This window comes from Peromyscus maniculatus, chromosome 22 (genome assembly GCF_049852395.1).
Source record: "Peromyscus maniculatus bairdii isolate BWxNUB_F1_BW_parent chromosome 22, HU_Pman_BW_mat_3.1, whole genome shotgun sequence".
Classification (NCBI taxonomy): Eukaryota; Metazoa; Chordata; class Mammalia; order Rodentia; family Cricetidae; genus Peromyscus; species Peromyscus maniculatus.
In genome coordinates, this window is record NC_134873.1 from 4,070,131 (window position 1) to 4,339,444 (window position 269,314).

At 61.0% G+C, this 269,314-nt stretch overlaps 16 protein-coding genes, 1 long non-coding RNA gene and 1 other non-coding gene across 45 annotated transcripts in view; 5 read left to right on the forward strand and 13 right to left on the reverse strand.

Annotated features, from left to right (window-relative positions):
• Positions 1-24,137: 24,137 nt before the first annotated feature.
• Efna2 (ephrin A2) lies at positions 24,138-34,441 on the reverse strand. The gene is made up of 4 exons (XM_006978197.4): positions 34,027-34,441; positions 27,066-27,379; positions 25,787-25,852; positions 24,138-25,364 (listed from the first exon to the last, which is right to left on the reverse strand). Exons 1-4 carry the CDS (start codon positions 34,152-34,154, stop codon positions 25,243-25,245), a joined length of 630 nt encoding a protein of 209 aa, XP_006978259.3. The 5' UTR covers positions 34,155-34,441; the 3' UTR covers positions 24,138-25,242.
• Positions 34,442-37,198: 2,757 nt separating this feature from the next.
• On the reverse strand, positions 37,199-40,113 carry Fam174c (family with sequence similarity 174 member C). Its single transcript, XM_006978198.4, has 3 exons — positions 39,864-40,113; positions 39,167-39,283; positions 37,199-38,830 (listed from the first exon to the last, which is right to left on the reverse strand). Coding segments are annotated over exons 1-3 (330 nt in total). The 5' UTR covers positions 40,076-40,113; the 3' UTR covers positions 37,199-38,829.
• A 1,095-nt stretch (positions 40,114-41,208) lies between these two features.
• Positions 41,209-44,521, reverse strand: Cirbp (cold inducible RNA binding protein). The gene is made up of 7 exons (XM_076559621.1): positions 44,379-44,521; positions 42,903-43,011; positions 42,720-42,826; positions 42,502-42,640; positions 42,349-42,430; positions 42,038-42,108; positions 41,209-41,828 (listed from the first exon to the last, which is right to left on the reverse strand). Exons 2-7 carry the CDS (start codon positions 43,003-43,005, stop codon positions 41,812-41,814), a joined length of 519 nt encoding a protein of 172 aa, XP_076415736.1. The 5' UTR covers positions 43,006-43,011; positions 44,379-44,521; the 3' UTR covers positions 41,209-41,811.
• Positions 44,522-53,768: 9,247 nt separating this feature from the next.
• Positions 53,769-63,936, reverse strand: Midn (midnolin). Of its 3 annotated transcripts, XM_006978202.4 has the most exons (9): positions 63,429-63,587; positions 61,504-62,115; positions 60,374-60,461; positions 60,164-60,226; positions 58,270-58,398; positions 57,863-58,174; positions 57,489-57,648; positions 56,739-57,011; positions 53,769-55,792 (listed from the first exon to the last, which is right to left on the reverse strand). In XM_006978202.4, exons 2-9 carry the CDS (start codon positions 61,737-61,739, stop codon positions 55,515-55,517), a joined length of 1,539 nt encoding a protein of 512 aa, XP_006978264.1. In that variant the 5' UTR covers positions 61,740-62,115; positions 63,429-63,587; the 3' UTR covers positions 53,769-55,514. The 3 variants fall into 3 exon arrangements, with proteins under 3 accessions (XP_006978264.1, XP_006978263.1, XP_006978262.1); XM_006978201.4 differs by lacking the exon at positions 56,739-57,011 and having other exon boundaries at positions 63,429-63,936; XM_006978200.4 differs by lacking the exon at positions 58,270-58,398.
• A 1,956-nt stretch (positions 63,937-65,892) lies between these two features.
• Positions 65,893-68,572, reverse strand: Atp5f1d (ATP synthase F1 subunit delta). Of its 2 annotated transcripts, XM_076559881.1 has the most exons (4): positions 68,432-68,572; positions 67,418-67,571; positions 66,413-66,501; positions 65,893-66,273 (listed from the first exon to the last, which is right to left on the reverse strand). In XM_076559881.1, the coding sequence occupies exons 1-4, from the start codon at positions 68,570-68,572 to the stop codon at positions 66,151-66,153; spliced, it is 507 nt and encodes a 168-aa protein (XP_076415996.1). In that variant the 3' UTR covers positions 65,893-66,150. The 2 variants fall into 2 exon arrangements, with proteins under 2 accessions (XP_076415996.1, XP_076415997.1); XM_076559882.1 differs by lacking the exon at positions 66,413-66,501 and having other exon boundaries at positions 65,893-66,269; positions 67,414-67,571.
• Positions 68,571-69,305, forward strand: LOC121825042 (uncharacterized). Of its 2 annotated transcripts, none has more exons than XR_013047461.1 (2): positions 68,571-68,728; positions 68,845-69,305. It is a non-coding gene; the product is annotated as an uncharacterized LOC121825042 (long non-coding RNA). The 2 variants fall into 2 exon arrangements; XR_006067103.2 differs by having other exon boundaries at positions 68,863-69,305.
• Positions 69,306-71,307: 2,002 nt separating this feature from the next.
• Positions 71,308-79,978, forward strand: Cbarp (CACN subunit beta associated regulatory protein). Of its 4 annotated transcripts, none has more exons than XM_076559275.1 (10): positions 71,308-71,595; positions 73,306-73,392; positions 73,488-73,627; positions 73,714-73,778; positions 74,161-74,305; positions 75,153-75,324; positions 75,463-75,591; positions 75,919-76,132; positions 77,406-77,586; positions 78,325-79,978. In XM_076559275.1, exons 2-10 carry the CDS (start codon positions 73,318-73,320, stop codon positions 79,286-79,288), a joined length of 2,085 nt encoding a protein of 694 aa, XP_076415390.1. In that variant the 5' UTR covers positions 71,308-71,595; positions 73,306-73,317; the 3' UTR covers positions 79,289-79,978. The 4 variants fall into 4 exon arrangements, with proteins under 4 accessions (XP_076415390.1, XP_076415388.1, XP_076415389.1 ...); XM_076559273.1 differs by having other exon boundaries at positions 71,462-71,595; positions 73,293-73,392; XM_076559274.1 differs by lacking the exon at positions 71,308-71,595 and adding an exon at positions 72,789-72,813 and having other exon boundaries at positions 73,293-73,392.
• Stk11 (serine/threonine kinase 11) lies at positions 79,841-99,242 on the reverse strand. 3 transcript variants are annotated; one of them, XM_006978203.3, is made up of 10 exons: positions 98,154-99,242; positions 85,569-85,652; positions 84,929-85,018; positions 84,323-84,455; positions 84,119-84,255; positions 83,728-83,855; positions 83,308-83,365; positions 82,418-82,614; positions 80,479-80,680; positions 79,841-80,260 (listed from the first exon to the last, which is right to left on the reverse strand). In XM_006978203.3, the coding sequence occupies exons 1-10, from the start codon at positions 98,441-98,443 to the stop codon at positions 79,960-79,962; spliced, it is 1,620 nt and encodes a 539-aa protein (XP_006978265.1). In that variant the 5' UTR covers positions 98,444-99,242; the 3' UTR covers positions 79,841-79,959. The 3 variants fall into 3 exon arrangements, 2 of the variants coding, with proteins under 2 accessions (XP_006978265.1, XP_006978267.1); XR_013047243.1 differs by having other exon boundaries at positions 80,051-80,260; positions 80,479-82,102; positions 98,154-99,241; XM_006978205.3 differs by having other exon boundaries at positions 80,051-80,260; positions 80,479-80,685; positions 98,154-99,240.
• An 8,529-nt stretch (positions 99,243-107,771) lies between these two features.
• Sbno2 (strawberry notch homolog 2) lies at positions 107,772-157,580 on the forward strand. 10 transcript variants are annotated; one of them, XM_076559094.1, is made up of 32 exons: positions 107,772-107,904; positions 128,124-128,275; positions 130,196-130,269; positions 132,640-132,751; positions 143,139-143,300; positions 145,737-145,811; positions 145,989-146,154; positions 146,290-146,444; positions 146,528-146,661; positions 146,748-146,838; positions 146,939-147,082; positions 148,083-148,200; positions 148,510-148,615; positions 148,885-149,038; positions 150,923-151,099; positions 151,243-151,340; positions 151,720-151,799; positions 152,477-152,668; positions 152,873-153,042; positions 153,414-153,545; positions 153,724-153,859; positions 153,944-154,056; positions 154,148-154,219; positions 154,288-154,396; positions 154,553-154,627; positions 154,714-154,857; positions 155,677-155,771; positions 155,845-155,937; positions 156,022-156,153; positions 156,243-156,319; positions 156,452-156,642; positions 156,727-157,580. In XM_076559094.1, exons 2-32 carry the CDS (start codon positions 128,192-128,194, stop codon positions 157,173-157,175), a joined length of 4,110 nt encoding a protein of 1,369 aa, XP_076415209.1. In that variant the 5' UTR covers positions 107,772-107,904; positions 128,124-128,191; the 3' UTR covers positions 157,176-157,580. The 10 variants fall into 10 exon arrangements, with proteins under 10 accessions (XP_076415209.1, XP_076415210.1, XP_076415211.1 ...); XM_076559095.1 differs by having other exon boundaries at positions 146,058-146,154; XM_076559096.1 differs by lacking the exon at positions 107,772-107,904 and adding an exon at positions 110,871-110,993 and having other exon boundaries at positions 146,058-146,154.
• A 695-nt stretch (positions 157,581-158,275) lies between these two features.
• Gpx4 (glutathione peroxidase 4) lies at positions 158,276-161,307 on the reverse strand. Of its 4 annotated transcripts, none has more exons than XM_006978209.3 (7): positions 161,141-161,307; positions 160,223-160,317; positions 159,989-160,133; positions 159,742-159,893; positions 158,812-158,836; positions 158,661-158,720; positions 158,276-158,521 (listed from the first exon to the last, which is right to left on the reverse strand). In XM_006978209.3, the coding sequence occupies exons 1-7, from the start codon at positions 161,222-161,224 to the stop codon at positions 158,489-158,491; spliced, it is 594 nt and encodes a 197-aa protein (XP_006978271.2). In that variant the 5' UTR covers positions 161,225-161,307; the 3' UTR covers positions 158,276-158,488. The 4 variants fall into 4 exon arrangements, with proteins under 4 accessions (XP_006978271.2, XP_076415216.1, XP_042123148.1 ...); XM_076559101.1 differs by having other exon boundaries at positions 158,276-158,544; positions 158,590-158,720; positions 161,141-161,302; XM_042267214.2 differs by lacking the exon at positions 161,141-161,307 and adding an exon at positions 160,532-160,813.
• A 29,199-nt stretch (positions 161,308-190,506) lies between these two features.
• Positions 190,507-194,651, forward strand: Polr2e (RNA polymerase II, I and III subunit E). Its single transcript, XM_006978210.4, has 6 exons — positions 190,507-190,663; positions 191,642-191,816; positions 192,864-193,060; positions 193,381-193,439; positions 193,536-193,614; positions 193,785-194,651. The coding sequence occupies exons 1-6, from the start codon at positions 190,607-190,609 to the stop codon at positions 193,848-193,850; spliced, it is 633 nt and encodes a 210-aa protein (XP_006978272.1). The 5' UTR covers positions 190,507-190,606; the 3' UTR covers positions 193,851-194,651.
• Positions 194,652-198,503: 3,852 nt separating this feature from the next.
• Arhgap45 (Rho GTPase activating protein 45) lies at positions 198,504-214,410 on the reverse strand. 5 transcript variants are annotated; one of them, XM_076558792.1, is made up of 23 exons: positions 214,124-214,410; positions 212,119-212,446; positions 209,549-209,692; positions 209,345-209,429; positions 209,177-209,249; positions 208,923-208,989; positions 208,688-208,825; positions 208,537-208,601; positions 208,223-208,333; positions 208,059-208,139; positions 205,916-206,104; positions 205,191-205,328; positions 204,492-204,682; positions 204,254-204,378; positions 204,077-204,154; positions 203,883-203,987; positions 203,604-203,776; positions 202,488-202,676; positions 202,262-202,399; positions 201,361-201,587; positions 201,056-201,266; positions 200,225-200,306; positions 198,504-199,319 (listed from the first exon to the last, which is right to left on the reverse strand). In XM_076558792.1, exons 1-23 carry the CDS (start codon positions 214,262-214,264, stop codon positions 199,006-199,008), a joined length of 3,393 nt encoding a protein of 1,130 aa, XP_076414907.1. In that variant the 5' UTR covers positions 214,265-214,410; the 3' UTR covers positions 198,504-199,005. The 5 variants fall into 5 exon arrangements, with proteins under 5 accessions (XP_076414907.1, XP_076414906.1, XP_006978273.1 ...); XM_076558791.1 differs by having other exon boundaries at positions 200,225-200,309; XM_006978211.4 differs by lacking the exon at positions 214,124-214,410 and adding an exon at positions 213,302-213,530 and having other exon boundaries at positions 200,225-200,309.
• Positions 214,411-214,672: 262 nt separating this feature from the next.
• Abca7 (ATP binding cassette subfamily A member 7) lies at positions 214,673-234,520 on the reverse strand. Its single transcript, XM_015996945.3, has 46 exons — positions 234,202-234,520; positions 234,026-234,119; positions 233,603-233,744; positions 233,414-233,520; positions 233,252-233,325; positions 232,889-232,969; positions 232,095-232,305; positions 231,871-232,010; positions 230,564-230,680; positions 230,311-230,478; positions 229,850-230,079; positions 229,321-229,497; positions 228,881-229,103; positions 228,547-228,768; positions 228,261-228,462; positions 227,770-227,880; positions 227,105-227,276; positions 226,731-226,862; positions 225,516-225,655; positions 225,237-225,374; positions 224,825-225,012; positions 224,691-224,748; positions 224,274-224,551; positions 224,052-224,088; positions 223,699-223,791; positions 223,376-223,533; positions 223,084-223,208; positions 222,902-223,000; positions 222,350-222,637; positions 222,207-222,239; positions 221,915-222,092; positions 221,662-221,831; positions 221,044-221,221; positions 220,806-220,921; positions 220,053-220,197; positions 219,828-219,951; positions 219,391-219,520; positions 219,191-219,311; positions 219,047-219,109; positions 217,972-218,078; positions 217,614-217,755; positions 217,380-217,514; positions 217,028-217,131; positions 216,783-216,875; positions 215,685-215,925; positions 214,673-214,939 (listed from the first exon to the last, which is right to left on the reverse strand). Exons 1-46 carry the CDS (start codon positions 234,265-234,267, stop codon positions 214,787-214,789), a joined length of 6,504 nt encoding a protein of 2,167 aa, XP_015852431.1. The 5' UTR covers positions 234,268-234,520; the 3' UTR covers positions 214,673-214,786.
• A 1,941-nt stretch (positions 234,521-236,461) lies between these two features.
• On the reverse strand, positions 236,462-243,392 carry Cnn2 (calponin 2). Its single transcript, XM_042267209.2, has 7 exons — positions 243,235-243,392; positions 240,478-240,599; positions 239,629-239,695; positions 239,399-239,536; positions 238,630-238,746; positions 238,168-238,314; positions 236,462-237,463 (listed from the first exon to the last, which is right to left on the reverse strand). Exons 1-7 carry the CDS (start codon positions 243,295-243,297, stop codon positions 237,197-237,199), a joined length of 921 nt encoding a protein of 306 aa, XP_042123143.1. The 5' UTR covers positions 243,298-243,392; the 3' UTR covers positions 236,462-237,196.
• Positions 243,393-246,423: 3,031 nt separating this feature from the next.
• LOC121825219 (U6 spliceosomal RNA) lies at positions 246,424-246,530 on the reverse strand. The gene has a single exon (XR_006067348.1). It is a non-coding gene; the product is annotated as a U6 spliceosomal RNA (small nuclear RNA).
• A 1,073-nt stretch (positions 246,531-247,603) lies between these two features.
• Tmem259 (transmembrane protein 259) lies at positions 247,604-254,244 on the forward strand. Of its 3 annotated transcripts, none has more exons than XM_076558801.1 (11): positions 247,605-247,870; positions 251,655-251,915; positions 251,998-252,097; positions 252,172-252,282; positions 252,386-252,508; positions 252,597-252,697; positions 252,875-252,932; positions 253,056-253,088; positions 253,160-253,292; positions 253,470-253,569; positions 253,662-254,244. In XM_076558801.1, the coding sequence occupies exons 1-11, from the start codon at positions 247,652-247,654 to the stop codon at positions 254,094-254,096; spliced, it is 1,674 nt and encodes a 557-aa protein (XP_076414916.1). In that variant the 5' UTR covers positions 247,605-247,651; the 3' UTR covers positions 254,097-254,244. The 3 variants fall into 3 exon arrangements, with proteins under 3 accessions (XP_076414914.1, XP_076414916.1, XP_076414915.1); XM_076558800.1 differs by having other exon boundaries at positions 247,606-247,870; positions 253,005-253,088; positions 253,662-254,243; XM_076558799.1 differs by having other exon boundaries at positions 247,604-247,870; positions 252,875-253,088.
• Grin3b (glutamate ionotropic receptor NMDA type subunit 3B) lies at positions 254,237-260,346 on the reverse strand. The gene is made up of 9 exons (XM_042266921.2): positions 259,918-260,346; positions 257,878-258,470; positions 256,637-257,669; positions 255,732-255,877; positions 255,534-255,649; positions 255,295-255,446; positions 254,961-255,125; positions 254,816-254,883; positions 254,237-254,733 (listed from the first exon to the last, which is right to left on the reverse strand). Exons 1-9 carry the CDS (start codon positions 260,344-260,346, stop codon positions 254,418-254,420), a joined length of 3,018 nt encoding a protein of 1,005 aa, XP_042122855.1. The 3' UTR covers positions 254,237-254,417.
• A 1,450-nt stretch (positions 260,347-261,796) lies between these two features.
• The window catches only part of Wdr18 (WD repeat domain 18), a 9,307-nt gene continuing 1,789 nt past the window's right edge, over positions 261,797-269,314 (reverse strand). Inside the window, exons 3-10 of the mRNA XM_006978214.4 lie at positions 266,149-266,282; positions 265,882-266,023; positions 265,041-265,184; positions 264,851-264,915; positions 264,607-264,731; positions 264,363-264,529; positions 263,790-263,858; positions 261,797-263,706 (exon numbers count right to left, since the gene is read on the reverse strand). Coding sequence (XP_006978276.1) covers positions 263,578-263,706; positions 263,790-263,858; positions 264,363-264,529; positions 264,607-264,731; positions 264,851-264,915; positions 265,041-265,184; positions 265,882-266,023; positions 266,149-266,282 — 975 coding nt within the window. The 3' untranslated portion in view covers positions 261,797-263,577. The remainder of the gene's footprint in view (positions 263,707-263,789; positions 263,859-264,362; positions 264,530-264,606; positions 264,732-264,850; positions 264,916-265,040; positions 265,185-265,881; positions 266,024-266,148; positions 266,283-269,314) is intronic.

Below are 269,314 nucleotides of genomic sequence, written 5' to 3' on the forward strand. Positions count from 1 at the left end.
ATTAGCTGGACCACAGCCTCTAAATTATTCTAATAAGTCCCCTTTCTATATGTGTAGCCTGACTCATCCTATAAGTCCTGTTACTGTAGAGAGCCCTGACCAATACAAAGGTATTTCAAATACAGTTACACTCAGGGCTGGCGAGACGGTGTAGGGGTACAGGGTCAACCGAATTTGAAGACCCAGCGTAGCAGAAGAAGACTATCCACTTCAGCCAGGTAGTCACGGTGCACACCTGTCCCCAGGCGTCACGGCATGGGTGTGTGGTTCACTCGGATCCATGGAAAGAAAACTCAGAGGCACCTTAAGAATGAATTCAGCCTTTCACACTGCAGCCGGTCCAGTCTCTTAAGGACTGAAACACTTTCCCTTCGTACAGGGCATTTTTATTTTTCTCTATATTTACAGTTTAGCCAGTTGATTTCCATAGGTTCAAAACAACCTGAAAGAAGTTCCCAATAATACAATGCCAAGTGCAAATTCCTCGATTCATCAGGTACAATGGTTTTCGGGGATTTCCTGAACAAAGTTTACATAGGCCCTTGTATCCGTGGGAGACTCTGAGAAACAAAGGTGTCTGCTGAACAAAAGCTGGGTTAGGGCTAGGTGCCACTCTCTGGAGCCCAGGCCAGGGGTAGCCCAGTGGGGGTGTGGCCACACCTGCCAGCCTGGGCTCCAGAACAAGTTATAGCCAGAGCTAACTAGTAAGACCCTTTCTCAAAAACACTAAAGAAAAAAGAAAATCAGTTTGTGCAAAGTGTCCTCTGGCCACCATGTGAGTGTTATTCTATGCACATGCCCAACACACACACACACACACACACACACACACACACACACACACAGATGTAAAAAAAAACAGAAAACAAAGCTGCAGGGTCTAAGGAATTGTCTAGAACCTGCACATACCTCTTTGTTTTCTTTTTTGTTTTCTATACAGAGTCTCACGAAGTGGCCCTGGCTGGTATGGAATTCTCTGTGTAGACCAGGCTGGCCTTGAACTCACAGAGAGACACTTGCCTCAGCCTCCCAGTGCTGGGATTAAAGACAGGTAGCACCACACCCAGGTTTGGATATACCTTTTTAAGGACACAATTTAACCCTTTATAATGTCAGGGGAGGGGGGCACACCTTAGAGGTGGAGCCTCTGTGTGATCCCAGAGATCCGCCTGCCTCTGCCTCCCTAGCCCCGGGATTAAAGGCGTGCGCCACCACACCTGGCCATAAATAAATGAAATCTATACAGAGAGCCCTGGCTTGTCCTTGAAGATCCTGGCTCATCTATCTTGTGGTCGTTTTCCCAAGTGTGTAAAAGATAGCATGTCTACCCTCTGTCACCTGACCCTGGCCCCTGGACCTTACGTAACAGCCAGGGGGTGCCTGCTGTGTAAGAGGGGCAGAAACACCCAGTGAGGTCCAGGTGACAGCCGCAGGCGACAGCCGCCGGCCAGGAGGAGGAAGGACTGAGGAGGAGGGAGGCTTTCTGTCAACAGCCCATGGACCCGGCTGTGGTAACAGGGGGCTTGAACATGATTATATTAGGATGGAGCCATTGATAGATGGGTAGAGTGTCGGCTGTCAACTTGGCACTCAGGAGGTGGAGGCAGGAGGATCGGGAGGTTCAAGGTCAGCGTTGGCAAGAGCTACTTCTAGGCCAGCCTGGGCTACACTACCTTGTCTCACAACAAATTAGCTAGGTGGTGGAGGCACTGACTTTTAATCCCAGCACTCAGGAGGCAAAGGCAGGAGGATCTCTGTGAGTTCAAGGACAACCAGGGCTACACAGAGAGACACTATCTCGAAAAAATAAATAAATAAAATAAAAAAGAAAAAAAGAAAACAAACTGTACATGTGGACAGGGGAAAGGCAGATACCCTCGCTTTCCCAGCCCTACTGTGCGCCTGCACCTGTGTCCCCCCTTGGCGCTGTTTCTAACAAAGGCCTGTGAAAGCACACCCCACCAACCACGCATCCTCCCGCAGCATGGGGTGCCTCCTCACTGCGGCTGAGCGGCTGAGCACCGGAAGGATCAGAGCCGGCCTGAGGGTTGACGATGAGATGGACGCTCAGGAAGTGACCCTGGCCACCAAGGCTCCCTTTGAAGGCTGCGGGGACTCTGTGATTCTGGAAGCGTCCTCTCACGGAGCAGAGCCCAACCCGGTCCCCAGCCCCAGCAGCACCCCAGCAGTCCCAGCACAGTCAAGGATTAGGCCCCATCCAGTTTCCATCCCTTTTGCCTTTGATTTATTTTTTTTTTTTAAGTCTTTCATTTTAACTATTAGGCAATTCTGGGAGTGTCATTTACATTTCAAAAAAACACAAAAACCCTCTCCGGCTAGGATTTGTTTTTCATTTTTCCCTGCCGCCTTGTTCTTCCCTGAGACCTCCTCGTCTACTGTCGCTGATTCCTTCAAGGTCCCCTCCACACCAGCACGCACAGCTCCTCATTTGTTGGAAGCTCCCTCCAGGCATCCTCCACCTCCAGCCAGGCCTCTTCTGTCTTCCCCAGAAGCTCCAAGTGACCTTTCCATGACAGCATCAGTGTGGAGAACCCCAAATTCTCCGTCGCCCCAAATCCCGCCTGAATTCTATAAGAAAATACATTAGACATAGGAGAATATTTTCTTTTTTAGCAAGTGAAGACCTTGTTCAGGGTTTGAAAGGACTCACCACACCAACCCTCTCTTACTCTTTTTTTTTTCTTTTTTTGGTCTTTCGGGACAGGGTTTCTCTGTGTAACAGTCCTGGCTGTCCTGGATCTCACTCTGTAGACCAGGCTGGCCGTTGCCTCCCAAGTGATGGGATTAAAAGTGTGTGCCACCGCTCCCTGGCTGCCTCTCTTACCCTTGATTCTGGTAACCTTTCACTAGGGCAGTCTTAAACTATCTGTGAAGCCCCGCCCAGAATCCCCAAGTGAGGGGCTGGGGCGTGGTCAGGGTGGAGCCCCGCCCAGAATCCCCAGACAGGGGCAGAGGGCGTGGTCAGAGTGGAGCCCCGCCCAGAATCCCCAGACAGGGGCAGAGGACGTGGTCAGGGTGGAGCCCCGCCCAGAACCCCCAAACAGGGACAGGGGGCGTGGTCAGGGTGGAGCCCCGCCTAGACTCCCCAGACAGGGGGCAGAGGGCGTGGTCAGGGTGGAGCCCCGCCCAGAATCCCCCCAGTGAGGGCCTGGGGCGTGGTCAGGGTGGAGCCCCGCCCAGAATCCCCCAGACAGGGCCAGAGGACCCACCCCCTGAGCTAGGTGCTAACCTGGAGAGGCAGCCGAGGTCTCAGCAGGATTCTGTGTTGAGAAGAGAAGAAGCTGATCCCCAAAGTGGTGCCAGCGAGGATGACATCTGCTGGGTCAGCCCCTCCCACCTCTGCTCCCCTGGTGTGTGACCCCCCCCCAAACATACGGGGTTTGGGGTCCTCCCCCTACGGAGCTCAGAGCTCAGCACATCGGGGTGCACCTTTCTCCATATGCTGTCTCCCCAAATCAAAGACCCTGAGCAGGCAGATTTCTCTCTCGCTCTTAAGTACACACAGCTGTAAATGTTTTGTAAACACCCTGTGTTTGCTTTCCTGCCCCGTTCCCTTTTTCTCTGCTCTCTGACAACTTCACACACTTTTTTTTTTTTTTTAAACAAGGTTTCTCTGTGTAGCCCTGGCTGTCCTGGAACTCCCTCCATAGTCCAGGCTGGCCTCGAACTCACAGAGATCCAGATCCCCCTGCCTCTGCCTCCCCAGTGCTGGGATTAAAGGTGCATGCCACCACACCCAGCTTCCTAAACAGGTTTTTAGCACCTGTGACTTCCGCAGGCCCCAAACTGCGGATGGCTTCTCCTGCCACTGCCCATCCCTGGCAGGGCTTCAGGGGCTAGGCTCCTTTCCAGAACAGGCTGTCCCTGGAGGACCGAAAGGAATGGGTGCAGGAAGGGCCTCCTGTCCCAGGCAAGAACCTGCTAGATATTTCTGGCTGCTAAGCTTATAAAAACTTCACCACAGGGACTGGAGAGCTGGCTCAGTGGTTAAAAACCGGGCGGTGTTGGTGCACACCTTTAATCCCAGCACTCAGGAGGCAGAGGCAGGCGGATCTCTGTGAGTTTGAGGCCAGCCTGGGCTACAGAGTGAGATCCAGGACAGCCAGGGCTACACAGAGAAACCCTGTCTTGAAAAACCAAAAAAAAAAAAAAAAAAAAAAAAAAAAAAAAAAAAACCAAAAAAACAGAACATTTGTTGTTTTTTCTGAAGACCAGTGTTCAGCTCCCAACATCCACATGGTGGCTTACAACAGTCTATAACTCCAGTTCCAGGGGATCCAACGCCAGGCACGCACAGACAGGCAGACATGCATAAATAAGAAATACATAATTTTTTAAAAATAATTTAAGTTTACATTATGTGCATTGGTGTGAAGGCCTCAGATGCCCTGGAATTGGAGTTACAGATAGTTGTGAGCCGCCATGTGGGTGCTGGGAATTGAACTCAAGTCCTCTGGATGAGTAGCCAGTGCTCTTGACCTCTGAGCCATCTCTCCAGGCTCAGAAATACATAATTTTAAGAAAACCAAGGCATCTTAAACCTTCCCTCTGCCCCCAGCCCCATCCTCCTTGCCCCTGACAGTGAACAGGCCTGGGCCTGTGGGGTGAGCCGCAGACTCTAACGCAGCCATGGTACTATACTACACCCTAGTCCAGGCAGTCCATGCACATGCCTGTCCCTCGGGCTGACCCCAACTTCATTCAGAAAACATTTCCATTCCTCCTTCCCAGAAAATGACAGGTTTGAGTCTGACTCTCCCTGGGTGGGGGTGGAGGGGGAAACAGGTTCCCTGGTGTTTTGAGAAAAGCTGGCAGAACTCCTGGGAGGTGAGAGCCCCTTCCTTCCCATCTGGCCTGTGCGGGGCCTGACCTGACTTAGAACCCCAGAGTTATACGTCCCGTGAGCAGGACAGAGCAGCTCCCCCAGCGCTCTGGAGGCAGAGAAGGGAGGGTCCTGGGTTCAAGGTTGTCCTGGTCCACAAAGGGGATTTAAGGACAATGTGGGTTGTAGGAGACCCAGTAACAAAAAGAATAACAAGATAAATGTGAGGAATGAAAGAAAGAAAGGAAGGAAGGAAGGAAGGAAGGAAGGAAGGAAGGAAGGAAGGAAGGAAGGAGGCAGACGGGCAGGCAGGAGGCAGGCGGGCAGTGCTCAGCGGGTCACAAAAGCACTTGGCCCCAAGCCTTGCAACCTGTGTTCGGTCCCAGGGCCACATGGTAAGGGAGACGTGACTCCTACAAGTTGTCCCCCACGTATATACTAAATTAAATAAAAATACATACACCTTTCTCAACACATCTGTCAACGTCTGTTATGAGGACACATAGCAGAGAAAAAGCAGACCCTACCAGGGCCCGCAGCGCCCCCGGAACTGGAACAGCATCAGGGACACCTGCCACCTCTTGTCCGGTCCCGCCATGACAGTGGTGCACACACACCTCGAGACTGGAGGGGAAACTCCAGACAGGTGCCCAGGATTCCCCCAGGTTCCCACTGAGGCAGTGGGGTGATCATGGGATTGCTGTCCCCGTCTTCACAGCCCAGACATCCGATCTCTGCCCCAAGCCTGGCTTGGCCCAGGCCTCTGCTGGGTGACGTGACGGATGGGCCCCCGAGGGGAAGCAGCCTGGGCCTGGACAGGCCTCCCAGGGCCAACAGGTACGTAATGCCCATCACGAGCGGGTCAGACCAGTCTGATGCACCCCAGCAATTAGCTGATGAGTGATGGATCATTGATCGCCGCTGGGGCGCCTCTGAGCGGCCTCGTCCATCTCCTGGCCCGCGGCCTGATTATGCATTCGCTGTGGGTGAGGACAGCCTGCTGCCGGCCTCGTGTTTTATTCATGGAGCCTGGCTCCCCGGAACCATTACCGGTTTTTAGCAGGGAGGCCTAGACCTGCATGTGTAGGGTACAAAGTGACGGTTCCCTGCCGTCCACACCACAGAGGGTGGAAACGAAGGTAAATACCGTGTAGGCCTGGGAACCACACACAGCTCTGACAAACCCTGGAAACTTCCAAAAAGGGCTCCAAGTGAGCAGTATGCTTTTTCTTTTATTAAATATAGATTGCATATTTATTTTGAGACAGGGTTTGTCTGTGTCACCCTGCCTGTCCTGGCACTCTCTCTGTAGACCATGCTGGCCTCAAACTCAGAAATCCGCCTGCCTCTGCCTCCCGAGTGCTGGGATTATAGGTGTGTGTCACTACTGCCCTGCTAATATATTTTATATTCAAAAAATAATATGAGGGATGACTCAGTGGTTAAGAACACTGGCTGTTATTTCAGAGGGTCAGAATTCGGTTCCCAGCACTCCGGGCTCACATCCACCTGGAACTCCAGCTCCAGTGGGTCTGAAGCTATCTCCTATCCTCCAAGGGCACAGACGCACACTCACTCACACACAACAAATAAATAAATTTAATATGACTATGACACATGCGTTGACCCCTATGTATTTGGTGGTGATAAACGCCACACTGGCCGGATGTGGGAGCACATGCTCTTAGTCCCAGCACAGGAGAGGCAGGAGATCATTGAGGCTAGCCTGGTCTACATAGTGAAACCGTCTCAGACAACGGCACCACTTCTGACTACAGCTCGGGACGCTGTGGGGCCTGGGCCCACCTCTTTTGGGGACGGAAAGGGCGGGGAGCCTCGCGGGAGCGGGACCTCAGCACACCCTCCCCGGCTCAGCCGTCAGGCACACACATGGGTCAGGCGTGACTACTCCCTGCTGAGAGACGTCACCCTGGCCTTGTCCAGGGCGGGTGGGTGGAAAGAAAGCAGACCCCACTTCTCCCAGCTAGGACACAAAACCCCAACAAAGACAGCCGGCCCGGCGCAGGCTCTGCTCTAGTTTCCATGGCTGCCTGGGGGCAGACGGAGGCCGACAGCGGGGACCGCAGAAAACGCGGGTCGACAGGCGACATTGTGCACCCCGCCTGAGAGTCCAAGGATGTCTGCAGCCCTGTCAGTCTGATTTGGGGAGAATCCAGATCCGTAGACAAACTCAAGGGGTCTTTTGTGAGCGCCTTCCCCGTGTCCCTGGGCCACTCCAGCCCTCCCTGCCCCCAGGGCCACTCTACCCCAGCAGTCACCCACATGGGGACTTGGGACAGGGTCAGTCTGGGACCTGGGGGTTCCTGCCAGCTCTAAAACACACTTGGAAGAAAAACTCCCAGACTGCCTTGCTTCTGTCCCTCAAACTGGACCACAAACATCAGCAAAAAGAGACACAAGGTCCCAGGTAGGAAACAGCCACAAAACACACACCAAGCAGCTGGTGATGGACAGAAAGAACACAAGCCGACACACACAATTACAACTCCCTGGAAAAACAAAATCCTCAAACTGACCAATATTCATACCTGGGTTCAAAAGCCAACAGACTTCTGGGTCTATCAAATCAGACTAGAATTCAAGTTCTCTCAGCACGGCCCTGTGTGTGTGTTGGCATACCAGAGTCCCAGGGTCTGTCCTGAAGGTCCCAAAGAATCACACGTGTCTTAGACACCCATTATAGGGATTGTCCCCAACAGGGAGGTCATCATGAGCATCCAGGGCACACGTATGTGCAGCATTTCACAACAGGGTTCGTAAGGCCAGAACGGGGACGAGGGGGGCTTCTGTAGCCACAGCTGAGAAGCAGGCGCCTAGCCCGCTCAAAGCCTGGGGTCCATCTCCAGCACAGCACGGACTGGGCACGCTGGTGCACACCTTTCATGGCATGGTGGAGACAAGAAGATCAGGGTCACCTTGGCCAGTCGTGTGTTCTAGAGCAACCTGCACTGCACCAGGAGACATTGTGGGGTTTCATGGGGGGTTGGTTATTGTTGTTTTGTTCTTGATTTTTTGAGACAAGGTTTCTCTGTGTAGCTTTGGAGCCTGTCCTGGAACTCACTCTGTAGACCAGGCTGACCCCAGACTCACAGAGATCCACCTGCCTCTGCCTCCCAAGTGCTGGGATTAAAGGCGTGCGTCACCACACCTGGCTTGACCTTATTTTTTTCTTATTTTATTTTTAAAAATTGAACCCTAAAGAACAAATGTTCAGAAAAAAAAGTATAATGTCCAAGAAGTGTTAGCTTATTTGAGATTAGCATGTACATGTACCATCTCCACTTCACCCAGTTTTTATTATTTTATGTGTGTCTTGGGGCTGGAGAGGCAGCTCAGCGGTCAAGAGTACTTTTTTCTCTCCCAGAGGACTGAGTTTGGTTCCCAGCACCCTCACGGGGTGACTTCTGGTGGTTCACAGCTGTGACTCGGCCTCAGGAAGATTCCATGTCCTGTGCGGTGCCTCCCAGCCCGGGGTGCTGTTCTTAAAAATCTTTACGTTGTCCTCCGTGCATTCAGCCCTCCCAAGATACCAGTGGCAGAGAGAGTGCCGTCCAGGGGAGGGCGCAGAAACCTGCGGACCTGGGAGCTTTGGTTTCATGGCAAGTGTAGAGGACAGACACAGAGATGGTGGGACAGACAGACAGACAGACACAGAGATGAAGACAGACAGACACAGAGGTGGGGACAGACAGACAGACACAGAGATGATGGGACAGACAGACACAGAGGTGAGGACAGACAGACACAGAGATGATGGGACAGACAGACAGACACAGAGATGATGAGACAGACAGACACAGAGATGAGGACAGACAGACAGACACAGAGATGATGGGACAGACAGACAGACACAGAGATGATGGGACAGACAGACACAGAGATGAGGACAGACAGACAGACACAGAGATGGGACAGACAGACACAGAGATGATGGGACAGACAGACACAGAGATGAAGACAGACAGACACAGAGATGATGGGACAGACAGACAGACACAGAGATGATGGGACAGACAGACACAGAGATGAGGACAGACAGACACAGAGATGAGGACAGACAGACAGAGATGAGGACAGACAGACACAGAGATGAGGACAGACAGACAGAGATGATGGGACAGACAGACAGACACAGAGATGATGGGACAGACAGACAGACACAGAGATGATGGGACAGACAGACACAGAGATGATGGGACAGACAGACAGACACAGAGATGAGGACAGACAGACACAGAGATGATGGGACAGACAGACACAGAGATGATGGGACAGACAGACACAGAGATGATGGGACAGACAGACAGACACAGAGATGAGGACAGACAGACACAGAGATGATAGGACAGACAGACAGACACAGAGATGAGGACAGACAGACACAGAGATGAGGACAGACAGACACAGAGATGAGGACAGACAGACACAGAGATGAGGACAGACAGACACAGAGATGATAGGACAGACAGACAGACACAGAGATGAGGACAGACAGACACAGAGATGAGGACAGACACAGAGACACAGACAAAGGCAGACAGACAAAGACAAATGGATACAGAAAGACAAAGCCAGACAGACATAGGGCCAGACAGACATGCTCCCCTGAGACTGATCTGCACCCCATCTTCATGGCGGTGCTGACACCTGCCAGGTGAGGACCTGGGGTCCAGGAGGCGCTCATCTTGTGTTTCCAGGCCCGTGGCACTCGCCCTTCCTGGTGTCCTGGCATCTTGCAGCCGGATGGCACCCAGCCCGGCCTCCGGAGAGGGCCTTGCGTAGCTGAGGCCCAGATCGGGCCGGCTCTCAGAGCGCCCCCACTGTCTGGGGCAGGCCCCGCTGGGGTGACGCTGGTATTCCAGAGGACCCCCGGGACCTGTGGATGTCACCTTAGAGTTAAGTCTTTGTGGAACCAAGATGTGGTGCCAGCGGCGTCGGGGACACCCACGTCACCGGGCAGCAGCTGTGCATGCTGGGTGCTAGGCAGCAGCCAAGGATGCTCCCGAATCCTCCACCCCAGCTTCTCACCGGGGACAGAGTGAGCCTCAGGGGGCTCAGGAGCTCGGCGTGAGGATCCGGCAGTGTCCCTTAGCCTCCAGGAACGGAAAACCATGGAGGGGATGAGGCTGAGTGACTGAACCCTCGTCCGGCATCCCTTCTCCACCTCAGGCAGTCGCCCTGCCATGGGAGCATCTTGTCCCGGGCCTCTGCTGCTCACAGAAGCTGCTGTGGCTCCGCAGCCTGGGGACAGTGGCGACTGACGACCTCTTCCAGGTGGCTCAGGACTCCAGCTCCACCCACCGCAGGTCCAGCCTCAGGCCTCCGCACACACAGGCTGTTCCTCCTGCTGGGTGCTGACCCTTCAGGAGGCCTGGCTCTCTTCTCTTCCTTTTCAGTTCCTACGAACCGTCTGACTGCCAGGCTCCCAAGACAGACAGAGGACAGATGGACAGGCAGCTCACTTCTGCAACTTCCTGAGCTCAGGCTCCAGCTGTTTTCTGGTTTTCTTTCTCCTCCTTTCCCTGATCTCCCGGGGTCTCCAGTTAACTCCCTAGCAGAGGCCGGCCTTGAACTCTGATCCTCCTGCCTCAGCCTCCCAAGTGCTGGGGTGACAGGCCTGAGCCACCAAGGCCTTGCCTGTCTCTCTGTCTCTTAGCAGGACTGGACAGCAGTGTTGTGCCCCCCACCCACCCCTGCTTCCCACACAGCTGCAGGTGACCCTGGCTGCCTAGCACCTGGCTGAGTCCCTTCCTCACCTGTGAGACAGGTGTCGCCCCCCCACCCCGGAGCTTTGGGCCCACTTAGCAGATTAGAGAAACTGAGGCTGGGGCTGTGGTCTCCATGGACACAAAGCTGGGGCGGGAATCCCAGCGCCTGTGGGTTCCCAGGCCCAGGGTGTGCGCGCGTCTGACTGACGACACTTTGTCACCACCATTCGGTGTTTCAAGTTCAGGAGTGGATGCTGGGGGATTGGATTGAAATTCTCCCTCCGTGCAGGGCGGCCCGAAATCCTTAATGCATTGTTTAGACAGCAGCTTTCAACCCGGGAGGAGGGGGTGGGAAGGGACGGGGCTGGGGGGAGGAGGTCACCTTTTTTTCCCTGCACAAAGGTCAGCCTCAGACCGTTGCCAAGGCGACGGCTGGCTTAAACATGAGGGTTTTAGGGGGGGTGGCCTCAAACCCCCTTGGGAAGATGCTCTGGGTGGGCTGGATGGGGACCTTGGGCCCTTTGATCACTGTGTGGGGGATCCTGGAGGGAATGTGGGGTTCAGAGAACCGGTCTAGGCCGGGTCTGTGGTCCCATCCAGATTACTCTGCGCCTCAGCTTGTCGGTCTGTGAAACGTGAGCCGTGGGGCCGGATGGAGGCTTGGGGGCCAGGCAGGTGCCCTGTGAGGATGAGCGCGGTCTCAGAGAGACTCAGTTTCTCCTGTCTGCCTCCTCCTATCCAGGCGTACACCTCAGACCGGACACCTGGAAGAGGAGGGGTAGACAGAAAAGCAACCCCAGCACGGACAGGGAGCACTGATGCGTGTCCGTAGTGGGCCACCTCTGAGACGGACAGACGGACGGCAGGGCCGGGCTGGACACCGGCTTCAGCTCTAGGGACAGAGGGCTTTTGTCTGTTTTTTTGTTTGTTTGTTTTTCGAGACAGGGTTTCTCTGTGTAGCCCTGGCCATCCTAGAACTTGTTCTGTAGCCCAGGCTGGCCTTGAACTCACAGAGATCCGCCTGCCTCTGCCTCCCGAGGGCTGAGGTTAAAGGCGTGCGCCACCACCACAAAGTCTGTGTTTACTTGTGCGCGCGCGTGCGTGTGCGTGTGTGTGTGTGTGTGTGTGTGTGTGTGTGTGCGCACGCGTGAGCCCGTGTGTGTGTGTGTGTGTGTGTGTGTGTGTGTGTGTGTGTGTGTGTGTGTGTGTGGTCAGGGACAAGGTGCAGAACTTGGTTTTTCCCTCCGACTGTGTGAGCTTCAGGAATCGGGCTCGCGTCGTCAGCCTTGGCAACAGCACCTCTGCCCACTGAGTCCTTTCACTGACCCTGAGAAGCCACGCTTAAGATAAGAAATGGGGCTGGAGAGACGGCTCACATCCCTTCTGATCCACACGGGCTCCTGCACACATGTGGGTCATGTATTTACGTTCATGCACACATGTGCACACATAAAAATAAAGCAAATATATATATATTATTTTAAATTTTATAATTTAATTTAATTTTACATATCAGCCACAGATTCCCTTGTTCTCCCCCCATCCCCCCTGTCTATCCCCCATTCCCATCTCCTCCATGGCAAAGACCCCCCTAGGGATTGAGTTCAACCTGGTAGACTCAGTCCAGGCAGGTCCAGTCCCCTCCTCCCAGGCTGAGCCAAGGGTCCCCGCATAAGCCCCAGGTTCCAAACAGCCAGCTCATGTACTGAGCACAGGACCCGGTCCCACTGCCTGGGGCCCTCCCAAACAGATCAAGCCAATCAACTGTCTCACTTATCCAGAGGGCCTGGTCCAGTTGGGAGCGCAAATATATTTTTAAATGAAGAAAAGAGATGATAAGTAACTGGGTGTGGGGACCCACACATGGAATCGCAGCACTCCGGAGACTGAGGCAGAGGATGGCTGTGAGCTCCAGGCAAAGGAAAATGAAGACGAGGCAGAGCGTGTGTCGCTGCTGGGGACAGAAACAGTGAATTCTGGGACCAAAGTGTGGGGACGTGTGTCAGCCAGTTGGCCTGGACTGGATCCAGGGACCCAAGTAAGACATCAGCGGGAACAGAGTGAGGCCCTGGAAGCAGAAGGCCGTCTCTGTGAGTGCGCCTCAGTCCCACTGCGGGGCGGGAATGTCCCACGCTGGCACCCAGATCGGGGCCAGTGACCAGGACTCCGGAGTCCAGGCTACTTCCCTGGTGCCTGAAACATGACTCAGAAATTTAAAGTTCATTAGCAAAGCACGTGCTCCGAGGCTGGGGAGACTGGGTGTGTGTGGCGTTTGCCATGAAGCCTGAGGGCCTGACCCTGAATCCGCAGCACCCACGGGGAAGCAGGAGCCGTGACATGTGCCTGTAACCACTGCACTGGGGAGTGGACCCAGCCCAGAGACCATGTCACAAGGAATAAAGTGGAGGGTGGCCGGGCGGCAGTGATGCACACCTTTGATCCAGCACTTGGGAGACAGAGGCAGGAGGATCTCTGTGAGTTCCAGGCTAGCCTGGTCTACAGAGTGAGATCCAGGAGAGCCAGGGCTACACAGAGAGACCCTGTCTCAAAATCCCCCACCCACCCAGAAAGCAATCTTTTTGAAAGGACTGGTGAGATGCTCCGGGGGTGACAGGGCTTGTCACCAAGCCTGACGACCTGAGTTCGATTCCTGACTTTCTCAAGTTATCCTCTGACCTCCACGGGTGGGTCATGTGACCAGCAGACCCACCCCATATGTAAACATACACTTATAAACAAATAAGTAGATATAATAATAAATTTTTTTCCGGTTTTTCAAGACAAGGTTTCTCTGTGTAGTTTTGGAGCCTGTCCTGGATCTTGCTCTGTAGCCCAGGCTGGCCTGGAACTCACAGAGATCCACCTGCCTCTGCCTCCCAAGTGCGGGAATTAAAGGCATGCGCCACCGCCGCCTGGCTGATATAATAATAAATGTTTAAAAATAGATAAAAACAAGATGAATCTTTGAAAACAAGAGACATTTGACCCTAAACCGAACAAACACACATATTCCTTCCTGTCCTGCGTTCTGTGTCCCTGGCCAACAGGAGCCTTGTTTAGAGGTTCTGGTCCCGGAGGGCGGTAGGGAAGCCCGGCAGCAAGCGCTGGTCCCCAGACGTCCTTCTCAGCAATCCCCCATGCTAGCTGTGCTCCGCTGGGGACCTGGGAACCTGGAGGGGCCTGAGGGGCAGCAGCGTCCCTCCGCGGAGACTCCCTGCCGGGTCACACGCAGATGCACGCACATGTAAGCGGCCTGCAATTTACCCCCTTTCTTTCCCTAAAGTCAGACCCTGTCTGGAGCAGGGGCTGTCCTGACACCACAGATTTCATGGTCCTTTCATCACGCCAGCCTGTGGCTAGAAGGCGCCCAGCCCAGCTCACAAAAGCCCCCTAAGCCCTCGGTATCCATCCCTACACCCCATATTCTCCAAGTGGGGGCCTCCTCTCTCGTTTCCTATTAACTTCAAAAGTCCCAATCCTATTACAGCGGGTGGGGGGTGGGGTGATGGGGTGGGGGTGGGGACAGCGGCCCACGGAGGAGGACGCCATTTCACCATTTCTCTGCTGACCCAGGCTGGGTGGGGAATCCTGGAGACACCTGGCGACCTGAAAGTCTGTCTTCCGGCCCCCGCGTGTGCACAGGCACACGTGTGCAGAAGGAACACGTGCCGTGTGCTCCAGCCGCACTCTGGGGCGTGACTCGGGACGAACAGGATGCAACCTGACATCGCAGCCCTTGGCCCCAGTGCTCACATATGGGGGGTCACCTGTGCAAAGGCCAGGATGGGGGAGTCACCTGTGCAAAGGCCGGGGTGGGGGGGCCACCTGTGCAAAGGCCTGGGTCGGGGGGTCACCTGTGCAAAGGCCGGGGTGGGGGGTCACCTGTGCAAAGGACGGGAGGGGGTCACCTGTGCAAAGGCCGGGGTAGGGGGGAAATTGGGTTTGATCCTATGATGCAATGGAGTTCTGGGGTCCGCAAGCACCAGCCCAGGGCGGCGACATCTCGGAGGGGTCTGTTGGTCCATTCAAGGGAAACCCACGTGCTAATCACACACGGGGGTCCCAGAGGTGAGAATCAGGAAGCCCCCATGTGCTAGTGACGGGACACAGAGGTGCCAATTGCACAGGAGACCCCGGTTCCTTTCTGATGTCCTCCTCCCCCTCTTTCTCCCTTCCCAAAATCTACTGAGAAACACACAGCTCCTGCAGCTGAAGGAGGCCCCAGAAACGCGGGTCCACGGCCAGGTGTCTGGGAGGCGCCCACAGACGGTGCCGGATCACCGCTGCAGGAGTGAGCTGAGGAAGCGCCCGTGGCCTCGGCCCCCCTCAGGCCCCTCCAGCCCACCCTCCACTGAGCCCAGCACTCAGGGCTCTCCTGTGCTCACTCGGCTCAGCCTCGGTTTCCCCATCCACACCTGCTCAGGCACACGGATGCTGACCACGCTGGGCTCAGCAGCGGCAGTCAGGCAGGTGTCACGGTGGGGCCTTGGTGCCCCGGGAGCCCAGCGGCCTGGCCGCGAGCAGGGCCGGTGCTCTGGAGGCTCCTTCAGAAGAGCGCAGCTGGGTCTCCATTGGCCTCTTCGCTCCACCTAGTGGCTGCCGGAGCTGCGGGCCACACAAAGCCAGGAGAGAGAGGGACACCTCTGTCCCACTTTCCTTCCAAACTCTTGTCTGGGAAACTGAGGCACGGACCCACTGGCTCACCACCCTCCACGCTCTCCTGCCATGTTCTCACTCCTTGCCCTCCCGTCCTCCCTCCGAGAGCAGGCGCCTCCTCCCAGGTGCCTCAGGGCCTTTGCACGGCCACCTTTCTTCACTCTTTTAATTTAAGAACTTTAGTTTTCACAGTGTGGTTCCCACCTGTCCCCCCTACACAAAATCGAGCACACCACAGGCACAGAACAAATACGAGGGGATGCCGGATGGTGGTGGCCACGCCTTTCATCCCAGCCCTCGGGAGGCAGAGGCAGGAGGATCTCTGTGAGTTCAAGGCCAGCCTGGGCTACAGAGTGAGATCCAGGACAGCCAGGGCTACACAGAGAAACCCTGTCTCGAAATAAACAAATGAATGAAAATGTAAAGCTGTGAGACTGAGTAACAGCAAAGCCTGGCTCTGGGCCGTCCATCCTCCTTCCTTCCCCACACAGGGAAACTGAGGCCCGGGGTGTCTCAGCAACAGCAGGAACCCACACCCCACACCCCGTGCAGAGAACTGTGAACCCACCTCCCCCTGTTGCCCTCCAGGGAAGGGTCCAGCTTCAAGGCAGAGACCAGGCCAAATTGAAATTGATCGTGGGGAACAGCTCGGCAGGGTGGAACAGACATGAGACCGCCGGGGAGCCCCGGGGCACCAGAGCATGCGAACCCCCGCCTGCCTGTGATGGAGGAGAGCTTCACGTGTGCGTGGCAGGGGTGGGTGGGGGGAGCTGCTAACAGAGGCCTCCGGGGACCCTGAGGGCACAGAGCAGGGTGTCTGCTGCAGGAAGCGGGGAGGACACCCCTCTCAGTCATTCACTCACTCATTCATTCATTCTAGAATGTAAGGAAACGATTTTCCGTATGGGTGTATGGCCCTGTGGCTCCCCAGGAGCACTTCCTCCACCTTATTTGTGGTTTTTCAATTTATTTTTGAGACAGGGATTCTCTAAATAGCCCTGGCTGTCCTGGAACTCACTCTGTAGCCCAAGCTGGCCTCGAACTCACAGGAATTCACCTGCCTCTGCCTCCTGAGTGCTGGGATTAAAGGTGTGCGCCACCATGCCTGGCCTTTTAAAAATGTGCGTGTGTGCGCCTGTGTGGTGTGTGTGTGTGTGTGTGTGTGCGCGAGTGTGTGTGTGCGCGTGCGTCCATGGGGGCCAGAAGGGGCTGCCAGGTCCCCTGAAGCTGGAGTCACAGGCAGCTGTGAGCTGCCGTGGGGGAGCTGACACTGAACCCGGATCCTCTGCGGGAGCAGCCTGTGCTCTAACCACTGAGCCTTCTCCCCTGCTCTGTGACTAGTCCACGGCTGGCCCTGGAAGGAGCTGCGGCAGAATCCGCACAAAGGAGGCCGTGAAGAGCGGCAGGCCCTTCCTCGTCGCAGGGAGGGCCTCCTCTCCCCGGCAAGCCACAGGGGCAGCGCGCACAGCCCCCAGGCAGCAGGTTCTGCGCTGGGCCCCGGAGCGAGGGCTCTCTGTGGGCTCCAGCTGTCCCCGTACCTCAGTTTCCCAGGGCGGCCCCCGGTGACCGGGCACGTGGCCACGGGGCAGCCATGTTCCCCCAGCGCCCGCGGACCCTGACCCGGAAGCCTCCCCTCGGTGCCTGGGCCGAGGGTCGAGCCCCAGGCCGGCTCCTGGGACCCCTCTTGGGGCACAGCTTCCACTCCGGGATTAGGGGGCCAGGGTCAGGGGTCAACAGCATTTGCCGCGGCTGCATTCAGGCGGCGAGGGGATCGGTTCTCCCTGCCACCACGAATTTCCTGAACAAAGGCCGGGCGGAGGACGATCGCTGCGCCCTGGGGACGCCGGGGCGCTCGGCGACATTCCCACAGTCCCCTCCGCCCACGTGACCCGCGCCCACGCTCCGGCTCGGGGAGAGGGGCCGAGGGGGCACCCACGGGAGGCACCCACGGCACAGGCGGGGAAACCAAGGCCGGGGTGGCGGGGTGCGGACCGCGCGGACCGGGCCCTCGGCCGAGCGACCCAGGACGGACGCACAAAGCACCGGGCGGGGGGCGGCGGCCGTTCCGGGCAGTGGACAAAGGCGGGCAGCCCGGGCCGCCCGCGGGGCCGCGTTCCGCTCGTCCGCGCCTGTTCCACTTGAGTCCACCCTGGACAGGCCGGAATAATCCCTCCCGGGCCACCGCTGGGCCGTGACGACTTGAAGGGGGCCCGGAGGGCCTGACTGACAGCTGGGGGCGGGGAGGTGGGGGAGCCCGGAGCCCCCCGACACCCTGAAGCCGCTCTCCGTCCCCAGGCACTGGGAACAGCACGGAGAACCATGGTGGCGATGTAGGGAAACAGAGTCACGGAGCCCACCTAGGCCTGGACACTGAGGTCATCCGTGGGGGGCCACGTGAGCCCACCGGGACGCCCTCACCCTGGTCCAGCCTTAGCCCCGGCAATCACTCGTCCCCTGCTCATTTTCTCTGATCTGGACTACACGGTTCCCACAGGTGTCCGGGCCTGGGCCAGAAGACAGGCCCCGCAAGAGGCCGGGAGACAGAGTCCTGGTCGGCTGGCCTCAGTTTCCCCAGCCGTCCACCAAGCAGCTCCTGCATGTCAAAGGGGGCTACCCCTTCCAATTCGCTATGTATCTAGTGGGGTGGGGACCCCGGGGAGAGCGGGCGACTTCATAGCCACGGTTGGATGGGGGACAGGAGTGTGTGGGACAAAGAGCACCCCTCCCCCAGGGAGGCCTTGAGGTCAGAGAATGCTGGGAAAAATGCCAGAGCCATTTAGAGATCACAAACCCTCAACGAGAAGCAGGGCATGGTGACACACACCTGCCATCCCAGCACTAAGACAGGAGGATTGTTGTGAGTTCCAGGACAGACAGAGCTACACAGAGAAACCCTGTCTCAGAAAAACCAAAATAATAATAATAATAATGATAATAATAATAATAATAATAATAATAAATGGAAAGGCTGTAACTCAGTTTGCAGAGCTCTCGCCTAGCAAGGCATGAAGTCCTGGGTTCCATCCCCGGCACCCCATAAGCCAGGCTTGGTGACACACACCTGCCATCCCAGCACTTGGGAGGCTGAGGCAGGAGAATCAGGAGTTCAAGGTCATCCTCAGCCACATAGTGAGTTTGAGGCCAGCTTGAGTGACACAAGACCCTCTCTCGCTGGGCAATGGTGGCGCACGCCTTTAATCCCAGCACTCGGGAGGCAGAGGTGGGCGGATCTCTGTGAGTTCGAGGCCAGCCTGGTCTACAGAGCGAGATCCATGAAAGGCACCAAAACTACACGGAGAAACCCTGTCTCGAAAAATATAAAACAAACCAACAAAAAAGACCCTCTCTCTAAAAAACAAACAAACCCAAGGAAACAACAAAATAAAAAATAAAAGGAAAGAGAAACCCCACAAAACACCCTTCTTCTCCCTCCCCCGCTCCCCTAGCCACCCACTCTGCACGGGGGTCCCTGCCTGCTGTCTGTTCGGCGTCTGCCCATCCCCGTGGCCTGAGGAAAGGGACCCCACAGCCACTGCGATGGTTCCCACGGGACCCCGACGAAGCTCACAGCAATCCTTCTTCAGTGAGCCCACTCAGCACCCGACTCCAGCAAACACAGACAGTGAGAGATCTTTTATACAATCAGTATCAGGAGGAAACTTCCAGGAAACCGGAACACAGTGATGGGCCCCGTGGACATCCTGGGGTGCAGGGTCCCTGAGATCAGAGCCCCTCGGGATTCCACGCTCTCCGTAGGGTCTATCCTCACGGAAACCGAGGGAGGAACAGCTAATGAATAACAGCCCTAATTGCCTTGGGGAGGGTGCTCTTGGAGAGACCCCTGCCCCCACACTCTGGGCCTCAGTTTCCCCAGCTATAAAATTGGAATCTTCAATGAGAAAATGGATTTCAAGGGCCCGCTCCCCCAAAGCCCGCTCCCCCAGCCTCCGATCTGCTAATCCCCCAGCCAGCCCCGCACCTTGGTTTCCCTCGCAGTGGCCTAATCCCGGGATTGTCCAGGTCATTAACATTGTACAGGGTTTTCAGAAAAGATTCCCTGGGCCCCAGAGCGGCCCTCTCTGGCGATTAGCTGATTCCTAATTGAAAAAAACCCTCCCGCCCTCCGCCCCTCTCCGTGGGCTCTGGGGCTGGGGACCCCGCAGTTGTGTGGGGGCCCCTTGGGGGCCTCGTTGGGCCTGTGTGAGACAGGGGACAGACTGCAGACTCCTGAGAGCTGGTGATCTGCCTAAGGCTCCTTCCTCTGGCAGAACTTGGGACCCAGAATCTGGGGTCCCAAATCCTCGAATCTCACTCCCTCAGCATCTGTCCCAGGTCCCCAGCAGGGAGGAGGGAGGGTGTGTGTGGGAAGGTTGGCAGAATAGAACCAGGGACATTGGGGGGCCGTGAGAGCGGGTGACGTCTCTCGTCCTCTCCTGCTGTCCTCAGTGTTCTCTGTCGGGTCCCCAACCAGGCAACTTAATTCTGCCTGTCACCGGGATATGGGCCCGGGTTATTTATCCGGTGTATATATGTATTTTAATTTAAAGATCCGCCAGCCAGCACCACTGGCTCCCGTGGAGTTTCCCGCTGCCTCCCTCATCCGAGAGAGGCCTTGCCGCTACCAGCCCCCTCTCTGGCCTTCCAAGGGGGAGTGAACAATGGGAAAGGAGGCCAGCGCCTCCAGCGCCCCCAGCTGACAGGGAGAGCACTGACTCGTCCACCCATCAGGCTCCCTGAGACCCTGAGCAAGTGTCCCTGGAAGGTGGCAGATTTGGTGAGACACAAAGGAACCTCGGGGTCCTCAGCCATCGTCCTGACCAGCAAAAGGAAACTGCTGGATGGACCTTGGTCCCCGGTCTGTAGTTAAGGAAGGTGCCGGAAGCCAGGTTTATCCAGTCCCTAAAGGCATGGCCGCAGGTGCTGTCACACATCTCCGTTCCTCAGTTTCCCCTCATAGCCACAGACATGGCTGCTGAGCCACAGGCCTGTTCACGTGTGACAAACGACACTAATATCGCCCCAGTGTGTGGGGACCCAGCTGTCACTGACACAGGGCGGTGGGAGGGAGATATGGCCTTAACTCTAGCTCCGCAGGGTGACAGAGGAGAGGGCTGCCCCCAATTCTGCCAGGACCACCAGAAGGCTGTCTAAAGACTCCAGACTCCCTGGCCACCCCACGGTGACCCCCGGCTCCCATGTCTGCTGGAGAAAGCACCCTTGAAGGCTGACCCATCCGGCGAGCTCCCCAAACTGGCTCTGGCCTGGAGGGGCTCAGGTGCCAGGAGAGGGCTGGGATCCCCACTGGCTGGCATCTCCAGGGACCCACCCCACCCACAAGCCATGAACAGGGTCCCCACATGGAGTCTAGAGAAAGAGCCATCCTTCCTCGGTCAACTACAAAGTAGGTCTAGCCTGTGGTACAGACAGGTAAACTGAGGCCCAGCAGGAAAAGCTGGGAGAAGAGGCTAGCCCAGCAAGCATCAGAAACTAGATATAATTCTGATTTGTTTTGTTTTCGTTTTCCAGACAGTGTTTCTCTGTGTAGCCCTGGAGACCAGGCTGGCCTTGAGATCTGCCTGTCCCTGCCTCCCGAGTGCTGGGATTAAAGGTGTGCTGGAAGATTCTCTTATCCGCAGGAGTTAGGTCCACTGTGGGAGCAGGATTGGGGTAGAATTTTAGCCCCCCAAATGCAAAGACGGAGAAAGGACCGGGGGCCAGCATCACAGGGAAGGGACCCTGCCCGTGTCTTGGCTCCATCAGACCTGGTCCAGCACAGTCCTCTCCGCCCAGCTCGATGATCCTGGTCCTATCCCATCGACCCATGGGGCCAGAGAGGCCTCAGTTTCTCCATCGCCACCGCCCAGCCTCCCTCCTGTGGGCCACACTGCCCAAAAGGCCAACTGAACCTTCCCTCCTGGGCTCCTAGACCTCCATGTTCCATCGATGGGGTTAGGAGAGTCTGGGTGGACACTCCCTAGGGGACCCAGATGGGGTCCCTCCCTCTCTCAGGCCTGGTCTGTGAGCCAGTAAGTGTAGAGGGTGGAGGTGGGGAGCCCAGGACAGGGATTCTGACCCTACCCAGGCAGAGGGGTCCCAGGCGAGTATGACTCACCAAGTCCCTGGTCCCCAGCCTTGAGTCCCCACCCCACCCCCTCCCTCCCTGGCCTCAATGAAAGCAGAGACACTTGCCTAAGTCCTCTGTGGCATGGCTGGGTCGGGGAGCCCCAGAAGCTCTGTCCATCCACGTTTGGGGGTGCAGCTCCCCTCCCACACCTGCAGGGGTTCCAGGAGGCCTCTGACCCCATGACTGAACCCCAAGCCCCACCCCTCCCGGGCCACGTCCCTCCCACCTTGCACCTGACCTTAGACCCCGCCCCCTCCCAGGAAGTCCAGCCCACAGGCACCTGCCCCAGGCCCCGCCCATCAGGCCCCGCCCCCACCCGCAGAGGCTGCTCCCCAGCACCTGAGACTAGCATCCCCTGGGTGGAAGCCCTCAGGTCTGCGGGTGTCCCCACGGCCACGCGGGGGAATTGTGTCTGGTTGATTCCCGCCCCGTGTCATATCTCGTGATTCATGGCTCCCCGGTGTCTCCGGGCTGTGTCCAGGTGTCGCCCTGCAGCCTGGCTTAGGGGCCGGAGCGTCCCAGCTGCGTCCCAGGGCAAGGGAAGGTCCCGCCAGGTGTCAAGATGGAGGCGGCACCTAGTGATGTCTGCACACAGCTGGTCTCACTTAGTGCATACCAAGAGGCCTCCGACCTTGACGTGAGAGACATTTGCCATTTATTCGTTTTAACATACAAAGGTCTTTTTTTTTTTTAAATGGGTTCCCCTTGCTCCGTAGCCAAGGCTAACCCCAAACTGACCATCCTCTGTGTCGGCCGCCCCAGGGCACTTTGTGTTTGACAAGCATGTAGCTTTATCTGCATAGATATATACAACATTTATTCAGTCGGTAAACGGACATTGACCGAGTGCCTGCCCACTGTGTACCCAGTGCATTCTGGGTGGCAGAGACAGACAGGGATGAAGACAGTCCTGGATCCTCACCCGCGGGGCAGAGGGTCCAAAGATGGAAAGAAAGATCTAGACAAAGGAGAATTACCTGCATAAAAACAAAACAACCATGCTGGGTGTGGCACACACCTGCCATCCCAGCACTTGGGAGATGGAGGCAGGAGGATCCGGAGTTCAAGGTCATCCTGGGCTACACAGCAAGGGCAGCCTGGGCTACGTGTGACCTTGTCTTAAAAAAAAAAAAAAGGAAAGAAAGAAAGAAAAAAGGAAGAAAGAAAGGCAGGCATGGCTTTCTCTTGGGGGGCTGGGAGGAAGTGGATGTTGCTTTCTATTGAGAACTGAGGGACCGGAGGCATCATCAGGGTCCCTGGGGACCTCAAGCCTGGCTGTCCCCCACGCCACCACCCCCTGCCCACGGTGGCTACCGAGGCAGCAGTAAAGGGCTGCGGGAGAGAGATTGCTTCTCTCCGGAAGCTTCGGGTGGAAAAGACGCAGACACAGGACGAGCATACCGATGCCACCTCAGCTCTGGACTGCAGGGCTCGGCCTGGGTGGGGTGCCCGGGGTGGGGGCGGGCCCCAGGCCGCAGCTCAGGGGAGTCTGGCATTGGTCTGCTGAGTCCCGGCCTCAGAGGCACCAGCACCTGCCCCAGGCTGGATAGCAGGCCGAGGGGCCGGCCCTAGGGTTCATCTGCATCGCTTGGATCCTGTGTCCCTGTCCCTGTCCGGGGCTGTAAACTTGCATGGCCTCAACTGGCTTTTTCCATGGATTCTGGGGCTTGAACTTGGGTCCTCGCGTGCGGCAAGCAGGCTTACCCACCGAGCCGTCTCTGGGGCCCTCGCTCTTTTCTCCTCCACTCTACAGTGGCTCACGCTGTAGCCCAGGCTGGCCTTGACCTCAGAGATCCACCTGCCTCTACCTCCCGAGTGCTGGCCACCAAACCCTGGCTTGTAGAGGGCGTCATCTCCCTACTTGTGACCTTGGGAGTGTCAGGGTCCCTGGGGCTGGCAGCACCCTGGTCTGGGTGTCCAGGTGGGGGTGTCTCTCTGGGCTCCGGCTCATCCCCGGTGCAGCCGGGCCTCCCCAAGGCAGCGTCTGCCGGTCGGCCCGCCTTCCACTGGGCAGGGCCGGCGTGCACACAAGGCCCTTTGTACGGTCCACCGGCCTCATTAGGAAGCAGCTCCCGTTCCCGGGCCCGGAGCGGCTGAATTAATGGGCTCGGAGCGTTGCCTCTTGGCTAATTGTGCCCGAACGCGGTCGCTGCGGGTGACAGGCAGGCGAGGGGGCCGCTGCTGGGGTCCCAGACCCCATGGGGTCACCTCTCACGGGTGACCCCCACGCCTGTCGGCAACCCCAAGCGGGGCTCAGCTGGGGAACCCCAGGCCTCCCTTCCCGCAAAGAGACAGAGATGAACGTCACCACAGCCCTCACACACTTGAGTCACATGGGGAAACTGAGTCACAGACATGTAGCCTGGCGATGGAGATGACTCAGAAGGGATCTGATGTGTGTGTGGGGGTGCACGTGTAAAGGTCAGAGGGCCATCTCGGTGTCTGGCGAGCCTCTCATTGTGTGGAGAGGCAGTCTTTTGTCTGCGTACACCAAGGCTGCTGCCTCCACCTCTCGGCCGCCATGCTGCGGTGACAGGCATGCGCCTTCAGGCCAGGCTTTTGTCAGAGGATGGGGTGATCCCTACGAAGCCGGCCTCCTACCTGCAGACCCCCCAGCACCCTGAGATCAGACAGGAAGCAGTGGGGGCTGCCCCCAGCAAGGGGCTCCCCAGAACCCTCCCAACTGCCCAATTCTGACCCGCCCCCCGACAGACGGACACCCGACAGACGGACACCCACACCTTACAGTTTGTCCATTTTATTATAAAAAAATACAGACTTCAAAGCTGATTGTGATGAGGGGGCGGGCCACCCGTCCCCCCGCCCCTACAAAAGCCCCCCAGCCACCCCTCGCCACGGCGGCCATCCACAATATATATTTATATAGAATATATATAAAACACAGAGTGAGGAAAGGTGGGTAGAAATCCGAAATCCGTAGAAACGTGTTGTGTGGCCAGCTTCTCTCGGCCTTCGCTCTTTCTGTATTTTTGGTAGGTAGCTCCCTTCCTTTTCAGTCCCGTCCATTTTTTTTTTTTTTTTTTTTTGGCTTTTTTTTTTTCTTACAAACATTACTAGGTCACATGATCGAGGGGGGAGGGCTCCAACGGACAAAAAAATGAGTTTATTGCGAAGTGTTGTTTCTATCCTAAAAAGTCCACCCCACTCCCCCCCCCCCAAATAAAAGTCCCCTCGAATCGAAGGTCTGGAAAAAAAATTTTTTTAAAAAGAACTTCCATTCTGTCCTCAAGAATACATTAAAATAAATCACAGTACACATTTGCTGGCTTCTATTTACAGAAATAAAACGTCTTCCTGGCCCTGGAGACGGCTGTGCCTGGTGAGGGGCCCGGGTGGCCGGGTGGACCGCAGGGCTGAAGGGCCTTCTCAGATGCGGAGGGAGCCGGGGCAGGACAGCGGCTGGAGGGGGGGGCGAGAGGAGGGGGCCCCAGGCCCCCGGGACCCCAGTGAGTGGGGGGCTGGCACCGTGCACCCTGCCGAGTCAGGCAAGTCCGCGGTGGGCTCCGTCCGGGCGGCTGGAGATCCTCTGCCCCACTCACGCCACCGGCCTGTCCCAGCGTCACCAGCAACGTCAGGGAATAAATTAAATTAACAGAAAACCCTCACGTCTTTCTGACCGAACTGAACAACGCTGGGAGGCCCGGAGCTCGCTGGCGACCGTGGAGAAAGGGGCTCAGCCTGGGTCTCCTCCTCGGGCATCAGGTCCCGGGGTCGCCTCCCGGGCGAGTGGGCGAGTGGACGACGGTCTCCTCCAGCGGGACAGCACCATGAAAGAGAAGCAGCAAGGACTTTGTCTCGAAGGTGGCCGCGGCGGGTCCGAGGGCCAAGGTCGAGGGGCCCGTGTGCGGCCGGTGTCCTCGGTCCGGACTCTAGGAGCCCAGCAGGGTCCACAGCACAGGGACCGTGGTGAGGAAGAGGTGGCAGCCACCGAGGCCGCTGCAGGAGCTGTTACTGGTGAAGATGGGCTCCGGGGCCTCGTACAGGGTCTCATCTGTGGGGACACAGGCGACAGCCGTCAGCCAGGCCACGTCGGGCTGGGCACTCTCAAAGGTCCCAGGCCCCGGGGCGGGTGTGTGTGCGCGTGCGTGTGTGCGTGCGTGTGTGCGTGTGTGTGCGTACACGTGTGTGTGTGTGCGTGTGTGTGTGTGTACACGTGTGTGTGTGCGTGTGTGTGTGTGCGTGTGTGTGTGTGTGTGCGTGTGTGTGTGTGTGCGTGCGTGTGTGTGTGTGTGTGTGCGTGTGTGTGTGTGTGTGTGTGTGTGTGTGTGTGTGTGTGTGTGTGTGTGTGCTGGGACGGGACTCCACCCCCCCCACCCCCCCACCCCCCACCCCCCACCCCCGTTCTCTGGATCACTCATGGGGCCAAGGGCAGGGTGAGAACTGGGTCCTTCCCACGCCCCTGGAGACACTCACTGGTTGGACGCACGTAGACCTTCAGTCGCAGGCAAGGCCGGTCCACGAGGTTGGGAGGCGTGGCAGCTGGAAGAGAGGCCATCCTTCTGGGGGCTCCATGCTCCCCTCTCCACACTGCTGACCCAACCCATAAAACTCCTAACCATGTGTCAAACCCCAGAGACAATACCCTAGGTTTCCCGGAGTCTTCCATGTTTCCTCTATCCAAGTCTGACTCCAAAGGCTGAGTTGTGTCTCAGGCCAGTGACAAGGTGAGATTTTATTTATTTATTCACTTACTGATTTGAGACAGGTTCTCTTTACGCAGCCCTGGCTGTCCTGGGACTCTCTTAGTCTAAGACAGCTTGAAACTCATAGAAAACCCCCTGCCTCTACCTCCCGAGTGCTGGGATGAAAGGCGTGCAGAACAACCTCCAACCTAGGGTGACATTTTTAAATAAAATAAAAATAAAACAAAGTAAGGGCTGAGGAGCCTCAGTGGGTATAGAGATCACTGAGCAATCACTGGGACCCGCGTTCGGATCCAGAGCATGTGGAGGAGGCCGCGGGCCTGGGCACTTGTGTTAACATGCGCACGCACAAATACATAAACAACTAAGACATCTGGGTGTGCACTCTGCCGTCCTGGCGGAGGTGGAGCTGAGAGACAGACTTCAAGGTCCTCCTCGGATATCTACGGAATTTGAGGCTAGCCTGGGCTACGTGAAGGTGGCTCCTCGGCGGCAGCTGGGCTAGGAGCTGCAGACTGGGGAGACCTGGAGCTCAGTGGACTCACCGCTGGTGTGGGGACACCACCGCGGCGCCTGTCCCCCATGCTGGGACCGGTAAAAACTAACCACGCGGAGATGGAAGGAATCGTTACGCTCGTCACCTTTCCAGGATTCCCATTTCGAAAAGAAAAACGTCATCTTTCCCCTCGTATCCCGGGATTTCACTGTGAGCAGCTTCTGCCCATCCCCACCCGCTTCTCCCTTGATTTAAAGGAGGAGGAAGAGGAAATGGGGTCTGCAGTCGTTTAATTTGACACAGCGGGAAGGCTGGGGGGTGGCACCCCATCCTCTGCATCCCCGGGGAACTCGGTGGAGGCCCTGCTCCCTGATGGGCCTCCGGGGGGGGGGGGGGGGGGGACAACTCAGAAGTGGAGATCTCTCCATCTCCTCCTCCTCCTCCTCCTCCTCCTCCCCCCAGGGCTGTGGGACACGGGGTTGGACAGAAGTTGGGAAGGTTCTGCCTGCCTCAGTTTCCCCATTTGCCGACGGGGCTAGCCTTGGCTACTCACAGATGTAGTAGTACTCGTGGCCGGGCCGGAACTCGAAGCCCAGGGAGAAGGGGGTGAAGAGTTGGAACTTCTCTGAGAACTTGAGGGGCCCCCCGGGCGCCGCGGGCCGGTTGCATTCCCAGCGCTTGAAGCCTCGCTGCCGGTGGTCGCAGGAAGCGTGGCCCTCGCCGTTCACCATGTACAGGATGTACCGCTCCATGCGGTCGGCCGGGGGCAGCGGCGCCCCGTAGTGCGGGCAGTAGATGTCCAGGTAGTCGTTGATGTTCACCTCCACTGCGTAGCCGCCGCCGTCACCCACGGCACCCACTTGAAACCTGCGGGGGCGTGGGGGGGAGGGCCGGTCAGCGGTCAGCCCCAGGGTGGACCCACGCGGCCCCGTACCCACGCGCCCTTGCCGGACACTAACTTCAGCCTCGGTTTCCCCGCAAGGAGACAGAGCTCGGAAGGAAGGGCCGCCCGACCCCCTCCTCAACCTCCCACAGGGCTGCACCATCTTTCGGGCACTTGGGGATGAAGCCAACCCTCCACGCTGTGCCACCCCAGGGTGTTTCTTGCTCTCTCTGTGCAACTTGTTGAGACAATCTCCTGTAACCTGGGTGGTGACTCCACACGTAGTCGAGGATGACCTCGAACTCGCGCCCTCCTGCTCCCACCTCCTGACTCGGGGTGACGGACAGCACAGCACAATCCCTCTCTGCAGAGGTTCCCTGGCTCCTGGCCAATCGCACTCCCCCCGCCCCAGCCCTGTCTGCAGCCTCAGCCCTGGTGTCGCCCCGCTGTCCCCCAGCTGTCCTCCAGGGGGGACCGGCCTGACCCAGCCGCGTCGTAGAGGACGGAGGTCGGCCTGCGGGGTTGGACCACGGCTCCCCTTCCATCTCCGCCTCAGGCTACGGCAGCAGGAACCCTCAGATCTCCCCTCAGATCTCCCCGAGGGTCCCCCGGGTCCCTGTCATGTAAACGCGGGCCGAGGGGGGCAGAGGGGGCCCTGTGAGAACCTGTATTAGCATATAAAAGCCCGGTAGCTTGGAGCGGGAGGGAGGGGCTGCCTGAGGCTCCTTCACCTCCTAGTACAGCCGGGGAAACTGAGGCCCAGCTCCCTGCAAAGGGGAATGGAATTGGAGTCGGTGCATCGTGCGACGGAGGGGGTCACTGCAGGGCACAGTGGCGGCTGAGGGTCCTAGGGTTCAAGGTCATCCTCAGCTACACGGAGAGTCCGAGGATAGCCTGGGCTACACAAGACCCTGTCGGGACCAGCAGCAGGAAGGCTGATCTTGCTGCTCCCCGGCTCCTGCACCGAGCACGAGGCTGAGCGGAGCCTCCTGCGTGGCTCAGCCATGGGTTTGGCAGTTCCCTGGAGCCTCAGTTTCCCTCGCGCAGGGGAGGTGTCCCACCGTACACCCCGTGATGGGTGACGGGTTCCAAGAGAACCCACAGGGTGGCTCTCTCCATCACTCTGGCCTTGGAGCCCCACCCCATGCCCCACCCCCAGAGTCATCTCCCCAGACTGCTCCGTTTGTCTGTCTGCACATGCACAGGACAGAGAAGAACGATGGCCCCCACACATACACATACGCGCAAGCACGCGCGCGCACACTCACACGCACTCACAAGCACACACGCACACACACACTCACAAGCACACTCACATGCACACTCACACGCCCATGCATGCATGCACGCACACAGGCGCACACACACACACACACATGCACGCTCACACACACTCACACGCACGCACACACGCACGCACACACACACCCCGTTCCTCACTGAACCTGAACCCCAGACAGCACCGGGGTTACAGCGGCACAGAGACGCGCCCAGCCTTTCTTGTGGCTTCTGGAGATCTGAATTCAGGTCTTTGCATGTGCACAGCAAACCATCTCACCCATTCAGCTGTCCCCCCGGCCCATGCCCACTGCTCACAGACAGACAGACTGACAGACAGAATTACGGGTGGTGGTTCTCAGTAAATCACGGCAAAGATCTGCCAGCTTCATGGTCTCCCCAAATCCGCAGCCAGCTGTTCTGAATATAACCCAGACCCCAGATGCGGAGGTCCAACGCCATCCATCTTTCCCTGGCACCTCACAGGACCCTCGGTCTCTCCACTCCACAGTGCGGTCTCCACCACAGGGCCTTTGCACATGCTCAGTCAGCCTTCCACCCCTGGCATGCACCATTAACCACAGCTGTTTTCTGTGCCCTGCTCTGTAACTATGGCCAACCCGGACCCTGTATACAGTGGTGCTCAATCCACGCTGTTGTTTGAACAAGTGAATTTCATAAAAGCCAAGGGTGGGAGCCCTTTGGGACCAGCAGGGAACAGTTCCAGGGCGGAGAGAGTGAGGACCCGTGGCCCCCCAAGCCCAGCCGATGCCGGTGAAGTATTCCACCTCCCCTTTCCTTCTCTCTGGCTCTAAAACCGCACCAGCCTCGCCATGTTGGTATTCCTGGTTCCAAGGAGGTGGGTGGCCAGGAGCCAGCACCTACCCTTGACCGCTGGCGGGGGCCCCACCCCTAAAAAGCAAGCAGGTGGAGACAGCTCTCACTAAGGGTTAATGGCCCCCCGCGACCTCTCACATGGAGGCCCGGTCTCTGGTGTCCACGCCTCGAAGCAGCCTGCCACCGTCTCTGCTGGGCGCCCGGGTGGGGACCCGAAGTCCAGCAGGAACCACGGCCACTTGTCCACTTCAGACACGACGATGCACGGAGAGGTCTTACAGACCGTGTCTCCTGCCCACGCGGGACATGACGCAGGGACCCATGAGGTCCTCTGCAGACCCTTACGGACAGGTGCTGGGTGCCGGAGGCCTGCTAGAGAGACTGGGGGTCAAGACAAGAAACGGGGGGGACCCGGGCCTCACGCAGCCCAGGCTAGCCTCTAACTCACTCACTGTAGCTGAGGATGACCCTGAACTGACCCTCCCACTTCTCCAGTCTTGGGTGGCCTTTGCCACCGTGCCTGGTCTGTGTGGTTCCGGGACGGAACCCAGGGCTTTCTGTACGCTAAGTGAGCACTTTTCCCTGAGCCCAGCCCCAGACCTTTTATTTGTTTGTTTATTTTGAGTTAGGGCTTCATGTAGGTCAAGCTGGTCTGGAACTGACAGCAATCCCCCTGCCTCGGCTTCATGGCCAGTTAGCAGATGGTTCTGGCTCATCGACTACCAACGGCACTTGTCCCTGGCAGCGGCCTCAGTTTCCCTCTGAGCACCACGATCGTCTCTCATTCTTTAGGTCCACACAGGCTGTCAACAATTCTGCCGCTCAAGATTCAATTCAACCACCAAGTCCTCAGAACCCCAAATCCTCTGGCCCTTGCCCACTCTGAGCCCCCCAATCTTGGAGGACAATCTCTCTCTCTCTCTCTCTCTCTCTCTCTCTCTCTCTCTCTCTCTCTCTCTCTCTAATTTTTCGAGACAGGGTTTCTCTGTGTAGCCCCGGCTGTCCTGGAACTCACTCTATAGACCAGGCTGGACTCGAACTCACAGAGATCCGTCCGCCTGCCCCTGCCTCTGCCGGGGTTAAAGATGTGTGCCACCACCACCAGGCAGAGGACAATCTCTTGCAAAACACAAAGACAAACACATGGCCAGGTCCCCTTCGGGCTGAACGAGGCCGGCAGAGCCAGAGCCAGGACCCGGCCACACTCCACTGCAGAGAAGATGCCGGCCTCAGCAACCGGGCCCGGGCCACCACCCTCTTCCTATCCAGGTGTCCTGGTGGGTGGCAGCGTCACTGCCCACGTGGAGGTCACCTGGTGTGGGACACCGGGTTGCCCCACTCCCAGAGCCCGGCCAGGCTCAGCCATGTCTCAGAGTGGGTGACATCTGGAGGCAGCGGTCATCTCATGTGACGCCTGCTTTGGCTCCTCACGACCTGTCTGCAGGGAAGAGCGGCACCTGGGAAGGCCACGTCTGTGGATGGTCCTGAGGCTGCCGGGCCCCGGGAGGGCAGAGCTACACCACACCAGCCCTCGGCTCACACCACACAGCCATGCACACACATGCGGGAGGCTCACACTCCGTCCGACACAGACCCGCACATGCGTGCCCATGCAGATCTGTGTGTGCACCCCCACTGTAGCCTACGCATGCACATGCTCCTCTGCACAACCATGCACACACATGCACACGCAAAACCACCCCAGCTCGGATTGCCGTGTCACATACACCCTGCGGCAGCCGGCTCTACGCAGACGCACATCCCGGGCACCCCCGGAGCTGTGGATGAGAACATGCAGCCACATGCAAAGCCACAGGCCACTGCAGACTCCATGAACACAGGGGCATGAGCTAGGAGCCGGAGCTAGGCCACAGAATGCATGAGTGGTCCGTGCCGGGGTGGGATGTCCCGGTCAGCCCCGGCGAGCGGGAGGCAGCGGGAACGGGTCTAGAGAACCCAGAGATCAGGACGGGGTGTCCAGCTGGGTAGGCTGGTCAGACAGACCTGGATGGGGCTCTGGGGGGTGCCTGGGCAGGCGGGTGAGGGGGCCCTATCCACAAGGCCCGTTGTGGTGTCCAAGCTTCCCTGTGGAACCACTGCCGTCAGGAAACCATCACAGTCACCAGCCTTGGGGCAGGTGTGGCTGGCCAGGTGGCAGGGCGCGTGGCTGGCGTGTGTGCGCGTGTCTGTGTGTGTGCCCTCAGTCACACCGGCGTGTGTCCTACGTGGACATGGGTACTCTGGGACAGGTCCACCCCTCCCCCATTCTGTTCACAGTGTCTTTTGTGTGTGACCCATTCTCGGGCGCGGGGTCCCAGCACCCAGCCACTGCCTGTTTTACATCACGCCCCCTATTCTGCGTCGCCTGCCAGGCTGGGCTGTCGATCTGGACTGGACTGCCCAGCTCCCCACACTGCACCCCGATCCTGCGTCCCCTCGGATGCCAGCCCGAAATCGTCCCCGTATGAACCACCCATCAACACCCAGCCAAGACCCCCGTGTGCTGTGTCAATGACAAGGCATGGCCGTCATCTGTCCTCAGGCCCCACTGTGGGGTGGCCGGCAGGGTCACCCACAGAAGGAACCCAAGGAAGAGACAGGGACCTGAGGACGGACACACACACACACAGACACACACACACAGACACACAGACACAGACACACAGACACAGACACACACACACACACACACACACTCACACACACACAGACACACACAGACACACACACACACACACACACACAGACATACACACACACACACACACTCACACACACACACAGACACACACACACACACACACAGACACACACACACACACACCACACACACACACAGACATACACACACACACACACACTCACACACACACACAGACACACACACACACACACACAGACACACACACAGACACACACACACACACACACACACACAGACACACACACACACACACACACACACACACACACACACACACTCTAGGGACTGGTCCTGCTATCCTCCTGGCCCGCCATTCTCTCAGAAAGCCTGTCCCAACACACAGCAACAGGAGGTGGCCAGCTTGAGTCGGACCCTGGTGCTGATGGGGGACACCTCTTTGCTTCCCGAGCCAGGGCTCCGGCACGCAGCCCTGTGTCCCCGTGGCAAGTGGGGACCTCAGGGGCGGCCATGACCCCCTTCTCTTCACCCCCATATCCCCTCCATCCTCTGTTTTTTCCCAGACAAAGGACAGGCCACGCTGGGGACAGAGAGACTCTGCAAGCTAAAACCAGAAAACTTAGGCCAAGGAAGCGCAGAGCTCACCCGGCTCCCTGCGCGGCCACTGAGTCTTAATCAAACCCACATGTGACCAGCGTAGCGGGCGGGCAGGCGCGGGGGGTGGGGTGGGGGACCCACTAAGTGGTGGTCTTGCCAGGTTGCTGCAAGGCCCGGGGGTCCCTCCCCTCAGCCCTAGGGGACCGGACCCCACAGCCCTGCCTTGGTGGCAGGGACAGCCAGAGCGCTGCCATCCCCACGGAGAGACACTGGTGGCCCTTGTCCCACAGCCTGCCTGAAAGACCAGCTTTTATGCAACTTTCCGTCCACGGATCAGGAGGGCATCCTGGCCGATGCAGCCGGCTCAGTTCCTCACCGGTCAGCGCTGTACTGCGCCCAAGCCTCAAACACCCCATGCCTGTCTCCCCGGAAACCCTCCAGCATGCACCCACCTCTGAGCTCCTGTAATGACCCAGAAGGTTCTGTGTGTTCGGAATGTGGTCAGTGGCCATCAAACTTTCCTCACTCAGCCTGCAACAGAGGCTTCTGCCGGGTCCTCGACTCTACCCAGTGCCTGGCAGGGTCTGACCCACTGGGTGCCGCTGGACAGGCAAGACCGGGTGCCTCTGCTGGGTGTGGCAGGCTGGGCATTCGGCCACCAGGGTCTCCGGTCCCAGCTCCAATTCTCTGGCCATGACCTTGAGGCACCCCCTCCCGCACCCCCCCTGCACCTCAGTTTCCCTAGCAGCTAAAAGGAAGGAGGAAAACGATATGCCTAGGTTGCACCCCTCAAACTGACCTCCACCTCTTTGGTGTCTGGGGTCCCCTCCGTCCCTCTGAAGTGTCTGGGGGATTGGAGCACCCCCCCTGGAGTGAACGGAGGGATAGAGAGGGGACGTTGCAACTTCCCCAAGTTCATCTGGGGACCCACAGACAGGACGCTAGGAACCTTCCCAAAAGAGCCACGTCCGGGGACTCTCCGGGTGTAAGGGAGGTCCCCAGGGATCTCCACCAAATCCTCAGCCCTCCAGGGTGCTCCCTCCTCCAGGAGGCCAGGGGTTCAAGGGTGTCTCCCCCACCCCCGTGCAAGTCCAGCGAAGGAACTCCAGCGTCGGAGGGTGCGGAGGGTTTCCCCCAAAGTCCAGGAGCCCTGGAGGGAATACTAGGCACCCCTGAAGTTCAGGGGGAGGTGCGTGCGCTGCAATCCCCAGGGCTGGGGCCTCTTGGGGTCCCCGGGGGTCCCCCCTCCGCGCTCACCTGGGGTTGCTGCGGTTCCAGTAGACTGCGTAGCGGTCAGCGTTGGCGCGAGCCGGGTCCTCGTTGCGCGCACGCAGCGGCAGCAGCAGCAGCAGCAGCGGCAGCAGCGGGCGCTGCGCGGGCGCCATGGCCCCGGTGCCGCCGCCGCGCTCGCTCGCTCGCTCGCTCTCCAGCCGCCGCCTGGCCCCGCCGTCTCCGCCTCCGCCTCCGCCGCCGAGCGGGCGGAGCACCGCGCGCTTGGAGATCCCGCCGCCCCGCCTCTGCGCGCGGCCCCCGCCGGAGACCGCGGGCGCCGAGAAACCAGGCGGCGGGAGGCGGCCGTGGCGCGGGACAGAGGCCCGGGGCCGTGCACTGCGCAAGGCGCTCTCCCGGGCTCCCCGGGCGCGGGGGCTCCCCTCGCCTTTGTCCCCGCCGGAGCGTCTTGGAGGGTCGCGGGCGCCCCCTCCCGCCGCGCCCCGGACCCTCCAAGCCTCAGCCGGGCCCCGCCCCGGCCAGACTCGCGCAGACTCTGCCGCGGATCCCCAGGGTCCCGCCCCAGCCACCCGCATCGGAAAGGGGAACCCCAGGGCGCTGCGCCGGGCCCTCTGCGGCCCCGCCCTGTGCGGATTGGACCCGAAGGCTGGTGTGCGCCGCGCCTGGCATCTCAGCACTCGGGAGGCTGAGGCAGGGGGATTGCCGCGAGTTCCAGGCCAGCCTAGGCTGCAGAGTGAGACCTCGTCTCAAAAGAAAAAAAAAACAAAGAAGTGGTAGGACAGCTGTGATGGTGCACGCCTGTCCTCCCAGCACTCAGGAGGCTGAGGCAGGGGGATCCGACATTCAAGGTCATCCTTAGCTACGTCAGGTGTTTGGGGCCAGCCTGGGCTACATGAAACCCTGTGTCAGAAAAACAGCTGCAGTTCCAAGTGACCCTTGCCTAGTTCCCATCCCCCTTGGCTGTACATCCCTGAGGCCCCTGGGGTCACTTCCGGGAGCCGGAACTCTGGGAGCTGTCCCCCAGCACGGGGAAAGTGTTTCTGGGGAGGCGTAGGCCGGGACACCGACTGTGCACACGGTGGGTTTGCTGTTGAGTTTTTCATGTGCGGGGTCTAGTGCGGGTGTGTGGGACCCTCGGTTCCAAGAGGCCCCTCTGTGCGCACACTGGGAGAATCTGAAGAACTCGAGATGTGGCCTTCTGTGACAAGTTCCCAAGCCCCGTGCACACACACGCACCGCACACGCGCACCGCACGCACACCACACATGCACCGCACAAGCACACACACGTGCACACACATGCACACACACATACATGCGTGAGCGCACACATACACACACGCACCCACCGCACAAGCACGTGCGCACACATGCACACACACACATAGCACACGCACCACACACACGCGCTTGTGCACACACACGCACCACACACACACACACACACACACACACACACACCACACACGCACACACGCGCACACCACACACACACACACACACACACACACACACACACACCACACACGCACACGTTCACGCACCCATGCATGTATGGGGTGGGGCGCAGGCATGAGATCTTCACACAGCCTGGAAGGTCCCCCAATCTGACCGCTGGAATCCTCGTCTCTGTACCTGTCCCACCCTCTGCAGCACAGGTTTGTCTGTCGGGTGTTCTAGGATCCCCAGGGCAGGCCCCGGTAGCACCACAGGACCTAAAGGTGAGTGTCTCGGGGCTGCCCTGCGGGGACAGGAGCACCCGCCTCGGAATGGGGAGGGTAGTCAAGATGGGGGCCCACCAACCAGCCTGGACGTTAGGTCCTCGCCAGGGCCAGTCACAAGGACACCTAGCAAGGAGGCCACATCCCTGGCCTCATTTGCATGCTGGGGCCACCGAGTTGAGAGCTGCCTGCCGCCAGTGGATTTGAGCGGAAAGCTCTGTTCTTGTCTCTTGTCTCAAGGTCAGATCCGGAGCGGGGACAGGAACAAAGGCGGCTGTCCCCCACGCTACCTCCCAAGCCTGCCAGTCGCTCCCGGCTCCTGAGGACACATTCGATGAGGGAGATCCAGAGAACCCTGCCTGGCCTCCACAGAGACGGGGGCCTGAAGCCCGGGCTCCTCTCTGAGCAGCCTGGCCCAGTCCACAGGGTCGTCAGTGGTCACCCGAAAACAGACCTGGCTTTGGAGACAGTGGGAGGTCGGGGCCCGCTGTGGGGATAAATGTCAGTGAAGGTCAGGGGTCACCAGCGTGAAGAGTGGGTTCAGACACATCTTGGGTGGAGATCTGTCCCAGGCTACCTGGGTCCTTCGTCCACCTCCTGGGGCTGTGTGCTCAGGCCATGGTCCACTCTACGACCTCATCCACACCATGAAAGGCTTTCGTGGCTCTGGCCCAACCTAGTCTGCACCCAGCAACCCTGGCTGGTCCCGCATGGCCCACCGCCTGCCCACTCGGGTACACAGGGCAAGGCCTCAGGCTCCTGATCTCACAGTCTGGCGGCCCCACAGCCATCAAAGGCCACATCGCCAGGCAGGGGGCTAAAAATATGCAGAGAGGAATTTCTCCTTACAGAATAAATTGTACCAAATTGCCCGCCTGAGCTGAGGCAGGGCTGGGCAGTTGAGGGGGTGTGGGATATGGATGCCATGAGTGACCCCTTCTACCTGGTCACCTGTGGCGTAGGGACAGGGCGGGTGGCCTGTCCAGCTGCAGCAACAGGCACCCACTGCGTCCCAAAGAGGGGCCTTTGGGTTGCTGGCAAGCACCACCCCAGAAGGACGCCCCCTCTCCCGCTCCCTCTCTCCATTGAAACCACCCCCCCTCCTACCTGCCCCCCATCTCGTCCACCCTCCCATCTGTCATCCACCCTCCTCCCGCTCAGCATCTTCCTCTCCCTCCATGCCCGAGCCCCAGCCCCAGCCCCAGCTTCCCACGACAAGACCACCCAAGTCCCAGCAGACAGCTGTGCCTGGATCCCGGCAACTCCAGTGCCTGCCCAGGCCCCCTGGGCAGAGACCAATGCAGGCCTGAACCCTACAGAGGCTCTCGGGGACCCTGGCCTGCTGTCCCTGGGGGAGCTTGATGCAAATGGGTCGTAACTCTGACTTCCCAGGGAGAGGACAGCGACATTCACCTCCCCCACCCCCCCAGTGGAACACCTGAGGGCTGGCTAGGGTGGGGCCCCACTGAGAGGCCTGGCTTGCCCACTTCCAGGATCTTTATTTTTTGCGTATTGTGGCGTAGCCGTCACAGGCCAGCTTACAGGAGTCAGTTCCGCCCTTGACCATGCGCGTTCCGGGAATCAACTGAGGCTCGGCAGCGACCGCCCTCACCTGCCTTGCCTCTGCCAGGCCAGGGCTCAGACTTAGGATGGGTACAAGCGGCAACAGTGTCTTGAGTTCAAGCCCGGGCGCGTGTGTTTGGTGCGGGGCGCCGCCCGAGGCATGCACACTCACTGTCCGTGCACACGCAGGCTGGCCCGGCCCCCAGGCCGTCCATCTCGCCTGACAGGCCTCTCTCCTGGCTTTCAGCTGTGCAGAGCGCCGGCTAATAGTGCATTAACCTTGACGGAACTGCCAATTATCCGCGCTAATGCCGGGGTGCAGTGACTGCTGACAGGCGGATGGTGGTGGGGCCACCCTCCCCGCTCACGCGGAGGCTGGGGCGGGGGCCTGGGTCTCTCCTGACCTCATTAGACTAATCACCCTGCCTTTTGAAGCTCCAGCAATGGCTGAGCTGTGGGACCAGGGGCGCAGATCACAGAGTCTGGGGGGCCGGGGACCAGGCACAATACAAAGATGGAGAGTGACCAAGGGGCACAGGGCCCCCAGAGCCATGACTCGGGAACACTGGCTTCCCCTGGGTTCAGGCTGGGGGGGGGGGCGGCAGAGGCTTCCTGGGGGCAGCAGGCCTGGCTGAGCAGGGACCCAGCCACTGGAGGGGACAGGCAGAGACAGGAATGGGCTCGGCCAGGCTCTCCATCCAGACCACGGGACGGAAACAGACGGCCAGGCAGCCTCAGGGGTCCCGCTCGGCCCAGCTGGAGGTCAGTGGGGCCCGGAAGTGGATGAAGACTGGGTGTCCATAGGACAGGAGCTGGGCCACAAATTCAGGCCCCCATGAGGACAAAGGTCGGAGGGTTCTTTGGAGGGCCGATTTGCAGATTTGCGGTGGGGTCCGGGGAAGCTAGGTGGCACGCGGCTGCCACCTGGTGGCCACTTGTTGTTATGACGAGAAAGAGTGGACAGAACAGTGGCCTGGGAAGACTGAGGCTGACCTCGGGCTGCAAGTGCCTTAGGTGTCCGGTCCCCCTCTCCTCCCAGGCTAGACCACAGAGGGAGGGTGAATGGCCAATGCTGAACCGCAGCCCAGAAGCTACTGGGAAACTCTGCCAGGTGCCAACACCCTGAGGCAGAGGGCCACCGCTGCAGCCCTGGAACACGTGACACCCACGGGCAGGGGGTGTCCTAGGCAGCCAGGAATGACAGCCCTCACTCACGTCACCGGGACGCCTGGGTGTGGGGTCCAGGGGGGGTTTCAGGTCAGCCACAAAGCCACTGCTTCTTTATTGTCCCTAAAGCAGCAGGAAGGTCCGTCTGCTCCATCACGCCCGGAGGGCGGCCTTGTCCCTCAAGGGAGGCAGGATGACAGAGCAGCACACGTCAGTCCAGCTCCAGGGACCTCAAGTCTGTGGGCTGCTCTCGGCGAGGTGAGGTCAGACTGTCCTGGCCCAGGCGGCGTCCGGACTGTGCAGGCCCCCTCCAGGAAGCTGGCATCCGAGCCCGTGGAACACGCCCTCCACTGTCCTTGCAGCCTGACGTCCCCTCCACATCTGCAGCGGGGACAGACGGACAGGACATGGGATGCAGTGACGATGGCCGGAGGGCCTCCTTCCAACCCAGCCCAGCCCAGAGCAAGCGATGCCCTTCCAGTCGGGTGTACCCCTCAGGGCCCTGGAAAGCCAGATCGAGGGCCTAGGGGGTCCTGGCTCCTCCCCTGCGGCCCTCCCCTGGAACACTCCTGGGCCTGTTCCCACTAAAGCCACCATGAACCTCCCTGACACCTGCTTCCGTGGCTGCACACTCCCAGATCGCACTGGGGGACTCCAGGTGAAGCTGCTTCTGCCTCTGAGCTAGACCTGGAGCCCTGTTGGTGAAGTGCTTCCTACCATCTCAGATTCCTGGTTTCAAAGACCGTCTCCTCCTCGCTGTCCAGGGAGGCCATCTCTTCATGCTCGTCTGTGTTGGTCAGAAGCCCATACCTCCTTCGCTGAGTCTTCTTGAGTCTGCAGGGGCACAAACACCCTCAGCGGCTACCAGCACGCTCCTGCCCACCCCCACCCCCGAGGCCTGCGGCATCTGCAGATGTGAATCCTTTCCTTGTAGGAGCTGCAAGAGCGACCTGGGCACGGGAAAGCCGCTCGGGTCGGCTCGCCCGCCACAGTTTCCTGTCTGTCAGAGCAGCTGGGAAAGAATGGAGGATCGGAGGCTTTTTTGAGTGTCTCGCCACCCAGGCTGACCATTTCCTTCTCCAGGTCAGGTGACCCTCACTCCGTCTCCACTTCCCGAGTGTTGAGATGACACCCAGGGCTTTGTGTGTTCGAGGGAAAAGCTTTACCCAGAGCCTCAGCCAGGGAAGGAATTCTGCATTTCTTGCAGTGTGGCCGGGGCCGTTTTTTGTATGCCTGTCACACAGCACTGGGGAGACTGAGGCAGGAGGATGGCCACACTGAGGCCGCTGCCCACTTAAGCCAGTCTAGAAACCACAGGAGTCGGGAGCAAGAACTAGGCCGGATGCCTGAGTCACGTGCTCTCCCGCCCACCCTGCAATGACTTACTAGATGCTGATTGGATGCGCTAACGCACCTAAAAGCCCGGATGAGGAAGTAGAGCGAGATCAGGCCGCTGAGCCCGGTGATCACGTAGAACAAACGAAGCAGCATGGGACCTGTGCCCGGGGGGCCCCCGTGCGTATAGTTGCGAGGTACGGCCGGCCAGCTCGAGTTTTCGGGGGACCCCGGGGCGGCGCACCGGAGGAGCAGCAGCAGCAGCAGCGGCAGCAGCGTGCACGGCGCCATGCCGGAGCCACGGAGCCAAGGCGGAAGTGAGCCGAGCCCCGCCCCGCCGCCCGCTCGCCCCGCCCCGCCGCCCGCTCGCCCCGCCCCGCCGCCCGCCGCCCTGCGCATGGCCGGGTTGCTCATCGGCCTGGCCGTGCCGACAGGTGGGCGTCGTCACCTCTGCACCCGCGGCTGCTTATCCCGCTCGCCGCGCCCCACACCCAAGCAACACAGTCGGGGTCTGGTCACAGCCTTTATTCAGGCGGCCCGCCGTCCCTGCCCCGCAGCCGCCGGCCCTGCCCCGCAGCCCGCCGTCCCTGCCCCGCAACCCGCCGGCCCCGCTTCCTCCTCCGGTCCGGCAGGAAGCCCGCGCCCGCCCGGAGCGGGTGTCAGCTCAGGAGCTGCCTGGAAGGGAAGAGGAAGGAGAGATGGTCAGGAGGGCCGCCCGGCTCCGCACCCCCGGCCCCGCACACCCGGCCCCGCACACCCGGCCCCGGCCCCGCCCCCGGCCCCGCGCTCACCGGCCCCGGCTGCGGTCTGGGTCTCGCTCCCACGGTCACGCCACAGCCGTGCTCCTCCTCCTCCCAGGGTGCGGGTTGGCTCCCTTCATCCTGCCAAACAGAGGCGCGTGACCCCGGCGTCCCCGCGGGTCTGCAGCGCCCTCCCGCCTCCCCTCGGCCCCCCTCACGGCAGCCGTCGAGCGGGAACAAAAACGCGCCGCCCACGGCCGCGGGCCGGCAGGAGCGGCACGGGCCCGACTCCTTCCAGGACGCCAGGTCACCCGGCCTCCGTTTCCGTCCAGCGAGCTCTCCCGGGGAGGGCGACACGAGCGAAGGTGTTACCTCGAGGCCGGGCCAGCCGCAGGGCCAGCGGGAGCAGCAGGCGGGTCTCGGAGGTCTGCGGCTCGCTCGCTCGCTCGGGCTGTCCCCGGGCCGCGGCTTCCGAGGCCGGCAGAGGACGCCGCCGGCAGCTGGCGGCGCAGCCTCGCCGGTCCTGCCCGCACCCGGCCTAGGCTGGCCGGGGCTGCCCCGCTCCCCACTGCCCGCTCCCCGCGCCCCGGCCGCTCGGCCCGCGGGCCCTGCCTCCTCCCTAGCTGCTCTGCTGGCCCCGGAGCCGCAGCTCGGTGTCGGCAAGGAAAGGGAAAGGTCAGGAGGTTCGTTTCACACGGTCTTTTAATCGGCTTCGTGAAGCCAGAGAAACTGCGTACAAGAATCCTCAGCACTGCGGATACAACGTCGATGGAGTATGCATGTCGTCTTCGGTAAAAAAGGACACTATAAATAAACACTTGCCGGCCTCCCGGACCCGCGCCCGGGCAGCGGCCTGTGCCCGGTGGCCGGGCCTGCTGCGCTCCGCGGCGGGGCTGGCGTCGCAGACCCAGGCTTGCTCAAATCGAGTCCATGTCATCTCGGGAGGGCGGGGCGCCAGACTTCACGGCGACCACACAAAAAAGGAAAAACAACACAACCGAAAAACCCGAAAAAACAAAAACGAGTCAACAAAACCCACACAACCCCGACAATTTAGAAAAAACACAAACCCATGGCTCATGGTAAAAAAGTAAGATCTGAAGTGCTTTCCAAAACGTCTTTTACAACGCTTAAAAAGACAGCGCTTCCTTAACAGAAAGTCTGGTCACGAGGCCATCGGGGTCGGAAGCAGGCTGGACTAAAAACTGGGGACAGGTGCTCACTGACAGCCTTCAGCGGATCCCCATCTTAATTACAGCCATGGCGGACGGTCTGGACGCCGGGCTTTTACTCGTTGTGTGTAGCTGAGGACAGAAGCGCGACAGTGTCAAGGCACTGGAGCTCGGCTCGCCGCACGCGCGCGGGTGGCCCAGGTCCCACGCACCTGGCCCCCTGTCCTGTGCGGCAGTCGGGAGCTGTGCCCGGGCTGAGTGGCCTAAGCTGCTCTGTGGGCACGGGGCTGGCCAAGCCCAGCCGCGCACGGCTCGGGTGGCCTCCTTGGAGCCAGACTTACCGTAACTGTCGTAGCTGTCTCGGTAGGACCCGCCCGAGCTCCGGTAACCGTAGCTGCCACCCTGACTCCGGCTGCGGAAGGACACACAGACACTGAAGGACACAGGCCCCACACAGGCGCAGCTGGCAGGAGCGGGTTCCTGGGGGCTGCTGGCCCTGCACTCGAGGCCCTGGCACCAGCCGGGTGCTCAGCGGAGAACAAAACAAAACCACCTGCGCCCTCCAGCTGGGGCGGCACCCGCCCTCTGCTCACAGCCTGGGTCCTCTGCTGCCACCGCGGCCGAGCCGTCTCCCGGGCTCCATCTGGCTCACCTGGCATAGTAGTCTCTGGAGCCTCCGTAGCCCCCACTCCGGGACTCAAAGCGGCCACCTCCGTAGCCCCGGTCTCCTCCCCCTGCAGGTGAGGTAACCGTCAGTGAGTTCCCGCAGCGGTCCCACCTCTAACCCAAGGCCCCCGGCACTCACCTCTGGAGAACCCGCGGCCCCGGCTGCGTCCCCCTCGGAAGAAGCCTCGGCCTCCAGCAGAGCCACCTCGGTACCCGCGGGAGCGGTTGTCTGAAGACTTGCCGGCCTGGTCCACTCGGATCTGCCGCCCATCCACAGACTGCCCAACAGAGGGAGGGTCAGCCGTGCCCATGCCACACCAGACCTGTGCAACCCGAACCGGCTGACCTGACCCTCACCTTCCCATTCATAGCCATCATGGCGTCCTTAGCGTCATCAATGTTCTCAAAGGTGACAAAGCCAAAGCCGCGGGATCGCTGGGTCTCCCTGTCCTTTACCACCACCACTGCAAGGGAGAGCCATGAGCTGTGCCGTCTGCCCCAGGGCAGACACCACCACGGTGTTCCCGACCCAAGCCTCACCTTCGGAGATCTGCCCGTACTTGGAGAAGACCTGCTCCAGCGCCTGCTCGTTGGTGTCGAAGCTCAGCCCCCCCACGAAAAGCTTGCCTTCGTCTGACGCCATGGCAGCCTGCACACACACAGTGTTCTGTGCCTTCCCTCCTCAGTCTGAAGTCAGCACACTCAGGACCTCCTTGACAGCCCACGATGGCCTTGGGAGTCCCTGCTGAGGTTTAGTGCCGCAGGCACTGGAAGCTTTAGGGAGCGTCCTGCCGCTTTCCTTCCCTACTTGTGTATGGAAAAGTGACCCTGACCCTCCTGGGGAACCGGTGCTGCATGTGGCAGTTCACACCTGTCGTCCAGCCTCTCCCTGAGACAAAGGACGCCGTGGAGCAACTGGGGAGGCGTCCCCAACGCGCGCTCCCATCACCCCAGCCTTGGGATGTGCAGGCACAAGGATCAGACGTGCACAACCATCTGCGACTACACAGCAGGTCTGATACCGGCCTCGGCGGGCTACATGCTCTGTCTCGAAGCGAACACACGGGGAAGTCCTTCCTGCTTTTGTCATCCCAAACCCACACGGGAGACGGTCGTGTACTGCGGCTGACCGTGAACGGTGGCTCTGTGGCTCAGGACAAGTGACTCGAGCCCCTGTCCTGCAGCGGGCCTCCATTAGGAGCCCAAGGTTTGGATCACCGGGCCACAGAGGCACGCCGGGAACTTCCTCACTTTCCTAGAGGGCGTGTGTGGTTGGGGACACGGGGGACAGTGTCGGCTGGGGGAAGCCTCATCCCTGACACACGCTTCTCGGGCGCGGCCAGGGAGGTGTGACAGTCTCGGGACGCGACCTGGGGGCCACCGAGGGCTGGGGACGTGCTTTGGCTGGGACAGGGGGCGGGCCCGAGAGGCGTGGCTCTGGGGGGCGTGGCTCTGGGGGGCGTGGCACTCGGAGCCATCATTGGCGGGGGACAACCGAGCCCGCTGCCCCATTCCCGGGCCGCTCTGCCTGGGGGGACGGCCCAGGGGCCACACCCGGGACGACACGTGCGGGGAGACCGGGGCCCGGCCGGCCGCAGGGCAGGGTCGCGGGCGGCCCAGCTCCCCGTCGGCGACCACGGGGCTCGGGCGCGCCCCGCCCCCGGAGCGGCGCATGCGCCACGCACGCACCCTGCGCCACTCCATCCGGGCACTCGGCGGTCCCGCCATTTCGCCGGCGAAGCTTTCCAAAGCCTCGCGGCCGCCATTTTACAGCCAGGCCCACCGCGGCGAAGGCATCGGGCCGGGTTCGGGGGGTGACGCGCGGTGGGGGGCGCCCTGCGGGGAGCGCGAGGCCCCGGTGCCCCGCCGCCCGCCTCGCCGCCGGCGGGGCGGACTCCAACCCGGGCCCGCCCCCACGTCCCAGGGGCGTGCCGCTGCGGCTCCGCCTCGCCCCGGAGAGTCACCGGCCGCCCGCCGCCCCGGGCCCCTCAGAGCCGGTGCCGCCAGGGCCCTCACCGCGGAGTCGGCAGGTCCCTGACGCGGGCGGGAAGACAGCGCGCCACACACACCCCAGCCTCCTAACGCGCGAGTGCGAGGGGGAGCGCCCGGGTCCCGCCTGATATACCCCGGCCCGGCAGCCACGCCCCCGGGCCCGCCCCCTTCCCGGCGCTGGCCAATCGGACGCGCCGGCCGCGGGCCGCGGCGGGGGGGCGGGGCCGTCCTGGCCTCGCCCCTGCCCGCGCGGAGGCGCTGAGCGTTTGGATTGGCTGCGGGGTGCCCAGGCCGCATTCGCCCGCCCTCCCGCCGGCGGCCGGGGGGCGGGGACAGCCGGGTTCGGGGCGGGGCTGACCCACTTCCGTGTTCCCCGCCCGGGGGGCCTGCGGCGCGGAACAAAGAGCTCCAAGGCCCGGCTTTAAGGAGCGTTTGCTGCCCCAGTGGGACTCCCAAATAGGCCCGAGCCTTGACGTGCCGACGTCACTTCCCCAGTCTTCTTTTAAAAATACTTTATTACATTTATCCGGCCACAGCGCGAGTGTGGGCGCCAGAGGACAGGTTTCTGGAGTCTCCCCTTCCATCCTGAGCCTCGAACTCAGGATTCGGCGGCAAGCGCCTTTACCCACTGAGCCTCTTCTCCGACCCTGCCCGAATCCATCTGAATTCCCCAGCCCCACGTGCCTCGGCCGGCCGGCCATGCCCCGGACCCAGGGCTCCTGACGTTCCCTAAGATCACCCCTCCTCCTCCAGACTTGCAGCCACACCTCACCTGCACCCTGCTGTCTGCCTGCAAATCTCAGCCTGCTGCGTAACGGCCATCTGAACCCTGGTTCCTGCCCACCCCAGCCAGGAGCACGCCACACCACATGGGCGGGGCTCCACCCCGACCACGCCCCCAGCCCCTCACCGGGGATTCTAGGCGGGGCTCCACCCTGACCACGCCCCCAGCCCCTCACCGGGGATTCTAGGCGGGGCCCCACCCTGACCACGCCCCCAGCCCCTCACTGTGGGATTCTGGGCGGGGCTCCACCCTGACCACGCCCCCAGCCCCTCATTGGGGATTCTGGGCGGGGCTCCATCCTGACCACGCCCCCAGCCGCTCACTGGGGATTCTGGGCGGGGCTCAACCCTGACCACGCCCCCAGCCCCCACTGTGGGATTAAAGGCAGAGACTACTCAGGCCTATATCCTTAGCATTCTTTTTTTTTTTTTTAAATTATATATGCAGTGTTCTGCCTGCAGGCCAGAAGAGGGCACCAGATCTCATTACAGGTGGTTGTGAGCCACCATGTGGGTGCTGGGAATTGAACTCAGGACCTCTGGAACAGCAGCCAGTGCTCTTATCCCATGAGCCATATGTGTAAAAATACACATATGGTAAGCACTGGGGAGACAGAGCCAGGCGGATCTCTGTGAGTTCGAGGCCAGCCTGGTCTACAGAGTGAGCTCCAGGACAGACACCAAAACTACACAGAGAAACCCTGTCCTGACCCCCGCCCCCATTACACATATGAAAAACAAACCAAAACCACATTTTTATGTGTATGGGTGTTTTCCTGAGTGCAACCATGTGCCTGCCTTGCGTCCTTGTGTTGGGGTTCTCTGGAACCGGAGTCACAGACAGTTGTGAGCCTCTATGTGGGTGCTGGGAATTGAACCCAGGTCCTCTGCAAGAGCAGCCAGTGCTCTTGACCGCTGATCCACCCTAACTTCCCCGGCCTGTCCTTGAACTCTGTAGCCCGGCCTCCCAAGCAGCTGGGGTCACACCAGGCCAGAGCATGTGGTCTCCTTTTACTCTGGTTTGAGGGTCCCGAGTCCCGAGCGACCTGACTGGCCCTTTGCGAGGATCCCTCCCCTAACTCAGGCAGGTCACCTCTTACCACGTCAGCCAGAGCAGGACCCCCCCACCCCCCAGGGAGTGCGGACAGAGGCTGAGACATCCCAACCTGCTCCACGCCCCAGGCGCTCTGACCCTTGAATGAGGTTGGTCCGGGTCGAGCTGACCCATCTGTCTCCAGGAAGAGCATGCCTCGGGGACTCGGTGCTCCCCTCCTCCTAGACGGCGGCTGGTGACTCACGGCCACCCCCTCCGCACCTCTCTCTCTCCCGGCACTCAGCCCTCCCTCCCATCCCCGTCAGAGCAGCCTGCTGCGTCAGCCACTCACGCAAGGAGGTTATTAAAAAGAGCCGAGAAACCAACACGCCTCCCTCCCCTCCTCCCCTCCCCTCCACGCGCGTCCTCCAGGCGGGGAGGGGACCATGCATCGCAGATCGCGGCAATGCTGGCCCGCAGGCCCGCCGCCCAGGGGAGGGTGGTCCCCGCGGGTGCCCCCCACCTCCAACGGGAACCTGGAAACTGGACCCCTGCAATCCCAGCTCCCACGGTGGTGCTGGGCCCCTGCTCTCCTTCCCGTTCTGAGACCTTCCAGTTCCTGGTTTTGGGAGTTGCCGTATTCATTCATTGATTCATCGATTCATTCATTCATTCAACCAGCACCCACTTAATAAGCTTACTACCAACCAGCTCTTTTGGGCCCGGGCTCCACCAGTACCCACAGCCATCGCGGATCCCCAGAAGAGCGTGCACACGTGTGACCCACGCACACCTCTCCAGTGGGCATCTCTCGCGTCTTCGTGTACTTGTGTCTGAGATGTGCGTCCCTGTGCACTTACCTGTGTCCACGTGGCCGGGTAGCTCAGCGTGCCACCCTGGCCCTTTGTTTCTTTCGGTGGGCTTTAAAAGGGGCTGGAGCTCGCGCACACGCACACACACACACACACACACACACACACACACTCACACTCACACACTCTCCACCCCTGCCCCGAGCCCCTGCCTCCAAACGGGGCTCACTGCCTGCTGAGGACACGAGAGGGCGCTGCAGCCTCGGCTGGAGCCTTGGGGACCGACGTCCCGCCTCTCTGCGGAGCCGCCAGCTACTCGGCCACCCTGCGGCCACTAGACGTCGCCGTCGCGGACGGAGACCGGGACAGTGCGGGCTTGGCATCGCCGTGCCCAGCCCGCAGGTGGCTTGCCTGCACGTCGCCGGGCCGCTCGAGGCCCACGCCTGCGTGTCGGGGCAGTGCCCTCGGCCAAGAAGTCACCCATGGGGCCATCGCGTGTGCATGCGCCCCCGTCTGGGGTCCCCACTGTCTCTTACAAATCCGAGGGGATGCAGGGTGCCCCCCGCACCCCTTGAAGGCGAGCCCACTCAACCCGTGGTCCCTGCCACCCAACTCCGCTGCTGGGCGTCGCTATGGTGACGACGAGGGGCACCGCGCCTCCCCCTGCCCCCCCCACCGCCAGGTCCTCCCCCGACCCGGGCTAATGACCGGGCGGGAGGCGGTAATGAGCGTCTGGGTTGGGGCCGGGCGTGGCTCGGGATGAAAGGCGCGTGTGTGGGGGGCACCCCGGGGCCGCGTAATTACCGCCCCCTTCTCGGCCGGGCGGGGGCCAGGGACACTGCACCTGGCCTCTGCCCGGCGGGGGTGCACCAGGGGACGGTGATGGCAAAGCCTGGTGCCCGCCCTCGGGGACCAGAGCCAGGCGGAGGACGCAGCCTGTGTGTGTGTGTGTGTGTGTGTGTGTGTGTGTGTGTTGCGTGTTGCCAGGTGTGGCGCACATGTGTGCACGTGGGCAGGAGGCCTGTGAGGATTCGGAGAAACATCTGGACGGGGAAGCGGGCTTGTCCCGTGTGTGTGTGTGTGTGTGTGTGTGTGTGTGTGTGTGTGTGTGTGTGTGTGTGTGTGTGTAGAGGACCTGGTCATCTTTGCGTGGCCGACCTGTGTTCCCTAAGGACAAGGTGGGCGGACAGGATGCTACAAGGCTGCGCACCTCCCGGATGTGGATGCTCGGGCCGGGCTAGGTGTGCGTGACTGGGGCGGGTGCTAATGCAGCCATCTCTGCCTGGTGGTATGACTCATGTTCCAGGGGTGGGCACGAGAGAGAGCTGTGTCAGAGACACCCAGGGCCTCCCAATTAGTGAGGCTGACGCCCAGAGGCAGCTGTGAGGTTAAGCTTCCCTTTTCCCGGGTGGGCTCTGATCCCTCAGGAGGCCCCGGGGGTCTGAGGTCTGGACCCCTGCCACCTAGAGGCACCACGGCACTCTGCTGCTGGAAGGGGTCTGCAGCCAGGGCGGACTAGGCCCAAGTTCCTGTGACTCATCCCTCCCCACAGCCCTGAGTCACACCCCAGGAATGGGAATACGAAAGCTTGGGAGGCCTGGCCCGAGGCTCTTGCCCAGACCTGGGCCTTGAACAGTCAAGGGACGCCCCAGCCAGCACACACATCCTATGACAGGCCATGTTATGCACATGCACACCCACACCCTCCGTCAGGCTCAGTCACAACCCCGACATGCCTTTGGCATCTGAGGGATCATCTGCATCCCGAAGAGACCTTGTGGGCTTCCCGTCCCCGCTTGCCTGTCTCCCGTAAACAGGCGGGACTGGGAAACACTGGGACCCGCTCCATGACAGGGCGGTGTGGAGCAAGGAGGTGTGGTGACAGGCACTTATCCACAGGTCTGTATCAGATGCCCAAAGAACACCAGTGACCCTGCGATGACGCCAGGGAAACCCTAGAAGCTAGGTGGCTCATCTGCCTAGGAAATGACCTATTTGGGCTTCTAAAAGGGCAGGAGGCAGGGAGGGTTGTAGGGATCTTCAGGAGCAGCTTAGCAAGGCCCCCTCCACCCCCAACACCCCAGGAGCAGGAAGTCGCCCCTCTTCTGCCCTGTCCACTCACGGTATGCCCAAGCACACACCCGACTGTGGCATGGCCTCCCGCGCAAGGGTAACACGCCAACAGCCAGCCTCCCTGGAAACAGACTGCGCAGAGAGGCGTCTGCCTGGGGCTGGTGGCCTGCAGGACTTCCTCCGCTGTTAGCCACATGTGGACAGCCACAGGGCAGGAAGCATCTCTGAACCGTAGGGTGCCTGGAGGGTCCCCATGCAGGCAGATGGTCCTCGAACCTGGGAACACCTGTCCACCCAGCCACAGAGGGTCAGCTGCAGCCCACGGGCCCAGCTGTCTGGGTAGGCGGCACCCAGGCGCCTCTCTGGCTTCATTGCTTCATATCTGCGAACTGAGTGGGATCTGGGGAGCCTCAGGGTCTGAACGGGACTGGGTCAAGGGCAGCTGTGGAGTCTCCTCGAGCTGTCTTCATCGGGGTTAAGTCTTCAGCTGTCACTGAACAGCCCCAGCTTGTGTGTGTGTCCAACACCCAGCAAACGACCTTGCTTTTTCCTTGGTCGCTGAGAGACAGGATTCCTGGAGCCTCTATGTAGTGGGGAGTGACCTAGAAATCCTGATCCCCCTGCCTCTACCAGATGGCATGCTAGCAAAGTATTTTCTTAGGGCACATCTGGGAATAGTTCCCGGACAAACACTCCTGTTTCCCACCAGGAAATGACCCGAGACGACCGGTCACAAGGCAGTGACAGGGAGGTCCCCTGCATCGCCCTGGCTGGCCTGTGGGTATGTCTGAGGGAGGATGTTGCCTTTCTTCCTGGGTATCTTGAGTACTAGTTACTGGGCCAAGAGAGATCTCAGTGGTTAGCCCACGGCTGCTCTTCCAGAGGACCTGGGTTCGATTTCCAGCACCCACATGGTGACTCAATCATTTGTAACTGCAGTCCCTCCCAGAGGATCAGAGTCCTCAAGTCTGCTTATGGCCACCAACCAGGAACACGGTGCACACACAGACACTCAGACACGTGAAGTAAGTCCATTTAAAACAATAAACAAACGCCGACACAGATCTTCAGGCAAGCTAGGCCAGCAACACAGAGCCCCGAACCCAGTCTGTTTCTGACTTTTCAAGTCTGGGGGGAGGGGGTGGTCTCACTAAGTTGCCCAGGCTGGCCTTGAACTCAAAACCTCCCACCTCATTCTCCCCTGGGAAGAAGCTAAGACTAGTCTTGTGCCACTGGGACCTGCAGGGTTCGGGGTGTGCAAGAACTAGGTGTGGGGTCAGGATCAGGTTCCTGGGGTGGGTGTGGTGCACCGGGGGCCTGGCGCAGTGGTCGGTCGGGGCTCCTGGCCGGTGCAGCTGCGCGGAGGCCTCCGGGCTGGTGGCGCTCGGCTTAAGTCTTGTAGGGCACGCCAGCTGTCTGCGGCAGGCTGGCTGCCGGGGTGCGGGGTGACCTCCTTCTTCGATGGGGGCCGTACCGCCCACATTCCAGCAGGGTGAGGGGCACCCTCCCCGGCTGGGTCCGGGCCGGTTCTGAGGGAGGACCTCTGACCCAGGGCAGAACCCACCCCCCTTCCCGTCCCCTGGACACCCAGAGCAGCAGCTGGCCCCATGGCTGCGGGCGGGGGCGGAGGTTGGAATGTGAGGGGGGGAGGGTGACGGAGGGGGCGGAAGTGGGGGAGGGGAGGGGTGGGACCGCCAGTGAGCGGACGAAAATAGAGGGGCCTGGATGGAGACGGAAATAGAGGAAAGCCAGCGCGGAGGGCCTGGGCCAGGGAACCCGCCGGCCCTGCGCCGGGGCCGGGGCGGCTTCGCGCTCCACCTGGCAGGCTGCGCGGCTCACCTGCCCCGCGTGACACCGGGGAGGCCTAGGTGGCCGTGGGTGGGGCTGGAATCAGACTCCAGGGAAGAGCTCCCCGCCCAGCTGCCGCCAGCGTCGTCTCCTTCCCAAGGCCGGGAAGGAGGGTGGAGCTGTCGAGGGCCCCACGGGGGCGGCGGTGCCCCGCGGGCACCATCTCTGGCCTCCTCCACGGGCTCTGCTCCTCCCAGCTGCCCACGCACAGCCACCTCCAGACCTCTGACATCTCAGAGCTCGCTGCCAGGTCCCCAGATCCCGACTGGAAAGTCGCCACCCCCCCGGGGGAGGGGGACTCCAGCCTCTGGCAGGAAGCCATGACCCCTGGTGACCTCCTTCTGCCCGCACCCGGCGGCCTGGTCATAGAACTCTGCCCGCCTGCGAGGTTACCCCCTTGGCGAGTCTGGCGCGCCACACCATTCCTTGTCGCCAGTCCCTCGTCCGGTCACCCTAGGCCGGCCCGGACGGAGCGTTGTGGTGAGGCGCTGCCTGGGCTGGAGCGCGCACTCGTCGGTCCGGCCCCAGCCTTGGGTGCCGGGGGCGCGCACTCGTCCGTCCGGCCCCAGCCTTGGGTGCCGCGGTGACAGGTGTGCACACGCCACCTCTCCCCCACCCCTTTGCGGAGATCACAAGCCCGGGCCGCAGGTGACGACCTGGAATTCCTGCCCCGGGGGTCCTCCCGACACCCTCCGTCCCTGCCGCCAGCCCTCGCCGCTCCTTCCGGATGACTGGGGTTTTCGGGCAAACCTGTTCTACTGTTCCTGCCTCCACCTCGCCAAGGGCGACTCTAACCCGGGTGCTGGTCAGGCGTCCCGCCCCCATCCGTTCGAGTCTGGACTTGGGGGATCGCCTTCAGGGTCCCCCCAGCTTTGCCTCCTCCTACCCTCCGCCCCCCACCCCTTCCCCGCAGCACACACCCCCTTTCTCCCTTCCAACAACACTCGGCAAACTCCTATTTGTCCCGCAAAGCCCCCTCCTCCAGGTCGCCTCCCCGCTCCCAGAGGCTGGGAACTGCAAGAACACCGGGCGAGGGTCAGTCACCCCGAGAGGGAAGGGGTGCAGCAGGAAATGTCGGCGTGCACAGCGGGGTACACGTGGCGTGCCTGTGCCGGGGGGGGGTCCACGTGCGACGCCCCCAGGGACGCCCCCTCTTCCGTCCAGGCCCAGCCTCAGCCGTCAAGCCTGGGCTGCGTCTCCCGCCCCCAAGTTTGCAGACGCGCGGGGAGCGAGGCGGGGCCGCGTGCGCCTCCGGGCTGGCGCACCCGGCTCCGCGGGGCCCAAGTCCCGCCCCCATGGGGCAACCTCGCGCCATTGGTGCGTCCGGAAGACCGAAGGGCGGGCCGGCCAATGAGACCTCCCGGGGGGCGGGCGGAGCCCGGGCCCGGCCGGGCGCAGGCGGGGGCGGACAGGGAGCCCTCCCCGAGGTGACGTCGGGAGGCTCTCGCGGCGCGTTGCCCCGGCAACCGCGTTTCCATCTCAGCGCGTTTCCGGGGGGCCGCCCCCTCCCATTCAGCTTTTTCCTCAATGGGGTGTTGTGGGGGGGGAGGCGGAAGGAAGCGAAGGGCCGACCCCGCCCCTCTGCGACTTGGGCCGCCCTTGCCGTCTGAGCCTCGGTTTACCTCTCCTTCCCTGCCTCGCGCACGGGGGGCGGGGCGGGGCGGGGGGACCTCCCCGTCGGGGTCACCGCGATCGCCCCCCGCTGCGGCTGCTGTTGGCCCGAGGGCGAGCGGGGTGCGCAAAGCACGGCCCCGGGACGACGCATGGCGCTGGGACGACGCGGGGTTGTCGCCGCCGCCGGGGTCGTGACCTTAGAGTCCCCGGCACTCATCACCGTCCCCAGGGCCCCCTGCGCCCCCTGGCGCCCCCGGCTCGGGGACCTGGCTGGCGGCGCAGGCGCCTCCCTTGCTGCACCCCCAGGCCTGCCCCGCCGCGCCGGGCCCTTCTTCCCACCCTCACCTCGGTCGCGTGGCCTCAGACGTCCCCAACCTTTGAGCCCAGTGACCGTGAACTCCCCAGGGATCGGGCCTGACATCCGCCTTCCTGGCGTGGGCGTGGGACGATTTGGGGTGACGGGGCGGAGGGAGGGGCGGGAAGCCCTCCGGACGCGTCCCGGGCCACCCTGGCGACCGCACCTGCCCCCCTCCTGCCGAGGCCTTGGGGCAGGTTCCCACCCCGGCGGGGGTCCTCAGTTTCCCGGGCGGTACAGTGGGAGTTTTACTAAAAAAGGAAGAGCTCGCTGAAAGAACTCGAGACCGAGTACTGACTGTCTCCGCCCAGCCCCAGAGGGGGACCCCAGAGAAGCCTTGTGGAGTCTTGGGGCGCGCCATGCCAGCTTGCGGGGGGCGGCCCCCCGTGAGAAGTCTCCAGGCGAAACCGGGTCGCCGTGCCCGGATGGGGCAGGCTGGAGTGTGGCCACTGGGGGCAGGTCGGGCAGGGGGGGGCTGGGAAGCCTGAGGTCAGCTCCCCCAGCCCTGGCAGTGCCCGACTCCCCCACCGGAGAGCAGGAGGGGCGGCGGGGAGACGCGGGGAGCGCTTCCCGTTTCTGCGTTACTGCACCCCCTCCGCCCCCGGGCGCTGGGAAGGCCTGTCCGGACACTGACTCCCAAGTTCCCGTCCGCAGCCCACTCCACAGCCAGGAACTGAGGGCGAAAGCCTCGCCCAGGGCATGCCCCAGCCCCACGCCCAATGGCACTTCCGGCCCTGGGTAGCAGGAAGTGGCCAGGCCCTCCCTCCCTCCACCCCAGGCAGCTTCCTGCCAGCCCCAAGCTGGGGAAGGGACTCGGGAAACCATTGGGGGAAAAACAGGGCGCGCTTCACTCCCAGAACAAGGCGCCGGGAACAAGGAGCAAGTGACGTCGACGCTCACGTCTCATGTGTTTATTTGAAATTAGGTGCTCGCGTAAGGTTTCTCCCCCTCCCCTCGAATTTCATTTCAATAAAAGGAGACTTGGGCGAGGAGGGTCCCCCACAGCCGGGCTCTCTCCCCAAGGGTGGCTAATGCTATCTGGGGAAAGTCCGTCCGCAGGAGGGAACTATGGGTGGGCTACCTGAGGCATCCAACCTCAGCCCAGGGGACACATCACAGGCAGTTAAAAAAAAATCATAAAAAACCCAAAAAAACACACACATTTAAATAGGTATCCAAGACAGCTTAAAAAAATGCACCCACTTACCCCCCCTCCCTTTTCTTTTTGGAAAAAAGATTGAAAAAAAAAAAAACCAAAAACCAAATTCTTGGCCTCTACCCTCAGGGATCAGTCCCCTCCCCACCCACCCACCACAAAAAAACTTTACAGCTACAGCCAACACTTGTTCACATCCCAAACCATTAAGGGTAAACACTGGGGTGGGGCGGGGGGGGGGGGGCAGACGCCTGGGGTTCACAGACTAACGAAGGACTTCGGACAGGTGGAGCCCAGACAGGTGACAGCCTTGGGGGTGGGCACATCCCATTAGCACGAAATTTAAACATCTGGAGAAAAATCACACCCACGAGATTCACCCTTGTTGACGAGGCCCCGGTGTGGGGGGGGGGCTGTCACCCATGGATCAGTGAGGCCAACGTGGACCAGCAGCTTGCCCTCCCCAGGGCGGGGTTAATGATGCAGTCACAGCTCAGCACCCCACTCCCCACCCTGGCTGCAGGTGTGGTCGCACCTCAAGTTGGGCTTGGGGAGAAGAGGTACAGGGGTCTCTCTGGGCCCCTCCTAACATCTACCTCAGTCCCCCCACCCCCCCCAGACTATCAACCCCTACTGGCTCAGTCAGAAAAGTGAAATCTATAAATAGTCCCCAAGCTCCATCGGGAAGGAAGGTTAGGGAAATCAGTGGGTGTGTGCAGGGAGGGAGGGAGGGCGGTGTCCACAGAAGGTGGCCAGAGGCCTGTCCTTTCCTGTGAGGAAGAGGAGCATCTCCACCCAACCAACCCCCAGCCTCAGCATTCTCCACCTAACTAGCTTTTTGTGGCAAGAGCAGGGCCAGCCAGGCAGTGGCAAAGGCCTGTCGTCATAGCACTTGAGAGGCTGAGGCAGGAGGAAGGCATTGTGGACAAAGGTATCCCCTGTGAGCCTCATCTATTAGCTTCTCGGGGCGGGAGGGTGGGGGATCCAGCTGGCCTCCTGGAATGGAGGCCAAGTCTGCAGATGAGGGTGGGGGTGGTGGATGCTCATCTCGGGGTCCCCAGCCCTCATCTGTAAAGTGCTTCTTGGAGAGTCTACATTTTGAGTTAAAAACCTGAATCGGGTTATGGAAGGGGGGGGGGGTAGGGGAGAGCTAGGCAGAACGGAAGGGCTGGGGGTGGGTGGCTTCCTCCGTCTGGGCCATCTGGGAACAGACTGCTACATATTTGGAGCTGGAGAAGGTGGGAGGCAAGGGCCCTGGTGCAGAGGCCACCAGAACCGACCACAGTGAGGGAGGAAAGAGATGGGCATGTGACCAGGGATGCAGGGCAGACAATCGGGGAAGAGCTAAAAAAGAATCAAAGGCTGGTGAGTGGCGATGGAGGTGACCTCCTGCCCCCCAGAGCTGGGCTACTCAGCGTCCAGGCTGTGGCGCCCCACCCGCCCACGTCTGGAGTGGGGATGTGACAGACCCAAGGGGCTGGATCCTTTAAGCCATCACGAACTCGGACTGGATGTCCGGGTTGACTTCCGGCTTCCAGACGGAGTCCTCGAAGTCGAGACCCAAGCCTCCAGCCTCACTGGGGCTAGCTCCTCCGGCACTGCTGCTGCTGTCGCTGCGGCCGGCTTTGCGGCTGGGGGTCCAGTGGTAGGGACCCCGGGCGTCCCGCCGGGCCTTCCTTCGCAGGCGCTTCTGCTGCAGCAGGAGCTGGAGACGTTCCACTTTACAGCGTGTGGCGCGGTTCTCTGTCTGTCGCAGACGGTCTCCTGCAAAGGCAGACAGGCACCCGTGAGTGCGGAGGCTGGAGCACCGATCATGGTCGGCGAGGATCTCGAAAGGCGCAAAGAAGCCCAGGCTCACTCCTTCCTCTACAGTTACGGGAACATGCTGGGGGGGGAGGCAGGGCTGCGGGCTGAGAAGGGACCGCACAGGGGTTTGGCCAACGAAAAGGGCAGAGAGACCGTCCGTCAGTCACTTAGGAAATGCAGGCAGTAAGCTGGGCTTGGTGGCGCACGCCTTTAATCCCAGCATGGCAGAGGCAGGAGGATCGAGACTAGCCTGGTCTACACATGCTAAATTCCAGGACAGCCAGGGCTACATGGTAGACCCTGTCTCAAAAACAAAAAACAAAAAACAAAACAAAACAAAACACAAAAACAAAAAACAAAAAACTCAACCAAAAAAAACAAAAAACACAAAAACACCTAGGCATTTGACCAATGCATGGTTGGGCACACTGGCAGCCTTACAAAAAACCAAAAACACAAGAAGAAAAAAAAAAAACAACAAAAACTGTAAGAGCCTGTTTCAGAACAAGTGGTAAAAAAAAAAAGCTTCTGCCTCAGTTTCCCACTTTTGTGAACATGGCTGTGGAAGCAGGTGATCTAGGTAAGGCAGTGGTCACCACCATCCCACAGCTGGGTGGGGGTGGGCACATCTGGCTGCATCTGGAGGGCTAGAACTGACTCAGCCATTCATGAAAGTACCAAAGGCCATCTGGAGAGGCGTCCAGGGGGGGCAGAAGGAAGCTGAGCCGCAGCCCCCCTGGAGCTCACAAGGGCACTCTGTGAAGTTACAGTCGCCTCCTTTTCTCCCGGCTGGGGGGCAGGTCTGGGGGGGGACAGCAGCTGCCAGCTCCGGGGGGTCCCCTCACCCCCCGGCACACAGAGGCGGCCTTGAGAAACTGCAGGATGGGTGGTGACCACCACTCACCAGGAGGCTTGCACACTCGGATCTGGCTCTGGCCCTGGAGCAGGGAGGTGGGGGATGTGGCTGCCAGCTTCTCACAGGAGGTAGTTTTGGGGGTGAGGTCGGGGGCTGGTGAGGCAGGTGAGCACTGGGCGTGGCAGCGGAGCTGGGTCAGCGAGGGTGGCATGCCCTGGTAATGCCGTGTGGCACTTAGGAGGTCATTGAGTATCTGCAGAATGGTGCCAATGTCCCGCCGCGGCCGCCCACTACTGTCCTGGCAGTTGGGGTGCAGTGTGCCTGCAAGTGGAAAGGATCGTGAGCCCCAAGGTTCGTCCACGTGGTCGTAGTGTGGCCGCGAGACAAGGCAGACCGGGCAGTTTGCAGACTGGGTACTCTGTGGTGCCCAGGCCTGGGGGCGTACCATCGGTTACCCCAGCTACGCAGGAGGCTGAGGCCTGAACTCTAAGCCAGCCTGGGGGAGCTCAGGAAGACCCCATTGCCGAATAAAAAAAGCAGAGTAGACTTGGGCAAGACTCGGGGGGCAGAGCCTCTGCAGAGAATGCCCCACTGAGGGGGGGTTGGGGGTGTGGCTCGGCGGCAGTGGCCTGGGCGCTATCTCCAATGTCACAGTAAGCACAGGTTAACTACGGATGACGTGCCCTATGTGTCTGGGGTCACACGGGTGCGTGCCCCAGATTCCCGGGGAAGACGTTTACTGAGCACAGCCAGTTCGTGAGACCTCAAGATCACCCGTGTGAGGGGGGTGATACCTACCAGAGAAGGTCCCTGAGAAGACCCCGGGAGCGTGATTCACGAAGCTCTCAATGACGGCACCGGGTTTGCGGGAGCGCGGGGTGGGGCTGCCGCCACCGCCGCCGCCTGGGGTGGACGTGGACGTGGCGTTGCTGCTGGCTGGCGGGGAACAGTCCATCTGCTGTTGGGAGATTGGCAAACGGGCACGGTTGTGAGGGGTCCAGTCCTCAGCCCAGGTTTCCATAACCCCGAGGGCAGCGTCAGGGTCCGCCCATCGGTCCGGTGTTCCAGATGTAACGCACCGGGGCTCAGGCAAGAGCGTTTGATACAAAGCCCACAGCTGGAGCCCTCAAAATCCTCCCCTGGGTCCAAAGATCAAGTATTTCCCTCCTCACCTCAGGACAGGTCGTGGAGGCTGCATGGGATCTGAAGGAGCCAGCGGTGACGGGTGAGGGAGACACAGGTGAAGGGCTGCTGGATACCGGGGGGACGCGGGCGGCACTGGACACCGGCCTACAGGGCGAGGACACTGGGGTGGTGACACTGGCATCTCCCTGGGCGGCGGCGGCTGCGGCGGCAGCGGCGAGCACGTGGCGGTGCTGGAGCGGGGTGTGTTGGGCGGCCAGTTGCAACTGTACAAACATCATGTGATCCCCAACTCGCAGGGCCAGAGTCAAGGGTGATCGGCCCGACAAGAAGTCACTGACCTAGAGAGAGAGGCAGGAAGGCCCGTCAGTCCAGGGGGTTCTCGCCCCTGATGCCCCCAGCCCAACCCAGCCCAGCTCTCCCCGCCGTGTGTGACCTGGGGCCTCTCGCCGCCCCTCTCTGGGCTCTGGGGTCCCTGTCGGTGCCACGGACGCTTAAATAAAATCAATCTGTATTTCCGGAAGCCTCCTCCGGCAGCCCGGCCTGGCCCGGGTGTCGCTGGGGGCTGTGGGGGCGACAGAGGGGGGTCAGATTGGGGCCTCTGGGTCCTTTCAAGGGGAAACTGAGACCAGATAGGGCGGGGCCCGGTGGATGGTGGCTGCCCTCCCTCTCCCCAGACCCCAGGCTCTGCCTGCCTACGAATCCAGCAGAGAGCATCCTTGTCAAGGTTCCCTTTCTCAGCTAAGCCTCCCAAGAGGCCGGCTGGATCCTGAAGGAACTCCTCGGGGTTGGCCTTCGCTTTCCCAAGATAAATATTTATATGTCCCGGGCTGGGGGGGGGGGCCTGGAGGCGCGTCCCCAAGGGCCTCCACAGCCCTGGTAAGCACAACTCTGTGACCTGCCAGCCCTCCCCTCCCCCGACACTGTGGGGGCTGGCCTCTGGGCCTACCTGACCCCCGGATGCACTGGGCACCTCCTCTCCCACCTCTGGGGCCCAGGCCGTGAGCCTCGCTCTCCCCAGGGTGTGTGTGGGGGGAGGTTTCTGAGAAGTGACATGGCCCTATGACTCACACCAGACCGCCTCGCTCACTCCCTTCCCCGGGCACAGCGGGCTGGAGTAACCTTCTCCGCTCGGGGCCCGTGGGGAGGACACGCAGGGGTGAGGAGGCAGGAAGGCAGCCCCCACCCTGCACCCCTCCTTCCTACACCCTTCATAGGTAAGGGCCTGCCTGAAGCGGCTTCCTGGGCAGCTGGGCTCACCCCCTCCTCCCGTGGGGAGGGCAAAGGGAGGCCGGGAGAGAAATCCACTCCGGTGACCTCAGGGCTCCACCCAGCACCCACTACTGACTCCCTCCAGCCAGGCACGCCCCCCACGGGCTGGAGCCCAGGCCTGCTCACACCCGGCCCCCACCTCTGGCTCCCAGGAACTCCTTGTTCTCCCAGGGGCAGGACCACCCAGCTGTGGAGCCCTGTGCCCTCACCCCAGGAGGCAGGATGCTGCATGTCTGTAACCCACGGGGCCAGGGCCCCGGACGCCCAGGGTGCCTGCAGCCTGGTCCAGGCGGGGGAGGCCCAGGGGTCCTGCCTACCCCCCTCACCAGGGCTCCCCGGGACACTACAGACCCCCGCTGCACTGTAGCTAAGGGCTGTGACTGGGGGGGGGGGCCTGCTGTGGCCACGGAAGGAGGGAAGAAAGCCTCGTCAAAACCGGGAACCTCCTCACGCCAGGCCCAGCCTCCGCCTGGCTGCTTACTAAATATTTTCTTAACATCCTGTCTAGGCCTCCCGGGCCCAGGGCTGGGTGCCCCTGCCTGCCCCTCCCCCTGCTGGGGCAGAGAACAAAGGCCAGAGATGGGGGGAGGGGGAGAGAGTATGACCCCCCCACCCCTCCTCATCGGCCGCATTGAGCTTTGCACCCCGCTTCCTCAAAGGCGCAGACGAGTTTTGTCTTTTGGGGGGGTGGGGTGGCCTACAGGGGCAGCGCGCTGGGCCGTGGAGGGCACGAGTTTCGGCGAAGCCCAGGCCAAGGTCACCCAGTCAGGGCCGGTGGCAAGCCCGGCCCTTCCCCCCACCCCATGGCAGCCACCGTGGGAGAGAAAACTTCTCAAGGTCAGGTGGTCAGGTGCTGGGGGAGGCAGGGAGGAAGAGGAAGCGGGGTGACCAGGCCAAGCTGGCACCGAGGCGGGGCCTGCACCCCTCCCCCACGGGCCACCAGGGAAGCACAAACAATCAGAGGCTCTCCGAGGGTGTCCCCGAGAGCTGCCCGGTCCCTGGGCGTGGCCACTGCCTGCAGCCCCCCTGGGTTGGGGGGGCGGGTCGTGGGTGCTTACCTGGGTCTCGGTCAAACTTTCCAGGGCTTGCATAACAGACTGCTCGGGCCTCGAGGCCTGGGACTACAAAGAGAGGGACGGAGAGCGCCTTCAGTGTGGGCTGAGCCCGGGGTGGGGGGCCTGCGTGTCAGGGGCGGGCGGGCGGGCGAGCCGCGAGGGGCAGGATGGCCGGGAGGTGGCAGCCGCCCCGGGGGCGCCCCTCACATTTACCATGAGGCCGGCTTCCACCGTGGGCACGAGCGTCAACTTGCTCCCATCCCCCACGCCGAACTCCTGCAGCTTCCCCGAACTGAGCCGGCTGGGGGTAGGAAGGAAGAGGGTGAGACGGGAGACGACACCAGAGACGCGGAAGCGGAGGCCGCGGAGGAGGGCTGTGCGTGCGCAAGGAGGGGGGCGGCGGGGAGCGCTCCCCCCCTCCCCTGCCCAGACCCGGGCGCCGTGGGGAGGCTTCCCGGTCCTGGGAGCCCCCCACCCCCCCGGCCAGGTGACTTAACTCCAGGTTAAAGCACTTCCCCGTCCGCAGGGGACGGGCGCCTTTCCCATCACCTGAACCCCCGTGGGCGCCGTGCCACCCTCCCCCGCGTCCCCCTCCGGGCCAGCTCCTGCCTACAACTCCCCGATTCCTGCCCCAGCTCGTCTTTGTGGGCGCCGCGGGGCTCCGGCCCTTTTAGAAAGAGGCCTTCGGGGGGCTCCGCCGCCCCGGGCTCCCCTCCTCCCTCCCCGGCGCAGGCCGCCGCGCAAACAAAGGAGACCCTCCCCCTCCGCCCCTCCCCCACCGGGGCCCCTCCGCTGGGGATGGACACTGCGTGTCCCCAGAGGCCCGCGAGGGGACGAGGGGAGGGGAGGCTCCCTGGCCTGGAGGCGATTTAAATACCGGGCTGGGGGGGGGAGGTGTGGGGAAGCGAGAACAAAGGGGGGCAGAGAGACGTAAGTGATGGGGAGACAGCCAGACGCAGAGGGGGCCGCCGAGCAGATGCGGAAGCGGCGAGACCGCGGGCACAAGAGGGGGCGGCTGCGCTCCCCCCCCCCCGGCGCGCGGAGCCCGGACCCCTCCCCGTGCCATCCCGGGGGCCCACGTCTGCCGCGCCACCCCCGTAGTTCCCGTGCATCCCGGGGCCCCGCAGGGCGCCCCTGCCTTTGTGCAGACCCTGGCGGGGGAGGGGGCCCAGGCAAGGGAGGCCGAGCAGAGGGCGCCCGAGAGCGCGCGGCGCGCCCCCGCCCCCCGTCTGGCTGCCCCTGGCCTCCCCGCGCGGCGCGCTCTTTGTTCCCGCCCGGGGCCCGGGCCCGAGGGGGCGGCCTGGTGCCAGGGGGCGCGCAGGCGGGGGCGGCGCGCTACCTACGTGTCTTTGTGCAGCAGGGCCAGGCGCTCCTTGGGCACTTTGAGGCGCTGGGACAGCCTTTTGCGCAGCCCTTCCACGGTCTCGTCGTGGGGCACGGACAGGTCGTAGCGAGTCCCCGTGGTGCTGTGGATCGCCAGGGTCATGGGTGCGGCCGACTCCGTGGCCGTGCTCAGCTCGCAGGCGCCGCCGGGGGCCCCGCGCCGGCAGCTCCGGGCGCCGCCGGGCTGCGGCTCCATCCCCGGCGAGCGCAGGAGGCCTGGGGTCCGCGGGTCGCCTCCAATCCTCGCCGGGACTCCCCCGCCGAAACGAGGTCCTCCTCCGCGCCGCGGGCGCTCAGGGACAGGGCGCCCCTTGGGGAAGGTCCCCACGCTAGCAAGCGAGAATCCGAGTGGTGCTCCGGGGTCGCGTGGGATCCCTGGGTTGCGCCCCGGGGTGGGGTCTGCGATCCGGCTGCTTCAAGGGCGGAGGACGGCGACCTGGGCACGGCGCGGGGAGGGTCCTACGGAAGCGGGGCGAGCTTTCCCGGTCCGCACGGTGCCTGGATTCCTCTCGGGTCGTGCTACCCCGCGCGTCTCTTCCCTTAGCAACAGCCGCAGCCGCCGCTCGCAGGATCTGGGGGTGAAAGTACGAAGAAAAAAAAGTTATCATGTATCAACGTTCCGATGGGCGGGACCACCGCCCCCTCCCATTCACTACTTACTCCGCCGGCCCGGCCGCGGCCAATAAACACACACAGACCGCCCAGTCCGCCGCGATCCCGGGCCAATGGGAGTCGCCGCAGGGCCACCCCACGTGGCAGCGAGGCCCGCCCCCCCGTCCCCGCCCCGTCCCCTCTGCGCCCAATGGAGACACGTAGGGGGTTGGGCTGGTGCGGCTCCTGACCCGCCCCCGCGCCCCCCACCCGCGCCCAGAGCCATTCATAAGGCCCAGAGATCCCAACAAAGGGCGGGCGGGCGGACCCCGGCTCGAGGATTTAGCACCTTCCCCCCGCCACTACCCTCCGCGCGAGCACAGCCCCTCCCCTGCTCCAGGGGGAGCGTCGGGGAAGAGGCGAGGGCCGGCCATTGTTCCCGACTCAGGGAGGAACAGGAAATCGTGGGGCCTCCCCGCTGGGCCTGTCCGGGAAGCAGCTGCCTGCGGAAGCGGCAGCCTCGGCCCGCAGCCTCGTGGCCAAGGGTCGCGGGCCGGACTGGGACGGAGCGGCCCCCCGCCCCCGTGGGTGGGTGGGTGGGTGGATGCAAGGGCACTGGGGAGCCTGGGCGGGACGCACGGCCTGGGCGGGGACCTGCGGCTCGGTGACGTGGCTCCCACCGGACCCGTCCCTGCTGAACCTGTGCCACTGCGCGTCCCGGCCTAACCCATCGTCCCCGGTTTTTCCTGCGCCCCCCCCCACCCCGGGTCGGCCCGTTTCCCGAGGTGCGCCCGCCCAAGCCGTGACGTGACGCGGCGTCCCCGGCTGCGCCCGCGCGCGCCCCGCTCCGGGCAGCGGTGAGTCAGCAGCCCCGGCGCGCCCTCTGCAGTCCCCGCCCGGGAGCGCTGCCCGAGCCCCGGGGGAGGGGGTGCCGTGCGTCGTGGCTGGGGAGCGGGCGCAGAGACTTGGGGGTCTGCAGGTGGGGGGCCCCGCTGAGAATCTTTAGATTGGACATGCGGAGAAGACTTAGGACCGCACACACAGGGAAACTGAGTCTGGATCCACAACTAGTTCAAGGTCACTGGCTGGAAAGGGGGAGCTGGGGGGGGCGTGGGCTGCGGTCCCGCCAGGGCGGTGCCCATTGCGCACGGTCCCTCCCACCCCACGAGCTGGGGGGCTCCCTGTCCCAAGGCGCCCTGAGTGTGGACGGTTCAGAGAACAAAGAGTGGGGCGCCTGAGGAACCCACACGGGTGGAGACCCCTCTGCGCCGCGCGCGGCCCCGCCCCTACTCACCCGGCGCCGCAGGTCCTGGGTCACCACTGCTCCAGATGACCTGCGCGCAGGTCGTGGTGAGAGGTGGCCGTGCCGGTCTGGGGACAGCCGGGCGGCCCCTGAGCCTTTATCCGCGCCGCCTTCCCTGGGGTGGAGTTTGGGCGGGCAAGGGGCGGGGGGGGGGCGGGCGATGGTGACGCATCTGCCCCCCCTGACTGCTGGCCTGGGGCCGGGACACCCGGCCCTAGAGCTTCACAGCACCCACAGGGCAGTGCCTCGCCGGTGCTGCCAGCTGGGATAACTCCTGGCCTCCCAAGTTCTGGGGTACACCTCAGGTTGGCCTGGGGGGGCTGGTCAGCTTCCCTGCCCCGCCCCCTTCCCTGCTGGCCTGGTGCTTCCGCCTGGGGGCGCCCGCGTGGGGCAGGGGGGCGGGACGGGAAGGGGTTCCTGAGTCAGCAGCCTGGGTCCAGGAACACAGGGCAGTGTCACCTGCCAGGCAGTGGGGTGTCCTGGACAGCTGCCTGGTGGCCTGTCCTCCGCATCCTTTAACGGTGACCTCAGAGGCCATTTCTGTGACGATCCAGCCACCCCTGGCTTGCCCAGGCCAGTCACCTGTGTGACCTCCATGAGTGGCCCAGTCCCTGACGCACCCTGTGCCGTGGCGTGGCGCACGCCTGTGGAGGTCAGGGTTTAACCTCAGGGAGTTCCTTCTCCCTCCTGCAGGAGTCCGGGATCGGCTCGGCTCCCAGGCCTTGGCGGCACGTGCCCAGGCAGCCAGGTGCCAAAAGGGGAGCCTCCTGGGGGCGTTCTGCACCCCCTCACCTCAGGAACGCGTGAGGACTCCGGCCCCGCCTTTGGAGTGGACATTCAGCACCCCGTGGACCCGGAAAACAGCTTTGGCCAAAGAGCAGACTGTGGATGGAGTGGCCGGGCAGGGGCTCCCGAGGTGATTCTGAGCGGGGCTGGACCTGCCCTGCCCCTCCTGTCCACTTATCCTGTCCACTTATCGGCCCTGCCCTTTATCTGGGCCCAGCACTTCCACCTCCCTCCCCCTGGGCGCCCGTCCCAGGCCAGGTCCCTCCGAGGACAGCTTCCTGCTCTGTCACTGCGGACAGGCATGCTGGGCCCCAAGCAGGGAGGTGTGCCCCAACACTCCCTGTCCCCCGGGTCACGCACAGGCCAGGGAACACTTGGAGGCCCGGGGACTCTGAGGGATGAACATGAGCTAGTTCAGGACAGGGGTAGGGTGTGGAGGTCAGAGGTAGGGCTGGCCTCAGGATCACAGGAAGAATGTGCTGTGGCTGGTGACAGGTGAGATGGGCTGGCTGACAGGACGGGCTGAAGCCAGCGTAATAAATGAAGGGCGACCAGACTTCCTGCTTCCTGGTGCTTATTCTGTGTGGTCCTTTATCCCTAGGTGTGAAGGCCCAAGGTTCTGTCAGGCCCTCCCCTCCCGGAAGGCCCCATCCCACCCGCTGGCTGTCCCAGGGCAGCCAGCACAGGCTGTCCTGTCCTGAGGCCCTGAGGCCCGGCTCCAAAGCTCACACCTCCTCCTAGAGCGGGGAGGGAGGGTCTGAGGGATTCATGTGCAGGTCTCCTGCACACATCTGCCCAGCCTGTGTCTTTGGTCCTAATTGACAGGGCCCCTGGGGGCCTGGCCAGTTAGGATCTGGGCTCTCAGCCTGCGGACAGGGGGCGGGGCCTAGGCAGGCCCTGCATGATGACCTCAGTGACCTCGGGCCCACACCTGAGCTGGGCTAGGTGGGGACCTACGTGACCCTCGGGTGACTGGCCTGGAAACACCCCCAGGCGGCTAGTATGCGGAGAACAGCACACTCATCTCCAGATGGGGCTCTGTGGCCACCGGGCGTCACCCACGCAGGGCCAGCCCGGGTGCCCAGGCCCAGGCTGTGCTCAGGCCCTAGCTGGCCGCCTGGTCACCGTCAAGGTGACTCCTGATGGCAGGCTCTGACCCTGCTCACCCTCCTTGGGCCCCCCGAAGAGGAGGCAGGTCAGACTGCACCTGGCCACCCCAGGGTGGGGGCGTAGAAGGCGTACCGTGGGGCCAGGCCACTCCCTCCCAGGCCACCCCACCCCACCTGGGGCCAGCGGGGGCCTAGATGCCTAAGGAGGTGCCAACCGCACCGTGCAGGGGCTGGGAAGGCAGCCAGGCAGGCCGGGGCCACCCACAGGTGGGGTGTGCCCAGGGCGGGGCCTCCGTGGGAGCAGGTGGTGCCTGCCTCTTCCCAGAGCCTGTGGGGTGGGGAGGGCCTCAGAGGGAGGGCCTGGCTGGGGTCGGGGTGCTGAGCCAGCCAGCAGCTGTGGCCACACCCACCCCCGCCCCGCCCTCGCCCATCCCGCCCACCCCGGCAGCAGCTAACGCGTACCCCACCCACCCACTGTTGCCCCTGGGGGGCAGGACACAGGCGCCCAGGCAGGGGTGGGGGCCTGGCTTTGTGCTGTGCAGTCAGAAACAGAACACTGGTTGGTTCCCGGTGTTTAATGGCGGCAGGCGGGGCAGGGTGGCTGTGCAGGTGGCCCGGAGGGGAGTTGCGCCCGCTCTCCGGGGGCGCCTGGGATCCCAGGCTGCGGGCGGCTGGGGAAAGACCTAGGCAGGCACAGGACACTCAGTCAGCAGCTGGAGCGCTGCTGCCCTCTGGTGGCAACGTCAGCAGCAGCCAAGGGCAGTTTTCATCTGCCCGGAGCTGCCTCAGTTTCCCTGTGGGCCACAGACATGCACCGCCTACTCCAGGGCCTTCACCAGGGCTTCATTGGCCTCGATGCGGATCTGGATCTCGGCCCGTGCCGCCTCGTCCGCCGCCCCGGACAGTTCCGACTGCGCCTTCTCCAGGTTGGCCCGGGCTGTCTGCAGAGGGGTGGGCCATGGTGAGGGCCAGGCAGGCCGGGCAGAACCGCCACACGCCTGCAGGCTGCCTCCTTACAGGCCGGGGCCTCTCGGGCAGCACCTGCCCCCGCCCTGAGCCTCAGTTTCCCCATGTGCTCACCGCCAGGTCCAGCATGTCCAGTGTGACAGCTTCCTCGGCCAGTACCTGCACGGAGGAGTCGGCGTTCACGGTGACGGAGCCGCTGCTCACTGTGAGGAGACAAGGCCTGAGCAGACCCTCCCCAGGAGTCATCCCAGCCCCTGGGCGGCACCCGGGTGTGGAGCGGCTGGGCTGAGGCTCCCTGGGCAGTGCGCTTGCCCAGGGTGCACAAGGCCCTGGGTTCGATCCTCAGCCCAGCACTGGGAGGTGGAGGGGAGGGGCAGGGATTCAAAGTCAGCCTGGGCTACAGGAGACCCTGCTGAAAAACACGAGACAGAAGAGAAGGAAGCACCCCCTGTGTGCAGAAGGACGCGAGCTCATGGGGGAGCCAGGGGTGGCCAAGCAGGCGCCCATGAGCCATAATGCGGGAGAGCAGAGGCAGGACAGCGCCTGGGCCTCTCCGGGCAGAAGGGAAGCTCCGGATTTAGTCCTCTCTGGAGGAACCAAGACACAGAGCTGACTAAGGACACCAACGTCCTTCACAAGTGAACACACCATGTAAAGTAAAACGGACTGGGGGCGTGGTCAGCGTGGAGCCCCGCCCAGAATCCCCAGTGAGGGGCTGGGGGCGTGGTCAGGGTGGAGCCCCGCCCAGAATCCCCAGTGAGGGGCTGGGGGCGTGGTCAGGGTGCAGCCCCGCCCAGAATCCCCAGTGAGGGGCTGGGGGCGTGGTCAGGGTGGAGCTCCGCCCAGGACCCCGGTGAGGGGCGTGGTCAGGCGCAGCCCCGCCCAGCACCCCGGTGAGGCTGTACTAACTACTGAGGCCGGAGAGACAAGAAGCCGCCACCACGGAGTCCACCCTGGGTCCGGTCCTTCAGCCCGGCTCCTCCCACCCCAACGCCGAGGAGCCCAGTTCCTTCTCGGGCTGGGGTGAGGTCGGCTGCCGGCGCCCCTCCGCGCCCCGGGTGCCTGCACCTCGGTCTGGGTGAGCTGCGCGGGCCCCCGTGCGCCCCGGGCCGCACTCACCGAAGTACTTGGTTGTGGTGCCGTCCTCGGCGTGGACCACCACCAGCCCGGGCCGCAGGACCTGCAGCGTGGGCACGTGGGAGGCCAGGATGCCGAAGGCCCCGGTCAGCGTGGGCACATCCACCTGCCGGACGTTGGCGCCGTCAAAGAACACCTGCAAGACGCACCGAGGGGCTGGGCTGGAGCCGGCGCCGCGGGGACGGGGCCTGCCCGCCGCACCGTGGGCACCGCGGGCACCGGGGGGGCGGCACGCGGACGGCGCAGGTGCCACCCAGGGCCGGCGTCGCCTGTGAAACCGGACGCCCGTTTCTAAGGAGCGTGGAGAGGATGGGGCCGGAACGGGGCAGTGCGGAGGAGGTGGCAATCGCCGGGGACCTGGGGATGGGTTTCCAGGAAACCGCAAGGCTGTCCTCCCACCCACTCGGGAAGTTGCCATGGGGGGAACGCGTGAGGGCGGCCGAGCGAGTCCAAGCGCACGACGGCAAAACCCCGGCTGGGGTCTGCACGGTGCACGCTCCGGGCTCGGGTGACCCCTTCGGGCCCAGGGCCTGGGCCGGTCCCAGGCCACCCCAGCAGGCCCAGCTTCTGTCCTGAGTGCGGACGACCTTCCCGGCAGGGTCTGGGCCTGGCCGGGCACCAGGTCTGGGTACCGGTGACTGCGGTGGGCAGGGGCTGGGGAAGGGGGCCCGCGGCGTGGGTCACTCCCAGGGTTCGGGTAGCCTCGGGTGAGGCCTGGGGGTGCACGCGGGCCCCGGGGACCCGGCCAAGGTGTGGGCATGGGTGCAGGGGTCCCGCCTGGCGTCGCCAGGGTCCCGGTGCAAGCCTCGGGGGTGGGGCGTGAGGTTTCAGTGAACTCGGGGTGCAGGGGGCCTCGTCACGGCGCGGGGTCTGGGGAAGGGGTGCGTGCGGCACCCCACCGGGCCAGGTCCCCCGGGGGCGGCACCCCACCGGGCCAGGTCCCCCGGGGGCGGCACCCCACCCGGGCCAGGTCCCGCGGGGGCGGCGGATCCGCACCTGCGTCGGGGAGGCGAAGGTGAAGGACATCTGCCCGGGCCCGGCGGCGGGGGCCGGGGCGGCGGCGGCCTCGGCGTAGGCGCGCGCCTGGAGCACCAGGCGGCGCAGGCCCGGGCGGCGGAGCAGCGCGGCAGGCAGCATGGCGGCGGGAGCAACGGCGGGCGGCTCGCGGCGGCGGCGGCGGCGGCGCGGACAGCGGACTCTCGGCGGCCTTGACCGGGGGAGCGGAGGACGGCGCGCGGAGCCTTCTGGGAGGCGCAGTTCCCGCGAGCGCGCACGCGCGCACTACGACTCCCGGTAGGCTGCGCGCGCTGGGCATTCCGGGAGGCATAGTCGGCCTTGGCCCCGCCCCCTGCCATGCTGTCCGGGAGTGGGCGGGGCCCAGACGGTGCGGGTCATTCTGGGAATTGTAGTTCTCTTCGCCTTCACAGTGCAGATGACGCCCTGGGTCGGGCTGCTGGGCCACCGGACGCGCTGGAGGGGGACGCGCTGGGGAGGCGCCCGCTGGAGCACCGGTGCCGGGCAGGGTAGGGGCGCGTAGCATGCATTCGAGGCCCCAAAGCAGCAAACCTGTAACGCGTTGGGAGAGAAGGAGAATTTAGACTGCCAGCGCGGTGTGGTGACGCACGCCTGCAACCCCAGCGCTCGGGAGGAGGCTGATGGAGGAGCATCACCGAGGTCCGCGGCACACAGTGACAACCTGTTTCCAAAGGTGTGAGCCGGAATGCATTTTAAAAAACCAAATCCAAGCCCGGTGTGGTTTATCACAGCTCTCCGGAGGCTGAGGCGAGTGGGGCTTCCCTGAGTGCAACACCGTCCAGGCCCACACAGTGGGAGCCTGTATATAAATAAATAAAGCCATAAATAAGATTTATGATGCGGGCTGCGGCGCGTGCTTGGAGAGGTCGTGCCAAGGGAGGGGGAGGCGCACCATGGAGCTCACCGAGTGGCGTGCACCCCGGCGCCGGCAGAGGGCGCGCGAAGCCCGGAGATGGACCCGCTCTTCTCCGCAGTCTCCCTCCCTGCGGGCCTCCGCCCCCGCGCGCCGCTGACGCAGGAGCGCGTGCGCGGGCGGCCGCGGAGGGGTGGGGGTGGGGGGGCTCCACTGACGTCTGCTGTGTCCGCGCAGCCTCGCTCTCGGCCATGATGTCACCACCCCGCCCCCGCACCTACGCAGGTTCCAGCCCCCGCTGAGCCTTTGGGCCCCAGACTCCCCCCCCTCCCATGTAGGCTCACAGAAAATGCAAGTCGGTGGGCACACAGTGGGAGAACCATTGGCTTGACTTAAAGGCAGCTAGAGGGTCGTGGTCACTCTTGGACCGGGGTCTAGCAAGTGTGATTCCTTTTGTGATTCTCCAAACTCTGGGCCTCAGATCTGCGCAATAGCCAGCAGCCATAGCCTCGATCCAGCGCCACGAGAGACACCGGGTTCCCAAACCCTATAACCTGGACACTTTCCCTGGGCAGTGGGCGGCTAGAAACTCCGCTCCTTTCCCCAGATGCTTCCTGCACCCATGTTCCAGCTCTTACACACACATCCCCATCCCAGGACCCCGTATCTACCTAATGCTTCAGGAAGCAAGGGCACAAACCTAGGACATGCATGCCCTGTCCACCAGACATGACCACTGGGTTTCACCAGGCGAGTCTTTTTGAAAAGTAAACCCAGGGTGCTGGAGAGAGGCTAGGCAGTTAAATGACGAGTACTGTTTTTCCAGAGGACTTGAGTTCCGTTCCCAGTGCACATGTGGGACGTTCAGATCTGATATCCTTTCCTGGTGTGTGAGCGCGTGCGCGTACACACACAGAGAGCGCGTGCGTACACACACACACACACACACACACACGGGATTTAGTATTACAAAAATTGTGGAGTGGTGACACACCTGAGCTTGAGGCCAGCCTGGTCTATCTACATAGTGACTTGCAGGCAAGCCTGGGGTACTGCGTGAATCTCTGTGTCAATCCCCTTCCCTGAGCTGCTGTCCCAGAGATCAGTGTGAGGGGCCCAACTCCAAGACAGGCTTTGCTTGACTGTGGGGCTTCACAAGGAGCAGCAGGTAGGGCCTGGGAGCGTGGACTCTTAGAACGGGACAGACCCAGTGTCGGAACCCAGCACCAACAGAAAGAAAGGATCATTGATTGCAGGGAAGGGTTGTCTGGGATGGGTCATTCCACAACAGCCCTCTATGGATGCAGGGCAAAATTTTTATTACGTTCATTTCGTTAGTGGGCGAGCGGACAGCAAGCCTTTGGACATTAAAGGGCAACTTGTAGGAGTAGGCATTCTTACCAAGTGGGACCCAGGGATGGAACACGGGTCCTTGGCTCGGCCGCAGGCACCCTGGCCGCAGGCACCCTGGCTGCACCACACTTCTATTGGTTGAGAAGGGTTCTCCTGCATCTCAAGCTGTTCTACAGGTCTGTGTAGCTGAGGTTGGCCTTGAACCCTCATTCCCTTGATTTCATCTCTCAAATACGGGTGTGCACCATCGCAAACAGTTTGGGGTGCAAGTTCTGAGTAGGTGTGGGGCATCATTGGATATCTGGGGTGTAGCGTGAACCCTTCAATAAACCTGCAGAAGAACAGCATAGGGGAAACAGATGTGTGACAGAGGCCACGGGGATCCACAGACTGGAGCTGAGCACCCGAGTGACAGGTGAGAAACTGGATAGCTAGGGTCCCCGAGACTCAGTGTTCCGCGATGCCCAGTTAGGCGAGGGGCGTAGTGCGCCCCTGCACCGGGTTCGGGGACACTGCAGCAGGTAAGCCGAGTCGTGCAGCGGTGCGGGGGGCGGGGCCGCGCGACCGCGGGAGGGGGCGCCGGGAGCTCAGGCTCCGCCCCCCGCCCCCGCCGGAAGGGAAGGGGAGGCGGTGGCCAGCGCGCAGCGAGCCAGACGCGGCGGCGAGAGCGGCGGGGGCGGCCAGGCTGCGGGACCGGGCGGCTACCGGGAGCACCGAGCCAGGGGCCGGAGCGGGCGCACCGCCAACGCGGTCACGTGCGAGGCCCCTCCTTTCTCGCACACCTCCTCCGCGCGCCGCGCTCTCCATTCATAAATTCTCCGCCGGCTCCGCGGCCACCGAGCTCCAGAGCCAACCGGGAGCGCCGTGCATCCGCCGCCCGCCCTCCTGCCGCCCATGGGCCGCACGCCCCGGCGCTGAGGTAGGCGCGGCGGGCCCTGGCGCTGCGGGGCCGGGCGGGGACGGGCGGGCGAATGCGCGCGGCCAGGGGATGGCGACCAGCCCCCGGGCCCGCCCCGGCCCCCCAGTCCTGCGCGCGAGGGCGCGTGGCTCCGGGGAGGGAGCGGCGGGAGCGTGGGAACGGCCCGAGGCGCCTTGCACCCCGCCCACTGTCCGCAGCCCAGAGAGGGCGCGCGCCCGTGCCGGCCCTCGGCCTCAGTTTACCCGAGTGACAAGGCGAGGGCAGTGTCGCCTTGGCCTCCTGGATGCGCATGAGCCTGGTATCGGGTTCCCTGCGCTTTCCCGCACCCTGTCCCGGGGTGGGGGCGTCCTGCGGGGGGCCCTGGTCTAGGCTGGCGTCCTGGCGGGCCCTCCTGACCCCACCTTCCTGGCTCCAGTCTCCAGCCATCTTCCCGTCACTCCCATCACCATCCTCACCAGGCCCCACCCCCTCCAGCCTGAATTCATCCCCCGACCTACATAGGCGCCCCTTGCCACCCGCCAAAATTGATGCCTGCGGTCGGTCGGTGGGTCCTCTGCCCCTTCCCGGGGGCGCATTCGTTTTATCCGGGTCTCAGTCTCCCCCGCACCCCACCCCGCCCCCCGCCGTCCAGTCCAAAAGCGCTGGCGACGCTGCAGCCTGCGGGCTTTTGCGGTGGGGGTAGGTGTGTGCGCGCTCACGCTCGGTGTGGGAACCGGGGATGGGTGGGTGGGTGGCTGGCCAGAGCGGCCCCCGACACCCCAGGAGCATCTTCATCCCCTGAGCGAGTCAGGTGCAATTGCGCGCAGCCCCTCCCTGAGTGTCGCTCCCCACCCCCACCCCGAAACGTGCCCGAGCCTCAGTTTCCCCACGCTCCGGGCGGGGGCCTGGTGGGGCAGCCATCTTGGCCGCGGCTCGGGGCGCCCCCGCGGGCGGCCTCCCCCGCGCCCCCGCCCGCCCGCCTCCCTCTGCCTGGCAACGCGCCCCCCCGGCGCGGCCCTGCGCACCGTCGTCATGGGAACCAGATTTTTCAGGCCAGGAACAGACGAGCGTCTTTTGTCCTTTCCACACCCACCAGTGCGGGGCGCGGGGACCTTTTCCTCTGGAGTCGTGACTCGGGTGTGTGTGTGAGGGGGGCTCGCGGGTGCAGCCCCTCCCGCGCCTCAGGTGCGCTGCCCCGTGAGACCCTGAGCCGCCAAGGACACCGGGGACCTGGACTGGGTGCGCTCGAGGGCTGCGCGCCCCCCTCTCCCAAGGGTGCCGGCCCCTTCCTGGGCATGCATGAGCTGCGCCACCTCGCTGGGCCGGCCGCACCGGCCAGCCAGGGAGGTGGCAGGGACGTGGGAGAGCCACTTGTGTACACACAGACAGACAGACACACACACACACACACACACACACGCACACACACACACGCACGCACACACACACGCTCCTGCGCACGCGCGATGCCACCTCCTATGTGATAAAGATGGCGAGAGAGAGGTCCTGGGAAAAAAAGCCCTGGCTGCAGGCGCCCTGGGGAGATGGGGGGGTGGGGGTGGCTCCCACTGCAAGCCTCGGCCCCACCTGTCCATGAGTCACCCCAGTGACGGCAGCCGCTGCCGCGGCACGGGGCTGACGGGGGCCGACTTGCAGGGGCTCCTGTGGGGAGGGGCTGGCAGAGCTGGCTCTGAGCTGGCGCTGTGCCCTACCTGTAGCCTCACCATGCAGCCCACGGCCACCATGGCCACCGAGGCCACCACCACCACCACGGCTGCCCTGATGACTTCGTGGGACAATACCACCAGCCGCCCCACGGTGGGTGGGTGGTTCCCGGAGGCCGGGGGGTGGGGATATGGGGTGCGACGGAGCCCCTGACACACCCCGCCCGGGGCGCCGACCTCTCCCCCCAGGCGGAGCCCGACCCCATCCTGGACAACTACGTGCTGCTGGTGGTGGTGATGTCGCTGTTCATCGGGGGCACGCTGGTGGTGCTGTCCGGCGTTCTCCTGCTCTGCAAACGCTGCTGGGAGGTGCACCAGCGCTTCAACAGGTGCATGCCCTGGGGACCCCCCCACCGCCCCGCCCGGCGTGCCCCCCATCCCCGCTCACCCCTCCTCGCCTGCCCCTCCTCCTCAGGGCCATGGAAGAAGCAGAGAAGACCACCACGACCTACCTGGACAACGGCACCCACCCGATACAAGGTGAGGGGCCCGCGTGGCCCGCAGCACCCTGCTGCACCTGACTGCCCCCCGCCCCCGCCGCGCCCCGCCCCTCGGCCCCCTGCCCGCCCCCTCGAGCCGCCTGACGGTCTGTCTGTCTGTCTCCCCCACCAGACTGGGCGCAGTTCGAGTCCGACTCATCTCTGTTTCCTTAACGCCCAGGCGTAGGTGCGCACAGGCGCGTGCTGAGAGCGAGTGAGTGTGTGAGCGGATGAGCGAGTGCCCGCCGCCCCGCCCCGCCCGCCCCGTCCTGCCCCCACTCGGCCCGCGCCCCCCTCCCGGCCCACCCCTGCCCAGCGCCCTGCCTGGCAGCGAGACACGCGCGGCCCACCCGGGGCCCACCCTCTCTTGACTCTCCTCACAGACCCCGACTGCAGGGCGGAAGACCCCGAGAGCCAGGACACGGAGACAGAGCGCTTCCTCGCCACCAGCTCCACCGGCCGCCGCGTGTCCTTCAACGAGGCCGCCCTGTTTGAACAGAGCCGCAAGGCTCAGGACAAGGGCCGCCGGTGAGGGAGGCCAGGCCTCAGCTTGGTGCTAAAGCTGGGGACCCCGGCTCGGGTCTCTTGGTATGGGCTGGCAGGGTGGACAGGAAGAGAGTAAGTATGGACACTGAAGGACAAGCTCCGGTTAGGGAGGACGGAGGAGGCAAGAGGGTCACCAGAGTCATCTTGGAATGTTTATGTACGTGTGGGTGCAGGTGCCCGCAGCGGCCACAAGGAGGCGACAGATCTCCCTGGAGCTAGAATTACAGGTGGTTCTGAGTGGCCCAGTTCGGGCCCCGGAACCCCAACTCAGGTCCTGGGCAAGAGTAGTTCAGTTCCCTTAACGCCCGAGCCTCCCACCACTCCAGCCCTGACTGCTACAGTGATCTGAGGCCTGCCTGGCCCGCACAGGGGGAACCCTGCCTACCGTGGGGGCAGCCAAGACCTGCCTTGAAAACGGAAATGCCAAGTATGGTGGTGGGCGCCTGCAATGCCGGCAGGTGGCCAGCGGAGGCAGGAGACTGCTGCCAAGTTCAAGGCCAACCCAGGAGAGAGAGAGAGAGAGAGAGAGAGAGAGAGAGAGAGAGAACCTCAAAATAAATAAATAAATAATATATAAATAAATAAACAAAAACGGGGATGTTGAGTGTGGCGGGAGGCAGAGGCAGGCAGATGCTCTGAGTTCAAGGCCAGCCGGGTCTACATAGACCCTGTCTCAAGAGGTAAACAGAGGCTGTGGTCCCCGCACTTGATAGATCAATGGAGACACAGGATCAGATCAGAAGTTTAGTCATCCGTGAACAGGGAGTAGATGGTAAATAGCTGAGCCGGGGACTGCCGAGGGCTGACCGTCAGGGGTCCCTCAACACAGGTACACCCTGACAGAGGGGGACTTCCACCACCTCAAGAATGCTCGTCTCACGCACCTCCACCTGCCGCCTCTCAAGATCGCTACCATCCATGAGTGTGAACCGGGTGAGGCCAGCTCAGTGGCCACACCCCACCCAGCCGCCACCCCCAAAGACAGCTTGGCTATTTTCCAGGTAAGGGGCAACGTCGCAGCCAGCCCTGGTCCTCGGCAGAGTGGTGGTGGGTGCCGAGTGGGATCCTGGCTGGCTGTGGTGGGGAGGGGGGGCCCCTCCCTCACCTGCTTGTCCTCCCCCACCCTCTCTGTCTCACAGCCCCCTGGGAAGGCCCTCACTGGCCGCTCAGTGGGTCCCAGCTCCGCCCTGCCAGGTGATCCCTACAACTCTGTGGACTTCTCGGAGATCAGCCCCCCCGCCTCCAGTGACTCTGGGGAGGGCATCTCGGTGAGGGTTCCCTCTGGTTTCCCACAGCGTTCCGAGATCGAGGTGCCTTCGCTCTCAGAACCAGGACACGGTACCCTAGGATCCCCGCTAAGAGTCAGGCTGGGGGGGAGGGTGCCCAGCTACACCCCAGCCCAGGGAAGGGAGCTGATAGACAGGGTCCTTCCCCCAGGACAGACGGACAGGGTCCAGGAGGGCGGAGCTGGCCTGAGGGAGAAGGCTGCTGTTAGGGTGACCACAGGCTTGGTAGTGGGCACCCAGGTGTTGGGTCAGGGCCTGAGGGGGGACTCTGTGCCTGACAATCATCCCTGCCTCCCCCACATCCCCCAGTTAGATGCAGGGCCCCGGGGAGCCAAGGCTGCTGGGCCTGGGCCTGAGGCAGCCCCCGGGGAGATGGGCACAGGCTCCTCGGGACCGGGCACTGTACTGCAGTTCTTCACACGGCTACGCCGCCATGCCAGCCTGGATGGGGCCAGCCCCTACTTCAAGGTCAAGAAATGGAAGCTGGAGCCAAGCCAGAGAGCGTCCAGTCTGGACACAAGAGGTAAGGCACCGCAGAGTGACCGTGAGCGCCGGGGCATCTTGATGGAGGCCTTGCAAATGGCCGGGAACTGCCAGGGCCTGCGTGCCTCTAGGAAGGCTGCCAGCTGCCGATGGCCCGTGTCTCCTGGGCAGAGTGTTCAGCCTCCATGCCCAAGGCTGTGTGCACCGCCATGGTGCATGGATTCAGCTGTCAGCACATCAGGGGTCCCAGCTTCCCTGGACCGCTACTCAGTCCTTCGGCCTCTGTAGGCTTTGGCTTTACCAGAACCAGTCACAGGGTAGAGCGCCTTTCTACTGTGCGTGAGGCAGGCGCTGCCTTCCGCCTCCGGTGCCACAGAAACCTAGTGCGGTATGGCATGAACTCAGGAGAGCAGAGGCGGGACAGGAATTCAAAGCCAGCCTCAGCCATGTAGTGTGTTTGAAGCTAGCCTTGGCTACATGAGAGCCTGTCTCAAAAAGAAAAAAAGAAAAAAAAAGAAAGGCAGCATTGGACTAGTTCTGGGGTCTGTGGTACCTGTTTGTCGTGAGACATTGTCTTACTGTGGCCGAGGCAGACCTTGAACTGCAGCACCCCTCCTGAGTCTAGGGGATCACAGGCACACGCCATACCCAGCTAGTCCCCGGGCACTTCTGATAAGGCCCTGGACAGTAACAGTTTGGGCTTTTGTGGCCACTCCGTCCCATCTCAACCTCTGCTGTAGGAAGCGTGGCCTGTGCCAGTCAAGCTGTCCACAAAGGAAGGGCGCAGCCTGCTGGCCCAGGACACAGGGCCGCTCACTGTGGGGAGGACACCCGAGTGGCAGCGGCCCCAGCCCTGGCTTCCCTGTGGGGAGGCGTGTGGGAGGGTCTGGTCGGCAGAGGGCTCACCCCCTCCCTTCCCAGGGTCCCACTGTGGGCGGAGGTTCTGAGATGGAGTCATGATTCCTAGTGCTGATTAACCACAGGCTGCTGCGGTGGACCAGAACCTGTTCCCCGGGTGGCTTCCACCCCACCTGGAGGCCTGCCCACCGGCAGTTCTGTTTGGGGAAGATCCTGGCTGCTGGCCAGGAGCTGGGGCAGGGGTGGGGCAGTCCCCCCCCCCCATCCTCCCCCTGCTTCAGCAGGAGCTGAGCTGAGCTGCCCACTGGGGCCCTGCTCACGGCTGTGCCCGTCCAGCATGGCTGTTCTGTCTGGGCTGCCTTCCCCGAGGCCTTCCAGCTCATGTCAAATCTCTGATCTTGGCACACATGCCCTCTGCCTCAGTTTCTTCAACTAATTGACTGCCCCCCCCCCAGGTTCCCCGAAGCGGCACCATTTCCAGCGACAGCGGGCGGCCAGCGAGAGCATGGAGCAGGAGGGGGACGCCCCTCATGCCGACTTCATTCAGTACATTGCCAGCGCAGGCGACTCGGTGGCCTTCCCACCCCCCCGCCCCTTTCTGGCCAGCCCCACCAGCCCGCCCCCTACTCTCGGCAGGTATTTTTCAGTAGATAGAGGTGCTAAGGGTGAGCCCGTGGGCCCCTGCCCGGCCCCGTCCCCCCTAGGTGGCCCGGGGACTGCCCTCCTGGCCCTGTGGACACGGACTCGAGTGACCTTGGCCACTTCCTGGGGGCCACCTCTCCACCGCAGACCGGAGAAGGAGGGGACCGGGGAGAGGCTGGGTAAGGGTAGGTGGGCAGTGGACGGCTCCAAGGTCTCCCGGATGGGGCACCCACCGGAGCAAGGCAGCCGGCTCGGGCCTAGCCTGGCTCTGCCCATTTGTGGCCGGCTCCGAGGCCTGAAAGGCTCCTCGGTTGTCCCAGCGACCCTCCTGCCTACCTGCACTCCTGATGTGTGGCCCGACCCCTCGCAGAAGCCGTGGTGACTGCTTCTACCAGCCGCAACCTCCCTCCCCAACCCCAAGGCAAAACCCCCACGTGCTCAAAACCAGTAGGACACAGGCCGGGGCTCTGCAAACTCGGGGTGACCCTCGGTTTCCATGGTTCATACCTGGCCCTGTGAGCCGGTGGGTGAAGTAACCACCTAGGACGAGGGCCCGACCTGGATTTAGTTCAGGCCCAGCCCCCTAGGTCACCGCGTGCACCGAGAGAATGTGTCTAGGCATGCCCAGCTCCGTGGGGTCCCTCCGTGTCCACAGTCCCTAATGCACGAGCGTGTGGCCGGCAGGGCAGGGCAAGGCCGGCAGGCTCTGACCACGTGGGCCTGGCCTTGCAGGCTAGAGGCGGCCGAGGCGGCGGGAGGAGCGAGCCCCGAGACTCCTCCGGAGCACGGCATCAGTTTGGGGCCCGAGCATGCGCAGCAGCAGGACCCGCAGCAAGAGCAGGACGCCGAGCATGCACAGTGCAGCTACCGTGACCTGTGGAGCCTTCGCGCTTCGCTCGAGCTCCACGCGGCCACTGCATCGGACCACAGCAGCAGCGGCAATGACCGCGACTCAGTGCGCAGCGGGGACAGCTCGGGCTCGGGCTCCGGGGGTGGCGGCGCGGCACCCGCCTTCCCACCCCCGCCCGAGTCCCCGCCCGCCCTGAGGCCTAAGGACGGCGAGGCCCGCCGCCTGCTGCAGATGGACAGTGGGTACGCGAGCATCGAGGGGCGCGGCGCGGGCGACGAGGCCCCCGAACTCCCGGCTCAAGCCCGCAGCCCTCCCCGCAGCCCACGGGCCTGGCCGCGCAGGCCGCGCCGCGACTACAGCATCGACGAGAAGACGGACGCGCTCTTCCACGAGTTCCTGCGCCACGACCCGCACTTCGACGACGCGCCGCGCCACCGCGCACGTGCGCACCCCCACGCCCACGCGCGGAAACAGTGGCAGCAGCGAGGCCGCCAGCACAGCGACCCTGGCGGCGCACGCGCGGCCACGCCCCCCGGGGCCGCCCGTCCCGCGCGTGCGCCCTTGCGCCGCGGCGACAGCGTCGACTGCCCTCCCGACGGCCGCGCGCTGCCGAGCGCGGGCGACGAGCCGTCCATCCCGGTCATCGAGGAGGAGCCCGGCGGCGGCAGCGGCGGCTGCCTGGGCCCCGGGCTGTGTGTGGAGCCCGCCGGGGCGCTGCTGGACAAGCTGGCGGCCAGCCTCGACGACAGACTCTTCGCTCCGCACCTCGCCGAGCCCGTTGCCTCCTCCCCGGTGCTGATCGTCGCTGCTGCTGCCCCCACGTCCCCTGACCACAGCCCGGCCTAAGCTCCGTACTCGATCCGCCTCTCGGCAGCTTCTCCGGGCACGCGGGGCCGCTGCGGGGAGGGCGCCAGCGGGGGAACCCGGGGCTGCCGTGCACGCGCACGCGGCCCGCCCCCAACTGCGCACTGCGGTGCCCCATCGGGCACTTAGTGGGCGCAGCGGCCTCCGCAGGGGCGAGGCCCCAGGACCCTGGCGCGGCTGCACGGAGGACCAAGAGCTCGGACTCTGCGGTCCCTGTTCGGCCGACCACAGCAACCCGGAGGCCGGGTTGCTCCGAAGCGCATGCTCCCTCCGTTGGTCAGCACGTGCTGGCGGTGCCATTGCCGGCCGTACGCATGCGTGAACCTCCTGGAGGCGAAGGGACCACGGGGCACTAAGGATCAGAGGAGCTGGCCGCCCCACCCCGAATCCGTTTACCTCACTACGGCGTGTGCTCTCGCGGCACCCATCCCCTCTCCGAGCAATAACCGCTGCTCCCGCTCAGCATGCGCACAGCCCCGCCTGTCCCACTCAAGAGCCGCGGGCTTTGGACATACGGACACAACAGCCCAGGCGGCAGCTTCAAGTTTCCCAAGCTTTATTTATTGCCAAAATATAGGGCGGCCTCGCCGTGAGTGCCCGCCCACTCCCTGCCCTGCGCCCGCCCTCCACGGGTCGTCGTGTTGTCTGGTTGATCATAAATGTCTCTGCATACTCGCGTGCTCTGGGTTTTCTCTGCAGGCCACCCTGCACCCCGCCTGCTCCAAACACCCCGACAGCCACTGCTCAAATCCACCTGTTTTATTAAAAAAAGGGGCCAACCCAAAGACAGCGAGGCTCGCGGGGCGGCATGCGGGCGAGGCCGGCCAGTGGTCTCGACATAAAGTGCTTCTGGGGCGGCGGCTCCACCCTCGGCTCCAACTCCGAGTGTCCAGATGGGTGGGCCCGAAAACCGCAGCCTTGCCGGGGCGCCTGCCCAGGGAACCTGGTGACGCACTGCAGGTAGAAGGGGTCACTCAGCACCCGGCCCTGGCAGGGAGGTACACGCCACCCCGGAGGGGTCAGACCCTTCCTTCTAAGGGCTGTGGCCTCCTCAGTCGCCTGACCTCGCCCCATGGAACCGGGGGAACTCCGCCCCAAGGAGCGGAGCCAGGAGCCCGGCAGACACCCACTGAGCGCCAAGCGGGGATTCGCGGTCCTGGCCCTGCGCCCACCTGCAGGCCGCAGTCACTGCTGCTTGCAGGCCGAGAGCCGGCGGATCTTGTTGCTGGAGCACGCCTTGCGAGCAGGGTTGGCGGGGCCGGGTCGGCCTTCTGGCTTCGCCTTGCTGCTGAGCTGGGGCTCTGTGCCGTTCACACACACTGCTTTGGGCAGGCTGCGGCTCTGTCCATTCTGACCTACTTCCTCTTCTAGGACCTGTCCTGCGGGAAGATGGCAGGCATGGCTTGAGCCAAGGGACAGTGACCTAAAGCCCCAGGGCCCGGCCAGCCCCGACTGCGCCAGCGGCTGGTCAGGCCGTGCTTTCTGGCCTCCAGCGCCGTGCCTCAGTGGCTCCAGAGGCCTGTCCGGCCAGGCCCAGCCTTTCCAGTGGTGCCCTGGCCCCCCTGCAGCACGCCCATGCTCACCTGCCTGTCTAGCCTGGGCAGCCCAAGCACCAGCTCAGAGCTCTCCAAGTGAGCCGGGCTCTAGACCCACAGCAGGCCCAGGAGAGGACGCGCTCAGCGGGGGTTCGCTGTGCGCGCATGGGGAGACCGTCCAGCGGGGGCTACAGGCCTAGCTCGCTCTGCTGGCCTTCCTTCACGGTGGCCAGAGGTCGCCTGTCCTGCAGCTCCTCAGAAGCGGGCAGCCTCTAGCAGGTGACTACACGGCCACCAGGTGCTTGCGTACAGCGACGGGAACCCCACAGAGGCCCGACCTGTGCTCCCGGATCCAGAGTCCCTCCCCAACCTGATTCGGCCCAAACGGGCCGTGCCCACCCTGGCCCTCTGGGCTGGACTGAGGCGTGAGGTGGGGTGGACCCTGCAGCAGGGAACCCCTCCCCACAGCCCCCCGTGCCCTTGTTCAGAGCACAGCCCTCACGCCAGGTGCAGGCTATCCACAGTCCTGCCGTGTACACGGCACTGTCTGCACCGCACTGTCCCGGGGACATGGGCCCCATGGCCACCCAGACGCAAGGCAGTGTCCCCAGACCCTCCCTGTGTCCTTGCCTCCCCTCAATTACAGCAGCCCCAGGGGTCCCCAAGATGGAGTCAGCGTTCTAGGTGCACACGGCCCCAGCGAGGAGCCCACGGGGAGCCCTGCCAGGTGACAGCCCTGCCTGAGGGCCCGGCCTGTGGCAAACACTCCCGGCAAAGGCCCCAGGGGCAGGGCCTGCTCTCTGAGCAGGAGACACTCTTAGGAGGGCTGTGGCCAGGGCCCAGCCTGGACACCAGGGTCCCAGCTGGCACCCAGCAGGCACTGCTTCTAGAACCCTCAAATGCTCCAGGGACGACCCAGGGCCCCAAGGGCCTCGCCCTCCCACGCACACGACTGTCTGAAGGGCCAGGAGCTGCCTCTCAGTAGGGCCGGCCTAAGGCCACCAGGCCTTGGACCTGGTGTGCTGTGACCTGGGGAGCCTGCAGGGCAGGGACAGGGAAGGGCAGTCGCGGCAAGCATCCACCTGCAGACACAGTGGACAAGGCTTTATGGAGGACATGGGCGGGCGGCAGCCGGGGAGCTACACTAAGGCCTCGAGCCCCTCCTCGGGCTCCTCTCCGGGGAGGCCTGCGCCCTGGCTCTTCCACATGCATGTGGCGCATGCATCCTCGCTAAGCCCTGCCTCGGCCGCCTCTTCGACACCTGGGGAAGAAGGCGGTACAAGGTCAGGCATGGCCAGGGCCGAGGGCCACTGGACCCTCCCTCACACAGCTGCTGTCTCAGGGCTCCTGCCCACTGCCCTCCAGGGCCCTCCTCCTGCCACACGCAGCCAGCGAGGCCATAAGAAGCTGTAGACGGGGCCCGGGGAGCCCTTCAGCTAGCCCAGAGCAGAATGCCGGCCACCAGGATGGCTTTGGCAGTTTGGTGGTCAGGGCAGACTAGAGCCTTGGGGAAAGGACCAGCCCCAGAGAGCACAAAGGTGCCAGCTCCGGGGTGACCCAAGCCAAGCCAGCTCACCAGGCACCGTGAAGTCCTGCGTGTAGATGATGCCATCCTCAATGTCAAACAAGTCCTCGTCCTCGTCCTCGTCGGCATGGCCATGCAAGTCCTCCAGGTAGGGCACCACTGTCATACTGCGCCAACGGTCCTTAGTGTCTGGGCTCGGGGGGATGGGCACTAGCGCCTCAGCCAGGGGGTGTTTCTTCCGGAACCAGCTGCAAAAGCCCAGGTGCAGTGGAGCCGTCAGGTGTCAGGTGCTGGGTGACCACAGCTGGCCACACCACGCTGCCCTCAGCACTTAGGCTATAGGCTTGAGGTCTCAGCAGCGGGGTCCAGGGGTCCTGCCATGCGCTCTACATTCGCAGCCACGGCTCCTTGGACGGGGTGGACAGTCAGGGCCCCTCCCTGGGGAGGCCTGCAGAGCCAATCGCAGCCCCGCATGGAGGGGACAACTGGCCTGGGGACGACCGACGGGCAGAGCCCCACAGGCGCCCGCCCGGACCCGGGGCCTGCCCGAGCGAGTAAACAGGACAGAGGCTCCGCGGCCTCGCGCCTCCTGCTTCCCTGGCTGTGCCCAAGCCCACACGGCCAGGCCCCACTGGGCCAGAGGGCAGCTGGGGCCCAGAGGGCCACCGCCTTGGCGTCTGGCAAGGCCTGCCATGCTCTCCCCATCCACTCCAGCCTCATCCTCCACCACGGAGGATCTGCCCCACAGCCGCCTGCACCCCTCCCAGGAGGGCTCTCACCCCTGCCTGCAGTGGGCAGGGCCGGGGGGGGGGGGGCAGAGCCAGCAGCCTCCCTCCCACCCCAAGCTCACCCCGCACCCCTCGGGCCAGCGGTGGTGTGCACACCCCGTCCTGTGAGCACCCAGCACCCCAGCAGGTGGACAGCGGGGTCCCCCCCCTCACCTGTGCTGCCTGATCTGCCGGATGGAGAACCGCTTGGCTGGCTCGTACTCCAGCATCCCTGTGTAAGGGGAGGGTCAGTGCGGGGCGCCGCCGTCTCCGTGCCGCAGCCCCGCCCACCGCCCATCCCGTCTAGGCCCGTGAGGGCGCAGCTGCAGCCCAGGCACAGCACTGAGACTCCCCTGGATGGGGCCAGAGCCGAGGCCTGTGCCACCTGCTGCAGAGCCCAGGGACACTGAGTCCCAGAGACCCCCCATTCCAGCTGGCAGGGGCTATTCTATCAGTCACGTCAGGCCACTGGCCGCAGCCCACTGCCACCTCTGGCCACCTAGGGCTGAAAGAGTCCAGCTGACTCTGCACCCCCAGACCAGGGTCTTTGGCCCCGACTGTCCTGGCATGTCCTGTCACCAGGAAGAGGCCCACCTCGGAGCAGGTCGGAGAGTGGTGGGCCGCAGTCACAGGGGATGGTGAAGTCCCCTCTCCCGATGTTCTCGAACAGCTTGTAGATGTTGTCTCCCTCGAATGGGTACAGACCCGTGGTGATGTTGTAGCTTCACAGAAGAGCACAGTGTCAGTGCATGGCACGCCTAGACTGGAGGCCAGGTGCCCAACTCCCAGAGAGGGTAAGGGTTAACTGCAGACGTGCAGCCACAGCCCCTACAGGGAGCAAAGCCTGTGGGGTGGGTGGGGTGTGGAGGGAGACTACACCAGACCTGGAAAGCCCAACCTGCTGGCCACACCCTGTGGACAGAGACCCAAGGACACTAGAGAAAACACGCAGTTCCCCGTCTGCTGCAGGGTACAGGCCACTTACAGTGTGACCCCAGCTGACCAGATGTCCACTTTGAAACCTGAGAAGGTGTCGAGTCCGTTGGCGATCTCGGGCGGCTGGAAGGCCGGGGAGCCCTGGCTTGTCCGGCAGGTGTCGTCCACAGCGAAGGGGTGCAGGGCCTGCAGGGCAGCGAGAGTCAGGGGTGCTCAGGAGAAGCGGCCCAGGAGCCCTGCACACGGTGCCTACCTCGGCAACACCCAGGTCGGAGATCTTGAGCGTGCCGTTGGTGGTGAGCAGCAGGTTGCCCGGCTTGATGTCCTTGTGCACAATGCCCTGGCTGTGCAGGTACTCCAGGCCGTCAATCAGCTGGCGGAAGTACCTGGATGGGTGGGACCGGCTCAGCCCCACAGGGTCTCAGCCCATACCACGGTGCCCACACAAGCCTGCTACGCAATGTGGGGAAGTCACGAGGCCTGGTCCACAAGGGGACAGGCGTTTGGGGTTCAGGTAAACAGATCTGATCGTCAGAAGGCCTGAGCCCACTGGGAAGTACACAGGGCAACTGTTGTCAGATTCCTAGGGGCAGGGTGCCAAGCCTCCCCTCTGGCTTCCCCTCTTCCCCTTCCTTCCCTTGGTTCTGTGCCAACCAGGGGCCGTGACTGCTGAGCCTGGGGGACCACAGGGTCAGGTTCTGCAGGGCAGTGGGCCCACAGGGCCTAACAGGAGGGAGACCGCAAGCACACTGGCTGGCCTGAAAACTGGGGCCCCAGAAACATCTGGATTTTCCTGCCAATGGCTGTCCTGAGCCACAGGAAGTGTTGGCTGCCCTCCTGCACCCAGCAGGGCACTCACCCATGGGCCTGGCACACGGGGAAGCGCTTCTCCGGCACACTGTCCAGCATCTCCTGCATGCCACACACGCAGTACTCCATCACCATATACGTAGGGCGCTAAGGAAAGCAGCACGTGCCAGGCCCCAGGAGCCCTAGCAGCAGCAGCAGCGGTCTGGAACGCCTGAGCCCGAGGCCACTGAGGCAGTGAAGACATCTGCACTGCCTTGGACCACATGGAGTCAGCAAAGGACACAGCAGGACCAGAATGGGCGAGTCTACTCGCCCCAGCAGGGGGAAGGGGTGCCCGGAGTCAGGGTGCAGCCAACTACAGGCGTTTGGCTCTCTGTGCTCCCGGGGCCGCCCGGATGCAGAGCAGGCTGTGCAGACTCTGCCCCGGGAAGGACAGCAGGGAGAGCACCAAGAGAAGGCACTGCAGTGCGTGTGAGCTCCAGGCCCCTGAGATGGGCCCAGCTCCAGCCAGAGGCCAGAGCAGGCTGGCACAAGATGTGAGCTCCATGCCCTGCTTGTCCCATCTGCTAAGTCGCCAGGCCCCACAGGACAGCATGCAGAACTGAGCTGCGGTCAGAGGCCCTGGCTCTAAAGGGCTTCCCCCCTACCACACACGGGCCCGCCCCACCCCGCTCCGCCCCTCAGGATATATCTTCTGCTTCTCCTCATTGTACAGCACGTCCACCAGCTGAATCACATTCCGGTGCCGCAGCCGCCGCAGCAGCTGGATCTCCCTGTAACAGAGGACACTGCTCAGCTGACCATGCCTACGGTGAAGATGCCTGTCCATGGGGAACTCGCCTGTGACACCTGGTTCCACCCCAGGACCACGAGGACACGGGTTGCTTCACAAAAGCCCACGTTAGGTGGCAGCCCCTAGCGTGCCTGCAGCTGGGCCACGGCAGGCCCAGGCTTCTCCCAAGGACTGTCGTCCTTCATGGACCTGGGTGTCCCCCAGCCGTGATCAACGACAGCCACCATGGCACCGGCAAGGAAGGCACACATAACGAGAGCCGATGTCCCACAGGTGGATGAGGCCGCTAGCCAGTCACAGAGGCTTCCCTTAGCTCATGCCTAGACAGTAACACGGCACCCCAACACCAGGAACCCCACCACCAAGAGCACACAGTACCCCTCCCAGCCTTATACACAGAAGGCTCCCAGCAACCAAAAGGCACAGGCCAGGATCCACACACTGATCCCCAAGCAGCATGGCCCACCACACGAACTATCACACCAGTGTCAACAGCAGCAAGGCTCTGACACTTGTCAATCATGCCCAGTGAGAGACCCAGTCACCAAAGGCCAGAGTGTGGGCCTTCATGATAGGAAACATCCAGAACGAGCCAATCCAGAGACAGAGGGGTTGGCTGGGGCCCAGGGTTGATGGCACGCTGTGGAACCAGACAGTGAGAGACAGAGAGCTGACGATACACGTCCTCCATGAGGCCGGCCCGCAGCCTGTCTCCTCTCCAGGTGGTCTGCAGCCTCACCAACACGCTCAGCTGGGTAGAGGCGCCCCTCCCTGGCCTGTCTTCACTGCCCCAGGCCCCACCTCTTCCAGACCTCTCCCTGAGCACAGCCCACTGGGCATCCATCCTGCGCTCTAAGTGTCCTCCCCTGGCCAGGTCACAAGCTGCAGGGGAAGAGGTACTCTGCCTGAGGGCTGTGCTTTTACCCCGGGGCCACTTCAACAGTGCCCACCCAGGCTGATGGACATGCAGGGCCTCGAGGGGCATGCTGGGCTAGTGGGACACCACCACCGTCCTGCCTCAACATGGCCGTTACAAGAGAGGCCTTGGAGCTCAGTCCTAGTTCATCCTCTGTCCCCAGGGGCCACAAACATGAAACCAGAAGTGACTACGTGAGCCACCCCCTTGGGTGGTACCTTTGTACCACAGGGGCTCCCCACCTCCACACCCATTCCCAGACAGCCCCTGATGCTTTAGAACCAGACTTCCTTCCCCGTGTCCCCATGTCACAGCAGAGACTGTTACAGGGGCAGGGCTTGAAGCCCACTGGGAAGGGGGAGTTGAGGCAGACGCCTGGCCCGGCACATCAGTGGACACCACCATGACAGAGACCAGTGCTCACTGTACAGACGCCATGCCCGGCACACCAGTGGACACCACCATGACAGAGACCAGTGCTCACTGTACAGACGCCATGCCCGGCACACCAGTGGACACCACCATGACAGAGACCAGTGCTCACTGTACAGACGCCATGCCCGGCACACCAGTGGACACCACCATGACAGAGACCAGTGCTCACTGTACAGACGCCATGCCCGGCACATCAGTGGACACCACCATGACAGAGACCAGTGCTCACTGTACAGACGCCTGGCCCGGCACATCAGTGGACACCACCATGACAGAGACCAGTGCTCACTGTACAGACGCCATGCCCGGCACACCAGTGGACACCACCATGACAGAGACCAGTGCTCACTGTACAGACGCCATGCCCGGCACACCAGTGGACACCACCATGACAGAGACCAGTGCTCACTGTACAGACGCCATGCCCGGCACACCAGTGGACACCACCATGACAGAGACCAGTGCTCACTGTACAGACGCCATGCCCGGCACATCAGTGGACACCACCATGACAGAGACCAGTGCTCACTGTACAGACGCCATGCCCGGCACATCAGTGGACACCACCATGACAGAGACCAGTGCTCACTGTACAGACGCCATGCCCGGCACATCAGTGGACACCACCATGACAGAGACCAGTGCTCACTGTACAGACGCCATGCCCGGCACAGCAGTGGACACCACCATGACAGAGACCAGTGCTCACTGTACAGACGCCATGCCCGGCACATCAGTGGACACCACCATGACAGAGACCAGTGCTCACTGTACAGATGCCATGCCCGGCACACCAGTGGACACCACCATGACAGAGACCAGTGCTCACTGTACAGACGCCATGCCCGGCACACCAGTGGACACCACCATGACAGAGACCAGTGCTCACTGTACAGACGCCATGCCCGGCACATCAGTGGACACCACCATGACAGAGACCAGTGCTCACTGTACAGACGCCATGCCCGGCACAGCAGTGGACACCACCATGACAGAGACCAGTGCTCACTGTACAGACGCCATGCCCGGCACATCAGTGGACACCACCATGACAGAGACCAGTGCTCACTGTACAGACGCCATGCCCGGCACATCAGTGGACACCACCATGACAGAGACCAGTGCTCACTGTACAGACGCCATGCCCGGCACATCAGTGGACACCACCATGACAGAGACCAGTGCTCACTGTACAGACGCCATGCCCGGCACACCAGTGGACACCACCATGACAGAGACCAGTGCTCACTGTACAGACGCCATGCCCGGCACATCAGTGGACACCACCATGACAGAGACCAGTGCTCACTGTACAGACGCCATGCCCGGCACATCAGTGGACACCACCATGACAGAGACCAGTGCTCACTGTACAGACGCCATGCCCGGCACACCAGTGGACACCACCATGACAGAGACCAGTGCTCACTGTACAGACGCCATGCCCGGCACACCAGTGGACACCACCATGACAGAGACCAGTGCTCACTGTACAGACGCCATGCCCGGCACACCAGTGGACACCACCATGACAGAGACCAGTGCTCACTGTACAGACGCCATGCCCGGCACACCAGTGGACACCACCATGACAGAGACCAGTGCTCACTGTACAGACGCCATGCCCGGCACATCAGTGGACACCACCATGACAGAGACCAGTGCTCACTGTACAGACGCCATGCCCGGCACATCAGTGGACACCACCATGACAGAGACCAGTGCTCACTGTACAGACGCCATGCCCGGCACATCAGTGGACACCACCATGACAGAGACCAGTGCTCACTGTACAGACGCCATGCCCGGCACATCAGTGGACACCACCATGACAGAGACCAGTGCTCACTGTACAGACGCCATGCCCGGCACATCAGTGGACACCACCATGACAGAGACCAGTGCTCACTGTACAGACGCCATGCCCGGCACATCAGTGGACACCACCATGACAGAGACCAGTGCTCACTGTACAGACGCCATGCCCGGCACACCAGTGGACACCACCATGACAGAGACCAGTGCTCACTGTACAGACGCCATGCCCGGCACACCAGTGGACACCACCATGACAGAGACCAGTGCTCACTGTACAGACGCCATGCCCGGCACACCAGTGGACACCACCATGACAGAGACCAGTGCTCACTGTACAGACGCCATGCCCGGCACATCAGTGGACACCACCATGACAGAGACCAGTGCTCACTGTACAGACGCCATGCCCGGCACACCAGTGGACACCACCATGACAGAGACCAGTGCTCACTGTACAGACGCCATGCCCGGCACACCAGTGGACACCACCATGACAGAGACCAGTGCTCACTGTACAGACGCCATGCCCGGCACACCAGTGGACACCACCATGACAGAGACCAGTGCTCACTGTACAGACGCCATGCCCGGCACACCAGTGGACACCACCATGACAGAGACCAGTGCTCACTGTACAGACGCCATGCCCGGCACATCAGTGGACACCACCATGACAGAGACCAGTGCTCACTGTACAGACGCCATGCCCGGCACATCAGTGGACACCACCATGACAGAGACCAGTGCTCACTGTACAGACGCCATGCCCGGCACAGCAGTGGACACCACCATGACAGAGACCAGTGCTCACTGTACAGATGCCCATCGGGGCAGAGGGGACACCTGAGCTCAATCAGCTGACGGCTGTGCCCTACAGAGCCGGGCCGCCTCCTCACGGGCAGCCACCAGGACATGGTCTTCTGGGGGCTGGGCACCACAGTCAGTCACAGAAGGAAGGGCTAGGCGGAGGCCCAAGCCTGAGGCCATGGGCTCCCAGGATAGGCCGGCCTCTCCCGGCTCACTCTCGGGCTTAGGGGCCACCCTTCAAGAGAGGCTAGGCCCGCACCAGTCCAGGCTGGCGACGGTCCACTTTCCAGATATAACCGTCAGCTGCTTTGCAGAGGGCCAGGCCACACTGCCCTCTGCAGTTAGAATTTCACGCCCTAGGTGCTACACAAGCCATGCTGTTCTCTAGGGGTGTCCTCCATATTCCCCGCACCCAGAGCCTCCCCAGCGATGACAGCCATTGCTCTATCACGGACAGCGTTCCCCAACACCCCGGTACCACAGTGGCTCAGCCCCGCCTCAGGACGTACACACGTAAGCACTGTGCACCCTCGTGGAGCACCGTCCCCTCCCAGCTAACAGAGCACACCTGCAGGGCAGCGCCAGCCGCCTCTCCAGGCTTGAGTCCCGAGCATGCTCCGACCTTAGCTGCGCTCCACCCACTCTGAGTTCTGCACAGCAGCAAGCCGAGGTTCCTTCTCAGGACCAAGCAGCTTCACCAATGGCCCTGGACACAACTAGCCACCCTTCAGGCCCCCAGCACCGAGAACCTGACCTCCAAGGTCCGTCACTCCCTGGGCTCGGTGTCATCTGGGGGGGGGGTGCCCACAGGCCACTGGACCCCCGCACTCCTAGCCAGGGGCTTCAGCTGCACATGGGCAGTGTGACTGCCCCGAGACCACAGAGAACCAGCCAGCCAGGCCTGTCATCACAGCTACTCAGGAGGCTAAGGCAGGGGAGGACCAAGAGTCTAGGGCCAGGGGCTGGAGAGATGGCCCAGTGGTTAGGACCTCTTGCACTGGACTCAGGTTCATGGCAGTTCACAACTCTCTGTAACTCTAGCTCCAGGGGATCCGATGGCCTCGTCTGATGTCCACAGGCTAATGCATGCATATGGTGCACATACATGCAGTCAGTCACGCACACATACACATAAAAGACACTTTAAATTAAAAAATACGTTGGAGCCCACTAGGTTTCCTAGTGCGGTACCCTGCAGGGCTGCACAGGAGGCTGACTGGACCCTGGGCCTGGGCACCAGGTGACTGTAACTAGCAAGGGGGAGGGCTTTGGCTCCACCCCTTGGCATTGCTATAAACAGACCTTTGGAATAAAGTTCTGGGCCTGTGGCTAAGGATCCAGGCCCACCCGAGTCTGTCCTGTGTTTTTTCTGTTTCTCTTCCTCTCTATTTCTAAGTCTCTTATCCCTCATTCCTCAAGAGTTCCTCAAGAGTAAATAAGTGTGGAGGCTGGTCCCCCATAAAAATAAAAGAAGCATTTAAGGCTTGTCCCAGCTACAGAAACATCACCGAGTGTGGAGGAGGATCCCTGCTTCCAGTCAACACTAGAAACTCACCCAAGGATCTCAGTAGGTCTTAGCTCTGCACTCATGGACCTTAGGAGAATGTGGGATGAGGTCTCCAAGAACCCTGCCTACCCATCCACCTGAAGCATCGAGGGAGCCGTGGTCTGAGAGCACCCTCTGGACTTCAGCGCTCCTCACTCTGCCCACAGCAGGAAGCATGCATTGGCAGCTCTGTAGGTGGAGTGTGTCTAGGAGACACAGCCCAGCCCGGCAGAGCAGGCTTGGTGGGCCACCACCTCGCCTACAGCACTAAGAACTGGCCGTGCTTTAACCGACACTCAGAAGGCAGAGGCACGCGAAGAGCTGGGGGTCGAGGCCAGTGTGCCCCACGAAGTGAGTTCCAGGACAGCCGAAACTACGCACAGAGACCGTGTTTTAAAAACAAAGAAGTAGCCGGGAGGTGACGGCGCACGCCTGTAATCCCCACACTCAGGAGGCAGAGCCAGATGGGTCTCGGTGAGTTTGAGGACAGCCTGGGCTACACAAAGAAACCCTGTCTCGAGGAAGGGGGGGGGGAGCTTCCGGAAGTCCCTGAAACTGACCAAACGCACTAGGCCCCTCCCTCACAGAGTGATCAATAATGCCGCTGAGACCAGCAGCCTGCCTGGAAGACACAAAAACCAGCTGGGCTGCCTGAAGAGGTTTAGAACCCAAGTCACTTGGAACGGCCACTCCAACTTGTCACACTGCCTCAGGGTGTGTGTGCAGTGCCCTCCAGTTTTTGTGAGTTGTCACCATGCCCAGTCGGGCTTTAGTGAGGCGGCCATCTCTGAGTCACTTGTGTTCCTGTGAGCGACCCCTCACCACAGTCCTGTGAGTGACCCCTCACCACACTCCTGTGACCCCTCACCACACTCCTGTGAGCGACCCCTCACCACACTCCTGTGACCCCTCACCACACTCCTGTGACCCCTCACCACACTCCTGTGACCCCTCACCACACTCCTGTGAGTGACCCCTCACCACACTCCTGTGACCCCTCACCACACTCCTGTGACCCCTCACCACACTCCTGTGAGTGACCCCTCACCACACTCCTGTGAGTGACCCCTCACCACACTCCTGTGAGCGACCCCTCACCACACTCCTGTGAGTGACCCCCCACCACACTCCTGTGACCCCTCACCACACTCCTGTGACCCCTCACCACACTCCTGTGACCCCTCACCACACTCCTGTGACCCCTCACCACACTCCTGTGACCCCTCACCACACTCCTGTGAGTGACCCCTCACCACACTCCTGTGAGCGACCCCTCACCACACTCCTGTGAGTGACCCCTCACCACACTCCTGTGACCCCTCACCACACTCCTGGAAGTGCCCAGGAAACACCTCGGTCCCCCATGCTGGACCGGACTTTGGTGGGTCTGCACTCTGCTCTGCCGTGGGCTCCCTGTCTGGGGGGAGATGAGGGAAGGACTGCAGCCAGCCTGAGCAGGGTGAGCATGGCTCCAGCAGGCCTTGCCCTCCCCCCCACCCCCTCTTCCTTGCTAACAGATGACACTCCTAAAGCTGGCCACCACGGTCTCCTGGGCCTCCCCTACAGGGAAGAATTATGCCTGCAAACCCTTCCTCTCCCGCGGCCTGTCAGGCGCTGGTGACAGCAAGGACACGAGTGACACACAGATCCCAGCACCCCGATGACTGGGCATGGTGCACACACCTCTAATTCCTACACCTAGGAAGCTGAAGCAAGTGGATCATGAGTTTGAGGCCAGCCTGGGCAACGTTCATAGTAAAACACCATTTAAAAAAACTAGAGCTGGAGAGATGGCTCACCAGGTACGAGCTCTTTCCCGGTGACCCAAGTTCAATTCCTGGCACCTACACAGTGGTCACAACCCTACGGCACTCTAGTGCCAGGGGATCTGATGCCCTCTTGGTTTCCACAGGTACTATATGCATTAGGAGCACAGCACACAGGTAGAACGCTCATGGACACAAAGCTGTTGTTGTTTTTGTGTGTGTGTGTGTCCGTGTCCGTCCCCCCCCCACCCCCCACCCCCGCGCGCGCCCCCAAGACAGGGTTTCTCTGTGTAGCTTTGCGCCTTTCCTGGATCTCGCTCTGTAGCCCAGGCTGGCCTCGAACTCACAAAGATCCACCTGCTCTGCCTCCTGAGTGCTGGCTCATAAAGTTTTGGTAAAGAAAAACTTACTGCTTGTATGAGGCTCACTGGTCAAATGTCTTAGGACCTTGACCAAGAACCCAGTGCCCGCTCCTACCCAGAGGAAAGCACTTGAGGGCAGGAGGCAGCCTAAGGGCCCAGGCAGGGCCCCGCACCACCCACCCCGTGTTCAGTGTTTCCTGTAACCACGAAAGAAGGGCAGGAAAAGAGGAGTGGTCTTCGCGCTGCACACACTCCAGTTGTCTGAGGAAAAGCAGAGGCAGCTCCAGGTCGGCCTCTGCTCAGAAACAAAGCGACAGCTAAGAGAAGCCGCCACGCAGTGACGTTGGAGGAGACAGGAAGCAAGCTAAGCGCAGTGGAGCGCAGGCAGGCAGGAAGTGCCTTCCGCTAGTTCCTCTGGGCAGCCCAGGCCAGGCCAGGCAGGATGCACGGTCTGCCCTTTGGCCAACTACCCAGGCTGCGAGCACAAACTCCTGGAGCCGACAAACACAGGCCTCAGTCCGGGCACTCCAGGCCGCTTAGGAGGGGAGACACCAGGCACCTCAGCCCTCACGGCAGCAGAGCTCGGGGACATGGCACCCATCTTGCGCATGCCAGGCCCTGGCTGCACCCCAGCACTGAAGCTGAGGAGGAACCACAGCAGATGCAGCGCCCTGAAGGCTGTGCTGAGGCTCCGCCCTCTGTGCCACCACCACCCCCCCCAGTCCAGCGTGCTGACTGCCCGGCACTGGCTCTGTGGACAGCACGGTCCCCTCTGGAAGCGTCACTTCCCTGACAAGGAAAGTGGCTAGCAGTGGACTGGGGAGACAGGAGTCTTGACAAGCGAGCACAAGGACCTGAGTTCAATCCCACCACAAAGCCCTGGGTGTGGTGGCGCACACTGGGAGCAGAGCACACCAGCCTGGTCACCGTCCTCCAGGGCACGGTCTGAAGTGAGGTGGCCTGCACCTGAGCGAGCATGCCCGAGGCTGACCTCCAACACTGGCCCGAACTCACAAACCAAGTGAGAGGCGCAGGCGAGGCACACGGGCAGCCTGAAGCGCAGCCTCGGGCGGGCGCAGGAGCAGCCTGTCCGCTGTGCTCTGGCTGTCGTGAGCCGAGGCTGGAAGCAGACACCATCCAGGCGACTTCTCGCCTCGCTAGCATCCCAGCTATGCGCAGCCCGCGTCGCAGAGCCCGCCAGTCGCCGTGAGGCGGCCTCCAGTTGTCCCTGGAGAGCCTCCAGCGCCTCCCATGGCCCCAAGAACACAGACAGGTGCGGATCGGACATGGCGGCGGCGGCGGCGGCGGCACCCAACAGCTGAGCCCACTGCCCACCCCATCCCTCATGGCCAGCGGCCATCCAGCACAGGCCGCTCTGCCCGAGCAGGTGCCCTGTCCCCAAGGAGACCCGGTGCTCAGGCACTTTGCAAAGGCCATGCCGCTCAGCTAAGCACGGCCACACTGCCAGGACCTGCTTTTGGCAGCAGGGCCAACTACCACAGGCAGCTAGGACTGAAGAGGGTCAGGGACAAGAGCCAGCAGGAGCCCCAGCACCTCCGTGGACCGGGAGAAGAGGCACGGGGACCCCACAGCCACGGCTGACCACCCACAACCTGCAGCTGAGAGAGCCAGCCCACAGTGTGTGTGCCTGGCACACGCATGCAGCAGCAGCAGCAGGAACCTGAGGCCCAGAGCTCAAGGAGAAGCACATGGCGAGACCCTGCCTCAGAGAAGCAGAACAAACGCCCTGCATGGCAGTGCCCAGCTGCCATCCCACCACTCAAGAGGTACAAGGTCGTCCTTAATTTACACAGCAAACTTGAGGCCAGCCTGGGCTACCTGAGACATCTCAAAACACTCAAAATGATTGAGAATGTTTTTGGCTCTCGCAGAGGACCTGAGTTCGGTTCTGAGCACCACGTCAGTCAGTTCCCAAGTCCAGCTCTGGGGGACCACACCCTCTTCTGGCCTCTACAGGCACCCACATACATAAGCACTCCCATTCCCACCCCCATCCCACATCCACACATGCATAAAAGCAAACCTAAAAACAAACACGTCAACAACACAAACAAAATATTTGGGGCTGGAAAGACGGCTCAGCGGTTAAGAGTACTGACTGCTCTTCCAGAGGACCTGGGTTCAATTCCCAGCATCCAAGTGTCAGCTCACAACTGTCTGTGACTCCAGTATCAGGGGACCTGACACCCTCACACAGACATACATGCAGGCAAACCACCAACGCACATGAAATAAAAAATAAATTAGGGGCTGGAGAGACGGCTCAGAGCTTAAGAACACTGGCTGCTCTTCCAGAGGTCCTGAGTTCAATTCCCAGCACCCACATGGTGGCTCACAACCATCCGTGATGAGATCTGGTGCCCTCTTCTGGCCTGCAGTCATACATGCTGTATATATAATAAATAAATAAATCTTAAAAAAAATAAATTAATTAAAAATACACACACACATAAACACACATAAGCGCATACACGTGCGAGAAAAGAACGAACGAGAAGCGGGCACACAAACGCATTCCCCGGACTGACTGAGCAGCCTCTGAGGAGCTTCACCAGGTTCATGCCCTAGACCGCAGCATACGGACACCACAGGCAGAAGTCACGTCTGTGCCACATGGGGGTGGGGGCTGTGCCTCCTTAACCTGTCCCTGCCGGCAGGTCTCGGAAGTGTGTCCATTCACAAGCACCAGGCAGCAAGGCCTGTGGGCTGGTGTGTGTGTGTGTGTGTGTGTGTGTGTGTGTGTGTGTGTGTGTGTGTGTGTCACATCCACATGGAGCCCCGTTAGGGCGGAGCAGGACACCCCTAGCACACGGAGGAGCAGTGGGTCCTCACAGCCTTCCAGGGAGGGAGGCGCCACACTGGCCCACGCCTTGGCGGCCATCCACAGGATCTACTGGAAGGAGAAAGCTTTGCAGGCGGACTGGGTCTGGAAGGTTCCGGACACTTCACCACGAGAGACAGCTTGAGTGGAGTTTATTAAGCTCCCGAAAACAAAGGGGCCTTTCTGACTGGGCCAGCTGTCAGCCGCACCGCCCTTGCAGGCTGTGTCTGTGTGGGTCACACAGGCAGGTGCCCATAACCTCAGGGTTCCCTCCACAAGAGCCACTCCGGCAACGGGGCCACCCCGGCACTGGCCAGACACCTGGCCTTGGGTCAGGCCATGTGAGGGCCCCAGGTGAGGGCAGTCGGCCAGACAGTCTGCCACTCTGGCTCCGACTCCCCTGGCTTGTGGCTCGTGTGTTTGCACGTACCATGCACGACACACACACACACACACACACACACACACACACACACACACACACACACACACGGAGCTGGGTCTGCTCCCACCGTGTGCTCCCAGGCCGTTACCCACTGAGCTATCTGGCCAGCCGGGGTCTCCTTAGGAGAGCAGGTCTTGCTCTGAATCCCTGGCTGGTCTAAAACCTGAAGCAATCCTCCTGCCTCAGTCTCTCCCGCTCCTGAGAACAGTCCAAGCTCCTCACAGCACCCTAGGAGCTGGTGGCCTCCGGCAGACTGTGCCCAGCGATCCTGAGCTCACTCGGGACACTGTTACTCCCGTGCCTCCCCACTAACTCAGAAGGGGCCACTTCAGGGCCCACAGACCAACTTCCCTCACCTGCACCTGCCTGGCTCTGCAAGCCACACCCTGGCCGGGCAACACCAGGTCCAGATGGCATAAATCGGCGGCAGCCGGGGAGGGCTTGGCATTCACGGACGGAGCTGGGGAGCCCTCGGTCACAGGCGCAGACAGCGCGTGGGCTGCTGTGTGCACAGGGGGCGCTGCTGACCTCAAGCCAGGATCCAGGCCTGGCAGTCAGGCACAGGGGGACCCCCAGGGCCGTTACCCTGAAGCCAAAGGGGGCTGCTTGGGGGAGACCAGCAGACCCCACCAGAAGGAAGGCGAGCAGCCTGCGGCACCTCCACCTTCAGAAGACAGTGACTTGGAATCGGGTTTTCCCAGCTCAGGTCTCTGACCTCTTGCGGCTCCCACTTGGAGGAACACCCCAGGTCCGGACTGACCCAGGGCCACTCCTATACAAGAAGCCAAGTAGGTCCGAGGCTAGCCCAGGACACCAGCCTGCCCTGCTCCACCAGCTGGGCGCACACACCTGCCCCCCGGGAGTTGCCCACCTCCCTGTGAGTACCACTCAAGAGCAGTGCCCAGCTGGTGCCAACAAGGAGCTCCCAGGCTCTCCTGGGACAGGACCACAGGCAAGGTCACCAGCCAGGCAGAGGATCCCCGCCAGTGCTGGCCCCACAGATAAGGCCCCTTCTTGGAAGCCAGTAGGTGAAGTTGCCCAAGTTCTGCCAAGCCGAGCAGGCGATCAAGAGTCCCCGCGGCCCAGCGACGCCAACCACGCAGGACACCGCAGGGACCCGCGCCAGCACTGGCTAGCTACCTCCTGCTCCTGCCTCCCCCCGCCCCCCAGCCCGTGTTCACCATTATTTTTGGCCCCACCGGTTCCCTGACTCTGTAAACAAACTAGCCACCCGCCTGGCAACGCCCGCCAAGGAAGCCAGGCCCGGCCCGGCCGAAAGAGGAGGGCTGGACTGGACGTGCAGTCGGCCACAGGACGTCCCCCTAGGGCAGTCCTGAGGGCTCCCCCAGCACACCGTCCCCGCGCGGTCACGCTCAGGGATAGATGGGCAGTGGGAGAGAGGGGAGAGGAAGAGGAAGGAAACGAGAAGCGGAAGAAGGGGAGAGGGGAGGAAGGTGAAGAGCCAGGAAGCAGAGAGGGAGGAGGAAGGGCCGCCCAGCAGCTCAGGACAGCGCCCGAGCCGGCCCCAGGCCCCTGGCACCTACTTCTTGACGTTGGCCTCGCCATTGGGGATCCTGCGCAGCTTCTTCTTCTTGAGGATCTTGACTGCCCTGCGGCACAAGGTCTCGGAGTCCAGCACCTCCTTCACCTTGCCGTACGAGCCCTCCCCGAGCAGGTCCCCCATCAGGTACTTGCCGATGAGCTTGGCGCGCTTGCGGCGCGGCTGGTAGATCACCTCGGTGGAGTCGATGCGGTGGATGAAGGTGTCCATGCCCACCGACATCAGCTCGCCCTCGGGGAACAGTCCCAGCGGCTGGGGGTCCGCCACGTCCATCCTGGCCCAGTCTTTGTCCTCGTCCCCTTCGGGGAAGCCAAGTCTCTCCGAGTTCGAATCCCACCCCACCCCCCCCGCTTCTTCCAAATGTTCAAGACAGAAAAAGGGGAAAAAGAAAAACCGACCTCCCCAACCCTCCCGGTCCCCTCAACCGGGTCCACGTCCCCTTCGTGGGCGCCAATTCTTCACTTTTGATCCCCCCCCCCTTCTTCTAGATATTGAAGGAGGGAAAAAAATGAAAGTAAGAATGAAAAAAGCAGCGAGGCCCCCCCGACCCCGGCGTCCCCCAAACTCGGGCCCCCGGGGACGCTGCTTCCGACGGAGGCGACGGTCCGCCGTCGCGGCGCGCGGGCCGCTAGGTCATGGTCGCCACTCGGGCCCCGAGCTCCGGCGCCCAAGGCGGCAGCGCCGCGGCCGGTCCGCGCCGTCCATGTCCGGCCCGCGCCGACGCCCCGCGCGGCCCCTTAGTTCCGCGACTCCCCGGGGCGCGACCTCCACCCGGACGCTGGGCACCGGGGCACCCGCGGGCCGCGGGCCGCGAAGTCGGGGCAGGGACTCTTCCGGGGAGCGGCGGGGGGAAGAGCAGCCCGGGCGGCGCGTCCCCCTCGCCGCCAAGCCGCCGCGCGACAGGCAGGAGGCCGGAGCGGCGAGGGGGGACTCGAACTCCAGGCAGGAAGATGCCGTCCGCGAGGGGACCCCCGAGCCGGCGCCGCCCTCCGCGCCTCACGCGCGGGCGCCGCGAGCCGCCTCCCCTCTCCGGGACCGACACGCCGCCGCCATCTTGTTTACCGCCCTGCGCCGCGCCGTCGTCGCACGCCTCAACGGCGGACACGCCCCCCTCGCGGAGCTGGCGTGCGCGGCAGTTGGCTGTAGCCTCCGGCCCCGCCCCCCCGACGCGCTGCAATCCCCAGCGCTGATTGGCCTGTTTGGATCCGGGTGGCCGCTCGAGCTGACATTGGACCGCTCGGGTTCCCACTCAGAGGGCGGGATCTACGTTCTCATTGGTTGGCCCAGACGCCCGTCAGTGGGGATGAGAGTCTGCGAGCCCCTCTGAGGGAGCGACGGGAACGGCTGTGGGCTGTGGCTCCAAGCCCCGCCCCTCAGCGGGGCTCCAGACACGGGATTGGTCAGTGCTGGTGTGCGGGGGCGGGATCTTCTCTCTCAATGGTGGTTGTAGACGCCCGTCAGCGAACGGGCCTGGCCACGGGTGCGCGAGGGCTTGGTGACCTCGGAGTCTCGGGACTCGGGTTAGAGTTCGCGCGCGTCAACGTCCTCCGGGGAGCGGCGGCGAGGGGGGCCCGCCCGGGCTTGTTCCCGACGGCCCGTGGGCACGGGGGTCAGAGGGCTCTCCGAGCGGGACCGACGCCGGCCGAGCGGGCGGGAGCCATTCCTCCGGAGTGGGACCGGCCGGGCTGGCTCTGCGGCTGCAGGCGCTCGCCGCCAACTCGGACGGCCCGAGTTCGATCCCCGGGAACTCACAGGGCGCGAGGGGAGGCCCTCCTCCCGCGGGTGGCTCCGACCGGTGGCCAGCGCACGCACAGGCACAGACGCGCACACACACACAACACACAACACACGCACGCACAGGCACACAAGCACGCGCGCACACAATAATTTTTTTAAATAAAATAACAGCTGTCAAAAAATGTGGCTTGGTGCCGGACGGTGGTGGCGCACCCCTTTAATCCCAGCACTCAGGAGGCAGAGGCAGGGGGATCTCTGTGAGTTCGAGGCCAGCCTGGGCTACAGAGTGAGTTCCAGGAAAGGCACCACCAAAAATACACAGAAATGCCCTGTCTCGAAAAACCAAAAAATAAATAAATAAAACGTGGATTGGTAAGATGGGCGTCGCTGCCGGCCTGGACTTCTCCGCAGGGCACTGTTTGGGGTGTTCATTGCTTTGGTCGTTTTTAATACTTTAAATGTGTTGACTTTTGCGCGTGCGCCTGTTTTGCCTGCATGTGTGGAAAGAAGGGTCCGGGTTTCGTTGAGGGTGAGCTGAGCGCTCCCCAGCTGCACTCCCCGCCACACAAGTTAGGTCCGTGGACCCGGGTGTGGACGGGTCCCTCTGGGGCCACCAGGGGGCGGCGTGCACCGCCACAGGGAGGGCCCTGGGGACCAGACAGAGGCTGGTGAGGGGTTCAGCCTGCAGGATCCGGGGCGGGCGGAGGAGGAACCGGCTTCCAGAGAAGCCGAGGCCGGAGAGGGAGGTGACTGGAGGCCGGTCTGGGGAGAAGCCTCGGGTGCCGAGCTCTGGGCTCTTCCAGGGCGCCCACGAGGCCGCTCACAACTCTAACTGCACTCTTGGGGTTACTCTGGCCCCCAGAAGCACCGGGCGTGCACAGGTGCACACACGCGTTCAGGCGACACACTCATAGACGTGCAAAAAATATGTAAAAGGTGGTTTTACAAACCGTACAGGGGAGGCCGAGGACAGAAACGGGAGGGGCCCTGGGGCCCACTGAGTCCTGGCCCCCACAGCCCGGCTCAGACAGGCTCTCCGGACTTCCACCTTCCATTTCACAAGCACCCACCTCGCTCCCCTTCCCCTGGGTGACAGCCACGGGTGCCCAAGATGTCACCGTGATCCTCTGAGGGCAGAGTCACCACTGCTGAGGAACTCTGGGTCAGAGACACACTTGGAACTGTTTAGAGACTTACTGTGTTTACGTGTGTGTGTGTGTGTGTGTGTGTGTGTGTGTGTGTGTGTGTGAACACATGTCACACAGGAGCCCACATGGGCTAGAAGGAGGCGTTGAGTCCCCCGGGGCTGGAACTACAGATGGTTGTGAACTGCCCTGCAGGTGCTGGGAACCGAACCTGCGACTTCTGGCAGGGCAGCTGGTGCTCTAACCGCTGGCCCATTTCTCCAGCCCAAACTTGGAGGTATTTACAAATGGAAAGATGAGGACCTAGAGCTGTGACTCAAAACAATGGTCAGGCCGGGTGGGGAAGACTCGGCCCCCGACCTCCTCCCCTCCCGGTCTCTCTCCTTGAACTCCTGGTCCTCCGGCCTCCACGCTGGGATCACAGGCACGCACTACATCTGCTGGCTGCTGGATGTACTTTTGAGTCTTTAATTTGGGAATTCTGGAACTCACGACCCCTTCAATCATGAGAATTTCCCCCAGAACCCTCAGGTCCCAATCCATAGACGCCCAGGGGAAATGGCGCTGGGGAGGCCAACGCAGGGCGTAAAGAGATAACGGCTGAGGCAGGGTTCTGTGGGTACAGTGCCCGCCTGGTGGCACGGGAGCTCCAGTTCCCACCCAGCACCACAAAAATCAGACCTGCAGCACGCCTGCCATCCATGGCTCGGGAGATGGAGGCAGGGGGATGAGGATTTCAAGGTCATCCTCCACTACATGGTGAGTTCCAGGCCAGCCTGGGCTACATATTCAGACTCTGTCTCCAAAAAAAAAAAAAAAAAGTAAAAATACTAAAACTGGGCCAGGACTGGTGACACACACCTTTAATCCCAGCTCTTGGGAGGCAGAGGCAGGAGGATCTCGGTGAGTTCGAGGCCAGCCTGGTCTACAGAGCGAGTTCCAGGACAGCCAGGGCTGCACAGAGAAACCCCGTCTAGAAAAAAGAAGGAAATTAAATCTCAATAGAATACTGTATTAAGTCCAGTGTCATGGGGCACATTTTTAAGATGGTTGTGAGCCACCACGTGGGTGCTGGGGACTGAGCTCAGGACGTGGGGAAGAGCGGCCAGGGCCCTGATCTCTACAATCATCCCTCCAGCCATGGGGCACGCTCTTAATTCCAGCACCAGTGAGGCAGACGCAGGTGAGTCTCTGTGGACTTGGGGTGACTCATTATAACTGCCTACAACTCCAGCTTGAAGTTGGGGGTGGGTCTGACTCCCTCTCCTGGCCTCCTCTACCAGACACACACACACACACACACACACACACACACACACACACACACACACACACACGACAAGCACTCTCAAGATACAAAGAATGTTGGTTTCGTTTTTTTTTTCAAAAACCAATAAAAGAGTAAGTACATAGGAACAAAGGTTTCATCGGCAGAGAGATCGCCCAGTGCGCTGCCTGCTCTTGCAGAGGACCCAGGTTCGGTTCCCAGCACCCACATGGCAGCTCACAACTGTCCATGACTCCAGTGCCGAGGGATTGGGCGCCCTCTTGGCTGCCGCAGGAGCCGCATGCAAGTGGTGCCCATACATGCTGCTCAAACGCTCAGAAAAGAAAAGAAATCGCCGGGCGGTGGTGGCGCACAACTTGAACCCCAGCGCTTAGCAGGCAGAGGCAGGCGGATCTCTGTGAGTTCGAGGCCAGCCTGGTCTACACAGTGAGTTCCAGGACAGCCAGAGCTATACAGAGAAACCCTGTCTCAGGAAAAACAACAGAATTTCAAAATAAAACACCATAAAAGGTTCAGGGCATGACTCAGAGGTGGACAGATTCCCTGGCGTTCCTGGGTTCTCTTTCCAGCACCTCGACGTGGCTAAGTTAACTAGGTGAAGAGGTGTGGCCGCAGGACCAGCTCACGGTCGTCCTCCACTGCAGACGTTGACGCTAGCCTCCCAGGTTCCTAGCCTGTGGTATAGCTCAATCCTGCCCCCCGGGCCCTTTGTGCATGCTGTACCCAGGCTTCACCCCATCACCCTGGCTCTTCATGTGACTCACTGGAGCTCACCTCCAGGTCTCGGTGACCTTAGCAACAGCATAAAGGAGGGGTGAGTGTTTGTAAGGGGATGACTCGGACAGGTGAGTAAGTACTGGAAAGCGAGTGCTACCCTTGGTTCCTTTTGTTACTCAGCCACAGCTGACTAATACAGATTGCACGGTGTCTCCTAGCTCAGGACTCCGGGTTCTGTTCTTGCCTTGCACATCAATGGACCCATCTGAGAAATGGGGAAGGGGAGCCGTCCACTCCCAGCCTGAGATCGCCACCCTGAACCCCTAACTGTTGCTGTTTTTTTGGCTTTTTATTGGGGGCCCACCACCCAGCTCCCAAATAAATCATACCCAGAGGCTTATTATCACTTATGAATGCCCAGCCTTAGCTTGACTTAGTTTCTCGCCAGCTTTTCTTAAATTATCCCATCTATCTTTTGCCTCTGGGTTTTTCCTTTTCTATTCCCGTAAATTTAATTCTTACTCCGCGGCTTGCTGTATAGCTGGGTGCCTGGCCCCTGGAATCCTCCTCCTCCTCTGGCTCCTGCTCTCTTTCAATCCCTCTTCCCAGATTTCTTCTCCTCGTCATTCTCTGCCTGTGCCTACCATCTCAGCCCACTGGGGCAGAGCCGTGTTCACTGCCCCAGAAAGGCCTTCCCTGACCTTCGTGACTGGTTTCTGTTTGCTTCTTTTGAGACAGGTCTCTGGTAGCCCAGGCTGGCCTTGAACTTGTAATGTAGCCAAGGGTGACCCTGAACTCTGCCTCCAGTGCTTAGAGACAGATGTGTTCCTTGTCACCAGTTTTTTCTCTCTGTTTTACTTCCTCCCTCCCTCCCTCCTTCCTCTCCCTCCCTCTCTCCCTCCCTCCCTCCCTCTTCTCTTCCTCCTTCTAAAATCTACTTATGTGGCCCAGGCTGACCTCCTGGCTTCCTCCTTAAAAAAAAAAAAAAAAAAAAATGTCTAAGCCGGGCAGTGGTGGCTCACACCTTTAATCCCAGCACTGGGAGGCAGAGGCAGGAGGAACTCTGTGAGTTCGAGGCCAGCCTGGGCTACAGAGTGAGATCCAAGACAGGCACCAAAACTACACAGAGAAACCCTGTCTTGAAAAAACAAAAAACAAAAAAATGTCTGTGGTGCTCATGTGAACCTTGGATCACACCAGGCCGGAATGGCAATGCCGAGCCACACCCAGCCCTGGCCCATATTTCTCAGGTATGTGTCATGATATGTCACACACCTCTGCCAAAGGGACCCATGACTGCAAAGCTTCTCTTCCGCCAGCTGGAGGGAAGACAAGTCTATTGGTGAATTATTAAGGCCACTCCACGTAGTGAAAAGGAAATTTTTTTTTTTTTTTGGTTTTTCAAGACAGGGTTTCTCTGTGTAGCTTTGCGCCTTTCCTGGAACTCACTTGGTAGCCCAGGCTGGCCTCGAACTCACAGAGATCCGCCTGCCTCTGCCTCCCGAGTGCTGGGATTAAAGGCGTGCGCCACCACCGCCCGGCTAAAAGGAAATTTATTTAGTGGTGTAATTTACAAATGAAGGGATAGATAGGTTGAGGGTTCTGGGAAAGACGCAGCGCAGTCCAGCAGTGTTCTCTGGAGAGCTCTGTCGGCCCACCTCTAGGGTCCAGGTTCCCAGCAGCAAGAGAGCAGGGCACATCCTGATCTCGGACCTTCAGGGCCTTCCCTTAGCCCCGCCTTGTTACCAAAGCCTCAATGGGGGTTGGAACTTCCAGACCAAAGCTGGAATGGCTACCCACTACACAAGTCGGTGGGTACAGTGTTTGCCACGCAAACACGAGGGACATGAGTTCGAATCCCAGAGCCAACATAAAAAGCCAGGCACTCGGGACATGGTGGCGCACGCCTTTAGTCCTAGCCCTGGTGAACTGGATCTCTATAAATTCACGGCATCCTGCTTTACACAGGGAATCCCAGGCTAGCCCGAGCCATAGTGTGAGACCTTGAGGTGAGGGGTGGGGGCTGGAGAGAGGGGTCCGAGCCCCAGCTCCCACATGGCGGCTCACAACCACCCCAAACTCTAGTTCCAGGGGCTCTGATGCCCTCTTCTGATCTCTGTGGGCACCAGGCATGCGTGAGGAGACAGACATACAAGCAGACACATCAACTACATGAATGCAACGTGAACACGATTCTGATAAAGTCTGCACGCCCCTCATAGTGGACCCAACCATGAAAACTTTACAACCCCAGGCACCAAATGTTGCTGGCATACAGGGATTTGGAGGGGCAAGTGGCCCACCAGCTGAGTCTCTACATGAGAGTCCAGTCCGGCCGGTCCCTCTTTACAGCCTGAGCAGAGGATCCAGCTGCATATACACCTCCCCTGGCCTCCTAACCCGGGAGCACAGTGAGGAGCACATTCATACCTCGAGGACACCATGTTCAGGGCAATCTGTGACACAGCTGTACTTCCTGATTCAGGCTGGGTATTACAACCAGCCCAGGCCATTCCTCCAGCCGGCCACTGTGTGTCCTGAACATGATATTTTATTCATTTATTTGTTTTTTTCTTGTCTTTTGTTTTTTTGAGACAGGTTTTCCCTGTGTAGCCCTGGCTGTCCTGGATCTCACTCTGTAGCCCAGGCTGGCCTCGAACTCACAGAGATCCGCCTGCCTCTGCCTCCCGAGGGCTGGGATTAAAAGTGTGCGCCACCACTGCCTGGCTTCAGGTTACTTTTTACTGAAGTCATCACTATAAGTCGATATATGGACCCAAGTTCCATCCCCAGCACCAAAACTACAACGGAGTCTTTCTCATATATAAACACAGCACCCCAAGGTGTTTATATAAAACTCTCCTCAGAGCTGCTGAGATAACTCTCACTTTATTTTTTTAATTACACTCATGATATTAATTACATTTGTGGTATTCATTGATTACTCTCACTTTAAAGATGGTCAACCAATGCAGACAAGTTCGTAAGCCTTGCCTGGGGTCACACAGCATCATCTGGAAGAGCTAAGGTTTGAACCCTGGGGATAGGAGATGACCCACAGTGGCGGGCACACCCGTGACCAGTTCCAACCCCCCCCCCAGACCTGCTGGAGCTGCCGACTGTGTACCCTGAGCCCTGCGGGGGCATGCTGAGCTGGCGGTGGCTAGACTCCACGCCCTTCTCCAAATGCCCCTCTGGTCCCTCCAGGATGGAGATGAGTCACGCCTCCCGGAATCTCCCTCGGCTGGTGGACTCCTGGGTGAAGGTCCAGGAATCCCCAGAGCAGGTGAAGTCACTGATCCAGGCTGGCTCGGTGCGGCTGGTGAGGACCCGGGGACCGCTCAGTCTCTGTCCCTGCTCTGCTGAGGGTCCCAGCGCTGGCCTGGCCTCAGGGCGTCCACTGAACATGCCTGAGACAAGGAAAACCAAACAGTCCCGTTCTGTCTGCACCCTCCCTCTGCCCCTCAGACACCGGGTTCTGGGCCCGGCCACCTTCCTTAACTGATCCCCAGGCTCTGCGCCCTCTGCGGTGCCCAGAGCTCCAGGCCTGGGTGCGAGCCCGTGTGAGCCCTCAGTCCAGTCACGGTCTGCTGGTGGGTGACGCCCTGGACAGACGGTTACACATGACCCCCGCGATGCGGGGCGGATGGAGTGTAGACTTGGGCTCCTCTCTCTTCTCTAGGTTTGGTCGGTCAGTAGCTGAGCCTTTGGGTGGTGTGTGTGCGTGTGCGTGTGTGAGCGTGTGCGTGTGCGTGTGTGAGTGTGTGCGTGTGTGAGTGTATGCATGTGTGCATATATGTGTGTATGAGTGTGTATGTATTTGTGTATATGTGTACGTGTGTGTATGTGTATATGTGTGTATGTATATGTGTGTGTATGTGTGTATTGTTTATATGTGTTGTATTGTGTATATGTGTGTGCGTGCCCCCAGGCTTTCAGACCCCCCTGGAGGACTTGAAGCATCAGCTTCACTCAGAAGCTATGTCCCAGAGCCTGCTTTTTACTTACATTTTGTGTGTGTGTGTGTGTGTGTGTGTGAATATTTTGTCTGCATGTCTGTCTGTACACCTCGTGCATGCAGTGGCCTATGAAGCCAGAAGAGGGCATCGGATCCAGTGGGACTGGTGTTACGGGTGGTTACGAGCCGCCCTGTGGGTGCTGGAACTGAACCTGGGTTCTCTGCAAGAGCAGCCAGCGATCTCAACCCTTGGGTCCTCTCGCGCCCCATCTTTTAGCTTTTTAAAACCAGATCTCATTACCTGGTTTAGGCTGGCTTTGAGTTCCCCATGTCCCTGCCGGTCTCTGGAGTCCCGGGATAACACAGTATTGCCCCACCATGCCTGGGTCCAGCTGACTTCTGTTTCCGCCCTGGCTATCTATATTCCACACCCCTGCTCTACAACCTTCCATGGCTCCTGTTGCCCCCAGGTTGTGTTAGGTGGTCGTCCCAGCTCCCCCAGGACTCCCATAGTCCCGGACCTTCCCCTGTCCACACAGCCTGAGTCTCCTCTCTCTTCCTGCTGTTTCCACTCATTGCCCAGCCCTGTCCAGTCTTCAGCTCCCCAGCTTCAGGACCCGCTGGAGACAAACTGGCGGTGTGTGGATCACCGTCTTCAGTGGGTGTCCCAGGTGTCCCGGCCTCTCCCTACAGAGGAGGAAGGCCTGGGCTGGGTGGATCGCAAACCCGTCAGGCAGGTTTACTCTTCCCCGAAGCCTTGGCACAGACCAGATCCCGAACAGGGGCCCGGCAGGATCTGGCTGTGTGCCCTGGGGCCCGAGGAGCAAGGAGTCCCAGGTACAGGAAGAGTGGCCTCCAGACACCTAGGGACCCGGAGAAGCTGGCACAGGTGGGTCGGGTGCTGGAGGAGGGCTGACGGCTGGACTGGGTGATGGTGACAGTTGGGCGAGGTTGGCGTGTGGGCAAAGAGAGACCAGGAGATGGGTGGGGGCAGCCTTGGCCTTCTGCAGCTGCTCCTGCTTCAGCCTCCCCTTATGCCTTGAGGAAAGCCCGAATCGAGCTTGAGAAAGGGAGATGGAAGGGTGGCAGAGGTGGAGGGGGAAGAGGTGGTGCCAGACTTGGGGGCCCCGCTAGGGGAAGTGGGTATAGAAAACAGAAGTGGCCGGGGGGACTATGAGGGAGGAGAGGCTTTGGTGGCAGCTTGGGAACATTGGGACTTTCCAGAGTGTGGGGAAACAGGAAGTGAATCCCTAGGTCCCTGCCTGCTGGGCCAGGCCGGCTCACCTGCTGCCCGGTACCTGCCAGGGGCTGGGTCTATGTGGACGGGAAGCTAGGGCTGGGGTGTGCTCCAGCGTGAGAAGCTGAGGGGCGAGGGTGTCCTTAGCAGTGACCGGATAATGAAGGGCTGGGCACCGCTGTCCAGTGGAGGGTGCTTGCCTAGCTAGTGGAGGGCGTTATCCCCCAAAAAACAGACATGGCAGTCCATGCTCGTCACCCCAGCTCTGGGAAGGTGATGGCAGGGGATCATGAGTTCAAGGTCAGCTTTCTGAGTTTATGGCTGGCCGAGTGCAGGGGCCCTTCTCAAAACCAAGAAATCAACACAGCCTGGGGTGGTGACGCACGCCTTTAATTCCAGCCCTCGGGAGGCAGAGGCAGGCGGATCTCTGTGAGTTCAAGGTCAGCCTGGCTTACAGGAGTGAGTTCCTGGACAGTCAGGGCTACAGAGAGACTTGTCTGGAGACCTAAAAACAAAACAACAACAACGAATCAGCACTGGTCAATGTAGTCAGGGAACAACCCAGCGCAGCAGTTAGCTAGGGTTATGATCTGCCCGCTAGCAGACGCTCAGAGGGGTCGCTGACTTTCTCGAAGTCACACAGTGGTCCATGCTGCTGCATCTAAAGCTGGACCACAAACTTGCAGCCAGCCGCTGTTGGTCTCCGGCTGACTCCTATGATTCCTCGGAAATCCCCAAATCTGACTAATTCCCTAGCCATCCCCAGCTTGGCGGATTCCTGCAGGCTGACAGGGCTGGATACACCCTGGCCTGGGCAAACTAACCCCATTTGAGGCAAGATTCCCCATAGTGACCTCGTGTCTTCGCTTGGTGGACGTGGCCGAGGTCCATGCCTTTCCTTGGGTGAGCTGGGGCTAACTTCGGGACAGACCTTCGCCTCCATTCCCCCCGGGGAAAGGCAAGTGACACCAATCTGGGAGGAGTAAGGTGAGAGGCTGGATTCGCGAGTACGAGACCCAGGCTTCCCTGTGGGTAACAAACGCGACTGAGACTCTTCATTCTGTGTGTGCCTGTATGTGTGCACACGGGTGTGTGTGTGTGTGCCTGTACGTGTGCACACGGGTGTGTGTGTGTGACTGTATGTGTGCACACGGGCGCAGTGTGTGCGTGTGTGCGTGCGCGCGCACGTGTGTGTGTGTGTGTGTGTGTGTGTGTGTGTGTGCGCGCGTGTGCGCGCAGGTCAGAAGTTCACCCGAGAGCTGCTCCTCAGGACTGCCTCCACTGTTTCATGGTCCCTCGTTTGCCCGGAATCTGCCGGCTGTGCCAGCCACAGAGCTCCAGGGATCGTCCTGCTTCGGCCTCCCCAGCGCTGCTACCACCCCTGGGATTTTTGTGGGTGCTGGGGGTTGAACTCAGGTCCCCATGCTTGCGAGGCGCGCCCTTTACCCCCTGAGCCGGTCTTTGGACAGCCCTTCTTCCTTCTTGTCTGTGTGACAAACTCTTACTTAAACTTCAAAACCCCAGTTTCTATAGCCTCCCTCCACCATGCATACCATCTCCTGGAGTCCCCTTCCCATCATGCAGTGACCCCTGCCTGCGTCCCTTCCCTCGGGACCTGTGTGAGAGTCTACGGTCCTGGCTTTCTCCCCGCTAGACAGGAGTTTCCTGGGGGCCCAATAAAGAACCAGGCCCTCACTGGGGGTATTTGTTGTGCACCTCCCGCCCCCCAGACAGGGTTTCTCTGTGTAGCCCTGGCTGTCCTGGATCTCACTCTGTAGCCCAGGCTGGCCTCGAACTCAGAGAGATCCTCCTGCCTCTGCCTCCCGAGTGCTGGGATTAAAGGTGTGCGCCACCACCGCTCTGTGAGTGAAAACAGCATCCATAGAGTTCATCAATTATTTATTTACAGGCAAGTCTAAGTCAGGGTTGCGGGACACAGGAGGCTTCTGTGTGGTGCTAGCTCTGAGTCGGAATTCGCGATGCCGGCTGGGAAAGGGGATGGTGGCTGAAGTGGTGTCCACCCGCACTGGGGCCCATACCCGAGGCTGGGCCAGGTTGGGCGGTCTGTGCCTGTAACAAACGCCAGCGCCTGTGCGGCAAGGGGTGGCGGGGGCTGGCGGGTCTCCGTGAGTTCTATTTTTTTTTTATTTTTTATTTTTATTTCTTATTTTTTATTTTGGTTTTTTGAGACAGGGTTTCTCTGTGTAGCTTTGCGCCTTTCCTGGATCTCGCTCTGTAGCCCAGGCTGGCCTCGAACTCACAGAGACCCGCCTGCCTCTGCCTCCCGAGTGCTGGGATTAAAGGCGGGCACCACCCCTGCCCGGCGAGTCTCCGTGAGTTCTAAGCCAGCCAGGGCGACAGCGAGACTCCGTCTGAAAAACAGAGAACGCGAAAGGCTGGTTCTAGACGGTTCTACGGGAGCCGGGGCCTGCAGGGTGCGAGAGGCTGGCGGGGTCTGAGGGTGCACGTGCGCCAGCCCCGGGCTCCGGGCACGCGCCAAGGCCTGAAGGGGAAACGGAGGACGCATTTGCTGGGGCAGGGGACCGGGGACCCAGGCCCCGCCCCGGCCGCGCGAAGCCCCGCCCCGGCCGCGCGAGGCCCCGCCCCCGAGGCCGCGCCCCCCTCGCAGGAGCGGAAGTGCGCGCCGCCGCCAAGATGGCGCCCAGAACCCGGAAGTGAGCGGCGGCCGCCGAGAGGCTCCGGGAAACTGAGGCGCCGCGGGCTCCACGGCCGGGTCTGAGGTGAGGCGCCGGCCCGGGACTCCGCTGGGACCCCCTCCGCGACCCCCGCGCGGGCCGCGCCGGCCGGCCCGGGTTCCGGGGTCTTCGCGGGCGCTCGGGGGCTGCAGGGCGGGGGGCGAGCGCGCAGGAGAGCGCGGCCCCGCGACCTCTGACCCGTCCCGCGACCCCCGACCCCGCGCCCAGGCGCGACCCCTGCTCGCCCAGCCCCCCCTCCGTGAACTCTGACCCAGCCCCCCGCGCCGACCTCAGGCGCTCTCGTGCCCTGCGAGTCCTGACCCCGAGCCCCGCCGCGACCCCCGACCCCGACCGCGACCCCTGACCCCGAGCCCCGCCGCGACCCCTGACCACGCCCACGGCCTCGGCCCTGACCCCTGACCCCGACCCCCGACCCGGCCGGCAGCCCCTTGGCCCCGACCTCGCGCTCCTCCCGCCCCCGCCCCTTCTTCCTGGGAACCCTGGCTCCTGTTGCCCCCCCCCCTGCATCTTTGACGTTGACCCCCGTCCCTGACCCCCGTCCCTGACCCCCGGCCCTGACCCCCGGCCCTGACCCCCGTCCCCTGACCCCCGTCCCCTGGCCCCCGTCCCTGACCCCCGGCCCTGACCCCCGTCCCCTGGCCGGCGGACCCGGATCCCCGCCTCTGCCCCTTCCTTCCCGGGAATCCTGAGCACAGCGTCGCTCCGGCCCTGACCCTGGACCTCACCCCGTTCTCCCTGCACCCCGAACCCCGACAGACAGTCAGCTCCCCTGCCCTCCGAGACCCTGGTTACCCCCCCCCCCCCCCCGCGCCTCCCCGGTGACCCCTGCCTCGCGCCGGGCCCTGAGAGTGAACTCCAGTCCCTGCCTTGCGCCATGATCCCTTGACCCCAGCCTCGCTCGTGACTTCTCACTTTTCTGTTGTTTTTCCGTGTTCCTTTTGACCCCTTGCTTTTTCTGGTGATCTTTGACCCTGGAGCCCCATGGGGTATCTCAGTCCCGTCCCGCCTCCCTTGCTGGCCCCGGCCCCGGGGCTTCCCAGGACCCCCGCTATCCAGGAGGTGTGGATGGCCGTACCCCTGGCCCCGACCGGCTGCGTCCCTCAGGGCCGGCTGCGTTTGGGTCGGGGGAGTGTGATGGGAGGGATGTGGAGAGCCAGTGGGAGGGATGTGGAGAGCCAGACTCCAGGGAGCGGTCGGAGGGTGGGGGTCACCACCCCAGGGACATGGCTGGACTAGCCTGGTGGTGAGGCAGGGGCCTCGGGGTGTCTCCCGAGATGTCATGATTAAGTCTCTGAAAAGTTAAAAAAAAAAGGCATGAGTGTGTCAAGTGGCCGGGACATCCCCAGGCGCTGCTTCCCGGAATGCCTGTGGGTCCCGCCTGCTCGGGAGCGGCCTTCCTGCCCTGGCTGTCTGGTGCCAGCTACTGTGCCCAGGAGTGGTGAGCGAGAGGGTGCCTGGCCTTGGGGGTGGCACAGCTGCTGGCAGCCTGGCGAGTGGTGAGTTTTTCCGTGCGGGGAGGGGCCCTGTGGGTCCGAGCTGAGTCGGGGTCCCAGTGAGCCCCTGTTACATGAAGCCTTGCCAAGAGTCTGGCATGATTGGGACCGGCTTGTCATAGAGCTCTGCCGCGTGGGACTGGGGACATTTGAAGGGACAAGGGGCAAAACCAGGTGACTGCAGATACGGGCCAGGCGACAGGGGCTGTCCATTTCCCTCCCTCCTGAGATTGGCCCCGCCAGGGACCTGCTTCAGTGGCGAGTGGCCGGCCCCCTCCTCCCCGTCCATCCCCAGTGTCCCTGGGCCCAGCCCTGGGTTTCCTCCGGGGCTGGCTCCTGGGGATGGATGCTGAGGCCCTTTCCAGTTGGGTCTGACAGCGGCAGGCGCCTGCTGGCCCAGCCCCGCGTGTGATGGCGGTGGGGAGGCGCCTCCATGCCCCTCCGCGGATCCGGGCAGGTTTCTGCTGTGCTCTTACCTTTAGGGAGAAGCTGGCCACTTCTCCAGCTGAGTGAGCAGCCTGGCCCCTCCAGAGGCAGTTTCGCTGAGCTCTGGAGTGGGGCAGTCCTGAGGGGAAGTGGGTACGGGTGCCTAAGAGGGAAACTGAGGTGCCGAGAGCTCGCACTTGGCCGGTGTGCCCTGCAGCTCACATGCAGCCCGTGCAGCGCTGGCCTGACATGCCGGGGCCCACGAGCAGGGCCGCCAGGAAACACTGACCCAGAGACAATAAAGAGGCTGCTGTCCGTGCCGGCCGCCTCCCCCGGGGCCCCGTGAGTGTGAGGCTGCCCACTTCCCTGCTCGGGGTGTGTGTGACACCACCCGAGATTGTGAGTGTGGGGAGGGTTGAGGGCTAGAGGACGGCCCTCGGCTGTGTCTGTGTGTGTGAGCTGAGTGTGATACACGGGACTGTGAGAATCCGGTCAGATCGGGCTGTGTGCACGGGCGTGTGCACGGGCGTGTTTGCGGGCCAGCGCCCCTCTCCACAGCATGTGAGGTTCACAAGTGTGTGCTGTTTGTTGTGCTCAGCCTGTAGCTCTCTTCACTGAGGGTCCTGTGGTAACAAGGTGGGGGGAATAGACCAGGTCATCCTGGATTGTCTTCTGCACGCTCCCAGCTGGGGGTGCCCCCTCCAGAGTGCCAAGTCTGCCCCCCTACAAGGGCTCAGGGTGAGGAGCTGACTTCCTCCGGTACTGTTGTGGATGGTGGCCACCACCTCTCCGGTCACCCTGCCTCCAGTCCTTGGGAGGGGTGGGCACCTCCTTGGGTTGTGGCTCGGGGGTGGTAGAGCCAGGACTGCAGCTGAGACTGCCGTCACCTTGGTGCTAAACGCACCCAGTGCTCGGGCAGTGTACAGGGACCTCCAGGACATCGTGTTCAGAGCCCAGACACCGAAGGTCACACATCCCCTGTGGTGGGAAGTGTCCAGAACAGGAGAATCTAGAGACAGGAGGAGGGTTTGTAGGACCTGGGCCGAGGAGGTAAGGAAGGTGACTGCTTATGGGGAGAGGTCTTCCTTTGGGGGTCATGGAATGTTCTGGAGCTAGATAGATGTGGTATTTGTATGACTTAGGATGTACTGAGTCCCGGTGCGTCGCAAACCCCGCAGATGAACTTGATACATGGGCACTGTTTCCCAGAAGCCCATGGGTGGACTGCAAGCTCGAGAATGGGCCGTAGGTCTAGCTCCTCATCAGTTCACATCTGGGACACCAGAGAGTGATTGAGAGCCTTGCCCTGGTCCCCATATGGCCGCAGCTCAGCTCTGTCCTCAGAAGGCAGCTTCCTGGAGCCGGACACAGATGCCATGGGGGTCCTAGAGGGGCTGTGTGCCAACACCAGTGTCAGCCGTGTGTCCTGGCCTCCTGCTCCCCGTGGTGGGTCCTGCGTTGTCAGAGGGACAGGGTGGGTGCCCCTGGTCTATGAAGAGCACCCATCAGGCCTGGGTCATTTGCTGAGGGTCTGGGGACAGCAGAGATATCCTGTGTGCTGGGGGAAGGTTGGCTTGGCCACCATGTGCCACGTTGGCCAGAAAGGAGATGGACAGTGGGTCGGACATATCGCTCCTCGGTGGCTTCAGAGCTGCCTGTGTCTGGCTTGTCCTCAAGTGGGTGTCCACCCTCCTCCCCATCTCCTGTCCCCAGACCCTGCTGGATCCCCAGCATGCACTTGTAGGCTGCTGCCTGCAGACTTGACCGCCCACGTCCACGTGCCGCCGCTCTGAGATAAGGGGACTGAGGTCCCTCCTCAAGACAGCCTGGTCCAGTTCCCGGTGGGAACCCGGCACAGAATGAAACTGAAAGGGGCAGTGGCTGGGATGGCCAAGGTCCTGCTTCATTTCAAAAGTGACAGCGCAGATCCTCGAGGAAGTCTCCCCACCCATGGGGGTCAAAGGCTGCAGATACGGGGCAGGTTGAGGGTCCCAGGAGGGCAGCAGATCTAGGTCTTTGTGGTGGTGACTCATCGTGACCAGGGTGGGGTGACTGTACCAGGAGTGCCAGCGGATCAGAGAGAAAGTCCCTGCCCCACACAGTGGCCCTGGTGCCAGGATAGCAGCTACCCACCCCAGCTGCGCCCTGTCTGTTCCGCAGCCCAGCGTGGCCTTCTGAGCGTGAGGTAAGCCGAGAGAAGCCTTGCATCCCTGGGCAGTGTGTCCCCCGCGCCCGGTCTCCGCTGCAGGTGGAGAGGGAGGGGCAGGGTGTAGTTTGGGCTCTGGGGAGTAGGTGCTGTGGGGATCCACTGTGCCTGGTGGGGACCAGGGGCGCCTATTACAGATGGTTAAGGGCATCCGGAACGTTCTGGGTTGGGCCAGTGAGGGTTCTGTGTGTACCCCAAGTGCTGTGAATTGGGTTATCTGAGCCCGTGTGTCCTGGCCATCGGGGTTCCTGCCTGGCTAGAGGCCAGCTTCGGAGACCCGCTGGTTTGGGCTGGGCACAGGTGTCCTGGACCCTGGGAGACGGCCTCTTAGATTCTGCAGCTTGGCCTTCTGAGACCGAGGTAGAGGTTGAGGACTCAGGGATGGCATTAGGGGTGTCCCCGGGTTGACATCTCTACTCTGGCTTTGTGGGAACCTGGCAGCACCCAGCATTAGGGGCTGGGTGTGACATCCTGTGTCGCCCACTCTAGATAGTCAGGGGCTGCCACCCCTAAACTCGGGTCCAAGTCTTCTCCTGAAAAACCAGCCTGTCTGGATGCCCAGGGCCACATTCCTTCCTCCTGCCCCCTCCTGCCATGCCTGGGCCTCCCCAGCGTGCCCCGCCTACCTGCTTCCTCCACTGGAGGCAGGGCTGGCTGTTGAGCCCCTGAGAAGCTGTGGGGCTCCAGATACCCCAGCATCTGCCACTGCGCCTGTGGGGCTCTGCTGGCCATTGAGAGTCTCGGTTTCAAGGGTCTGACCTTGGGTGGAGTTGGGATCTCAGGTCTGGCCTAGAGAGCCTTCAGAATAGCCAGCCCCGTGGGCACGCTGTCTTCCGTAATCGGGACTGTAGCTGTGCGTTTTTGGCAAGAGTCCTGGTGAGAGGCTGTACTCAATGGTTAGAGCGCTCTCCCGGCACACACACACAGTCCTGGCTTCCTTTTCCGGCACCCATCTGGTGTGGTGTGGTATACTCTGGAGTTGTGCGACAGAATGAGTTCAGGGCCAAAATCATCCGGGGTGTGTGTGAGTGGCCGTGGTGTCCCTGGGGTCCTCACAGGCAGAGGCCTCTCACTTCCACCGACTGTGGGCAAATCTGAGACCCCAAGTTGGGGCACACTGGCTGCCCTGCTGGCTGTGGAATGGGCACAGCAGGTGTCTTCGGAGTTCCAGTCCTACCCACTGACAGCATTACAGAGGTGGGGCTCCCCTCCCCAGCAGCCTAGAGCCCACCCTGTGTCCCCCCTCACCGTGGGCCCCCATCTGGAGGCCCCTGCCGTATACTGCTGGAATTACACTCTCACTGTAGTCGAGAGGAAACAATATGCCTTGGGCTCTGAAGTGTCAGTCAAGCCTACAGGTCTCGTGTGGAGCATGGGGCCTCCCTTATGTAGACACGTCTGCTCCTGTCCCTGAAGCCCACCCCCAAGCTGGGGCTGGCCTCCACTTTCTCCTGGACATTGAGTAACCTTCATGCTGGGATGAAGTTGTTGTTTTTGGCACTGAGGCTGGACCGAAGGAACCCGAGGACAGTGGTGGCCCCTGGGACATGACCGGCCCAGTGATGGCCAGCCCCAGCCACCACTTGAGTTCTCGAAGGAGCACTGAGCTTGGGGTGGGGATGGCAGCAAGTGGGGGTGGTAGAGACACCCCTCTATGCTGCCCATGGACATACAAGGCCATGCCATTCCAAAGGACCAGGAAGGGGCTTGGGGGGGCTCAACATCTGCTCAGAAGTTGATCTGGGGGTCAGAGGAGACCATAGTCTCTCAAAGACCACGCTTAAGCATGAGACCCTAATGGGTCTTCCCAGATGGAAGCCACCCACAGGAGGCTGGCCACGTGTGCCACGTGTGGATGATTGAAAGCCACAGATCAGCCGTTGAGCTCAGTGCCCAGGGCTCCCCCACCCCCAGCTCTCTCCAAGGCAGGGAGACTGCACCCAGGTGGCCAGAGCAGGGCTGGGGCCCTGGAGAGCCAGGCCGGGCTCTGTCATACCTTTGGGCCGCGCAGCTGTGAAGCCAGGCGGGATGGAGGGCTACGGATCCCAAAGCTGGGCGCTGGGGCAGGTCCTGGGGCCGTGACCCACTCACCTTTCTTATACGGCACCCACCTCCCTCTGCAGCCGGGAGAAGGTGTGTGTGCCTAGGGCCTCTGGAGAGCCCGCTGCTGCCTCCAGTGGGGCCTGAGTCCTCTTCCACATGGGTACTGCCTGGCTGTGCCCCAGCCCTGACGGCACCCATGGGACCTGGCGTCTGGAGCTGCCTCCTCCGGTGGAGGATGAGTTCAGGGCCCGCTTGCAGTGGTTGAGACCCTGCCCCAGACAACGGAGGGCCCCACACCCCAGCTAAGCGTGCGCCCCACCGTAGACACCTCTCTGTCCCTGTCACTCTGCATGCCTCCTGGGCGCCTGCCTGCCCTGCCAGGGTCAGGTCTCAGAAGGCACAAGGCCCCCTCCCTGCTCACTGTCCCTCCTGGGCTTCCCTCCAGCCTGTGGTGATCAGCTCAGTTCCCCATGGCCCCCAGCAGGGCTCAGACTAGGGCCCTTGAATCCCCCCTGCCCTCGCCAGAGAGGCAAGCTTAGAGCCAGTTTAGGGGGTGCCAGACGCTGCCACCAGGCCTGGGACACCTTGGGCTGCTGCTTCCAGCGTGGGCATTCTTTCCTTTCTTTTTCTTTCCTTTCTTTTTCTTTTTGTTTTTTGTTTTTGGAGTCAAGATCTCTGTATCTTTGGAGCCTGTCCTGGAACTCTCTCTGTACACCAGACTGGTCTCGAACTCACAGAGACCTATCTGTCTCTGTCTTCCCAGTGTTGGGATTAAAGGAGTGCGCCACCACCACCGAGCCTTAGCATGGGCGTTCTTGTGGCCAGCTCTGCCGAGGGCTGGAGGGTCTCTAGCCTGAGCACCCCACCCCACCCCTGAGCACAGCTGTCACCCCATCCTAGCATCCAGTCCCGTGGGCAAGGCCTCTGTCCAGCCAGGCCTCTGTCGGGCCAGACCAGGAAGTGTTGCAAGAGAGGGTAGGCAGTTGAGACGTCTACTCCAAGCTCCTCCCTGAATCTGGCATTCTGGTCTTCTAATGTTCCCTCCTGCCTGTCCCGTCCCTCAGAAGGTTCTGGAAGGCAAGGGTGGGCCACCATTGGAGATGAAGGTGTTGTGTTGAGCCCCATACTGTGACCTCTTAGTAGCACTGGGAAGGGCTGTGGTGGCCTGTGACCACCGTTCCCCAGGACGTGAGTGCAGCCGAAAGTCAGGGCTTTAGGGCCAAGTCCAGCCCCCACACTTGTGTCTGAGGGGTCGCATGAGGGTGATGGAGGGGCATCCTGGGCTGAGGGTCCTGCAGGCCAGCTAGTGGCTGAGGTCAGAACTGTAAACCTGAGGTGCAGTCCATGTGCAGACCCCCGCCCCCTGCTTACTCCCTACCCCCCATCCCCATAATACACGTATATACATCATCCCCATTATATATTCCTCCCACCAGCCTGCTGGTGACCCTGTGCCCACGTCCAGAGGACCCGGGCTTAGGCTGGCTGTGTGGCCTCTGCCTGTCTTTTTGGCATCCTCATCGTTGTGTGCCAGGGCCCTCCAGGGAACTCTGGAAGCCCAAGGACATGGGCCGGGCCAGGCTGGGAAGTCAGTGAAGGTCAGGGCTGCCCCCATCACAGCTCAGCTGCCCTGTGAGTCTCCCAGAGCGCAGAGCTTTCCAAGCCACAGGAATGGAGAGTCCTGGAACCCCAGCCCTGCTCCTGAGGAACTGATGTTTCCGTCTCACAGCGCCGCCTCCCAGGCCAGGACTCTGGGCTGGGATTGTTACCTAAACTGTGCCTGTTGTGTGTGCAAAGACCCTTTCTCCAGACACGGTACCAGGTGCCTACCTGTGCCCTTCAGGGCTGGGTCCTGCCCTCCTCCCGGGTGGCGACCACTCCCACAGGCAGGGTAGAGAGGCTCTGACCTCTTCAGACCTAGCCACATCCCCCGGGGTGCAGAGCAGTGCAGGGCCATGGGACTGGTCCTGTGCCCACCCCACCCCTGTGGTAGGGAGAGACCAGCCTGAATTCCCTGTGTGTCACCTGGTAAGATCTCTGGGGAGCCCTACCAGTCGAGGTGGAGGTCTGGCCGGCTCTAGACTCCTTTTTTTTTTCTTTCTTTTTTAAGATTTATTTATTTACTATACATAGTGCTCTGTCTGCATGTATCCCTGCGGGCCAGAAGAGGGCACCAGATCTCATTAGAGATGGTTGTGAGCCACCATGTGGGTGCTGGGAACTGAACTCAGGACCTCTGGAAGAGCTATTAGTGCTCTTAACCACTGAGCCATCTCTCCAGCCCTTTGTTTGTTTGTTTGTTTTTGTTTCGAGACAGGGTTTCTCTGTGTAGCTTTGTGCCTGTCCTGGATCTTGCTCTGTAGCCCAGGCTGGCCTCGAACCCACAGAGATCTGCCTGCCTCTGCCTCCCGAATGCTGGGATTAAAGACGTGCGCCGCCGGCACCCCACCCCCACCCCCCCACCCCCGGCCTGGCCGGCTCTATCTTTGACGGCCCACATTCCTTACTTATTTTTTACATTTTATTTTTGGTGTGGTGGGGGGTTATGTGCACCACAGCGTGCATGTAGAGGTCAGAACAGCCTGTGGAGTTGGTTCTCTCATTCAGCCATGTGGGTCCTGGGGATGAAACCCAAGTCACCAGGCTTGGCGGCAAGTGCCTTTACTGCCTGAGCCATGGTGCTGGCCCACATCACTTATGTGCTGGGATCTGCCCCCTGAGGCTGGGGAATAGGTTCAGGTCCTGAGTGTGGGATGCTTGCCAGACACTTGATCCTACAGCCACGGGCACTGGCCTGTGACTGAGACAAGGCCCCACCACCACCACCACTGTGCTTCTAGCAGTCACAGAGTGGGAGGCAGGCCAGGACCTAGAAAAGGACGGCCCTGCTCTCACCCTGGCTCTGCAGAACCACCGCGGTCCTAGGTCGAGTCTGTGGTTTACGAGAAACTCTGAGACCTTGGGGATACCCGTGTTAACTGTCCCTGAGAGTGTGGGCAGCCCAGGGGAGGAAGGGGACCCATCTGGACCCTGGGGAGGAAGCAGGCACACTGGGCTCCTGGGAATGGGTGTTGGCCTTGTCTCCTGGCGTGTGCCTGAGTTCCGTGGCACAGGACGCGGGCATGGGGAGTATTCCCTGGGTACCGTGCCTGTCCTGAGAGCCTCCTGTCCTTAAAGACACGGACTCTCCCACAGTGAGGCTGGACCTCTACAGAGGCCAGGAAAGGGGTGTGGGGTGGGGTTTGGGGCCACAGGCTCACCTGACCATTGGGAAAGGGGTCAGGGTGGACTGGCTGGGCCACACTGCCAGACGGAGTCAGCTGTGGGGAGGAGACTGCCCGGCTCACGGTCAGCCTCGTTCGTGCACCGGCCCAAGATGGTAGGTAGCGCAGTGCATTAGCTGTGGGCGAGCTGAGGACTGTGCCAGGTGCTGCTTCTGTGGACACTTGAAGAGTGGTGTGGAGGGGTGGCAGCCTTCCAGCCTCAGCTGCGCACACGTGGAACTTGTACGTCTGTCCCTGAAGCCGAGGACAGACCCCTGCCACTGTCTGCAGTCCCTTCCCCCAGGATCTAAGTGCAGGTTCTGTGCAGGAACGCTTGATGGCCGGGGCTGGGCGCAGCTCCCCTGCATGGAGCCCCGGGGCTGGGCGCAGCTCCCCTGCATGGAGCCCCGGGGCTGGGCGCAGCTCCCCTGCATGAAGCCCTGGTCTCTGGGACCTGTATGTTAAGAGGCAGCACCCAGAGCCACCCACTCTCAGCGCCAGACCATATTCTGCAACTTACTTTTTTTTGGGGGGGGGGGTGTTTTTCAAGACAGGGTTTTTCTGTGTAGTTTTGGTGCCTTTCCTGGAACTCACTCTGTAGCCCAGGCTGGCCTCGAACTCACAGAGATCTGCCTGCCTCTGCCTCCCAAGTGCTGGGATTAAAGGTGTGCGTCACCAGCCCGGCTTATTCTGGAACTTTCTGTTTCGAGATCACACCTTTGGGTCCAGTGGCTCTCTGTGAACTCACGGGTCAGTCCATGTTTGCCCTTGTTACCAAATGAGCCTAGTTGGGGAGAGAGTCAGATTTCCTTGCTGTCATGAGGGATGGTGGCTGAGTGTTTCACCTGTGTGGTCCCTGCTGCTCCCAGGGCTTCAGTGTGGGCTGCACCCTGCCGTGAGCTGGCTCTGTGCACTCTGCTTGAATCAGGGTTTGTGCGGCTAAACCTGGGCTCTTGACCAGCTCTCCAAGTGCGCTGATATGAGTCTGGTTTTAGTTTGTGTGATACTTAGGAATAAGCCCTGGGCTTTGTACATGCTACTCGAGTTTCAAAGCCTTTTTTTTTTTTTTTTTTTTAAAAGATTTATTTATTTAGGTGAGTACTCTGTCTGCATGTTCCTCTGCTTGCCAGAAGAGGGCACCAGATCCCATTACAGGTGGTTGAGAGCCACCATGTGGCTGCTGAAAATTGAACTCAGGACCTCTGGCAGAGCAGCCAGTGCTCTTAACCGCTGAGCCGTCTCTCCAGACCCCAGTTTTAAAATTATCATCATTACTGCTATTTTAAAAGATTTTTATTTATTTATTTATTTTGGTTTTTTCAAGACAGGGTTTCTCTGTGTAGCTCTGGCCGTCCTGGAACTTACTCAATAGTTCAGGCTGGCCTTGAACTCACAGAGATCTGCCTGCCTCTGCCTCCTGAGTGCTGGGATTAAAGGCATGCGCCGCCGCCGCCGCCGCCGCCGCCGCCGCCGCCGCCCCGCCCCCCCCCCCCCCCCCCGGTTTAATTTATGTTTATGAGTGTTTGGCTGCATGTGTATGTGTACCACACGTGTGCCTGCTGCCCACAGATGTCAGGAGGGGTGTCATGTCCTCTTGAACTGCAGCAAAGGATGGTTGTGAGCTGGCATGTGGGCTCTGGGAACTGAAACTGTGTCCTCTGCAAGAGCAGCCGGTGTGCCAACCCCTGAGCTGTGTCCAGCCTCATTACAGTATTTTAAAGAAGAGGGAGAGAGCGGAGAGGGTGGCCCAGGTCTTTGTTCCCAGCTTGGGAGGCTGAGACAGGAGGATTCCAAGTTGAAGACCATCCTGGGAAGTTGCTGAGACCTTGTTGTTTTCACAGATGTTAGTATTTGTGTGGGGGGGGCACATGCATGTAGAGGTCGGAGGACAGCCTGTAGGAGTGACTTGTCTCCTTTCAACACATGGGTCTCAGGGATTGAACTCAGGTTGTCAGGTTTGGTGGCAAGTGCCCTTATCCACTGAGACATCTCACAGGTTCCTCAAAAAAGTTATAAAAACCAGGTTAGGGAGGTGGCTAGACAGTAGAGCCCCTGCTAAAATTTCCCACAGAGGGACTGGGGGCGTGGTCAGGGTGGAGCCCCGCCTAGAATCCTCCAGTGAGGGGCTGGGGCGTGGTCAGGGTGGAGCCCCGCCTAGAATCCCCCCAGTGAGGGCTGGGGGCGTGGTCAGGGTGGAGCCCCGCCCAGGATCCTCCAGTGAGGGGGTGGGGGCGTGGTCAGGGTGGAGCCCCGCCTAGAATCCCCAGTGAGGGGCTGGGGGAGTGGTCAGGGTGGAGCCCCGCCCAGAATCCTCCAGTGAGGGGGTGGGGGCGTGGTCAGGGTGGAGCCCCGCCTAGAGTCCCCAGTGAGGGTCTGGGGGCGTTGTCAGGGTGGAGCCCGGTTTAGAACCTTCCTGTTCCCCTTGCCAGCTGCCATTGTCCACCTCCAGGAGTCCAGGCCGCCTCAGAGGGCCTCTTCTGTGGTGGACACATCTCTAACTGTGTCCACGCTTGGTCCCTCTTCCAGTCAGCCCCCAGCTGTTCACAGTCTACTCCCTGTGTAACTGGCCCCAGAGGTTTCATCAAGGCCAATGTCTGTGCAGGGGAAGGGGCTACCTGACCCTGGGCTCTGACCAAAGGCTAGGTCTCTGGGACCTGGGAGTGACCATGATGTTCTCTCACTAGACAGCTCTAGCTGGACAAGTCAGGACCTAATCAGGTGTCTTGAGTCATCTAGGACTCTGCCACATCTGAGCTGAGCCTCATGAACTCACTGGATTTGGGGTGTGAGAGCCCTGTGGCAGGGAGACCAGCCGCCCCCCCCCCCCCAGCTCCTGTGGAGGAGGCCTGTGGGTCTCAGTCATGGTGAACACAGGCTCTTTATGCACTATCTATCTGATATGTCCCGGCCCTGCTCCTGCGTGTCTAACCCCAGAACACTCTGGTGGTTCCCTGCGGGCAGCAGATCCAGACACCGATACCCACTTGAGTGGGTGACTCCAGAGACGCTAATTCGCAGCCTAGGCACAGCCATGGGCCCAAGGCCCCTGGAGGGCCCAGCAGCTGCGCAGTATGTCCTAGGCCAGAGTTGCTTCTAGCAGCTTGAGGGCCTTTGCTCCGTGGGGTTCTTCCTTTGTTTTATGTTTTGTTTGCTTGTTCTCATGTGGCCCAGGCTGGCCTCTACTCACTCACAGAGGTCCACGTGCCTCTGCCTCCCAGGGCTTGTGATTAAAAGTGTGTGCACCATCCTGCCCAGCTCACCTGGACTCGGTCCTGTTTCTTGTCTCCTGGGTGCTGACATGGCAGGCGTGCAGCAGGCTGAGGTCAAGCCCAGAGCATCATGCATGTCCAGCAGGGCTCCCCACTCAGCCCCAGCCCCAGTCCTGTCTTATTATTTTTTGTTTCTTTATTTACTTACTTATTTTTGTTGATACAGAGTCTCCATCTGAAGCTTAGGCTGTCTTAGAACTTGGGGAAATCCTCCTGCCTCAGCATCCTGGGTATTGGGCCTGAAAGCATGTATAACTGCTCTGCAGGCTTCCGAATACAGCCTTGGGATCTGGTCCCAGCTCCTTAAAGGGGTCTTGTGTCCTAGTCTGAAGCCTCAGCCAGGCCAGGATCCAGGAACCACTGGAGAGGCCGCCCATGAGTGGACCCCATGTCCTCCCATGTCATGCACAGAGGGACCAGAGTCTGTCTCAGAAACAGGGGGGTCTGACTTATGTTCCAGGTCTCCCCCAGTACAACTCCCTGTGAAACTTGGGTGCAGAAGGAAGTCACGTGCTCTTCAGAGTGATGGAGATCATGGCGTAGAGTCCACCTCCTGAGCAGGACCAGTGCCTGGCCTGAGAGTCGCACCTAAAAACAGACACAACAGGCTGTCACCTGGCAGGGCCCTGCGGGGCCAGTCCTGCCCACCAGAGGCTGCTGCGTGCTGCCACCTCGATTCAGGGATTTGTTTTTGTACTACACAGTGACACCCTGTCCAAAGAAAGTCTTTATTCACTGAGCCGTCTTGCCAGCCCTCCTGAGTGTGTTCTGGGAGTTGGACTGGCTGGATAACCCGGAGTGAGTTTTCAGCAGTAAACTGGGTACCTGGAGACCTTGGGAGACAAGATGACGGCAGGGGATGCTGGGAGGGGTGGAGGGTGGTGCCACGCCGTGGCTGCTAGCACATAGGGTATGGGTTCAGGTGGGGCACTGCCCTGTGAGAGTGGCCACAGGGGACCCTGGGTGTGGGCCGCAAGTACAGCTGTGTCCTCCACAACCCCTGTTCTAGACGTTTAAAATTCTCACTGTATGTGTACGCGCACGCACGCCATGGAGTGTGTGCGTAGTTCAGGGGACAGCTTGAGGGGTCGGCATCTCATGGAGTGTGTGCGTAGTTCAGGACAGCTTGAGGGGTCGGCATCTCATGGAGTGTGTGCGTAGTTCAGGGGACAGCTTGAGGGGTCGGGTCTTTGCTCTTGCTGGCCACTCGGGGCATCAGCCTGTGGTCTGGACATTCTTAGTCTGAAGTCCCAGACTGGTCTTTTTGTCTGGTTCTCTCACTGAACACAATGTCCCCGTGCCCCCCCCGGGGGGGGGGAGTGAGTGTGCCTGAACCCACTCCTGCTCACGGCTGTGTGATACTTTGGTGTGGGGGTGGTCCACACCCTGTGTCCACTGTCCACCAATGGACCCTGAGCTGCGTGGATGGCGCCATTCTGAATTTCCACGTGGGAGTTTGTGTGGACCTGTGCTTTGGGCATGTGGCTGAAAGCAGGATCGCTGGGCTTGGGGAAGCACTTTTTAACTCTCGAGACAGGGTCTCTCTCTGTAGCCTTGTGTCTTTCCTGGAACTCACTCTGTAGCCCAGGCTGGCCTCGAACTCACAGAGTCCCGAGTGCTGGGACTAAAGGCGTGCGTGACCACCGCCCGCCTCTGTTTGACTCTTAAGGAACCACCAGACACTCTCCAGGGCTTCGTCACGTTGCTGGCCTGCCTGTGCTGTGAGGGCCTGGCTCCTCCTCTACAGGTCAGGGCCCAGTGACTGCCTTGGCAGCCCCCCCTGCTGTCCCCACCCTCACCAGGTTCAGGTCCGAACCTGCTGCCTGCTCAGAGGAGCCGGCAAGCATCACCAAGGCACAAATCCCAGGTCACCTGTGGTGGCTCCTACCGCTCAGTGGCTACTGAACCTGACCCCTGTCCCTGACTGACCAAGCGCGACCCACACCTTCGGGGACTACCACTCAAAACAGGAGGTTGCACCAGTGTTCCGAGGTGGCCAGCCTGCTCTGCAGGGCCCTGAGGACTGTGGAGGACTGGTCAGCCTCACTGTCTGAGACAGCAGCCGGAGTCTAGCTCCAGCCAAACACCCAGGCCTGGGAGGGTCCTCCGGGAGTCTGTGAAGACAGGCCACGAGACAGCTCTGGGCTCTGAAGCGGGCTCTGCTCCACTCAGCCTCAGGTACTTGGCTGGGAGGCAGAAGCTGGACTGAGGAGTTGAGGAGTCTGGACCCTTCAGTGGTTAGGTCCGTGATGGGCTGCTAAGACTCAGGGGCCACTGATGCCAAGGTGGAGCCGGGTCTGGCCTGCCTTGCCCCTGAGTGTGTGTGAGTGTGTGTGTGCATGCACATTTGTGTATGAGGTTTTGTACACCTGCTTGTGTGGATTCGTACACAGAGGCCAAAGGACTCTACCAGTCTCTTCCTATTCCTTTGCTTAAAAAACAAAAACAGCTGGGTGGTGGTGGCGTACACCTGTAATCCCAGCACTCGGGAGGCCGAGCCAGGCGGATCTCTGTGAGTTCGAGGCCAGCCTGGTCTACAGAGCTAGTCCAGGAAAGGTGCAAAGCTACACAGAGAAACCTTGTCTTGGAAAACCAAAAAAAACAAAAACAAACAAAACAAAACAAAACAAAAAAAACACCAAACTAAAACAACAACCAAAAACAAAACAAAAACCAAAACAAAACAGTCTCAGTCAAGAGATGGCCCACAGGTTTGGAGCATTGCCCGCTTTTCAGATTTTCAGAGGCCCCAAGTTCAGTTCCCAGGAGGATGGCTCACAACGGTCTGTACGTCCAGCTCTAGGGGATCCAGTGCCCCCTTCTGGCTGCTGTGAGCACCAGGTACGCGCATGCACACGCGCGCGCACACACACACACACACACATACACACACACACACACGGACACAGGTGCAAGCACACACACCCCCCACACGCCGCCGTTGAAGCCTTACAAGGTGGTTCATGGAGCACACGCTGGTCCTCCAGCTCGCTCTTGTCAAGGATGGCCTTAGACGCCTCATCGCCCTGCGCAGGCCCCCAGTGCCGGGATGGCAGGTGTGCCCTGCAGAGCCTGGTTTTTGCTGAGGGTGAATCCAGGCCCTTGTGTATGCTGGGCCAGTGCTCTGCCCACTGTGTCCTGGCCTCAGCCTGACTCACTCCCTGGAGACTCTCCCACTGGCCTGGAGCTCGCCGTTATCTGATTGTGTCTGTCACAGTTACTGCTGGCGTTGCGTGTGACCATGCCCGGCTTGTTCCACGGTGCTGGGGATCCAAAGTCTGCCCAGTGGGCGTTTTTACCTAGTAGACCCTTTGTCCAGTTCCTTGTTTTATTTCTGAGAAAGGGGCTCATGTAGCCCAGGCTGACCCTAAATTCCCATGTATCCTAGACTGGCCTTGACTTCCTGGTCCCCCACTTCCACCTGCCGAGTGCTGGGGTAGCAGGTGTGACCACCACCTCTTGTTTGTGGGGTCCTAAGCGTCATCTGTCCCTGGCAAACAGCCGAGCAGCACTGTGGCCCAGGCCGGTCCTGAACTTGTCATCTGGCCACCTTGACTTCTCCAGTCCTGGGATGACAGGCTTGTAGCACCCAGGGCTCGGCAAATGTTCACCATTGAACCTTATCCCTAGCTCACCCCAAAGTGTGAGGACATCTAGTCCCCCAGATTACACTGTATCCATCCACCATGTGCTGCTCTGAGTGCTGCTGCCCAGTGGTGACCAGGCTATCACAGGTCTGCGCCTGCTGACCTGTTGGCATGAGCTGGGGCTGGTGGGGAGCAGGACTCCTGGCCTTGCTGGCAGTCTTGCCTCTGCCTGCTGTCCCTTCCCTCCCCCGCCCGCCACCATCCCCAGGCAGGCCCTTCCGCTGGCCGGATTACACAAGCCTCTGCCTGCGGCTTGCAGCCTGGGCTGTGGGCAGTTACTGGAAGGCCAGCTCCGCTCCAGGGCTTGACGGGGCGGTGGCCTTCTCCCCTCCTGCCCTTTGGTGATGATCCTTGTGCGATGCCTGCCTGCATTCCACCACCCTCCTGGCTGGCCTGGGGGCTCAGGTCTGGGGTCAGGGCATATTTGTCCTGTGTTTGACTGTGTGGGGGCTCAGGGCTCATCACCTCTAAGCCTAGGACACCCTGATCAGGGCTTTCCTTGGTCTGACCCAGCGGGAACTTCTGGGGTTCTTCTGAGAGACTTGGGGCTCCTGGCAGGCTCTGGGTGTCTGTCTGCAGAGGGCCTGACTGACCCTCTGCATGGGGCCACAGGGCCGGCCTTAGGCTGTTCTGCTCACAGTGGCTGGACCCAGTGGGTAGCAGCCATGCCATGACCAATGCCCATGGCCTCAGTGGGGCAGGAGCCACACCTGTACCTCCTGCCCTGACCCCTTCCCAGATGGAGGGACAGGAGTGGGAGAACCTTCACGGGCAGGCAGTTCAGGATGGCCTCTTCTGCCACGGCAGGACATGACGTCGCAGCTGCTGCTGTCAGCACCACAGAGTGAGAAGCCCACATAGCCGCCACCCGCCTGATGCTGGCAGTGGAGCCCACCATGGACGGGGACTTCCCTCCTCCGCCCGAGCTCCCGCCCCCCGGAGGTGGCATCCAGTTACAGGTGAGCCTTGTCCTTGATCTCACAGCCACCCCAGGGGACATAGTGGATGCTCTGATGGCAAGTCTGCCATGACAACCCTTGGAATTCCCTAGCTCCCTGTGACACCCTGAACAGGGTCCTGTCCCTGAGTGAGGAAAAGTTGACTTTGACCCTGGCCCGCCCACAGCATCCTCCCCTGAATCTCCTGCCCCACAATCTGTCTGCTTGTTTGTTTATTGTTTTGTTTTTGAGGCTGGGTTTCGGGTAACCCAAGCTGGCCTCAAGTTTGCCAGTATGGGAGGTGATCCCGAACTCCTGGCTCCACCTCCTGAGAGCCGGGGTGACGGTCGGTGTGCACCACCACACCGGGTGTCTGGTGCTGGGCATGGAGTCCAGGACTTGTGTGCCGCAAACAGCCCCAGTCCAGCCTTGCTTTTGGGTTCTTTGGGACAGGGTCTCACTCTGTCCCCAGACTGGCCTGGAACTCCCGGCAGTCCTGCCTCGGCTCCCGGCAGGGGCTGCTCTTAAGGAAGACGGCACCTCTGCCCTCTGTCTCCCTGTGCTATCACAGGCCCTGAGGATGCAGGACAGACAGACACAGGAAGGGTGGGCGGTCAGACAGGGTGAGCCATGTCATAGCGTAGTCCCAAGGGACCCAGGTGGGGACAGCTGAGACACTGAAGGACCAGGTAGGGCGGTGCTTACCAGTGTCCACACTGTGCCCAGCTGACACCACACGCTCCTGTGCGGGAGCAGGGAAGAGGAAAGGTCATTAATGGAGCCCCCACATTAGGGAGTCGGGGAGCAACAGCTGCTGACACCCAGGGTGTCGCTCACAGCTCAGAAACCCTGGCTGGAGTCCAGTACCTGTGGCCCGCGGCAGCCAGGCTGTGCCCGCTCCTGCCTCTCTGCTTGGCCCTCTGTGTTCCCCGCCCACTCTTCCTTCATCCACAGCCCATAATTTACTTAATTATTTCCCTATTGTGGGGCCTTTGGAGAGAGTCCAGTTTCCTCTGCTATAAATAGTGCCGCCTTCTCGTCCCTCCATCCGTCCCCATGCTGTGGTTCCCAACAGGAGTCCAGGGACAGAACCAGGGGCGGTGGGCTCTCAGTGCATGGCGCTGGGACCACCACGATGTGGTCCTTTATGGTGACATTCCAGGGCAGCATCAAAGCCCCATTAGGGATAGGAATGCTGGTCCCTTGTTGAAGAGGTCCTGGGTGAACCTCAGCTTTGCCCCAGAGTACCCTTGGGGCCTCAGAGCCTGGAACCACACCCCCAGCCTAGGCTACTCCCCAGCCCTCACTGGGGGAATCTGGGTGGGGCTCCACCCTGACCACGCCCCCAGCCCCTCACTGGGGATTCTGGGCGGGGCTCCACCCTGACCACGCCCCCAGCCCCTCACTGGGGATTCTGGGCGGGGCTCCACCTGACCACGCCCCCAGCCCCTCACTGGGGGATTCTAGGCGGGGCTCCACCCCGACCACGCCCCCAGCCCCTCACTAGGGGATTCTAGGCTGGGGCTCCACCCTGACCACGCCCCCAGGCCCTCACTGGGGGATCCTAGGCTGGGCTCCATCCTGACCACGCCCCCAGCCCCCTCACTGGGGGATCCTAGGCTGGGCTCCATCCTGACCACGCCCCCAGCCCCCTCACTGGGGGATCCTAGGCTGGGGCTCTGCCACCAAGCCTTGTCCCTCTCCCTTTCCAAGCATAGCCTCCTGGGATCCTGTTGCAAGCGACCCTGGTCAGCCCCGGGCCGGACACCCACACTCGGGGTGTCATTTGCTCCCTTCTGCTTTCTTTGCGACCCTCCATGGCTTCCCTCATGCTCATGGGGAAGCTGAGACACTGGCTGATTTAGTGATCTCCATAACCCCTGCCCTTTGCACTGGGGCCCTGCTTTCTTCCTGCTCTACCTGATGCCCCCTGTGTTTCAGAATCCACTCCTGCACTGTCCCTGGTGGAGCAGTTTTTCACCGGCCTCATATCCCACCTTCTCCAGTGAAAACCAGTAAGTATTCGGAGGGGCTTCACCCCAACTCTGCATGGCCAGAGCCACCCCATACAGTAGAGCAGCCAGGAGGACCCCAGAGCCTAGAGAGAGCGTGTTTGCAGAGCCCTGTGTCAGGACAAATCATCTGGGTCTGAAGTGGCAGAGGATGCTGGGAGAGGGCAGAGGATGCTGGGAGAGGACTCCAAGGCACCTCGAGAGTCCTGGGTTTGGAAGGCTTGGAAGGAGTTTGCCTGGGGAGCGCGCCCTGTGCAGACAGCTCAAAGCAGGTGTGGTCAGAGCTCTGCTCCTACGTGTTGCGAGCCTGCTCCTACGTGTTCGTAGGTGTGTGTGTGTGTGTGTGTGTGTGTGTGTGTGTGTACACGTGTGTGTACACGTGTGTGTGTGTACACGTGTGTGTACACGTGTGTGCCTGTCCATGTTATAGCGATAAATTCATGGGAGTCTGCTTAAAGGGCAAAGGGGATTTATTAGGAAAGAAAACGCACTGAAACAGGATGGAGACTCGCCCCAGGGTCCTGGGAGGCTGAGGTACTGCCCCACACTGCTCTCAGTCGGCCATCCAAGCCCATCAGAGAGAAGAGAGCGGTGTACAGCAGCTTAGGTCTCAAGGGTAGCCCGAGGCCACGCCCCAGGGGCAGGTACTTCAAGGTCATGGGTAGGTAGAGCAGTCACCTGCTACATCTCTAGGGGCGGGGCTTCAAGGTCACAGGTAGAACAGACATCTGCTTCAAGGTCATAGACAGAACAGATATTGACTACAACATGTGGGCCAGAAGTCAGTGCTGGGCATGTTCCTGTCACTCAGCACCTTTTCCTTTCCTTTAAACTTGAGACAGGGTCTCACTCTGTAACTCTGAACTCACTCTGTAGCCCAGGCTGGCCTGGAACTCACAGGGATCCACCTGCCTCTGCCTCCCCAGTGCTGGGATTAAAGGGTGGCTGTCACACCCAGCTCATTTATGGGTGTTTTGACTGCATGTATGTTTATATATGACGTGCATGCCATGAAGGCCAGAAGACAGTTTTGGATCCCCTAGAACTGGAGTTACAGATGGTTGTGAGCCACCATGTAAGTGCTGGGAACCTGAGTCCTCTGGAGGAGGAGCCGGTGCTCTAACCACTGAACCAGCTCTCCAGCCCCATCCATCTGGTGTTGAGATGGGATCTCTCACTGGACTGGAGCTCACCACTGTTTGGCTCTGCCTGTCCCAGTGCCGAGGTTCTCTGGGTATGTGGCCTCGCCTAGCTCTTCTGGGTGCAGGTCCTCTCCTGCAGGGACCGGGCTCCGGAATTTATTATGTGAGCTCAGCCTTCACATCATCTTGGCAAACCGCTCCAGATGAGAGGTAGAGGCCTAGGGATGGCCACTGTCCCTTTGCCCCAGGAGCCAAGGGGGACAAAGAGTTGGAGCTCCAACCGCCTCCTCCTCTGCCCCCTGTGACCTCCCCCCCAGGCTCAGTAGAGCTCACTGGGTCCCGCCCCCCTCACTGCAGGGCCTCAGCCCCCCCCACTGCAGGGCCTCAGCCCCCCCACTGCAGGCCTCAGCCCCCCTCACTGCAGGCCTCAGCCCCCCCCACTGCAGGCCTCAGCCCCCCCCCTGCAGGGCCTCAGCCCCCCCCACTGCAGGGCCTCAGCCCCCCCCCACTGCAGGGCCTCAGTCCCCCCCTCCCCACTGCAGGGCCTCAGCCCCCCCTCACTGCAGGGCCTCAGCCCCCCCCCCGCAGGGCCTCAGCCCCCCTCAGTGCAGGGTCTCAGCCCCCCCTCACTGCAGGGCCTCAGCCCCCCCTCACTGCAGGGCCTCAGCCCCCCCCACTGCAGGGCCTCAGCCCCCCACTGCAGGCCTCAGCCCCCCCCACTGCAGGGCCTCAGCCCCCCCACTGCAGGCCTCAGCCCCCTCACTGCAGGGCCTCAGCCCCCCCACTGCAGGCCTCAGCCCCCTCACTGCAGGGCCTCAGCCCCCCCCCCGCAGGGCCTCAGCCCCCCCCCCCCGCAGGTCCTCAGCCCCCCCCCCTGCAGGGCTCATTACTCAGGTGGGAGAGCGGCAGCTGTGACGGACAGGACAGACCGCTGCTGTTCCATTCACCCCTGCTCTTCACGGCCCCTGACCATTGAGAAACAGGGCAAGGTGCAGATGGACGGGGAACCAGGGCCTTGGGCCGTGCTTGTCGGGTGTAGAGTCTGAGGGCCGCGGAGGAGGCGCTGGCTGGCTAAGCTGTGCGTCTGTCAGGAACGCCTGGGCTGCATCCATGGCTGCCCAGCTGGGCGCCCGAGCCTGGAAGCCTTGAGACTGAGCTCCCGCACGCTGAGGGCGTACGGCCTTTTCCCCCTGCCCCACTCAGCCGCACGTCACTGCCCGTATTTTTGCAGACAGTTCGTGGGGTCCACCCCGTTCCTTGGTGGCCAGTCCTGCCCCGACACCAGATACCCCAGCACGGCCCCCGTCTCCAGCATCTTCCCCAAGAGCGGCGACTTCCCTCAGGTAACAGCCACCCCGTGTCCACTGCACAGGGCCCTGAGCCACGGCTGTGGCCACCCGTCTTCAGCAGGGCTGATGGGACAGGGATTCAAGGCCACTCTGGGCAGGAGGATCAAGCCACCCAGACTGGTCTTGGCATCCTGGGATGGAGGTCTGCTGTCACTGGCCTTTGAGACTTCGCCTTGGGGTTGTGTCTGGAGCTGACTTTTCCATAGCCGGGGAGCTGTATGAGGAAGGCTGAGGTTACCAGGGCTGTGTCCCACGGGGCCATCATCTGCCACCATGGGGTCTCATGCCCGCCTCCCAGCCTGCAGGTCCTGCTCAGGCATCCATGCCCTCTGTAGCATGTGCTGGCAGAAAAACTACCCACAGATCACAGGAAAGGGTCGGAACCATTCCCCATGGGTCACTAGGGCATCTGCCCCGCCAGCCCCTCTCACTGCCCCCCGGGGACTCACAGCAGCCAGCTGTCCCAGGCAGCGCCAGGGCAGCGGCACACGTGTGCCACCCCGTCTCTCCAGAAGTGGAGTGCGGTGTCATCAGGCTCCTCAGGACACAGCCAGGAAGCCACGTCTGTCAACTGCATCTCCTTGCTTCGTCTGCCTTCTGTCTTCGTCTGTGTGTCTGTCTCTCTGTGTGTTAGTCAGGGTTCTGAAGGACAGAAGCGATGGATGAACATATGATATATGTCATACACACACACATAGATGTAGATGCAGACATGTGGCCATTTAGTAGTGTGGCTTGTAGGCTGTGGTCTGGGTAGTCCTAATCCAACAGTGATTGTCTTCAGCAGTTCTCAGTCCAAGCGGGTCTCAGCAGCCCCAGTCCAGCGCTGGAGGCCTGGAGGATTCCTGGGGAACTGCTGCTCTCAGTCTGCACCGGAATCTGGGGGGTGGGCTCCCACACCAGTGAAGGAAGCCTCAGCCGCAGGGCAGATGAGCCGGCCAGCCAGAGCGGCAAGCAGGCGGGGAGCAAACGCTTCCTCCTTGTGTGGGCTGCTGCCAGAAGGTGTGGCCCGGGTTAGGGTCCAGTCAGGAGAGGCTCCCCCCCCCAGGTGTACCCAGCTGCTCGGGTTGGTTGTTCCAGGTGTGGTTGAGCTGGCAACAAGATCAGCCATCACACTCTGCTCTGTATTGTCTCCCTGTCTCGTCTCTGCCCTCTGTCTTCGTGTCTCTGTCTCCATCTCTTCTGATGCCAGAGCCCACACCTGCCTCCTCCCTGTGCCCAGAGCTCCCTTGGGCCAGTCCCCTGCCAGCTCTGCTCTTGTGGGCTGCTCCTTGTCTGAACCCTGTTTGTCCCACATACCTGGCGACATGGTGGCTAGCTGTCACCTCTCATGGCAGACGGCCATGTCCATCCAGAGGATGAGCATTTATTGAGCACCTGCTGTATGTGTGTCTTGCACACACTCTCCCCAAGATGCCTGTGCCCTGTCCACGGAAGCTTGGACCCAGGGGACTCTGTTAAACAACCGGTTGTGGGGCTGAGCTCGTCACCTGCCTCCACCTCCGCCACCTCTGCAGGCCGTGCATGGCCCGGAGTTCCATGGGACACGAAGGACAGACTTGAGCTGAGCGTCATGGCAGGACAGAGGGACATGAAAAGTGCTTCAGTGAGGGCCCTGAGCTGGGGGCCTCTCCTTCAGAGGGTCGAGAGCCCGGGGATGCCATGCTGCCAGCCCTGGACAGGGAGGAGGCACCGCCAGCCTACTGGAGATGCTGGGCTGGCAGGGTGCGGTGCCAGCCCCACCCACCTGGTATAGAGTTCCTGCCCTGCAGGCTCAGGCCTCTGTGCTCCGTGTGGACGGGTTCACCACTGCAGTGGGAGCCAGGAGTCGACAGAAAACCCAGCCCTGCCCGGAGCCAGCAGAGAAGAAACCCTCAGGCAGCTGGGAACTAACGCGAGCCCCCCAGTTTCCTGGTAGGAGAAGCACAAAGCGAAAGGAGATGAGCCCTGTGACTCCCCCTCCGAGGAGAACGTCTTCCTGCCGTCCTAGCTCAGGGAGCTAGGCAGGAGGATAGTCTGGGGTGTTCCTGGGCTACACCTCGAGATTCCGCCTCAAAGCACCAAGGAAAGAAATAGAAGAAACCCAAAGTAGTGTCCGTCATTCTGTCTGTCCCTTCCTCGTGGAGAGGAGCCTGCTGTGCTCACGGCAGCTTGGAAGTCGCCTCTGCTGGCTGCTGTCTTCTGCTCAGGCTCCTGTCCCTCTGCTGTGAGCTGTGGGTCCCCTCCCCCAGCACGGGGCCGGCTCCCAGGACACCTTCGACACAGTAGCAGTGGACTGACCCGTCTTTTCAGTGGTCACCCGGGCCCCGCGGAGTGTCCTGAGTCCCCGACAGTTCCTCCTGCAGCCCTGCCTTCCTTTCCGGCCCGCCCCGGCCCTCAGCCACCCGCTTCTGCAAGGGAAGGGCCCCCTGCGCCCCTGCTCCGCCTTCCATCTCCAGGTGGCATGGAGCCCCTGCCCCAGGGGCTCTGATATCCCTGCTGGAGGACCGGAACAGTTCCACAGACCCCTGTGGGGATAGCCCACCCTGGGCCGTGCAGGTGCGTGGGTGCTCGACGTCTGGTTTTGTCTCCATTCTTGAGTTTGTTTTTAAGTTGAGACATCATGTGATTCCAAAGCTACCATGTCACTCATCCCATGAGTTACCACCTCTCCTCCTCGGTCCCCAGCACCTAAGAATCCTTTTCCTGCCTTTGGTTCTCCTGCTCTGGACATTTGCTGTCGTGGAGTCCCACACTGTGTGGCCTTTCACGTCTGGGTCTGTCGCCATGTTCAAGTCCCTCCACGCTGGGCCACTGCCTTTCATGGCTGAGCAGCACTCGGTGTGTTGTCCGCTCACCTGCAGCACTTGGTCATTGTGTGACCGCCATGGATGACAAGGTTCCCACGGGGATCTGTCCCTGTGGTTCTTGGGTCCATACCCAGGCGTGCAAGCGCAGGTGACCACGGTGTGCGGTCAGTGGGAGCTTCTGTTTCGGGGTACAGACAGGGTTGACTGTTGCCTGGGGAGTGAGGGGTGCTGGAGGCAAGGGGAGGGATCTGCCGTCTAGCCACCTGCCCTCTGCCCTTCCTGGAATGCCCTGGGTCCTCAACATCCGCAGTGCCCGACTGGCCCTGCAGCTCCCCTGAGGCCACCTTCTTAGCCGTGGCTCTGTGCAGGGAGGACCAGAGCCCTGTGTGCACCCCAGGCCCCCCACTTCCCTCCAAGACCGTGTGTCTGGTAACGTGCTCGCGCCGCCGGCTGGTTGCTGGGAAGCTGAATGAGCTCACGCTCAGGAAGGAGCGGTGCCGCCGCCGCCTCCCGCCTCCCGCCCTGCCCGGGCTGCATCGACTGCTCGTAGGGATCAGAGGTCTGGCCGCTGCCTGCCCAGCGGTTTACCGGCATCTCAGAAAGGAGAGCCAGAGAGGGCGCTCGCTTACGGGAAGCCACGCCGACTGCTGCCACGCTAGAGAGGTGGGCTGGGGCCTGCGCGTGGAGATCCACAGCACTGTGGCCCAGGCTGTGCACAGGACTTGTGAGCCACGGGGCGGGGCTTGTGGAGAGGCGGGGAGTGGGCAGGGCGGGCACTGGGGCCCAAACCATTGGGAACCTGGCTCTCCAGCTGCGAGCCTGCCAGAGGCTGGTCTGCACAGCCCTCCCTGGCCACTCCCACCACCCGGTCACCAGGTGTCTCAGCTCCTTGTGTCTGTCCCTCCATCCCATAGAGACGTCTGTGGTTGAGTAAAAACTCAACCCTGACCCTGTGGGACTTCCTAGTAGCCCAATATTTCTGCTGGACTGGGTTGCTAGGAGTCAGGCCCAGACACGGGCTGTTCTAACAGGAGTGTTTTATTTGTTTGGTGTTTTTGGTTTTTGGGTTGTTTTTTTTTTCTTGGTTTTTCGAGATAGGGTTTCTCTGTGTAGTTTTGGTGCCTGTTCTGGAACTCACTCGGTAGCCCAGGCTGGCCTCAAACTCACCAAGATTCGCCTGCCTCTGCCTTTGAAGTGCTGGGATCAAAGGCGTGCGCCACCCCCGGTGCTGTTTTCTGTTTTTATTTATTTCAGTTTTATGCACACATTTGTCTGTGTGAGGGTGTCGGATCCCCTGGAACTGGAGTTACAGACGGTTATGAACTGCAGTGTGGGTGCTGGGAATCGAACCTCTGAGCCTTCTCTCCAGCTCCTACTTTCTAAATTTTAAATAGTTTCTGGTGTTTTTTTTTTTTGTTTTTGTTTTTAAAACAGGGTCCCATGTAGTACAGGCTAGCCCTGAACTCATTGTGTAGCTGAGGATGACCTTGAACTTCTAATCCTCCTGCCTCTACCTCCCATACCTGATGTATATGGTGTCTGGGATGAAACCCAGGGCTCTATGCATGCCAGCGCCCACTCTACCTCACAAGCCCAGCACCAATTCCTGTATTCTTTTTGTTTGGTTGCTTGGGTTTTTGTTGTTGTTGTTGAGAGGGGGGTCTCTCTACATAGCACTGACTGTCCTGGAATTCCTTATGTAGACCAGGCTGGACTTGAACTCTGCCTCCCGAGTGCTGACACTAAAGACGTATGCCACCGGCTTATTTCACTTTATATAAGACCAAAGTTTCATTGTGTAGCCCAGGCTGGCCTTGACTCCATGGTAGTGCTCCTGCCTCAGCCTCGAGTGCCGGGATCACACACGTGAGCCACCATGTCAGATGGACAAACAGCTCTGCCCTGGCCCCCCTGTGCGGCTAGCAGCCCTCCCTTTGATGTGGCACAGGGAACCCTCTGCTATTCCCGGCCTGGCCGCACAGCCCTACACCAGGTCGGCAGGGGGGTGGAGCCAAGGCAGAAGACATGGTGGGGTCAGATAAGGTGCAGGCTGCCCTTGTGAGGGACCCTCACGCCCACTGCTTCTACCAGATCCAAGAACCAGCCTGGGACCCCGTCCATGCCCTCTGGCCAGCCCTGCCGCCCACCCCTGGGCTCTGTGTCCTGGCCTGGCCCTGCCTGTCAGGGCCTCTTCACCCTACCCCAGCTCTCCCTCCTCCCAGCCTCACTGGTCTCAGCCACTCTGCCCTGGCCCTGAGTCCTCCTGGCCTCCTGAGCACCCTTGCCTGGCAGCCCACATGGCCTGGCCTCCAGGGGCTGTGAGGGCAGAGACCCCTCCCTGACACACCCTGAGTGCTCTCTCATGTCCGTCCAAATCTGACCTCTCCCTCTAAGAGGAGCGGCCTGGGGGGGGGGGGGACGGGGGGGGGGGGGGACGCTGACAGCTGTGCGTGATTATAGCCCCGTGGGGATCACACCTCTGTGCTGCATCCCTGCCTGCCTACAGGGGAAGGGTCTTCTCCCTCGTGGTTTGGCCCTGGGGTCTCCTGACACCCCAGCTCCTTCAGGGACATCAGGAAGGACCCCTTGTGGCCCTGGGGTGAGGAAGCTTGAGAGTATGGTTTGAGCGCCCTCAGGCCTCACACGTGGGTTGTTTGGGACTTGAGCTTTTTCACATCGGTTCGCCTGTCCCTGTCCTCCTGAAACCCCGCCCCCAACACACACACCACCATCACCACCACTACCACATACACACAGGGTCTCTCTGTAGCCCTGGCTGTCCTGGAACTCGCTCTGTAGACCAGGCTGGCCTCGAACTCAAGATCCGCCTGCCTCTGCCTCCCGAGTGCTGGGATTAAAGGCCTGCGCCACCACACCTGGCTGACAGTTCTTTTTCCATCAGAATTCACGCAGCTGTAAAGATGGTCCTTTCAGAGTACACTGACCTCCCACGGGAGGATCAGGAGTTCAGGGGTAGCCTTGGCTGCATAGAGTCTATTTATAGACGCAGGCAGGCCTCACCTCTATCCAGTTCTAGACCATCCTGTCTCCTCCAAGGCAAGTGTGTCCCTGTGAGAGGCGACTCCGTCTCACACCCGGCCCGGGAGCCCCGTGGGCTCTGGTGTCTGGTTCCCCATGAGCTCTGTGTCCTCAAGGTTCCTCCTGCTGTGTCCTGCTGGAGTCGGTCTCCTGTGCATGGCTGTGTGACACTCCTGCCTTGGACAAAGCGTGCTGTGTGCATTGCTGGGCGATGACTGGTTCACTGCTGTGGGTGCTCCTAGTTTCCCCACGAGTGTCTGCAAATGCGTCTGCTTCCCCAGGGTCTCTGGGCGTCAGCTCCCCACATCCTGGCCCGCACTTGGCGTTGTTGACTTTTGAGTCTAGCTGTCTTTGGAGGTGTTGACCCACTCTCATTTCTGTTTTACGTTTGCTGAGATAGGCTCTTGCAGTGTAGCCCAGGCTCTTCTCGCAATCCTCCTGCCTCAGCCTCTCAAGGGTGATGGCAAGCATGCTCCACCATGCCTGGCTTCACTTTGATGACTGGAATTGACACTTTGCTCAGTGCCTGCGCCGGGACGGGGGCTCCTGGGTAGGGCTGATGCTGCCAGGGTCACTGAGGGCCAGGCACAGGGGTTTGCTCCATCTGCTGCTTCTGGGGCCTTTGTCCTGGGTGGCCAAGGGTGTGAGAATCTAGAGAACCTGTGGCCCCCTGGTTCTGACAAGGTGGCCAGGGCTCTTTGTCCGTGGATGGGATACTGACGGCCTGGGATCCTGAGCCTCCTTCCCAGGAGCTCTGACGTTGTTGTTGGCCCTCTTCAGGGATACCTCTCCCTCTAAGAGGAGCAGCCTGGGGGGGGTGCGGGGGGGGGGGACGACGCTGACAGCTGTGCATGACTATAGCCCCGTGGGGATCACACCTCTGTGCTGCATCCCTGCCTGCCTACAGGGGAAGGGTCTTCTCCCTCGTGGTTTGGCCCTGGGGTCTCCTGACACCCCAGCTCCTTCAGGGACATCAGGAAGGACCCCTTGTGGCCCTGGGGTGAGGAAGCTTGAGAGTATGGTTGGATGAAGGGCTGAGGAGCTCAGCTTAAGGGAGGAATAGAAAGGCGCCCAGACCTCAGTTCCCTAGCTCAGCTTCCTACAGTGTCCCTCCAGCCCTGGGGGAGCCGAGGCTTCGTCCCCCACCCTCATGGGATGCCCCAGGAGTGGGGCCAGACCCGGAGCTGGGCCCAGCAGGGTGCGCCGTTGTTGACAGCCCTTCTGGGCCGATCCGCCCCCTACAGTAATTCTCCGCACTCTGCCAGTAACTGCCCTGACTTACCAGGCAGGCATCATTTCCTGAAACTCAGCCCAGCCTTAGGGGAAGTCGGAGCCGGTGACTAACCCTCATGCAAATGGGGCCGGCGGGACGCTGCTGCCTCCGTGCCCCACGGAGCTGCTGAGCCCGCTGCCTCCGCCCGCGGTCATGAGGCTGCGGCTCCCCAGCAGCTCTTCCAGGGGGACCCAGCGGCCGCCCAGCGCCCCACGCCCCGACCATGTCGCAGCTGCGCTTCTGGCTGCAGTTTGCCGCGCTCAACAAGGTAACCTGCCAGGGACCAGCAGGGCCACCCAGAGCCACCTGTGGCGCCCCTGAGCTCCCACAGGTGGCCGAGCTGTGGCGCGGGACCCCCAGCCCTGCCCACTCTGTACTTTTCTTGGCAAGTTTCAGTGAGCATGCCAGACTTTGTAAGCCATTGGTTTGGTGCTGGGGTAGTAGCCGGCATGGGGTGACTGGGGAAGGAGACACGGGGTAGGCGGCCAGAGCTGACCCAGCTCCCTCCACACTCAGCTTGCGTGGGGCCATTGCCAGCAGCTCCTCCTGGGCTACGGCAGAACTCGGTCTCAGGCAGGTCTGGTGGGATAGGTGGAGCCGGGAGCCGTCTCTCCTCTGACCTCCTGGTCCAGCAGGGGTTTCTGTGGTCCTTCTGGACTGAGGGGATGCCTGCTGTGTGACCTCAGAGTGGCCGAGGAAGATCTAGGGCAGCTCCTGCCGGTTCCCCTCCCCTAGCAAGTGGACCTCAAATGCTGCAGCCAGTAACCACAGTGGGACCTCTCAACCTCCTCATCCTGTGCCACCCAGTAGGTCTGTGCTCTTGCCTCTAGAGACCCAGCAGGGAGGAGATACATGGTATAGACTTTAGAGGGCCTCACTGGGAATCCCACCCTCAGAGCACCCTGCAGGGGAGGCCCAAGGGAGCAGGCATCCAGCCCTGACATTTCAGTGGCGGGGGTGGGGTGGGGTGGTGGTGGGGGGGGATGCTCACCAGTGTGGGTCTGTGAAGATTAGCTAGAGACTACTGAGATCTGGGTTCTGATGTGTCCTGGGGTATTGACACTCACATGTGAGCAGGACCTGGGCACCCTGGAAGCCCTGTGTCCAGATGAAGTGCTGTCCCCGTGCCCATGGGTGGCTGGGCTGTCGGGGTGGGGGGTGGAGTCGGGATGTCTGTCCTTACTGGCCTGTGGGTACGCTTTAGACTGGCATTGAAGGTGCTTCCTGTCACCCCAGCATGTAGTGGAGGTAGGATTGGGGGTCCAAGGCCAGCCGGGGCTACATAGTAAGTCTGAGGTCAGCCCGGGCAGTGTCTCAGGAAATTAGGGGTCCAGGGTGGCCCGGCTCCGCAGATCCCTCACTTCCCCTCCCTGTGCGGTGCACGTCACACTGGGGACCTTTGCTGGCACAGTGTACTCTAAACCATAATGGTCTGCTGTGTCTAGTGCCTCAGTTTGCCCTGTCTTTCTTTCTCCGTCCTGCGATGCCTCAGGACATCAGCTGTCCTACCCCATCAGGCCGCCTCCCCGGGCCAGCCTTAACCGACAGTTGGTTGAGGCCACTGTGGGAGTTACTGGGTTTGCCTCCCCTAGCCGCACTTCCAGAGGCGTCCAGGGAAGGGCAGAATGGGCCTGAGTTGCTTCTTGCCAATGGCTTTGCTGAACCTTGGTTTCTCGGGTGTGGGCCCTTGGGATCCACTGACTTGCTAGGATCATGTGCAGGAGGGTGCTGGTCACCCCGCTGAGTCCTGGGGAGCCCTGAGACATCAGCTCCAGTGCCCACCTCTGCCTCCTCCCTTGTCCAGGGCTGGGTTCTCCCAGGGGACTTTCTCACCTTACTGGAGACCAAGGGTTTCAGAGCTGTCCCAGGCTGCCCTACCAGGGTTTAGCTGGGTGCTGTGCTGGGGACATGTCTGTGGCTGCTGACTGACTGAGCCTGCTCCCAACACATGATGGGGCCCTCTCCTGCTCCCAACACAGGCTACCACCGCTGCAGTGGGGTCACAGGGCCCTGTGAGGTGTGGGTCTTGCGAAGCCCAGCCCCATAGCAACCCAGGTTCACTCAGGGCTCTCCAGGAAGCTGCCAGGTACCTCGACAGTTGCCTCCCCTTCCCCGGGTAACACCAGATGGCCCTGGCCTCCCTCAGCCAGGGGCTAACAATGGCAGCTGCCCTCATACAGTGGAGAGGGTGGGTACTCAGGACCAAGACTCCTGAGTCCAAGGAGATGTGCGTGCCCTGGAGAGTGGCCCTAGGGCGGGCTGGGCAGGCTGGGCCATTCTCGGGGTCTTCTGACCCTCCTGACCTTGACGCTGGGACCCCTGTCGTCCGGTCACTTCGCCTTCCTGTCTCCAGGGGCAGAGCGGGAGCCTTCTAAGCTGGGCTGGCCAGGTCCAGGGGCAGCCTCTCCGCCAGCACAGCCCCATTCTCCAAGCAGGTCTGCCTCCTCCGCAGACCGCGGCCTGGGGAGCCTGCTGTGCGTTCTGGGAGGGCGTGCTCGCTGTCAGGGCGGGGGTCAGGGTGTGTGTGGGGCTCCCCACAACAGATCACCCCGGCTCTGGTGTGGCCCCAAGTGACCTCCTGGCCTCCAGCCATGCCACAGAGATGCTCCCCAGTCCCTCAGGGCAGATGTCGGCAGAGGGCATGGGGGGCAGGGAGGTTGTGCCCCAGGCCAGGCTTCCAGGGACATCCATCACCCTGGCCCCAATCCCTTGTCTGACACTGGAGGGCAGGGCATGGTGACCCCAACCTGCAGACACTTTCAGGCCCCCGGGTGGGGGCGGTGGTGTGGCGGCTCATACCGGTCATCTTGGGAGGCTTCAGGGCAAGGATTGCCATGGATTTGAGGCTAGCCTGGGCTACAGAGCAAACGTAGGCTTATTGTGTTTGATCCGTGTTCTATATCGTCCACTCGTTTAAAGTGCACATTTCTGTGGTTTTAATATATTTGTATCTGTGTATTCAATGGCTTCTGGAACATTCCATCCCATCAGAAGAAATCCCATTCCCGTTCCCATCACCCCACTCATCTCCAGGCCTGGAACCCCTGAATCCATTTGTCATCTCTGGTTCCCCTCTTCTGCACGTTTTCTGTCAGAGACTGCACATTGTGGACTCTCGTGTCTGTCCTCACTGAGCACTGTCCTCAAGGCCACTCCATGTTGTGATGTGTGGGCTTCACTCCTGTTCACGGCTGTGTGATACTCCACTGTGTGGCGACACGGTCACTTGCCTGGACGCCCGTACACTGCCAGCCACGGCCTCACCCCTGCTTTCTTCTAGGACCCCTCATGCCTCGAGGACCTCTCCAATGCCTCCATCTTCTCGTCCTCTGTGGATTCCCTGTCAGACATCCCTGACACACCTGACTTCGGCCATGTCGACAGCCTCAATGAGGTGTCCACCATCTGGGACGTCAGCACCACCTCAGCCCCCCATGACAAGGTCGGCATGGCCGTCCCACCCCTCCAGAGCCTCTCCGGTGACGGGTGGAGCAAGGGAGGGCTGTGGCCCGAGCCCCTCCTCGGGGACCTGGGCTCTGAGGGTCTGTGCTGCCCTGGAGGCTGGAGAAAGTCTCCACCGCCCTGGAGGCCCGGCACGCACCCCGTGTCTCCAGATGACCCCAGTGGGCCCCGGGTGCTGAGCGCCCCAGCAGGTCACAGAGCCCAGGCTGGTGTCAACTTTGCTCTGTAGCCAAGGCTGACCTTGAACCCCTGATCCACCCCCTCAGCCTCCTGAGTGCTGGGGTGATGGGTGTGTGCCAATGTGTCTGACTCCAGAGGCAATTGGGTGACCAATTTTCACCCTAAGAACTCTGCCCTCAGTGGACCCCGGAGACATGCATGGCCGTCCCAGTGTGTGTGTGTTGGGGGGGGCTCCTGGCCTGGGTGGGTGGTGGTCAGTGACCCTGCTCAGCCCCTGTAGGGCCCAGGATGCCTCACAGGGAGCACCTGGCCTCATGTCCACTTAGCTGAGGCCCCTGACAGAGCACCCCACAGTGAGGCGGACGGTGTCTCTCAGGGGACCCTGGCTTCTGAGACTGACCTCCTCTCTCGGTCCACGCATTGTGGATGGGTTTCCATGTGGACAGCGCCCCAGAAATCAGCAGGCAGGTGACTGTAGGATGCCCAGGCTTCGAGGCGTGTAGGACACTGCCCAGAGAGCTCTTGGCCGGCAGGGAGTTTTGCCCCCCAGGACTAACGACATGTGTAGCCATCCCTCCTTGGGGAGCCCTTGGCATGGACAGAGCCTCACCCAGCCTGACCTGGTCCCTGATCCTAGGGATGCCAGGGTATCGCAGTCCAGGCCTTCCTGGGGTCTTCCAGATGGAAGCTTCTAGACTTTGAGAGTGTAAGTTAGGAATGCCCCAGAAGTCTCCAGGTGGGCGACCTTGATGGCCTGCAGCTCTGAGGTAAGGGCCAGCAGGACAGGCCTCCTGTGTGTCCCTCCCCTGCTGTGAGGAGCCGCTGCGGCCTGTTCCCTCGGAGATCAAGGCCACAGGGTGCTGCTCACCCGCCAGGGCCCCAGGCTGCTGTGGACCAGGCCTCCTATCTGAAACCCAACACCCTGCACTGCCCCAGCCGGCAGGCCTGGAGGCCAGCAGGCCGGAACATGACTCAGCCTTCCAGGAACCTCCACCAGTCTGTTTGGGTTTTTGTTAATTTAAGAAAGAAAAAAAAAAAAAGAAGAAGGAGAAGGCAGGATTGAGTGTGGACTTGTAACCTTCCCAGGCTTCCGCTGGCTTTCAACACCCTGGCTCTGTTCCCAGCAGAGCAAGGGACATGTGACAGTGACTGTCCCTGCAGTGCCCCAGGGACTCCTGTCCTCCCTCACGGATGCTGACCCTCCAGTGAGCCCCACAGGTCAGGGCTGAAGGCCTGCCTGTCGCCGTCAGGAGCAAGGGCAGGCAGGACCAGCCCCTGAGCGGCCCTCCTCACTCTGCCAGTCCCAGGGACGGCGCTCAGTGGGTAGAGCGTCCCCCGGCATGCACCGGTGAACCAGGTGTGGGCCATTCCTATAGTCCCAGCACTCAGAGGTAGAGGCCGGAGGATTGGGGTTTCAGGGTCCTTGGCTACATAGGAAGGTTGAGGCCAGCCTGGGCTACATGACCCTTATTTAAAAGTCCAGACAAACACAAAGGAGGCTGGGCCGCCGTTGGTTGCAGACTCTGCTCCCGGAATCTCCACCGTGGGCCACAACCGTCTCTAACTCCAGTTTCGGGGACCAGCACCTTCTGGCCTCCTTAGGCACTGCATGCTCACAATGCGCTTATGTGCATGTAAGGAAAGCACCCATACACGTAACATAAACAAGTCTAAAATCTATCCGTGTGTTTAGGTTGGGGGTTATTGAGAATTAGTTTGCAAAGGAGAGCCATGTCCCCTTAATGGCTACAGACTCCCTCACTGGCCAGGCCACACCGTCTGTCCAGCCTAGGGTCAGCACTGGTGGCCAATGCTGCCTGCCCTGCCCCCCCTTCACCGTCCATCTCTCCTTTAAAGGGCTCTGGTTTGTGGCATTTGGAGTGTGGTCTCAGTGTTGGAGACATTCTCACCTGAGCACCCACAGGGGAACCGTCACCCTGAGGAGGCCTTGCAGGGCCGCCCCTCAGCTGCTGGGTGCGGAGTGACTCCTGGGGACATTCGCCCGGCCTGCTGCGCCCAAGTCTGCATGCTGGGACTATTGGGCTGGCTTTTGCTGACTTTTCCTTGGTCCCCCATGCGCCACAGGGACACAGTCTGTCCTCAGCCCATCCTACCAGGGGCGCCAGGTCCCAGGTTGAGTGGGGGGCTTTGGCCCCTGAGAATGAGCAGCCCCTACCTAAGGACACAGGCACTGGCACAGGAGGCCATGACCCACCCTCCCCTGCTGTCCTTACAGCTGTTCCTGCCGAGTGCGCCGCTCTCTGCTCTGGAAGACCCAGTTTCCAGCACCCCGCTTCTCATCAGCTACCAGGTAAACTGGGTGGCCAGGTATTCCTGGGGATCTAGAGAGAGGCTCTGAAGGCATCTCTAGTGTGCTGGGCCCCGGGCGGCCTGCCCATTTTACAGTTGAAAAAACTGAGGCCCCACTTAGGGGCAAAGGTGGAGCCACCTCCACCCCACACCACTGTGCCGGGTGCACTGTGTGCAGCAAGGCTTCCCCAGGAGGAAGCTGGGTCACTGCAAGATAGGACAGACCCCCGAACTGTCCCACCTCCAGTCACACAGCCAGCCTGAGGAGGAGGAGGCAGAGGAGGAGGAGGCGGCAGAGGAACTGGGCCATGCTGAGACCTATGCGGACTACGTACCATCCAAGTGTAAGTGTCTGCGCCAGGGACAGCATGGAGACGCCCTTCCCTCGTCCGCAGTGACAGGTGTGGGGTGGACAGCTGGCATCCTGCCCCTTCTACCCTGCTGCTTACTGTGCGCCAACCCCTCTGTCCCCTCACCAGCTAAGATTGGGAAACAGCATCCAGACCGTGTGGTGGAGACCAGTACCCTGTCCAGTGTTCCTCCCCCAGACATCACCTACACCCTGGCACTACCCACCTCGGACAACGGGACCCTGTCCGCCCTGCAGCTGGAAGCCATCACCTACGCCTGCCAGGTAGCCAGCCCCGCCCACCCCTACCAGGCTCTTCAGGAGGGCACCAGGCATCCCAGGCCTGACCCGCCTCCGCTCACCCACAGCAACATGAGGTCCTGCTGCCCAGTGGGCAGCGTGCTGGTTTCCTGATTGGGGATGGAGCTGGCGTGGGCAAGGGCCGCACAGTGGCTGGCATCATAGTGGAGAACTACCTGCGGGGCCGGAAGAAGGCTTTGTGGTGAGCGCCTGCCTGGCCTGATGGAGCAGGTGGGGGGGGGGTAGAGCGGGACAGGCAGCGGCGCACCTGACCAGGCCTCTCCTCAGGTTCAGTGCCTCCAATGACCTCAAGTACGATGCAGAACGGGACCTGAGAGACATCGAGGCCCCGGGCATCGCGGTGCACGCTTTGAGCAAGGTGGGTGGGCCGTGCATGGCCAGATGAGTCCACCCCTTACTAAGAAGAAACCAGAGTAGTGGAGTCCCTGCATGCACCCCCGTCTGATCTGTGTCCACAGATCAAGTACGGCGACAATACTACCTCAGAGGGCGTCCTCTTTGCCACCTACTCCGCCCTGATCGGGGAAAGCCAGGCCGGTGGGCAGCATCGCACACGCCTCCGCCAGATCCTGCAGTGGTGCGGCGAGGCCTTTGATGGCGTGGTATCCCGTGGCCGGGGCGTGGATGGATGGATGGATGGATGGATGGATGGATGGATGGATGGATGGACAGACGGGCGTGGAGAAGGGTGCGGCCGAGGACTGGGGCCTGAACCGAGGGGGGGTGAATGAGAGGGTCTCAGCCTGGGAGGGGGCCACGAAGGGACCCGAGGCAAGACTGAGGCCTTGGGGTGCTCTGAGCAGCGGCTGGGAGCTCCCCACCAAACTAGGCCTGTGTCTTCACCCCCAGACTGGCACGACCCTTCAGAGCTGTTCTGATTCAGGGGGCTGAGCCCGGGGCAGAGCCTGCAGGCCGTTCTTACTCTGCGCCTCCTGATCTGGTCCTGGCGAGCCTGTAGGCGACCAGATCCCACAGTGTTGGGGGCCACCGGCTGACGGGGGGGGGGGGGGGGCAGAGCTTGTCCATGCTGGGGCTCCTCAGTGGGCAGCCCACAGCACCCAGGCCACAGTGTACGCCCACGGTGAGGGCTGCTGGCCCTACAGTGATGTGCCGGGGTGGTGGCCGAGGCCCACAGGGTCTGCGCTGCTGTGGCAGGAGCCTCTGCCCGGTGTGTTTTTTCTGTCCTTCTCTTTTTGGTGTTACGGTTTCCGTGTAGTCCTAACTGGCAGCTCTGCTGAGCCGTGTCCCCACCCCCTTGGTGCATGGTGTTTTTTTTTAGACAGGGTGTCCCTCAGCAGGGGCTGCCATGGCAGGCAGGGGCCACTTGGCCTGGCTTGTGTGGTGCTGAGGATGGAACTTGGAGCTTCCAGCCTGCTAAATAAGCTCCCACAGAGCAGCATCGTCCACCCCAGCACCTTTTAACGCCAACCAGTTATTCTGTGCTCCTCAGATCTCCAGCCCCTCCACATCCCCTCAGGTGACAGATACCACCACTGCACACACCCCCCCCATGCCTCTGGAGTTTCCTCTGGTACATTGTGGGGTATTGACTGGGGACACCTTCCATCCTTCTGGAACATTCCTTAACCCAGCATATCCCAGATTGTGTTTGATGAGTGCCATAAAGCCAAGAATGCCAGTTCTACCAAGATGGGCAAGGCCGTGCTGGACCTGCAGAACAAACTGCCGCAGGCCAGGGTGGTGTACGCCAGCGCCACAGGTGGGTAGAGGCAGCAGCTGAGCCGGGTGGGCGAGCGCAGTCACCTACAGGATGGGCTGCCCTGCCAGCCCTGAGCAGGACTTGGACCTCTACCGTTTCTGCTGGGCACCCGGGGCAAATATGGAGCTCCCTTTCTCCAAGCCAGCCTTCCCTTTGCTGATGGGCTCTGGCGGACCTTGAGGGTACCCCTGGACATGTTCCCCCCACCTCCCCGGGGCTACAGCACTGCACCCCGCTTGGCCTGCATGTGGCCCATGCCACTTCCCAGCTGTGCCGTGAGCTGCCCAGCGTCCTGCTTCCAACCCCTAGGTGCTTCCGAACCCCGCAACATGATCTACATGAGCCGCCTGGGCATCTGGGGTGAGGGCACACCCTTCCGGACCTTCGAGGAGTTCCTGCACGCCATTGAGAAGAGGTGAGCCCCCGCTCTGCTGTGGGCGTGGCTGTCCCTGCAGGTGTCCCGAGGGCCCTGGAAACGCACATCCGTCCTGTCTCTCCCTAGCACCTCCCGTCCTTCTCCCCGAGAAATGAGCCCTTCTCTTAAGTCCACCGCTGTGCTCTCCTCTGGCCATACGCGTCTCTCTGGGCCTCTGCATACGTGCTGTGCTCTGTCTCCTGGCCTTTCCTGCCTGTCCATCCTGTCCCTAGTGGGGCACAGTGCTCAGAGGCCCTGTCTGTCTGCAGGGGCGTGGGCGCCATGGAGATTGTGGCCATGGACATGAAGGTCAGTGGCATGTACATCGCACGCCAGCTCAGCTTCTCAGGGGTCACCTTCCGCATCGAAGAGATCCCGCTGTCCCCCGCCTTCGAGCAGGTCTACAATCGGGCAGCCCGGCTGGTAAGCTGGAGGGACTGTCTGCGGGGACCCCGTTCCTCCGCGCCCGTCTGTTGCACAGTCCCGCTCTCCCACACCTGTGGGTGTGGATGGTAGGGGCAGGCGCTCTCCAGAGCCCGGTCTGCATGGGTCCTGCTGAGGGATTCTTTGTGTTTTATTTTCACTTTTACTTTTCTTTTGTTGTTAGAGACGGTTTCTCTGTGCAGCCCAGGCTGTCCTGGATCTCGCTTTGTAGACCAGGCTGGCCAACTCACAGAGATCCTCCTGCCTCTGCCTTCTGACTCTGTCTCCCAAGTGCTGGGATTAAAGGCGTGTGCCACCACTGCCCGGCGCTTACTTTTTTAAAATGATTTATTTTTATATGTATTTGGCGTTTTGCCTGCATGTCTGTGTGAGGGCATCCAGTCCCCTGGAAGTGGAGTTACAGACAGGTGTGAGCTGCCATGTGGGTGCTGGGGATTGAACCCGGGTCCTGTGGAAGAGCAGTCAGTGCTCTAACCACTGAGCCTTCTCTCCAGCCCCTATCACTTTTACTTTTCTTTCGGAGACTGTCCTGTCTCACTGTAGCTCAGCTGGACTAAACTCCTGGCAGTCCTGCCTCAGCGCCTGTGTGACGAAGGCGGACCTGCCTCCATGTCCTAGGACTCCAAGCATATTACCCTAGATGTGACATGGAGCCAGTGGCCATTCCCAGCCCCCATGTGGTGGCAGGCTCAGTATGGACAGGTTCCTGTTCCCACACGGGCTCAGCAACAGGCCCTCAGCCTGGGACCCACGCTGACCTCCTCCCTGTGCTCTCAGTGGCCCTCGGAGAATGAGTGGGACATCTGTGGGGGGACACCACCTGTCCTGAGGCCCCCAGTGAACATTCTTGTTCTTTACCCAGCAGGTGCCTGGGACAGTACTGTCCCCGAGTCGCGACCATGTCACAGACAAGTGTGGCAGTGCTGACTCGGAGCTTCTGGCAGGGAGGATGTGGAGGCCAGGGACATGCTCAGGACCTTGCAGAGCCTGGGCCTGGTGTCCATGGTGCCCAGGGCACCTGGAGTTCACCTGCCCTGTAGGAAGTCTGAAACTGAGTGTGAGGGTGCGTCCTGTCATCCCAGCACTGGGGAGGTAGAGGCAGGAGGATCAGAAATCAGGTCATTGTTGGCTACATATCCAGCTCAAAGCCAGCCTAAGCTACAGGAAACTCTGCCTCCCAAAGCCCCTTTCTCAGCGAGAGAGGCTTTCAAGTCGGACATAGCACACACCTGTGTCTGTGTTTTGTTTTGTTTTGTTTTGTTTTTTGAGACAGGGTTTCTCTTTGTAGCTTTGCGCCTTTCCTGGAACTCACTCAGTAGCCCAGGCTGGCCTCGAACTCACAGAGATCCGTCTGGCTCTGCCTCCCGAGTGCTGGGATCAAAGGGATCAAAGGCGCGCACCACCACTAGCGACTACATGAGATTCTTTTTGTTTGTTTTTGTTTTTGCTGGTGAGTGTTCTGCCTGCAGGCCAGAAGAGGGCACCAGATCTCATTACAGATGGTTGGGAGCCACCATGTGGGTGCTGGGAATTGAACTCAGGACCCCTGGAAGAGCAGCCAGTGCTCTAACCGCTGAGCCATCTCTCCAGTCGCCTACATGAGGTTCTTAATCAGATAACAGAAGCAGCCCTCTCACAGCCCCATGCTTTTTTATTTTTATTTTTTGAACAGTTCTTTGCCAGCTTTGTGTCTGAATGTAGAGTGTTGGGGTCACATTGACTCCGCCCTGTGCCTTGGCTGTGACAGCCTCACTGTGCAGTTTTGGTCGCCGCCCCTACTGCCCCTCACCCCGTCTGCCCCTGAAGCCCCGCCTAAGGCCGGCTGGCAGGCAGGCAGGCTCAGCACAGGCCTTGCTCTTGCAGTGGGCCGAGGCTCTGAGCGTCTTCCAGCAGGCGGCCGACTGGATCGGCCTGGAGTCCCGCAAGTCCCTGTGGGGTCAGTTCTGGTCCGCACACCAGCGCTTCTTCAAGTACCTGTGCATCGCCGCCAAGGTGCAGCGGCTGGTGGAGCTGGCCCGGCAGGAGCTGAGCCGGGACAAGGTGAGGGCGGGTGAGGGCGGCCTTGAGGGACTGGGGGGGTGTGCGCGGGTGGGGGGGGTGCCAGGAGGCCAGGCAGGGTCTCGGGGACGTGGTAAGGTGGGACAGTCGCCCTGGAGCCCGGCTCAGACTCTCCATCCCCGCAGTGTGTGGTCATCGGGCTGCAGTCCACAGGGGAGGCGCGGACCCGCGAGGTGCTGGACGAGAATGAGGGTCGCCTGGACTGCTTCGTGTCCGCCGCCGAGTAAGTGAGAAGTGAGGGGTGCAGCAGGCGCGGGCAGCCCTCGAGGTCCCCCGCTGTCTCACCTGGCTGTGGCCTGTGGCTGCCCCTTGCCCCTCAGCAGCTGAGGAAAAGCCATCGGGGCAGGAACCTTACGGGTGGCCCCTGGGTCCTGGAGTCTCAACAGGAGACTTTTGGACGTCTGCCTACACCAGGTAGTGCCATTTCAACACAGTTCCATGGGTTCTCAGGCCTGGCGCTGTGGCCTGCACGTCCCTCTCAGGAGTCACCTCCGTCCCCGCAGTGAGGCTCCTGTGCCCTTGCCACAGTGCGTCCCGTCGCCCCTCTCCGTGAAGCCGCGTGCTCATGGCCGGGCCTGTGCTGAGTTCTCTTCCCCTTGCAGAGGCGTCTTCCTGTCCCTGATTCAGAAGCACTTCCCTTCCACCCGGAGGAGGCGGGACCGGGCAGGCGGAAAGAGGAAAAGTAAGAGGACCTGCTGGCTCTGCGCCCCGCTCCCACCCTCACCCCAGAGCCGCCTGGCCTCTGCCCGTGCCGGTGCCCTGCACCGAGCAGGCGGGAGTTTGCACGTGGACAGCCGAGGCGTGCAAGCGCCTGGGGCTCCGAGAAGCAGAGGTCTGGGCCAGGACGCCAGCGGCACGGCAGAGCCCAGCGCCAGCCCCACTGGCAGGCAGGGAAGCCTCTAGGACAGCGCTAGACACGGCCACCTACCTTCCAGTTCGCAGATTTCCAAATAATTCCCATGCAAGCACATGGCCAGGCGTGAAGGACAGCGCGGGGACCCTCCCGAGTCCCTGAGTCAGCCCCAGGCCCTCTTCCCCTGACAGCCTACAGCACTGACATGAGGTCCGCGGACTTGTCCCTGGAGGAGGCTCTGACACCCTTGAGCCTCGTGCCTACCTGTGGAGTCCGGCCATGAAGCCAGCCGGGGCTGAGGATGGGGACGTGGTGTCTCAGTTCACTTCGTCCTGCCCAGAAGTGGGGCCGGGGTCTTCCTAGAGGGAACACAAGACTCCTCCAGACCCCAGGCCCCCGGGTCCTCCAGGCCCCAGGCCCCTGCTCTCTGCCTGCCTGCCACTCCAGCCCCACCCACTTCTGCAGCCTCCCCACCCCACGAGCTGACCCCCAACTCCTCCCTGCAGGGCGGCCTCGGGGTCGCGGCCCCAAGGCTCCTAGACTGGCGCTGGAGGCCTCGGGAGTCATCCGTATTAGCGACGGCAGCAGCACGGAGTCCGATGCTGGCCTGGACAGCGACTTCAATTCGTCCCCAGAGTCACTGCTAGATGACGATGTGGTCATCGTGGACGGCCCCATGCTCCCCACAGATGACCGAGGTGAGCCTCCGTCACCCGGCCACATGACGTCCTCTCCCCAGCACATGCCCATGTTACAGATGGGAAACTGAGGCTCACAGCTGAGGTCAGGGCCGTGCTGTCAAACACCCGAGAGTGACTCCCATCATGCCATGCTCCGCTCCCCTGCCGTGACTCATCCTGGTCCTGCAGGGCCACTTCACTGATGCTCTTCCTCACCCCCAGGTCCCCTGTACCCACTTCAGAGAGACCTGCAGGGCCCTGGCGTCCTGGAGCGTGTGGAACGGCTGAAGCAGGGCCTGCTGGCCAAGGTGCGCGCGCTGGGCCGCGAGCTGCCCGTGAACACCTTGGACCAGCTCATCCACCAGCTCGGGGGTCCTGAGTGCGTGGCCGAGGTGAGCCCGGCTGCCCATAGCCAGCTCTCGGGGCCCTGTGGGTCAGCCTAGGGACAGACAGAGGGGAGCCTGGCTGCAGAGGGGCGCGCCTCCCGCAGATAAGAGCACTTCCCGCTCTTCAGGTGGGCCTGAGCACACCAGCACACGGGCCACACAGACGCACTTCACCTGAAATGAAAAGACCTGTTTTCTAAAAAGAAAGCAAGGGAAGACTTGGTGGTGGCGGAGTCCTTACGGCTGCTGAGGCCACACTGGAAACCAAGTCTCTGCACAGGGTCCCAGCAGAGCCACCTTGCCCCTCAAACAGGGACGCAGTGCACGGGCGTCACACTAACGTCCCCTGGGGTCTCCTTTCTCCCCATCAACCACAGATGACAGGCAGGAAAGGCCGCGTGGTATCCAGGCCCGACGGGTCAGTGGTCTTTGAGTCCAGAGCGGAACAGGGCCTGTCCATCGACCACGTGAACCTCAGGGAGAAGCAGCGTTTCATGAGTGGCGAGAAGGTGGGCCTGGTGCGGCAGCGAGGGAGGGGGGCGGGGCGCATGGGGCTCCCGACACAGCTCTGCAAGGGAATGGGGGGAAGGGGGAGGCGCCTGCACTCTGGAGGGAGTAGCCCTGGGGAGCCTGAGCTTAGCAGCGAGGAGGGGCCCAACACCCTGTCCCACCCCACCCCACCCCCAGCTTGTGGCCATCATCTCGGAGGCTTCCAGCTCCGGAGTGTCCCTTCAAGCCGACCGCCGGGTGCAGAACCAGCGACGCCGGGTACACATGACCCTGGAGCTGCCCTGGAGCGCAGACCGCGCCATTCAGCAGTTTGGTGAGGCCCTGGCCCCCCACCCTCCCCCCAGGCTGTCCCTTCCCGGGACCCTCACCCAGTCTCACAGAGTCTTTCTGTCCTCAGGCCGCACCCACAGGTCCAACCAGGTCTCAGCCCCCGAGTACGTCTTCCTCATCTCGGAGCTGGCAGGAGAGCGCAGGTTCGCCTCCATTGTGGCCAAGCGGCTGGAGAGCCTGGTGAGCAGGCGGGGCCTGGCTGGGCGGGGCCTGGGCAGGGCCAGGGAATGCTGGAGCCTGAATCACAAACGGTCCTGGGTCATCCCGGCAGGGTGCCCTGACCCACGGAGATCGCCGGGCCACCGAGTCCCGAGACCTGAGCAAGTATAACTTCGAGAACAAGGTGAGTAGAGGTCGGGCAGCGGTGGGGAGGCCCCCCTACCCCGCCCCACTCACGCCGCCTCCCCACAGTATGGCACCCGCGCTCTCAGCCGCGTCCTCACCACCATCCTGGGCCAGACGGACAACAGGGTACCCCTGCCCCAGGGCTACCCTGGAGGGGATGCCGCCTTCTTCCGGGGTGAGCCTGGGCTTGTGAGTCTTTCTGGGAGGCATGGGGACTACAGGGAGGCTGGCCCCGTCAGGATTTGGGGCTGGGTGCATAGGCGGGCTTCTAGGAAAGGGCTTGGCAGGCTTGGCCCTGGGCCCCCAGCACGCGGCCGGTTTTCCCTGGCAGACATGAAGCAGAGCCTGCTGTCCGTGGGCATCGGCGCTCGGGAGTCGCGCACTGGCTGCTTGGATGTGGAGAAGGGTGAGTCGGGAGAGTTCTGGGAAGGTGGTGATGGTGCAGGGCCCCTGGGAGGGGGGGCCAGCGGCCTGAGACTCGGCTCCCCGCAGACTGCTCCATCACCAAGTTCCTGAACCGCATCCTGGGGCTGGAAGTGCACAAGCAGAACGCTCTGTTCCAGTATTTCTCCGACACTTTTGACCACCTCATCGAGCTAGACAAGAAGGAAGGCAGATACGACATGGGCATTCTGGGTAAGTTCCCTGTGAGCCGTGCTCGGGAGATCCAGCGGCCATGTGTGTGACGTCCACATTGAGAGGCTACAGACAAGTCCCCAGTCTGGTCCACGGTGCTGTCACTGAAGCAGTGTGGTCACCTGGGAAGCTCACACTGAGACCCACACAGGGCAGTCACAAAAACCAAACCAAACTCTGCTCTCAGGAAGCTTGTTCTGCGTCGGGCTGCACTAAGAGCCAGCCTGCGCTGCATGCCGGCAGCATGCCTTCTGCATGCCGGCTGCATGCCTTCTGCATGCTGTGTTCCCTGGACATAAGTCCCTGTTGCCGCTCTGAAGCTGAGGTTTTAGACCCTGAAGACACATGGCTGTTTATAAGTCACGGTGGCACTTGCCTGTCAACCCAGCACTGGTAGAGGCAGACTCCTCCACTACATGCTGACTCCAAGGCCAGCCTGGGCTACCTGAGATCCTGTCTCAGCAAACACAGGCTGTCGAGGCAAAAGCACTTGCCGCCCTCAAATTCCCCTCCAACCCCCACACCACATCTGCCTGTCACTGCAGCTCTGGTCTCCGTGGGCGCTGCACGCTCATGTGCACACAAATGCCGAGACACAAAGGAGAAGTTTGTTTTTTTTAAGAGCTGCCCTTGTGGACAGACACAGCCCCCCTGAGCAGCTGTGCACAGCTGGATACCATGGACCCCAGACAGAGGCCCGACACCCACCCACAGGGCACCGGTTCTGGACTCAGCCCTCTGCCCATTCATGGCGTCATCTCTGGGGTCCATTAGAGTCCGCTCCCCCCACCTGGCACTGACCACCCGCCCTCTCCTCAGACCTGGCCCCTGGCATCAACGAGATCCATGAAGAAAGCCAGCAGGTGTTCCTGGCACCCGGGCACCCACAGGATGGCCAGGTGGTCTTCTACAAGGTGAGCAGGGAGGCGCCCCGCCCCGGTCTGGCTCCGGGCCCCGAACCTGCTGACACCCCCACTCGCCACGCAGATCAGCGTGGACCGCGGTATGAAGTGGGAAGAGGCGCTGGCCAGGTCTCTGGAGCTGCAGGGCCCCTATGACGGCTTCTACCTCTCCTACAAGGTGAGTGGGCCCACTCCTCGTGGGCGTCCTGCCAGCCACCGCCCAGGGACCCGGTGCCACCCGCCTCACCTCTCTGGGCCCTAGGTCCGAGGCAGCAAGACGAGCTGCCTCCTGGCCGAGCAGAACCGTGGCGAGTATTTCACCGTGTACAAGCCCAACATCGGCCGCCAGAGCCAGCTCGAGACCCTGGACAGTCTGTGCCGCAAGTTCCACCGGGTATGGGGGAGGGCCTCCCCCTGCCCCGGGCATGCTGGGGAGACCCGAGCCTCTGTCCCGCTGACTGACGCACGGGCCTGCACCCCCAGGTCACCGCCGAGGAGGCCCGGGAGCCCTGGGAGAGCAGCTTCGCGCTGGCGCTGGAGCACTGCAGCCACGCCACCTGGTGAGGCCGGGGGTCGGGGCCGGGGGGGGCGGGGGCGGGGGGGCCGGGCGGGTGGGACGCCGGGGCCAGGGCGGGGGGGGGGGGGGCGGGGCCGGGAGCGCGGGCTGGAGCTGACCGGCGTCCCCTGCACAGGAACCAGCGCTGCCGCCTGGCGCAGGAGGGCAAGGGCTGCGCGCAGGGCCTGCGCCTCCGCCACCACTACATGCTGTGCGGGGCGCTGCTGCGCGTGTGGGGCCGCATCGCCGCCGTCATGGCCGACGTCAGCAGCAGCAGCTACCTGCAGATCGTGCGCCTCAAGACCAAGGACAAGAAGAAGCAAGTGGGTGAGTGGGGAGCAGCGGGGGCGCAGAGAAGGGGCTCCCGGTGCGGTCCCCGCGCGGGCCTGACCGCGTGTCCGCGCCGCACAGGCATCAAGATCCCCGAGGGCTGCGTCCAGCGCGTACTGCAGGAGCTGCAGCTCATGGATGCCGAGGTGAAGCGCCGCAGCGCCCAGGGGCTGCCCGCGCGCCCCCCCACTCCACGCATGATCGCGCTTCCTTGCGGTCCTGGTGAGGTGCTGGACTTGACCTACAGTCCCCCGGCCGAGGCTTTCCCGCCGCCTCCACGCTTCACCTTCCCTCCGCTGCCGCCCCCAGACCCCAGCTCCCTGATGCTGGGGGCGAGAGACCCTGCGGCCAACCCCGCGGAGCTGGCACACCAGGGCTGCGACATCAATTTCAGGGAAGTGTTGGAGGACATGCTCCGCTCTCTGCGCGCGGGGCCCACCGAGACCCCTCCGCCTCTGGTGGGCGTGGGCGGCGGGGGCACCGAGCGGCAGAGCGTCATCCACTTCAGCCCGCCCTTCCCCAACTCGTAGGCGGCCATGGCCCCTGGATCACAACTGTCCTGGGCAGCCCAGCGGCCCCCTGCGAGCAGAGGTTCCCGCGACTACTGAGGGCAGCTGCGCAGGGCCTTCCCGCCAGCGGTGCGGGCCTCGGCCGCCCTGCGCTGCTCCGCCGCGCCCAGCCTGGAGGCCGTGGGGTTTGGTGGCCCCGAGAGCTGGTAACTCAGGAAATCCGGTGCTGAGGCCCCGCCGTCTATGGGGGCTCCACGGGGCAGACCCGTTAATATATGCAATCCCCTGCTCCCTAAATTATTGTCCCCCGCCCCTCACTAGCCCCGGAATCCGTGGGCAGCCGGCGGGCCCTGGTTTCTATGTATTTATAATGAACTCTGGTGTACATATGTAAAGATCTTTTTTAAATACATGTGCCTTTGCCTACTTCCCGGTGTGCTGCGACCCGCAGGTCGGGAGGGGCCGAGGGTCACAGCAGGCCCAGTCAGCAAGCCTGTCCCCTGGTGGGGACAAGGTGGGGAGACGGAATTCACCCAGTGGCCGCTGCATTCAGGGCCCTGCAGAGGAAGGAGCAGGTCCTCAGTCAGAGGAAGGGAAGACCGAGGCGGGTGGCCGTCGATTGGCACTTAGTCCACAGTCCTAGGGTCACTTAGCCTGGCAGTACAAAGCTCACAGCCCGCAGGAGAGGCGGCCATGGGCCAGCAGTCGGGGAGGGCAGCAGAGAGCCTCCCACAGACTCCCAGAGCCACCCGACGTCTCCACTGTCTGCCCCAGAGGCCCTGGCTCAACCACACCCGCTGCAGGCAGCGGACCCCAGATGGCCACTCCCGGGCACCCACAACCCCCACAGAGAACATGAGACGCACGCACGCACACACGAGTGCCAGACATAACCCTGGGGCAGGCATGGGCAACCGACAGAGCTTCCCAGGAGGCCTCCTAACAGGTTCCCACCCTCCTAGGAACAGCCCTGGCCACGGCAGGTCCTTCCTGCTGGCCTGGGCAGAGCCTCAGGGATTAGCAGGGAGCTGCGACCAGCTGACCCAGATCTGCACCTGCCCAGTCCCGGGGCAGAGGCATGGCCCTCTAATCCCGGGGTGCTCAATTCCTGAGGACACAGGCACATTTCTACATTTTTATTCCCACAAGGCAGCCAAGGTGAAGCTCAAGCCCAGGGCCACAGGCCCCCGGGCCTTCCTCCGGCGGGATGCACGCCAGGTCCTCGGGACTGCCCCACCAGCGGGCTGGTTTGCAGGCAGACCGTCATGAGTGCCGGGCGGAAGGCTCCAGGGGTCACCGGGCAGGGGGGCTCGGTGGCGGCTCACACTTGTAGGTTAGAGATAGCACGGCAGGTCTTTCTCTATCACCTGTGGGGAGGACACGGTCAGACCTGCCCCCCAGCAGCCACGCACGGCCCCGGCCCCAGCGGTCAGACCTGTCCCCCAGCAGCCACGCACGGCCCCCGCCCCAGCTCACACCCAGCTGCATCGCCCCGAAGGCGCTTACCTGGGGCTCCTCCATGGGACCATAGCGCTTCATCACGCATCCGTTCTTATCAATGAGAAACTGTGGGACGGAGAACATGGTTGGCCGGGGTGCAGGGAGGTGGGACTCCCCCCCCACACACACACACACACACACAGTGTAACACTCTTACCTTGGTGAAGTTCCACTTGATGGCGCTAAGAGAGGGAAAGAGAGGGTTAGGAGTGGGTTACCCGCCAGGACGGGGGGGCGCGCACGCCTCTAACCCCAGCACTCAGTGGCTAAAAGAACGTATCGCTCTCTTCTGAAGAAGGGGGGTCAAACTCCCCAGCACCCACATCACATAGCTGTTCACAAAGGCCTGTAACTCCAGTCCCAGGGAACCACAGGCCCTCTCCTGACCTCTGAGGGCATCAGGCATGCATGCAGTCCACAGACGTGCATACAGACAAAACATCCATACACAGTGGGTGAAAATAATGAAATGAAAAATACACAATAAGTGAAAATAATCTGGGGAGGAAAAGAGGTGGGGGAGAGACAGATCAGTGGTTAGAGCACTGACTGCCGGGAGGTGGGAACACTCGGGAGGCGGAGGCAGGTGGATCTCTGTGAGTTCAAGGCCAGCCTGGTCTACAGAGTGAGATCCAAGACAGGCTCCAAAACTACACGGAGAAACCCTGTCTAAATAAACCAAAATAAATAAACAAATAAATAAAAAGCACTGACTGCTCTTACAGAGGATCAGGGTTCAGTGCCCAGCACTCACGTGGTGGCTACAACGTACCAAGCCCCTGTAACTCCAGCTCTGGGAGACCCAACGCCCCCTTCTGGCCTCTAAACGTACTACACCCAGGTGCATATAAACACATTCAGGCAAAACACCATACACATAAAATGCACATAAAGAAGTCTGAGGCCCGGCCAGGTGGTGGCGCACACCTTTCATCCCAGCAGGTAGGGGAGGCGGATCTGAGTTTCAGGCAAGCTAAAGCTACATAGTGAGACCCTGCCTCAAAACAAACCAAAAAGTTGGCACCCGCTCCCACCCTGGTCCAGAGACATGCGGCCGCCCCCTGCCCACTCCTCCAGGGCCACTCACTTTCCCAGCATGCCCCTGCCCTTGGGCTGGATTTTCATCCATTTCCACAGTGGGTGGGCATCGTCCCCATTTACACAGATCTTGCTGTACATGTCAAACTTGACATTGTAGCCGGCCGCAAACTCCTTGATTTCTTGATTACTTCCTGGCTCCTGCGGATAGCAATTGACTGACTGGTAAGGTGCCCGCCACCGCACACAGACACAGCACCCCCACTCCGGGCCACTGCCTGGGGTCAGCCACGCACCTGCTTCCCGAACTGGTTGCAGGGGAAGGCCAGGATTCGTAAACCACACTCGGCATATCGGGCATGCAGATCGACTAGCTGAGTGTAGTTTACGTCGGTTTTGCCTCATTGCGAGGCCACGTTGGTGACGATGCACACGTAACCCCTGGGAGGGAACGAGTAGGAATGAGACCACCGGCAGGGGAGCCCCTTTTTCAGACCGGCCTTGCACCACCCACATAACCGGGCACCCACTTGTACTTATCCAGGCAAACCATGTGCCCGTCGATGTCCTTGGCTGAGAATTCGTGCATGGAGCGCGCACAGCGCCAATCATCTCGGGATGCGCACTGTAAAACAGAGAAACTGTGTGTCCTACCCTAGGTCCCCCAGCGGAGAGAGTCTGGAACCAACGAAAAGAATGCCCTGGGGCGACGGGCTGGGGAGCAAAGGCTCCTCCCCCTTCCGTACTTCGGTTCCCTTCAGGTCCTCCTGAAAGGAGCTGTGGACCCCCTAGAAGATGCTACCAGGGAAGGAACGGTAAGGGTACCCCTGGCCGCACACCAAGCCCAGGAGCTCGGCGCAGTTGCTGGCCTGGGGAGGCTCCTGCAGCAGAGGCCCGGGGACCGGAACCACCGGATCGTTCCGGCGAGGGCGCGCCCTCCTGCGGCGGCGCGCACAAGCTTTCCTTCTCCTCCGGGGGCCCCGGCGCTTCCGAGGCCTTCGGCGTGGATGTTCACGCCGCCGCCGGCCTCCTGGGGACCCGCCGCGCTGCCTGCAGCGTCCCGGGTTTCCGGAGGCCGCGCGGCCCATGGCCGCCCGTCTGTGCGTCCCGAGCGCAGCGCGGGGACAAAGAGCCGGTAGCCAAGGTGCCGCCGATTGTGACGCACCAGGCCGAGCGGGCGCGGGACCAGGTCAGAGCCCGCTATGGTGACCCCAACACCCGTTCCCACCCCCAGGGGGCCTCCCCGGCCGAGGCCTGGCCCTCTTCTGTCCCGGGGGTGCCCACGGGCGTCCGCCCTCCCACCGGGGCGCCCCCTAGTCTAACCAACAGACCCCCCGACCCCCGACCTCCACCCGGGACGCGGTGGCCCGGCCCCAGGCCCCGCCCCCGCCCGCGATCGCGACCCCGACCGCTGTGGCCGCGGCCGCCCGGGTCCCCGGTGCGCCCACCATGGTGCCCGCCAGGCCAGGCGCAGCCAGAGCCCCGCACAGCAGCGCCGGCTTCAGCAAGCGGCTCAGACGGCCCCAGCTCATCTCGGCGGCCGGAGCCAGCGGCTCCTCCCCTCACGCAGCCGGCCAATGGACGCGCGCTGCCGAGTCTGGCCGGCCCGCCCTCGGCCACGCCCACTGACGTCGCTTATCGGTCGGGGGCGCCTGCGCCCAGGGCGCGCGGCCCCGGCAGCCAATGGGAAGCCGGGACGAGGGGGCGGCGGGGCGGGGCCGGGGCTGCGGGTTTGTTGTTGTCAGCGGCTGCGCATGCTCGGCGGAGCGGCGGACGGGGAAACGGGAGCCGCGCCCGCGCGGGCCGCGCGTTGGAGGGCTGCGGGCAGTTAGTGATCCGCGAGGTTGCCTGCGGCGGCGCAGGGTGCCGGGGCGCCCAGGGGGGCCCCTGGGGGTGGCCAGTGAGGCAGAGCCACCCCCTCGCAAACGGCCCCTTGGAGCACAGCAGACAAGCCTCATGTAGCCCAGGCTACCCTCGAGCCCTGGTTCTCGCTCAGTCCCCCGCGTGCTGGGATGGACCGCGGGTGTGCGCCACCCCCGTGTCCCCCCATTGCTCTCCTTTTTCACAGCTGGCCTCACGTAGTCCAGGCTATCCTCAGACTCACTGTGCATCCCACAGACTCACTCCCGACCCTCAGAACTGGGGTAACCGATGCGCGGGGCCTGGAACCGGGGCTCTGCTAAGTGAGCGCTCTCCACCCAGACACAGCTTCCCCACCCCGTTTTACAGCTCAGGCCGGCTCGGAACTCAGAAATCCTCCTGCCGTAGACTCCTGCGTGCTAGGGTGACAGGTCTATGTCCCCTGTAGATCGCGGGGAGACAGACTGACTGATGTGGAGCTGATTGGAAGGGGTGGGGCTGAGGACTCAGTGAGGAACGTGATTGCCAGACAAACAACACAGAGCTTCCCTCAGATCCCAGCACCCGCGGGAGCAGGTGCGCGTGGATGCTTTGTGATCCCCGGGGTTAAACCAGTCAGAACCTGCCGCCCCCAGAACAGGATGAAGACAGGCACAGTGGCCATACCCTAACCCCAGCCCGTGGAGGCAGAGGCCAGCCAGGGCTGCACAGTAACTCTGTCTCAAAACACAGGGTGGTGGGAGAGCAGGGGAGACCATCCAGTCTTCCGCACAAACACAGTGACCACAGAGCTTCCTGCACGTGTAAAAGAAGCCAGGGCTCTTAGGGCCATGTGAGGAAGTCCCACAGTTCCTCGCCACACCCCTCGGCACTCTTGGCCCTCTGTCCTGGAGTGGAGGCCCTGTACACCGAGGTGTGACTCAGGAAATTCCTCAGCCCAGCTGCCTGTCCGACTCCCCACCCCCGCTGGACTCTGATCCCTGACCAGGCCTTTTGTCTTCCCTGTTTATCTGACCCTGGACTGCGCCATCTGCGGTTATGTGAGGAGACTTCCTGAGGGGCTGGGTCCATTATGGGGAGCCCAGGAGCCCCGGACCAGCCACGGGCAGAGCCCCGGAGGCTTGGATGACCAGTGATCTGGGTTGTCACGATCCATTCTTGCACAACCCAGTTCTGGATTATCTCCAGGCCCCTTGGCCGAGAAATACCCATTGGTCTGAGGGCCCCGCCCCTCCCAGAAAGTCAAGTGTTTCCTCCCGGCCCCCAGACTCCAGTGACAGCACTTCCAGCCTCCATGAGGTTTTGCGTCACACTTTAGCTTGGAGTTGTAAACACTGGGGCCCAAAGGCTCCGATGGGCCACACCCTCACAGGGCGTCTGGGAGGCCCCAGCTCCCTGCTAACTGTCTACTGAGATAAAGGCCCCGAAGAGGAGACCCAGGGCTGGGGCTGAAGGTGGCCACTCTGAGGAGCCCCGCCCCAGGCTCTGGGAGGTCCTGCCTCCCCCAAAGAACCCCAGCTTCCCCCCAGTTTCACCGGTTGTGAAATGAAGTCCGGGGCAACCACAAGAACCCACTGGAAGGACCCTGAGAAGCTGCTAGCTCCTGGACCAGCCACAAGAACCAGTACCGGGGTCTGGCTTTTACTGCCTTGTTATTCTGGAGACAGGCCCTCAGGTAGCCCAGGCTGGCCTAGAACTCACTATATAGCCAAGGATAGTCTTGAACTCCTGATCGCCCACCTCCACCTCCTGAGTGCTGGGATGGCAGGTGTTTCTATGCCTGTGAATGGGGTGCTGGGGGTGGACCCCAGGTTTTGCACATGCCAAGTGACCCCTAGTTTCTTTGTATTCTGAGACCAGGTTTCTTCTCTTTTCCCAGGCTAACTTGAGCTCCTGAGAGCGCGCCTTGTCTTGTTTCCCAAGGACTAGAATGACAGAGGCACATCCACCAGCAGAGGAGACCCTGGGAATTAGAGGTTGACGTCCTGGAGAAACCGGTTTAGGAAAGAATAAGTTATGTAAAGTGGAATTTAACGCTCAAAGCTGAGCAGCCTTGGTAGGGACTGTAGGAAGAGTTCCCACCTCTAAAAGAACTACAGACAGAGACTATGCTTCAGTTTTGTTATTGAGATTGGTCAATTAAGCCCAGCAAAGGTGGCGCACGCCTTTAATTCCAGCACTCGGAAGGCTGAGGCAGGCCGTTTTCTGAGTTCGAGGCCAGCCTGGGCTACAGAATGAGATCCAAGACAGCCAGGGCTACATAGAGAGACCCTGTCTTGAAAAACCAAAAAATAAAATAAAATAATTTTTAAAAATAAAATGGAGTCACGACAGGCAGGGGTGGGGAGCCCAAGATGCACACACTGTGGTCCTTACGCACTGGAGAACTTCCCTACCCTGAAGAGACAGTAAGACAGACACAGGCCAAACACAGTGTTGTGAATATTCAAGGTGTGTTACACTCGCTTATGCTTGGGAATATTTGTTCAATGACGTAAAGATGTGTGGCATTCTCGAAAAACAATACAAAGCAAAACAAAAGATTGGTCAGTTACGCTCCATTCCCATAACAAAAGGAGACACCCAGGCTCACAGCAGGCCATTAGCCCGGTCCCCACATCAAAGCTCTGGCAGTTCAAAGGCAGGTCACCGCATGCCTTGCGGGTCAGTCCTGGTCTGTCCTTAAATCACAGTTTTCGACTCTCTCTCTTCCTCCACAGACTCAGATTTTATTACTACAGTCTGGCCTCAGTATAGACCCTTGGACAAAAATCGGAGCACGTGATTTCCAAGTTCTCCCAGATTGTAACAACTTCTGCCACCACGAAAACAAAGCAGGATTCCCTCAGCAGGAAGGAGGATCCTGGTCTGTGTCGGGTGACTGAGATCAATTTTTTTTTTCCCTTAGCTTTGGTTTTTCGAGACAGGGTTTCTCTGTGTAGCTTTGCGCCTTTCCTGGATCTCACTCTGTAGCCCAGGCTGGCCTCGAACTCACAGAGATCAGCCTGCCTCTGCCTCCTGAGTGCTGGGATTAAAGGAGCCGCCACCACTGCCCGGCTCAGAGAGACCATTTATTAAGCAGGGAAGAAAATTGAAAGTGGCTGCTTTCTGACTCAGGAAGAAAAACAGCCGCAAATGTTTGCAGGTGTCATTTTTAAGAAAAGAAAAAGGGGAGGTCTGTGTTCGAATGGGCTAGGATGCCATGCAATATTTTAATTGGGGTGTTAGGTGAGCCAACGGGGGCTTTTGATGTCTGGACTTCAATTTATTGATAGCTGGACCTTGGTGGTCAGCCTCGGGAGGAGGAAGTGGCCAAATAAGGGAACGGACCTTGGGGGCCAGCTTTAGGAACCTTAGCAAGGCAGAGGGAAAGGGGGAGGGGACGGGAGAGGGGAGAAGCCTGCCGGGCCGGTTTGCTCTGCTAGAGCCCTTCAGACTAGGTAAGTGTTTTTAGCACAATGAGAAGCACTTTTAAGTCTATACTTAGAAAACAACCAAAGGAAATTTAAATTTTTGAGTTTGTGACTAACAGTGCTTTACAGGGCTAGATTAAAAGCTTATCAGAACTCCAAAACTCTGCTGATTAATGTTAAAACTCTGAACTTTTGAAGTCTCAGTATAACAATAGCATATTGATGGAAAGAAATCTTTTTTAATGCACCTTAATTTTTTATAGTCCTTAAATCACTTTTTTTAATCCAATAATTTACCATGAGTCACAGATGATTCATAACTGAGAGCAAACTCCATTAAATAAAGGAGCAGTAAAAAGTTACATTAACAAGCGGGCGGTGGCAGCGCACGCCTTTAATCCCAGCACTCGGGAGGCAGAGGCAGGCGGATCTCTGTGAGTTCGAGGCTAGCCTGGGCTACAGAGTGAGATGCAGGACAGCCACCAAAACTATACAGAGAAACCCTGCCTTGAAAAACAACAACAACAAACGTTGCATTAACGTTCCCCGGCCTGCCGTTTAGGGAGATGGACCTTCTGCCTTAGGTCCTGGCCAAGTTTGTTCATATTTTGGAGAAACTGGTAACTGGAAATTTTGGCACTGGTAACTGCTACCATGATTGGCCACATTTTGGCACTATGCCAAGGCTGAGCTGGTTTTGCCAACCCTGCTGAACTCTCTGCAGATACTCAGAGTGTGGAAACAGTAATTCCAAGTCTCACACTGGTCGCTTCCAACAGCTAAAGTTGGGGAAGCTGTGCTGACCGGTTTGGTGGCCGCCGAGGTGTGGATGTGGTTTGGTGACAGATCATAGGCAAATGTGGCACCGCTGGCCATGGCGTTTGAACACCAATCTTGATCTTTAACGTCTGATTTAAATCTCGTAGCTGGCTTTCTTTTAGGCCACCACCCAGCTCCCGAATAAAGACACAGAAACTTAGTATTAGTTAGGAATCCTCGGCCTCAGCCCAAGCTTGTCCCCCTCATTCTGTCTCTCATTCCCTCCCTCCCTCCCTCCCTCCCTCCCTCCTCCTCCTCCCCTCCTCCTCCTCCTCCTCCTTTCTCTCTCTCTCTCTCTCTCTCTCTCTCTCTGTCTCTCTCTCTCTCTCTCTCTCTCTCTCTCTCTCTCTCTCTCTCTCTCTCTCTCTGTCTCTCTCTCTCTCTCTCTCTCTCTCTCCCCTCCTCTCCTATTTATTCTTTCTGCCAGCCAGCTTCACCTACAGGCGAGGTTAAAAAAAAAAAAAAAATGTAACACATTTGTACCTGGTTCATAAACAAATGCAACACACCTTTACATAGTTAAAGGTTATCCAAACAGCTAAAGTTTAACAGAGTGAACAGGACAAAGAACCTAGAAAAATGTTCCTATGAACATGAGTAGACCTTAGGAGTTCATAAAACTTTGTTTTTTACTTTTGGTTTTTCAAGACAGGGTCTCTCTGTAGCCCTGGCTGCCCTGGAACTCACTTTGTAGCCCAGGCTGGCCTCAAATTCAGAGATCCACCTGACTCTGCGTTCTGAATGCTGGGATTAAAGGCGTGTGCCACCACCGCCCGGCTTCTAACCAGCTCTTTTTTTTTTTTTTTTTTGGTTTTTCGAGACAGGGTCTCTCTGTGTAGCTTTGCACCTTTCCTGGAGCTCACTTGGTAGCCCAGGCTGGCCTCGAACTCACAGAGATCTGCCTGCCTCTGCTTCCCGAGTGCTGGGATCAAAGGCGTGCGCCACTACTGCCCGGCTTCTAACCAGCTTTTTTAACTTAAATTAACCCATCTAACTTTTGCTTCTGGGCTTTTGCCTTTCTCTTACATCTGTATATCTTACATTCACGCTTCCTCTATGGATGGCTGGGTGGCTGGGTGGCTGGTTCTCTTGCTCTTCTTTTCTTCCCAGATTTCTCCTTCTATTTATTCTCTGCCTGCCAGCCCCACCTATCCTTTCTCCTGACTTGCTATTGGATGTTCAGCTCTTTATTTGACCATCGGGTATTGGGGTTCTTTTTAATTATTTTTTTAATTTTTATATGCCTTGGTGTTTGACTTGCATATGATTGTGAGGGAGTCTGATCCACTGGAACTTGAATTACAGAGAGTTGTGAGCTGCCATGTGGGTGCTGGGAATTAAACTCGGCTCTTCTGGAAGAGCAGCCGGTGCTTTTAACTGCTGAGCCGTCTCTCCAGCCCCAAACATCAGGTGTTTAGACAGGCACAGTGACACAGCTTCATAGAGTTAAACAAATGCAACATAAAAGAATGCAGCACGTCTTTGTATCACCAAAGTTCCCAGTAAAACCAAATATAGCATATCTTAAAATAACACTCAGCATTTCCCATTTATGTCTAAATAAAAATGAAAGGTTTAACTTTAAAATAGTAAAACTATACACAACAAAAACAGTTATCAAGTAAGAATTACTTTTACAATATTTTATCCATTTGTAGTTAGCATATTCAGAGAAAATCATGCATTATCTATGCTATCTTAGTGACTCCAAAGTTTTACACATAACTTACTTTCTATCGTAACTAAGGAAAACTGAAACTATAACTGTCTGGTCTTCAACTTCATAAAGACCCAGAAGGATGTAATATTATCTAACAACAGAGACATTTGGCTGTCTGCACAGTCACCCAGAGTTCCTCAGCAATGTTGGGGCATCCATCTTCAGCTACAGGCCCAGAATATCTGGCAGACTCTTCTGTGAGGCAGGAATTTTGAAGGGCTGTCCTGCCTTGTTTTGGCAAAGTTCAACAATCTTTTTCCTCTGCGTCCCGCATGTCCAGGCTGCACAGCACAGTGTCAGCAGTCAAAGGCAAGGGCGGCTTCTTTGCCCAGTGGCTAACCTTGTCACAAGGAAAGCAAACTCCATGAGGAGTTTTTTATGAGGTAAATGGGCCAGGAGCAGATGTGTCTCATTGTCATGAAAAAATCTATGTTAACAAAATATTTTAAATGTCACATTCTGTAGGTCTTTGAAGTGTTTGAAAAGCATTTAAGATAAAATATACGTATTTAACCTTGAAAACATACCTAATGTGACTACAAATTTAATCACTATACATTAATTTCTAACTTCCTTTCTTTTTTATACATTGTATTTTAAATGAGCTGCATAAGCACAATACCCCAGAGAGTAGAAACATACATAGTGTGTTGTAACAAAAATACCTTGTATTTGTGTCAATATACAAAAGTCCTTACAAATACAAAATATTTGAGATTAATACTTGTTTTTTCAGTTTATAGTAGATTCAATAATCTACCCTATTATTTAAAGTAGATTCAATGTTCTACCCTCTTATCATACCTGTATCCCCTAAATGTAACAAACATCCACGACCCACCAATTAACCAAAGCCTCCCAGATGCCTCTTGGGAACATAGCTGTCATGTTCTCCAAACTGCTTCCTGCTCTCTGTGGGTGAAGGCATCTTTAGTGTTCCTGAGAAAATTTGAGATAATGGCCAAGTCCTGGGAAGACCGGCAAGAACCTTTGTTGACAGAAACCACCTGTCCAGTTTTGGGAGGTCTCCCTTGCTCTAACCTGATCCATCTCATTCGTGAAGGAATCCACAACAAAACTTGAAAGCATTTTTTATTTCGATTTGACAAATATATTTTTGACTTCTTTTTTAAAGTTAAGATAGCTAGCATTAAAGTATCTAGGTTGGTTCAATTTTCAGTCCTGTTCACGACCCTATGTCTCTCAGCAGCTGTTGTTTGCTTATCAATAAGCAAAAAAATTCAAAATGAACACAATAGCATACAGGACCAGACTCCCTGTGTATTTCCCATCTCTATGTGGCTTATTCCTTTTTTATTGTTTTACTTCCCTCTTTAAAGACTTTATTATTTTTAAACTATTTGTTTCCTTTTATGACTGTCCATACTCCTTTTCTTCCTTTCTTAAGCGTTTGGCACATTGGAAAACACACTGGAACCTGTTTAGAGGGTTTTTTCCCATCTGGACCTCTTCTTTCTCTGTGTAGTTTTGGAGCCTGCCCTGAAACTTGCTCTGTAGACCAGGCTGGCCTGGAACTTGCTCTGTAGACCAGGCTGGCCTGGACTCACAGAGATCCACCTGCCTCTGCCTCCGAGTGCTGGGATTAAAGGTGTAAACCACCACCTGGCCCTGGACCTGTTTTATTGCATATCTTTTAGCCTTTTATGTCCTTGTGGGAAAACTTTAGACTGCTAAGCTGAATCCTCCATGCGGCTCTCTTGGCTGGATCTACCCGCTTATAGGTTCATGAGAGCCAGGCCTGAAGTTTGCAGCCGGGTTGGAGCTTGTCACTGAACACTGCGTTCAGCCTTCCTCGCTGTGGAAGCCAGTGGCTGGGTTGCCAAGGAGGTCTTGACTTGGCTTGCTGTTTCTGGTTAGCACTGCCCTGAGACTGAGCACAGCGCCTCCTGTTCACACAGAGCTCCGTCCTTTTTCTTTCCTTTTTTTTTTTCCAGCTTTCTCAGGACCCACATGGAAATTAGCCCCACATTGGGTGACAAATGTTGTTGGATTTCTTTTCCTCTAGCCCCATGTTGGGCGTTAAAACATAGTTTGTGTTTGCTCTTTGGGGTCCCGCCACACAGCTCCTGAATAAATCACACATAGAGGATTATTCTTACTTATGAAGGCCAGGCCTTAGCTTGACTTGCTTCTAGCCAGCTCTTAAATTAACCCGTCTACCTTTTGCCTCTGGTCTTTTGCCTTCCTCTTACATCTGTAATTCCTACTGGGATTAAAGGCATGCGCCACCACCGCCCGGCCCCACATATAGATTTTTAAGTAGAAGCCTTTTTATAAGTTTAAAGCCAAATTTGTTACAGATTTTAACCTATACTCAGAGAATTTACAAATCCTGAGATAGAGTTTACAGCATAATCTTAAGAGGTTTTTTTTTTGAGAGCAGAGAACAGAGATCATAAAGATAAAAGATTTTTGAGAGAAGGAAGTCGAGCCTTAGAGGTAAGGGACGCTGGGATCATTTGTTTTTGTGGTGGCAGAAGTTGTACACTCTGCAAGAACTTGGAAATCACGTGCCCCGATTTTTGTCCAATGATCTGAACTGAGGCCAGACTGTAGTAATAACATCTGAGTCTGTGGAGGAAGAGAAAGAGAGAGGAAACATGGAACATTGTCCGGGTGCAGGGGTGGTGGAGGCGGAGGTGGAGGTGGTGGAGGTGTGTTTGTGTGCACACGCATTCCTATAAGCTCCAAGAGGGAGCCGAGAGGCAAAGCTGCGGGACTGTGGGCGGGACCCGAGAGATGGCTAGGAGAGTCCGGGGGAAAGGTGTAGAGACCCAGATGACAATATCCATACCTCATTAAACGACAAAAAAACCTCCCATCCCACTTCTTGGGAATGTGAAGGTCGTTTTCTTAAAATTACTTTCTGCCTTCTGGAGGTGAAGACATCTTTAAGGAATCCTGAAAAGAAAATTTTGGGGTTAATTGTCAAGTCCTGTATCATTTGTCCAGTCGCTTCATAATGAGAAAGTGCAGGGCTTGTTTCAAGTCCTTGTTCAAGTAGTCTGTCAGGCTGGATCATCTGAGCTAGCCATCTCGAAATTGCTCTGAGCAATTTGTAGTCCAAAGTTAATCTTTCCGTGGTGTTAATCAGCTTAATGGCTTTACCATAGTCCATGTGGATTCATCATTGTGGGATCCTGTTATCTTTTGGAAGATTTCAAAGTCACTGTTAGGTGTGGTCATGGTTCCCTGCAGACATTTTGTGTGTGTGTGTGTGTGTGTGTGTGTGTGTGTGTGTGTGTGTGTGTATGTGTGTGTGTGTGTGCCTGTGTGCCTCCTCTGTGGTTTGGAGCAATCACATCTGATAAAAGTATGTCTCTTGGAACCGTGAATGTTCTTTCTTAGAGAGAAAAATCTTCACATCAATATTTCCCCACCATTTGTCTTGCCAAAATTTTCCAAACTGACCTTTGACAATGCTTTCTTGTAACACGATGGTCCTGGCAATTCTTCTCTGAACCAGCAGCAGTAAACCCTTCGTCCCAAGTAGCAGCATCACTGCAGTCACCAACGCGATGAGAAGGAGCCAGCAACTCGGAGCAGAAGCCACTGCCTCCATGGTGCCACCACTGTTTGTGGTTCGGTCCTGGCCAAGGTTGGCCTCAAACTCAGGATCCTCCTGCCTGTGCCTCCTTCAGTAAATCCAACCAGTGTGCCACCACAACCGGCAGAGTGTAGCTTGGGGCTGAGCTGGGGCCAGCAAGGCCAAAGGCGAGTGATTTTTTGAGAATTCGTACCACGAGCGTTGGGCCCCAGATGTAGCATGAATCTTAAAAGTTCTTTTTAATAAAGTCAAACCTGAGCCAGGTATCGGGGTGAATGCTGGAAGATCAGAGAGACAGTACAGGCCACAGCCACCTCACCTGGCCAGTTCCTCAACTGATCCTGTTTCCTCAGACTGGAAGCCTCTGAGTCCTCATCCAGAATGAACCTCAGCTGAACTGCTTCTCGAAAGTCTGAAACCTTAACCAGCTAAAAGCTTCTAGTTTCTGGTCTTCACGCCTTATATATCTTTCTGTTTTTGCCATCACTCCCTGGGATTAAAGGCTCATGTCTTGGAGATTAAAGGCGTGAGTCACCATGCCTGGCTGTTTCCAATGTGGCCTTGAAGTCACAGAGATCCGGATGGATTTATGCCTCTGTAATGCTAGGATTAAAGGTGTGAGTGCCTTTGGATCTAGTGGCTGTAGATGTAACCAACCTTCTTATTAAATAAAAAACACAGAACCAATGCATAGAAGAAAGCCAAGAGATCAGAGCTAAGAGCTAAAACCTTACCCTTCCTCCTGCGGTGGTCCTACCTTTCCCAACCAGAGCTACTTCCTGTGTGTCTGTCTTTTTTTTTTTTTTTTTTTTTTTTGGTTTTTTTTTTGAGGCAGGGTTTCTCTGTGTAGCTTTGCGCCTTTCCTGTAGCTCACTTGGTAGCCCAGGCTGGCCTCGAACTCACAGAGATCCGCCTGGCTCTGCCTCCCGAGTGCTGGGATTAAAGGCGTGCGCCACCAACGCCCGGCGTGTCTGTCTTTTTATAGTGTTTTTGTTCTGCCTTCTCATTGGTTGTAAACCCAACCATATGACCGCCTCGTCACGGCCTGTCTGTACAGACCTCCAGGTCTTCTATGGTTGGTATTGAGATTAAAGGCATGTGTATCCAATACTGGCTGTATCCCTGAACACACAGAGACTTACCTAGCTCGGCCTACCAAGTGCTGGGATTACAAGCATATGCCACCACTGCCCTGCTTTCCTATGGCTTGCTAATAGCTCTGACCGCCGGGCAACTTCATTTATTAACATACAAATGACATTTTAATACAAATAAAATATCACCATAAGTGGCTGTTCTGTCTCTGACCCCAGATAAGTTTATTAGGGTGCACAATATTTTGGGGAACACAATACCACCACAGGGCACTCTAGCTTTTCATGCAGAAAACCCAGGGTCCATCCTCAGCATGTGTGTATGTGTGCGATTGTATGTGTGTATGTATGTGTATAAGTATTGAAAGACCCCCAGGGGAGATCTTCCTCCGGGAGAGACCCCAAACCCCAGGAACACACCGAAACCACAGATCAGATGCAAACAGCAAGAGGGTTTATTAGATGCACAGGTACCCGGGGCCAAGTCTCTCGGAGGACTTGCGCGCCTTCCTAGGGCAAAGGGGACTTTTTATGGGATTCCTGAGGCAGAGGCGCGGTTACAGAAGCGAGAAGCATAGTTACAGGGTCCCTATTGGTTGTTTCAAAGAAGGCCAGGGTGAACTTGGGGTCGCGTTCTTTAATTATCAGAAGTTTGATGTGTGGCTGACTTGGCCTTGTACAGGGTATAGTGGGTGTTTTTCCAGCCCAGCCGCTTGTTCCTCAAGGCCAGCACGTGGTTCTGGGGACCAGAAGGGTGCTCTTGGCACCGAGCTGTCTCTCCAGACACTGTTTGTCAAAGCCCCGGCCAGCCTCGCTGCCCCGGGCCGGCTTCACTCCCAGCGGCCCTTCGATATTCTCGCTTCTGCTCCTGTCTGGAGCTGGGCGGGGAGTCCTGGTCCTGAGGCCACAGGGTCACTGACAGGACTCCCGGCCACATACTCAAGGCAGCACCTCTTTTTCTCAAACTTCCTGCCCTGTCACCCACTGCTCTGAGGAAGAATAGGACCGTGCCAGGAGCCCCACAGCCACCCGGTTGAGTCAGCCTGCCACCCACGCCAGGGCCCTTCCACTGTTCCCATGTAGCTCACCCCTCACCTAGGCCAGGGCTCTCTCCTTAGGCCTTCTCCTCTCCCGTCTCCTCCCTCCCCAGGTCCTGCCTGGCCTGTCTCCCCCCCCCCCATCGCCATTCCTTCCCGCCCTGATATCACCTCCTGGGCCCGGCCCTGGTCACAGGCCCCAAGTCCCATCTCCTTTTGCTCATAGGTCATGGCATCCCTGTCCAACTTGGCACCTGGTGGCCCCTCGCCTCAGGACACCCTTCTGGTTGTTGAGACACCTGGCTGCTCCGTCCTCTGTTCTGTGCCAGAAACGCGGTGACAGCAGCTTGGGCTGGCAAGGAGGTGACGGCCTGCTGGAGACCCAGAGCAGCTGCACGGGGCGGCCCCTTTCCAGATGTGCAGGGCAGGGGGCGGCTCCTTTCCAGATGTGCAGGGCAGAGGGCGGCCCCTTTCCAGATGTGCAGGGCAGGGGACGGCTCCTTTCCAGATGTGCAGGGCAGAGGGCGGCCCCTTTCCAGATGTGCAGGGCAGAGGGCGGCTCCTTTCCAGGTGTGCAGGGCAGAGGGCGGCTCCTTTCCAGATGTGCAGGGCAGGGGGAGGACCAAGGCTCAGAGAAAGTAAGTCAGGAGCCAGAGGACACAGCCAGGCCAGAGGCCAGAGTCTGCAAACCTGTGCGCCAGGAGGAACAGCCTCTTACTGGTGTGCATCCCAGCAGAGGTGAGCAGCCTCAGGGAGAGCAGGACACGTGACAGACCCTCGCTGTCCCTGGATGGAACGACCCAGGTGGGAAGCCCTGACCTCAATGGCCTGGTGTGTACACACTCACCCACACACCCACACTCACCCACACACCCAGCTGACCGGTTTGGTTGTTTGTTCTGTTTTGAGACACATTAGCTCTGTAGACCCTGCAGGCAGAGAACTGTTATGTATCCTAGTTGGCCTAAAACTTACAGCCATCCTCCTGCCTCAGCTTCCCAACACTGGGATGACTGGTGTGCTCCCCTTGCCTGGTTCATGCGGAGGTGGGATGGAACCCAGGGCTTGGGGCATGCTCTGCTGATGCTCTACCCACTGAGCCCCGGCCACACCTTTAATGCAATGCTTTTGTTTTGTTTTGTGAGGCAGGGTCTCACTAGGTAGCCCTACTTGGCCCGGAACTTGCTCTGTAGATCAGGCTGGTCTCAAACACTCACTGAGATCCCCCTGCCTCTGCCTCCTGAGGGTCTATTTACTTACTTTTCTTATAGATTTATTTTGTATACAGTGTTCTGCCTGCATGTCTGACGAGAGAGCCAGATCTCATTACAGATGGTTGTGAGCCACCATGTGGGTGCTGGGAATTGAACTCAGGACCTCTGGAGGAGCAGCCAGTGCTCTTAACCTCTGAGCCGTCTCTCCAGCTCCATTTACTTATTTTACTCTCTCTTTTTGTTTGTTTGTTTGTTTTTGTTTTTTCGAGACAGGGTTTCTCTGTGTAGTTTTGGAGCCTGTCCTGGATCTCACTCTGTAGCCCAGGCTGGCCTCAAACTCAGAGATCCACCTGCCTCTGCCTCCCGAGTGCTGGTGTTTAAGGCGTGTGTGACCACCGCCTGGCTATTTATATTCCTCTTTTTTTTTTTTTTTTTTTGGTTTTTCGAGACGGGGTTTCTCTGTGTAGCTTTGCGCCTTTCTATATTCCTCTTAATTACATATCTCTGTGTATATCTGCAGGTGGGTTATGCAGGTACAGACCAGACAGGCTGGATCCCCCTGAAGCTGGAGTTCCGGGTGTGCCTCTGACACAGGTCTTTATCACCTGAACCATGGCTCCTGCCTTGAATGTTTGACAGGGTCTTGCTAAGTGGCCCAGGCTGGCCTTAAGGTGATCCTCCTGCCTCTGCCTCCCAGTGTAGGGTTCCATGTGCACCTGTTTATGGCCACACTCCCATTAACATCACACCATAAGGAAATAGGGCTTCCCATAGGGGACCAGGCCTGAGAGAGGAGGGACCAGCCATAGGGGACCAGGCCTGAGAGAGGAGGACCAGCCATAAGGGACCAGGCCTGACAGGAGGGACCAGCTAGGGCGGGGAGAGGTCCAGAGAGGTTACAACCATCAAATGCATTCTGTGCATGGATGAGGTCGCCACATCTGTGAGAGGCGAGACCCTCACTCCACAGGAAAGCTAAGAGATGTCAGAGTGAAGGCCGGATGGGTTCAGTCTGCGGGATCCTCCGTGGGCCTGGACAGAAGGCAGCCGCAGCTGGCTCGATCATGTGGCAAGGAACAGCGGCCTTCCTTCTGCTGATTCCAACACCTCCTGATCTCCTTTTCCATAGGCTGCACTGCCAGGCTTCCCAGAAGTCCCCCCTCCCCCAACATTCCCCATGCTCCTGGGGCTCAGACAGTCTGCAACTTTCCAACCTAGGGTGAATGGAGAGCGGGACTGGCCAGGGCTTCCTGCTGGTCATGATTCTAGGATGAGCTTGACCACACCTCATGCTGAAAAGGGACCATCACTTAATTATGCCCTTTGCTCTTTTCTTTTTGCTCTCATTGGCCACATTTTCATATTTATTTTTATTTTATGTTTTTTTTTTTTTTCTCAAGAGGGTTTCTCTGTGTAGCCCTGGCTGTCCCGGATCTCACTCTGTTGCCCAGGCTGGCCTGCGACTCACAGAGATTCACCTGATACTCTGTGGCTGGATGGCTAGGTGGCTGGGTGCCTGGGGGTGCGGGGGGGCTGGGGGCTGGGGCGCTGGGGGGCTGGGGGACTCAGGGTCTCGGTCGCTGGCCCCTAGCATCCTCGTCTCCTTGTTCTCTCTTTCTTTTTCTTCCCAGATTTCTCCTATTTATTCTCTGTCTGCCAGCCCTGCCAATCCTTTCTCCTGCCTCGCTATTGACCATTCAGATCTGTATTAGATCATCAGGTGCTTTAGACAGGCCCAGTAACACAGCTTCACAGAGCTAAACAAATGCAACATAAGAAAAATGCACCCCATCTTTGCATTATTAAATGAATCTTCCATAGCATAAACAAATGTAACACATCTTAAAATCATAGTCTACAACAATTACCTACATATAGATTTTTAACTATAAGCCTTTTTATAAATTTAAAGTCATTTTGTTACAGATTTTAACCTATACTCAGAGAACTTACAAATCCTGAGATAGAGTTACAGCATAATCTTAAGAGATTTTTTTTTTTCGAGAGCAAAGAGCAGAGAAATCATAGAGAAAAAAGATTTTTGACAGTAGGAAGTCAAGCCTTAGAGGTAAGTGACGCTGGGATCATTTGTTTTTGTGGTGGCAGAAGTTGTACACTCTGCGAGAACTTGGAAATCACGTGCCCCGATTTTTGTCCAATGATCTGAACTGAGGCCAGACTGTAGTAATAACATCTGAGTCTGTGGAGGAAGAAAGAGAGAGAAGAAACATGGAACATTGTCCGGGTGCAGGGGTGGTGGAGGTGGAGGTGGTGGAGGTGGAGGTGGAGGTGGAGGTGGAGGTGGAGGTGGTGGAGGTGGAGGTGGAGGTGGTGGAGGTGGAGGTGGAGGTGGTGGAGGTGTGTTTGTGTGCACACACATTCCTATAAGCTCCAAGAGGGAGCCGAGAGGCAAAGCTGCGGGACTGTGGGCGGGACCCGAGAGATGGCTAGGAGAGTCCGGGGGAAAGGTGTAGAGACCCAGATGACAATATCCATACCTCATTAAACGACAAAAAAACCTCCCATCCCACCTCTTGGGAATGTGGGAATTGCTTTCTTAAAATTACTTTCTGTCTTCTGGGGGTGAAGACATCTTTAAGGAATCCTGAAAAGAAAATTTTGGGGTTAATTGGCAAGTCCTGTATCATTTGTCCCGTTGCCGCATAATGAGAAAGTGCAGAGCTTGTTTCAAGTCCTTCTTCCAGCAGTCTGTCAGGCTGGGTCACCTCAGCTGGCCATCTCGAAATTGTCCTGAGCAGCTTGTAGTCCAAAGTCAATCTTACCGTGGTGTTAATCAGCTTAATGGCTTTACCATAGTCCATGTGGAATCATCATTGTGGGATCCTGTTATCTTTTTGAAGATTTCAAAGTCACTGTTAAGTGTGGTTGTCTTTCCCTGCAGACTTGTGTGTGTGTGTGTGTGTGTGTGTGTGTGTGTGTGTGTGTGTGTGTGTGTGTGCGCGTGTGTGTGTACCTTCTCTGTGGTTTGGATCAATCACAGTCTGATAAATGTCTGTCTCTTGGAACCATGAACATTCTTCCCTAGAAGAGAAAATCTTCACAGCAATATTTCCCCACCAATTGTCTTGCCAAACTTTTCCAAACTGACCTTTGCCAATGCTTTCTGGTAACACAATGGTCCTGGCAAATCTTCTCTGAACAAACAGCGGTAAACCCTTTGTCCCAGGTAGCAGCATCACCGCAGTCACCAATGCGAGGAGAAGGAGCCGGCAACTCGGAGCAGAGGCCTCTGCCTCCATGGTGCCACCACTGTTTGTGGCTCGGCCTGGCCGAAGCTTCTCCTAGGCCGGCCTCAACCTCGGGATCCTCCTGCCTGTGCCTCCTTCAGTAAATCCAACCAGTGTGCCACCACAACCAGCCAAGTGTAGCTTGGGGCTGAGCTGGGGCCAGCAAGGCCAAAGGCAAGTGATTTTTTGAGAATTCATACCACGAGCGTTGGGCCCCAGATGTAGCATGAATCTTAAAAGTTCTTATTAATAAAATCAAACCTGAGCCAGGTATTGGGGTGAATGCTGGAAGATCAGAGAGACAGAACAGGCCACAGTCACCTCACTTGGCCAACTTCTCAGCTGGTCCTGTTTCCTCAGACTGGAAGCCTCTGAGTCCTCATCCAGAGTGAATCTCAGCTGAACTGTGCTGCTCCAAAGCCTGAAACCTTAACCAGCTAAAAGCTTCTAGTTTCTAGTCTTCGCACCTTATATATCTTTCTGTTTTCGCCATCACTCCCTGGGATTAAAGGCTCACTTCAAGGGATTAAAGGCGTGAGTCACCATGCCTGGCTGTTTCCAATGTGGCCTTGAACTCACAGAGATCCAGAGGGATTTATGCTAGGATTAAAGGTGTGAGTGCCACCATTTTCTGGCCTCTGTATCTAGTGGCTGTTCTGTCTCTGACCCCAGATAAGTTTATTAGGGTGCACAATATTTTGGGGAACACAATACCATCACAGAGCACTCTAGCTTTTCATGCAGAAAACCCAGGGTCCATCCTCCGCACGTGTGTATGTTTGCGATTGTATGTGTGTGTATGTATGTGTGTGTGTGTGTGTGTGTAAGTATATACATGTGTGTGTGTGAGTGTGTGTGGTGTGTGTGTGTGTAAGTATATACGTGTGTGTGTGTGTGTGTGTGTGTGTGTGTGTGTGTGTGTGTGCTCACGTGTGCACTCCCACACCAGATGTCTCTTCAGCACTCCAGGGGTGAAGGCAGGCAGATCGTGATCCCAGGTCATCCTTGGCTACAGGAGACCCTGTATCAAAACAAGGGAGAGCAAGCCCAGATGGTGGGTGCTGTGGGAGAATCCTCTACCCTGTACAGATTTGTCACTGGAACTGGTTTAATAAAACACTGATGGCCAGTAGCCAGGCAGGAAGTGTAGGAATGCTGGGAAGAGGAAGTGGGGAGTCAGGGGTCGCCAGAAAGACACAGAGGGAGCAAGATGGGAATGCCGTATCGAGAAAAGGTACCAAGCCACGTGGTGGCTAAACATGGATAAGAACCATGAGTTGATGTAAGGGTAAGAGCTAGTCAGTGGTGAGCCTGAGCTACAGCAGGAGTGTTCACAGTTAATATAGCCTCTGTGTGGTCATTTGGGAAGCAGCTGCTGGGTATTTGGGAGCTGCTGGGGGGACAGAAACCTCCGCCTACAGGCAGGCAATGACCTCACTCCAGCGTGGGCTCCACGGAGATGGCACCGTTCCAGACAATGGCTCTTTGTGCGCTGTTCAGTGGTGTGGGAGGAACAGCCTGCGAGGGCCCTTGCTTAGAAGAAAGCCAAAGCCACACACTGTCTTCCTCGGACAGTGTTTGCACCTGGATTCCACTCAGCTCACCAGGTTCAGGTCATCGCCTCTGTTTATAACTCGGAGAAAAATGGCAGGTTGTTGCAGATTATTACTTTAACTGTGTAGAGATGTGTTCCATTTCTTTATGCTGCAGAATATTACTTTAACTATGCAAAGGTTTGTTATGTTTGTTGATGCTGCATCTGTTTAAGATGTAAAGATGTGTTACTGTTTCACCTCGCCTGCCTAAGGCTCCTGATTGATCTAATAAAAAGCTGAATGGCCAGGAGATCGGCAGAGGAGGGACAGGTGGGGCTGTCCACCAGCGAGGAGGAGGGGGAGCAGGGGGAGAGGGGAGGGGAGGAGGGGGAGGAGGAGGGGGAGGAGGAGGAGAAATGGGGGGGAGGGGGAGAGGGGAGGAGGAGAGGGAAGGGGGAGGGGGAGGAGGAAGGGGGGAGGGGTAAGGGGAGGAATCTAGGCCTCAGGGGGGAAGAGAAAATGAGAGAGAAAGTGAAGGAGACGCCCAGGGACAGACAGACAGACACAAGAAGCAGGAGAGTAGGACATAGAGGAGGAAAGAGAGGTAAAAGGTCCCGAGGCAAATCACAGATGAAGAGAAACAGGTTAAGTTAAGTGATAAGAGCTAGGAGGAAGTGAGCATAAGCTGAGGCCGAGCGTTCATAACTAATAATAAGTCTCTGTGATGTGGGCCTGACAGTCTGAGAAAGCCTGATACAGCAGGTTGCTCTCTCTTTTCTTAAAAAAAAATCATTTTGGCTTCGTGTGCATTGGTGTTTTTACCTGATGTGTGTCTGGTGAGGGTCTCGGATCTGCCGGAACAGTTGTGAGCTGGCATGTGAGTGAACCTGGGTCCTGTGCAGGAGCAGCCAGTGCTCTTAACCACTGAGCCATCTCTCCCGCCCACCCCCTTCCACCCCACACCCCACCCCTGTGTTTTTGTGTTTTTTTTTTTACAATTTTTTGAGACAGGGTTTCTCTGTGTACCCTTGGCTGTCCTGGATCTCACTCTGTAGCCCAGGCTGAAATTGAACTCATAGAAATCCACCTGCCTCTGCCTACTAAGTGCTGGGATTAAAGGCATGAGCCAAAACCCGCCTTTTTAAGAGAGAGAAGGTCTCAATCTGTAGACCAGGCTGACCCTGAACTCACAGAGATGCTTCTGCCTCCTGAGCTCTGGGATTAAAAGTGTGGGCCACCATGACAGCCTTATTTTCAGCCTTTTGACTTTGTCACGCTGAGCAAGTGTTTCCTGTCCTGTGTTTCCATTCTTCTTGGGCTATTCTTGCAGCGGGATTCCCAGATACTACAGTAACGGTTTAGCTTTTTATTTTCGTCTCCGTGTGTGTGTGTACATGTGCACCACAGAACAGGGCTGCAGAATTTGTGTTGTATTTCTTTAACTATGTAAAGATGTGTTGCTGTGTTACCTTGCCTGCCCAAGGCACCGGATTGGTCTGATAAAAAGCTGAACAACAGCCAATAGCGAGGGAGGAGGTGTAGGTGGGACTTCTGGCCAGGAGTGTAAGGAGGAGGAGGAATTTAGGCAAAAGGGAAGAAAGAAAAAGAGACACCAGGTGTAACAGGCCTCCTTAGACCGCCAGCCCAAACCATGACTCAGGGACTCACTATGTTAATTATGATGCCCGCTCTTAGCTTAGGCTTTTATTAGCTAGTTTGTTTTTTTTTTTTTTAACTTAAAGTATCCCATTTCTGATCATCTATGTGTGGCCCTGGCTCCTTTACCTCATCTACTACTGTCCATCCAGCTTTCAAGCTTCCTCTGTGTCTGCCTGACTGTCCTCCGGTTGACTGGCCCCCTTTTCTCTCTGCCCGCCAGCCCCACCTGTCCCTCCTCTGCCGAGCTATTGGCCATTCAGCTTTTTATTAAACCAATCAGGTGCCTTAGTCAGGCGAGGGGAAACAGTAACATCTTTACATAGTTAAACAATTATTCTGTTCCACCAAATCCAGGGGCCAGCCAGACATGGAGGAAGCAGGAAAGCAGGACATACGGAATGCAAGAAAGGTAGAAAGCCCTGAGGCAAAGCGTAGATGAGGAGAAACAGGTTAAACTGAGTTAAAAGAGCCAGTGGGACGAGCCCAAGCTAAGACTGAGCATTCACAGTTAATACTAAGTCTCCTGTCTTATGTGGGAGCCGGTTGGTGGTGGGAAGAAAATTCCAACTACAGAACAGAACGGGGTGTCAGCTGCCTGAGGCTGGAGATACAGTGGTTGTGAGCCAGCACGTGGTTCTGGGGACCAGAAGGGTGCTCTTGGCACCGAGCTGTCTCTCCAGACACTGTTTGTCAAAGCCCCGGCCAGCCTCGCTGCCCCGGGCCGGCTTCACTCCCAGCGGCCCTTCGGTATTCTCGCTTCTGCTCCTGTCTGGAGCTGGGCGGGGAGTCCTGGTCCTGAGGCCACAGGGTCACTGACAGGACTCCGGGCCACATGCTCAAGGCAGCACCTCTTTTTCTCAAACTTCCTGCCCTGTCACCCACTGCTCTGAGGAAGAATAGGACCGTGCCAGGAGCCACACAGCCACCCGGTTGAGTCAGCCTGCCACCCACACCAGGGCCCTTCCACTGTTCCCATGTAGCTCACCCCTCACCTAGGCCAGGGCTCTCTCCTTAGGCCTTCTCCTCTCCCCTCTCCTCCCTCCCCAGGTCCTGCCTGGCCTGTCCCCCCCCCCCCCCCCCCCCCCCCCCCCCCCCCCGCCATCGCCATTCCTTCCCGCCCTGATATCACCTCCTGGGCCCGGCCCTGGTCACAGGCCCCAAGTCCCATCTCCTTTTGCTCATAGGTCATGGCATCCCTGTCCAACTTGGCACCTGGTGGCCCCTCGCCTCAGGACACCCTTCTGGTTGTTGAGACACCTGGCTGCTCCGTCCTCTGTTCTGTGCCAGAAACGCGGTGACAGCAGCTTGGGCTGGCAAGGAGGTGACGGCCTGCTGGAGACCCAGAGCAGCTGCACGGGGCGGCCCCTTTCCAGATGTGCAGGGCAGGGGGCGGCTCCTTTCCAGATGTGCAGGGCAGAGGGCGGCTCCTTTCCAGATGTGCAGGGCAGGGGGAGGACCAAGGCTCAGAGAAAGTAAGTCAGGAGCCAGAGGACACAGCCAGGCCAGAGCCCAGCGTCTGCAAACCTGTGCGCCAGGAGGAACAGCCTCTTACTGGTGTGCATCCCAGCAGAGGTGAGCAGCCTCAGGGAGAGCAGGACACGTGACAGACCCTCGCTGTCCCTGGATGGAAGACCCAGGTGGGAAGCCCTGACCTCAATGGCCTGGTGTGTACACACTCACCCACACACCCAGCTGACCGGTTTGGTTGTTTGTTCTGTTTTGAGACACATTAGCTCTGTAGACCTAGCAGGCAGAGAACTGTTATGTATCCTAGTTGGCCTAAAACTTACAGCCATCCTCCTGCCTCAGCTTCCCAACACTGGGATGACTGGTGTGCTCCCCTTGCCTGGCTCATGCGGAGGTGAGATGGAACCCAGAGCTTCGGGCATGCTCTGCTGATGCTCTACCCACTGAGCCCCGGCCACACCTTTAATGCGATGCTTTTGTTTTGTTTTGTGAGGCAGGGTCTCACTAGGTAGCCCTGCTTGGCCTGGAACTTGCTCTGTAGATCAGGCTGGTCTCAAACACTCACTGAGATCCCCCTGCCTCTGCCTCCTGAGGGTCTATTTACTTATTTTTCTTAAAGATTTATTTTGTATACAGTGTTCTGCCTGCATGTCTGACGAGAGAGCCAGATCTCATCACAGATGGTTGTGAGCCACCATGTGGGTGCTGGGAATTGAACTCAGGACCTCTGGAGGAGCAGCCAGTGCTCTAACCTCTGAGCCGTCTCTCCAGCTCCACTTACTTATTTTACTCTCTCCTTTTTGTTTGTTTTTGTTTTTTCGAGACAGAGTTCTCTGTGTAGTTTTGGAGCCTGTCCTGGATCTCACTCTGTAGCCCAGGCTGGCCTCGAACTCAGAGATCCACCTGCCTCTGCCTCCCGTGTGCTGGTGTTTAAGGCGTGTGCGACCACCACCTGGCTATTTATATTCCTCTTTTTTTTTTTTTTTTTTGGTTTTTCGAGACGGGGTTTCTCTGTGTAGCTTTGCGCCTTTCTATATTCCTCTTAATTACATATCTCTGTGTATATCTGCAGGTGGGTTATGCAGGTACAGACCAGACAGGCTGGATCCCCCTGAAGCTGGAGTTCCGGGTGTGCCTCTGACACAGGTCTTTATCACCTGAACCATGGCTCCTGCCTTGAATGTTTGACAGGGTCTTGCTAAGTGGCCCAGGCTGGCCTTAAGGTGATCCTCCTGCCTCTGCCTCCCAGTGTAGGGTTCCATGTGCACCTGTTTATGGCCACACTCCCATTAACATCACACCATAAGGAAATAGGGCTTCCCATAGGGGACCAGGCCTGAGAGAGGAGGGACCAGCCATAGGGGACCAGGCCTGAGAGAGGAGGACCAGCCATAAGGGACCAGGCCTGACAGGAGGGACCAGCTAGGGCGGGGAGAGGTCCAGAGAGGTTACAACCATCAAATGCATTCTGTGCATGGATGAGGTCGCCACATCTGTGAGAGGCGAGACCCTCACTCCACAGGAAAGCTAAGAGATGTCAGAGTGAAGGCCGGATGGGTTTAGTCTGCGGGATCCTCCGTGGGCCTGGACAGAAGGCAGCCGCAGATGGCTGAACCATGTGGCAGGGAACAGCGGTCTTCCTTCTGCTGATTCCAACACCTCCTGATCTCCTTTTCCATAGACTCCACCGCCAGACTTCCCAGAAGTCTCCCCACCCCCAACATTCCCCATGCCCCTGGGGCTCAGACAGTCTGCAACTTTCCAACCTAGGGTGAATGGAGAGCGGAACTGGCCAGGGCTTCCTGCTGGTCATGATTCTAGGATGAGCTTGACCACACCTCATGATGAAAAGGGACCATCATTTAATTATGCCCTTTGCTCTTTTCTTTTTGCTCTCAATGGCCACATTTTCAGATTTATTTTTACTTTTTTTTTTCTTTCTCTTTTTTCGAGACAGGGTTTCTCTGTGTAGCCCTGGCTGTCCTGGATCTCACTCTGTAGCCCAGGCTAGCCTCAAACTCACAGAGATCCGCCTGTCTCTGCCTCCCAGGTGCTGGGACTAAAGGCGTGCGCCACTACCGCCCGGCTAGTTTTACTTTTCGAATGGACCAGTTCCTCAGTTCCCTTTTGTTACAGCCTGATGTCTGACCCAGTGACTGACAGCGTTAGGTCTGTATTGACGCTATGGCCAGCTGACGGTCGCCTCCTCTTTCGACCAGTTTTCCAGTTAGCCCCTTACACAGGGATAAAGCAGCAGCCTCCACTCCTGTGACAGAGTCTGGAGAGATCACTCAGGGGTTAGAGGTCCCGGGTTCAATTCCCCAGCACATGGTGACTCACAGCTGTCTGTAACTCCAGTCCCAGGGAATGCAATGCCCTCTTTGGCCTCTGTGGGCAAACACACATACAAAATAAATAAAACCCACCTCTAACCCAGTATTAATTCCAAGGGAAGTCGGAACTGGAACCTGCACCTCTTGGGTTCTGCAAACACCCTCTTGAGTGGGCCGTCACTTCCTGTGTGGGATGTTCCCTCGCTGGCCCAGGGCCCCGGGAATGTTCCCCCCCAGAGCTGAACTATGGGACTAAAAACGTAACGCCTACCACTCAACACACAAGCCCTCTCACAGGCCCCAGTGAGCACAGCAGACTCCATGGCGAACGTGCCGTTCAGGTCCTAAACCCCAGCAGGCAGACAGCAGGCCCGTCACAGTGAAAAACGCAGCCCTCACCCACCAAAGCCCACCGTTCTGGGGCAGTCTCTGAATGCACTGATCTGGCTTTCTGGCCTCTGGGGTTATGCTTCTGGCTAGCTGTCCTTGCTTACTGACGCATGTCACCCAGGACGTGGTGTTTGGGCTTGAACTCTCACACTGAGAAAGACTCAGGGCTACCGTGGTGTCCCGAGCACCCAGTCACCGGCTGGCTAATAAAGTCTCTCTGTGGTCTTGAACCTGAGTCCGAGTGGTCTTCTCTGGTGGATCCCCCACTCTTCGTCTCCTGCCAGCCTCGCATCACGGCAATCTTGTTCCCCTAGGCCGGTCGCCAGTGTCTGCTGACTGGCTACACGCTCTTTCAAGCTTTTGTAACAGGTAAAGCTTTGTTGATCATCAGAGATGGGGTAACTCACTCTAGGTCCCTGTTTATTGTTGACCCAGATATAACCGGTTCAAATCCTGCAGGGGTCAGTTTCTAGTTTAATTTCTCTGGATTCAGTGGAGAGATCGGAGGATCCAGGTCTTGGCCTCTCAGCCCTGGGATTGTTTCTCTGAAGAGGAGGAGGCTGAAGGCCGGGATGTAGGGTGCATCTAACTGAACCAGCGTGCACCCCCATGTCCACGGTAACACCCATCCCAGGAACAACACAGAGAAATCGCTATTTGTTCCTCTGTTACTTGGGACATTTGGGACATGGGAATTGGCTCCAAGGGCCCTCACTGGGTGAGAGAATCCATCCCCCTGTCATGAGAGACAGGAAGATTAATTCACACTCCATGCTGAGAAAAAGCAGGTTCTGCTGTGCGGGTCTACACAGCCCGGAGCAGGAACCACACACTCCAGCAAGTCTCATTCCCCATGGGCCCTGATCCTGAATCCGGGCCAGCTCGTAATTTGCTCCAACGGGGCCTGTGTCACATCCCAGGGGAAGGGACCTTGAGCTGAGGCCTGACAAGCAAACTTAGCAACCGCTTAGGCTGCCTCATGCCGACCAGGTCATTTGACTCACCTCACCCAGAGTCGGCCTCGTATCTCTCCAAGGTCTCCAATCCCTTAACCCACTGGGGCTTCCCTCCTCGGATCCCGCAAGGGCTGCGTCCTCCTTGGCTCCCCAGGGCATGCTCAGTAGCTGTTTGCTAAAGGCCTGACCCAGACAGGAGCTGGCCAAGCAGATCCTTGCTGTTCTGGACACCTCCATCGGGCCTGGGGATGACTATGAACAGGACCACATCGTGGGGACCTCGTCAGGGGCCTAGAGACCTTTAGGGTTGATCTTTAGGTGAGAGGTTTCTCCCGACACAGGCTGTGGTCCGTCAGACCACTCAGGAGTCCCTGGCAGCTAGGGTCTCGGGATCTGGGGCAGAAGGATTTAGAGACTCACTAAGAGCCCTTGGTGTCTGTGTCTGCAGCTTCTAACCACAAAAGCACTGCTTTCGTTTCTTTTTGTTTGTTGTTCTGAGACAGGGTTTCTCTGTGTCGCCCTGTGTCCTGGAGCTCCCTCTAGAGACCAGGCTGGCCTCGAACTCACAGACATCTACCTGCCTCTGCCTCCCAAGTGCTGGGATTAAAGCCGTGCACCACCACTGCCCAGCCCAGAACTGTGGACTTTCGTGGATTAGGTCTTTGTTTTTATTTTGGCAGGTGGTCCTGTCTACATGCTGTACATGATGGCACTTCCATCATGCTACAGTCTGGGGGCCTTTACACTGGGATCTAAGCATCTGGAGTTGTGATATCTGAGGTGGGTCTTTATTATTTTTGTTTGTTTGTTTTGTTTTTTGAGACAGGGTTTCTCTGTGTAGCTTTGCGCCTGTCCTGGAGCTCGCTCTGTAGCCCAGGCTGTCCTGGATCTCGCTCTGTAGCCCAGGCTGGCCTCGAACTCACAGATCCGCCTGCTGGGACTAAAGGCGTGTGCCACCAACGCCCCGCAAGGTGTGTCTTGGTGTTTTATCCGGTTTTATCTATGTTGGGTGGGTGTTCTGCTCTTTGGTTATTGCTGCCCTTTCTGGACCCCAGGCCAGTTTTGTGGCTGTGTCGTTCCTGGTAGGGAAGCTGCTGTAGTTGGCTGGTGACAGAAACGAATGGAGACGGACTAGGAGGAAAAGTCTGAGAAGGGCCCCGGGAAGGAGCTAGGGAGACCCGGGGTCCACACGAATAGGTTTTCTGTACCCCAATAATAGGTTTCTCTGTTGATGCTGCAAGCCAGATCAAGCCAAATTAAAAAGTAAAGACCAGGTTCATTCTGGGCAAAGCAGCTCCTGGGTGACTCCTCTAGCCCCCAGAGATGGAGGCCGAAGGGGCAGGAAAACAATCACATGGCCAATCTAAAGAGGGGCCTTAAATTCCCTGTGGGCGCTGGGGTGATGACTCGTCCACCACAAGCTGGGGTTGTGCCCCATTATAACGCTTTAGGTGGGGACTGGGCAGCCGGCCGCCCCAGCCAGGAGTGCCGAGCTGGACTTCCTGGTGGTTTTTCTAGAGGGTGGGGTTTGGAGGACTGGGCTTTCTCAGCTGGAAGTTCCAGCTGAAGACATTCCAGGAGCCAGACGAGGCAGAATCCCAGGGAACGGAGGTGTCTTAGTTAGGGTGTGAACTGCTGAGAAGACACCATGACCACGGCAACTCTTACAAAGGCTACTATTTATTTGGAGGGGCTGACAGTTCAGAGGTTTAGTCCATCATCACGGTGGGACATGGCGGCCTGCAGGTAGACGTGGTGCTGGAGAAGGAGCCGAGTCCTACATCTTGACTTGCGGGGCAACAGGAAGTGGTCTGAGACAATGGGCGGTATCCTGAGCATTTTTGTAGCTGCCTGTCCTCAGGGATCGTGAGCTGATCCCCTGGGAGTGGGGGAGCCGGCGTGGGGGAGCCGAAGCGGCAGACTGGGCTCAGAGGGCTGTGGGTACGAGGGTCAGTCCTCCAGGAGACGACTCTGGTGAACCAGCTCGACTTGAGTCTAGGAAATGTATGGGGAAGCCTGGGGACAGACCCTGACTTGCAGGAAGTGCCACACTCCTATGGTAAGGGTAGGCTGGTGACAGCAGGTCCCGTAGCAAAGCTCCTGGTACAAATCTTAGCTGCCCCGTGGGAAGAAAGGCGCCTGGCAGGAAACTATGCCAAGGGTCAGGCTAGAGAGAAATCAGGCATGCACGGTAGGGACAGCTTTCAGAGGTCGGTGCTCCAGGCCCAGACACGTTCTCCAGATAAGGGCCGGTGGGGAGCAGGAAGTCTGTGGGGACAGGGAGTGCCTCGCCGAGGTTTGGAGAGAGCTGCCAGGCTACGGTGGACTGCAGCCTCTGACCAGCAGGGCCTCCCAACAGTGTGAGACCCCAAAGCCCGCCTCCACGGGGACACACTTCCCCAACAAGGCCACAGCTGCTCCAACAAGGCCACAGCTCCTAACAGTGCCGCTCCCGTGGGGGCCGGCTCCTTTCAGACCACCACAGCCGGGGAGGAGAGAGGACAGACGCCCAGGGCCCTCCCCGCAGCGGTTCTCATCCCTGGGCCCCTGGGAAGCCCCTGCCGTCCCCCCAACTGCTTTCCTAATATCCCATGATGCCCAGGTACCCAGGCTCTGACGTTCACCAACGATGCAGCCATCTGGGAGGAGCCTTGCACAGCTTTGTTCCCAGCACTCGGGAGGCAGAGCAGGAGGATCTCTGTGAGTTCGAGACCAGCCTGGGCTACAGAGTGAGATCCAGGGCTGCACAGAGAAACCCTGTCTAGAAACAAAACAAAACAATAACAAAAAGAGTGAGCGCTTTGTGTCTCCTGAAAGTTCATGTCAAGGCTCCCCACCCATACCTCAAAACAACAACAACAACACAGAGCTCTGCCTGCACCCGGAGTGACGGGACCCCCGGAGTGACGGGACCCAGAGTGACGGGACCCAGAGTGACGGACCCCAGAGTGACAGATCCCAGAGTGACGGACCCCCGGAGTGACGGACCCCCAGAGTGACGGGACCCAGAGTGACGGGACCCAGAGTGACGGACCCAGAGTGACGGACCCAGAGTGACGGACCCCAGAGTGACGGACCCCAGAGTGACGGACCCCAGAGTGACGGACCCCAGAGTGACGGACCCCAGAGTGACGGACCCCCGGAGTGACGGACCCCCGGAGTGACGGGACCCCGGAGTGACCCCCGGAGTGACAGGACCCCAGAGTGACAGATCCCAGAGTGACGGGACCGACGCACCCACCACCACTCCCGGCCCTAGTGACTCTCTGGGTTTCCAAACTTGCTTGCCCCATATTCCGTTACTGGCATCCGTGGCTCAATAACCGGGTGTCCCAGGCTGACCTGAGCTCTGCAGACCATAGGTGGGCTCAGGGGCTCTTGGTGGGGGCCTCCCCGGCTTGGCAGGGCCTTGTCTTTCCCAGGCAGGAAGTGTGGACTCTGAGGACGGGCTGAGGCCGGACAGGACTGGAGTTACGGCCAGCACCCGGCTCTCCAGCGCTGGGCAGACGCGGGCCGTCCTCACGCTCTCCTGCTGCTTATGCAGACCCCACACCCACAGTTTCCCTGGCAGAGTCTGAGCACTTTATTTTATTTATTTATTTATTTTTGGTTTTTCGATACAGGGTTTCTCCCTGTAGCCCTGGCTGTTCTGGAACTCACTCTGTAGCCCAGGCTGGCCTCGAACTCACAGGGATCCGCCTGGCTCTGCCTTCCGAGTGCTGGGATTCAAGGTGTGGCCACCCCCGCCCGGCGAGTTTGAGCATTTTAACTGCGCACTTCTGTGAGTCCGCCCGTGGGTGCCAAGTGTGGCTCTCGGGGACGCCGGGCCCCCGGGAGCCGGGGTTACAGAGGGTCGGGGCCTCGCGTGGGTGTGGGGAGCCGACCTCCGAGGCCAGGGACCCCGGTACCACGCAAAGTGAATCTACACCAATATCTGCCGCTAACAACCGTGCGTAAAGGGGGAACCGGCACGCGGCGACCCTGGCCCGGCACGCGGTGACCCTGGCCCGGCACGCGGTGACCCTGGCCCCTGGGGAGGGTGCCCTGCGCAAACCCGCGGCGCAGACGCGGAGGGGAAGCCTGCGGGCTGCCCCGCCGTCCCAGAGCCGCGGGACCCACGCCCCGCACCGCTCTGGCCGCCAGGCTCCTCCTGGCATTTCTTTCCTCGCTTTGGTTGCTCGGTGCAGCTTTGGAGCCCGTCCTGGATCCCGCGCTGTGGCCCAGGCTGGCCTCGAACTCGCAGACACCCGCCGCCTCCGCCTCCCGGGGGCGGGGATGGGAGGCGTGGTCTACGCGCCCGGTTCCCGCAGGCAAACTCATACACCGTGGCCGGCCACGTATCGCGAGATCCTCCCGAGCGCGACCTCGCGCCGCCGATCGCGGGGCTGCCCGCCGCGCAGCCTATGGTGGAAGTCGCTTGATTCAGGCGTTCGCCGAAGACAGCACACAACCGGGCGGGGGGGCCTTACGGGGGCCTGTCCGTGGCTCCGCGCAGGCGCAGTGAGTGTGAGGGGGAGTTATTTTTTGCACCTGTCGCCCTCCGGCGCAGACGCAGTGCTGGCAGCAGCCCGCATGCGCGGTTGCCCCCGGGCCGCGGCACCATGGACGACGAGGAGGAGACGTACCGGCTCTGGAAGATCCGCAAGACCATCATGCAGGCGAGTGGCGCGGGGGGCGGCGGACGCGGGGCGGCTCTCCTCCCCAGCCCCCTGCCGCAGCTCCCGGGGGGCCGGCCTCGTGCTTCGGCTGCCGCCCCCGGCCCCGGGGAGCGGGTGGAGACGGGGCGGCCGCGCGCCCAGCCCGGTTCCGGGTGCGAGCCCGGCCGCGGCGGCCCTGACGCCGGGTCTGGTCCCCGGGCGTCACGGGGGAGAAAACACTAGAATCCAAAACAAAGCCGCTTTGGCCCCGCGCGCGGGCGGCGGAGGCAGCCGGGTCTCCGTCCGTTCGGAGCCAACCCGGACTTCACAGTGGGTTCCAGGACGGCCAGGGCTCTGCAGCCAGGCCCTGTCTCAAGAAACCAAAATAAACAAAGGGTAACAACGAGCTGATCTGAGCCGGGCGGCGGCGGCGGCGCCTTTAACCCCAGCCCTCGGGAGGCAGGGCCAGGCGGGTCTCTGTGAGTTCGAGGCCAGCCTGGGACACAGAGCGACATCCAGGATAGCCAGGGCTGCACAGAGAAACCCTGTCTCAGAGGGGGGAAAATATAAAGAAAGAAGCGTAGGTTGTTTGAGCAGACGAGACCCCAGTGGGGAAGGAGGTCTGCACAGTTTAGGTTTTCTCGTTGGCTGGGCCCCGGGACCTGGTCTCTCCAGCCTGCCCGTTATCCCTGATCCTGGGGGATGCTCTGTTCTTCCCTCACTGAACAGGAAGAACCTATGGTGGTGTGGATGTCGAGAGGTTGCCCCTGTCAGGCTGGGGGTGGGTGGTGCTCAGCTGGGGCCTATCCAGAGCTTGGGGACCAGCCCAGCCACACAGCATGCGGCACTGCTGGGTCAGTGCAGTGTTCCTGCCTGTCCTGTCCCCAGCCAGGCCAGGCTGTGCAGACCCTGGCTCTCCAGTTCCCCGGCTCTCCGGTCCCCGCCTCTCCTGCTGAGGGCTTACCCCCTCTCTGAGGACAGCTGGTTCTCTGTCTGCAGCTTTGTCATGACCGTGGCTACCTGGTGACCCAGGATGAGCTGGACCAGACACTCGAGGAGTTCAAGGCACAGTTTGGCGACAAACCTAGCGAAGGGAGACCGAGGCGCACAGACCTCACCGTGCTGGTGGCCCACAATGACGACCCCACAGACCAGATGTTTGTGTTCTTCCCAGGTGAGTCCGCGGGTCCCACGTGGCCCAGCTTTGGCTGCAGGACCGTGGCAGCGCCGGCCTGCTTCCCCTGCATCAGGACCGTGGCAGCGCCGGCCTGCTTCCCCTGCGTCCCCGAGAGCCTTCCTGGTCTCGCTGGTGTCCACTCTCTGCCCCTTGGGTCTCCCAGGCCCCCGACTCCTGTCTGCTGTGTTCTGTAGTTTCTGCTTTACGCCCAGGCAGCTCTGAACGGTGTCTCATGGGAGGGGGTCTCCCTGTGCAGCTGCCTTCTGGTCTCCCCAAATAGCCTGTCTCCTTGAATATCCTGATGATCTGAGGCCCTGGGGCCTATGTTTTTAGTGTGAGCTTTAGCGGTATAGGCATGGGCTGTACCTGTAATCCCAGCACTGGAGAAGCAGAGGCTGAGGTAGGCAGTCAAGGCCAGCCTGGTCTATACAGTGAGTTCTGGGACAGCCAGGGCTACGTAGAGCAGTGATTCTCAACCTTCCTAATCCTGTGACCCTTTAATAAAACAGTTCCTCATGTTGTGGGGGGATCCCCCCCCCCACCATAAAATTGTATTCCTTGCTACTTAATAGCTGTAAATATCTGTTTCCTGTGGTCTCAAAGGGGTCGGGACCCACAGTGAGAACCACTGATGCAGAGGAAAAACCCTGTCTCAAAAAGAAAATTTATATTGGGAGTGTAGAGTTGTGAGACCCAGCAGTTTGCAAACTACGTGTGTATGGTTATGTGGGCTGCTCCAGTGAACCCCAGTCCGCCTGAGGAGCCAAGGCTAGCCCCATGTGGACACAGGATCCGTCTCTTCTCTTTAAGGCTACCCAAGCTGACAAAACACGTCCCCTAACCCTCAGAGCAGCGGGACCTCCACCCTGCTGGGGGGGGGGGGGCGGGGCGGGGGGGGGCAGGGTCAGGCTCCCGCAGCTTCCTCCTGCCTAGCCCGGTCATGGCTGCTCGTTGTTCTGGTATTCCCTGGCCAGTGGGGAGCCCGAGACTGGCGGGGCAGTGGTGGCCTCCGGCTCTGGGTACGAGGTTGTGCTGTGTCCGCAGAGGAGCCCAAGGTGGGCATCAAGACCATCAAGGTGTACTGCCAGCGCATGCAGGAGGAGAACATCACGCGGGCGCTGATCGTGGTGCAGCAGGGCATGACGCCGTCCGCCAAGCAGTCCCTGGTGGACATGGCCCCCAAGTACGTCCTGGAGCAGTTCCTGCAGCAGGAGCTGCTCATCAACATCACGGAGCACGAGGTGCGTGTCCGCGGTGGGGGGGGTGGGGGCGGGCGGGCGGGGCAGGGGCGGCTGGACAGACCCGGAGGGCCCTCCCAGCCGCGGGCTCTGCCATTCATGTGCCGGGCCAGGGTGTGTCCCCAGCTTTGGTGCTGTGGCCCTGAGCATCCCACTCCTGTGACAGGACCCTCAGCCTGCTGGGGTCCGTGGGGGTCCCCGGTGGTTGCATGGCTGTGGGTGGGGGGTCCATGGGGGTCCCCGGTAGTTTCATGGCTGTGGGTAGGGGGGTCTGTGGGGGTCCCCGGTGGTTTCATGGCTGTGGTGGGTCTCTGTCTCCACAGCTGGTCCCTGAGCATGTGGTCATGACCAAGGAGGAGGTGACGGAGCTGCTGGCCAGATAGTATCCTTTACCCCCCCCCACCCCCCCCCACCCCCGCGCCCCACATTGAACACCTCATCCAGTGCTGCCCCATGAGCTTCCTTGACTGTATCCCAGCAAGCTTCGTGAGAGCCAGCTGCCCAGGATCCAGGCCGGGGACCCAGTGGCACGCTACTTTGGGATCAAGCGAGGACAGGTGAGGAGCCATGGCCGTCGCTCCCCTCCTCGGCCTCAGGAATTCTTGATTCCTAAAGTTCCCTGGTTCCTCTGTCCCCTCCTTCTGAGGCCAGGGCCACCGTGGCCAGAAGATCGTGGGCCCTGGCTGCGGTGCCCGAAACCCTGCCGACCCCAGCTCTGCTCCCACAGGTCGTGAAGATCATCCGACCCAGTGAGACCGCCGGCCGCTACATCACCTACCGCCTGGTCCAGTAGCCAGCGCAGGGGAGCCCCGCCATAGCGCGCGTCCCCAGCCTCCCCAGATGAGCTGCCTCCCCAGCCAGCACACTGCCTGCCTCGTCCCCGCCCAGGACACCACCCCATTCTGAAAAGGAGGACTGTTGGGTGAGACGCCTCGGCCGCCCAGCCTGGCCGCCCAAGTGGACCCCCTTGGTGGAAGGAGAGACTGACTCCGGCAGGCCGTCCTCTGACTCACACACACCATGGCAGCTGCACGTGTACCCACAAAAATTAAAACCAATGGCAGGCCCGTCCTTAATCCCAGCACTCAGGAGGCAGAGGCAGGTGGATCTCGTGAGTTCCAGGGCAGCCTGGGCTACATCCTGAGATCTTATTTAAAAAATCAAACAAACTGTACTGTTGCCAGGTTAGATCCTAGCACTCTGGAGTCTGAGGCAGGAGGATTGCTGCAACTTCAAGTTTGTGGACTCTTTATTTTAGCAAGAAGTGGTCCAGCGCCAGCGTTCTGGACCCTCGTCTGAAAAACAGTAAACAGGAACCCCACACAGCATGGGTCATGCTCTGGGACCCCTGGGAGCCAGCTGATCTGTGCCCCAGCTCCCCAGCACCCTCCTGCCTGGCACCCTGATGAACAGTTGGCCAGTGTCTCGGGGGATGCCGCCCTGGATAAGGCCAGCACTGCCACCAGGCACTGTGCACCCCAAGAGCACTGGCCACACCCAAGTCCTTTGTCACTCTGGGGTCCCCATCCTGCTTAGAGTTCTCCATTCTCGTAGGACTCTGTTTTGAGAATTAAAGATATTTTGAGGAGATAAATTGTTTTGATTCAAGACGGGTCAATTTGGGCTTAGATTGTACAAGGTGGGTCCTGGAGGGCCCATGTATCCCCTGGGGCCCCCAGTCACGTGTGAGTGGTGAGCATCTGTCTGCTGCCTGCGTGGCCGCAGCCCTGACTGCCATCACTTGCGTGGACTGATCGTGGAAGGAAGGACGCCGGCAAGCACCACCGGCAAGCACCACGCCCCTGGGCCACGCCCGGCCCTTCCTGTCTTTATGTCGTGCAGTCGGGGCTCCAGCTCACTAAGTAGCTGTGGTGGACCTGACGTTCATGCTGCCCTGCCCCCCTCAATGCTGGGGTGACAGTCCCATTCCTCAGCTCAGGCTGGCCTGGAAGAGCCTCCTGCCTCAGTCTCCTCCAGCAGTGCGGGGCAGCTGTGCCCCCCAATCCCGTCCTTTCTTACACAGCCATCGTCTCTTATTCCCAGGACATCCATCACCCAGAAGAATGTTAGCGCTGTAGGCCATCAGTCCTGCCCCCTCTCCAGTCCCCAGAGTACTTCCTGTCCCTGAATTCTGTTCTCCGCGTTTCCTACCATTGTCCACGCCGTGGCCTTTTGTGTCTGAGTCTCTTGACGCAGGATGTCCTCGGGGTTCCGCCACACTGCGGCTAGTGTTGGAACCTCACTGCTGTGTGCAGGCCACACAGTGCGCCTGCCTCCCCTGCGGACACCGGGCTGTGGCGCCCGCTAGCTGCTGTGTGTGCCGTACACCTGAGCGGAGCGGGATGTTCGGTTAATGCATTGAGCGGTTTGTTTTGAGACGAGGTCTTGTGTATGCAACCCAGGCTGCCCTGAGACTGAAAGTATTTCCCCGTCCTGTGTGCTGGGGTACCGTGTGCACCGCCACAAGAGGGCTAGCCTGTGCTGGGGTGACCGTGTGCACCACCACAAGAGGGCTAGCCTGTATGTGCACACACCGGCAGGCAAGGACATACCCGCTTGTGGAGGTCAGGACTTCCTGGTCTTCACTGCCTGTCTTGCCCTTAGGAGGCTGGGATTAGACTGCATCTGGCTTCAGTATGTTCTGGAGATGATAGCCAAGGCACTTTCTCACTCTGTAGACCAGGCTGGCTCGGAACTCAGATCCACCCGCCTCTGCCCCCCAAAGGCATGTGCCACCATGAATGCAGATGCCGGGAGAGACCAGAGGCTCCTATCCCCAGCATTGGAGTGACAGATGGTTGTGGATCACCGTGTGGGTGCTAGGAACCAAACCTGGGTCCTCGGGAAGAACTGCCAGGGCTTTTAACCTCTGGGCCATCTCTCCTGCCCACCTCCATCCGTTCTCACACATCTCGGGCATTTCCGTGTGTCAGTGAGGGCCGCCGTCCAGCTTGGCCCCTGTGTGCTAAGACCGGGCAATCTGCAGGACAGACTGCCGCTGAAGGCCGGCTCCTGGCCCCTCCTCCAGTCCTGCGGGTCCCCAGACACAGAGGTGGGGTGTTTTCCATGACTGAGGCTTCTGAGTTCCCCTCCTGTCCATAGGAGGGCGCCTCCTCTCCAGTGCAGTGGTTCAGCCTGTGGGTCGCGCCTCCTTCACAGGGGTCACATGTCAGACATTTACAATTTATAACAGCAGTGAGGTCACAGCAGCCGTGTAGCAAGGGAAATACTTTGATGGTTGGGGTCATCACAGCCCGAGGGGCGGTACTGATGGGCGGCTTCAGAGTGGGAGGTCGGAGTTTCTGGAGAGCGATCGTGGGGACAACCACAGCCGGGTGACATGGAAGGCCCTGGCAGCCCTCTGGTCACCACGGCTGAGGGGCCCAGTTCACCCTCCTGTGAAGTCACACAGCTCAGGGCACACGAACCCGTTGTCACTCGCGGGTTGGTGGGTGGGGATGTGGCCTGCGGCGTGCAGCCATCCAGCGCTGGGAAGCCGCGGGTTTCACACAGCGCTGCAGTCAACATTGCCAGCCGCCCCACCACGGTGGCCTCCGTGATCTCTACGGTTTGACTGACTGTGAGGTGGGCGGGCTGCTTCTGAGTCTGGGGGTGCGTGAGCCAGCTCTAATCCCAGCGCTGGGGAGGGAGGGCTCCCCGAGTTCCAGGCCAGCCAGGACTACATAGTGAGACCCTGCCTAAAAACAAAAAAATGACTTCAGAAAAACGAAACCAAGTCTTACATACGTCAAGGTCAACAAATCTGTTCCCTCACCGCCAGCCTGTGTTAGTTCCTCTCTTGAAGAAGAACCGAGTCCAGACTCCCTTGATGTCTGGGTCCTGGCCAAGAGCCAAGACATCTTGTTTACCAAGAGCAGGGCCACCCCTGAAGTGCTGACCACGACCATCTCCAGTCACCCTGCCCTCAGGCTCAGGCATTTTATCTGTGCCTGTGGCTTGCTGCAGGCATCTGGCTGACCCCTCCCCAGGAAGCCCCCCCCCCCAACCAGGAAGGAAGGCCCCTTCCCCTCTTGCTGGTATCAGGGTGGCAGAGACTTCTGTGGACTCCATGACTGGAATGACAAGCTGGCCTCTGCTCCCCAGTGTCCCTGGGTCACCGGGGAAGACATGAACTGATCCTCCTGCCTCCACGGTGCTGGGATGACAGGTGTGTACCACACCTAGTTCCTGAGCAGGGGATGAATCCAGCCCCAGGGCCACCGTCATGTGAGGATCAGGAGGGGACAGGTGCCACCCGCCCTCCCCAGGCTAGAGCTCTGCGGGAGAGGAATCCTTTCCCAGAGCTTCAGAGATAGGTCTAAAATGTAGCTTGCAACAAAACCAAACCCCGATGTGGTGGTGCCCACCCGTGGTCCTGGCACTCGGGAGGCAGAGCCAGGCGGATCTCTGAGTTCAAGGCCAGCCTGGTCTACAGAGTGAGATCCAGGACAGCCAGGGCTACCCAGAGGAAACTCTGTCTCAAACAAACAGATGAACACACAGGCACATCTCACCTAGATCACAGCCAGGAACTAACAGAGGGACCTGGAACCCTGGGCCAACTCGAGAGACTAAACTATTTTGTTGTTTTTGTTTTTGTTTTCAAGACAGCTTCTCTGTGTAGTCCTGGCTGTCCTGGAACTCACTTTGTAGACCAGGCTGGCCTCAAACTCCCAGGGATCTGCCTGCCTCTGCCTCCCGAGTGCTGGGATTAAAGGCATGGGCCACACCATCTGGTGAGCCTAGACTACTAAAAACAAAAAGTTAAATTCAAGTGCCTGAGGCCAGGGCTCAGTGGAGAGAGCACTGGCCCAGCATGCATGGAACCCTGGGCTCCCTCTCCAGCACCACGCACACCTGGTTCAGAAGGGACAAAACCTGTCATCCCAGCACTCTGGAGAAGAGGTGGGCAGATCCACAGCAAGTTCAAGGCCAGCCTCTGAGAATCTGTCTCAAAATGAAAAAAGTGAAATAAAAACACACCCACACACTCGTCTGGGCAGCTCTGACAGGAAACTGTCCCTCAAGTGTGTTCAGGACTGATAGGCTCAATGCCTCCCTCCCCAGAGTTCCTGTCACTGGGTGGTCCCCACCGCCTGGGCCGCCACCTGGCGCCTTGCTTGAACGTGACTCAGAAAACAGACCAAGGAAGATGGGTTTAAAATGTAGGCCAGGGCTCTTGCAGAGGACCCAGGTTTGGTTCCCAGCACCCAGGGCCCCCGAGGACCTCCTCACCCCTGCAGGCACTGCACGCGCATGGCACACACACTCGCAAGCAAAACACCCAACTCATAAAATAAACCTTACAACACTAAATCCCACAGCCTGGTGCCCACAGCCTGGTGCGGTGGCGCGCGCCTTTAATGCCAGCCCTCGGGAGGCAGAGGCAGGCGGGTCCCTGTGAGTTCGAGGCCAGCCTGGTCTACATAGGGAGCTCCAGGATGGCTCAGGAGGTTAAGAAGTTTATTTCAAGCAAAATGGGGTGCATGTGAAAAACTTGTGCACTGCACCTTGGGTGGGGTCCGCTATGTACCCCACGTCCATCTATCCATGCGCATGCGCAGCGTCCTGCAGGCATCCTGACGTCAGAGCCACCCCCAGCTCCGCACACAGAAGCCAGGCCTGCACTCCCAGCGTCCTGAAAGGCCGCTAACCCTGACAGTGCTCCCATCCAGGCACATCCAGAGAGGGGTGTGGCTTGCACCCACAGGAGAGATGAGGGTGCCATGGGAATCCAGCTGCTGCATCGGCGCAGGCGCACGGAGGTCAAGCAACTCCATCCGGGACCAATGTCCAGCTGCGTCGGGCCACACCCCACAGTGCCAGGGCCCCTGAGCTCCCTGAAGTTTCTTGGTGTTGTGGGCAGCCACCCCCCCCCAAGTCCAGGGCCGTTAGTGACCCTTACAGTGGTTGGCAGTGGCTGACAGTCCCCCCCATCACTACCCAGCTCAGACGAACTGCGGCCGCCGGTCCCCGCTGGTGATCTGGCCCCCCCGGAGCCGCATGGTGGGCAGGGGGGCCCGGGCGGTGTTGTTGGACTGGTTGGTGTTGAAGGCGCACAGCTGTTGGCCCGGCTCTCCATCCTCCCCCTCCAGCTGCTCCTCACTGCCGCTGCGGCTTTGGGGACCTTCCTCTAGACCTGCCTCAGCCTCGGGCTGCTCCAGGAAACTGAGGCGGTGCAGGGCGCTGGCGTCGGAGGACGACAGGGCATCAGAGGCCTCTTCCAACTCCGAGTCTGAGTCATTCGATGCCACTCGGGATTCTGTGGCCGAGAGAAGGGGATGAAGAGAGAGGGTGGAGGGTGGGGTGAAGGCAAAACCAGAGACAGACAAAAATCAAAAGACAGAAAAACTTGTCCTGTGACCAAGGCTCAGCCACCCCGGACTCCAGGACCGTCCCCAGCCCACCCTTTCCCTCCGCTGGCCCTGCGGTGGGTCTGCAGATGCTCACAGGCCCCCCGCCCTCTGTCCCCTCCCTGGGGTCCCTGGGGGGGTCTGTAGACGCTCACAGGCCCCCCGCCCTCTGTCCCCTCCCTGGGGTCCCTGTGGGGGGGGTCTGCAGCCCCTCACAGGCCCCCCGCCCTCTGTCCCCTCCCTGGGGTCCCTGTGGGGGGGGGTCTGCAGCCCCTCACAGGCCCCCCGCCCTCTGTCCCCTCCCTGGGGTCCCTGGGGGGGTCTGCAGACGCACACATGCCCCCCGCCCTCTGTCCCCCCCCTGGGGTCCCTGCGGGGGTGGGGGGTGGTCTGCAGATGCACACAGGCCCTCCGCCCTCTGTCCCCTCCCTGGGGTCCCTGCAGGGGGGGTCTGCAGCCCCTCACAGGCCCCCCCCCTCTGTCCCCTCCCTGGGGTCACTGGGGGGGGCGTCTGTAGACGCTCACAGGCCCCCTGCCCTCTGTCCCCTCCCTGGGGTCCCTGCGGGGGAGGGGGGTCTGCAGACGCTCACAGGCCCTCGGCCCTCTGTCCCCTCCCTGGGGTCCCTGGGGAGGTCTGCAGACACACACAGGCCCCCCGCCCTCTGTCCCCTCCCTGGGGTCCCTGGGGCAGGCCCTCGGCCCTCTGTCCCCTCCCTGGGGTAGGCAGCCACCAACACAGTAAAGGAAAAGTCAGTTTACGCGGACAACGCTTCACCAGTGACTCGGCCTGAGCTGACCCTGGGCCCCCACTCACCTCGGCCTCCGTCCTCCACCTCCTGCAGGGGGAAGTCCAGGCCCTCAGCGGCCTCCAGCTGTGCACAGTGGGCGGAGGCCCCCTCCTGCATTGTGAGAAAGTGTTGGGGGTGGGCCGGCTCCAGCACACCCAACCCCAGGTCCACCTGTACATTTTTAATTTATTTAATCCTTATTTTGCGTGTCTGGGTGTTTTGCCTGTGCATGCATGTAGGTATTTGTGTCTGTGTGCGTAGTTGGTGCTCCTCCGGGGCCAGAAGAGGGCATCAGATCCCCCAAACTGGACTTGCAGACAACTGTGAGCTGCCTCCTGAGTGCCGAGAACAGAACCCAGGTCCTCTGCAAGAGCAGCTGGTGCTAACTGCTGAGCCTGTTCATCTCCAGCCCCGTAACCTTGGTAACTTTTAATTTTTTTTTTTTTCCGCCGAGACAGGGTTTCTCTGTGTAGTTTTGGAGCCTGTCCTGGATCTCGCTCTGTAGACCAAGCTGACCTTGAACTCACAGAGATCCGCCTGCCTCTGCCTCCCCAGTGCTGGGATTAAAGATAATTTTGGTTTTTTTGGATACAGGTACATAAGGTTCTCATGTAGCTCAGGCTAGCTTCATCCTCTGTAGCTGAGGATGGCCTTGAACTTCTGGGCCTTCCTCCACCTGAGTCCTGCGATGAGAGGCCCACACCGCAGCCTGGCTTTTTGGTGCTGGGGGTGGAACCCAGGGCTTCCTGCATGCTAGGCCGGCGCTCTGCTGTTGAGCTGTACCCAGAACCCTCCGATCATTTCTGTGTGTCACTACCCACAGCCCGAGCACTCCCACACCACCAACCCTCCTTTACCTGGCCGCCAGGCGCCTCCTCTGGCTCCTCCTCAAAGATCAGGCCATAGTGGACGATCAGAGTCTCAATGACACGGGCCTGGTGCGGGTAGTCTACCAGGGAGGAGAGGGACACGGTGGCTTCCGTGGGCCGCGGCCGCAGCAGCGTGGGTCCGAAGACGATGCCCAGGTTCCCAGGGGTCATCTTATTGTCCTGCTCCACCTCCACGATCCTGGGGTGGGGAGCAGCGGGAGAAGGGCGTGAGTGAGTGACGCGGAGCCGCAGGGCTCCCAGACGGCGGGCGCTGCCCCACCAGGGACGCTCACCTTCGCAGGTGCCTCAGCAGGTACAGCAGCGTGGCCCGGTTTTCCGCGGGCAGGTCCCGCATGAGCTCACGCAGGCGCCCCACCATGGCCACGGTTGCAGCCTCACTCTCGGACCCGTCCTGCCGGCCCCGGCTCGCCGCCTTGGCCTCGGCCTCGGCCTTGATGCTGTCCTTGGCGAGCCCCACCAGCTCATGGTAAAAGCGGAAAGAGATGAGCGGCTCCGGCAGCTGCGGGACGACACACCAGACACAGGTCACAGGCCTGGCTGGCCGCAGAAGTGCGGGGCTCACAGCTACAGCCCCAGGAGGACGCCTGTCAGCCCCGCCCATCAGCCCTGGCCACGCCCACCAGATCAAGATCCTCCCACTATACTGCCTAACTCCGCCCATCCCTGTACCTGCCACTCCACGCCCACCCACCTCTAGCCACGCCCACCCGCGCAGACCACGCCCTCTATGCCAGGGGCCTACCCACCCCATCCTCAGACCTGCTCTACGGGCCATCCCCAGTGGCTGGGTAAGGCACATAGCCACGCCCACCCGGTTTTAGCCCCGCCCCAGATGTTTGCCTTCCACAGCCACGCCCACCCAGCTCTTGCCACGCCCATTAGCATAGACTGCGACCCCACAGTCTCTCACCTGCAATGCCACCCCAAGCCTTCCCCATACCCCCCCCCACCTCCCACTAGGGGCCCATGCCCCGCAGCCCCTGACCATCCCCCACGTCGAGCCCCGGCCACGCCCCGCCCCGGCCACGCCCCCACAGGCCGCACGCCCCGGTCCGTCCACGTCGAGCCACGCCCACGCCCCGCCCCGGCCCCGCCCCCACAGGACGCACATCCCGGCCACGCCCCGCCCCGGCCCGCCACAGGCCGCACATCCCGGTCCCTCCTTTTCCTCACCTGCCGCAGGTACAGCTTTAGGACGTTGCTGATGTCGTGGGGCGAGGCCTGCGACAACTCCACCAGCTCCTTGCCATTCTCAAAGGCCTGGCACAGCTTCTCCACGCGCGTCTTCACGCCGTTGACGCGGTAGATCCCCTGGGAGGCGGCAGTCACCCTCAAGCCGCCCTCGCCCCCGCTGCCTGCCCTCCGCGCCCCACGGAACCCTCCTGTCCCCCGGCCTCACCTTGGTGTGCAGCGCCCGCCGCTCAATCTCGCAGACGCATTTTTTGATAATGAAGGGCACGCCGTCCGGGGTGCTGCGGGCTGCGTGGCTGAAGTCCTGTCCGAACAGCTGCAGGCGGCCCTGCAGCTTCTTGTGGCCGCACTGGATGGCCAGAGTCTCCAGGCACTTTTTGTGGCAAGCCAGGCAGCACTGGAGGAGAGGCGAACGGGACTCTTCCAGACGCCCACGTGAGGACCAGACCCCTCCACCATAACCCTCCAGACGCCCACTGAGGACCAGACCCCTCCACCATAACCTTCCAGACGCCCACGTGAGCCAGACCCCACCGCCATAACACTGCCCACGCCCACTGAGGACCAGACCCCTCCACCATAACCCTCCAGGTACCCACGTGAGGACCAGACCCCACCGCCATAATCCTCCAGGTGCCCACGTGAGGACCAGACCCCACCGCCATAATCCTCCAGGTGCCCACGTGAGCCAGACCCCACCGCCATAACCCTCCCGACGCCCACGTGAGGACCAGACCCCTCCACCATAACCCTCCAGACACCCACGTGAGGACCAGACCCCTCCACCATAACCCTCCAGACGCCCACATGAGGACCAGACCCCTCCACCATAACCCTCCAGACACCCACGTGAGGACCAGACCCCTCCACCATAACCCTCCAGACGCCCACATGAGGACCAGACCCCTCCACCATAACCCTCCAGACACCCACGTGAGGACCAGACCCCTCCACCATAACCCTCCAGACGCCCACATGAGGACCAGACCCCTCCACCATAACCCTCCAGACGCCCACATGAGGACCAGACCCAACCACCATAACCCTCCCGACGCCCACGTGAGGACCAGACCCTCCTGGCTCTGCCTCCCAAGTGCTGATCTTTCTGAGACAGGGTCTCTCTCACCTAGCCCAGGCTGGCTTCAGACTTGTTACGTAGCCAAGGATGACCTTGACTCACCTCACCGCCTCCACCTCCCGAGAGCCGGGTGACAGGTGTGCACCACCATGCCTCCCCTTCGTGGTACTGGGGACAACGGAGCCCAGAGCTCTCCCCACGCCAGGTCAGTCCCCTCCCCGCCCAGGGCTCTGGGTCCCCACACACCTCCTCGCACTCGGCGCCCTGGAAGTACACGTAGCTGTTACACTCTCTGCACTTGGCCGGCGTGCGCAGCTTCCGAAGTCGGTGTGTGCGAGCCGCCTTGGACAGTCCCACGTGGCGGAAGGGCCCGCTGGGCATGGCCACGGGTAACTCGGGGTCCATGCCATTGAGGTCGGCTGTGGACAGGATGAAAGGCCAGCGTCACCGATGCAGGAAGAGGCCCGTGGGAGAGATCACGTTCATCCTCCACCCACCGCTCCGGTCCCTTTGGGAGCCCCTCACCTGCGTCAAAGGCTGAGGCCACCAGGCCGGCTTCCTGGTCCACCAGCTCCTCACTGGATGACATGGTCCCACTGGACGACGTTCGATCGAACTTCTTAAAGTCCCCTACGTGGGAAACGGGGCGTTAGGCACTGGAGCCAGGCCGGCCAGGCCAGGGACCCCCCTGTGTGACTAGCACCCAGCTGCTCCTTCACCTGAGCTGGTGTCCAGGCCAACTTCGGTGTCCGAGATGGAGATGGGCCAGGACTTGTGTACCTGGTGACCACGTCCACCTGCAGGATGAGAGAGAGGGGTGAGCAGAGAGTGTCTCCACGGCGGGAAGCAGGGGCGTCGGATCGCAGCGTCCGCCCTGCGCCCCTGCGCACACTCACCCCTGTGGTCCTTGCCGGGAGCGCCCTCGGAGGTGCCGCCATCCTCGGGGGGGCTGCCAGCAGCTTCAGGTCCTGCGGCGTCCGCGGGGTTGAAGCTGCCTTTCCGTGTACGCATGACTGGGGACCTGGCGGTGGACAGGTGTAAGGGGACCCGCCCCCCACTGCCCCCCCCCAGCCCTGCCACCCACACCCGCCGCAAGCGTGCGGCTGCACCCAGCGTTGCGGAGACGTGAGGTACCAGGCGTTGGTGGGGACGTGAGGCTCGAAGTCGTAGCGCACGTCGGGCTCCTCGCCTCGCTGCAGCTGACGCACGTGCGACGCATACTGCTGGCCCGGGTCATACAGCTTGCTGCTCTCGCACAGCATCTGGAAGTGCACAGGCAGCGGAGCTGTCTGCATGTGCATCAGCTGGTAATAGGAGATGGTGGCCTGCGTGGGGGGGGGGGGGAATGTGCCAGTCAGAGGCTGGGCCACGCCCTTGGCCACGCCCCACACCAACAAGCCCCTCCCACAGCGCAGGCCCCTGTCCCAACAGCACCGCACTCCCGTGTACGGCGCCTACCGGCCCCTCCTCCCGTCCGTCGGTCACGCCCGGCCCCTCCTAAGGTCCACAGCAGACCGTGACCCTCCCGAGGGTGCTTTACCTGTGGGCCGCCCCATCCACTAAACCACACCCACCAGGCCCGGCCCCTGCGCTCTGCCCGAAGCCCCGCCCCTCCAAGCCCCGCCCCTTGCCTTCAGGCCCAGGCCACTCTCCCATGACCGCCCTGACCTTACTGGGACCCGGCCGTACTATCCTGCTTGGACCGGACTAGACCTGTCCTAGCTATGACCCCCTGCTGCCGCACCCCAACCTGCCCATTGCCCCACCCCACCCCGGGCACCAAACACCGCCCGCGGCGCCCCTCTGCGAGCCTCGGCCCACCAGGTCACACACCGACTTGATGGTCTGATCACTCTGCCTGATGACCTCCTGGATCTGCCGCAGCGCCGTCACCTTTGTGTCCTCCAGCTCCTGCTTCTGCGTCTTCGCGTCCGCCACGCACGTGCGGTAGGTGGCCATTGCCTCCTCGGCCTGGGGGCGGGGTCAGTGAGGGTCTTGACACAGACACTCCGGAGAGGCCCGCATAGTGGGCAGAACGGTCACCAGGGAGGGGCTGGGGGCGTGGTCAGAGCGGAGCCCCGCCCAGAATCCCCAGTGAGGGCTGGGGGCGTGGTCAGGGTGGAGCCCCGCCCAGAATCCCCAGTGAGGGCTGGGGGCGTGGTCAGAGTGGAGCCCCGCCCAGAATCCCCAGTGAGGGGCTGGGGCGTGGTCAGGGTGGAGCCCCGCCTAGAATCCCCAGTGAGGGGGCTGGGGGCGTGGTCAGAGTGGAGCCCCGCCCAGAATCCCCAGTGAGGGGCTGGGGCGTGGTCAGGGTGGAGCCCCGCCCAGAATCCCCAGTGAGGGGGCTGGGGGCGTGGTCAGAGTGGAGCCCCGCCCAGAATCCCCCAGTGAGGGGCTGGGGGCGTGGTCAGGGGTGGGCGGACCCAGAGGTCCATTCCCAGTGCAGTCAAACTTCATAAATAGTAAGAGGAGCCCGCATAGGTGCTGGGAAGGACGCGGGCCTGGAGGCGGCGGCTGCGCGCGCACACGGCCCCTGGAGGCCCCTCCTGCTCATGCACCTTGTTCTTGGCCTCCTCCTCCAGCCGCCGCCTCTTGTCCAGGGCCTTGGAGGCTGCCGTGCCCGCCCCGGGCCCCGTGCCCTGCTGCTCCTCCTCGGCTTTGGCCACCTGGAGCCGGGCCTTGTCGTGGTCTTCACAGCGCTGTTTGTAGCCCTGCTTGGCCTTGCGGAGGTTGGCCTCGGCCTCTTGCTGCAAGAGAAGAGAGAGGCTGCAGCCTGGGCCTCCTTCCATCCCCGCCTCACCAGCAAGGACCCCACACTCCCACCCAGCCAGCAGGGGCCCTGGACAGGAGCCACCCGGGAGCATGTGCAATGGGGGTCGCACAGAGAAACCGAGGCACGACTCAGAGCTGAACAGAAACACAAACTGAGTCATCTCCCTGCGCCCCAAGCCACGTCTGAGAAGGTTTCACTTCCTTTCTTACAGATGAAAACACAGAGCCGCCCAGGCAGGAAGCCAAGCACCCCGGGCTGGCCGGAAGCACTGAGTCACAAACTAACATGTCTGGGTTGAGGGGAGCCCACACCCCACAGCCTGAAAGACAGAAACCTAGACACGGAGGCCAGGGGCTCCAGGGGCTCCAGCGTCCCAGGAGAGCTCAACCTTAGCCTGGGTTATAAACCTCAAACTGGGTGTGCTGGGGTGTGCTTTAATCCCAGCCCTCGGGAGGCAGAGGCAGGCGGATCTCTGTGAGTTCAAGGCCAGCCTGGTCTACAGAGTGAGTTCCAGGACAGCCAGGGCTACAAAGAGAAACCCTGTCTCGAAAAACCAAACAAAAGAAAAACCTCACAGCAAAGCAAGGGTCTCAGGAGACCGGCTTCATACAGTTTCTCAACCTGTGGGCCGCGACCTCTTCAAGGGTCGCATGGCCCTTTCCAGGGGTTGCATGTCAGATGTTGACATTAGGATCCAGAACAGCAGCAGAATTGCAGTGATGAGGTAGCAACGGAAATACTTTCTGGTTGTGGGTCACCACAGCGTGAGCAACTGACTGTGTTAGGAAGGCTGGGAGCCGCTGGTTGAGCAGGTAAAAGCATTTGTCCCCAGGGTGAGGGACCTAGCCCACTGGTGGCGGTGGTGGTGGCACACCCCTTTAATCCCAGCCCTCAGGAGGCAGAGGCAAGAGAATCTGTGAGTTCGAGGCCAGCCTGGGCTACAGAGCGAGTCCCAGGACAGCCAGGGCCACACAGAGAGAAACTGTCTCAAAAAAAAAAAAATAAATAAAAATAAAAAAGAAAGAAAGAAGAAAGTCAAATTGCTAGACTGGAACTATCAGATGATCAGGGACTCCCAACAGTACTGCAGTTTGTGTTCTAAGATCTGTGTAGAGCTCTGGGAAGTCAGTACAAGCCCTGACTGATGCATTTTGAACAAAGGATGTGAACAGAGAGGCTTCACAGAAACTGAGGAGGGGGGCTGTCACTGGGGGGGACAGCAGTTTGCACACCCCCAGCTACAGTGACGGAGGACCCCAGACGCCACCTCTGTGTCTGTGTTCACACACCTATGGAAGCCAGAGGTCCCGGGGTGGGACCTGCCTCTCCACCTTGTCATTTTCTTTTGTTTTTGAGACGGGGTCACCCTGTGCAGTCCTGGCTGAACCAGGACTCACAGAGATCCGCCTGCCTCTGCCTCCCGAGTGTGGGATTAAGAGTGTGAGCCGCCGCCGCCACGCCTATCCTCCACCTTGTGTTTTGAGGCGAGGCCTCTCACTGAACCCAGATTCAGTGAGGCTGTCCAGCTGGTGAGCCCCCGATCCACCCATCCCCAGTGCTGGGGTTACGGATGTGCAGGGCCATGCCTGGCTTTGATGTGGGTACTGGCCACACGGGGTCCCCACGTTTTCCTGACAGGTACTCCCCCCCCCTCCGAGCCATCTACCCCAGGCCACCCCGTGCCTTTAAATGGCCCCAAAGAAAAATGCGACCAGTGTGTGCACAGGCATGGAGTGTGCACTGGGGCTGAGACTGTGCCTCAGTTTCTCTCCCCCTTTCTGAACGGCTGACAGAGTACACAGGACTCTTCCCCCCTCCCCCAGCTGTGGGACTCTGAGGAGCCACAGACGACAGTTCCTTGCAAGCACAGGGAACAGGGAACGTGCACTGTAGCGGGGTGTGCTGGTCGCAGGTATGCCCGCCCCTACCAGCTTCCTCTGCGCCCGGTGCCAGGACTCTTTGATCTCCTTCCTGCGCCTCTCATGCTCCAACCGCCGCAGGGTCAGGGGCTAAGAGAGACAGGAACCACCGTGAGTGCTGAGCCGGCGGGCGACATCCCCGCCCAGCCCACCTCGCCTCGGGCCCAGCTCACCTGCATGAACGTCTGGGTCTGCAGTGTGCCCACCGCCTGCACCATGCCGTGACCAAACTCCAGATCTTGTTCCAGGGCCAGTGAGTAGATGGACAAGAGGGGCATGTGGGGCTGGGGGGGAAGACGGCGCGTCACAAGGATAGGGACCGAGGCGGTCCCAGCAACTCCTGCCCTTGCTTCCTGCAGCCACCCTGGGCACCAGCCAGGCATGGCATCCAGCAGAGGCCTTAGAAGGAGCAGGAGGGAGCAGCCGGGCCTATGGTGCTCCTCCGCATCCTTCAAATATCCCTCCCCACCCACTTGGGCCAACCCACCTCATGGGTGACGCTCTGCCTGCAGCTGTGAACAACCTTCTGCAGACCTTTGGCGAATTCCATCTCTGCCAGGGGGAGGATGCAGAGTGAGGCTTCAGCAATGGCCCCACCCCACCCCCCCACCCCGTCCTGGTGTCTCCTCGCCCCTCACCCAGAGTGGTCCGCTTGTCCAGGTAGCTGATGAGGTCCTTCATGTACTTGGCCATGTCTTTTGCGTACTGCAGGGCAGCGTCCACGCCCCCCTCGCAGCGCTGGAGAAGCATGTCCACCTCCTCGGGGGGCAGGCAGCCTGTGGGGGCCAGCGCTCAGTCCCGACGGCCACCTCCCGTCTCCTCGCGGCTCCTGCCGTCTCCTGCCTCCCAGGCCCACACCCCAGAGGCACTCACCCTCCTCACATTCCTCCACACTGGGCGGGGGCCCCTCGCTGCTGGGTCCGTAAAGGTTCTCCATGGACTGGAAGAGGAAACATGCCCCGTTCCAGGACACACCTCTGCCCCCTTGGCTCTGACGCCCTCTACGGCTCCCCACGGCCCGCGAGGTAGTCAAGAAGGCCCGGGCCAGGGGCCTACCCTGTGGAGATGGCCGTCCCCCCCCCACAGACACGGTGACCCAGACAGATGTGCCCCCCCCGTCTGCTCACCTGGCTGGGGTCCCCGGGGGGCACGGCCAGAAGGGTACTGCTATCCACTTCACCCAAAAGGAACTCAGAGACACTGCAGGGCAGGGGGCGGGGGGGGGGGGTCATTCCAGAGGTCCATGAGCCATACTCCCCGACCCCGCTCTGCCCCCACAGGCCCCTGGAGCTCACGTGCAGCTGAAGGACACAGCAATGGTCTCCAGAGCCTTCTCAAACTCTCTCTTATCTGATTCATTGTTGCACTCATAATGAAAGGCTGAGGGGCAGAGAGGCGGCGGGAGTGCGCCTGTCAAATTCCTATGTATCCTTCAAAACCCCACTGCACACAGCCCCCTCTTCTGGGAAGCCCTCCCAGAGTGCACCTCCCTGGCTGACCTTTGACCTTGGCAATGAGCGTGCCGGCAGCTGTGAGCGTCTCCACGGTGTTCAGGAGCGGGTATTTGGAGATGACCTGGCGCATCACGCGCAGGGCTTCACCCAGGCACTCGTGGGCCAGCGGCCGCCGGGCCTCGAGGAGGTCTGCCAGGCAGAGGGAGCGTGGGTGAGAAGGAAGGGACTGGTTCCAGGCTTCCCGGCTTCCCAGAGGTGAGATGGGGAAACTGAGGCAGAGGTGAACCGGAGAGACGGTTTCCCCCAAGCAGCTCTGTTAATTCCACTCTCCTGGTGTTGTACCAGCAATGAGGATGTCACCTCCCCATTCTTTCTGCAGATGTGGATGGCGGCGAGGCACAGAGTGAAAGCCAGGCCGGGCGGTGGTGGCACGCGCCTTTAATCCCAGCCCTCGGGAGGCAGAGGCAGGCGGATCTCTGTGAGTTCGAGGCCAGCCTGGGCTACAGAGCGAGTTCCAGGACAGCCAGGGCTACACAGAGAAAATCGGTCTCAAAAAACCAAAAACAACAACAAAAACAAAGAGCAAAAGCCATTTACAAACGTCGTCTCACAGCTTTCCCTGTCCATCCAGCAGCCCTGGCGGTCCCTGCCTGGCAGTCTACCTTTGAGCAGCAGGGAGCCTTGGAAGGTGTCGGCGGAGAGGATGTGTCCTATCTGATGAACAAGACATTAACAATGTCTTCCTGTGCAGCCCAGACAGACCCGCGGGCCTCAAACTCCTCTGCCTCCCGGAGGCTGGGATGACAGGCCCGTGACACCGCAGCCCTTTAGCCTCTGTCCCCAAATGTCCAAAATCGGAAGGTGGAGTTTTTGCCTGTTCATTTTTTCCGCCTCACAGCGAGAGGCCCGGAGACCCTCCAGACGGAATCTGAGAAGGCTCCCTGGCCCTCTGCAGGCACCCAGGTCCCGCAGAATGCCACCCTGGGGGCGATTCCCTCCACATTTCTGTGGCTGGAGCCTGAGTCCGCGTCCGGGAGGCGGACTTGGCTCCAGGAATCCCAGGACGCTGGCTGGGAAGCCGCGCCCCCTCCCGGGGCGTTCCAGGCAGGCACGTACCCCTTAGGGTCGCCAGGGTCCCTGCAGCTCCACGCATGGGCCTTCGTGGAAGGAAGATAATACCCGAGATGCAGCCCGGAGGAGTGCAGAGTCCCTGGCCACCCCCGGGGGCTGCGCAAAGGCCCTGAGCACGCACGTGTGCGCGGTCCCGGCGCCGGGTGGGGGACCCACGCCTTGGCACGGTCCTCTCACCTGGGGGCCCCGTCTGGCAGCGCTGGGGGCCGTGGTCCAGCGCTGGGTGCAGCGTCCCACAGACACACATGGCTCAGGGATGCAGGGCGGGGCGGACGCTAGTGTGTGGCCCCGGAGACCCGAGTCCCGAGCGTCTGGGGGTCCTTAGAGCGATGGCCAGCAGCCAAACCGGCTCAGGCCGGTCCTCAGGCCCCGCCTCTCTCTGAGAACAACCCCACCTCCTTTACCTCCATAGGCTCACACGAGGGCTGTGCTCTAACCACAGAGCAGGAATTTGACTGGGAATGAGTGTGGGTTGTGCGGGAAACTGAGCTCAGGGCAGGAGGAGGCTCCAGAGAGAGGACCCTGCGGGCCTGTGTCCACCCCCAGCTGCCGTCTCAAATGCACCTGGACTGTCTGGGAACTGCGTTCCAGCCCCGTTTAGAGAAAGCCAGCCCCACAGGCCGGTGCACCCGGCAATCCCGCGCGCCCAGGCCAGCATCCAAGGATGCATGGGTGCGGAAAGGCCGGGAGATTAGGGCTTCCCCAGAAAAGCAGACTCAGCCTCCGCCCCGGAGAGCAGATAACCCCGGGGGCTCCCATCCTCTCCTGGGAGGCGGCCTGCAAAGGCCCCGCGGGGAGGCGGGACCCAGATCTCCCTGCGTCCGTGGGGTGGGGAGGCTGAGGGGGGTCGGGTTGAGCGCTGGGCAGAGCGCTTACATGTGGTTTCCGGGGAGCAGCCCGTGGGGCGGGCGCTGGTGCCCGACCCATCTCTCCGGGCTGCCGGAGACAAACAGGAAGGGGGTGAAAATAACCCTGGAGGAAACGGAGCCGTCAGCAACCGCGTGCAGGAGAAAACGGAACCGATATGCCTCAGGCCACTCACTCCCAGCGCCTCCCCATGCGTCCTCGGCCCTAACCCCTCCGTGTGTACCCGGCGCCCACAGCACTGCGCCCAGGGTCCTTCAGCTTCTGCAGCCATCGGCCCCCACACAACGCTCCTTACACACAATCTCCATTTCTAGGCTTTTGAGCAAATGCCTAAGACAGTCCTGTAGGTCAGGGAATGTCATCCAACTCCTACACATCCCTCAGAACCCTAGCTGGTACACACACTTCTTTGCATCCTATTTGAGGCCTCCTCGAGTCCCTCCCTTTCCTTTTCTTTTCTTTTTCATTTTTTCTTTTTATTGTTCTTTTCTTGTTTTTTCTTTTCTTTTTGAGGCAGGGTCTCACTGTGTTATTCTGGCTGCCCTGGAACTCATGGAGATCCTCCTGCCTACGTGCCGGGATGAAAGGCGTGCCCCTCTGCAGTCAGGGACTCTCACCATCCTGCAGCAGCACAAACTCCTTGAGTTTCTCCAAGCCCTCAGCGAAGCGGGCCACGTCAGCCAACAGGGTTGAGATGTCCTCTACGCCCTCAGGGAAGGGTCCCTCGCCGGGGAGCTCTGCCGGGCTGACAGCGGACAGGGGGCTTCGGTAACCCCTGCCCAGGGTCCAGGTGGCGGCCCCTGAGAGTGGGAAGCCGGCGGCGCTGGCGTGGCGGCTCAGGCTGGTGGGTCTCTTGAGTGTGCCTGTGGCCTTGGCGCCCGTGGACAGGGACGTGGCCGGTGGCTCTGGGCCTGGGGCCTCTGTACATTCCTTCCTGGGCAGTTCCTGGGAGGGCAGAGGGGAGAAGAATCAAGGGGGGGTCCTTCACCCTAAACGCTGCCTCAGTTTCCCCAGAACTTACTCACAGGGGTCAGAAGTCAGAGGGCAGAGATTTTGAAGCCCCCCCACACCTGTTACCCAACATCCTCCTCTCTTCATCTTTCACAAACAACGGTCCTTAACCCAAACCACAGCCTGGGGCGGGGCCCGCGGAGGCACAGCAGGGAGGGGGCACCCCACTTCCTGGTGGGGGTGGGGAGGGCCCTCGTGGGTCTCCTGCCCTCTAGCCACCCCCAGACTCCTCCGTGGGTGTCCACTTTCCAGAGACCTGAGGCCATCAGGCTCCTGGGCCCCAGCACACCCCACGGCCTGGCAGAGATGCCCCTAAAGTTCACAAACACCCGGAAACTCAGCAGGCACCTCCAGGTCCTGAAGAAGCTCAGAGACCCCCGAAATCTGCCCTCAAACTCGCACCCCAGTCCCACACCCCTTTCCCATTGGCTTCCAGAACCTTAGGTTTCCCGGACCCCATCTTACAGAGTCTCAAACCTGTCACTGCGGCTCTGCCCACTGAGCAGACCCCCCATGTCCTCGGCACACGACAGGGACGTGGTGGTCGTGCCTGGCAAAGATGGGTGACTTGGTGGCCACCCACGGCCGCCCCTACCGTAAAGCGGGTTCCCGGGTTCTGGCCCCTCTGTGCCGCCGCTGCCGCCTGCCATCCTGCCTGTCGGGGGCTGTAGCTGGTGCGGGCTCCCCACCACGGGCCCAGCATGGTGCCGTAGCCGCGCCCTGTGCCCAGCGGTGGCCACAGGCTGTGGGTGTCATCCCCGGCCCCCGCCCGCTCTGTGCTCCACTCACCCCTGAGGAAGACTGCGGGTTGGGGCTCCCCGCGCGGTTCTTTTTGGAAATGGAGGGGGTTTTCATAAGTTCTCGTTTCTTCCTCGAGAACATGGTGGAGCCAGTCCTGGCGGCCCCAGGTGTGGACAGCAGCCCTGGGGGGGTCTCAGCCCGGCAGCTCCCGGTGCTGGTCGTCTCTGGACCACATTGCTCAGGGCCACCCCCTCCCCAGCTGTCAGCCCCACGTGATGGGCCCGGCCCTCATTGGCGGGCAAGTCCCCAACACAGGAAAAGGCCCCCAGCGGAGGGAGGGCGGGAGGGAGAGAGGCGACGCCATAGACCCGCCCCCGGTGTGACGGTCCTTATGGGACTCTGCACACCAGCTCTGACACAGGTTCCCCACAGCGGCCCCTTTCCCCTTGTAGTTCTCTTCCTGGGGATGTGACCGCCTGACTCAGGCGCTAGCCGACCATGGCTGGGACACACTCTCCCAGATGCTGTCGGGAAGAGCCGTCTCATCCGAATAGTGACACAGAGGGACACAGACGAGAAGGTGGAGGAACAGAACGGAGCTCACATGCAGACCCAGCGGGCACCACCCGCAGGTGACCCCCCACTTCCTATGATCACCTGCCCTACAGTCTGCCGGGGACCACAGGGCAGGAAGGTGAACCGAGAGGCTTCTAACTCGCCCATCCTGCCGCCCGGAAGCCTCACTGCCCCGCTGGCCACCACTTGGCTCCTGTTCCCACCCAGCCTTCCACATCCCAGCTCCGAGCCTCATGGGATGAGCCCCATCTAATTTAGACACCCCATCCCTTAACTATCTAGACCCTCACCGACCTCAGCCACACTGGATGGCTCTCCAGGACACAGCCCAGGAAGCCCGCAGCCCGCGGTGCCCAGTCCCGCTCTCCAAGCTCTGGTCCAACCACAAACCCAGCCGAGGAGCCCCTTAAGGGTCCCATGCCTTCCCCCACTCATAGTTGGATGGCTGGGGTGGGGTGGAAGCTGTCTCAGGATGAGGGCAGGCTGGCTCTGGGGTGGGCTTCTGTTCCGGCCACGAAAGCTCCAGGGTCCTCTAAGCCATCTGGGACATTCCGCAGGCCTGACCTCATCTCTACTTCATGGTCAGAAACACTCACAAGTCCCGCCCTCTGGTGCCAGATCCACACAGGTATATGCAGGTCAGGGTACATGTGACCAGAGGCCTGGGCGTGCCCACATCTCACGCCTAGGCTCGCCCCACACTGCTTGGGGTCCAGGTGGCTGTAGCTGTCACAGCGGCCATCACCCCTGCGACCGCAGCCACAAGCACACACTGTACGTGCGGTAGTGTGTGAGACTCGTACAGAGCCAGGGCTCCCAAAACATAAACACACGGCTGCTGCCTCACTCTTCTCCTCTCTCTTTATTTCTTCCAGGGCCCTGGGCTCTCCGGGAGCCAGTGTGTGGCTCAGGGACCCTCTGCCTGGCCTTTACCACTCAGTCCCAAGGCAGGCATGCTCAGAGCATGGTCTCCACAGAGCTGGGGTCTTCCAGAAATCGGCTGACACGTTTGGGGTGCTGCAGGCCCGGTGTGAAAACCTCCCCGGCTGCCACCTCCTGCTGGCTGTCCGTCTCCTCTTCCCCTTGGTCTTTGGAGAAATACAGGAACACCTGACAGGGTGACATGGAGGAGACCGAGAGGCAGGGAGGGAGATGTCAGCCCGGGGTGGGGGGGTGTCAGCCCGGGGTGGGGGGGTGCCCGGGGTGGGGGGATGTCAGCCCGGGGTGGGGGGGTGCCCGGGGTGGGGAGATGTCAGCCCGGGGTGGGGGGATGTCAGCCCAGGGTGGGGAGGTGCCCGGAGTGAGAGGATGTCAGCCTGGGGTGGGGGGATGTCAGCCCGGGGTGGGGGGGTGCCCGGGGTGGGGGGGTGCCCGGGGTGGGGGGATGTCAGCCTGGGGTGGGGGGATGTCAGCCCGGGGTGGGGGGATGTCAGCCCGGGGTGGGGGGATGTCAGCCCGGGGTGGGGGTGTACCCGGGGTGGGGAGATGTCAGCCCGGGGTGGGGAGATGTCAGCCTGGGGTGGGGGGATGTCAGCCCGGGGTGGGGAGATGTCAGCCCGGGGTGGGGAGATGTCAGCCTGGGGTGGGGAGATGTCAGCCCGGGGTGGGGAGATGTCAGCCTGGGGTGGGGGGATGTCAGCCCGGGGTGGGGGGATGTCAGCCCGGGGTGGGGAGATGTCAGCCTGGGGTGGAGGGATGTCAGCCCGGGGTGGGGGTGTACCCGGGGTGGGGAGATGTCAGCCCAGGGTGGGGGTGTACCCGGGGTGGGGAGATGTCAGCCTGGGGTGGGGGGGTGCCCGGGGTGGGGGGGTGCCCAGCTCTTCCCTCCGGGCCCTGCCGTGGTTCCCGACGTCACCTCCTCCAGCGTGGTCTGGCTAACGGAGAAGTCCTCCACGCCGTGGTCCTTGCCTTGCGCAGCCAGCTCGCGGAACACGCGTGCCAAGGTGCAGCTGCCCCCGAGTGGCAGCTGGAACCGCAGGCGGCCGCCATGCACTTCCCGGAGCTCAGCACCCGGGAAGGTGGCCATGATGAAGGTTATCGCCGGTTCCGGCTGAGCCGGTGGGACCCTGAGGGTCAGTGTGTGGCCAGCCCCGAACCTGGAGGGGACAGGGCCAGGGATGCAGGCCACGGCCCTCGCTGCTTCTAGAACCCTCGCTGCTGCCCCTTACACCCACTAGCCTGCCTTGTATACCCGGACCTAACCCAGTTCCTCCTCACCCTACTCTGCTTGGGAGGCACCACCATGACCCTAAGAGGCCACGCCCACTCAGAGGAGCTGACACACCTGTGTCAGGACAGACACCCCTCACCTACCCTGGTCCCCATCCAGAAAGCCCTCCTGTGAACACATCCACCCCCCCAGGCTCCCCTTATACTGTCTGGCTCCGGCCCTAGGAAGCACCATGTGGCCCTGCCCTTTGGACCCCTGCAAATGAACCTTACCATATCCCCGTGGTGGTCCCGCCCCCCATGGCCCAGCCCAGCCAACATACGCTCTAACCCCGCCCACATCCCCATGCCACCCTTAAGCCCTCCAGTTTCGTGCCTACAAATGACACTTTACCCGTGTGGCTCCGCCTTTTACACCGTAACCACGCCCACATAGAATAAACCCCGCCCACACCCTATAATTCGCTCCAATTCTTTCTGGCTCCACCCCCTACAAGTGACTCAGTTCTCTGCGCATTGGCTCCGCCCCTCGCCTGGCCCCGCCCATGCACTCTAACCCTACCCACCCACCCTCCGGGACCCACGCAAACTCTTCCCACTCGCCAAGGCCTTTCCAGCTCGCCAGTGTCCACACCCAGCTCTGCAGGCTCCACCTCCACAGCCCTGATTAGCCCTTCTAACCGCACCCACCACCTCGGCGCCTCCATCGGGTCCTGTATCCCTCCTGTCCCCGCCTCCCCGACGCAGGTCAGGCCGAGGAGCCGGCCCGCCGCGCCCTGCTCACCTGCCTTTGAGATGCTGCGCGCTCCCCAGGCATCGGAAGCGCCCGTTCACCATGATGGCCAGGCGCGTGCAGAGAGCCTCGCACTCCTCCATGCTGTGGGCGACAGACAGAGTGAGCGCAGCTGGGCCCAACCCGCTCAGCGGCCAGGCTCTCTCCCATCCCTGGAGCTCTCTCACCCTCGGCCCCTCACCAGGGTCGGGATCGCCCCATCCTGCAAGGTGGCCCCGGAGCAGTATGGTGCTCACCTGTGCGAGGTGAGCACCACGGAGCGGCCCTCGCGCACCACGGACAGCAAGCTGTTCCAGAGAAACCGCCGTGCACTTGGGTCCATGCCTGTGGTGGGCTCGTCCTGCGAAGGAGGGACCCCAGTGACAGCCCCGGACCCGCTCAAAACCTGCCTCCTGGGGCTCCGCCCCGTCCAAGCCCAGGCACACTCCAATCAGGCCCCACCCTGCCCAGGCCACGCCCAAATGGAGCCCTGTCTTGCACAGGCACCGCCCCTAAGGCCCCCACCAGCTTAGACCCCACCTCACCAAGGCCAGGTCCCATCCCACTCGGGTCCCACCCACAACCCACTCAGTCCCTGCCTCCACGCACCAGAAAGACCACTGCTGGGTCCCCAACCAGAGCCAGGGCGGTGGCCAGCTTCCGCTTGTTCCCTCCGCTGTAGGTGCCCGCGGGTCGGTCTGCGTAGTTGGGGAGGCCCAGGCGCACCAGGCCTGAGAGCGCTGTCTGTGGAGGTGTGTGTGGGGTGTTGGGGTGTGTGAGCGTGGGCGGGACCACACCGAGAGGGGCCAGGCCACAGTAAGCATAGGGGCAGGGCGAGTTCACCTGGGCAACCTGGGCCTCGGGTACCCCGCGCAGGCGCGCAAACAACTCCAGGTGTTCGCGGCCCGTCAGCAGGTCGAAGATGGCGTCAGACTGGGGGCAGTAGCCCATGCTGCGGTGTGCGGCAGCTGGATCCTGGGCCACGCTGGGGGTGGGGACACGAGGCTCATGAGCTTGCAGGCCACCCATGCAGGACTGCACAGGCGCAGAGGTGTGTGCGGGGAGTCCCAGGGCACGTGGGCCATGCACAGGGGGACGCAGATCCCAGGCAGTGGCCTGGTGAAGTACCACGTCCACTCACGGACCGATGGGGGAAGACCCAGGGTGCAGGACACACAGGCCCCCACCAGGAACGTCTCACCTGTGTCCGGCCAGCACCGCTTCGCCGCTGCTGGGCAGCGTGTCCCCTGTCACCATGCGGAAGGTGGACGTCTTCCCTGCCCCATTGACGCCCAGCAGCCCAAAGCACTGAAAGGAACCCACAAAACCCTTCACAGCCCAAGGCCGGGGCCACAACCCACAGCCCCCGGTGCTACCCCATGGAAGGGTGAGGGCAGGGGGTGGGGGCTGGGAGAGGCAGAGAATGGTTTTGGGCACCTAGGGTCTCGTGTGACCCAGGCTGGCTTTGAACTCCCTATGTAGGCAAAGACGACCTTGAACACGGGACCCTCCTGCCTCAGTAGGCTCACGTGCGTTCATGGATGTGTTCTGACTCCCTGGTAGGCAGCCCGTGAACCACGGCCAGCTAATGAGTTTGCATGTGTCCAAGGCCTTGAAGGCAGAAACGGGCTCCTGAGGAGTTTTAACTGAGAAGGACTTGGCGTGGCCGTGTACAGAGCGAAGACTCAATGCTGTCAGCGCGTGGGAAGGGACGGCGTCCCCACAGTGGCGTTCAGTATGCCTCTGGTGGCCACAGCTGGTGCTCAAAAATGTGAGCACACAGTAGGTGCCTAATGAGGGCTGACGGCTGGATTAGGAGCTCGGAGTGGGGCATAGCTCAGCAGCAGAGTCACAGCCTAGGGTGCTCCAGTGAGGGTCTGGGTGCGTGGGGTAGCCTCGGCTGGGCATGCCTGAGGCTCTGGGTTTGATTTCTAGTGCCACAAAAATAAACACAATTTTAAAAATTAGGTAACAGGGCTGGGCGGCGGCAGTGGCACAGGCAGGCAGATCTCAGTGAGTTCGAGTCCAGCCTGGGCTACTAAATGAGCTCCAGGACAGCCAAGACTGTTACATAGAGAAACTCTGTCTCGAACACCAAAAATAAGTAAATAAGTAAAAATTAGGTAACAGCAGGGGCTTAATGAAGGGTGACGTGAGCATGGCCAGTGCTCAGGAAAGTGGGGTCACTGAAGGGGCTCGGTGGAGGTGGACAGACAGACAGCGAGGAGCCTCCAGCCTTGCCTGACCCAGCACGGAGCTCTCTGCCCCAGACTCACCTCCCCAGGGGGGATCCCCAGGCACAGGCGATCCACAGCCGGACTCTTCTGCCCACGGTATACCTGTAGGGGTGGGGCCTCTTGAGAAGGGACAGAGTGCCCGTGCCAGCCCCGACCTGGCGCCTGTCCCCACCCTGTGCCTACCTTGGTCAAGTCCCGGAGGACCAGCACGTCCCCCTTGGTGGCCCCCTTGGTCACCCGCTCCCGCTCTCGGGCTACATCCTCATCCTCCTCATCCAGGGGCGGCAGCGGTCCCGGTTTGGGTCTGAGGACAGACAGGTCAGTGGACCCAGGGAAGGATGCGGCCGCCACCACCCTCACCTGGTCCCCTGGTCCCCACTGACTGTGGGAGGAGGTGACTGCGGTGCTGGAGCAGGAGCGTGACGAGCAGGAACAGGGGTCCCTGGGCCACCATGGCCAGAAGGTTCTTGCCGACGATGTCCCAGCGTAGGGGTGACTGGAATTGATTGTCTCCTGTGTGGACAGGAGGCACTGGGTCTCCCCTCTGTCCAGTTCACCTCGGATTCAAGAAAAGTGACCACGGCCTGTGCTGCTAAGGCACAGCTGACCTAGACGATAAAGTTTCACATCTTCTTTTATGTGTGGTCATAGACCTTTCATTATATGACGCTTTAATTACCTTTTCCTCGCTTTTAATTTGACATCATTTTTGTACCACCTAAAATTGTCCAGTTAATGTGTCCCCATCTCATACATCCAGATTCGGAGACAACCCTCCCACTGGGGCTGTTCACAATCCCCATTGGACAGAAGTTCTCACCCAGGCGCTCAAAGGCGTCTGCCATGGCCTGGTTCCGCACCATGTCGATAAGTCCTCGGCCCAGGCAGAAGTGGGGGAAGATAAGAAACACTTGCTTCAGAATCCGGCTCACTTCTTGCAAGTTCTGTTCAGGGGCAGGGAGAGCCTAGTAGGTCAGCAGCTAAGCCCAACAGCGCCCACTGACTCAGCCTAGCCCTCGCCCCAGGTTTTGTGACAAGATCCCACCTGATCGGAAAGCAGTTCCAGCACAAAAGTGGCCATGCTGCTGTTGATGCCAATGAAGAGGTTAATGCAGGTGAGTACCACATAGGCCGTGCTGGGCACGGAGAAGAAGAAGGAGGCTGGGTACATTAGAGGCGTGATGGACCAGCTGAAAGGGAAGGGTGACAAGTGCCACCAGTGACGACACACTGGGTGGCCCCCAGGATAAGCCCCCTCAGATCTGTACTATGTGCCTCAGGTCTGTATTAGGTGCCAGGATGTGATGAGCTTTTAAGGCCACATTGGCTAGCTCCCAATTCTAATTCCCCGCCCCCCAACCTGGTCTCACTATGAAGCCCAGGTTATCCTTGAATTCACAGTAATCCACCTGCCTCTGCCTCCCAAGTGCTGGAATTAAAGGCCTTTTTTTAAAAAAGATTTTTTAAAAAGATACACATTTTTATTTATGTGCATGAGTGTTTGGCTGCTTCTATGTACACGCATTATGTGTGTGCCTGGTGCCTGCAGAGGTCAGAAGAGGGCATCGGATCCCCTGAAAGTGCAGTTACAGAAGGTTGTGAGCCATCATGTGGGTGCTGAAAACTGAACCTGGGTCCTCTGAAAGAGTAGTCAGTATTGTTAACCACTGAGCCATCTCTCCAGCCCCTGAATCCTACCATTCTTGAGGTCCTATTGGACCTGAGAGTCTTTTGCTCCGGTTACTATGGATCTCCTCCCCCCACAAGAAGAGCAGACCTCAAGGGGCGGGGGTCTCACCCATACAGCAGTAGCAAGAGTAAGAGGGCAGGCAGGTTCTCCGGCGCCACGTAGGCCCTCTGCTGAAAGGCCAGGAAGATGAGCACCACTATGCACACCGCCACCAAGTAATTACACTGTACCGGAGACAGGCGTCACCTCAGTCGCTCAGGGGCCAGGGCCAGCTCCCCCCCCCCCCCCCCCCCCGCCTTGTGGCCAGGTGCCCGCCCACCCCTACCAGGTGGCCAGCCACACATACCATGTCCCAGAGGAAATTGCCGAGCCAGTAGAGGGTTTGAGGCAGGCCGCTGACCAGCTGCAGGTGTTTGGCTCTGGTAACACGTTCCTCGATGAGGACCAGGGTGAAGCTGGCTGGGACAAAGGACATGGCGAAGACCACACATATGGAGACAAGGACGTCCACCGAGGAGGCCACCCTGCGGGCGAGAGGTGGGGAGTGGCTCAGAGAGAAATGGGGCGTGATGCTGGGTCTCTGGGACTGATTCCCGGCAGGAGAGGACATGGCAGTCTGGGGACACGGGCATGGGAGAGGTCTGGGTCCTTAAAAGTGGGACAAGATCCAGGGTGCCCGGATGTATTTCATCCTGAAAGTCTCTTTGTTTTTGTTTGTTTGGAGACAGGGTCTCTCTACATAGCTTGGAACTTTCTATGTAAGTAGACCAGGCTAGCCTTAAACTCACAAAGATCACCTGCCTCTGCCTCCTGTGTCCTGAGATTCAAGGCATGCGCCATCGCACTGCCTGGCCTTTCCAGTGTGGGGATGACATTCTGTCACCAGCCCGGGCCAGGGAAGGCTCCGATCCAGTCCCCACCACCCCTGAGCAACAGACCACTGAGAGCAAGTGGATGGACTCACAGTGCAGCCTCCGACAGCTGCTCCTTGGTCAGGTTCAAAGGGTGGTTGAGCGTTGTGATGCTGTGGGCACGGCGGGACGTGCCGGATGGCAGGAGGGCATGTAGGAGTCCATTGTTGGCTCGGTTCACAAAGGCCACCATGGCATGCCAGCCCTTGTTGTTGAACCAGATCTGAACGGATCAAGGGCCATGAGGCCTGAGAGGCGAGTGGCCGTGGATGCCCCCAGCCACCACCTGCTGGCCCCAGCTCCCACCTTAAGGCTGTTGTGGGCGTCAAGGCCAAGGGCCCACTGAGTGAGGTTGTTCAGGATACGGTCTAGGGCATTGCCAGGCTGGGGGCTCAGCAGCGCCCGCATCTCTGCCACTGTGCGGACCACCTCACGCCCCGAGGGCAGGTCTGGGTCTCGGCCTCCCAGGGAGAAGCCCCCGTATCTGGGGAATGGTTTGGGGGTGGAGATGGAGACTGAGGAGCTGGGGGGGGGGGCAGGCCAGCAGAGGGTGTGGGAAAGGGACAGACAGGGTTTCCCACACCAGGTCCCATCTCACCTGACCTCATCCACCCACTTCTTAGTCTTCAGGCTGCAGGACACACAGGGAAACAGAGTGATACAGTTGAATGGGAAGGGTCAGTATGGGGCATGGGGACCACCCGGCCTCCCCAGTGCTGGCACACACAGCCTGGTGCTTACCCCCGGCGCACCAGGCTGGGGTAAGTCTTCACCAGGAAGTCAGACACATTTCGGCCAGTGAGATTCTGGATCACCTCCCCCAAGCCAGCCATGGCCTCGGGTGGCGGTGGACCCCCAGCTCCGGCCGGGCAGTCTGGCAGCAGGCGGCGGGCCCCGGGCTGGCTGCATTGGCATGCTGGGGACGGAGAGTCTGGAGTCCAGTTACCACTGGCCAGGATGCTGGCCACATCTGCAGGGACCTCGGGGACCGTGAAGTAGCAGGCCAAGGAGTGTGTGCACTCGGTTCCTCTATGGAGTCGGAAAGGGCTGTGGGTGCTGGGAAAGGGGGTGCTAGCAGACACAGACCCCACATTCCCATGAGGCGAGGGAGGCCCGCTCACCGGGGCCAGAGGGGAACAGAGGCCAGGAGCTGTGGAGGGAAACTGAGGTGGGAACTCAGAGGGAAATCAAGGCAGAGACCAGGCAAGGAAGCTGAGGCAGAGTCTGGGGGGAAACTGAGGCAGTTTCTGGGGCAGGGGACATGCCAAGGACAGTTGGCCGGGTCAGCCTCACCTGGCAGCTGTGCCCTGCAGACCGGGGTCCCGCAGCCCAGCCTGGCTCAGCAGCGCCTCCAGCAGCTTCGCCCGGCTGGGGTCCCCGGGGGCGTCCTCACTGTGGGGTGACAGGTCAGCACTGTGACTGTGGCTATCCCGTCGCCTGCCCACAGTCACCTGCCCACGATGCCCAGCACCCACCTGAAGAAGGAGACCTGGGGGCCGTACATGGCCGGGCTGAGCTGCAGGGGCGGGTACTGGCCGAACGGAGGGACGATGAGGCTGAAAAGCAGGGCCAGGCCCACGAAGAGAGCAGGCAGCACAATCTGGGGGACGGTGTGGTCAGCACCCACCTCCACGCACCCCACCCCGCTCCCGCCCCGGGGCTCCCCAGCACCCTCCGCAGGAATGAAACCCCTGAGTGGACAGCCAGCGCGGACACCGGACGGCCCAGGCAGTCAGGCCTCCTGGGTGGCGCAGGGCCCCCTCAAACCTGTGCAAACAGGCCCCGGCGGCTGCGGCGGGCCAGCAGGAGGCGCTTGTGGAGCAGAGCCCGGAGCTGCTGGCAGGTCAGCGTCCAGCCTTGCACCCGAGCAGCGCCGATGCCGCGTGTGGAGCCCTGCGGGGCCTGGGGATCCAGCATCAGCCGAGCTGTGGGGGACAGGAAGGTGAGCTCCGGCACCTCGGGGGGGTGAGGGGGACGGGAAGGTGAGCTCCCGCACCTCGGGGGGTGATGGGGACGGGAAGGTGAGCTCCGGCACCTCGGGGGGGGGGGGTGATGGGGCGGGGCGGGGTGTGAGCAGGCGAGAGACTCACCCAGCTCCCCGTTCTCCAGGGCTGACGCCTCTGGCCCCGCGTGCAGCGGTGGAGCGGCGGTACGGGGGTGCAGGTGCTGTCCGCAGTCACCTCCTGTGGAGCCAGCGGGGTTCAGGGTCGGGGACAGGGTCCTGCTTCCCGGGGAAACCATGCCAGAGCCCAGAGCAGGGAAGGGGCAGCATTCAGACAGAGGGCTTGAGGCCGGCACTGGGGGGGGGGAGAGAGGGGGGCACCGGGGAGGAACCTGGGGTTCTGCCCTGAGGACAGACCCAGCCGGGGATGAGTAACGGGTCTCAGGCCTGTTCTGACTCCGAACCAGGGTTCGGTTGCAGGGTCCCAGAGCTATGGCGAACCTTCTCTGTGTGCGTCCTCCACCACCTTTAGGAAGATCTGAGGAGACAGAGCAAGAGACTCGTAGGAGGGACCCCCCATAAACCACTGGTTCCCCCAGACCTCCTCAAGAGACATCCAAGCCACCCACCCTCCCTAAGAGCCATCTTTCCTGCCTGGATCCCCCCCTTGCCACCCATAAGCAGACTCCTATTCACCCTTCAAAACCCCACGAGGTCCCACACCTCCTCCAGGTTGGTGTCCGAGATCCCATAGCCGGTGAGTCCCAGAGCCTCCAGTTGCCGGTCCAGCTCTTGGAAGACCATGGCAAAGCTGCCATCCAGGGCCCCCGCATAGGGCAGTGCCAGCACCAGCTCATGGGGCAGCTCCTCCACCAGCTGAGCTCCAGGAACATGGCGCCGCACTAGGTCCAGTATCCGGGGTGTCCTCGGGGTGATGGAGGCCGCGTCAGGAGCTGGGGCCCGGCCGCTGCCGTCCGAGGCTCCTCGGGTGAGGGGTGTCCCTGTGTCAGGGTGAAGGACTTTTTGGCCAGGGCTACGGAAGGACAGGCGTCCGGACAGTCTGGGGTCTTGAGCGCTGGTGCTGAGGTAGGTGGCTGCTGGCCCCCGGCGTTCCCTTAGGGTCCCCGGGCCCAGTCTCACCCGCCACGGTGCCCTCGCTGTCTGGTTTCTGCTTCCGTCTGGGGTCCCCGCTGTCTCCCTTCGTAGAGAAAGACAGTGGTCCGTGTCCGTGGGGCAGCTGGGGACAGGGCTCAGCGGCCAGTCCCAGCCCTCACCTCCGAAGCCTGGGTGTCGGGGCCCTGAGGACTCTTCACCAGCGTCAGGTAGTAACCGCAGCCCAAGTGTCGACGCAAGAAAAGCGGGGACCCGCAGCAGCACAAAGAACCGTTCGCCACCATGGCCACGCGGTCTCCCAGGAGCTCCGCCTCATCCAGGTGGTGAGTGGAGAGGATCAGTGTGCGATCTGGACATGGGGACCCAAACCATGTGAGCCGCTGGGCTCACCAGGCCTCTACCCACGTGGCAGTGTCTCTCAGGAATGCCTAACCCTATGCAGAAAACTCCTGCGCATCCCTCAAAACCCCATCCCAGCATTTCATACTCAGAAACCTTTTTTTTTTTGCCCCTCAAGCAGAAACCAGGGGAACCTGTTCTATGGGCTGCTCTGCCCCATCTTCCAGCTCTTACCTTCTCTGTACTTCAGCAGCAGCTCCCAAATGCCGCGTCGAGAAGCGGGGTCCACACCAGCAGTGGGCTCATCCAGGATCACTACCCGAGAGCCACCCACAAAGGCAATGGCCACAGACAGTTTCCGCTGCATGCCGCCTGGGTGGAGAGAGTGGCAATCCTGATGTGACCCTCCCAGCTGTGGGGCAGCCTCAGTTCCCCACCCGAGTATACCCCAGCGCCCCGCCAGCCACCCGAAGTTCTACGCCCCACGGAGGCGGCCTCTCCAGGCCTACTCACCGGAGAGGTGCCGCGTCTGTGTGTCCCGCTTGGGGACGAGCCCCACATCCCGTATGAGACGTTCCTGCTCAGAGCTCAGGGCAGCTGCGCTCACGCCTTTCAGACGCCCGTAGAACCACATATGCTCATCCACCGTCAGCCTGTGGCCAGGGGCGATGCGCAGTGACTCCCTTGGGGTGTGTGTGTGTGTGTGCGCGTGTGTGCGTGTGCGCATGAGTGTGCGTGTGTGCGTGAGTGTGCATGTGGTGTGTGTGTGTGTGTGGTGTATGTGTGCGTGTGTATGTGTGTGTGGTGTATGTGTGCGTGAGCGTGTGTGCGTGAGTGTGAGTGTGTGGTGTGCGTGTGGTGTGTGTGCGTGAGTGTGCGTGTATGTGTGTGTGCGTGAGTGTGCGTGTGTGCATGTATGCGTGTGTGCGTGTGTGCATGCGTGTGTGTGCATGTGTGCATGAGTGTGCGTGTGGTGTGTGTGTGTCTGTGTGTGTGTGGTGTGTGTGTGTGGTGTGTGTGTGTGTATGTGTGCGTGTGGTGTGTGCGTGTGTGTGCGTGAGTGTGCGTGTGTGCATGTATACGTGTGAGTGTGTGTGCGCGTGTGTGCGTGTGTGTGCATGTGTGCATGAGTGTTCGTGTGGTGTGTGTGTGTCTGTGTGTGTGTGGTGTGTGTGTGGTGTGTGTGTGGTGTGTGTGTGTGGTGTGTGTGTGGTGCGTGTGTGTGATGTGTGTGTGGGGTGTCTGTGTGTCTGTGTGTGTGTGTGGTGTGTGTGTGTGGTGTGTGTGTGGTGTGTGTGTCTGTGTGTGTGTGTGGTGTGTGTGTGTGGTGTGTGTGTGGTGTGTCTGTGTGTGTGTGTCTGTGTGTGTGTGTCTGTGTGTGTGGTGTGTGTGTGTGGTGTGTGTGTGTGGTGTGTGTGTGTGGTGTGTGTGTCTGTGTGTGTGGTGTGTGTGTGTGGTGTGTGTGTGTGGTGTGTGTGTGTGGTGTGTGTGTCTGTGTATGTGGTGTGTGTGTGTGGTGTGTGTGTGTGTGGTGTGTGTCTGTGTGTGTGGTGCGTGTGTGTGGTGCGTGTGTGTCTGTGTGTGTGTGTCTGTGTGTGTGTCTGTGTGTGTGTGTCTGTGTGTGTGTCTGTGTGTGTGTGTCTGTGTGTGTGTGTCTGTGTGTGTGTGTGTGTCTCAGACGATGCCAGGCCCCTCCCACCGCCCCCGTCCAGGCCCCGCAGGACTCACAGGTCAAACAGCACGTTGTACTGTGGGCAGATGCCCAGGTGGGGCCGGATGGCTGCCATGCTGGTTTGCACATCATGGCCCAGGATGGAGGCCGAGCCACCGCTGGGTGGGAAAAGACCACTCAAGATGGACCTGTGGATGCGGGGATCTCAGGGAAGCTGCCCTCAGGGACAGAGGGCCGCCTACACTCACAGGGTGCTGTGTGCCCCTTGTCCAGGGGAGGGGAGCGGGTCCAGAGCAGCGCAGTATCCTCTCTACGTGTGTGCAAACCAGACCCAGTTCCCTGCTCCCCTGCACGCCTGGGACCCCCCCGACCCCGGTGCGTGGACTAGATGGGGAAACTGAGGGAAGGGGCGTAGCGGCTGGCGGCTCACAGTGTAGTCGTCTTGCCAGCCCCGTTGTGACCCAAAAAGGCAGTGATGTGGCCTTGGTAGAATTCAAGGCTGAGTCCTCGCAGGGCTGGCCGTGGACAGCCACGGAAATGCTTCTTCAGGCCACGGATGGAGACGCCAGGAAGGAGGCCAGGTGGTGGCTCTTCCACCAGAACTGTGGAGGGAGGACAGGGTCAGCTGTGGACCTGGGGGTCCCTCAGAGCTGGTCAGTGGAATTAGGGTCCTAGGAGAGTTAAGGGAGATGGGCATGGTGCAGGATGGTCACCTCAGCCACTTAGGAGGTTAAGGAAGGGATGCTCGTGAGCTGAAGGTCAGCCCGGGCAACTTAGTGAGACCCTGTCTCAAACAAACAAACAAACAAACAAACAAACAAACAAACAAACAAACGTGGCTCAGGGGTACAGTCTCTGTCTAGAGGCCCCCAGAAGGAACTGGGGCATGGCTCGGGGATAGAGCCCCCGCACAGAAGCCAGCAGAGAGGGGCTGAGATGTCATTCAGGGGTAGAATGCTTGCAAACATGCACAAGGCTCTGGGGGATCCCTAGGGGACCTGGGGTGTCCAGGGCATTGAGTTGCAGGACCTGTTTCTCTAGGGGAGACAAGGGAGCCAAAAGCAGCAAAAGGTTAATAATTGTCATGGGCCTCACCCTTGGTATCTTGTGGGGCAGGGGCCAAGACAGAACTCTGGGGAGATCCAGGCCCACACCAGTAGCTCCTCCGAAAGGGGAAATTCCATGGCTCAGGGATCCCATACTGGCCTGGTGGGAAGTGGCGCTTGGTTACACTTGTCACACCCCTGAGATGTGAGAACTCCCAGGCCACACACTTGGAATCGGGGCACCCAGGGGCCCTGCCCCTCAGAGGTAGTGTCAGCTAGGAAATGTACTTCCAGAAACCCAATATCCCAGAGACGTGCCCTAAAATGTGGTGTCTTGTGGCCAGGACAGGGAGAGTGTGCCCCAGAGGGAAGCTCCACCCATCCTGGGCGGTACTCTAACCCAGACACCAAACAGCAGGAGGTAAAGTCTGTGCACTTCAATATCCCAGCGACACACCCTAAAACATCTCTCCTGGTGCCCAGGAACACTCCGGGGAGCCGGTGTGTTCCCCACCTGGAGCCCCTTCCCCTGTGGCCCACCTGGGCAGACGGCCTCCAGGTACCAGAGGGCGAGGCCGTAGAGGGCGGCGTCCAGCAACAGGAAGGCGGACACCTGCGCCAGGCTGAAGACATCCTCCGCTGGGGCCCTGCCCAAATTGTGCCACTGCGCCCCGTCCCCCTGCTCCTCCAGCAGTGCCAGGCTCTCACATCCGAAGCCGAAGGCCACGGGGGACAGCAGGCTCTGGGGGGAGAGTGGGGCGGGGGCTCAGGGAGCTGGCTACACTCCGTGGGTATCCATCCCCTCACAGGCTGGAACAGTCCTCACCGCGGCGACAAGGCCGCCCAGGGGCAGGCGCTCCCGCCAGGCGACACACAGCACATAGGGCAGGTAGAGGGAGAAGTAGGCGAGGCCCCCGCAGGCAGCTGCCAGGTTGGCCCTGGAGAAGAAGGCGCTGAGCAGAAAACTCTGAGCCACGGTGGCCACCGCGAAGGCCGCCAAGAAGAAGAAGACGACAGCCGGGTGGCTGTACGGAAGGATGTTCCCTAGCTGGGAGAGAGCACAAGACTTTCAGGATCCCACTCTGAGATGGGCGCTAGGGATGCGCGTCCGAGCTTCACTCCACGGGGCGCGGGGTGGGGCGGCATCGAGGACCCCTCACCTTGAGCACTAACACCAGCAGCGCCGTGCTGACCAGGAAGGGTCCCAGGCAGCTGAGGAACCAGCCGAGCCAGAGCACGGCGCGGCTCAGCCCCATGGCTCGCATGGTTTCCCGCAGCCTCGTCTCTTTCTCCCGCACCACGGCCTTCACGGTGAGCGCCACGGAATAGATCCAGGCCAGAGTCAGAAACAGGGGCAGAGACCGGCTCAGCACGCGCAGGAACCTGCAATGGTGGGAAAGCGGGCGCAGCTGCAGATCCCCGGCACAGGGCGCACACACGGGTGTGGCTCAAACGGCACCCTGGGGTCTCCAGGCTCAGCAGCATCCTCAGAGGGCTGATCCAGCCCGAGGGCGCCAGCTCCCAGCACAGGCCACTTTATTTCTTTATGGGGAGACCCTCCAAACCACAGAGCCCAGACAGGATGCGAGGACGCTCTCACACATCATCCACGTAGCAGGGGTGCGGCATCTGCTGCAGGTAGAGGCTGGTGCGGGCGTCCCCTCCGCTCAGCACACGCACCGCCGCCTGCTCCAGCAGGTCCTGCAGGTACACGAAGCCACCCCACACATATCGAAGGTCCATGAAAGGGTCTGCAGATGGCCCCGGGTCCCAAAACCTGGGAGGTGCCAGATTCGGTGGGTAAGCTGCGTGGAAGCGAAGAAACTCACAGAGCCCCCTTCCATCAGCCGTTCGTTTCCAGACTCAACAATGCACTTAGCTGCTTACCCCCCCCCCCCGTCTCCACACCTGGGAAGTCCCATGATACACTTGGCTGGCCGCTCTTTGTCCTAGGCTAGCCCCCCAATTGCCCTTGGCTAACCCTTGGCTGCACAGCACTACCCGCCCCAGACCTTATCCCGGACCCTTGGCCACACTCACACCTAGTTCCGGCTATCACCTCCGACGGGCACGGTCTTGGCCCTGCGCCTCCCCCAGTCCCCCCCTCCCCCCAAGCTCTCCTCCCTCACTTGTCCCTGATCTTGTTGGTCCTTGTGACGTCATCGATATCCATTCGGATCTTGAATCGCAGGTGGCCAGGACCCAGGGCAGGAGACCACAGCTCCGACGGGTCCAGAGGGTCCTCAGGGCTCAGGAAGACGATGCCCGCCCAGAGGCGGCGCTCACCCAGCAGCTCCAGGGCACGGGACACAAGAGCGCCCTCGGAGGGCACAGCCTCCAGCTTGTCTAGGGACACACACTGGGGGGGGGGGAGGCATGAGTTCTAGGGTGCGACTGAACCCTCCGTGCCCGGCCCCTTCCCCCTGGGTCCCTCGTACCCCTGGGTGACCATACACATGGCCAGTGGGCTCCCTCTTCAGACATAAACGAAGCCCAGATTTCTCTGTGCTGCACCGTCCGGGACAGGATTGGCCGCTGGTCCCTTTCAGGTCACCGGGGAAGGCCCACTCCGTCTATGACAACCCCTCACCTCCATGATCTGGCCCAGGATTCCTGCCAGGCGCCCTATGTCGGCGTGGGCCTCCCGCCAGCTGTAGCCACCCCTGCTGGGGTCCAGAAAATCTCGGACGGCAGCCAGCTGCTCCTGGGCCCTGGGCGTCTGCTGCGTGGGCCCTGAGCCGTCCACCTCCAGCAGCCTCTGGGGAAGGGGAAAGACAGGTCTCCGTCCACCCCTTCCCGCCGGGGACCCTAGCCCGGAGGTGGCCGACCCCAGCCCAGCCCACCTGAAGCATGGCCGTGTTCGCGCTGTCATTCATGAAGGTGAAGATCTGGGGTCCCAGCACCCCCCAGACCTCCTGCACGTCCCTCAAGAGAGCCAGCTCCTCGAAGGTCCGGTTCACCTGCAGGGGGCAGCCAAGTCAGCCGAGGCCGCGTCTCTCCACCTCCCCGCTCTGAGCTCGGCGGGCTGGCCCCTCCACCTCTGAGCCTCTTTTCTGTTCATCACCATCATCACCATCATCACCATCACCACCGAGTGTCACTGAGCATCCCTGGCTGATCCGGAGCTCACAGAGATCCGCCCGCCTCTGCCTCCGGAACGCTGGGACTGAGGCGTGCACCGGCCGCGGTCACGAGACCTCTTTTCCTACCTTTGAGACAGCGTCTCACCCTAGGCTTAGGCTGGAACTCCTTCTGAGTGTCAGGATATAAACCTAGTTCTCTCAAGAGCCACGGCTTGAACTTGTGTTCTCTCTCTCTCTCCCTCTTTCTTTCTGTTTTTGTATTTTGAGTTCCAGTGATGGAGCCCAGAGCTCTGGGTATACCCCGTCCCCACTGAGCTGCTAACTGAGGGATCCTAGGTGCTGAGTTCTACCCTGACCACGCCCCCAGCCCCTCACTGGGGATTCTGGGCGGGGTTCCACCTGACCACGCCCCCAGCCCCTGTCTGGGGATTCTAGGCGGGGCTCCACTCTGACCACGCCCCCAGCCCCTCACTGGGGATTCTAGGCGGGGCTCCACCCGACCACGCCCCCAGCCCCTCACTGGGGATTCTAGGCGGGACTCCACCCCGACCACGCCCCCGCCCTAACTGGGGTATTCTAGGCGGGGCTCCACCCTGACCACGCCCTCTCACTGGGGATTCTAGGCGGGGCTCCACCCCGACCACGCCCCCGCCCTAACTGGGGTATTCTAGGCGGGGCTCCACCCGACCACGCCCCCAGCCCCCTCACTGGGGATTCTAGGCGGGGCTCCACCCTGACCACGCCCCCAGCCCCTCACTGGGGGTTCTGGGCGGGGCTCCATCTGACCACGCCCCCAGCCCTCACTGAGGATTCTAGGCGGGGCTCCATCTGACCACGCCCCCAGCCCCTCACTGGGGATTCTAGGCGGGGCTCCACCCTGACCACGCCCCCAGCCCCTCACTGGGGATTCTAGGCGGGGCTCCACCCTGACCACGCCCCCAGCCCCTCACTGGGGGTTCTGGGCGGGGCTCCACCTGACCATGCCCCCGGCCCTCACTGAGGCTGTCACTCTTACTGGCCCCCACTAAAGGCTGCGGTGCAGATTGCTGTCCCTTCCTGTGTCTCACCTGCGCCATGAGCTTCCGAGTGAAGTTTGTGTCAGGGGCAAAGAGGATTTTCCCGAGGATCAGCGGTTTCAGGCGCCTCCAGAGCAGTCGCGACACAGGGTGGTCATCGAGCGCCCCCATGAGCTGGGAGCAGGCAGGGCCTGGTGTCGGGGTAACGTGAGGCCCCGCTGCGTCCCCCCGCCCTCCACCGGCCCCACCCGGAACCCACGGGCCGAGTGACTCACTGAGGCTGCTGTCAGGCAGGGCTGGGGCCAGCTCCGGGCCCACGATCTCGTTGAGCTGGCTGGCATCGTACCAGTTGAGGGAGAGGCCCCCGGGGCTGCTGGGCCCCTTGGTGCTGCAGAGGGCCTCGGAGACCAGCTCCAGCGGGCCGGCTGACCCTCGGGGCCTCCGCAGCAGAGCTCGGAGCTCCAGCAGGCTGGGCAGCGTCAGGAGCTGGAGAAGGGCCGCCGAGGGGTGCTGGGCGCCTTTGTTTACTTGTTCATTTATTTTATTTTATTTTATTTTATTTTAACAGTCTCGTGAGGCTGGTCGCCTTACTTGCTATATAGTGTCTACATCCTGACAGGGCGCGATGGGGAGTTAGGGGTAGAATCCAGGATTTCATGCATGCTAGGCAAACGCTCTACCGACTGAGCCACAAGCACTCTGCCAACTGAGCTACAAGCACTCTGCCGACTGAGCTACAAGCACTCTGCCGACTGAGCTACAAGCACTCTGCTGACTGAGCTACAAGCACTCTGCCGACTGAGCTACAAGCACTCTGCCGACTGAGCTTCAACGCCAGCCCTGCTGTGTATTTGTTTGTTTGACTGAGATGCTGTCTTGCTCTGGAGCCCAGGCTAGCCTCAGTTCCCCGGCCCAGCCTCTGAGTGCAGCCGTGGCAATACAGCCCCACACAGCTTCTTCCCGCCCGCAGGGTGAGGCCGGGCCGGGCCCACCTGTAGGCCCCTCCCCTCCCGTCCCCTGCCTGCTTCCTGCTTCCTGGCCAGCGTGGAGACTGGCTGGGGCCTCTCACCTCCTGGGTAAGGTCTCTGGTGGTATCCAAGAACTTCCTCACGGAATCCTGGGCTTCACCAAGCACAGGGTCCAGGGACGCCTGTCAACCAGAAAACAAGCGCGGCTGAGACCCGGGGTGGACTGCTCAGCAGTCCTCAGGCCAAGGATGACCTCAGACTCCCATCCTCCTGCCTCCACCCCGAGTGCCGAGATGCCGGAGGAGCTGGGCCCCGGCCCCGGCCCCGGCAGGTGAGAGCTCCACCCCCGAGCCCCGGCCTCCATCACCCCCTTTTACAGATGAGGTACGGGAAGGTTGGAAGAGGAAGGGCCCGGCCCAGGCCCCACACGGGAGTCCCTGACCCTGCCAGCCCCTCCTCCTCACCCCTTGCAGGATCTTTTTGAGCTCAGTGGTCAATGACGCTTGCTTGTTCAGTGGGTGACTCTCTTGCGGCCAGGCTGAGGGGAGAGGATGCCCGTGTGAGGCAAAGCTCAGCTTGAGGGGCCTGCTGCCCCACCCCAAGCCGAGGGCTCCCTCTTCCTCTACCTCCCGCCGCTCTGAGCAGGGGCGTCAGCTTCCCCAGCGCAGCCAGCATCTCCCGGGTGCTGCGCCCCGCCAGCACTGTGCGAGCATCGGCAAGGAGTCTGGAGATCCTGGGGGCAGAGGGGGGGTGGGAGGCGGGGCTCAGTCCCAAACGCCACTCGTGGGCCAGCCCCACCCACCCACTCCACTCACAGGGAATCCTTAAAGTTGCTCAGGACCCCCGGCTTCTCGCCAGGCGTTGGCTGCTGGAAGCAGGAGTTGTTGACGTTGCAGATAAGGCCCTGCAGCCAGGGCAGGGTGCCCGCGGATGGAAGCGGCTTGTTTGGAAAGTGGCCTGGGGGCAGAGGCACCTGCTCAGAGTCGCCCTCACTTCTGCCACGCCGCGCTCGGCCCGGGCCCCGGGCTTGGCGGGAGAGGCTCGTCCCCCCCCCACTACACACAGCGGGCTTTTTCTTTCTTTTCTTTTCTTTTTCTCAACAGGGTTTCTCTGTGCAGCCCTGGCTGTCCTGGATCTCACTCTGTAGCTCAGGCTGGCCTGGAACTCACAGCGATCCTCCTGCCTCTGCCTCCCGAGGGCTGGGGTTAAAGGCGCGCGGCTCGCACCGCGGGTCTTACATTCGTGGTGCTCCAGCGGAGGGTGGGAGTGGCGGACGGCCACCAGGATGAAGAAGAGGAAGAGAGGCCAGAGTAACTCCACCAGCAGCTGGATCTGGGGGGAGAGTGTGTAGGAGGCTCCGGGGGACCGCGATGGGCGCCCGCCGTCGCCCGCCCCTGCACGCCCCGGGCTTTACCGGCTGTCTCCTGCGATAGGTGTAATTTTTCCACAGCAGGAGCATCAGCTGCGTGCAGAAGGCCATGGTGACTCCGGACGGGGGACGGAGCGGAGGGCACAGGACGCACAGGCTGGGGATGAGCTGTGTGGCTCGAGGCAGATGCCTGACGGTGTCCGATCTTCATCCTCCCATCCACCCGTCATGCACCCTCCTTCTCACTGAGCTGCGGGAATCTCCAGAAAAGAGAGCCCCGCAAACATCAAGGGGTGACCAATGGGAGCCCGGCCCGCAGCCGTCTCCGTAGCTGATTGGCTGGAAGGGCGGTCGCTCCCGGGGGGCTGAAGGCCGGGGTCGGGAAGACCCGGTTCGCGTTCTTGGGGGGCGGAGCTGGCACCGCAGGCCTCGGGCTCCGGGCTCCGCCTGGTCGGGGACCCGGGGACCGGACCCCACGGCCCCCGGGCACCCGCGGTCAGACCCGCAGCCTCGGTCCCCAGGGCGGGCGGCCTCGCGTCCGGCTGGCCCTGCGTCACGGAGATGGAAACTGAGGCTCCGCAAGGGGCAGAGTCACGCTCCGCAGGGACCCGGAGACGGGCGAGCCCGGCCCCCGGCGCCAAACGGAGGGGCGGACGACCCCCGGCTGCGGGGTCGGCCCCGAGCCAGCCGCTCCCGATCGCTTCTCCCCCGCCCCCAGGACTGTGTCCCTGGCCTACTTCATAAGACGGACAGGGAAACTGAGGCTGACCCGGAAGGCGGTGGCCAAAGCTTCGCCCTCTGCCTGGGAACCGGCGGTGTCCACCCGCGGACGCCGTCCACCCGCGGACGTTTGTCCTCCGCACAGTGGGATTTGGGAACCCGGGAGAGCCGGCGTCACTGGGGAAGTGGGGCGCGGCGGCGGCAGGATGCCCAGGCCCCTCCACGGGACCGGGCGCCCGCCGTGAGAAACCGCGGCCACTTTTTCCCACACTCGCGGGCAGGGTGCGGAAGGGCGGCGGGGAGGAGGGGCTCGCCTGGAACCCCCCGCTGATCAGGGGCCGCGGCCCCGCCCACCCGCACCCCACAGCGCCCCCAGCTCGCCAGGCGCCGCCTTCCACCCTCTCTGGGGTCCTCTCACCGTTCTGAGCCCCCCAAACTCCGTCCACCGTCGCCCCGCCCGGCATCGGCGGGGGAGCGCGGCCCCTTTAAGAGGCGCCCCCCTGCACGGCGGACGACGCCCTTCGCAACCCGCGGCCCCAGGCTGCGCTCGGCCCCACCCCCAGCGCTGCTATTGGACGGTGCTCCTGCCACTCGCAGGTCCTTGCCATTGGAGGGGGCGGGACCACGGCCTGGGCGCGCCGGGCCGGGTTTCTTAAAGGGGCCGCTTCGGGCCGCATCAGGTTGGTTTCAGGGGGACGCGACCGTGTCGGGGACAATGGGGCGCCCCCCTCCCTTTGAGTTCACACCACTCCGCTGCAGGAGACCCCTCTGTCTCCTCTCCCCAAGGAATCTTAAGTATTTATTTGAGACTGGCTCACACCTTGGGAGGCCTGGGGAGCCTGGAGGTCACTGCAGACCAGGCTGGCCTCGAACTCAAGACCCTCTCTCCTCCGTGCTGGGGTTAAAGGCGCCGCCCGGCGCAGCCTTTATTTTTAATTTGTTTATTGGGGCAGGACGCGTGCGTGCGCAGCAACTCTGGAGGTCCCGGGAAGCTTCCTGGGGTCTGTCCTTGCCTCCCACCCGGAAGGCTGGGCCGCAAGCGCCTTTACACCCTGGTGCCCTCACCAGCCTCTAGCCAGGCTTTTAACGTAAAGCCCCCAGGAGCTCATCCCCCAAATGGAGGTCTAACCACGTCCATCCATTCATTCATTCATTCATTCACTCACTCATTCACCCACAGCCTCTCAGCCCTTCAGTAGTCCAGGCGATTTCAGAATCAGGTGGTGGCCCAACATTCTAAGATGAGAATCAATAGTTTCTCGGATTTTGAGCAAAACGCCCGGATGTTTCTCACCCCCCCGGGGGGGGGGGCGGGGATCTGGTTTATTTCACAAAACCATGAGCGGGTGGGGGGGTGGGGGGCTGGGTAGATCCACGCTCTGAGGGCCCTGGGAAGGGTCAGAGCTGGAGAGCGGCTTTGGAGTTGGGTTTCTGAGGATGTACAGGAGTTCAAAGGAGACGGCCTCTTCCTCCACCTTAGTCCTGGCCTCAATCATTCGTTCAACCGGGCCTCAGTTTCTCCTCCTTCCCCCTGCTTCTCAGCGGCCCCCTCCGTCACCGCGCGCTTCAGGAACACCCTCCAGCCTTAGAAACGGAGGTTTTTATTGGTTTTGGTCCACACACATATTTCACATTATCTGGCGGCGCAGAGGCCCCCGCGGGTCAGGGCGGCACTTTCGGAGGCCGGGCGGGCCGGGCACGGCTAATCAGCCCAGAGCAGGAGGAGGTGGGAGGCGGAAACCCAGAGGAACCCGGAGGGCAGCAGGTGCGGCCTCGCCTCACTCAGTCCCGGGCCTCAGTTTCCCCACTGGGCAAGGGAGAGTGAGGTCTGAGGGCCTTGGGAGGACAAACGCAGTCCCTCAGAACCCCGCAGTGGTTAAGGCCCAGGTGCACCCCACACCTTAGGGGGGCGGCAAACAAAACACACAACCCCTGTTGTCTTTCACTGAAACTGCCTGCAATTTCGATGGTCCGCAAACCACAAACTGAAGAGATGAAGAAACCGGAAACTCCTTGGGGCCAGCCTCTCCCGCAGCCTGCTGGGAAATCCACAGCCTGGCTACCCCATCAAGGACCCCAATTTCCCTGCCGGGTGGGTCAAGCCTGGAAAGGAAGCAAGGCATGATGGGTGGGGAGGGAGCATAGCGCAGGCCTGTCCTCCCAGCCCCCAGGAGCTGAGGCAGGAGGATTGCTGTGAGTTCCAGACCAGAGAGGGCCACAAAGTGAGGCCCAGTTTCAAAAAAACAAAACAACACAGAAGAAGAAAAGGAAAGAAACCCACACAGGGATGCTGATGCGGGGAGCCAGCACCCTCGGGTGCTCAGTACCCCGCCTCCTCCTGGCAGTAGGCCAGGTACTCAGGGCCCTCGCCAGGGCCATCACCCTCCACGGGAGCCCCGTCGGCTGCTGGGCCCTGTGGGCAATACTTGGGGTCGTAGATCTGCCGCCCCAGCCCGAAGACCTGGCCGCTCTGGTTGGCGCCCTGCGTGTAGCCCATCTGCAGGGACATGGAAGAGTTGTCGCACTTGTCGGTGCCCAGCTTGGTGTCGTAGATGTGCCTGCGGGTCCCCGGAGCCGTCATGCCCACCTAGAGAAGGGGAGGGGCTCAGAAGGGGGACACCCCCCTGCAGTTCCCTACAGGCTTTCCAAAGCTTAGCTAAAACCGGCTTTGTTTTTTGTCTGGAGAAAGGGTCTTACGTAGCCCAGGCTCGCCTCAAACTCACTATGGAGCCAAGGATGGCTCTGAACTCCTGATGCTCCTGCCTCCACTCTCCGGGCGCTGGGATGGCAGGCGAGCATGCCGATGCCCAGTTTATGCCATGCTGGGGCAGAAGCCAGAATCTCACGCATGCTAGAAACTCTCCACGCTGAGCCTGGCCCGGCTCCTGACACCTCAGCACTCAGGAGGCCGAGGCCGGGTTGCTGAGAGTCTCACAGTCACACCCTGTCTCAAACCCAGCCCTCTGCACAAAAATAAATAAAACTTTCTGACCACTGTAAGCATCCATGTCCCACTTTCTTCTCCTTGACAGCTAGGGCCCCTCCACCTGGAACAGAGGCTTCCACAGCCTCTGAGGTTCCCCAAACCTCAGGGACCCAGGCATTCAACTTAAAACCGGTGAGGCTATCAGATGGGGGTGGACATTTGGGGGAAACGGAGGCACAGAGTGGGTGGGTTGTCAGGTCTGAAAGCACACACAGTGAGCAAGACACAGAGTTGAGTCTAGACTCCCTGAGGCAGGGGGACAGATTGGAGCGGAGGTCACAGCGGGGGTCTGGGGCAGGACCCACCTGGCTGGCACACTTGTTGGTGCCCATCTGGAGGCTGATGGTGCAGTGGTCCATGGGAGGCAGGATGTGGTTCTTAGGGTCGTAGAGATGCCGTCTGGTGCCATAGGCAGTCATGCCGGACTGGCTGGCACACTTGTTGGTGCCCATCTGCAGGGGGGCATGGCGGGGTTAGGGTGCAGCCGCCAGGCTCTAGCGCGGCGGATCTCAGCCTCCCTGACGCTGGGACCCTTTCACACAGTCCCTCATGCTGTGGGGACCCCCAACCGTAAAATTACTTTCGTTGCTACTTCATAACCAGTTTTGCTACTGTTAGGAACCATGATGTAAATATCCGATATGCAAGCCCTGGGAAAGGCTCGTTCGGCCCAAAGGGGTCGTGACCCACGGGCTGAGAACCTTTGGCCTCGACCCTCCCTGGAAGTCAAGGGGCCAGGGCCCTGTCCAGGGTGCTGCGGGCCCTACCTGCAGGCCAATGACGCACTGGCCGGCCTTCATGGTGGCGTCATCAAAATTCCGCTCCTGTTTCTCTGAGTATTTGACCCCGATGTCCACACCACTCTGCAGCCCCTTGGTCTTGGCCTGGGTGGGGGAGAGGGGGGCAGAGACCCTGAATTCAGGTTCAGACTGCAAGCATCAGACAGAGGATACAACGCCCCAGAAATCTATCCAGTCCCTGCCGGTGCCCGGCCCCGCCCTTCAGACCCCGGCCCGGCCCCGCCCTTCAGACCCCGGCCCGGCCCCGCCCCTCAGACCCGGGCCCGGCCCCGCCCTTCAGACCCGGGCCCGGCCCCGCCCTTCAGACCCGAGCCCCGCCCCGCCCTTCAGACCCGGGCCCGGCCCCGCCCTTCAGACCCGAGCCCGGCCCCGCCCTTCAGACCCCGGCCCGGCCCCGCCCCTCAGACCCCGGCCCGGCCCCGCCCCTCAGACCCGGGCCCGGCCCCGCCCTTCAGACCCCGGCCCGGCCCCGCCCCTCAGACCCGAGCCGTCCAACCCCAGGTACGGTGGCTCTCTGCGACCTTGCTGTGCCCTCAGCCTTAAACCCTGTCCCCACCCACCTTCCCAGTTTCTTGTTGAAAGGTGGGAGAGTCTAGACAGCAAATTCTCTCCCCTCCCTGCCTCTCGGATCAGACAGAGTGGCCTGTGTTTGTGTGGCTCGTCTGCGTCTGCGCGGTGACACCAGCCTCCTGGCTGTGTGACGCTGGGCTGCCCGCCAGCCCTCTCTGGGCCTTACCTTTCCCGCCAGCGCAAGCAGAGACACTTGGACCTGCGTCATATTCCCGCTCTCGAACAGGTCATTGGCCTCGAACAGGTCCACGGGGTTCATGCCGTAGCTGACCATGGCCTTGATGAAGTTGGAGAGGTTTTCCAGCTGGGGGGAGGCAGGGGAAGCACTGTGAGCAGGGAGGCTGGCGTCCACGTGGGCTGGGCGGGCCGTTCCCACCGTCTCCTCCCAGCCCTCACCTGGTGCCAGTTCTGCATAGAGCGGTTAATCTTGGGGACAGAGCCTGGCTGCAGCTTGTTCATGAGTCTGGGAAGAAATGACCCAGGACCCTCCATTGGCATCCCGACCTCAGCAAGCTCAGGAAGCCTCTACCCAGCCTCAGTTTCCCTTTAGCTTCCAAGCAAACAAAGCTGTTGACAATGCATGCTAGGAATGTAAGTCTTGAACCGTGGGGCTTTAGGGGAATCTGAGAATTTTCACTATGATTTTTTTTATGTGCACAACTGTGGAATCTCCCTAGGGCAGATGCATAGCACGGAAGAAACTTCCAGAAGCATTAGCCACGGAAGCCGGAAGGAGAAGGCCTAGGGTAGGATGGCTCACAGCTGCGGCATGTAGAGAATGCCATAGGACAAGGAAACCTCAGACAGGGACAGACAGATGAGACTAGAGACTGAGTACTGCAGGGAAAGGCAACGAGGGGCCAGACAGAGGGCTCAGAGGTCAGGGTGCTTGTCCCTGTTCCACGCCCTGGGTTCAGTTCCCAGCACCCATGTCAGATGGCTCACAGCCAGCTCCAGGGGATCGGAGCGCCATCTTCTGGCCTCTGAGGGGAGTGCACTCATGTGCACATACACACAGGGGCACACAGGCCCTAACACACCACACACACACACACACACACACACACACACACACACACGAAGTAAACCCCAAATAAAATAAGGACAAGAAGTAAGCCAAGGGAATGAAAAGTAAAAGAGAGACTATGCAATAAGACAAGAAAAAGGAAAAACAAACTGGAAATGCACAGGAGCCATGCAGCACAGAACACTAAGGCGGAGGCCTATGTGCCTGTGAGCACTCACGTGCATAGGATGACCCCATCCTTCAGACCCTTCTGGAAGTCAGGGCCGATGGAGAGGCCCGTGAGTCCCTCAATCCAGCTGCGGAGTTCCGCTTCCTTCTGGGGGTCATATTTGGACAGGAGCTGAGGAGCAAAGAGCACAGGGCTGAGCTGGGGCCCAAACACACTTTCCAAAGCTTTCGGATGGATGAGGCCAAAGACAGCAGGGGAAGATGGGACAGAGGGTCTCATGTAGCCCAGGCTGGCCTTGAATCGCTGTGTAGCTGAAGATGACCCTGAACCAATCCTCCTGCCTCCACCTCCCCAGAGCTGGGATGACGCCTGTGTAACACTGTGAAGTGCTTGGGAAGAAACCCGAACACTCTGCCTGGCTCCTGCCTCTGGCTTCACCCATTCTGGGCACTTCCTATGTGCCAGGGGCTTGGGCGTCTGACTTCAATCTGTCCTCACTGAGGACAGAGTTCTTCCAGAAGATGCTCCACTAACATGGTCCATCAGAGGCCCGTTCTTTTTCACGGCCTAGCAATATTCCAGCTGATAGGCACCCCCAGGTGGACTGTCTCCACATGACTGGGTTAAAAACAAAACCAAACCCTCAGATTCCCCATACACACCCACTTCCCATGGGCTCACACCTGCCCACCCCTGCGGCGGGATCTCAGGCCTGGGCAGGCAGGGTCATGCCGGGATCTCCCTCTCCATCCTCCTCCCCCAGGGGACTAGAGGGCCCTAGAGAGCTGCCCTGGTGGCCCAGCTCCTGCCATGTGGAGGACCTCAGGGTGTTCTCGGCTCCCCAGGCCTCAGCTGCCCATTTTCTGTTTTGTTTTGTATCCGAGACAGGGTTTCTCTGTGCAGCCCTGGCTGTCCTGGAACTCGCTCTGTAGCCCAGGCTGGCCTCGAACTCAGAGATCCGATATCCGCCTGCCTCTGCCCCTGGGAGCTGGGATTAAAGGCATGCGACACCACCGCCACCACCCTGCCAGTTCCCGTCTCATCGGGACAGATTGTTTGCTGACCGGAGCCCCCTTCCCCGTTCCAGTCTTTTTAAACCCTTTCAAGTGGGATTAGCTGCTCACAGGGGAGACAAAGGCCGTGGGCGGCGGGGGGCCAGCTGCTCCCACGTCCAGGAGCCGCCCAGTCCCGCAGGAATGAGCAGGGGCTGGACCGGGATGCCAGACGTGCCAGGTCCAGCTGGGCCACGTCCCTCGAGGCTCCGAGGGCCAAGGAGGGGGGCAGAGTCCCACCCGCTGCGGCCACCTCCCTCCCCGGCCGGCCGCCCTTCAGCGCATTCCAGCCCGCCGGCCGCAAACTACCAGGAATGCGGTGGCCTCCCGGGTCTAAATCAGAACCAGCTGTTCCCCAGTGGCCAGGACCCTCAACCGGACCGAATAAAGCCCCACCGGATACAGGGCCGGCCAGGGGGTAAACTGAGGCACGTGGGCCAGGCACAACGGTCTCTGGGCTCCCCTCCCGGTGGAGGATGCAACCCTTCGTGACCCCCTGCAGGGCTGGCCCAGGCCATCCCTTCTGGCAGCTCCGCAGTCAGCCAGAATCTCCGACCTCATCCCCCGGGTGGCGGGTACTGACCTGCCCTCCCTGCGCCCCACTCGGCTCCTACCCGCCCCGTCCTTGGCGCTTTCCTCCGTCTCACTTCCTCTGTCCAGCACCCCCACCCCCGCAGGCATCGGCCAGGGCCCTGGGACCGCGCCTGCTGTGCGTCTCCGGGGGGTAGAGCAGCCTCCCCGAGATGCCGCTCGCCCCGGCAGGCCGAGGACAGGGCAGCGACTCAGGTGGCATCTAAATCCCCAGCGAGGCCTCCCGTGCCCTGGTGGGGACCCGGCCGGGGCCGCGGGCCGCAGGTGCCGGGCTGGCAGCCTCGGCGTGCCCAGGCAGGTGCCCGGCTTCGCCGGCCGTGAAACCCGCACTCCTCCCAGGTGCCGGGCGGGCGTGTGCGCTGGCGGGCCTACCGGGGGGGGGGGGGGGGGGTTCGGGGTCAGGCCTGAGCGGGCAGTCAGTGTCCCCCGCCCCCCGTCGTCAGCCTGGGGCGCCTAGCGGTGCGTCCTGCCCCGGGGCGCTGGTGATGCCCCGCTACGTTCGAGGCTACCCCAAGCGCGCCCTCTGTCAGGTGTGGGGAGAGTCCCCGGAGGGGGCCACACCCTGTTGAGAAGCCCCGCCCCCTTCCCGTCCACAACTTAAGTGGCTGGGGGGGTGGGGAAGTGTCGCCAGGTACTACACACCGGGTGGCGGGGGAGGGGTCGCGGGGCGCAGGGGTGCAGGGGGCACAGGGGCGCGGGGGGCGTGGGACGCGCGGGACGCGGGGCGCGGGACGCGCAGGGGGCGCAGGGGGCGCGGGGGACGCAGGGCGCAGGGAATGCGGGGGGCGCGGGTCGCGGGGCGCAGGGGACGCGGGGGTCGCGGGTGTTGGGGCGCAGGGGCTGCTGGGCGCAAGGGACGCGGGGCGCAGGGGGCGCAGGGGGCGCAGGGGGCGCAGGGGCCGGTCCTCCCGGACCCCGCCCGCTCGCCTTCTCCAGGGTCTTGCTTCCATCCTCCTAGCAGCTCGGGGTGCAGGAAGCGTCCCCGGGGGGCCCGGGGTGCGGGATGTCCAGGGGCGGAGCTGCAAGAGGCACCCCGGGTGCAGAGCAGCGGGGTCCCCTTCTCCCGGAACCCCGGAGCCCGCCGGCTTACCGGGGCGACCCCCGCCCTGGGGTGTCAGGGCCGAGGCGCCGCGCGTTCGAGGCCGAGCCCCGCGTCCACTCACCCGGTTCCTGACCTCGGCCGAGAGCCCGTAGGACGGGCCCTTGTTGAACTGCGTGGAGCTCATGGCGGGGACCGGGGACCGGCGCGGGGCGGACGGGCGGGCGGACCGGGGACCGGCGCGGGACGGGTGGGCGGGCGGGCGGCCCGGGACAGGGCCCGGCGCCGCCCCCGCCGCCCATTGGCTGGCGGAGCAAATGTCCTTATAAGGCGTGGAAGCGCCGAATTCCTGTGGCCGCGGCTTCCTGAGCCCCCTCGGCCACCGGGGACCCCCCCGCCCGACGCAGCCACCCAGCGTCCCCGCCGGCCGGGGGGGGAAGGGAACACCGGTCCCTTCGGAGTTAGGGGAAACTGAGGCAGCCAGGGGCATGGGCTTCCTACCCGGTCCGGGTGTCAGTTCACCTCCCCGCCCTGGACCGCAGTGAGAGACGGGGAACCGCTGGGTGGGACCCCCAGGCCCTGAAATCTGGAACGAGAGCCCCCTGTCCCGCAGCCGGCACCGGGCAGATGGTTTCCTCCCTGGCTGTCTCGCAGCAGCCGGGGCTTGTGGACAGGAACCCGGGCAGGAGGAGGCCAGGGGAGCGAGGGCATTGACGCATGAGTAGGAGTTTCTCCGTCCAAAAGGAAAAGGCCTTCTGGTGGAATAAAGGGCGCAAAGATACGGAGGGTGGGAGAAAACGGAAAGACAAAAGGCGTCGGCTGGGGACGGGCTGCCAGAAGGGGCTGTGAGTTGAGGCTGAGGGACGCCGGCCCTCCTGTGAGGGTGGACTGCGGAGGGTACGGTCATGAGATGCCCCCAGGACAGGCCTGGCGCACAGTGCGTTTTCAGTAAGTTCATCCGTGAATGAATAGACGATCGGGTGTGGCGGCGCCTGCCTGTCACCCCACAGCACAGGTCAGGAGTTCACGGTCAGCCAGGCCAACCTGGGCTACCTGAGACCCTGCCTCAGGACAAACAGGTCAGCCCCTCTGTGGGTGACGCCGATCCCCGAGGGGTCCCCGCTCGGGGTGCAGCCGGCAGAGTCCGGAGCGCCCGGAATAGACGTCCTCCGAAGATCCCGAACACCGGCCGCTCCACGGAGGTCCAGGGTGTGAAAGCAGGAGGGCGGCTTTCTCCCTACCCTGCGCGGCTGCCTTTGGGGCAACCCTTCCTCGGGGTGGGGGCCGGGGCTGTGCCGCGGGTCGGGAGGTCGCTCGGAGCTGGGTCGGCGCAGGTTCCCAGGAGCAGGCATTGAAGGATGGCCGTGCGGTGGGGGACACGGCCAGGCTCAGCGGGGCCTAACCACTGGACAGACAGACAGACGCCTCTCCAGCCCGCCTGTCTGCCTCTTTCCTTCTTCCTCCATCTCCAGGGCACACCCTCACCCCCAAACTTAAAAAAAAATGGTGAGCGGTGGTGGCGCCCGCCTTGAATCCCAGCACTCGGGAGGCAGAGGCAGGAGGATCTCTGAATTCGAGGCCAGCCTGGGCTACAGAGTGAGTTCCAGGACAGCCAGGGCTACACAGAGAAACTCTGTCTCGGAAAAACAAACAAACAAACAAACAAAATTACACAAAGTAGGTGCCAAAGAGACGGCTCACAACGGCCTGTGACTCCAGCTGGGGGGGGGGCGATGCCTCTTCTGACCCCTGTGGATGCTGTACACACGTGGTGAACAGACACACATGCTTATTTGTTTATTTATTTTTGATTGATTGGTTTTTCTTCGAGACAGGGTCTCTCTGTGTAACCCTGACTGTCCTGGATCTCACTCTTTAGCCCAGGCTGGCCTCGAACTCAGAGATCCGCCTGCCTCTGCCTCCCGAGGGCTGGGAATAAAGGCGCGCGCCACCGCCACCCTGAAATTGCTTCATTTAAAAAACTGAGTAAACCAGTCTACTTCAGCCATTTCTCAGCAGGGCTGACTGGAGCCGTGAGCTGTTACCGCGGCTCTGTCCCCACCTCTGAGCTGAGCCTAGCTTTCTGAACACTCAGACGGGGAACGCATTCCATGCAGCGTGGAACGCAGGCCGCATTCAAACCCCGCCCGCTGCCCTGTGACTGCCCTGAGATCCCAGAACCGAAAACTCGGACCCCAGAATCCAAGGCCCTGGGCTTCTGGCAGCTTGATGTATCAGAACTTTGACCCAAGATCTCAAATTAATGGTCTACAGAGTGAGCTCCGGGCCAGCCTGGTCTTCAGAGTGAGCTCCGGGCCAGCCTGGGCTACAGAGTGAGCTCCGGGCCAGCCTGGTCTTCAGAGTGAGCTCCGGGCCAGCCTGGGCTACGAGCCTGGTCTACAGGAGACCCTCAAAGCAAAGGCCTGCAGGGAGCCTGGGTTCAAGTTCTCCTTCCCGTCTCACTGTGACTCCGCGGATTTGTCCGAGCCCTGCGCTCCAGGCCCCTGCTCTGAAAACACAGGCTGAGGTTTGCAGAGCGCTCTGGGCGTCCGACGCCGACGTCAAGCGTCCTAACGATTTTGGCTCCGGCTTCCGGAGCTGGCCAGGACCCAGGCCGGTCTCGCCCCTGCTCCTGGGCCACCTGGACAAGGAGCGGGGTGTGCGCCTGTGCCTTGAGCCCAGCCCTCGGGAGGCGGAGGCAGGGGGATCTCTGAGTCCCAGGCCATCCTGGGCTGCACGCGGAGTCCCAGGACGGCCGGGGCTACATGGCGAGATCCCTTACTCAGAGTAAATAGAAGAAAATAAAACGCCCTCCCTCGGCCGCACCTGGCCTGCAGGGCGGGAGTGACGGGACGGGACGGGCTGCAAGGGGCCCCGTGGTTTCTCCGCGAAGACCAGGCTGGGCCCTGCTGCTCTGGGCACCCAGCTGACAAGGGACACCCGGTCACTTCTAACAGGTGACGCGTGTTCCGAAATAACGTCTAGACTGTGTTTACCAGCGCCTACTGTGTGCAAGGTGCGCGCGCCGCGGGAGACTGGAGCACTCTGGACGCGGGAGCGCGCTCCTGCAGCCTCGGCCGCGGAGCTCCGCACGGTGCGTGGGGGCGCACGGTGCCTGGGGGCGCACGGTGCGTGGGGGCGCACGGTGCGTGGGGGCGACGCCCCGCCTGCACCCGGAACCTGACACCTCCGCTCGTGCGTGCGTGCGGCGGACGCTCAGAGAGCGCCCGCGCCCTCAAGGCGGCGGCAGCGGCTTTGGAACCAGGAAGTGGGACTTCGGCGACTTCCCGGAACGCTTGGGGCGCAAAAGGAGGAAAATATGGAACGCTTCACGAATTTGCGTGTCATCCTTGCGCAGGGGCCATGCTAATCTTCTCTGTATCGTTCCAATTTTAGTATATGTGCTGCCGAAGCGAGCACGAACTGGGACGGCCCGGCTCAGGTATTTAAGGGCAAAGACAAGTACGACTTTTTCACTTACGGTAACTTTAGTATTACCCCTTTTTTTCTGTGTGTGTTTAAAGTGATATTTTCGGCCGCCAAACTAAAAACCAACCTTTGGAATGGGTTCACTGTGAGTATCCGTGATAAAAAGGTCCCTACATGTTGATTAATATAACCCTCTAAACGGCACTTTCACCCGCGGAGCCTTCTGGGAAACTATATGCAAATAAGACAGGCATCACGAGGCTCCGCCCCCCACCCGTAGCCCGGACCCGGCCGCGCAGACCCCAGCGTTGTGAGGTGCTCTGGCGAAACTCTATGCTAATAAGCTAGCCTATAAACTCCGCCCCCTCAGCGCTGACGCAGCCAATGGGAAACGTCATGCTAATGAGCAGGTGTCAAGAAACCCTGTGCACGGTGGACTGATGCGGATGCCTATGCCAATAACTTCCTCACCGGACTCCGCCCCTCCGCGACGTGCTCCATAAGACCCCGCCCCCTCGGGGGTAGCCGCCAATAGGAAGCCACATGCAAATGAAGGGGGACGCCGCCCCGCCCCCTGGCAGAGTCGGTCCTAGTGAACCCCTACGCAAAGGTGCTGCCGCCGCTTAGCGAAAGCCCAGTGCGAAGGACCGCGTCCCCTCCGCCCGCCGGGCCGCGGCTGAGCTACGCAAATAAACGGCCTGGACGCGACTTCGCCTCTCCGAGCCCCCGTTAATGTGAAGTCCGGGGCAGGTGGGCCGCGACGCGCGACTCCAGCCGGGCCACGGCTTTAGGAGGCACTGGGCACCTCAACCGCGCTCCTCGCGGCCCCGCCCCTCAGCGCCGACGCGACAGGTCCGCAGAGAGTGACAGGCGGCCAGGCTCCGCCCCTCCGCCTTAGAGCCCCGGCCCTCCCGGGGCGGCCGTGGCGATCCCGGCGTGCCCTGCGCGCGGGCGGCGCTCTGGCCCGGCGCTCTCGCCGGCGTCGCGGGCCGGACGGACGCGAGCGGAGGCGCAGGCGGCGGCGGCGGCGGCGGCCGGGGGCGGCGGGGGGATCCGGCGGCCGGGACGCGGCGGGGGGCGGCCGGCGGCCGCCGGGGAGACGCGGGGCGGTGATGTCGGAGCACGCGGCGGCCCCGGGGCCCGGGCCCAACGGCGGCGGCGGCGGCGCGGCGCCCGTGCGCGGCCCGCGCGGCCCCAACCTCAACCCCAACCCGCTCATCAACGTGCGCGACCGGCTCTTCCACGCGCTCTTCTTCAAGATGGCCGTCACCTACTCGCGCCTCTTCCCGCCCGCCTTCCGCCGCCTCTTCGAGTTCTTCGTCCTGCTCAAGGTGACCCCTGACCCCCGCCCGACCCGTGACCCCGGCGGCCGCGCTCCCGCCCGCCCGCGCCCGCCGCGTCGGCCCCCGCGCCCCCCGATCGCCCCGATGTCCGTCCTGCAGCCCCCCGGGTGGCCCGCACTTCCCCAGCCGCCAGGCCCCGCCCCCTGCCCTGTGACCTCTGACTCTGCAGCCTGGGAGCCCCGGCCCCGACCTCCTGCGCCCCAGACCAGAGCCCGGGGTCCTCTGGACCGTACCTGGGGCTCAGGGGGCAGCGGTCGCCCCCGTCCCGCCCGGAGCGTCCACCCGGGACAGTGCCCCGGTCCCCCCACCCCACCCGTCACTCTCCTCCCCGGGAGCAGCGCCTGCCCCCAGGGTCGCCGTCCTCCTCCTCGCTCACCGCGCTGTTGGTGAGGTTCCCTCCCCGGGGTCAGCAGCGGGGTCACAGCCGGTGCCCGGGCCGGCCGAGCGCCCCACGCCTGCCCGGGCCTGGCCGAGAACTTCCAGCTGCCAGCACCTGCCCTGGCCGCCTTCCTGGGAGGCTCCGGGTTCCGGGTCACACGGGCTGCTCGGGAGGCCTGGGCACCAGGCTGTCTCCCTGGGCGTCCTGCCGGTGACAGCCCTCCGAGAGGAGCCGGCTGGGCCGGCTGGGGTTGGGGGCGTGGCATGGTGCCGCGGATGCTGATGTTGGAGGTCGCCGCCCCTTCTTCACCTGGCAGGAGGAGGGGCCGGCGCCTGCCTCTGCCCAGGGCTTGGGGTTTCACAGAGGTGGCGCAGGCACAAGCCCCGGACGGATGCGGGGACCCTTCCGCCTCTAGTCCAGGGTCTGTCGATCAGCCAGTGGCCCCGCTTCCTGCCTCCTACACCCTCAGAATCTCGGGTGGTGGCCCTCAGCGCAGGGTGCCAGCTGCATGATCAGAGCGGGGAGTCTGTTGGATGACAGTTGACCCCAGGCTTTCTTTCTTTTTATTTTTATTTATTTATTTATTTATTTATTTATTTATTTAATTATTTATTTTGGTTTTTCGAGACGGTTTCTCTGTGTAGTTTTGGTGCCTGTCCTGGAACTCGCTCTGTAGCCCAGGCTGGCCTCGAACTCACAGAGATCCACCTGGCTCTGCCTCCCGAGTGCTGGGATTAAAGGCGTGCGTCACCACTGCCCGGCAACCCCATGCTTTCTTAATTGGGACAAAGGGGCCTCTGGGACTGCTGAGGTTTCAGGGAGCCCCTGTTGCTGTGTTTCCTGCCCGTCCTGCCTGCCCAGCTTCCAGCCTTCATAGATGGGGCTGCCTGACGGCCAGGGCTGCCTGACCTATACCACCCTGCCCCCTGCCCCCACCCCAGCCTGGGTGTCAGCTCCTGTGGTGACAGCCTCAAAGACTAAAGAGACAGACCTCACCTCCAGGCCCAGGGGCCTGGCTACGCAGCTTATCGCGTGGGTGACTGGGGTGAAGGGACACTGCGTGGTGCCTTAGGACGTGGGCAGGTGTGGAAGGCCAGGAGCAGTCCTGGCCCCTGCTCAGGGCCCTGCCTCAGTGGAGACCTTTGGTGGGCCGGGATCTTGACATCCCGCCCGGCTGAGGCTGGTGTCCTGTACCCACCACAGGCCTGTCTTCCCATTGGGCAGGTGGACTGTCACCCCAGACAGCAGACTGGGGTGACAGTGAGACTCCCACCTGCTCACAGGGTATGGGATGTCCTGAGAACCCTGGGTGGTGGCACTGGGTACCTGCAGGAGGTGACAGCATGCCGCCCTACCAGGCCAGTGTGAGCAAGCTCAGTGCCTGTGTCTGTGGCACACAGTGGGCAGATGGGCCCCAGGGCCTGAGTGGGATGCCAGACACTAGCTCAGTGACAGGTGGGGACTTGAGTGGCCAAAGTAGCTGTGGTGGGGAGAGGACCCAGGATATGTCCGGTGGCCACCTCCCTCTGACTCTAGGCCTGCTTGCTCCCAGTCTTGGCCTGACTGGCAGGAGCCGCTGCCTCCAGTCTCAGCCTGGGGTGGCAGACTTCATGACGCTTGGTACAGAAATCCATTTCGTGTCCCAGGAGAGCCTCACGGTTCACACTGGAGGGTGTCGGCTTTAGGTGTGACTAGCCCAGGACTTTGGCCTTGGTCTCAATCCCAGGGCCCCCACCCTCTGCCTGCTCTGCATCCCCTCGGGTCAGTACTGGGAGGGCTGGGGGCTTTGTTGACCCAGCTCTGTCTGCAGACTGCAGAAGGGAGGTCCTGCCTGGTCTGGCCTCAGGTCCCTTATGTCCCACACTGCTACCGGACAGCAGATGAGGAGGGTACTGTTCCGCTTGCCATGGTCTCTCGGGGTTAGAGCTGGGGAGTCCCGTCACCGAGGAGTGTAGGGATTTGAGTGCATACATTGGGCATTCAAGGCTGTCCAAGACTGTCATGGCTCTGGTGACTCCCATCACCCTGCCCTCGATACCACTTTATCGGCCAGGGTCCTGGTTCTCATGGATCTGTAGACAGACGGGTCTGTACTGGCCAGCAGAGGTGTGGTGGGAAGCTAAGGCGTTAGTAGGGGCCGTAGAGGAGGGTTACCTGGACAGCCCACAGAGTGCGGGGCACATCCTGGGGTTTGCAGGTGCTGAGGACATCCCTAACATCCGTCTGATATGGGTGAGGGCAGTGGTTCTCAGCCTTCCTGATACCGCTGCGGCCCTGCAATACAGTTCCTCGTGTTGTGGTGACTTCATAACTGTAACTTTGCTACTGTTATGAATTGTAATGGAAAAGCATCTGCATTTTAGGTGGGCTTAGGTGACCCTTGTGAAAGCATTGGGTCACAGCCCACAGTCACCCACACAGTAGAGAAAGTAGAGGTTGGGACCTTGAATGACTGTGCTCCAGCATAGGGGTATTTGAGGTCAATAAGTAATATCAAGTAATCTGTGACTTTTAAAAAATTTGTAGCCAGGCGGTGGTGCACACCTTTAATCCCAGCACTTGTGAAGCAGAGGCAGGCGGATCTCTGTGTTCTAGGCTAGCTTGGTCTACAGAACGAGTTCGAGGCCAACCAGGGCTACCCTGCCTTAAAAAACAACAACAAAAATTATATTTTATTTGTTTATTGTGTGTGTGAATGCATATGGATGTGGGAGCATGCATCCCACAGTGTGCATGTGGAGGTCAGAGAACAGCTTGCAGGTGCCAGATCGCTCCTTCTACCTTGTGTGTATGTCCTGGGGATCAAACTCAGGTTTCCAGGCTTAGTGGCAAGCACCTGTACCAACTGAGCCATCTCAAGGGCCCACACGTTTTTGTTTTTTTCCTTTCTTAACCTGTACGTGAACATCTGGGGGTGGGTTGGTCTCAGCACGGCATCCTGAGCCCTGAGGGTGTTGAACAGAGTCCTTGCCCTCTGTCCACACATTCCATGCCAAGAGCTACCCCGACCCCTCGTCCCCCCCACCCCCACCCCGTCCCCAACATGGCCCAGGGGTTCCTGGGTGCAGGTTACCAGCAAGAGTGGCCATAATCCCTTTGCAGGTGAAGCTACATTTATTTCCCAGGGGGGCAGCCTGGTCCTGCTGAGGTGCCTTGCTGGGGACAATGGCTGTTCTTAGGCGGTGAGATCAGGGCTCTGTCGGTGAGCAGCAGTAGGGTTGGGGTCCCCAAAGGCAGCTTCGCGTCCACGAAACTGCTGGAGGGGCACGAGAACCCTTGCAGTGGGGACCTGGGCCAGCTGGGCCCCAAGCAGGCACAGGCAGCCAGGGCCACCCTGTCTGGGAGAGGATGGGTGTCTCTCTGCCCTGCTGACTGCCCTCTCCCCACACCCAGGCCCTGTTTGTGCTTTTCGTGCTGGCCTACATACACATTGTCTTCTCCCGGTCGCCCATCAACTGCTTGGAGCATGTTCGCGATCGATGGCCGCGGGAGGGCGTTCTCAGGGTGGAGGTGCGCCACAACTCAAGCCGGGCGCCCGTGGTCCTGCAGTTCTGTGAGGGGGGCCTCAGCGGCCTGGAGCTGGAGCCAGGGGGCCTGGAGCTGGAGGAGGAGGAGGAGCTGACTGTGGAGATGTTCACCAATAGCTCCATCAAGGTGAGCCGGTGGGTGACCCACCCGGTGGGCGCTGGGCACTGCCCCCTGCAGCCTCCCTGATCACCTGGTCCCTGTGCCGCAGTTTGAGCTGGACATCGAGCCCAAGGTGTTCAAGCCACCAGATGGCACAGACGCCCTGAACGACAGCCAGGACTTCCCTTTCCCCGAGACGCCGGCCAAAGGTGCGTGGTCCCCGGCAGGGGGGTGGCGGCCGTGCCGAGGGTGGGGCCAGCTGACCCGGTGCCCCTGTCTGCAGTGTGGCCGCAGGACGAGTACATCGTGGAGTACTCCCTGGAATACGGCTTCCTGCGGCTGTCGCAGGCCACGCGCCAGCGCCTGAGCATCCCGGTCATGGTGGTCACCCTAGGTGAGGCCCTGGGCATCCTGGTCGGCTGCGGCTGGGCCAGCGACCGCCCAGCTGCGGGGGTCCCCGGCCCCCGTGACCAGTATCGACCCCCGTGTACTCACAGACCCCACGCGGGACCAGTGCTTCGGGGACCGCTTCAGCCGCCTGCTGCTGGACGAGTTCCTGGGCTACGATGACATCCTCATGTCGAGTGTGAAGGGCCTGGCGGAGAATGAGGAGAACAAGGGTGGGCTCCAGAGGGGGCGGGGACGGGAGGGGAGGGGCGGTGCCCGGGTGCCCGCTGCTCACGGCCGCCTCCCTCCCTCCCTCCGTAGGCTTCCTGAGGAATGTGGTGTCCGGGGAGCACTACCGCTTCGTCAGCATGTGGATGGCGCGCACGTCCTACCTGGCGGCCTTCGTCATCATGGTCATCTTTGTGAGTGAGGGGGTGGCTGACCCCGGGGGGCGCCCGCGGGCTGGGGTCGTCCCGCGGGCTGGGGTCGTCCCGCGGGCTGAGGTCGTCCCGCGGGCTGGGGTCGTCCCAGGGGCTGGGGTCGTCCCGCGGGCTGGGGTGGCCCCACTCCCCCTGACCGCCCCCCCCCCCCCCCCGCAGACCCTGAGTGTGTCCATGCTGCTCCGCTACTCGCACCACCAGATCTTCGTCTTCATCGGTGAGTCCCGGCCGGCCGGGGGTGGGGTGGGCTCTCCCCAGGCCCTCACGGGCGGCCGCCCTGTGCCCGCAGTGGACCTGCTGCAGATGCTGGAGATGAACATGGCCATCGCCTTCCCCGCAGCGCCCCTGCTGACCGTCATCCTGGCCCTCGTCGGTGAGGACCCCCGCCGCGCCCCCGCCCCCGCCCCGCCCCGCCCGCGCCAACCCCGCCGCGTGTCCCCGCAGGGATGGAGGCCATCATGTCCGAGTTCTTCAACGACACCACCACGGCCTTCTACATCATCCTCATCGTGTGGCTGGCCGACCAGTACGACGCCATCTGCTGCCACACCAACACCAGCAAGCGGCACTGGTTGAGGTGCGCGGGGGCGGGGTCGGGGGACTGGGAGGGGGCGGGGTGGGGGCGGGGACCCGGGAGGGGAGGGGCGGGGACCGGGAGGGGCGGGGAGGGGGACCGCGAGGGGCGGGGACCGGGGTCGGGGACCGGGGGGCGGGGCCTGTCTGGCAGGGCAGCTTCTCCGCCCCCACCCCGCAGGTTCTTCTACCTGTACCACTTCGCCTTCTACGCCTACCACTACCGCTTCAACGGGCAGTACAGCAGCCTGGCCCTGGTCACCTCCTGGCTCTTCATCCAGGTGAGGGCCCCCCTCCCGTCCCCCCAGACCGGTGGCCTCGCTGCGGGTGGGCGGCCCGGCTCACGGCCTCTCGCTCCCCCCTCCCCCCCCAGCATTCCATGATCTACTTCTTCCACCACTACGAGCTGCCGGCCATCCTGCAGCAGATCCGCATCCAGGAGATGTTGCTGCAGATGCCGCAGCTGGGCCCTGGGACGCCCACGGCGCTGCCCGACGACCTCAACAACAACTCCGGCTCCCCGGCCGCCCCCGACCCCAGCCCTCAGCTCGCGCTGGGCCCCGGCTCCAGCTCCGCGCCCGCCGGCGGGGCACCCGGGCCCGGCTCGCTGGGCGCCGCGGCCTCGGTGTCGGGCAGCGACCTAGGCTGGGTGGCCGAGACGGCCGCCATCATCTCGGACGCCTCCTTCCTGTCGGGGCTGAGCGCCTCGCTGCTGGAGCGGCGGCCGGCGGCCCCCAGCACCGCGGACAGCGCGCGCTCCGACCCCGCGCTCCCTCCGGAGGATGCGCCCGCGCCTGCCGGGTCCTGAAAGCGACGCTGTGACCGGCTCCCGGCGGGGCCGCGGCCGGAGCCCGAGGGCGCTTGTGGTCTGCAGGGAGAGGGGCCGGCGGCGAGGTTCTGGACGCGGCCGGGACAGGGCAGCGAGGTGCGGTGGGCGCGTGGCCGCCGGCCGCCTGGTGCTCCCCAGTGCCTTCCTCACGGCGCCCGCGCGGGGCCGAGCGCCCAGGCCCGGACTCGCAGGTGGCGGCTCAGGACGCGGGGCGCACGTTCTACGCTATTTAATTGCAGTGTACAGAGTCGTGTTTGTATATAGAATAAACTGTCGTGGACAGTGCGGCCGCGTGGTCCCTCAGCTTTCTGCGGGTGTCCCCTGCAGCAGGCGCAGGGGCCGGAGCCGGGCGCCGTCCCCCAGCCGGGCCCGCAGCTCCCCGCGCCGCAGCAGTGCGCTGCGCAGCCGCTCCCGCGTCGCCTCGATCCGCAGCTCCAGCTCGCGCAGCTCGGCTTGCGGCCCGGGCCCGTTGGAGCAGAGCCTCGGGCGATCCACGCCGGCCTCCCCGGTTTCCAGTAGGAAGCGCACGCGCCGCTCCCGTTCCACCGCCCTGCGCACCCGCCTCCAGCGCCCTGCTCCCTCCGCTGCACGCGGCTGCTCCTCGGGGCCAGGGTCGCTAGGACGGAGAGAGAAGGAGGTGGTGGCCGGTACAGCCTGCCTGGCCCCCGCCCGGGACCCCCGCCCCGCCTCGAGCTCACCTGCGCTCCTGCTCCGCCCTCTCCTGTTGCCCCTCTGGCGTCCCAGTGTTGAGGGCTCGGTGGATCTTCTAGGGACAGACAAGGGTGTCATGGGCGCCGGGGGCCCATCTGCGCCGCCCGCCCTCCTCTGCCCCTGCCACCTCACCTGGCTCGTGTGGAGCCAGTACTGCAGCTTGTTGCCCCTGCGGATGCGCGGCAGCACCAGGCGGTAGAAGACGTGCTCGCCCAGAGAGCTGAGGAGGGCGCTGCCCAGCCCGAGGCACAGCAGCACGAACAGCCCCGAGAAGTGGTAGACCCCCATCTGCAGCGTCTGCGGACGGCAACAAGGTCCCCACATGGCGTCGGGATGTGGACCCCGCGGCGGGGCAGCTGGGCAGGGAGATCTCTCGAAGGAAGGGGTGCTGGGGCTGTGTGGGGTGAGCAGGAATGCGCGCAAGCGTAGCCAGAGCTCCCCACCCTGTGTCTCGGCGCCTGCCCACCTCCGTCACGGCGAACACCCGCTTCCCGCAAGGCACCATCTTGTACCACTTGTCATGGAGCAGGTCAATGAAGCCCGAGGACTTGTAGCGGCTGATGAACTCGGACAGGTTGGAGGTGAGCGGCGAGTTCTGGGGCAGCCCTATGCCGTAGCCTGGAGAGGTTGATCCGGGTAGGAGGTGGCTCCACGAGAGCTGCGTGCACCCCCAGCTGGGGTCCCCGGAACCCACTCAGCACTCACCCTCGATGGCGAAGGGTTTCCCCACGGTGAGCAGCTTGCAATCTGCATCAATGGATACCTCGTAATCCAGGAGCGACTTGTCCATGATGAAGGCGTTGAGCTTGGGCGGGTCACTCCTGCGGGGCAGGATGCTGTGAGGTCAGCAGGCCCTGAGCGGCAGGCAACCCCCCAACGCCACACAGTGCCCCACAGACTCACGTGAGCATGGCCACTCCGTGTGGAGTGGTGGGTGCGCTGTGGCGCCGCATGTGTGCGTGCATCTCCGGGAAGCTCGCCTTGATGTAGGCCTCTGCGCTGCTCTCCCACACAGTGCCAAAGCGGAATCCTTGGGAAGGGTGGTGCAGCTGCGGAGGGGGAGGAGGGGGAGGAGGGCTCAGCAGGCAGCCTGGGTCCCCACCAGGGCCTACCTGACCCGGGACTTCTCACTGAGCTGAGATTCAGTACCACAGCTCCGCAAATGCCCCTCTTTTGAACCCCAGAGACACAGCATTTCTCTCTGCTCTCGCCCCCACTCCCCAGCCCTCACCTGGCCACGGCCATCAACCACTTTGGTGGCTGGAGCATTGGGCAGCACCTAGTTGCAGGGGTAGCCAAGGCTGGGTGTGTGTGTGTGTGTGAGGTCAGCAGGACACGACCAGCTAGATTCCAAAGAGGGAAGGGGCGGTGAGACACCATGAACCCCAAAGACATGAAAGGTAAAAATAAAGCCAGATGTGATTCAGCATGCCTGTCATCCCTGCAGCGGGAGGCAGTTTTTTAAAGAACTGATGCTTAAGAATGGAGGCCATGTCAGGGGTGGAGCCCCGCCCAGAATCCCCCAGTGAGGGGCTGGGGGCGTGGTCAGGGTGGAGCCCCGCCTAGAATCCCCCAGTGAGGGTCTGGGGGCGTGGTCAGGGTGTAGCCCCGCCCAGAATCCCCAGTGAGGGGCTGGGGTCCAGTCTACACCCAGCATGGGACAAGGACATGGATTCCATTTCCAGCACTGCAATTGAGTCTCCAGAGAAGGGCGTGTGCTGGAGACGGTCACCCCCAGGTCCTGCTGAGCGCAGCACCCATCCCACCCTGACCACAACCCTTGACCCCTCAGCGTTCCCAGCCCCCACCTTGGGGTCATGGATCCCAGACAGCTCCTCAAAGGTCTTGTCCCCCACCATGACGGCAGCCAGGTTGGCCGTGTAGCTCGACAGCACCAACAGGCAGAAGATGGCCCAGAGGTTCATGAGGAAGCGTCCGGTAGGGCATTTGGGCGTCTTGCTGGAGACCGTGCGTCCGAAGAGGATGGCGTAGCAGAGGTTGAGAGCGGACGAGTAGGAGAAGACGGTGCCGCGGTTGCGGCCCCGAGGCGTGAGCCCATAGGGGCTTCGCCACTCGTACAGGGTAAGGAAGAGCGCTGTGAGATGCAGGGCAGCAAAGACGCCCACCCACATGGACCAGTGCAGCGGCCACATGAAGGCGCCGATGGGCGAGGCCGTGTCTCGCGTGCGCACCATGATGCCCAGGCTGGTGGAGAAGAACGGGCTGGTGAAGTCCACCACCTGGGAGCGAGCCGAATTGATACTGAAGCTGGTCACAGCCATGTGTGCCCGGCCGGCCAGCAGGTCGCCCACCAGGCCCGTCCAGCGTCCGTCACGCAGGGCCCCGTATTTGCCGTCCCCCACAATATAGAGCTCAAAGTCGAAGGCCAGGTCCTCGGCCAGTCGTTCCAGCAGGTCGATGCAGTAGCCGTAACAGCATCTCCGTAGCGAGCGGGGCACTGAGCCGTTGGCCAGCGCCGCGAACAGCGCGTCCAGCCTGGCCGAATCATTGGTGCCCGGGTCTAGACACAGCTGCCCAGCGGGGCACTGCCCGTCCTCATCGGACTCCCTGGTGAAAACAAACGGGTGTTCCACCAGAGTTACCACCCGCAGCTTCGGCCGCACCTGGGTGCCGGATGGAGACGGGACACGGACAGCCGCTGCCCCCGGCTCGAAGTCCAGGTGTCCATCCTGCCAGCTGCCCACTGTTGCCCAGGCTGGGCCGCCCAGTGGGTCACGGCGCAAGCTCCACACCTTGAAATGCCGAGACACGTGCACCTGAGAGGATCTTGTCACCCACACGGCCCCTGTGCGGCCTTGGAAGGAGGTGTTGCCCAGAAATCTGGGGAACATAAAGGGTAGGGATTGTCATAGATCTGAGAGACCCGCCTCTCGCTCAGCTAGCACGCGGGAGCGCTACTCCTGAGGATGCAGGGACAACCACCCGACCCTCGCGGTTCTAGTCCTTTTGGGGCACCCACCCCCTACACACAGGGGGCAATGCCAGGCTGTGGGCCTGGCCTCTTTGCCCTAAGCTGGACCCTACTCACCGAGCCAAGGTGTGCCCGGACAACTCGGCTCCAGCTGGTTTCAGGTCCTCACAGCCGACCGCAGCTGGAAGCAAGGCACGCTCTGGGTGTGCGAGGGCCATGCTGCCCAGTGCTCGGGCCACCAGCTCCACCGTGTCGTGGACGGCAGCTTCCAGTGAGGGTCGTTTGACCTCTCCCAGGGCCAGTACCCCAGGCGGCAGGCCGGCTGTGGGTAGCGCCTCGGCAGGCAACGGTGTGCCCAGTAACCACTGGGGACCCGGTGGCGCGGCCTCGAGGACCTCGTGCGCGCGGGCAGCGCTGCAGCCGAGCAGGATGGCTGCGGACACCAGACTCTCCCCTCCCTCCAGGGCCCCCAGCAGGGCCAGCCCCGCCCGGAGGCCGTCGTTGCCGCCGTCCAGCCGGCTCAGGTCCAGCACGAACTTCGGGGCCTGGCCAGCACGACTAGTCCAGAGTGCTACGAGGCCACCAGGGTCCCGGACGCGGCAGAGCACCAGAGCAATGTCCTCCCAGGCGTGTGCCTGTGACAGGGACACCAGCACGTCCAAGATGGTCTCCAGGGGACTGGCCCAGTCCAGCTGCAGGTGGAATGGAGTCTGGGAAGAGGAGGTTCCAGTCAGGGCTGGTGACCCTTGTGTCCGCAGCACCGTCTCCACCCACCCCACCCTGTCAAGGTGCCTGAGAGCTGGACGTCACCCTGCCTCCTTCGGAGGCTCCCAGTGCCGCTCTCCCCGCCCCTCAGGCTGATCTTGAACTTGCTGTGTAACTAAGGGCAACCGTGGACCCGTGATCCCCCTGCCTCTGGGATGTCACCCTGGGATGGCAAGCATGTACTGCTGCTTCCAGTGTATGCCACGCTGCGATGGAACCCAGGACTTCGGGCGTTTTACCAAATGAACCCTGCCCCCAGCCCTCCTGTGTTTTATTTTATTTACATGTAGCTTTGGACCGGCTACAGCACCCTTCCCTCTCTCTGTTGATGAACTCCTATACATCCTTCAAGACCCAGCTCTGCCGTCCCTTCTCTATAGACCAGGGAGAATCTTGCACCTCTCCCGAGTTCTCCCGAACTTGGGTTTCTGCTCTCTGTGTCTCTGTCTCTTCCCATTTCAGTCCTGACCTAGTCCCGCCCCACCCGCTCAGGAGTCCCTTGGCACATTCAGAAAGTTCTTGGGGGGTTGTGTTGCACATTTGGAATACACGGCAGCCCTGGCAGACACCGAAAAACCACTGGGTGCCGCCGAGCAGGGCACGTTGCTGAGGACCACAGGAGGGTACTGCTCTCTGTGAGGGAGGCCAGGCTAACCCCAGGGGAGCCAGGACGGGCTCAGAGGCTGGAAGCACAGGTGGGTGCGGATCCCAGAGCAGGGGCAGCTTCAGCTCGAGTCCTGAGCTCCCGCTAGACCAAGGGTCCTGGGGGGGGGGGTCAGGGACCCCAGGGACATGGGGCTAGGGTCTCCCTGGATGAAACTTCCTGACAGGTTAGTGAGGAAGACCTCAGGTCTCCCACGTCCCAGGGTCCCTAGCCCTGGTGGGGCCTCTTGTTGGCCTGCCTTGCAGATACATGCGACCCTATCTGAAGAAACAACCTAGTCAGGTGTCATGACGCACGCCTTTAATCCCAGCGCTCCGGAGGCAGAGGCAGGTGGATTTCTGTGAGTTCAGGAGTAGCCTGGTCTACACAGTGAGAAGCTGTCTCAAAACATTAAGTAATTAAAAATAATAATAAAAGACCTAGCGAGGATGGGACCCACGGAAGGGGGGGTGACCGGTGCTGCCCTGGGGCTGGAGGCCACCAGAGAGCTGTGGGTAGGGAGTTCCTGGCCTGTAGGGCCCCTGGGAGGGAAAGATGGACTTGTGGGAGGATTTCCCACACAGGCTAAGCCCAGGGAGAGGAGCGTGGCGCACCCTCCCAGCCAAGGCGTGCTTGCGAGGGAAGGGCTGGCACAGGGGTCCTCTCATCACCTGGCTGGAGAAGTGTGGGGCTCCCGGTTGCTTCCCATCCCCGCGCCCCAGGGCCCCCCGCGCCCGCCCGCCGCGTACCGGGGCTCCGAGGGGCGCACGCGCCTCCCTCCGCAGGACGCTCAGCACCGGGGTCTCCGTGGCGGCTGCCAGGAACTGCAGCAGCCGCAGCTCGGGCCGCGCCTCCGGGAAGGCTACCGAGGCCACCACGCCGGGCGGGGCCAGGACCTGGCACAGACCTCGGGCCAGCGACGCGGGGTCCCGGGCAGGGGACGCGACGGCCACCAGTTCCAGACTCAGGTTGTGCGGCAGCCGCGGCGCGGGGGCGGCCAGGGCGGCCAGGACGCGGGCGCGGGCGGCGGGCGCGCGGGGCAGGAGCGCAGCCAGTCTCACGGAGCCGCCGGAGCCCCCGGCACGCGTGGCAACCCCGCAGGGCTGGGGGTGACCGCGCGCCACCCGGGACCCCAGCGCCAGCGCCAGGCCGAGCCACAGCGTACGCACACACTCCATCCCCAAGTTGCCGCTGTGCGCGGGGAAGAAGGGACACCCGGGACAGCCCGCTCCCGTCCCTCCTGCGGGTCCCGGCGTCCACTGAAGGAGGAGCTGGGCAGCTGCCCGGGTTTGCTGTGGCTCGCAGGGCACGGTTGGGTAATGCCTCTCACGGCCCAGACGGGAACTCCCAGAGCAGTCTCTACTAGCTCAAAACTGTGTGCACCCTGGGGGAAACTGAGGCAGGCACAGCTGGTGGAAATCTGTAAGGTAGATCTGCCCTCCAGCCCCGGCAGCAGTCTTGAATCACAAACTTGAAAGACAAAACAAACAAACAAAAACCCTGTATTTGTCTTGGGTTTCTGGGGGAAGGTGCATTCCACAGCCAGTGTGGGGACAGCTTTTGGGGGTCTGTCTCTCCTCTCCACCCTGTGGGTCCTGAGGATCGAAGTGGGGTCCTCAGACTTGGCAGCAAGCATCTTTACCTTCTGAGCCATTTTTTGGGCTTTTGTTCTCTTTTAAAATATTTATTATTATTGACGCACGCCTTTACTCCCAGCACTCGGGAGGCAGAGGCAGGTGGATCTCTGAGTTTGAGGCCAGCCTGGGCTACAGAGTGAGATCCAGGACAGCTGGGGATACACGACGACCCTGTCCTGAAAAACCAAAAATTATTATTATTAGTAGTATTCATTTGAGAGAGGATTGCATTACATAGCCTTGATTGGTCTGGGACTCTGTAGACCAGGCTGGCCCTGAACTCAGAGATCCACCTGGCTCTGCCTCCTGAGTGCTGGGGTTAAACAGTTCTTGTGCGGGGGGTGGGGGGTGGGGGGGTGCTCTCAGGGACTACTGGATCCCCTAGGGCTGGATATGAGTGCTCGGAACCAAAGTCAAGTTCTCTACAAAAGCAGTCAGAACTGACCACAGAGCAAGCTTTCTGGCTCCAGAACTTTGACCTTCAAGATCCAGTGTCAAATGCCCTGCTGTGAAAAACCCAGAATACACACCATCCCTCCCACAGGCTCCTCCTCCTGTTGGCCCCTCAGTTCAGGGAGGACAAGGGTAGACCCAGTCAGTTCCTCCTGCCTCTCAGGGGCTTGCCCGCAGCAGGCCTTCCATAACTGCTTGAGCGGTTGCCCACACTTCCCTCCACCACTCCAGAACCCTCTGGAGCTCCCAGTTGTCTTGGACCCAACTCAACTGACTCGGGGTCCTCTCGTGTGGCCTGTAGGGTCTTCCCCAGCAAGGAGGCTCCTGCTGGGAACTCTGCGGTCTGTCCTCACAGGCAGGGCAAATATGGCATTCTCCCAAGATCATGCGCGGCGGCGGCCGCCGGCAGGGAACACTCAGCCCTGATGAATGAATCTACACTCACCACCCCACCACCCCCAAACCCTCCTTCTCCTTGCAGAGCCAGCATTAAAGGAAGAACATCCATCAAGCAAATAAAAATGCCAGCAAGACAGACTGCACTTTGAGCTGCCTTTTAATGAGATGGCTTGGCTGAGGATGGCAGGCTGTCTGGGCGCTCGGCCAGGGCTCCAAGGTACATCAGGTTAGGGGTCCATCAGGGCTGGGGCCACCACGTCATTTCAGGGATGCTCAGGGCACTCTCCCCACCAGCCTCGTCCCCTTGGATGGAGTCCTGAAATCTGCCCTTGTCCACAATGCCAGCGGGTTCTCTTTCAGTCTACAGATAGAAACCTGGACGTCAGTTCTGCTCAGTCCACTGAACACGGGACAGCTGGATTGTAGGCCTGTCAGGATTCACTACCATGGGACCTGCCACTCCAGCTGAATGAAAAGAAATGCAGCAAGACTGTTTTTGGATGGGGAGAGCCTCACAAAGTACAAATTTATCCCCAAGAACCCTGTTCTGGACATTCCGTGTCACGGCGTCCTGCAGTGGGTGGCACTTGGTGCCAGCTCTCACTGGGCACACGTCCTCAAGGTCCCTCCACACTTCACGGCGGGACTATGCTGCGTCCGCTTCCCTCCCGTGGGCACGGGGGCTGTGCTGGCCTTTGCCTCCACCCTGTCCCTCCCGTCACATGAGGTCTGTGGGGTCTTAGTCCAGGCTGCCCCACTGCTCATGAGACTGGGAACGTGGACCTTTCTGTAGCTTGGCATTGAACCAGCCTGGTAACTATGGCAGCTGAGTCTCAAGGACAACTCTCGTTTCTCATGACCCCAGGGGAGCCAGCATGGGAAGTGGAGGCACCAATGGGGGAACGGGAGCTTAGGCCAGGGGGATCCCCGAGTTCAGGCCAGCACAGCAGGTGAGCACTTGGTGCGTGGCAATGCAGGGCGCGCGCGCGCGCACACACACACACACACACACACACACACGCACACACACACAGAACCCCAGGCGTAGGCGGCAACATGAGCTCCCGAGGACTGGACCCTGAGCTCGCCCTAGTCTTAGGAAGTCTCCAGAAGCCTCTGGGGAGCTGGGAACCCATGGCTGGTAGGGTCCCTGTGTGCCTCCCTCTCCCCAAACCTCAACATGCCAGGGAATGATGGGAGGGCTCCTCAGGGTATCTGGGCCAAGCAGGCAACGAGCCAGCTCAGTGGGTAAACTGAGGAAAGTGTGGCTCCTCAGAGTTCGGTCACTTCTCGCCACCAGGTGCTGCCCAGGGGTGGACGTCCCGAGGGCGCAGCGACAGGGTTCAGGCGTGAGGTCAGCATTGGCTCCCGCCCGAGCTACGGGGAGACAACTCTGCTAAACCACACGGTTTTCTGGATCGCTAGGCGGGGCCGAGAGTTGAGTGCGGCCTTCTGGAAGGTTCTGTGGGTATCTGGGCTGAACTCCAGGCTACGGCTGGCAGCAGACCCGGGGCAGTATGTGGAGACTGAGCTATGGACGCCCATGAGGGGCTGGCGGCCGCCTGGCTGGCCCTTGTGAGCAGGGGCTCCGCACCGTCAGCCCCTCACCTACCCCAGGGTCCCCAGGTGTGAGGCCCCCCAACCAAGCCCCGGCCCCTCAGGGACAGAACAGTCGAGGCATCAGCTTCTTTTTTTTTTTTTTTGGTTTTTCGAGACAGGGTTTCTCTGTGTAGCTTTTCCCCTTTCCTGGATCTCACTCTGTAGACCAGGCTGGCCTCGAACTCACAGAGATCCGCCTGCCTCTGCCTCCCGAGTGCTGGGATTAAAGGCGTGTGCCACCACCGCCCGGCCTGAGGCATCAGCTTCTTTGTCCATTCTTTGTTAAGACAGCGGCCCACAGGCCGATGGCAAGTGTTCCCGTCACTTGGAGGGCCGCGTGATGATGCGCGTGGAGAAGTCGAAGAGGTCGCGGTTGATCTTGCGCAGACTGCGCACCTCCTCCTCCAGCTCCAGCACGCGCGCGGGCAGCATCTGGTTGCCCAGCATGTTCTGCGGAGAGCGGGCCGTGTGGGCGGGGCTGCCTCGGCCTGACCCACCAGGCCCCGCCCCACAGCCGGAGGAGCCCCACCCACCTTCGCCATGTAGCTGGACAGCACCGCCTGCAGCCGCTCGAGCCGCTCCAGGTAGGTCTGCTCAGTGCCCTGCAAAGCAGCATGGCCACCCTGTGTGGGCCGCCAGGGCGGTGGGCCCCCAGGGCAGCCGCCTCCTCCACAGGTTCACAGCCGGGGAGGAGCCGGGACGGGGCAGCCAGGCCACACCAGGCCCCCAGCCTGTCCGCCACCGTGAAAGGCCCCACACACCCTGGCCTATGTGGGGTGCCACGGACCTGGCCCAGGGCGCACGGGAGCCACTGAGGCCGGGGTGCGAAGGCGGGGCAGAAGCCTCTCCCCGCTGCTTTCTAAGGCTCCCCATCTGCTGACCGCAGGCTGCCCCAAGGGTCTATCCTGCTCTATTCTTCATCAACCAAGCGACCTGATCACGCAATGTGAGCAATATGACGGGTCACCTTCTGACCGTGGGCTGAGGCACGGTGTGCCTTCGGACAGAAGTCACCTGTGGGGACGGGTGCCCATGACCTGGCGGCAAGGGCACTAGGGGGACTCTCAGGGGATGGAATGTTCTGGAAGTGGCCTCGTGGGTCCTACCTGCAGGTGGAGCCCTAGCTGCAGGCGCAGGCCCCCGCCCTGGGCCTCATCTCCATGCTCGGCACCCAGCAGGTGCTTGTTGAAGTGGGGCAGAGGCAGGCTGGGCCTGAATTCGGGGTTCAGCATGCTGGGCGGGGCCAGCACGATGGCGGCGTTGGTCACCGGACCTGAGGGACACACCAGAACCCAACATCAGGGCCCGGCTGGAGGGACAGGGCCCGGCCTCACCCAGCGCGGCGCAGACCTTTGAGGGTGACTGTCCGCAGGCACTGTTTGCTCTTCACGTCCCACAGACGCACCGACTCGTCCTGGGAGCCCGAGAGGAGGACGCTGCCATCCGTGGACACCGACAGGCACGTCACTTGGTTCCTGGGACAGGAGGGTGGGGTTGGGTGCGGCATGGGTGCGGACTGCACGCACACGCACACACACACACACACACACACACACACACACACAAATACACACACCCCGGCTGAGGTGAGTACCTGTGCCCCTTGAAGACCTTCCCCGCGCTCTGTTCGGGCCGGAAGCTGTGCTCTCTCTGTCCAGGCTGTCAGTGGAGACAGGTGTCAGTGTCCGGGATGGGGGCCCCTACTGTGTGGCCCCTCAGGTGGTCAGTGTCCGGGATGGGGGCCCCTGCCGTGTGGCCCCTCAGCCCCGCGGGCGGCCACTCACCCAGCTGTACAGGTCGACCTGGAAGATGGAACCGTCGCTGCCGCCACAGAACACGTGGTGCTCGGCCAGGTCCATGGTCACCGAAGTGACGCCCACGTCAAACAAGACAGACAGAAGCAGGTCTCCCGAGGAGATGGCCCAGAGCTGCAGGGATGGAAGGCCGGGCACCATGGGCATCGGGCACCATGGGCATCGGGCACCATGGGCATCCGGGCACCACGGGCATCCGGGCACACGGCCAAGCCAGCGAGCCAGGAAGGCCGAGGGCCCTGGCACCACCCTGCCCATGCCACAAGCCTCCAAATCCACCACAGATGCACAGGCTGTGCTGGCTGGGGGTGTGGGCACCTCAGCGGCTGCAGGACCCAAGCCCAGCCAGGGAAATGGAGTCACCAAGGCTGGGTTAGGTGCTCCTAGGTAGAGGTGGGGGTGGGGTGGGGAGGGGGGTATCTCTGAGTTCCAGGCTAGTCTGGTCTATATACCAAGCTCCAGGGAAGCTGGGGCTACGCAGGGACAGTCTCAGAAAGAAAGACGACGTCTGACAACAGGATGAGAGGGTGGGGGCGGGGCTCCGGGAGAGGCCTGGGTTCATCTCACACGGTGCCAGTAACAAACAAACAGGCTCAAACCGTCAAGGGCAGCCGGCCACTGCAGCGTGGCCGAGTGGGAATTTCCAGCAGACAGGCTAGGCCGTCCATCTCTGGGTGTCCTTGGTCGGGCACAGGGATTATGGGCTGTCTGGAACTGAGGCAGCCAGCACAAGGGGGAGGCCAGTCTGCCCCTCTCCTCGTTGAGAGCCAGTGGCTGCCAGGAATCCATAGGTCCAGGCTGGGGACGCTACCTTCATGGTCTGATCCAGCGAGGCGGTGGCCACCCGGGCCATGGGGCCCCCAAAACCGCAGTGCAGGTCTGTGATCGGGAGCGTGTGGTGGGACCAGACATGCCTTGGGGCGAGGATCCTGGATGGGTCTGCCTGCAGGACACTGGGGACAGGAGCGAAGGCCACGGAGAACGTCACTGGCCTGCCTCAAGCCCGCGCACGGGACACCCCAACAGTTGCCCCGAGGCCCCCGGAGCCTTTCTGTGAAGATCCTGGCACGAGTCCTACCTGCAGAGGTTCCAGACCAGCACCAGGCAGTCCTTGCCCCCGGAGACAAAGTGACTGCTGTCACCCGTGAACTTGAGACACGACACGTCCTGGTAGTGACGGCTGAGGATGACCAGGAGGTTCCCAGTGGAGACCTGAGACAGACCAGGCACCGGTCGGGGTGACAAAGGCTGAATGAACCCCTCCACAAGAACCCTGCCCACCTTCTCTAGGGCCACTGGTGGACAGAACCAGGGTGGGGTGAGGATCCTCGTCACCGTGCACTTGGCCAGGACCAGGACTGGCTGTGCCCCCACCCTGTACCCAGAAAAGGGGGATGCAAGTTTCCCGTGTCCTCTGAGCCCCAGGGGAGCCCAAGCTTGGTCTCATCTAAGGCCAGCTAATCCAGGGGATGTCTAGGAGGCCTCTGCTGGCACATGCGTGAGGTCCAGCGCATCACAATGCAGCAGAAGGCGGCGGCTGCACGTGTCCATCACCGTTTGGGAGGCTGAGGTACAGCCGAGTCTGAGGTTAACCTCAGCTACAGAGAACCGACTGGAAAACCAAAGCCAACAGCGACAGGTCCCTGCAGGGAGTGGGGCTGCCGCTGGATCGCCGGGATCTAAAGCCAGGATCTGCCCATTCCCACACAGGACAGGGAGGGCGGTGTGGAGAGCTCGGGCCTGTGCTGGGGAGAGACTTCAGCCCTGCCCCTGGCGGTGAGGCCCCGGCTCCAGGCCAGGGGGTGCTGTTTCTGCTGGGCGTCTGGGTAACGCAGGGCGGGGAAGGAGGGCACGGCCTCCTAGACACTGACACGGCAAGGGGACTGTGGCTCTCGCCAGCCCTACAGGTGCAGAGACTTCCGGGTCCCCTTGAGTTCCTCACCCCAGCCTTGAGCCCAGGAATCTGTGGGACTGTGCAGCGCCCCCTGGTGGCCACAGCTCAGAGTCCTTAGTGTGGCGCAGTAGCCGCCTGCCAGCCGTCAGCAAGAGGAGGCCCCCAGCTAGGAGTGGGGGTGTGCCCAAGCTGTTCAGCTTCTGACACAAACCAGAGCCAGTCACCTGAAGTGGCCTCCGGTGGGCTGGCCTGGGGCCAGTCTGTGGGGCATTTCCTTGATTAAATAACTGACATGGGCCCTCCCGCTGCGGGTGGTGCCAGCCTGACAGGTGGTCCTGGGTTGCACAAGGAAGCAGGCTGGGCTGGAGGGTGGGCTCAGTGGTTAGAGCACTGACTGCCCCTCAGAAGACTGGGGTTCAATTCCCAGCACCCACATGGGGCTCACAACCACTGCAACTCCAGTCCAGGGTATCCGAAGCCCTCTTCTGATCTTTGAGGGCGTTGGGAATGAATGTGGTGCACGTACTTTCTACACATAAAATCATAAAATAAATCTTAAAAAAAAAAGCAGGCTGGAATTCGGGGTGTGGTGCACACCTTTAATCCCAGCACTCGGAAGGCAGAGGCAGGCGGATCTCTGTGAGTTCGAGGCCAGCCTGGTCTACAGAGCGAGTTCCAGGACAGCCAGGGATGCACAGAGAAACCCTGTCTAGGGGGTGCGGGAGTGGGTGGGGACCAAGAGATCAGCTCAGTGGGCGAGTACAGGCATGATGGCAGCCCTGGGCCCCACCCCACAGCAGCCAGGCACTGCCATCCCAGCACCGGGGAGTGGTGACAGGAGGATTTGGAACTCAAGGGCTAACGATGAGTTCAAGGCCAGCCTGGGCTCCATGAGGCCCTGCCTCACAAAGCAGTCAAGGACTAAGGAATGTCTCGGGGTGACGGTGGTGCTCCAGTCCCCAGAACCCATGGGAAGTGCAGTGACCGTCTACGGCACCCCTGCAGGGAGGCGGCAAGCGCAGACAGAAGGCTCGGACGCTTGGACGGTGAGACACATGTCCCCACAAGACGGAAGGCAAGGGCCAACACCTGAAGCTGCCCTCTGAGGCCGACATGTGCACCTCCACACGGGGTGCACATACAGGAGACCCAAGAACGCAGAAAAGGGCGGTCCAGATGTGCCCTTCGTACACAGCTGCACAGTCTAGGTGGATCCCTCCCGTGGGGCCCATGAAACCCTGGGCTTCCCAGCCTCACAATCTTGGCCTCAGAATGACATGGTGGCCTGGGATGGTCTGGAGGAAGATGAAACCGGAGCGGCAGAAGCATGGCCGACCTCAGCTCCGTGCAGCCAGCACCCTCCACCGAGGGCCAGGCCACAGCCTAGAACCCTGACTCCTCCAGGCTCACTCACGGCCAAGGTCATTCACTGGGCCCAACATGGAGCCAGGCCGCTAGAGCCAACAAAAGACTGAAGACTGACCTGACCCTTTGGGAAGCAGGGTGAGGGCGTTGGCATCTCCTGTCATGACTACGAGACGGAAGTGGCTGGCTACCACAGGGTCTGTACGGGTTCTGTTGGTGGTGGTGGGTTTTTTGTTTGGTTTTGGAGGCAGGGTTTCTCTGTGTAGCCCTGGTTGTCCTGGATTTCTCTCTGTAGACCAGGCTGGCCTCGAACTCAGAGAGATCTGTCTGGCTCTTCGTCCCGAGTGCTGGGATTAAAGGTGTGCGCCACCACGGCCTGGCAATAATCTTATGTTTTAAGAGATTTTATTGTTAAATCTGTGTATCTAGGGGACCTCAGAGGTCAGATCAATGTGCTGAGTTCTCTGCGGCTACAGACAGTTGTGAGCCACCACGTGGGTGCGGGGGACGGAACCCGGGTTCTCTGAGGAGCAGCCGGTGGGTGGGTACTTCTATGCTGAGCCGTCCTCCAGTCCGATCAATAGTTTTTAAAAACTCTGTATTTCTCAGGTTTATTTTCTTTATGAGTGTTTTGCCTGCATGTATATATGTGGTACGAGGTACATGCCTGGTGCCCATCCAGGTCTGAAGGTGTCAGATCCCCTAGAACTGACGTTATGGACGGTCGTTGGCCATCATGTGGGTGCTGGGAATCGAACCCAGGTCCTCTGTAAGAGCAACATGTGTTCTTAACCACAAGAGCGTTCTCTCGGCTGTTGGCGGAGGATGTTAACTGTTATATTGTCAAGTTCCTGCTTCCTGCCCTGACTTCCCTCAATATAAGCTGTAATATAATATAACATCATAATATAATAAAACATCATAATATAATAAGCCAAACAGACAGCTTCCTCCCCTACATCGCTTCTGGTCAGTGGTTTGTCAA

What these genes read in the sequence shown, in the direction of transcription:
- Efna2 (XM_006978197.4), bottom strand. Translation starts at nt 34,154, where the DNA reads ATGGCGCCCGCGCAGCGCCCGCTGCTGCCGCTGCTGCTGCTGCTGCTG. An exon ending in TGGAACCGCAGCAACCCCAG is followed by an intron (nt 27,380 to 34,026) that starts GTGAGCGCGGAG and finishes ACGCCCCCGCAG; the next exon opens with GTTTCAAGTGGGTGCCGTGG. An exon ending in GGTCTACGTGCGTCCAACCA is followed by an intron (nt 25,365 to 25,786) that starts GTGAGTGTCTCC and finishes GTGTCCCCACAG; the next exon opens with ATGAGACCCTGTACGAGGCC.
- Fam174c (XM_006978198.4), bottom strand. Translation starts at nt 40,075, where the DNA reads ATGGCGCCGTGCACGCTGCTGCCGCTGCTGCTGCTGCTGCTCCTCCGG. An exon ending in TTCCTCATCCGGGCTTTTAG is followed by an intron (nt 39,284 to 39,863) that starts GTGCGTTAGCGC and finishes GTGCCCCTGCAG; the next exon opens with ACTCAAGAAGACTCAGCGAA.
- Cirbp (XM_076559621.1), bottom strand. Translation starts at nt 43,005, where the DNA reads ATGGCGTCAGACGAAGGCAAGCTTTTCGTGGGGGGGCTGAGCTTCGAC. An exon ending in GTACGGGCAGATCTCCGAAG is followed by an intron (nt 42,827 to 42,902) that starts GTGAGGCTTGGG and finishes TCTCCCTTGCAG; the next exon opens with TGGTGGTGGTAAAGGACAGG. An exon ending in TCCAGAGACTACTATGCCAG is followed by an intron (nt 42,109 to 42,348) that starts GTGAGCCAGATG and finishes GTCCTTCCGCAG; the next exon opens with CCGGAGTCAGGGTGGCAGCT.
- Midn (XM_006978202.4), bottom strand. Translation starts at nt 61,739, where the DNA reads ATGGAGCCGCAGCCCGGCGGCGCCCGGAGCTGCCGGCGCGGGGCCCCC. An exon ending in CGGTGGAAGCCGGCCTCATG is followed by an intron (nt 60,227 to 60,373) that starts GTAAATGTGAGG and finishes CTCTCTTTGTAG; the next exon opens with TCCCAGGCCTCGAGGCCCGA. An exon ending in GGGGCGGCGAGAGGCCCCAG is followed by an intron (nt 58,175 to 58,269) that starts GTCACACACGGC and finishes CTCTCTCTCTAG; the next exon opens with GTCAGTGACTTCTTGTCGGG.
- Atp5f1d (XM_076559881.1), bottom strand. Translation starts at nt 68,572, where the DNA reads ATGCTGCCTGCCGCGCTGCTCCGCCGCCCGGGCCTGCGCCGCCTGGTG. An exon ending in CCTTCGCCTCCCCGACGCAG is followed by an intron (nt 67,572 to 68,431) that starts GTGCGGATCCGC and finishes TGCGTCTTGCAG; the next exon opens with GTGTTCTTTGACGGCGCCAA. An exon ending in TGGACATGCTGGACCTGGCG is followed by an intron (nt 66,274 to 66,412) that starts GTGAGCACATGG and finishes ACCCCTCTGCAG; the next exon opens with ACAGCCCGGGCCAACCTGGA.
- Cbarp (XM_076559273.1), top strand. Translation starts at nt 73,300, where the DNA reads ATGCAGCCCACGGCCACCATGGCCACCGAGGCCACCACCACCACCACG. An exon ending in CGGCACCCACCCGATACAAG is followed by an intron (nt 73,779 to 74,160) that starts GTGAGGGGCCCG and finishes CTCTCCTCACAG; the next exon opens with ACCCCGACTGCAGGGCGGAA. An exon ending in CCGCCCCCTACTCTCGGCAG is followed by an intron (nt 77,587 to 78,324) that starts GTATTTTTCAGT and finishes CTGGCCTTGCAG; the next exon opens with GCTAGAGGCGGCCGAGGCGG.
- Stk11 (XM_006978203.3), bottom strand. Translation starts at nt 98,443, where the DNA reads ATGGACGTGGCGGACCCCCAGCCGCTGGGACTGTTCCCCGAGGGCGAG. An exon ending in AATGAGGAGAAGCAGAAGAT is followed by an intron (nt 85,019 to 85,568) that starts ATATCCTGAGGG and finishes TTAGCGCCCTAC; the next exon opens with GTATATGGTGATGGAGTACT. An exon ending in TGGTCAGCTGGGGTCACACT is followed by an intron (nt 83,856 to 84,118) that starts GTAAGTGGCCTG and finishes TCTTCTGTGAAG; the next exon opens with CTACAACATCACCACGGGTC.
- Sbno2 (XM_076559094.1), top strand. Translation starts at nt 128,192, where the DNA reads ATGCTGGCAGTGGAGCCCACCATGGACGGGGACTTCCCTCCTCCGCCC. An exon ending in ACCTTCTCCAGTGAAAACCA is followed by an intron (nt 130,270 to 132,639) that starts GTAAGTATTCGG and finishes GTATTTTTGCAG; the next exon opens with ACAGTTCGTGGGGTCCACCC. An exon ending in TGTGCCGCAAGTTCCACCGG is followed by an intron (nt 156,154 to 156,242) that starts GTATGGGGGAGG and finishes CTGCACCCCCAG; the next exon opens with GTCACCGCCGAGGAGGCCCG.
- Polr2e (XM_006978210.4), top strand. Translation starts at nt 190,607, where the DNA reads ATGGACGACGAGGAGGAGACGTACCGGCTCTGGAAGATCCGCAAGACC. An exon ending in TCCGCAAGACCATCATGCAG is followed by an intron (nt 190,664 to 191,641) that starts GCGAGTGGCGCG and finishes CTCTGTCTGCAG; the next exon opens with CTTTGTCATGACCGTGGCTA. An exon ending in ACGGAGCTGCTGGCCAGATA is followed by an intron (nt 193,440 to 193,535) that starts GTATCCTTTACC and finishes ACTGTATCCCAG; the next exon opens with CAAGCTTCGTGAGAGCCAGC.
- Arhgap45 (XM_076558791.1), bottom strand. Translation starts at nt 214,264, where the DNA reads ATGAGTGGGGGAAGGCATGGGACCCTTAAGGGGCTCCTCGGCTGGGTT. An exon ending in GTTTGTGCTGCTGCAGGATG is followed by an intron (nt 209,693 to 212,118) that starts GTGAGAGTCCCT and finishes TCTGCCTGGCAG; the next exon opens with ACCTCCTCGAGGCCCGGCGG. An exon ending in TGGCCTGGACACCAGCTCAG is followed by an intron (nt 203,988 to 204,076) that starts GTGAAGGAGCAG and finishes TTTCCCACGTAG; the next exon opens with GGGACTTTAAGAAGTTCGAT.
- Abca7 (XM_015996945.3), bottom strand. Translation starts at nt 234,267, where the DNA reads ATGGCCTTCTGCACGCAGCTGATGCTCCTGCTGTGGAAAAATTACACC. An exon ending in CTGCAGGGCACAGCTGCCAG is followed by an intron (nt 222,638 to 222,901) that starts GTGAGGCTGACC and finishes CCGACTCCATAG; the next exon opens with AGGAACCGAGTGCACACACT. An exon ending in GCGCAGCATCTCAAAGGCAG is followed by an intron (nt 215,926 to 216,782) that starts GTGAGCAGGGCG and finishes TGTCCCCTCCAG; the next exon opens with GTTCGGGGCTGGCCACACAC.
- Cnn2 (XM_042267209.2), bottom strand. Translation starts at nt 243,297, where the DNA reads ATGAGCTCCACGCAGTTCAACAAGGGCCCGTCCTACGGGCTCTCGGCC. An exon ending in CTATGCAGAACTGGCACCAG is followed by an intron (nt 239,537 to 239,628) that starts GTGAGGGCTGGG and finishes GCCTCCCCCCAG; the next exon opens with CTGGAAAACCTCTCCAACTT. An exon ending in CCAACAAGTGTGCCAGCCAG is followed by an intron (nt 237,464 to 238,167) that starts GTGGGTCCTGCC and finishes CCCCTTCTCTAG; the next exon opens with GTGGGCATGACGGCTCCGGG.
- Tmem259 (XM_076558799.1), top strand. Translation starts at nt 247,652, where the DNA reads ATGTCGGAGCACGCGGCGGCCCCGGGGCCCGGGCCCAACGGCGGCGGC. An exon ending in CCCCGAGACGCCGGCCAAAG is followed by an intron (nt 252,098 to 252,171) that starts GTGCGTGGTCCC and finishes CCCTGTCTGCAG; the next exon opens with TGTGGCCGCAGGACGAGTAC. An exon ending in GGAGAATGAGGAGAACAAGG is followed by an intron (nt 252,509 to 252,596) that starts GTGGGCTCCAGA and finishes CTCCCTCCGTAG; the next exon opens with GCTTCCTGAGGAATGTGGTG.
- Grin3b (XM_042266921.2), bottom strand. Translation starts at nt 260,346, where the DNA reads ATGGAGTGTGTGCGTACGCTGTGGCTCGGCCTGGCGCTGGCGCTGGGG. An exon ending in TCCGGGCACACCTTGGCTCG is followed by an intron (nt 257,670 to 257,877) that starts GTGAGTAGGGTC and finishes TATGTTCCCCAG; the next exon opens with ATTTCTGGGCAACACCTCCT. An exon ending in GAAACCCTTCGCCATCGAGG is followed by an intron (nt 255,447 to 255,533) that starts GTGAGTGCTGAG and finishes CAACCTCTCCAG; the next exon opens with GCTACGGCATAGGGCTGCCC.